The 261713-nt window shown below is 41.6% G+C and overlaps 5 protein-coding genes across 19 annotated transcripts; all 5 read left to right on the plus strand.

Moving 5' to 3' along the window:
• The first annotated feature begins 9286 nt into the window (after positions 1 to 9286).
• LOC119026113 (diacylglycerol kinase beta) lies at positions 9287 to 130619 on the plus strand. Of its 3 annotated transcripts, XM_037110228.1 has the most exons (27): positions 9287 to 9615; positions 24030 to 24567; positions 31108 to 31184; positions 37136 to 37156; positions 37920 to 38070; positions 40464 to 40526; positions 40895 to 41158; positions 42663 to 42815; positions 43287 to 43336; positions 43770 to 43844; positions 44740 to 44859; positions 46079 to 46196; positions 46943 to 47031; positions 50111 to 50227; positions 53120 to 53218; positions 54580 to 54690; positions 54780 to 54853; positions 59720 to 59794; positions 64520 to 64605; positions 65172 to 65261; positions 69785 to 69945; positions 83101 to 83165; positions 95208 to 95298; positions 99351 to 99552; positions 118883 to 119003; positions 121228 to 121288; positions 122375 to 130619. In XM_037110228.1, the coding sequence occupies exons 2-27, from the start codon at positions 24501 to 24503 to the stop codon at positions 122471 to 122473; spliced, it is 2700 nt and encodes an 899-aa protein (XP_036966123.1). In that variant the 5' UTR covers positions 9287 to 9615; positions 24030 to 24500; the 3' UTR covers positions 122474 to 130619. The 3 variants fall into 3 exon arrangements, with proteins under 3 accessions (XP_036966123.1, XP_036966125.1, XP_036966124.1); XM_037110230.1 differs by lacking the exon at positions 40464 to 40526; XM_037110229.1 differs by lacking the exon at positions 37136 to 37156.
• Positions 130620 to 137451: 6832 nt separating this feature from the next.
• Positions 137452 to 149928, plus strand: etv5a (ETS variant transcription factor 5a). Of its 2 annotated transcripts, none has more exons than XM_037110995.1 (13): positions 137452 to 137609; positions 139398 to 139533; positions 139736 to 139829; positions 139940 to 139987; positions 140562 to 140612; positions 142747 to 142870; positions 142994 to 143290; positions 143409 to 143731; positions 145561 to 145623; positions 146040 to 146108; positions 146406 to 146575; positions 146703 to 146810; positions 147779 to 149928. In XM_037110995.1, the coding sequence occupies exons 2-13, from the start codon at positions 139486 to 139488 to the stop codon at positions 148007 to 148009; spliced, it is 1626 nt and encodes a 541-aa protein (XP_036966890.1). In that variant the 5' UTR covers positions 137452 to 137609; positions 139398 to 139485; the 3' UTR covers positions 148010 to 149928. The 2 variants fall into 2 exon arrangements, with proteins under 2 accessions (XP_036966890.1, XP_036966891.1); XM_037110996.1 differs by having other exon boundaries at positions 146703 to 146804.
• Positions 149929 to 167648: 17720 nt separating this feature from the next.
• Positions 167649 to 176854, plus strand: rbm44 (RNA binding motif protein 44). Of its 9 annotated transcripts, none has more exons than XM_037110988.1 (20): positions 167649 to 167745; positions 168264 to 168414; positions 168729 to 168756; positions 168853 to 168959; positions 169724 to 169798; positions 169881 to 169935; positions 170038 to 170102; positions 170760 to 171030; positions 171722 to 172136; positions 172211 to 172272; positions 172361 to 172510; positions 172702 to 172867; positions 172957 to 172991; positions 173103 to 173178; positions 173295 to 173412; positions 173492 to 173623; positions 174153 to 174223; positions 174461 to 174534; positions 174820 to 175039; positions 176180 to 176854. In XM_037110988.1, the coding sequence occupies exons 1-20, from the start codon at positions 167740 to 167742 to the stop codon at positions 176471 to 176473; spliced, it is 2571 nt and encodes an 856-aa protein (XP_036966883.1). In that variant the 5' UTR covers positions 167649 to 167739; the 3' UTR covers positions 176474 to 176854. The 9 variants fall into 9 exon arrangements, with proteins under 9 accessions (XP_036966883.1, XP_036966882.1, XP_036966886.1 ...); XM_037110987.1 differs by lacking the exon at positions 167649 to 167745 and adding an exon at positions 167772 to 168054; XM_037110986.1 differs by lacking the exon at positions 167649 to 167745 and having other exon boundaries at positions 168070 to 168414; positions 173295 to 173400.
• A 1279-nt stretch (positions 176855 to 178133) lies between these two features.
• On the plus strand, positions 178134 to 233102 carry itgb5 (integrin, beta 5). 4 transcript variants are annotated; one of them, XR_005077175.1, is made up of 16 exons: positions 178134 to 178751; positions 180126 to 180211; positions 180371 to 180578; positions 180769 to 181018; positions 181747 to 181915; positions 183761 to 183922; positions 186466 to 186561; positions 186665 to 186754; positions 189147 to 189281; positions 196125 to 196299; positions 197851 to 198105; positions 221981 to 222203; positions 224452 to 224552; positions 225542 to 226090; positions 227071 to 227241; positions 227830 to 227949. XR_005077175.1 is itself a non-coding variant. In XM_037110993.1 (16 exons), exons 1-16 carry the CDS (start codon positions 178673 to 178675, stop codon positions 229218 to 229220), a joined length of 2385 nt encoding a protein of 794 aa, XP_036966888.1. In that variant the 5' UTR covers positions 178136 to 178672; the 3' UTR covers positions 229221 to 230652. The 4 variants fall into 4 exon arrangements, 2 of the variants coding, with proteins under 2 accessions (XP_036966888.1, XP_036966887.1); XM_037110993.1 differs by lacking the exons at positions 225542 to 226090; positions 227071 to 227241 and adding exons at positions 228909 to 229075; positions 229152 to 230652 and having other exon boundaries at positions 178136 to 178751; XM_037110992.1 differs by lacking the exons at positions 225542 to 226090; positions 227071 to 227241 and adding exons at positions 228909 to 229075; positions 230686 to 233102 and having other exon boundaries at positions 178139 to 178751.
• A 13870-nt stretch (positions 233103 to 246972) lies between these two features.
• tnfaip6 (tumor necrosis factor, alpha-induced protein 6) lies at positions 246973 to 260227 on the plus strand. Its single transcript, XM_037109303.1, has 7 exons — positions 246973 to 247176; positions 247217 to 247338; positions 250425 to 250562; positions 251408 to 251569; positions 258655 to 258883; positions 259738 to 259778; positions 259914 to 260227. The coding sequence occupies exons 2-7, from the start codon at positions 247239 to 247241 to the stop codon at positions 260033 to 260035; spliced, it is 792 nt and encodes a 263-aa protein (XP_036965198.1). The 5' UTR covers positions 246973 to 247176; positions 247217 to 247238; the 3' UTR covers positions 260036 to 260227.
• The last annotated feature ends 1486 nt before the right edge of the window (positions 260228 to 261713 follow it).

Genomic DNA, 261713 nt, shown 5'->3' on the forward strand with positions numbered 1-261713 from the left:
ATGCACTTGTTTAAGGCTGCAGTAGGGATCAACTGTAGTCATGGTTAGAGGAGTGCAACACTGACCAACACAGGACTCCCATGTTAAAGTCAGGTATTTTGTTGACCCATCCACCCTGATGTCCTTTGTCTGCAGACTTTGTGCCCTTATAACAAAATAACACAACCTCATCATGTTTTTTTCTGGATTTGCTGATCTAAAGATGTTGTTTATCAACAGACTTGAAACGGGCAGCAGAGATGGAGAGTGCAAGATGTGACAAGCAAGGTTTAAGGATTATTTTGAATTCCTTTTACCTGTATTTTGGCTGCTTTCACCAGCTGAGCCATCAGCAGTCTACAGCAGCCAGATGCTGACCTTACAGTTAGATCAGGTTTTTTTTTCCATACAGTTTTAGAGTCGTGTGTGGTGACTCTATCCTCCCCTCAAGAGAAGGAGAAGGAGTTGGAGATGATGTGACGGCCTTTGGAGCTGGAGAATGCTGTAAAGAGGTTGGTGGATAATTAAGTACATTTATCAAATGTAACTGCTATAGCTATTGATCCTATCTGTTGAAAAAGTGCCATTTTAAGATTGATTATGTGTAACCAGCACTATGTTTCAGCTCTATTGATTTGTAAAGTATGCATCGATGTAGCAAGCTGTCACCAGATTAATTGATTAATGAAAATATCTGCTAATGTTGACTTTATTTCAAGATGCACGATAGGCTGTGGGTGTTTCTGAGCAATATTGGCAAAACATTTCATTAAGAATATAGAATAATTATTACACTGGCTTTTTGTCAGTTAAATAGATTTCTTTCTCTATGTATCAGAAAACAGATATTATAATGTGGACTCAGAAGGAGATCAGAGCAGTCATCCTAATGCCTCTTTTCCCTAGAGAAGTCCAGGTTGCTCAATATTCCAAATATAAATTACATTACTGGCTGGCTGTGATGTATCTGGATTCGCTTCATATATTACGGCAGTTAAACCACCAGAAAAGGCACTGAAAAAAGCAGAATGAGCTGGACACGGAGAAACTTTGTCCACCAGTTGCTTTTTAGGTTGCTGCTATGACAGGCAACAGTCTGACCTCCTGACCACAGCTCTGGTGGGATCCACAGATAAAGTTGTTCATTGTGGATTTCAAAATGGACTCCAGAATTCCCCAGTGTTCAGATCTAGGTCCAAAGGCTGCCAAAAGACACCTTGCGTTACTATTGGTCATGGTGACAACCATGCAGTCAGAACTCCAGCTTCTTCCCTTCACTTCACTTTCTTTCCCATTGGGCTGTCTGCTCTCTTCGCTCTTCTCCAGCTCTTCCCCAACTCAGCTGCCCCCAGTTCCCTTCACCACCTCTTCTCCCCTGGGAAGCCTTGCCCCCAGCTCTTCTCCTGGACCCTCCTGGGCCCAACAGCTGCTGAGAGCTGCCAGCTGCAGTTCCAGCAGGCCCACAGAACTGTTCCCTTCTGCAATGACTTGAGGTCCTGATAGTACCACAGCTCAGTTAGAGCCAGCAGCTGTGACACGAAGCTTGCCAGCTAACTCCACAGTCTGGGGAACACTTCTTTCCTGCTGTTTTCCCCGGCAAAGGAGCAACCAGTTTCCTCTGTCTACCTTCTTTCATCAGACATTGTAGAGGACAGTACTGTTCAACATTAGAATTACAATGTTCCTCCGCTTAGCTCATCAGCTACGGAACCACAAGCACCTTTTCTTCAAAGACTTGTATCATTGAATTGGGCCTAGTTAGCACACAGCATAACATAGCACGATTAAGCAGAGGACTGTCTAACTCTGGTTGATTTAATGCACGTGTTCAATCTATATGTATGTTCACTGTTTGGGTGTTCTTGTGATCTCAGGTCAGGTTATTGACACTTTGCTTTGCTGATACTTTTCTCACCTACATTTGATATCAGTGAGCTAAAGGTGTGAGCACCACCATTGTTTCTTTGTTCCTCCCCCATCAAAGAAACAATTGGTGATCCTCCATCTTGGATATGAGTCCAACCCTCGTCAGCCATCTTGTAGTCCCCATTGATCAACCTTTTTGTTTGTAGTCTTTCTTTGTGACATGGTAAATAAATAATAAGATGTACCACTAGGGTTCAACCCTAGTGGTACATCTTATTATTTATTCATTCATTTCTAATTATCCCTGTCAATCATTACTTATTATTATTGAACTTAACCCATATTCCCTACAAGCATAAAAGCACATCAGCCACCTCTACAACAGAGGCTTTGAAGATGGCCCACTTGGATTCCATATACTTTGTCCATTCCCAGATGAGTGGAAATTTCACAAAAAATTGGGTTCTCTGCCAGCCATTCCCATTTCATGCCTACTACTCATTTGGGTTTACCCGGGCTGCCTGAAAGTCTCCTCCGCCATCTGATCCAACTCACCACCAGGTAATGATCAGTTAACTGTCCAAGACATACTGTATGGCCGCAGATGTGATGACATGACCTTGTTCTTTTCTTCTTTCTGCTGCCAGAAAAACACATTTTCCATTATTTCTGTCTTCGTGTTAATGCTGAACTCAATAGTTAGAGGATGGTTTTAGACCTTGTCTGAGGCCTATTCAATAATCCTCCATGTGTATGACTTTTCAGAAATGACTGCCAGCTGATAGAGGAATGAAAAGCTTGATGCCAAGGCCACAGTGCAAAAAAAAACAAAAAACTAACCCACTCTTTTCAGTAATTGAGTTGTCAGCCACTTCCCAGCCGTGAGTGTGCTCCATTATGAAGTGTGCACAAATGTTACCAATTGCTCTGGAGAGTGTCCCTGACTGATTTTTGCGAACTCTTTGATTCACACTTTGTGGGGGATGTGTTCATGTAGATGAATGGAGCTCAGATGAGTAGGCTGGACAGACTGGGAAGTGAATGACTACTGCTGCTATTATTTTCCATGTGCAATCCAGGATAAAAGAGATCAATCATTTTAGTGGATAAAAAAAACAGCTGAGCATGCTCAAGAGCCAAACAAATGGAATGTAAAATGTTTCTTGCAATTATTCTTCTTCACTGCTCATGCAGCTGCCTTGCAATATTCAAGCGACTGCATCTGTCTTTAGTCCATTTATTACACACACACACACACACACACACACACACACACACACACACACACACACACACACACACACACATACACACACACACACACACACTAAACGCTTCCTGTTTTGGGGTTGTTCCATTGATTGTGATTGTGTATACGTGTGTGAGACACTGCCTGTGTGGGTGGTGTGCATGTGATGCATACGTGGTTCTAGGTTGCATGTACACCAGTTATTTCCATGTAAACTGTCCATGACCATAACTGTAACGATACCTGTAGTGAAACTGTGTGGTTGTGACGTATCAGTTATGCAGCTCTCTGAGTTAAAGACATAACGTGAAGTTGGGGGAAGTGAAACAACAGCCTGTGGTGCACAGCCTTTCTTACCGAACAACTACAGTTACAGAAGGTCTCCGGAGGTGAATCAAAGAATCAGAGTTTGTAGCAGTACCTCTGTTGTTTCTTTCTCCCTCTTAGCAGGTGTCACATGAAACTGACTGACTTGTAACCTTCAAACTGTCTATCTGAGCGTTGAATCTACTCACAAACCCCATCTTGAAGTCGCACTGCATTCCTACTGTATAACCCTTTGATGTTGCAACTGCTGTTTTTCCCTGTGATGAAACAAGCTCATGTCCTCTCATCTCATCTCATCTTATCGTTTAGACAGTTAAAAGCCACCTGTGTCCAGCCCACATGACACGCCCACTCAGCTTTGAAATGAAAAAAACAGCCAATCAGAGAGACTATAAAGGAGGTCTCTTATTCTTATCTAAGTTCTTTTTCTCATTTCAGTGATGATTGGTTTCTGCACTAGACAGTTAGTTTCCACTAGACAGTTATTTTCCTTTATTTTTTCTCCCCAATAATTGACCTGTGTGTACGCAAGAAATGATTGCATGTGTCAAAACAGTCAGTTGTATTCTGACAATAATAGTTCTTACTGTGTCTCATAGAAAATAGAAAGAATAGGAATCATAATAAACATTTGTTAAGGTTACGTTCAGGCACTCACAGCACTTGGAAGGAATACAGTCTTGGTTAAAGGGATAGTTTGACATTTTGGGTAATAATGTCATTTGTTTAATTTGCCAAAAATTGGATGATGAAATTGAGTGTATATATAAAAATGAAACCACACAAAGCTAGCATGCCCTTACTCAATCCATTGTTAAGAGATTTCTGTTAAACCATGAATTTGGTACTCTTACACTTTAACAACTCTCAAGTTGTCTTCTATGGCAGCAAACAGCAGGAAAAAAAAAAACTAAATATGACTATACCATTCCTGTTGATCACCAAATTATGGACACACACAAAAACAGGGGCATTTCGCAGCTACTGAGGCAGCTATGCAGGCTGTCTAAGCAACAAGTATTGGGATATCTCAGACAGCATTCTCCTCTCCTCTATTATCTCTGTGTTACTGTTTTCAAAATTCTCTTTTCTACAGGAAACAGCAACAACAACATAGCCAGCAACCTACATACTGAAAATGTTTGCTGAAAACCCGCTCGCTAACTGTATGAATGCTCAAGCTAGCAGCTCTTACCTTTTTCATTTGTGAAGATTTTGCCATTTTAATACAAGGGCTCTCATTGAAGGTGGAGTCCTGTTCATTCCTATGAAAACAAGATACTCCGTTTTGTGTGGCCCATGGGAAACTTGAGACTTCTGCCAACCGAGCCATCGAGCTACTAGTTTAATGCCTGGCTAATTTGCATGGTGATAAAACAACAGTGCATCTCGTTTAGACTTTTCAACATTTTATTGTACCGAATGGCTCAAACTATGACAGCAAAACAAATTGTTAAGGGGTGGTTGTGACACTCAAGAAATGTTATCCACCATCCTGCAAACCCATCTTTCACAATGCAAGCTTATGGAAAATAATATAAACCAGTGCATGGTAAGTTATTCAGGAAGTATAATAAGTTACATTTTATATATTATGCTGTTAAATAGTAATAATATTACTTAACTTATTACTCTTTCTCAAAAGTAATGTTATATCACTTGTTATAGTTCTATTACAATATTACTTTAAATAACAGCTCCTCCACTATATAACTTACCCAGCAACAAGCTCCTTGAGATCTTGCCCACTCTGAAATATAGTTTCTGTTTGGCCAGAGTGCATACTTCACCGGCGGTGGATGCCTCATTTCCAGATTTTTTTTCCCACATTGCTGTGCTGCCCTGTCAGATGCTTCAGCTATTTACATGCTGTATTTCTTATTTTCTATGTTTAACTGTTTTATGTTTAAATAAGAAAAACTCACTAAGACACACTTATCTCCCTCATCCTCCATCGTTCTGCTATTTGATCAGGAATCATGGTGACATGCCCTGACCTACCACATTCACGTTCACCCTCACAATCTGCTGCCACTTCCTCCATTTGTCTTCCGTATGATACAAACACATTCCTACACTGGAAAAAAAAAGGTCCAGAAATCACAAAGAATGTTGCCAAGTAATTGGTATACATACACAACTTTACAATGTTTTGTTGTGCCACTGTTTCAATTCTAAAATGAAAATCGATCAAATAGCATTTACTGAATTCAAAGGCAGTATCAGCCTCCATCCCCTCCCCTGGGAATATCACAATACAGTTAGCAAACCAGCACAGCCACACTTCCAAACATGTATCCTGTGTGCAGGAAGATCATCAACTGACTGGTTAGAAAGTGTCAGGGATGTTAGAACTCCCTAATTGATTTGCTGACAAAGTGGATTTCAAAATGTTGTTGTTGTTTATTGCTGAAGCACTGAAGGATGGCGCTGTATATGTTGTTGAACCCTGGAGTTATTTTCAGTGAATATTAGTTGAGCCACAGAGATGATGTCAAGCTGTAAAATACCACTGTCTTTTTGAGGAAGATTTTAAGGTAAATGACAGTTGATGGGGCATCAACCCGATGATTTATGGATCTTTACAAATCAAGGTGCAAGCCTAACAATAGCATAACTGTGAGTGCTGCAACCCTGACTCCCTGAGTGCCCTCAGCTCAGTGGCAATGAATACACAAGCCTACAGTCTTTTTTTTCACAAAATGCAACTCCTGTTTGTCTTCTAACAGTAAGCTGAGGGCCATTTGATTTTGCTGTGGCAGTCAAAGTCTCTCCTCATCATTTAAGGAGTCTGATATCCACATTTCAGTTAGTGGAAACCTTTGCCTTTACAGTTGCATCATTATCTCTGACATTCAACAAGCCCCCTTCCCTTCGCTGACTGCCTTGAAAACCCACCAACCAGTGCTTCAGAGTTATCAGTGGATGTCAGACATAGTTTGGGAAGTGAAAACTTGGAGCGAATTGTATTTTTCTCCTCCAACACAATCACATTCCTCTGAGCTACTTAGAAGAACCAAGGGAACAGGAGAGCCAATTTCCCTTTTAAGATTAGTTCATGCCCTGTAAGTATTTTTGCTTGTCCTTCCACAGAGTTCCCACCGTGAGGATGGTCCCCATCTTTGGGTGGTTGCTTCACAGTACAACCTCTGCTCATTGCTTCTTTTCTGAGAATCCCTTCTCTCTGCTGCTTTGTTAGACTGCTTTTGAACAAGGAGCACCACTGAAATTGTATTCACTGAAATTGACAACGGCTCAGTGTAACATCCAGGCGACAGGAAGATGGAAATGTGCGGATGGGGTAGGGGGGTAATGCACGCTCCTCTTGTTTCTCTGGGGATCAGCCTCTTTTAGCTCACATCTACAGCAGCAGGAAGCTATGCAGGATTCTGTGAAATGAGGCAACACACCACGTGTGTGTGTGTGTGTCTATGTGTCTGTCTGTCTTTCTGTGTGTATGTATGTGTATGTGTGTATGTGGAAGAGAAAGAAAGAAGGACGTGTGTGCTAATGCTGTAAGAGGAGCTGTGAGAAGGGACTGATAGATGGATGCTACTGGCTTTATTCATCAATGACTTCTCTACAGAAATAGCCAGCAGCACAACAACAGGCCGACACATTGCAGTGACACCTTTAGAGTTCTGTGACACACTGCAGGATGTACTCTGTGAGTGTGTGGGCGTGGGGGCGAGAGAAAGAGAGGCACACACATAATGTAACGGTAATGGTGTGAAGTATACAGTAAGATCCAAAAAAATCTAATAGAGGAGGCCGAGTTTGACGGAGCTCAGTGCAGTTTTATGTGCTCTTGTGCTGGTTTTCCCGCAGGCTTTGAATTGCTCTACCTTATTTACCTGCTTTCATGGCATGGTCAGCTTTTTCTCCCAAGTAAATGTTAAATTCTTTCTTGGACTAAGGTTGTCGTGATATAACAAAAAACAAAAGACAAACAATAATTGATGTGCTTTACAGTGGCTGCAATATAATGCTACAAGAGGGCAAAATGTCTTCATGTGAAGTTCAGGGGATTAACTTTATTTTTGATGGAAATGTCCACAAAAGAACTTTTATAGGTGTGCCCTAACAATTTATCTCTGCTTGCTTCCTGACAGCCGGCTTTTAAAGACTGAAGTCGTATGTTTTGCCACTGCCTTAGGTTACTAATTATTTTGCAGGTTGAGTCTGCTGAATTTTGTACTAGGATGTCCCATAGCTTGCTAATGTGGCCAATTGCCTATTTTGTTTATTTCTTTTTTTTCAACTGCATATGTTGTAGCCTTGTAGCGTTTGGTCCCAGTGGTGGTGTTTCTAATGTTCTTTACCCTCATTTAATTAAATGGGAAGGCCAAAAAAATCTCACTGTGGCTGTAACTTTGGTGGTAAACATATAATTTAATTCACATTTGAATGAAAACTGTAAAATACCACATCTTACATCTAAATGTGTAAAATCAGCTCCGCACATGGTACCCAGCTCTGTAACACATTACCAGGTTTAATTAAACGAATTTCAGATATAAAATCTTTCACAACAAAAGTATAACAAGCTGTGCCCATCGTTTGCTAACTGTACTTTTGATTTAGTGTGTATGTGTATTGATGTATTGTGGTATGTGTGTTGTGTTATATGTAACGACCGTATAGGTGAGCCTCACACTGTCCCACAGCCATGGTCCTCATTGACAGTGGACTCTGCTCTGCACTACAACTTGTGGTCCTGCCCCAAATTCATGAATTCAATCCGGTGTCTGGTCTCCTGGGTCATCCTAACATGCACATCACCAATGCTCATAATAGAAAACTTTAATGTCGTGGCATTCTGTGTCTGTGTCTTCAATTTAACACTGATCTCATGTAAGGCTCCCACGAACCCTAGATGATAATATCTAGCTGCTTTTAACAATGTGGTTTGAATATCAATCAATCAATCAATCAATCAATCAATCAATCAATCAATCAATCAATCAATCAATCAATCAATCAATCAATCAATCAGTCTTTATTTGTGTTGTGCCAATTCACAATAAAAGTCAACTAATAACACTCTCCAGATAGAGCAGGTCTAAAGCATACACCTCCACTGCCTTGTGTGAAACAGCTGTTTGCAGGTGATGAGTTAATGTATCTATCTTTAGTAATGTATTGATTCATTTATTAATGACAGCTCATTTCTGCAGGCTGTTAGACTCCCATAATTCATCCTCAGCAACTCATGCCATTAAAAATGTTGTTTTAATTTTATGACTTAACCACCTTGAATAAGTCGGATTCCGACCCAGTGACAGGCATGAAGAATAACTCGAGTACAGATATAGCCAATCTTCTCCCTGATGGTTTTGCTGCTTATGTAGGTCATATAGTCATATTAAATTAAGACTGTTACATAACCAGGTAAAAGTCCCTTTTAGTATGTTGAATTTTTAATTCATCAAAACACATTTTGGAAAAAAGAAAATATTCCCAAACGGTGATTTTATGCCTCTGTCACAAGTGTGAGAGTTTCTCCTATTTTAGCTGCTGATCTCTAAAAGAACACCCTGAAAAGACATAAATGAGAATATATTAAGATCTTTTTCCATTCACTGATTTATTACTCAGAGTAGAAAAAAAGACTACAAAGACAGGCAAGACAGATTTAACCTTACTTACAAAGGGTTGGAGCGGAGGAGGAAAGAGTACCCATTTGCAGTTGTTGATCAGTGAGACAGAAAGAGGGAAGAGAGCAAGAGAGGAAACTGAGCACAGGGGGAAGCAGAAGCACACACACATACACACACACACACACACACACAGAGCATTAACCATGCGCACATGAGAATCAGAAACGAGAGAGAGGGCGAGAGAGGCAGAGAGAGAGAGCGAGAGAGAGAGAGAGAGAGAGAGGGCAGCAGAGGGAGAAAAAGGGCTTAATTAATTCAGGGTGGATGGGAGGGATGTTGCTGCTGTCCCTGCCGAGGCTCCAGTGCCTCTGTTGTCGTGCTGCATGTAGCCGCGTGTTCGCGTGAGCAGAGAGGACGACTCGGCTGCTGCCGCTGCCTGCTTGCTGGGAACCAGACACCAGTCCAGCCCAGCCTCGACTCCACATCCTGGAGCCCTGTGACTGACTGACTGACTGACTGACTGGCCGAATGTCAGACCAGCTGGGACTAACAGGGATGTTACATGGACTATAGTTGGAGTGGCCATGGCCAGAGGTAGGGCAGACTTTCTCTGTGATTACTCCTCCTGTCCCCCTTCTCCCATTTCTGCCTTCCTCTCTTGCTTCCATGTCGTTGATCATGCTGTTTTTTTGAGAGCTGTGTGATGTGTCTTTGCCGTCTCTCCCTTCTCTCTATTTCTTCAAGTACATCCACAGCACTTACATATTTTTCTTTTGACACATTTCCCTCCCTGTTTGTTGAATTCTATTTCTTGTTTCAGCCCAGTTTTGTTTTTGCTTGTATGCCATAACCTTTTCCCCCCTCTAACTTTGTTTTTTTTTTTTGTTTTTTTTTATTTGCTGTATCTGAACCAAAGGTGCTGATAAGGCTTTGCGGTGACGTTTTGCGATAAATGGCATTATAACTTCTCTTGTTGAGAAGGTTAGAACAACACTGGATGTGATGTGTGTTTGGGTGGAGATGGATTAAAAACAAAATGTCTCAGACTCGTTCTCCCTCAGGAACCAGCTGGAGTCGAAACTGTTCGGCACAACATCATTTCTATAGTGTACTTGTTTTTATCAAGTTACAGTGATATGCATCAGCTCTCAGGGTCTTTTCTGGGACAAAGAATTCATCAAAAAAGCTAATGTAATGAACTGAAAATGAAATCCATCATGTTTCATCAAAAGGGTGACCTTTGCAAGAGAGTTGCAAACTGAAGGGCATAACTCTTTTTCCAAAAACAAAATTCTCATAATCAGGCACTGTCTTTTACCAGTTTTTTTTTTTAATATACATATTCGATTAAATAAGTCATTGACCAAAAGATGTGTATCTATATCTATAAATGATTACATTTATTCTTGAGCTGTCTTCAGTTCTGAGAGGTGAGACGCAGAACAGATGAAATATTTTTTGCCAACTGTAATTCTATGGCTATCACTTTGTATTTTAGTCTCTAATAAAACGCCACTGGTCTTTTAGTATATGTTAATGTCAGTCCCTGCTAATCCTCCTTGAAAGCGACGCTTTAGCATGAGACGGCCAAGTTCATGATTAATCTGCAGTCGGCACGCCTAATTACATCTCATCAAGCAATCACCAAATGTGATGGTTATTTATTCCTTGACAGCATCCACTTGGTCTGCTATAAACATTAGGGCTTCTCTGCCCTGAGTCTGTGAGAACACAGCAAGCAAGCAGAGAGGGCAGAGCTGAGGGGATGAGGAGAGGATCAACAGAGAGAGTGTAAAGACAGAGGATGGATAGAGGGTGAAGGGAAGAGGATCATTTAGCTGCGCTGTGATATGCAGCTCACGTTCTCAGTCCCAAAGCAAGAACATCAGCACCAGTGTGTACAACAGTCCGTGTCTATGTGAGGGTGCCATGTGTGTTCAGGCTGTGTTATTCATGTTGAAATCATGTTGCCAGCCGGTGGGTCAGCGAGGGCTGCGGAGACGGTGCTGATGATGATCCCTGTGCCATCAGACAGTAATTCATCACATGGATTAAGAGGTGAACAATCGCCTGTCTGAACATGGATCTGTGTGATTAGGACGGGAGCATGCACGGACCCACTCAAATTGATTCCTTTCATTTCAGTACTGACCCGGATAGAAGACACCACCTCCCTCCCATTTCAACACCTCATTTTTAAGCAGGAAAGAGTCTTGTTTACGTAAAAAACAACATTCAGAGAAAAACACTGGAAATGGAAGAGGAGTGTCATTATTGTCACTGACTGAATCAGTTGCTTCTGGCTATGCAGCTCCCCTCACAGGTGACTGACAGTGTTGTTGTCAGCTCAGTCAAGACACACAGTGTTTTACCTCCAGGTTAAAAACCCACTCAAAGACTGATAAATCCACAGGAATGTTGATGATGTGGTAACTACTGCAGGTAGGCGGTTGATAACCATATAAACAGCCCTTATATAGACCTAACTGAGTGAAACAGTTTGCAGCCATTTAGATACAACCTGATTTTTTTTTTTTGTTTGGCCACCTCGCAAATCCATCTTGCAAGGCATAGAGCTTTGTGCTTGTGGCTTGCATTGAACCAATCAGTGTCCTGGGGTCAACTATTGGCAGTTATGGGTGTGGTTTACATGTGAGATCAAGCATGAAAAGTGACTGTTCCTTTGAAAACAACAATGGATGCTCCTCGAGAGATTAGCGTAGCTGCTCAGAACAGGAGAGTTTTATTTCCTTGATTATGGAATATCTCTGGAACACATCATATAGACATCATAATGTCAAAACTGCTATTCCTTTACATTCTGTTGATCATTTTAGTACACTTTTTAATGTTTCTACTAAAATTCTTATACATTGCCCCATTAAACATGATTAGTACTTCGTGACAAGTTTTGATGAGCTGTGCATTCACATCATCCAAAATATTTACCATCGATATTTACCGTCTGCTGCAGTAAGTCCCAGGAGAGGGTCAGGAAGAGAGGAAGGAAGTTGGTGTGAATAAATGTAATGTGAATAACACTTTAAAAGCATTATGTTATCTGTGGACATTTCTGCCTGACTCAGTGGAGACAACAACTCCCATGATCCCCTGCTTCAACATCATCCAACTTTTATCCTTACTTTTTGTTTGTAATGGTGTTCTTTAGAGAACCCTTGCAGTAGAACTTCAAAACTCTGCGTTTAAGCTGACTGAACATTAGTAACCTATACATTGCTGGTCTTACAAACTCCATTTTGGCACACGGTCACCTGCCACTTTCTTGTAATATGACATTCATGACAAAATACAGTATTTCTAATCGACGCAGTCCAGACCATTTCTGCAGTAAAGATTTAAGTCACTTTCTGCCTGTTGGGAACAGATTTATTCCATTGCAGAGTCACAGTAGCTAACAGAAGCCAGCAGAACACTCTTGTCGGGTAAACTGGGCTGTTGTTTGTCCCACAATAACAGGCCTTTTTTTTGCCATCACTGGAATGTAGTCAGTGTCAGAATATTTGTGACTGCTTTACTGGTTGGACTTTTTACAAGTGCAGCGTGAGGTCAACCTTTTCAGTTTTCAGGGCATGTTTACAAGTGATTTTCTGATAGTGAAACTTACTTCAATACCTCAAAACAGCGGACCCGAATCAGAACCAAGAACTGACAAGAATTTGAATATAGATATAATTAGAATGGTGCTCAGCAGAAACCTTCCAACACAGCACTGTAGTGTGTATGACTCAAAATGAAAAAAAAAAAAAAAAAGTAGCTACTGTTGACATCCGTGTCTTCGATATCCATCGAGTGTGCGGTTAACAGGCTTAACAGGCTATTGTAAGGCTCATGGCTCATGACAGGCTGTAATATGGACATGTACATTATGAACAGAAAACGAAAATGCTGGGATACGTTTCTGTCTGCAAAATTCAAGTTTCTGTCTCTGCCAGTGAGGGAGTAAGCGCACGATTGACAGATTGACTAGTTTGGTCTAGCTACCGGAAGACACGGATGTCAACAAACCAGTACGTAGCTCCTTGCACAAACACACTGTTTTAACTGCTTTTTTAGTCATTTTGAGTCATACGCGCTACAGTGCTGTGTTGTAAGGTGTCTGCTGATGCTGCATGACTTTTGGGGTGAGATGTAGCGCATGTTAAGAAGCTTAAAACACAGTGTAAAGTTCTGATCCCATGCTGTTAGCTGTCTCCATTCACGCAGCCCTGTAATGGTTGGACCAAATGTGTTCGCGTCTTTGGTACTGGCAAGTCAAGGGTAGCTTGAGCAATGAAGCTGCATGTTTAAATCGACCGAAGTTCTCCTGTAATTCCCCTAAATATGTTTAATCAAGTTAAACATATTTAAATCCACTAGATCTAGATTTTTAATTGGATTTGCATCAGAACGTACTCACTCATACCAGCCACCTAAATATGGCTGACATTTTTCATTATATTCCATGCATTATCCCATAGAAAATTAAAAGCAACGTGGAAAGCAATGTGTCACAGTGTTAAAGAAAGTAAGAAAACCACTGACAGTAAATGTCTTTCTGGGTAGAGACCCATACTCCGTCTAAGGTTTATGGAAATCTGTTCCGTAGTTTTTGTGTAATCCTGCTGACAAACCAACCAACCAAGCCCACTAATCAGTGGAAACTAGCAAAATCATACCCTCCTTAGCCTAGGGAACAAAATCTCAGCAGTGCCCACACCTTCAAACACAGAATCTACTAAACCTGCAAGACCATCATACTACCACTTCCACCTGCTGAAGGAGGAAAGTTTCTCTGAGCTCAGCTACATCTCAGTTCAAGACATGTAACCATGAGCAGGGTTCTGTGACTTCACAACTATTTGTCGTGGTTTATATACAACTAAGTAGCATTTGCTTTTTTTTAATCATTTAATGTGGGAAAACTTACCAAGACACAAATGCTTCTTCCCAGGAAGAGTGCTATTATTTGTCTGGAGCAGCTCTTTAAGATTAAGACCAGGTCCTGATGTATTCTCTTTCATTCTACTGGAAAACCATTGCAGAGGAAAAGTTTTGTTTGGATTCCGGCTCTGGGAAGGAAGGTTGTATTTCAGACATAATCAGTTATCATATTCACAACACTCAACTGTCAGAGGGCAGTGAAAGAGCATGTAAATCTGTTATTTGAATTGGTTGGCATTCCCCTTTAAACACAGTACAATCAGTTGCTGTGTATAGCTTGGCCTTTCCATTCCCCTCTGCGTTTTACACACAATCCCCCAGTTGCCATGACACCCAGGCCTTCCATAAATACTCCTGATATTTGTGAGGCTACATCCCCAGTAGGTTAGAGAACAGAAAGCCATTGCCCTATGTTAGCCTAGCCTGCAGCAGAGCTAATCGCAGATCAATCCACAATGTTCCTCACATAGTTTGAGTGTCAGCTACAGTGGCCCAGGACCTGCTCAGTGCTCTGTAGGTGTCATAGCACATCATACATTAAGGTTCTTCCTGTCCCTGTAACCTTGACAGCTTACACCTGCTGTAGGCAAATAACTGTCTGGTGAAAGTTCAGTAGATGACTAACGATGCTGAGAGAGATCTGACGTTCATCATACCGGCCTCTGCTACAAGCTGTGAAAACTGAGATGATTCATTCTCCTGAGATGGAAAGAAGTATCACAGAGAAGATCACAGCATAAAAAGGACTAAGTGGAAACAGTGAGTTCTGATAACGGGGGCGAGAGGTGAAGATGGTTCTGGGACAAGAAGCAGGGATAGTGTGTGTGTGTGTGTGTAGAATGTGTGTCTTGTCAAGTCTTGACAGCGGATTAGAAGCACTCCTTTTAAGGGTAAAGATGAAGCTCAGTGTACGGCCCTTCAGGTTAGCCGTGCCCTCATGCAGTTGATTCTGTGAAACAATATTTGCTGCTCAATGTGTCTTGAACTGCATGTTTGGCCTCTGCACTTCTCCCCTGGACTTTGATGCCCCACACTGACAACCTCATACAGAAGAAATCTCCATCCTGAGCAGAAAGTGATCCACTTCAGCAGACTTGTACTGTCTGAGGAGTGGTACCTTCTGGGACTGTTTACTGTTGGCATTATTGTAATTCAAATGTGTTAAATTGATCCAGCAGCACTGTTGGAGGTCAGAGGTCCAGTTAATTTAAATATATACATAGAATATATACTATACTACTAGAATAACACTCAGTAGAGTGCATACCTCTGCCAAGGACCAACAGTCCCCTTTAAGGCTTAATTGGTTGTCACAGTAAAAAGTCTGGAAACATATGCAGACTGGAGACAGAGACGATGCGAACAGTGTCCAAGAGTTTGGAGACTGAGTTGGAGACAAACACAGCTTTCCCTAGCTGCTAGCCATTAGCTAAACTGTAACAACACATAGAACAAACTAACATTATTCAGACACACTAACCATTCTGAAACATCCTGCTGCTGCAGCGCAGTCTGTACTTCTTCAAGAGCCTCTCCTTCTGGGTCCCATTCTGGATCAAACTGGTACGGTTGACCGCCAGCATCTCAGCGAGCCATAGCAATACATCCACCATAAACATTAGCGCCTGTTAGCGCTAGTGGCATCCTCTCTCTCTGAGAGGGGTGTTTAGCAGGCAAGGTAGGCATTGACAGATGGAGCTCAATAGCATTTAAAGGTTCAGGCACAGAAACAGCCTGCTCTCAGTAGAGCTCACTTGAGCGAGTTTTAGACAGCTGAAATTCAGGACCTCGGATGGGTTGAGGGCAATGCATTTTGAATACAGCATTGTTGGACGTCTGACAGCTGTGTGAAATTGATGAAAAACAGCATAATATAGGACCTTTAAAAAATTTAAGATCACCAAATCTGGGGCGCTGTTTAGTGCTGCGCTGTTTGGTAGAGCAGGCGTCCCATGTGTATATCCTCGATGCAGGGGCCCCAGGTTTGTGTCTCGGCCTGGGACCCTTAAATCTAGGATCTGCATTAAATTGTACTCACTATATATACATATATATATATATATATATATATATATATATATATATATATATATATATATATATATATATATATATTATCAATGTCCATGAGTTAGATGATTTTTAGTGCAATCCAGCCAATAAACCACACTGGTGAAAAGATATCCTCCTTGGTGGAGGTAAAAATCTGTACACTTTTCTCTGTGTCCAGGTAACATGAGGTGCTATCCCATTCAACATAGAGTTTGGAGCCCTTACACACTTACTCAGACACTAACAGATAAGGTAAAAGTCTGAGAGTTCAGCGCTGATGGTTTAGGAGGACATTGAAACTGGACCGTTGTGGTTAATGAGAATTCATAATGGTTTAATGTCTTTGGCATTTTGTCAGTCATATCACGACTCATAACAGCCTTTCTTTATTGTTCAAGTACTGTGAGGATTTTCTTAAGCATCCTAGAGCACTACAAAGAGCCTAACGAGCCATTACAGGCGGTAATTGTTCTGAACAAAGCACAGGAAACCTGCCATAGGATCCAGATGATTGAAGTGATTCATGTGCTGCAGTGAATAATACTGAAGAACTGGCCGTCTTTGGTCTGAAGGGTGAAAGAATTAAAACCTCGGCCCACACACACTCAAGCTGTTTGATTTCCTTATGTTGAAGAAAAGCTCTCAATGTGCAGAAAGAGATGACTATGGAAAAAGCGTGGCTTTCAGGCTCACATACAAACACAGCTACACACAGGAAAATGTAAAACAGACACAAGCTCCTGCAGGTGTGCAGCACTTTTATAGTCGGAATCCATGCAGCCAAATGCACGCTGAATGCACAGGCACTTTTCACCGCATGTTAACGAAACGGTTCAGCTGACACGATGCCAAACAAACACACTGTGAGATTCCTGTCAATTTTCTGACTGCTAAATTTCAGCTGACTCAACCTTCACCCTGTCTTCCTTCACGTCCCCTTTGTTACTTGCAAGGCGACATTGAAAGGCTGAGAAACGGTCGCCTTTTCTGTTACGGTTTCCGTAAGCTTCCCCATGAGAGACATTTACATGTTAAGATTGTTTTCACACGCGTCACTGAAAGCCCAACAGCCTTTGCTGTCGTGTAACTTAAAGCTGAGTTCTTGCGTCGATGCAGACTCGAGATATCATCTGACAGTTTAAGTCTTGTGAAGAAAAAGAAAAAAAAACTGTGAAGAACTCGCACCAAAAACACTCCAAATAAATTTAAGCTTAACAAAAGCATAATCAACCAGTACAATGCAGGTGCGAACGAGGCTTTGAATTTTCAGTTTCAAGAGTTGTTCGGTAAGCCACGACCCAGTTATCGCAGGAGGGCTATATTTAGCAAGTGCATGGATCATGAAGATTATCTCAGTTCTGAAAATGACTCATGTTTGACACAGAAAAGCTGCTGTTGGTATCCATTTAATCATATGGCCACACAGTTCTATGGCTTCCTGTAGCAGACTTGACCACCGTTTGTGAAAAGGCTCTGCTGGTGGGAGCGTATGTGTGTTGAGAGCTGATATCAGGGCTTCCACACTCTCTTCCTGTAATGAGGCCTGACTAACCCACAGCATCCTGCTAAACACTCGACAGGGGAATGTCGTTAGAGCGACCAGTATGGCGTTTTGCTTCCAGTTTACTAAGCTGGAGTCTTCTTACTCTAATGGCTGGACTAAGACTGGATCAGCCCTCCACTTCTGTCATCCTGCAGACTTCTCTCCATCTTCCCCTCTGTGAACACGATTATGCCAGAGCTCCAGTTTCTGTTTACCGTCCCTCCTCTTCAGTGTTATCACTGTTATCATCATCAGCATCCTAATTTGGCAGTGCCGCACTCTGCACATGCTTGATGTCTTGGAACACCTCTTGGTGGTGAATGTTCAGACACAACAACAGCAGACTGGCGTGGTGTGCTGGGCTGATTTGAATGGTAGTTAAATGAATTTAAGATGAATTTACTTATTCACATGAATTTGGGTGTGGAGTCAACATACTTCTTTACTTCGAATTGGGTTTTCACGAGGCTCAAGTTAAAAATGGGGTAACACACCGTCATATGATCAGCTGCCTTAAACATCATGTTAAAGTTAATCTGGCCATGTGGTCTACATCTGGCTTGTGTGACAACGCAAGTTATGACGGCCCTGTTGCAGAGAACCTCTGATGTTGACAGTTGATTTAGCAAAGTGAGTGACATTAAGGCAGCTTTAGCTGATATATTTATGTGACCTACTGTAGACTACATGCTCAGCAGGAAACAGCACACAAACACAGACACGCTCTAAATGAATGATAATGTTGCTCCATAACCGCAGGACGTGTAAATGAGGTTAAACGTAATTAATTAACATGTGCCCAAGTCTGATCAAACCTTAGTGAAAGCATCAGCTCATCATAAAACAAAACTAGTAATTATTGTTTAAGCCACTGACCAAAGATGTGCCAGTTCAGAATTAACATATTTTTCTATACAATACAACTATAGTCGAAAGAAGAATACCATCGCTATGTTTAGCTGTCTTTCATCATCAGATGAACTCTGAATTTTATAATCATAGGTGTGACTCCCTACCAGCCAATACTCCTGATTTTTTTGTGATTCTGAAACTGTAAAATCTCCTGATAAGCTCCTGATGTTGTAGTGATGCGGATCAAATGGGTGTTTCTAAGTTGTTCTCAGTGTGGGATGTGTGTCGTGGTAACTGGTGAACCGACCCAGTGGCAGAGTAGAGCAGAGTGAATGCTCATCATCCTGCCTCATGTGTCTCATTCAAGCCCTCCTCTCTGCTCATCGTGCTGCTGATAATAAAGACCCTAGAAGAAGTAGTATGCTTCCAAATTTCCCTCTCCTTGGTGTGAGACCCCTTTTATTGACACTTGCCATTTTTTGAAACAAAACACTACACCTGGTGTCCTAAGTCAGTTTTGATACAGGCGGAGCGCTGTAATGAACATTATGTACTGTTTCTCTGCGTCTCTTTCTTTCTTAACACTCAGCGGCTCTGTGAGTCACTGACACCAACCAAACCACAGCACTGAGGAAGCAGATTGGAGGAGGCTCACGCAACTCACTGTCCTTTTGGCCAGGTTTGTAGTCGCTCGCTTCTTGTTGAATTAAAAGCTGGAGAGAAACCTTAAAGGAATTCTAATTTTAGGAGACACGTCATCTGTTTACCAGCAGTATTAGTTGTGATGATTGATACCACTCCCCTATCTAGGCGTGTTTCCATCCAGCTATTTTTATGCACACATTTCAAATGAAGCACAGACAGTTTGATGACAAATATGTTTTTTTTTCCAAAAGGCTTCATGCTTGGCTGATGTAGGAAAAGTGGGTGTATCGATAAAAACAAAATACGAAACAGTGCAATGGAATCAACTCAGCAAATTTATCATGACTTGAAACATCTGAGTCAGCCATCCACTGTAATTTCCACTCCACTGAAGAGATAAAAACGGTGACACATTAAAAGATCAGGTCTGTGTGAACAGGCCTGAACATTAATCTCAGACTCCTGAAAAAGTTGGTATTTCCCCCAGACGGCTCGGGTTTTGCTGGGTTCCTGTCCCAGAGTGCTCCGCGAACATCTCATCTTCTTCTCCTCACGTTGTTTTCCTATGATTTGTGTCTTGTTTCACAGTTATGTACGTAGAAAACAATAGTTTGCTGTGTACTGCCGTTTACAGAAGACAGGTGATGTTGTTCAAAGTGGGACAAATTACAGGTAAATAGTAGGTCATACATAATAAGTGGATCAGTCACAGGACTGTGAGGATGGGGTTCAGTGACTTTCATTTCTATACTGAGCAATTATTTTCAGTTTTCAGGCGTTCTTCGATTAGGTTTAGGCAACAAAACTATGTAGTTAAGTTTGGAAAAAGGAAAAGAAGTTTATACATCTATATATATATATATATACAGATATATATATATATATATATATATATATATATATATATGTGCTCAGTGGTGCTGCTAGTGCTGCTAAGAGGATTACCTTTGGACAGAGTGAGGCTAGCTATTTCCTCCTCCAAACTATGGCTCGTGAACGGTTATTCTGTAGATGAATACAAGAAAAGAATCATGGTTCGCGGTAAAAGCAGACAAACACATACTGAGGACACAGGCTCAGAACTGATGCTTATCAAGTCATCTGCTCATAGTATCTGTAGCTATCTCTCCCCCTCGCTCTCTCAGTCTGTCATGGTGCTGCTCTTTGTCGTGCGCCCCAGTGACGTCATAGTTGCTGGGCAACCTCGTGAGCAAAACAGAATCCCTCTCTGTGCAGAGGGGAGGCCCCGTACGCTCCCTCTGTCACACACTCACAGTATATACATATACATCTCCCCTTTGTTCCCTTTGAGTCAGTAACATCACTGAAGCTATGCTGCCCATTAGTACATGTCACCTTCCATGTATACCACGAGTGAAGAGATCAGCTGGTAAAGGAGAGGGGAAGGATATTAATCTGGAAAGTAAGAACACTGCTTCACTTTTAAAGCCTGGTCGATAATGTAACAGGAGAAAAGGGAGGGTTTCAGGATAAGGCTGGTGATTTGCTTCATTCTGACTGGACCAAAAGCAATAATGAATTGATCATATTGTAGTAACAAGGACTGCCTGCACCATAAATCACCATTGCTCAAAATTAGGACACAGAGGTCGTGTCCATGAGTTAACATAATCGTTGTAAAGCTACAGATTTTAAAGGTTGTTGTTTTTTTTTTCAAATTCAACATATTTAAATTATGACCAATTAATAAAACAAATTTAAATCATTCTTTTGGCCCAGAATTGTATTTTATGAGGAGACGGCATTGGAATAGAATAGAGTGTCATGCGTGGAAATTAAATTTTCAGACAACACAACTGAACAACACAACTGAATGATTGAAATAAAGATAATTGGAGATCTTCCGTTCCTGGTACTTCGAACACCTCGTCTGCTATGGTGAATAATGTCTAACTGTTGACTTGTGCTTTTATTATTATGAAGATGGCCACTCTTCATTTTCAGTCGCTCCCATAGTAAACCTTTCTGGAGCCTTAAATACTGTGGCTGAACCTAGTCCAAATGCACTGCTAACGCTCGGTCTGAGTAACATTGACTAACTACAGCAGTGATCAGTAAACCTGCAGTTTCTTACTTTGCGGGTGACTCGGTTACATTTCATATCAACACACATTTTGAGCCACTCAGACAATTACTGTTATGGCACCATAATGTAACAAAAAAAATTATAAAACACAAGTAACAGAAGCAACAACCAAATGTTCAATTTGAAACCAACTGCTGGTGGCAGGGCAGCTTCAGACAGCTTAGGGAAGTCAGACGGTATTAAGAGATAGCTTTCTAGATGTCTGTCTCATGACACCAATACATCTCAGTCCTCTATGCAAACTGGCTACAATGACTCTAACCACAGTCAAATCATGACCATCTGTTCTCACGTAACACTCTATTTCAAAATAGTCAGGTTTTCTTGTCAAAATGAGTCAAGTCTTTTCAGTATGGTTAATGGATAGGTGAAGTTTATGTTGTTACTTAAAGGGGCACTATGTAGTTTGGGAGAAGAAATTAAGTCCCACAAATTTAAACATTTACATAATAAACAAGGTGATAATACAAACTTGTGCAACTTGGACAATTCTTTTTTTTCCAGAACTGAATGAACGATTTGTTCTCAGAGGAAAATAAGGTCCCAGAACACTGTTTAAAGCTAGTAAGGTGGCAGGGTCCACCACATATAAAGAAAGTAAAACATAAAGAAGTTGTGTTGTCCTTTCAGGTCGGTATGTTTATTCAGGTTATTCAGTCATGAAAAGAGAGTTTATTTACTAAATTTGTTTGGGAATTTAAAAAGAAAATCAGTCAATGAAGATCTTTCTTTCTTTTCTGATTAAAGTTTCTCCCCCCAAACTACATAGTGCATCTTTAATGAGTTTACTTTTAAAAAAAAAAAAAAAAAAGACAAAGGATAAGTGATTATACATAATGAATTAATGAATGATGAATTACAATTCATACCATACACCATCTGTACTATATGAATAAAAAAATAACTGTTTAATTAAAAATATTGGCTAATATTGGTTATCTTTTTCCAAAAATCCATAGATCTAAACCCTCTCTGTGCCTACAAAGAAGCAATAAACGCATCCAAAAAACACACTGACATAAACTGACTCATGTAACCCAGTTGCTGAAGGGGGCAATCTTAAGTGAACCAGTCTGAACTTTAACAGTGTTTTCGATCAGTGGAATCTAAAAATAATCTGTTGTTATTACCACGGTGAATTTCACCCATGCTTTAGCCTTTTGTTTCTTGGAACTATGTGTACTCTGGCATCAGCTCCGGCTTCATGTCCAGCACGGGCCAGGATCCAAGATAGACCACAACATGCTTTTTTTGTTTTTGTTTTTACAATAGAGACCTGTTCTTTTAATTATTTCTCAACAACAATTAGATGTGTAAGAGTTTTTTATAATGAAACATTTTGACAGAGAAGCACAATTGCAACTCACAACTCTGATGACTCATCCCAGTTTGCCAGCCTGAACAAAACGAGCCAGGGTCCAGGCACTGACATAGCAAACGCTAGTCTTATTGTTATTAATTGCACCAGCGCTTTGCTGACACATCAAAATCTGTCACTAAAAAGACCTAAAGCCATGGCCTTTATGTCATTATGTATTATGTACATATACATATATTTCTCACCGAGAGTAAAATAAGAAATTTGACACAGTTTTTTTTTTATCCAATTACATGAATTATTTTGAATAAAAATAATTTTCAGTAAGAGAATAACTGAATTTTAGCAAAAGAAATCTGTTCTGCACTCAGTCAATAAGTGTGCATGTTTACTATTATTAATCTAAGCCTACAATAATAACTTAACTCGGTTATGTAAAAATCCTTGTGTGCTTCAGTTTTCCCGCACTCCTGCTCCACCTAATGTCATCCTGCTGATAGGTGCACCAGATCGGAAAATGGACATTTTATGACACATGTACTTTCCTGTTGTTAAAGGGTGAGCTGTTTTGAGGGTAACACCTGTCCCTAACATCACACTGGCGTCTTAAACAGCATCGCAGTAGAAACATTTAAATAAATGTCCATGCAGTCAGATCTAAATGTTAGAATGTTGTCAACATACTAGAATACTACAATATCACGTTAACTTCCAACGTGAAATTGCTGTGACGTGATTCTGATGAAGGGTTAAAGGGTTGGTTCGCCCGATTACAGGAAAGAAAACAACATATTTTTTTGTGGGGGTGACAGCATCAAAATGTCAAATGTAAAAGACTCTTCTAGATCAGTGGATCACAGAAGCTGTTGACACCACATGTGTTCTCATGTTGTTTGTCCTGAGTATCTCAGACACATTTTGTTGGCCAAGTTACCTTCGTCAAGGTTTAGGTAAACAATTTTGTTTAAAGCATCTGATGTTAAAGAAAAAGGACCTGGTTGTGTCTACATGGATAATTGACATTTCTTGTCATAAACTAACAGTGAGTTTCCCCTGAGAGAGAGCTCGGTGGTGAAACCATGTGTGTTTTGACATGAAAATAAATTACTATATCGTGCACTAAATTAAAAACTATAAATTCAGTCCAGTGATTAAACTATGCCGCTGTCTTGCACAGTCCAAGCACCATTTCCCTCACCGAGCTGTTTCAGCTCCTCAGTGTTCAGATGCTCCATCACTCTCCACCTCCATTTCTGCTGTAAATCTCTTTCTGTTCACATTATGCTGTCAACTTCACTGTCTCTTTCTCTCCCGCCTCTTCCTCCTCAACCAATCGCCCCCTCTGTCTTTAAAATGACTTTGAGATGTTACAGATGTTTCTGTTATGACTACTGATGTAAAGCTTTTCATACATTGTATGTTTTATGCACGGTCCAGAGAATGTTGATGATCACCACAATTTATTTCTTGCTGTTTTCTCTCCCCTCTTTTACTCTCTTTTTCTTCTCCTCTTTCCATCTCTCTCTCTCTCTCTCTCTCCCTCTCCTCAGGTCAGGAAAGGCGTGTTGTATTGCAGACCTGCTGAGAAACTTTGTGCTATCTCCCAGACATGAGAAGCAGTTAGTTACTGTGGAAGACAGTCTCCGCACATCTTTTTGCTTTTGTTTTGTGGCATTCAGTGTGACAAATTAAATATTTGGAGCACCTCAGCAATATTCTATACTTGAAAGCAACAACCCCTGGCCTCAGCTTAACACTTGAAAACCCCTACTCAGTTGTACATTCATCATCTTTCCAATTTTCTGCCTCCAGCAGTACCTCATGTGGCCTCAGTTATTTCAACTCTCCACCTCCTGTGTGCTCACAAGGTGCTTATTATAGAGGCAGAGATGACATGCCCAAAGCTCTTTGCCTCAGTCTTATTAAACAGGTTGACCCACGGATAACCATCAAGCCCGTTAGCACGCTCGTGGACGGACACACTCCCACAGACAGAGCCCTGCCCCCTGGCTTCAGGCAGTATGGGAGACCGAGGCTGGGTATGTCTGAGCCCAGCTGAGTTTGCCCAGCTGCAACAATACAGCGAGTGTGAGTACCCATGTGTCTCAATCTGGGGTTTCCACATTTGATGATGAGTTTCTGTGTGCATCTTTGTGTGTGTGTGTGTGTGTGTGTGTGTGTGTGTGTGTGTGTGTGTGTGTGTGTGTACAACTGATACTGCTCAAATGGTTTGTCAAACTAAATAATGTGGTATAAATTCTATAGCTTGCCAAAGGCTTTATGCAAATCAAATTCAAAAGAGGGAATCAATGGTTTTCAAGTATGCAGGGCCACAAGCCGCAAATGTCCTGAATAAGACATACAGTATGAAGCACTACTCAGGCTAATCAAGAAATGAACTACCTAGAATGGCTCTCAGTAGAGTGAATACCACTGCTGAGGCCCAACAGTCCCTTACATCAAACTGTCAGACACCTGGTTATACCTCAAGTTCTATGCATTCATTCTGAGAAAAGAGGAAAAATGCCTCTTCTGGTAATGTTTAGGAAACAGTGAAAAGATTCCTGTCTGAGTCCCTTTATCCCAATCCACATCAAAAGTTGATGGGGTCTATTCTGGGCTGGGACCGGTCCTCCATACAATTTTCATGGAAATCTGTCTAGTGTTTTGTGTCATTTTACTGACAAACCAACCAGCCTACAAACAAACAGACACAGGTGAAAACAATATGTGCTTGGTCAAAGTCATAATGTATCCAATTAAATTCAAATGTATTGGTTAAAGATGGGGTTGGTACATTTGTAGAAACCAGCAAGAGTAAGCAACATTTTGTCTCCAGAGGAAAAAAATCACACTCCTTCCTTGCATGTACACTGCCTGACCACCATGATGTGTTATTGACCTGAATCAGACACAGCTGCTTAGCCTTGCTCCCAATTTTGCCCTGTGGCCACTTGCAGTATTGCAGAGAAAAACAATTCCACTGTGGCCCAAAAGATGATGTTTTAAGCTATATTCATAAAACTTTCCTTGGACTAGGAAAAAGCAATGTAAAAATCTGTGATGTCACCACAATGTAAAATCTACAGAGTGATGTAGTAATGAGTCCAAAAACCAAGGAATCAATTAGCATTTTTGCATATCGGTAGTAAGTTTTTAAATTGTTTTTTGGTTAAATTCCTTAAATAAGGTCTGGCTTTAGATAGTCACAATCTTGTTCTAAGTCACAAAGTACATTGTTAAATGTCCCACAATAAAAAGCATTTCATTTATTGATTGCTCTAGAGATGAGAAGAGATATTCTACAAGGCGTTATTCTACAGATATGGAATAACTAACCAACCTGTGCTTTAAGGATTTTTTTTTTTCCTTTATCTATTTACTGCTTTCTTTTTCTGATTGTCATGGTCCAAATATCTATTCATTTCACATAACTAGCTTATCATTTTCATCTTTTTTTTTCTTTTTTTTGTGCTTTAATGATAATGAGCATGTTCCACTTTGTGCTATACCAGTGGTTCTCAGTGGGGGCAGCACCGCCTCCCAGGGGGAGTTTGGAGAACGTCAGGAGGGCTGGAAGCAATACTTTAGAAAGGGAGGCATTTAGCAAACTTGGGAGGAGTTTGCGAGTTTACACCAGAAATTTGCAACAAGAGGAGATTGAAATTTGCAGTCTGCAGCATTTATAAAGCATTCCTGCTTCAGTCAATACATCGAGAGGGTGTATGGTTTTTATGACAAAATGACTTGCAGTGCACCTTTAAGTATATGACAGAGTAATATATGTTATAAATGAAATATCATATGACTAATTCAATACAAATTTGAGATAATGTATATGAACAATAGCAAGAAGATAATAATCCTGATTAAACAGGAGCGGAGCGTGCGAAATATAGTAGAAGCACAGAGCGGGTTTTAATCCAAAGGCCAGAGTGATGGTTCCGTTTCACTCCAGTTCTGTTCCGATACCTCTCTCCACGAGTCTAGGGCATGCACAAGTCCACACAGACTCACGTGTGCCTTCAAGGATTAGCCTACATCAGAGGTCATATGTTGAGAGAAAAGTAAGCAGACAGGTCATATAGATGCAAAATGTCAGGGATTGCTCCATCTGTTAAATTTGAGCGAGCGTGGAGCGATTTCACCGGAGCTGAATGAAATTTTAGGTGAGCGGAGAGCGGTCTTCGAGTGGAGCTGTCTGGTGTAACTCTGAGCAATGGAGGGAAGCAGCGAACACACATGTAAGCAAGGAGCGGAAATTCTCGCCGCTCAGCTCCGCTCACATGCTCTGCTCTACACTGGGCAAAAAAAGGTTCAGAACCACTGTCCTGGACAAAGTCTTCTAACGACTGCTTAATACTAAAGGAATTGAAGAAAGACCTGTCATTTTCTGTCTCACTTTTCTGTTTGTATTCAATTTCCATCAGTACATTAGTGACATTTGTTTTCTCCTGGTATTTCTTATGGTTCCAGGTACGAAAGTATTCTAAAATCAAAAGGAGAGCAAACACTGGCTCAGGACTTCAGTCCGGATGATTCGTGTCACATTATTATTCCATGTGTTTCCAGGATGCCACTTATTAGCCTGCTGGATGAGCCTTGTGGCTATCATTTCCCTCACTAGCAACCACATTTGTTAGTCAAAAGAGCATCCGTCTTCTCGTGCCTGGTGGATTCTGCCTGTCATGATGGTGGATGAATAGAGTGTGACTCTCTCACGCAAGCTATTCCATGGAGGAATAACACAATCATGTATAAATCATTGTTTGTAGACCTTAGATGTAAAACCTCAACAGGTCATTATGTCAGATTGATGCTTGTCATTATGATGCTTGAATTGCTAGTTTGTTTTTTCTAGTGTCAGTGGCAAAGATGTGCAGGGATCATGTGGAAAAGTCAAGATATTCAGCTTACAGAAAATCGCGCAGCGGGCAGCAACTTGGGTTGGGTGGTATTTTACAGATTTTATTGGTGTTAATGGACACCACCTGCCCTCTGTTGGCACAACTATACACAATTTACAGCATAAATTCTGCTGAACTTTTGCTGAGAAGCTAATCCGCTCTTAGGTTTGTGTGTTTGATGTCTTTCCAAAGCCACTCAATGATGCTGTATTTGGTCTTACCTGTGGGAAGGCTCTCAAGGGCCACTCATGACTGGCAGCTTGACAGCGAGTGGAATGAAAAGTATTTGTGTGCCTTTGTTGCAAAAGTGTTTCTTCGTGTCAAGTGATCTAATTTATCATATTTTGGGTACATTTCTGAAAAAAAAAAGTTTTTACCCTAGAAACAAATGTCCTGCAAATGCAAAAATAAAATCTTAACATCACTTCTCACCAGTTAACCTACACTGGGAACACTCCCAATTATACTTGATGAGAACTTTGTGTAGTGTATTGTGTGTGTGTGTGTGTTTTTGCTCCCTCCAAAGGCCACCAGTGACAACAATGAGCACCTTTCCACACTTAAACTTGACGAGCAACACAACAGTGATTTAAAGCAGTAGTCTTTGTGTCTTACATAGACAGCGAGCATTCACTTCAGAAAGCCATGAACAGTTATGTAAAAAAAACAACATTTACAAGTTGAAAATGTATTAACTTAATTTGTCTGGGTAGCCTAAAGACAAAATGTCATAGTTTACCTGCAGTTGATGACTGTCTGAGGAGAAGGTCTTTGTTTGAGTCTCTGAGATTTCTGTTTTGCTCGTCCTAGACTGACACACACAAAAAAGCTTCACTGTTCAAAACAAAGTTAACTGAAATGCTGACGTTTTTAAAAAAAAATATTTTTTATTGCGGGCAGAGTTTACTGGCTGCTCACGAATTTGTGAGACTTGCCACTCCCAAAGCAGTGAGCAAGAAGTGGTGGAGGTGACGATGTAGCATGATTTGTTGGCTTCAGATAGATCTCCTCTATAACTGTGCACAGGAGAGGACACCCAAATAGTCTAGGCTAATTCTCACCTTGTCCGGGTCGCTGATGCTGTGGTGTAGCAGGGCTTTGGTTTACAGCCCAGGTTGGAGAAGGGATTGGAGTGTGAATAGAAACATGACAAATGTGCGCAGTGGGAAGGCCCCTGCAGGCTGGGAAGGTCTCATTTTTAACTGATAGTGAGGAGATGAAAGACAGGAAGGCTTGTGTGTCACCAGCCAATCAATCCAGGACGTAACGCAGGATACTAGCTGTTTGTGTCTAGAGATAGCGGTGCATGACGGAGCAATACTTTCAGGTTAAAGGGCTTGTGTCATTAATAAGCTATATAATCGAATGAACTGAAACAATTCGTTTATTTAATTGATCCCAACCATTTTGCTAATTGATTAACTGGTAATTGAGTCATTTTTCAATATTTAACGATTCTAGTTTCTCAGACGTCGTGTGATGGAGTTTCTTTGTGTTGTATGATAGTGTCATATGATATGTATTTGTTTTGGACTGTTGCTGGTGGACAAGACAAAGGAGGGGCGTCTTCACATTTGATAGACATAGCAACTTATTTAAATCAAGAAAATAATCAGCAAGTGAATCGATGGTGAAATGATCATTATATGCAGCCTTAATGTAATCAATCAGAGCTGAAGCAGTTTGTTGATGAATTTATTAGTCGATCAACAGAAGTGAATCAAAAACAATTTAGAAAATTGCTTGATCATTTAAGTTATCTACCGAGCTGAGATGCCAAACAGTCGCCAGTTCTCGCTTTACAGTTATAAAGATGTGCTGGAGCGACGATGTTTCACAGTTTGATAATACACTTTGTTGTCCACATCAGTGCACTGAAACAGTACACTTCACTGGAACTGTAATAATTGTTAATTTCTCCAAGTATATTTTTCTGAGTTACAGGGTAGGGTTCTACATATCAGCACATATCAAAGAACAGATGCACAGAACCAGATCTCTCATGTCTGTGATCGGTCAACACCAGCTGATAATGTCCATCTATCAATCAGCCAGGCTCTAAATGTCATGAGTATTTCTCACTATGTACTGACATTTTACAGGATAATGATTAACAAAAAAAAAAAATATGTAAAGATACTCTGATTGTGGGAATAAACTAAACAACTAAACAGCACACACTCCTCTGGGGCTTTTTTTGACAATGCTTTTCATAAGGCAGTGTGGTCATGATTATTTCAGTGTTGAATAATTGCCAAGTTCTTTGATTGTTTGAAAATAGTGGAAAACACCTGTAACAATTTTTTCCGAGGTGAAACCATCACAATTTTTTTGTTCTTGTTTTTTTTTAAAGGGACCGTCCACCCAAAAATGAATTTTAGGTCATCATCTACTCACCTACGTGCTAATGGAAAGTCTGGTGAAGATTCATAGTCCACAGTTATTTCTGGAGCTTGTGAACCCACGCTTTTATCTCAGCAGCTGAAGATGCTGGCTGAAAAAAGGGTTTACAGTCATTTCAGGTCAATTCAGTAGGCTTTCAGAGAATGGGAAGTTACAGATTCAGTTCAGTTAAAGATTTTAATTTGAAATTATATAAAAAAGGAAAGTAATCTTCATTTTTATGGTTTCATAACTGCTGCTTTTTGTGTGTGTTGTGGGGGGTGTAATGTCTGTGACCTGAGTGCATCTGACTGTGATGTTCTTTACGTGCTTGCAGATCACTAACCGCACTGTGTGCACAGCTAATGCTCCAGAGCAGACGGCTCTTTATTTGCACACTGGGTGTTCTCTTATCAAGTTTCCCATCTTACCTGAAAGCGGTACACTGCTCCATCCCTCTCCCTCTCCCTGTTTGCCTCCTTCTGTCATTGTGGACATCTAATGCAGGACAGAAATAGGAAAGCTTTACAGGCGGCAAAGCTGCTGCTGAGCACTAAAAATAATGAAGTGAAGTGTCGTCCGTAGTTGATTATGAGCACTGACGTGACCGGTGAAATCAGGTCTTGAGCGTGTGCATGCATAAGTGAGTGTGGTAATGATGGAAGTGGGGCGATCCACCCATGCATTTGTCCCTGTAATTGTTTGACAGATGATCATCATGGGAGGAGGTCATCACGGTCAGTGTTCTGGACGGAGGCTCTGTGACGTGTGCGTGTGTGTGTTTGTGTGTGTGTGTGGCTGTGTGTGTGTGTTTGTGCACGGATATGGGATCAGCATCTAAAAGTGAGAAAGACACCACGCGCCCTTTTACTTTTCGTTAACATGGTGACTCACAGGCTCAGCTCAACTGATGCAGCACTTCCTGGTACAGATGAGTTTATATCATGGGATGCTGCATGTTTACTCAGGTTAGGAGACAATTCTATCCAAGGGAACATTTCCACTCAACAAATTTGATAAAATAAAAAAGTGTTTAAAGCTGGATGTGCCTTCTTTAAGGGCCTGTGGCAGCCACAGTTATTGAATATTCATCTTTTAATGGTCACAGCATTTGATGAATTGATTGCTGTCCAGATCTTAAGAGATTTTCTAGAAATAGAATTGAATATACCTCTTGATTAATTCACCATCCGTTCCTTTAAGGAAATGTACTCACACACAGCATGGTTGGGCTCCTTTGCTTGAAAGGATGTTGCAAGGTTGAATGAGTCAAGTGTATCAAACCAATGTGCTGAAGTAAATGTAATAACAAAATTCCATATTTCTGTTTCCTACTCAGACTCCTCAAAGAAGCTGAAGGATGTGCTCGAGGAGTTTCACGGTGAAGGAGTCCTTTCCAAATACAATCCAGAGCAGGTGTGTCCACAGCACAGTTCCAGTCTCCGTTATCCTTCATCCACTTCTGTCTTTTTTGTCATATTCTGGTTAATATTTGGTGTCGTTCTGACACAGCTACTGTCTGTGCGTACGCAAACACATGGTGTGACTTTTTCGGAAGCTTGTTGAGTTCCTCTGATTCATTGTGATATCAAGCACCCGAATGATTAGTCAATACCCATTTTTAGATAGAGGCTGTGGTGGAGACACACCCTCAGCATCAACTTTAGCGCCTGACGTCAGCAGATCAGCTCCCAGCTGGGCTGTAGACGTCGAGGCTGCAGGAGTTGGTGCAGACTGCTTAATACCCTCATTTGAACTTTGGACAGTGTCACTAATTTCTTGTCTTTTATTTTTAGCTATGACTCTCATATCTCCCCTTGTTCTCTCTCTCTCTAAACATGCTGTACTACCCACCTCAAGTTGACTTGCTGAGAGCTCGTGAACTAAATCATTTACTGCAAGTTAATCCGTTTTCAGTGTGTGTGTAAAACATACAAGGGGTGTGTTTGAGCAGATCTACCACAGTTTAGTTTTGCCTAATCACCGTTCTGTTTTTTGTCTCTGTCGGGTCATGATATACAGGCAGTTCTGTCAGCCAGGCACAGTTCTACACGGACTGATCTGACTGACTCGCTCACTCAACGGAGGCAAAGTTTTGCTTGCAGAATCTGACAAAACACTCCACATAAACTTTATATTCAAAGACAAATATTAACATTCTTTTGATTTTTCAGGGAAATACCAAGTTTTTAGGGAGTCCTGTCCATAATCAGGAATTAAAGGACTCCATGTCATCTATTTATTTTTGTTAAAGGACACCGCGTTAAGCATTGTCTCTTAATTCAACAATAAACTAAACATTTTGTAAAAAAAATCAAAGTATTTTTCACCATAGCAAATGACATTAAAGGTCTCATATTATGAAAAACACATTTTCTCTGGTCTCTACATATGTAAACATATTCTCTGGTCCTCCCTGAGCCCACCAACTCCCAGAATGAGGAAAAGAAGTGACTCCTGCATGGTCTCTGCAGCCCACCCACTGGTAACACAGCGCTCCTACAGGCTGTTCAGATTCAGCTCAGTCATTTTCATAGACATGCCTCCTCTGCGCGGTGATAGGAGAAATCCGAGAGGGGGGCGTCCATCCCTGAGGTCAAGCTCAGTGTGTCCAGTGGTAAGACAGCAGTGTTTCGCAATGTCGTCATTCAGAGTTAGACACGCAAATTACTCTGTTGTTGGTTGTAAAAATCAACATCAGTGCCCATATTCTGTCCCAGCTACAGAACAACTGACAGTGGTTGCGTTTCATTTTTAACAACAACGTGCCGGCTGCGGTTCATGTTAGCTTGTATGTGTGTGCTAACCACTTCACATTAGACTGCTTTGAGTCTCAGTACAAAGCTGGCTTTGCCTCGACACTGACCCTCGTAAAAGGATCAGTCCCAACCATACCGGACCCAGCAACTGCACCTGAGCCACAGGTAAGTGTTGCTGCGGTTTTGATGGTATTTACAGTTGCCTACGAGTGGTGAAGTCAGCTGGAAATTGGTTAACCAGTTAGCTCCACTTCGGTCCGCTATGCAGTGACATTTGAATTGAGTTTAATGTCAATGATATTACGATGGAGCTTTGTTGTCACAGTAAAAAGTCTGGAAACGTGCAGACTGGAGACAGAGACGATGCGAACAGTGTCCAAGAGTTTGGAGACTGTGTTGGAAACAAACACAGCTTTCGCTAGCTGTTAGCCATTAGCTACGTGGTAGTAACTGTAACAACACATGGAACAAATTAACATTATTCAAACACACTAACCATTCTGAAACGTCCTGCTGCAGCCGCAGAGTCTGTACTTCTTCAAGAGCCTCTCCCTCTGGGTCCCATTCTGGGTCAAACTGGTATGGCTGAACCATCTCGGCGAGCCATACCTAGACACATACACACACACACACACACACATACATATATATATATAACATTAGCGCATGCTACCGCTAGCGCAAGTGGCATCCTCACCCTAAGAGGGGTGTTTAGCAGGCAAGGCAAGCATTGAGGGACGGAGCTCATTAGCATTTAAAGGTGCAGGCACAGAAACAGCCTGCTCTCAGGAGAGCTCACTTGAGCAACTTTAAGACAGCTGAAATTCAGGACCACAGATGGGTTTGGGGCAATGAATATTGAATTCAGTGTTGTTGGACCTCTGACAGCTGTGTGAAATTGATGAAAAAAAGTATAATATGGGACCTTTAAATCACCATTTTCTGTATAGAAGCATATTCTCTTTATACCCACAGAAGGTACACTGGCCTTTAGCATGCTGCAGTATCAGGCTTCAGGATACATTTTCTCTTCGACCACATAAAAACATAAATATACGTTTTTGTGAAACTGTATTTGTTGATCATAAGCATATGTTAGTAGGAAATGACGGCTTAACGTTTAAACTTAACAACTTTAAACTTAACATGTGCTGCTAAAATACCATAGTCATACAGGACTCTGCTGCTCACTGGCTGCCAGCAGCTAACTAGCTCTTCTACTACCTGTATTAGTACAAATTTTCAGTGCCTTCATGGTTTAAACAGTACAACATTTTTGCAAGGTCCTGTCAGCCAGCCACTTGTGACTGAGGGGATAGATGGACCATTAGGGCTGGTGTTGAGAAACCAGTCAGTGATTGTAACTATTTCTGACACAGGGCTGTGGAGAGACATAATTACGGTAACAGCATGAGAAGACGCACTCCGTTGTAGTCGCACTTGTCAGAAGTAGTCAGTGCAGTGCAGTTCATCATTTTGGATTGTCTGTCATATAAGTACATTTTCTGTCATCCCTGGAGTGAGGGAAACTCACTCTGTTCAGAGGAACACAAAGTGTGAAACAGTAAACTGCATTTTAATGTGACAACACAAGCTGAGTACAGTTTGAAGGTTAAAGCACTTTGAGTTTGGAGTTACAGACACGTTCTGTGTGTGTATTTTACCAGTCTTCTGTCAGAGATGAAGGTAACTGGGTACAAGCAGTGAGCATGTGTTTAGTACAAGTACTGTACTGGCTTTAGGGCACAAAGACCACAGTATAAAGACTGACACAGCTGAGCCTGGGACTCAGATAATTTCGCAAATTCTGCATCTTATTCACTTTTTCTTATTGCTGTTTATACTTTTAATTTGGTTTTTAAACCTATTTTTTTTTTTTTTTTTTTTTTTATAGATGTCAATAAAGTGACATCTTGATCAGAGCACCCAAAAATTTTACATGCTTTTACAGGAAAGACAAAATGGTGCACTGATGACAAATTCACACTTGTTATGTGCATTAATTTAATGTGTGTGTGTGTGTGTGTCTGGGGGTAAATGACAACTGTGCTCGGCTCAAATGTTTCTGTGTTCACATCCACTTCCTTCCCCTCAGTATTGCTGCCCTCTCCTCTTGCTCCTCTGCCTCTTCATTATTACCTCCACCCTGCTGTAGCGCCCCTCAGTATTTGTGATGACATGACTAACAGCCCGACTGGACGTTTGGCGCCATAGGAACCGGACTTCATGTTCATGTGGTCTTTTAAAGACCACACTGTCACCTGGCGCCACGATGACCACCGTGGCCCTGCTTTTGCCATCCATCATTGTGTGTGTGTTCGTGTGTGTGTACCTCCAATGACTCATCAGTCCATTGTGCAGCTGTAGTGAAATCTTATTTTTAGCCAAAGTGTGGCCCTGCCTACTCAGAAGGAGTTTTTAAAACTGATTACGAGGACAGTGGATGAGAACAATGAACAATGACTGACACTTTTAGCTTTCTCCAATGAACAGATTAGCAAACAAACAGTAGCACCATAGTGTAATCTTCAGTGATTGATGAGTGACTGAGAGGCTGGCAGCAGCTGTACAATACACCCACAGGGTTTCCCTTCACCACAGTTAAAGTCTCCACCAGGCATGCCTATGTCATCGAGCTCTAGTATGTTTTTGTAGCTTAGTTCACAAGTTCCACGTAGAAATCTTATTTTGAGGCCAGTTACTGATTTGAGTGTTTCTGTTTCAGTTTCCCTTTAAGAAAAAAAACCCTTTAACATTTAGTCAGAAATGATAATCCTTCAAGTACGTTTACTACACCCAGGAAGTTCTTATCCTCTGTGTTCATGTCTGGTCCGCTCCTTCTCAAGTGAACTACATTCACATTTCTTCACTCTGATAACGGTGGTCTGCCAGTCTGGGATCTAGTCAGGACAGTAGACGGTAGTCCTGCCTTGTCATGCCAAACCAAAGTCAATCAAATCATTCTGACAGGCATGCCAAAATGAGAAAGATTAAATGAACCATGTAAATGTGTCATAGCTGCCCGTGGGAGATATTTACAGACTGGAAGCTCACAGGGAAAATAATCGTGGCTTATACTCATGGGTAAAAATGTTTTCCGGAGGGATGAAGTTAAGTTGACTTACACTCAAGGAAGTCCATCAAAATATGAGCACAGCTCTTTATATTTAATGATTTCAAATATAGTACGTTTGTGGTATAGTATGTGAACGGACTGCGTGTGTGTGTGTGTGTTTGTATGAGAATATTTGTCTGAACTGGCTTTGCTGCACGATGCACAGCAAATTAAAGCCTCATGGTTTGTTTGGCCAAATAAGGAGAAGAGAGTGATATGAATAATGCCTGGCTGGCTTTGGGAGCACTCAGGGTTAGGTCAACACTGTCTAGCTGCGGGAGGATCCTCATCACGGTGTGTTCTTCTCTGATGGGCGTCAGTTACAGCTGCTTCAAACCTGCTGAGCAGAAGCAAATTAGAAGCATATTTCCACTAAGTCCTGACGTGTAACAGGGATCAGCTTCACTTTGTCCTATTTTGGTGTGAACTAAATGTTCCCTGAGAGGAAAGAGGCTTGTCCATACTGCTTGAATATGCTTGCTGAGTTTATTTGCGTTAACTTGCACCAATTATGTTCAGTCACCAAGAGGAGGACCACATAGAACTCAGGGTTCATGATTTTCCAATCCCTGATTTGATTCGATGTTACCTTCTTTCAGGATTGGATCATTTTGATGGTAGAGTGACTTATTATTGGGGGAACGGTGTCTTAATGGCTTGCGTTTGCATTGGGAGAGATGCGTAATGCTTTATGGCACAACGTCATACACCACCACCTATGCCAGTGGAATTGGATCATTTTTTTTCTACAGAATTTCCCTTGTGATGGACAGCTTCACTTGTTGCCTAATGACTAACTGTTTTCTAACTGTAGGTGCCATTTGCTAGTTAACTCATTTAACAAACCTTGGATTAGTATTGACAGCAGTGGTGTTGCCAACTGTGCCAGCGATAAATTACATTCCAGCATAATTCGGCTTGAATGCCCTGACAACTCGTCATTTACATTTTCAAATTATTGGAGTATTGGAGTAGTACGACAGCTAGAATCAGATTCTAAATCATGACACCCCTCCCTAGAACTGATCTAACAAACATCACTGGCACAGGCAATTCTTTCAGCCATTTAGAACAGTCAGCACCATATCATCCTCTGATGAAATGACGGTTAATGTAGCCTGGTACATTCACTCAAAACAATTCATGGACACGCACCAGATTCGCGTTTTGATTTGTTTGTTTTTTTGTAGACTTTCAAAAGTTCACCAGAAATTCGCTTGATATCTTATCTTGACGTGACTGGAATATCTTTTTATTTTGCACTTTTGGATAACAAAGTCACCATGGGTTTCAGAACTCCTTTTCTTTTCTTTTTTTCAATTTTGTGTCAGCGAGTGATCATTCTGGTCTCCAGCCTCACCACCACTAACATATTCATTGAAGATCTTACCTCACACAGAGTAGCTAACCCCTTCTCTTCTTCTACCCACTCCTCCCTCGCTCTTTCCTCCTTCCTCCCTTCTTTCCTCTCCATTGTTCCTACTGTTAAACAGAAGCAAGACGTTCTCAACCAAGTAAGCCTCCGCCCGGCAGACTCTGCATGCTGTGTGGTGTCTGTGTCAGCAGACTGCATGCACATTCTGTCCACTACCATAACATAACCAGCCTGATCCGCTACAGATGGTCTGTCACCCTGCCAGAAGGGAAAAGGTCAAAGTTCATGGGGTCGTCGAGTTGAGTGGAGTGGAGTGCTACTATGCACCCGCCACATGACTGTGTGAGGGGCAGCTGGGGGGGGGATGTACAGGACGTAAATGGGAGGAGCATCACATATCCAGCATCATGGCTCAGAATGGTTAATATGACATGTTTTGCTGTTTTTATTTCATTTCTTTATATCGTTCGGTTTTCTTTTAAGCCATCAGGCCTCACAGGGGGTTTTGTGTGGGTGCAGCTTCCAGCAGCTCCGTTCTGCTCCTGACCTTAATGAGAGATTCTGTGGTGGCCAGTTGCTCAGACAGAATTGAACATTTTACAGACCTTCAAAGCCATAACATGAAATATATTGAGAACGTTTTTTTTTCCCCTTTTAATGGCTTCAAACCATGTCATCATCAAGCTGATCATCTGAGACAATGCTGGCCCGTCACCAACGACGCTGCAGACCTTCATTTCAGGGCAGATCGGCTTGAAGCAAAATGTCCATCACATTTTTTCTCTTTCATTGTTATAACGTATTAACTCTCCATCTGTGGTCGGTGTGATCTTCAGATTTCAGATTCATAAGCGTACCTCAATTATTCTGTTAACCTATTTGCTCTTTCCTCTCCCATGCAGCCAATTGATTATGAGGGCTTCCAGCTCTTCATGGCCACTTACCTGGAGAATGACATCCCAGAGGAGCTGTGTCAGCACCTCTTCACCTCCTTCAAGAGCAAGACAGGAGGCTGCTCTCCTGATCAGTCTCGAGCCGGAGCAAGCTTACTGGGTAGGCTGTTTCCATCAGCATGGTTGCTTTCTTTTTAATTATCATAACCTTCCACGAGCATGCCAGATAAAAGCAAAGCATAATTTGGACCATTCGACATAAGAAGTGTTTTCTGAATTACTTTTTTGGGTTAAGAACAAAGACTCACCGGCTTGCTTCTTAATTTCCTGTCATGCAGGTGCGGATCAGAAGCCTTAGTCTAGGTCGCGGCGGTTGTGTTGTCACCAACACGCAGCACAGAGCATTTGATCAGTTGGCCATTTTTACAATCAGTATGTTTGATGTTTTTGTCAACACCCAGAAAAAAAAAAAAAAACCTTCAGAGACTACAACAGATCAAAGTACTGGTCTCTGTTCATAGTGTTAAACTCCACAGTGTTGAGCAGGGAGCACCAGACACGATCCCACGGACTGCCAGTTAAATCAAGTCCCAGCTCCTCTTTTCAAATGAGTCCATATTTACGCCTCTTTTTGACTTTACACTGACCAGAGCAGAAAAGACATGTGCAGGCGGTGTTGGTCACTGTACCTCGCTCTGCACAGTATGTAAACTGTGCCTGCCTCCATCCTTCCATGTGAGTGCTGTGTGGGCCCTGGCTGGCACCGGACTGTGCCTGTCTGCTCCTCAGTGCAGAGCAGCTGAGGAGGCAGATGGACTGTTGAATTAGAAAATCTATTTCTGTGGTATAAAGGACAAGGCAACAAGTGTAGAGAGGCTAAATGTGAGTGACAGCATGTCAGTTTGTGGTGCCAGCACTGCTGCTGAGACTCCCAGTGTCTCACTTAGTTTACTTTGAGGTGTCTGAGCTTTGACTTCATTCGGGCCCATCGGCTGCATGTCGACCTCTTCACTCCTTCTAGTCCGTCTTTAGAAATGGCAGTAAAGTCTTGTTCCCATACTGCTGTGTCGTGACCTGTTTGCAGGTGGGTATTCATTTCTGATGGCAACAGAAGGGCTTCAGTCTGATCAGTCATTGCTGGTTTTCTACACAGCCTCTAAAGCGTCTGATGTTCTTGCTATGAGCGACATGTTCATGTGCACGTGATGCTACCCTAATGTAACCTGTGTTCCTTCAGGCGGGTGGGTTGTTGTTTGCATCCTCAAAAATTAAAAGTGCCTTGTGGAGTTTCCTTGAAAACAACCACAAGAAAGTCATCAAAACACACTGTGTGTTTCCTTGAGGTCCAGCCATCTTGCTGAAAGCCTTTTTCCTCAGGGAAATACTTGAAAAGCCAATTTTTCTCAGTAATTTAAACATGTATTGTCAGTCCAGTCCCCAGAATGAATGTAGGCAGTGTACATTTCTGAAAACCAGAGCTTTACATTTCTTTGGGTTCAGTTCAGGTTTATGTTGTGACAAAGTCTGGTTAGGTTTAGGCACAAACATCACTTGGTTAGTGGTAGCAAAACACATTTCAGCAGCCTCAGAAGCTGAAATAAGAGAATGTTTAATGTCATATTTAATCAAATCCCTCGTCAAAATAGTTTCCTCGTTAATTCTCTCTCAAATATCTGATTGATAAATCCATCAACTGTTTCAGGCAGCTCATTAATATAATGTTAGCAGAGCATGACAAATGACAGTAAGAGGGGCAGACTGATTTGAAGAGAAACTAATCTGTGATAGTGCTGCTGCTTTTACAACATTTACACAGTGGTCATCGTCTCAGCTCTCATGTCCATGTGAACGTATAAACACTTTGTGCAAAGTCTAAACTACTCAGTATCTGATGTGATCCACTCCTGGTTATTTCGCTCATGATCAGTCTTATCTCAGGAACCCACATACACCTGACACACTGTATATAATGAACTCACTTGTCATCTTCATATTTGAGGAAAAAAAACAATATGGTAAACTTTATTTATGAAAGAGCTCAGTGGCTGGTGTGGAGTCAGTACATGTTTAGGCTCGTGCTCATCTGGAGACCGTTGATAGAGCCTGCACTGACACCTGGTGGCAGTCTTGAACAACAGGACATGAACCAGTCTGTGTGGGTCAGATCACTGTACTGATCTAATATCTCCGAGTCAGTCAGTGCCAACTCACCCACAAAAGACGTTTAGAGGTGTATCTAATTTTAATATGTCCTAGAGTGTGCTGCCTGGACGGCCATGTTTCACTACATGTAATATCCTGCTTTCTGTCATCTGCTCTATAATATATAAGAAATCTCACTCCTGTTCACTGTTACACTGCTTCCTGCCTTTCCTGCATTTGGTAGGAACATACAGCCAGATTTCTGCTCTTGACAAAGGAACTAAGAATAAAAAATTCTGCTCTTAGATATGACACAGAACATGCAGAATACCCTTTCTTCTCTGACGTTCACTCACTCTTGCTGCTACTGCTGCTGTCTTTTTCTCCCATCGATACAATGACTGACCACAGAAGCCCGTTCCATTGATGCAGGCATCTCTATACAGACCGAAGTGGCCTGTGCCCCCATTACAGGTACCAGAGCTGGACAACTAGCCCATGTCATCAGGGTGATGTCATCTTAATGGGACGAGAGTCCTTCTGGCTATAACCTCCTGCTCCCTGTTGGTGTGCTCTTGTTGTGTTGATGTGAGTTCATGGTATTTTGGCTGTGGACAGTGGATGACTTGGTGCTTTGTGAATGGTATCTGTGCAAGGATTCAATGCAGTGTTGTCATGTTTCTGCTTCCTGTCCCTCTATGCACCCTGAGTACTTGGATTGTTGTGAAGTTTTACAGTCTTCATTTGCAATGCTATCCCCTCACCCTCCACCGTTTCTGTAAGTTACGCTCACTTTTTCTCTGTCCAATCTGTTTTTCTGTCTTTGGTGTATGTACCAACAGGGATGAATGGGAAAAGCATCCTGTCTGCAATGGGCCGTCACACACCGGAGCACTCCAGTGTGATGAGCACAGCAGGCTCAGGAGCCACCACCTCGCCTTGTTCATCTCGCTCCTCCTCGCAGCGCTCAGGGACCGGGGCCCATACACCTGGGGGGCCCCACCGATCACCCTGCACCCAGGCCAAAACCTCAGAGGGCAGCAGCAACGCCCTGACGCCCAACGCGGGTCCTGCTAGGTCGCCAGTGTCCCCCAAACTGTCTCCAGGTGAGGTTAGCTACACTGAGACAAGACTGACTGCAGGTGTTTGGTAGGGGTAGTTTTCTTTGACAGAAAGGACAACCATCACACCAGAGTCATAGAGGAAATGACTGATGGTCCTTTATATACATGTATGATCCGCCCAGAATATTTCTTAACAAAGTTGGAATTTAAAAACACGGCCTGACTTAAGAACAAAACACTCTTCTTTCAATTTTGTGTTTTGTTTTTGTCTGCAAATTTCACCATTCTTCATTTTAAAAGTTAGTGTTTGAAAAAGCAGTTTGACATAGTAATCACAATGTCTCCCAACTGTGTATCGTCAATGTTTTCACAACACCTGATGTTCTTATTGTATTTATTTGGAGTATACTTTTGATATATGAATATCAATTGAATATATGAGGTCTTTATTTACTGCTGCATCATTTTTGTCCTCTTGTAAGGAAGAATGATGAAGAGGAATAGATTATTTTGGGCGTCACAACTTCCGCGACATGACTCATGACTCAGATTAAATCATTTTATCGAATTCAATTTAGCTGGCCGCTAAACTGGAAGCTACTCAGAAGCTAAGCTAAGCTCAGAAGCTTTTTTTTTAATCTGCAAAACAAGTGGGGAAAAAAGTCTTCCCAGGGTGAAAAAAATATTTTTGCATAGATATTTTTAAGGTGATTCTTTCTTCTGTGACAGCAAGTTTAAAAAAAAGTTTGGCAGGGTAAGTGTTTTTGTCAGGATCATTTTTCAGCGCTACTCTGTGAAAATGTGAAAAGAGTTTGTTGGTATAGTTTGTTCTTGGACCTTATCTTCCTCTGAGAACAGCTTGTTGAACATGTGGAAAATAAACATCTCTGAGTTTGTATTAGACCTCATTAATATTGCGAATATTAAAATTCTAGAGATTTAATTTATTCTCCAAAACCACGCAGTGCCCCTTTAATTGTGCTGCTCATTTTTTACCTCCATGATGTATATCATCACATTTTGGATTGCAGTTTATTGTTCCTGCCACAGAACATTTCTTGGTAAAATACAGGTAAGGTTAAGATAAAGAAGGTTCCTGGTTTTGATAAAAGTCTGTCGGTGGTCAGATTTCTAAGATGATAGTTGTTGATGTTTTAGTGTCTCTGACTGAATTGCACCTCTGTGCTTTTAAGACTTTAACATGACTCATGCCATCTAGTTGCCGCTAATCCAGTTATGACTTTCCTGATTGGTTACCCTGTCACATGATGTCACATTGTTTTGGTCAGCAGCCTGTGGCATCTCCATCCTCTGTCTGTACTATAAACAGTGTTTTGTCAAACTGTTCTCCATGGCTCTGTTTTGTCTCTACCTGTTGTACTGGGATCGGAGTTCTCTAAAGCTGTCAAACTAATACTTCAATGTGTCATTTAAACTGCTTCTTTTACTTATTCATTCCATTAATTTCACCAGAGGAACTGCAGTGCAGTAGAGAAAGTGATGGGTGCTGTGAGCAGCTTTGAACACTTATGTTGTACATCAACAGAGAGGAGCCGCTCAGAGAAGCACTTGTCACTGCGGAGGAGCCCATCGCCCCAGAAAGGCTCCCCCCTGCCGTCGCCCCAGGTGGTCTTTCTCAAGGACATCGTCTGCTACCTTTCCCTGCTCGAGAGGGGGACACCGGAGGACAAGCTAGAGTGTGAGTGACAGGGACAGGGGATGCAGGCGGTGGGTCAGCTCCTCTCAGGGATGTCAAGTGGGAGCAGCTGTCATCCGCATTGTGTGCTCAGGCCTCTGATACAGCTTGTTGAGTAGAACGTCAGCTCAGGTTGACAGCATGAGTAATAAGGCGTTCCATCCTCCTCTAGCTGCCTCCCCAGGGCCATAGATATGGTGTACACCTCCCACACGGGGCGGGTCAGTGACATGCTTAAGCCCTGCTGTGCCCAATTGACTTCCTTAGTGTCTAATGCTATATTGGCCCACACTGACAAGGCTAATCTCCGCTAACTGTTCCCCATGCCCCAGTACAGAAGTAGCTCGGTCCACCTATTTAACCCCTCAGCCATCTGGAGAGAGTCCAAGAACGAACGTTAATGCTTCAGACAGCTACTGATTATCTGACGGATCTGAGTCATCATGGGATCTCTGTTCTCTCGTTTACCCCTAGTCATGTTTCGACTTTACGACACAGACGGCAACGGGGTTCTGGACAGCTCGGTGAGTAGTCTCTGTCTTCTTACTTTTGTCTCACCCCCTCCCCACCCTCATCTTTCCCTCTTTGCCCTTTGCAGACAGCAGCTCTAAGAATAGACACCTGAACCCTCAGTGACAGCAGTGGTGTTTACATGAGGTCACTGGTAATGACTCTGTTCAGTTTGACATTAGCCATGTGCTGAAGAGACCACATAAACAGCCACTCTCGTCTGTGAATCTGTTATATATGAAGGCATATACATTGTACATACACAGACTTTGTTTCACTGTACATCACCATAAGCACTGACTTGATTGTTGACTAAAAGCACATTATTCACATCACAAGCAGGGGAAGTTTCACATTTGTCATCCATGTTTGAAATGTATGAGGGCAAATGCAAACTAGGGGGTGAAGCTATGATGACTGGTTTGACCTGTGTCCTTCTCTCTGTAGGAGCTGGATCGCATCATCAATCAGATGGTGCATGTGGCAGAGTATCTGGAGTGGGATTCAACAGAACTGCGACCGGTGAGCAAAGAAACATAAACAGGCCCCCCTGTCAAGGTTTTGTCATTATGTATTCACCTTTCATGCCTTCATACACAACAGGGAGTACATTAAAAAAAATCTCTTTTTTCTTTTCTTTTCTTTTCTTTTTTTTTTTTTTACAGTGAAACTAAAGAAACAAATTTGTTGTTTTAAATGTTATACCCATGGTGTCGTTTGTAAAGGAACTGCCATGTTTATTTTCATTGTTTGCACAGAGCCCAAAGGATTCTATCAGATCAAATCAATTTTATTTATGTAGCCCCAAATCAAATCACATTGCCTTAGTGGGCTTTACAGCAGGCTCAGGAGCCTTAGACCCTTAGACCCTCAACCCGAGTGAGGAAAAACTTGCCATATTGAGAAAAAGAAAAACTTTTAACAGGGAAGGGGGGGAGAGAAGGAAGAAATCTCAGGAAGAGCAACAGAGGAGGGATCCCTTTCCCAGGATGGACAAACATGCAATAAACATCAAAGTTCATAAGTTGCATTGAGAGAAAATCTGATACAAATTATAATATATGTAAAGTGTGTGGATCCAGAAGTTGACTGAGCAGGACGAGGCATTGCCAAGTGGTGCCCGAGCCACACGACCTCATGTCCACTGTGGAGACCTGGAACAGTCTGTTCACCCTGCGGCCATCTGACAAATGATAAAGAGTATATCTGCTGCCATACCACCAGACTACAGAGCAGCCTCTTTGCTCAGCCTCCTCAATTCATCATCAGCACTCTGTTTTTTCAAGTTTTCAAGGGACTAAAACGGTGTTAACCCCTTTACTTTGTGCTTGTATTGTGAATATAACTGAGCCCTGAACTGGGTAACCAATTACACGCAGTATGAAAGTGAATCAGAGCCACCTGTCTGTCACCACAGATACTGAAGGAGATGATGGAAGAGATTGACTTCGACAAAGATGGGACTGTCACACTGGAAGAGTGGATCAGAGGAGGCCTCACTACCATCCCTTTACTGGTCCTGCTGGGCATGGACACGGTACAATTAATTACTCTGTCTCTCTCTCTCTCTCTCTCTCTCTCTCTCTCTCTCTCTCTCTCTCTTTGAGTGTGTGTGTGTGTGTAATACTGTGTAGTTTGTCTTCATACAACCGTTTAACGTTTGTTGTTGTTCCTATTTGGCATCTTGAGTTCACAGTTCTCATTAGCAGTCAGCAGCAGTAACAGAAATGTATTTCCTTGTCCGCTATCTCTCATGCTAACTGTTTTCTTATATTTTGTGTATTCTTAAACATGCTACACAGAGTTTTAACTGGTAACGAAACAATCTCAGTCAATTCTTTTTGATGCCTTTATGACCTACATAAGCATACAATGCCATATTGTGATTATAGTTTCATGGTTCCCAAACTTATCTGCAGAGCCCCAATTTAGTACATAGCTATGTTTTTATCTAAAAAAATGAAAATAATATTAAGAATATGTTGCCTCTTCTTCTCACTCACTTTCAAAACAACTCCACACGCTAGCCAGATCAAGCTTGTTACCACAAGGCGGTGGTGCTCATACCACTTTTGTCCACAGGGACCGCCATAATCAACAATACATGAAAGCTGTCCAGAGCAGCTTTAACAAAAATCTAAACATTTTGTTACTGCTGCTGGAAATTTAAAACATTACACTCGAAAACATATTTCCTTATATTTTCCGTTTTTAAAAAAATGTACTAAATACATGCCATGTTTTCATGAACTCCATATGGGATTTTTGAGGATCATTCCCAGTTTTACAGCCAAAAATTTCAATAACTGACTCTCTCTGTTAAGCAAACTACCAGTGTTACTTATTGGAGTTAATTACTTAAGTTGCAAGGCTCTCTTCACATCCCTTCACTTGTATTTTGAGTGCAATATATTTTCACCAAAATAAACAGAAGTGCATGGACAGTAAAAGAAGAATTTGGATGAAAGATATTTATATTATCTATAGACATTGTGATAATATAATTATTGTGAATACTTTAGGCCATAATAATTGTGTTGTGAAAATCTGATGTTGTGATAGCCCTTCTTTCCATCAATGTATGTACAATTTATCGTTCGCTGATAAAATACATGCTGGGTGGGGTTACTGTTAAATTGAGAAATCCTCCAAACAGTTTATACCAACAGCATTCACCAAAATCCTGGAAATATGAGGCTGTGGCGATAGAAAGACATTATCAGTGCTTAACCGATCCTTTTTTTGTAACCTCCTAGAATGTACAGGAAGATGGGCAGCATGTTTGGCGTCTGAAGCACTTCAACAAACCAGCCTACTGTAACTACTGCCAGACCATGCTGCTCGGAGTCCGCAAGCAGGGCCTCTGCTGCTCCAGTGAGTCTGTCTGCGTCTGCCGCCGCGCTTTCCTCTGTCTGCATCTCTTTGTCTCCATTTCTCCTGCTTCTCTGACTTCTTCTCCTCTCCATCTCTGCCATTTACCTCTTTGTCTGTTCCTCCATCTATTATCCGTCTTCCACTTTACTCCCAGCGTCTGACTCAGATTTCAGTTATTTGTTCTGCCTGAGAGCCTCTGAGTCAATGTTGTTTTTTCAATTAAAAGTCCTCACAGTCATCATTAAAAAAACATTAACAATGTTATCATGTGTAATCTACTGTTGATTGAATTCTGCCAGGGAACAGTTCTCCGGGCTGCTGTTATTGTCACTGTTTAATGCGAGTACTCACTTATTGTCTGATATGATGTGTAATGTGATAAAACCTTTGATTAGATTCCCTGCAAACCTTGTTTTAGTAGCTCATATTAAAGGGCCACTTTGTAGTTTTTGAGAGAAAATGTAAACTCTTTTCCATGAGTGAATGAACAAGCTGTACTCTGTTGTTTGACTCTTGAAAGGTGGCAGGGTCCGCCACATATAAACAAAGTAAAACAGTATAAACTGTGTTGACCTTTAAGGTCAGTTTGTTTATTTAGTTTGTTTATACAGAAAAAGACTCATTAACTTAACTCATTAACTTTTCTACCCCCACACTACACAGAGCACCTTTAACATGAGACAGAACCAGGAAGTGAAAATGAGGAATATGTCAACAAACTGTTGCCTCCTGTTGTATTTCCACAGTATGCAAGTACACAGTACATGAACGATGTGTGTCCAAAGACATCGCTGCCTGCATCAGCACCTACGCCAAGTCACGTAGACACACCAATGTAAGTACAAGCAGAGTGCATAAAGACTTCATTCTGTGCATGAAATGCCTTGCTGATAACATGGACTGAGGCTGCAGGGTAATAAGAAAGGAACACTGACCAGTCTGTTCAGCAGCCTCCCGCTGGCTCACAGGTTTGTCTAACAGAGCATGGAGGATCATGGGATGGTCTGTGAGGTCATGCACATCTAGTAAATACCCTCTGTATTTTAGCTTTGACGTGATTAGGCTGTACAGAATGATTTCTCTAGCTCAGGTCACATGCAGAATACCCCTGTGGAGGTTTGTACTTTTTATTCAGGCCTCTCGCAAAAACTCCCACGAGTCCCATCCATTTCCGTTTGTAAAAAGTATTTTTTACGGAGACCCAGACATGATGTGCTAAAAAAAAATAAAAACATTTTAAAATGTGGCCACAATATAGTTTTAATGTGTGCACGAAATACTAATTAGTGGCCACAACATGCTAAATTAGTATTTCATACGAACGTTATAACTATATTGTGGCCACAATTAATTTGTGAGGACTCCGTAATTTTTAAATTGTCTTGTCTATTGTATTTCTTCAGTAATTGATCAGAAATTTAACGGTAAATAATTGTAGTATTCAATTACTCATTTAAATCACACAAAGAAAAAACACCAACCATTTTCATTTCCCAGTTTCTCATAATGTAAGGATTTGCTGCTTTTCTCTTTAAACGTGCACTTATGTTAGAATTTGCCACCTGTTAAATTCATACTCCTAACATAGAGGGTGCAGCATATCACCAGACTAACTGCTAACTACTGCTAACTGAGTTCTGTTTAGACATCCATGACTGTAGCTGTGCTTGTTATCTCACTTAGCTGTGCAGCTAACCAGACTGCCAAGGGAGTGCTGTTGACTCAGCAAGCACAGATGCTTTGGAGGTTTTCAAGCCCATCACTATCTAGTTAGCATGCTAACTTTGGAAGATATCTGCAATACAATACATAGACGTCCCAAATATAATGTCAAAACTGTTATTACTTGATATTCTGTTGACAGCTTTAGTTTATTTTTGAATGTATTAAATTAAGATTATTGAACATTGCTTATTTGAGTCAGTGACCTTCAGCTTTTTGAACAATTCCTAAATATTTTTTGGACCAAACTGCAACCCACAATTCCGTTTTTTTGTGAATGTATATGAACCAAAGCTTCGTGTAAAAGCATAATTACGACGAAAAAGGCACTTTTAAGATTTACAATGTTTTTGTTTTCGGGTCAAGCTCATTTTCTTAGTGCAAGGGGCACTTTTATGCTAGCATCAAAATTGCTTTTTTAAAAACACTAAGAAGGCTCGACACAACATGAAACTTTGCTCGTAGTATCACCAGGGTCTCTACACATGAACACAAGCATTGAGAACATTGTTTGTGCACACAGAGTTTACTAAAAAGAAAGTGTTTGGACAACTGACTGAAAATGTCAGAAGTATGGCAAATTTAAAAGAGCAGTTCTTATAATGAAATCCTGGGCAGGGGCTCATGAAGCGTGTCACGGGGGATGGTTTCTGCTCTGCTCTGTTGTCTTTCAAAACAGCAGAACTCAGTTCATTGGCCGGGCGTAGGTCATTTATGGAGTGGGGGGGCTGCTGGTTTATAGTTTGTCCTTGGCTGAGAACTGCTGTTAGAGTTTCTCAGAGTACTATCGTTTAACTTTTCTCACCCCTGTGCATGATGGTACACAGCAGTCCTGACAGAGGCTGATGACCTGAGATTATTCCCAGTCGGTACAGTCCAAGCATGCCGGGTCCACTTCTTTGATATCCCCTCTTTGGTTGGACATTTAATAAACTGTTTGCATTTGGGAAGTTCGTGGTTGAGGTATCCTTTGTAAAAGTCACTAAAGATAATAACTAAAGAGTGTAGGTACGTCTGGTATCTGGTAGGTGAGGACGCTCTCTGATAGGAAGCAGCACGGGAAGCTATGTCTCTAACTCACGGACCATCAGCACCGGATCCCCCCAAGGCTGTGTTCTTTCCCCTCTGCTCTTCTTCCTGTATTCTATCAGTCTGTCAAGCTCCTGAGGTTCACAGATGACACTGCTGTAATTGGGCTCATCTCAGATGGGGATGAGTCAGCCTACAGGTGGAAGATTGACCATCTGGTGACTAGTTGCAGCGGAAACAACTTGCAGGTTAACGCTCTAAAAACAGTGGAGATGATTGTGGAAAGGGCCAAGCCCCACCCATCCCCATCACCCTTAGTGCCTCCACCAACAACATAGTGGTGTCCTACTGCTTCTTGGGCACCATCATTTCCTAGGATCTGAAGAACATCAGCTTTCTCATCAAAAAGCCCAGCAGAGGATGTACTTCCTGCAGCAGCTGACGAAATTCTGCCTGCCAAAGATGATGATGGTGCACTTCTACACTGCCATCATCAAGTCCATCCCCACTTTCTCCATCACCATCTGGTATGCTGCTGCCATTGCCAGGGACAAGGGCAGACTGCATTGTATCATTTGCTCTACTGAGAAGGTGATCGGCTGCAATCTGCCATCCCGCCAGGACCTGCTCGCCTCAAACACCCTGAGGCGTGCAGGCAAGACTGCTGTGGACCCCGCTCATCCCGGACACAACTTTTTGAGAGCCTCCCCTCTGGCAGGAGGCTGCGGTCCAACTAGCCTCAATAACAAGGCCCATGACCCCATCTGACAGTGATCCCCCTCCCTCCCCCTTCACTTACATCAATGTAAAGTTTCCATCACCAGACACTTTTTTTTTTTTGCACATTGCAAACCAATGTCCATCTCTACTGTGACCTTGCACAATACAGACTTCACAAAAGGAAACTTCTTGTCCAGTAGAGCAAGTGTCTCAGCTGTTGTTTTGGCTCTATTCATGTATTATTTCTTTCATCATATTTGTTTTTGCTGCAGCATTGTTTTATTTTAGATACAACTAATATAGCATCCAAATGGGACAGTTTTTTTTGCATACACTTAACTATACATTTAGCTAAAAAAAACTAAAAATGATGTTTGTTTGACTAAATTACTTATTAACATATTAACATATTAATATTTTTCCCTCTCTCTCCTTCCCTGCAGGCTATGCAGCATGTATGGATAGAGGGTAACTCTCCCACCAAGTGCGACCGCTGTCACAGAAGCATCAAGTGTTACCAGGGCCTGACGGGCTTGCACTGCGTGTGGTGTCAGATCACTGTGAGTTGCTGCCTCATGTAGACACACAGATCGATTATTATTATGAAGTAATACTTTAAGCTGCGCGCACACTCCAGACCGTACTGACTAATAGGGGAGCATTGTAAGTATGCAGCACTATCGATAGATTGTAGTGTATTGTTTTATTATGGTTCACCCTCACCACATGTATTAAAGGGGTTAATGAACAACACAGGGCTGGGTGTTATGACCTTAAAATAAATACTGCAATATTTTTAGGCTCTATAGCAGTATATAGGGCTGGGAGACAAACTGGGAGACAAATCAAATATTACAATATTTTTGACCAAATACCTCAATATCAATACTGTGACAATATTGTAGGGATGACTTTTGAAACTTTAATTAGATGTTTACACAGATCAGTAATCCTAACTAATGTGGATATAATGACTGAGTAGGTAAAGACAAGTATGAGAACAAGTAGAGCAGTCTGGTGAGTTCAGGAAATTACATCACTTTACTGTATAGTGACCTTTAGAACCAGGAAAAAAAACAAAACTTATTTCATATCCCATACAACAATATCCAAAATCCAGGGCTGGGAGGGTTCCTTTAAAAATGTATTTTGATATAGTTAGTAGTAACTAGTAAAAATAGCTCAGTAACCACACATGTGAAAATAAAGACAAGTGGAAATAGATATCAATAACATAACATGTATTTTATCTTGATATCAAGTGTGTCGTCTGTAAGAATACACAAATGTGTATATGGTTTCACTTCAGACCAGAGTGATGTTGTGTGCGACTCATGTGCATGCATGTGCATAGCGACAGTCTAGTATTTCACTCTTGGTTTCAAAATTGTAATGCTGTTAGTGATTCCCTTTTCTACTTAACATGTCTATGATCTAATTACATCTTTTGTTATGTAATTTTACCCTAATACAGTTACCCTGTTTTGTATCCTAATTATGTAAACCCATTAGGTGTGTTCCGTTACTTCCCAAGCCTGCCCAAATCAAAAACCACGCAGTAGTTTAACCACTGGCACAATGGCATGATCATTCTTGGGAAATGTTATTGCTGATGAACATGATAAATTATTTCAACCCAGATGTGGATGTTGTCATGAGGATGGCAGCATTTGTGTGCAGGGCTTATTTCTGTTTGTTACACTTATTAAAATTAGTCATTGAAAGTCACTGAGAGCAGTATACTGAAATTGTAACTGCATACGTTCAAAGCCTGGGGATTGGTGGGAGGCTGGAAGGGTTAATGATTCAAACTGATGCAGATGTATTCATAAGGATGGCAGTCTTTGTGTTTAGTGCTCTCTTATATAAATACAATGCTCTGACGGGAGACAAAGGGTTTTTTTTAAATGTTGCTATGCATGTTTCCTATATTAATGCTATCAGATTACAGCTCCCATGGAGATTTAAATTGTGATGTGGTGTCATCTTTACACTTATTGTTAACCATGAGGCTGATATTGCACACTGTTTAGCTAGAAATTGTAAAATGACACTTATCAAAACGGTTCCCAACCACCGATGTGTAGTCTAATAAAATGATACCAATATAATATCAACATATTGAGAATTAATTATGTCCATTATAAAGTCTGTCTCACTCTTACAGGCACGTATTAGGACACTGCATTGACTTACACCTACTGTAGCTAGAAATTGGGTAAAGTTTCGGTCCTTGCCTAGACGTTGATTACATCTTAATGTAAAATGTGATGTTTTATGAGTTGGAGATCAGAGTTTTGTCCCCACATATGATTCAAATCCCTACAGCGTCCTGTGTAAACACATTCATGTCCTCACAGTGAAGAATTATAGACTCGAACTGACTTGAGTCAGTGTTTTGATGGCTTGTGACTTGACTTGAGACATGATTATCTCTCTGTATTTGGTCGAGGTTTTCAGTGCAGTTTTTTAGTTTGTTAGTATAGTTTTTAGAAACCTCAAGAAGAGCCACAGAGGAGGGATCCCTCTCCCAGGATAGAAAGACATGCATTAGATGTCACATGTACAGAACAGAGCAACAAAATCACAACTCGAAGTTACACTGACAGAATATCTGATGCAAATTATAATATATGTAAAGTGTGTGGATCCAGGAGACGACTGAGCAGGACGAGGCATCGCCAGGTGGTGCCCGAGCCACTCCGAGGTCCACTCCGGTGACCTGGAAGACGGCAAGCCACACATGATAATTAGCAGTAAAAAAGAGGAGATCAGAGTGAAGAGGCATCACATCTTACAGAAAAAACAGATATAAGGAAATGAGCTGTTTGATTACGTTCATTTCACTAAATATCTATAATTATATTAAGAAGTAACTTAAAGTCACATTTTTTGAACAGGTTAGATAAAATAATCAATATTATGATTATTAGACAAGTACTAATAAGAATTCTTACTGCTGGTAAGACTGCAGGATCTTGATGCTGGTGGGAATGGGGAACTTGACTTTGGACATGACTTGCCTTAACTAGAGACTTGATTGACTAATCCCTATAGCAGTGTCTTGGGAGCTGAGACTTAAACCAAATGACTTGAGACATGTTTGCCACAATGTGATTCATACAAACACTTTAACGTCTATCACATAGCATTACCTTTCAAATCCACTAGATGTCACCACTGACTTGGAGTTTCCTCATCACCAACCCGGCTGACAAAAAGCACTGTTACACAGAGCTGTTCTCGCATCAGCATGACAAATAATCCACAGATTAATACAAATGTATAACTTTTGATTGACTTCTGATGGCCTGTCAAACAGTCAGTATATACTGTCAGGATAAACAGCCCGCAACGTGTAGCGTGTCATACTGCTAACATTCGATACACTCAGTCCCACAGATGGAGTCCACCCACAGTTCTTATGTTTCTGCTTCTTCTCTCCTCCGTAGCTCCATAATAAGTGTGCATCTAATGTGAAAGCAGAGTGTGATGGAGGAGCCTTGAGGGACCACACTCTGTTGCCCTCGTACATCTGCCCCGTTGTCTTGGTGAGAATGCTTTTCTCTGCTATCCGTGCACAAGGCTGCACATATGCACAATTGAAACTATGTTCACTCCCACAGATGAAGGAGGAACGGTTTGTTTTCAGTATTATATCATTCACATAGAAAAAAAACAAAAATTCCTCTTCAGACTCACTCTCACAAATGTTACTGCCAGCCCTGAATGTTGTTATGAAGTTAGTTCATAAGGGAACATCAAGTCATACTGACTCCTGATATGAATCCTACTTTCATCAATGTTCTGATCATTTCAGAAATAGCAGTTTTTGGGGTTCTTTTATGTTACATATTATACAGAGAGCTGTTTGTGTTATTTAGCTGACCCTCGATCAAGCTGTTCATCTGTAGCTGAGTAGGAGCCACGCTGACATTTTGTTATGTATGGTCAAGCACTCCTTTTGTGTTGTACTATTCACTCCAGCATGGAGAGAATGAGTCCAAGGACGGCAGATAGAAAAAGCTATTTAACCTTAGACTGAGGATTGTTCAAAATATTTTAATGAACGCAAAGCAACCCATTGGCCTGAATAAATGTGAGGAAAGTAGATTTCTGCGTATATGTTGAAACTTTACTTTTCTTTAGACTCGGTTTTTAATCTATGTTGTGAAAATGCTGTTCTTATGATCTGGTTATACTGAGGTCGGGGTCAGGAAGAGATCACATTCAGATTTAGAATACCTGTTTTGGTCACCACAAACACAGCTGGAGATGGCTCATTAAATGTTTTAGGGCCTGAAACATAGAAAGAGTTGCCTTGACTTCCCATCAGAAATCACTTTTTGTCACCACAAGTGTGGTCTGAAATTGCCCAGTGGTCACCTTAATAAAATCCAGTGATGTTATGCTTTGAAATGTTGAAACACCATGGTCCCTCGTCAAAAGATATCCAATGGTTTCACACTTACACATGGTGATGGATAATGGATATACTGATGACTGAGTGGCTGTATTAGTGACATGCCATTCAACAGATTGCTTCTAACCAGTCATGTCAGACCTGTGTCTGCCAGACACCTGCCTCAATTTCACGCTTAGTGATTCAATTCAACAGTTTGAATCTTTCCTCACAGAAGCCTCATTGACAAGCTGATTTATATGCATATTATCCGTATCCAGATTGTGCTTTTCAAACATTAATACAAGGACCCATGCACCTGCAGCATAATTTGAGCTTATTTTGATTAATAGAAAATAAAAGAACAAGAAATTGCCTGTAAACAGGCAAATAGATATTCATTATATTTTTTCTTGTTCTTGCTTTTGAGGAATCATTGCAGAGAAAATAAAACTCCTGCGTCATCGTTGTTTACCTGTGCGCAACTTCATCAGTCTTCCTCTATCACAGGACCGTCACTCTGTGGTGAAGCGTGGTGAGGGGGAGTCGCCACCCAGCACCAGCCCCGATGACGCCAATCAGACTTTCAAATTCTCCCCTGGAGACGGACAAGCACTGCAGGTACGCAGGTCCAGCATCCAGCAGCTATCTGTCATCCACACAATGCGAGTTAGCAGATGCCTAAGTCTGTTTCTCCTCCCTGCCTCCAGATCAGCCCTCTCCCAGGTACTCACCCGCTCCTGGTCATGGTCAATCCCAAGAGTGGAGGGAGACAGGGAGAGCGGTAAGTTCCCGTCACCCATGGACCAATTCAACTATTGTGCTTTACATTTATTGCAATATCACGTATAGAGACCCAGCAAGAAAGTTAAAATTGAAGACAGCGTGGCTTCCCATAAGCACTTTGAACTGAACTTTGATTATTTTATGGGTAGTAAATTGGTAATTTAGTCTTGTTGTTGTTATATTTGGAGAGAATCATTTAACATTCAAACAGCAATCGATTCATCAAGTACAGTGACAAGCGAAAGAAAACAAGCAGTATATGTGGCTATCACAGGCCTCTAATAAGCCATCCAACAGGCAAGCTTTCTGGCTACCCACGTACCTGTCTGCCTGCACACACTCTGCCTGTACACTCATGACTGGAGCTTTCCACAGAGCTAGGCGGTAGGACTGGGTGGTAATATAGTCATGTTGTATATAAAACTATCATCGCTGTCACTTTAATTAATGTCATGAAGAGATTATGCTATGTATTATATTGTGTGTATGTAGGATACAGCCAATGCCTTAAGAGGGTGTCCAGCACCACCATTGTTTGTGTCTTTAAAGGTCCCAGAAAATTGATGACTGAACTTTTTGTCGAAAATGTAATTTGTCAAATAAAGAACCTGTCAAAAAGTGCTATTTAGAAGCACTTATACCTACACATAACACGACAGCCTCTCCTCAGAAAGGAGAGTTTTCTGGCTGGACCTGCAGCGCACAGCGGCATTGCTAATACTGAGGACTGTGACCTGTAGTTTTCCCTCTAGGAGAAGCCTGGTGGCATATGCTGCCTTGCAAGGAGTCGTTCTTGCTCCATTTGTATGGAGGGACGCTCCTCCCTGCAGACACTCGGCCTGCCCAGTCCGTAAAGCCCAGAGACACATCTGTGAGCTGAAGGGATCGATGTGTTTAATGTGGGAAAGTACAGCTGGCAATCTGCTTAACGCTGGCAGCGACACACACACACACCCAGCACACATGTGTAAATGCTCACTACAGTGTAGGCCACTCGCGCATGTTGAACAAAAGTGAGCTGGTCAGGAATGCAGCTGTTGCAATTTGGGAGCATTTTGGGTTCCAACCACGTGACAAGCGGAACCAACAAATTGCGGCGAGGCTCTGTGCAAGCCAGACATGGTGATGCTTCAAGAAGCTGTGGTTCAAAATACATTATAACAAATTAACTATGTGCAGTGAGTGCTTCAGATAAACTAGACATTAAAGTTAACATAACATAAAAAATGGTAATTGGACATAAGATGGAAAATTACAGTGGAAGTGCACTGCAGCAGTGACAGAAAAGTGTCCCTCAAAGCAACGTGAATTGTAATCACCTGGTGGTGATATGATACAGCCTGGGATAACGGCATCAAAAATGATAGGGATAACCCTACTCATTATAACCCAATGTCATAATGACAAAGGTTTTTTCTTACATGTGAGTGAGACATGAGGTAGGAGGGTATGGTTAGCAAGTACAGTACACAAAGCACTCAGCCCTTAAGTCTCTTGTTCAGTAGATAGCTATCTTAGTAGCAGTAAGCACAGAGCCGGTGAGCCAAAGAACAAGTAAGCACCAGCGACAATAACAGACATTCAGCCGCTAACAGAGGTAGCACAACAAACAGTAGTATCTGTTCGGCTAGGTAGAGTTATTGACAGTAAACTTGTATTTATAATCGTGTCATCTATGTATTTAGTAGACTACAAAGGCTTAGAGTGCTTGAATGTTGCAAACTATTAATTATTAAGTGTTTGATAAAAAATTAAATGAATGAAACTAATTCATCATTCAGAAATGTGAGCAAAAACCACAATTACCTTTGTTTTCATTACCCATGACAATTCAAGCTTTTAAGTTTAGCCAGGAAATACTATGATTAAATGACTAGGTCTAATATCAGTTACATACAATTATTAGAGTCTCTCACTGTGTGAAAATTGCAACACACTTTAGGACTTATTTCTGTCAACCAGAGCTCCATAGCTTCTGCGCCTCCCTGCTGCCCCTCTGAATGCTTTATGTAAAGACTGAGTTAGCTGTACATTATTACTTTGCTCCCCACCTGCCACACAGCAGAGAGCAATCATACTCTGTTGCTCTGCCTCAGCCTGGCACATTACCATAGCAACACACTATTTATTACCATTAGAAAGGCAATTATCCTCTATTAATAGACAATACAAGAACAAAACATCATTCTGAACAGGAAACCAGAGGCTATTGTGTTGCTATTTTTGTCTGTGTGAAACTGAAGCAAGTTTTTCCATTCAGTTGCTGAACGTGTTTGGACCACAGCAACTTATCAGAAGTTGTATGAGCTTCTGTCCCACACACAAATCTAAATACCTTTAAACACATTTTATATTATCTGGCTAAATCTGTGTCATCCACTGGCAAATACACATTTATCAGTCCCTCATACAGCTCTGTGTAGATTTTTTCAAGCCTGGGCCTCGTTTCACTTGTTCATGTAAAAATATTCAAATAGTCTTATAAAATATACCGAGTAGCCTCCTTGGAAATTAGAAGCATATTAGGTGCCAGTAAAATTGGCTGCGTGAGATGTGAATGAAGATTATTGTGCAGGCTTCAATGAGCATTTTATGTAACACTCGCAAGGTTACAGGAATCTACTGCAATGACGTGCAGCTAGCTCATGTACTGACAGTTTTAAAGATCATAGATAGAAGAGTGAAAAGCTTAAAAGGCTCTGCCACTTCCTCACTCCTCTGTTCTTCCTGAAACTCTCAAATGATTGTTTCTGCACATTTCAAAAAGAAACTTTAGAGAAGAATCCACATGAGGACAGATTATTTCAGATGTGTACGGAGGTTGTACGGAAGTCATTTGATAAATCTATCGCGAAGCTATACAATGCATACTCTGAGATAAATATTCAAATAAAACTTGCTACGATTTTCATGGCTGCAGTGTTCCATAAAACGCAATGTTGTCATATTCCTGGCAACTTTGGAATCGCATTTAGAATTTTAGATATACTGTTAAGGAGTTTGCTGGCTCCAAATCATTTTTTTCAAATAAGTTTATGAAGATGGACCTGTCAAGTTTTGTCAGCAGATCCTTGTGGGGTAGCAGGATTAGCAAAATCAACCTTTGCACTTGCCACCGAACCACAGTGGTTCAGATCAATCAGCATCCTTTTTATTTGAAAATGGGGAGATAGACAGAAGGTTCATCCAATCATCTGTACGGTATTCTTTAAAGGGTCTTCCCGTTTCCAAAATGTCTCTAAGAGTGACTTCCCAGATGATTTTCTGTAACAAACCAGCTGGCGCGTCAGGTTATCAATAGCATTCGGTAGAAAACTCTATGAAAAAATACTCAATTGGTGATTCATAGGTCATCTAAAAAGGTTGCATCATGAGAGCAGCAAAGAGGAGAGATGCAAGTTGATGACATGTCTTTTCTTACATTTTTTCAGTTTTTTCTAGCATCATAGCACAGTGAATCACAAGCCTTTTTTGGAACCATTGCACATGGCTCCAAATTTGATATTGCCTGATACAGAATAAAAGCCCATCCAGCATAGAGCGGCATGCAGTGAACCTGCAAGATTACTGTTACTTTCACACCCCCACGTCGGTTATGGCAGTGGCGTTATGTTATCTGTCTGTCTGTCTGTCTGTCCCATTCTTGTGAATGCAATATCTCAAAAATGCCTTGTAGGAACGTCTTCAAATTCAGCACAAATGTCTGCTTGGACTATAAAGGTGCTGTTTATAAGAAAAGTGGATTTTTGAGTCTCATTCCCAACTCGTCAAAAAGTGACACTTGGGATGGCGGCCAACCCGTCCTACAATCCCAGAGCGTCAGTTTTTGATGAATTGGGAATGACTTGCAAAAATTCACTTTTCTTACAAATTGCACCTTTAAGGAGTGACTGATTAGAATTTTGGTGGTAAAAGGTCACTGTGACCGCACAAAACGCCGCATATCTCTGCCAAGGCACGACAGTCCCCACTCATACCAACCTAAATACAGCTGGGTTTTATTCATTAAGATTAATTCATTATTCCCTATGAAATTGAACAAAATGTGGAAAAAATACCACAATGTAAAGAAAGAGAAAAAATCCCCTGCCTCTGCCGATTATCTGGATCCACACCAAAACTTGATGGAGTGTATTCTGGCTGAGACCCATCGTTTTGACCATATTTCAGAGTAGGTCAGATACTGAATTGGTGACACTATTATTTGGTGTCCACCTTGAAACTGTGCTGATTGAAATCTTCTGCACTGCAGGTTCAACATGTGTGTGAAGCATCCACGTTTTAGTATTCATAGCTTCTTCTTTGTGTTCCGGGAGTCCGATTTATTGGCCTAACACACACAAGGGATTTGACTGTATTTTGTTTGTCTCGGTGAACTTGGACATGAACAGACATACAGCAATTGGCCACACGAGCTTATTTGTTTTGCCTCTATTGATCTTTAGGTGACTGTCGTTTCAGCATGTGATGAAGGTTTCTCTCAGTCCTCTGTACTCATCTTTAAAAAATATTCTCCGACAGCATGTTTCTAACTGGAAATCATTCCATGAAATGTCAACATAGTAAGAATTGCAATTGTGTCAAAAATACATTTAATAACCCTTAATAAACTCTCTCAAGGCCTTCATTGTATACAGTATATGTATTAGTCTGACATGTCAGACATGGATGTAGACTGCAGCTTGACTTGTAGGCAGAGGTGTGCATCGCGAGGCAGTTATTTATTATTTTTCAGTCTCCTGACATGAATAATCTACTTTATAACCGGAATATTGTGTATGTACTCAATGTACTGTATAGGTGCAGTCATAACCCTTCTTACGAGATGAGTTATCCTTTCTTTTGTGTTTCTCTCTTCTTCTAGGGTGCTGAGGAAGTTCAGGTACCTCCTTAACCCCAGGCAGGTGTACAGTTTGGAGCAAGGGGGACCAATGGTAGGGTAAGTCTGGTGCATTACTCTCTTTCTTGTCAATTTTTTAAAATATACTCAACCTGTCCAAATGTGTTTATGTTTATGTTAATGACAGTAGCTCACCCTCCAAGCACATAAACTATGGGGTCCCCCAGGGCTCAATTCTTGGGCCACTCTTATCCTATACATCAATGATTTTGTAAATTCCACCAGTATTCTTCACACACAAGTAATTTTTGCTGACGATACAATCTGTTCACCTCACACAGGAACCTACCCACTCTCCAAGATACTGCAAACACAGAGTTAATCAAAGTAGATGCTTGGTTTAAGCATTCACTCAGTGTTAGCAAAACAAATTGTATGTTATTTCGCTCAAACAGAAAGAAAATAAACACTGAACTGTTTCATATCAATATTGACGGTCAGGAGATCATAAGAGTAAATTCACAAAATTGATGAATTTGTCAACTTTGAATACCAGATCGATGATCTGACAAAGAATTTATCAAAATATGTTGGTCAATTTTACAAGCTCAGACATTCTCTTTCATTATCTGCTTTACTTACTATGTACAAAACCCTTTTCGAACCTCATCTGAGCTACTGTAATGTCATATGGTCAAATACCATTCCCAGGTACCTTCTGAGACTTGAGATCCTGCAAAAAAAAGCCATACGTGCTTTGTCTCGGTCTGCTGGAAATGCTCCCACTCGCCCGCTATTCTACCGTTATGGTCTTTTAAAACTGAATTCAATCTCTTCCATAATGCCCGTATAATGTTTGAAGTTGTAAATCTCTAAAGCCCAGACTGAGCGGTCTGCTCCCTATCTGCTGCTCCCAGCAGCAACACCAAACCAGGAACGAACGCCTCATAACACGTAAATAATGATGTTTACATAGTACTGGTATGGGTGTTGTCTGCAGGGGGCCTCAGATCTGGAACAGACTTGATGATGATCTGAAGATGTTGTGCTCTCTCTACGCTTTTAAAAGAGCTCTAAAAGCAAAACTGTTGTCTACCTATTTATAATATACCCTATTTACATGATGGATGTATCGGGATGACTGTATCATTGATTGTATGTATCTGTAAGTTTGCTTGTCCACTTTGTACCACATTGTGCATCGTAGATTTAATTTTTCTTTCATTAACTTTGGGCCCCCCCCAAAAGCTTTCAATAGCTTACTTTGGGGGACCCATTCATACATGCCAAAGGACCATAACATATGTCTAATTGGTCTAAATTGTATATGTTTATCTTCTTGGCTATGTATGAATGAATAAACTGAAACTGAAACCGATGTATCTACGTGTAGAACAGAGCCAGGGGATAGCAGCTAGCAGAACTGGACTCAACGGTGGGCGGCCATCTGCCATCTGATCAGAGATGTATCATGTCCAGCTGGGCCTTTAAAATCTTTCGGTCTTTTGGGTTAAAATACAGCCTGCACATTACAGCATCTCAAAACTATTCAACCTCAGACCTTTCAGTGGTTAAAGTGTCCATGTACAGAGCTAGACACATCATAAAGCTATCATTTAATACTGTGCGTTGCAGATAAAAACTGGAACTATGCACACAATTCTGAAAACTCCAAGCTAATGTATTAAAAACCAAACTCACCAAGTTTAACAAGAAGTACAATTCCACTGTAGTGGTACAAGATGTGTCAAACGTTTAGTTGTGTCAACTGCAATTCACTCACTAAACAGCTGGCAGCCTATACTTTAAAGCAACCCAGTACGCATTTGAACTTAATAAGCAATGTCAATTCTTTCTAGTAGTCTTAGTAGTAGTTTTTTTCAATTAATTTTTATAATGTAAGTGTAACAGTGTAATTATATAAACTCATTGGCCACTCATGATTTTGTTGGGCATGCCAGCTTTAGATTAAATGTCACAGCCACAGCCAGGCACACCTGTGGCTATGTGGCTAGTTTAAACAATAGGTAAAAACTGGAAACATGAATGCACATCTTTACATTTCTTTTTTTACTGATTAAGCTGCATCAGGAAGTTGTATTTCAGAATGAAAAGAACAACATGAATATGAAGTAGAAATACAGTAAGTACAGTCAGGGAGCTGTGCTGTCAGACCATTTCTTGCCTTTATGTCAAACTAACGTGCGAGTGGAGGTCACTGAAGGCGAAAGGGAATGCTGCATTACTGCCGTGCTGTACATTTGACCTCCTGACATGCACTCGCACACACACACACACACACACACACACACACACACACACACACACACACACACACACACTCATGCACCCGTCAGAGCTGAGCACAGCTTGTACTTTGTAATGAATGCTGCTGTGCCTTTCGTCCGCTCACGGAAGAAAATTGTGCTGTACAGCACCGACACTGTAAATGCTTTACCTTGAAGGTGAAGCACTCTCTTCGCCATCCTTTCACCTCCATTCGAATCTCTCTCCTCCCATGTTCGTGCACGTCTCTCTCTCTCTCAGTCACGACTAGCTGCTGCCCTCGAGAATCCATTGTAGGAAAAGCGGCTGAGTGACGCACGCAGGTCTCAGAGGAGAGAGCTGTGGCTGATACACACAGTCAAACACAAAGCCTATGATGTGATGTTTGACACCGGAAAATATATTAACATTACGATCTGAGTCTTTCAGAACTTTTGTTTGTGTTGTTTTGTTAAACTAGAGTTTAACTGCATTAGATTTCACTGATAAAACTTTCTCAATAAACAGAGTTTTTAATTAATTCTTTATTCAATCAATCTGGTTGTTCCAAAGGAATGAAACATGAATTATTGTTATTATTCCAGTCATTATAACATTTTGCTTCCACAGTATCTTCAAACCAGTATCTTCAACATTTTGTTGTGTAACAATTGTGTAATCATTAATAGTGCACATGGTCTATATTACCATTAACACACATGTGAGCGCAGGGGTCCTCTAAATCTCAATGAGGAGATGTAACACTTAGTGCTGAGCAGTGGGACAGTTGTGCTGGGGGCTCCACAGTGAATATAAACACATGCATACAAACAAACTGAATGAAGGTCTGTTGTCACATTGAGGGTTAACTTCCACAACTGTTACCATGGGCTCCCTAGCAACAGGCGCAGCAGGCTTTGAAGTGAGAGCAGCTTACTCTGAGTAATTTGTTTAGGGAATGCAATTCCTTTCTGTACTTTGAGTCATTACATTAATGTAAACCTCCATTTGGCTCTTTGTTGATGCACATGTTTCTCCCAAGTTGTCATACATAAAGCATAGGCACAAACCGTCAGGATTAGGGGGCTTAATTAAAATTTTATGCTGAGATGGAAGGGTTTCGGTCAGATGAGATACACAGCTCTATGTGGAAATGTCCCTCCACTGAGTGCATGTTGGTGTAGTTTCTCTGAATGACTGTTACAGCAGGTTGTTTGCCTCATGGCTTCTGCATTGTGTGACCTGATCAACACCCACTTTTATTTGAGTTGACCACTGACATAACATCAGAGCAAAAAGAAGAGAAAGCTGTTCTGTAGTGTCCTATTAGATTGTTTAGATTAAAGGAATAAGGCTGGCATATTGTTGTTTCAGGTACCAGTGAGATATGAAATCTGGTCCAGGAAGACCAGTTGAAGATCCATAACTAATGCAGGGTTATCATATGCTGTTGCAGTGTTTGTAAAAGATTTAAACTCTTGAGTTATTACTGTGGCAACTATTTTATATTTCATAAGAAAAACTGAATGGTTTAGTGGTCATCCACTTGGAAACGCACATGTTTTGCATCGTCTTGGCCGATCGTCCACATGGATCCTGTAAATGCAGTGCCTGTAGATGCATAATCGCACTTTTTTGAAACTTGGTCTCAGGATGGAAAAATCCGAAAACGCTGGCCTTTTGTCCTCGTGTGGACAGCAAATCGGCATACTTTGCCGCCAATGACGCCATCCCCCACCTCTCGACTTCAAGCCTTCAACCTCTTAACCCCGCGCCGTCTCATAACAACAACAACAACAACAATGGTGAACTACATGCTTGTGTTTGTGCCACAAAAGATATTGGGCCTATTATGGTTTCCCCCGTTCTGTAAAAGTAGCCGAGAACAGACAAACCTGAAACTGTCTCTGGACAGGGCCTGGCACTTTTCTAGTGGCCACTATAGAGGAAGGTGAGATGAAGGGTGTTCATTTGGTGGCAATCTACAGCCACACTGCAGGATGCCGCTAAATCCCCCACACTGGACCTTCAATACTGGGTTAGAGCCGTCCATGTTGTTAGAGCTGCCACATAACAAGAGAAAATCGCTACCTTTAGCACTGAATAACTATTGGCTGTACAACCCACATCATGTTTATTTTAAGATCAACATGGTTTGGAAGGTCTACGGCCACTTCCCTGCAGGACCAGGTGGTTGGTGTGAAAGGGGTGGGTGCTCTGTATGCAGCTGTCTCATGACGGAGGGAGATGAAAGCTACTGTCGACACCTTTGTCCCAACACACATTAAAGGTCCCTTTGAAGGGCGCGCCCTCTGTGACCACGCTGTGATGATGGTTTCGAGGGGAAGGAGTGGAGTGAACACAGCTGGACAGGCACACATTGATTGTAATCTCTCTCCCCCTCCCTCCCTCCCTCCCTCCCTCAACCATTATGAAATCCAATCAAAGGATGTATTATCTATAACACATTTTGACAATGAGTTTGAGGAGCATTTGGTAGAAAAAGTCACACACTTGAACATGTGTCGGTAAAATCTAGCGGCTCTTCTGCCCTTTCAGGCTCAACTTCTTCCATGATGTCCCTGATTTCCGGGTGCTTGCCTGTGGAGGTGACGGCACTGTAGGGTGGATCCTCGACTGTATAGGTAAAATGACCAACACCTACAACTCGGATAAATTAGTTCAGGCCATTATGAGGTTATGGTAACATTGTACTACACAAAACAGGGTCAGGCAGGTTGCAAACAATCCTCCAATTAGAAAATCGTTTGTGTCACAGAATATTTTTACCCTGACTGCTTATTATAAAATTCCATCAGTTTATAGACGCACTTTTTTGCTCAACTTTGACCGGTGTAATCCCTGCGATCCTGAACACACTGTTTTTTCAATACATTCAAAGATTTACAATTTTGCTGCACCCACTTCAAACAAAATGGTAGATGCATGGCTGAAAAGTTGGCATTGTTACATCCTGCCTGATCATTTGCCCTTTTGCCTTTCTTGCCACATCAGGCTTTGTTGTAACAGTATCGTCTTGTCCCCAGATCCAATAGCCTCCATATCTTGATGTCATTATAACTGATATAGATGGTGAAGATACCAAAATAAAGCTAAAGCTGTAATCAAATCAGAATTTTTCATTAGGTTGATCCCATCAGCCAGAAACAGTTGATTCAAGAGATTGATCTGTTTGTGTTTGTCTTCGCAGATAAGGCCAACTTTGCCAGGCACCCCCCTGTGGCCATCCTCCCTCTGGGCACAGGCAATGACCTGGCACGCTGCTTACGCTGGGGAGGAGGTGAGGCACTCAATCAGTCATCCGTATGTGTGTGTGTGTGTGTGTGTGTGTGTGTGTGTGTGTGTGTGTGTGTGTGTGTGTGTGTGTCTGTGTGTCTGTGTGGGTGTGTGGGTGTGGGTGTGTCTTGTTTGTCTAATCTTTCACAGTGCATCCATCCCCTGGCTATTTGTGAAACTTAAGAACAATAACAGTTAGAACCATTTTGCCGCACATGTCAAATTTGAATGCTGTGACAGTGTTGTTTAGTGCTCAACGACAGACTTTCCATTCAGTTAAAATTATTTTATGTATCGATGTGCTGTCTGATCTCATAGACAAACAAAAGAAAGTACCCTAAATCAAGAATGGAGGCCACAGCACTGACCTGCTAATGGCCCAGTCGTAAGTCACTGTGCACGGAAGTGTTATAACTGCTGTTCAGATAAACAGAATTTTAATGGAGATTCCTAAGTTTGGAGAAATGTGTGTAAAATGATGCACAAGACATCTCGAAATTTTCCATATGATGAAATGATGCAATCATAAAAAGAATGTAGAGTTGTGTTAAACATGTCATTCAGTGCAAACATTGTGGGCTTCAATTAATACTGTAGTCTGTAACTATTTTCTTGTTATATTTGCTAAAATTGTCATAATGATGTGACAGTAGAATAAGATACAGGTCATCAGTGTAAAAATCCACTGTCTGTGGCTCCACCCAGTGGCTGTAATTTGATTTGCAAGAATCCACCGCTCCCAGCTCAATACAACCAATCAGAGCCAAGGGGAGTGTCTGAGTGTAAATCACTTTCGTACACTGCTGGCAGCCCCCCTCCCTCACACAGGTGCAGTGCCTGCTCTTACCTGGTCAGATACTTTCAAGCTCAAACTGTAAACAATGCACAGGCAATGACAACAGTAGAGCTGAAAAATACCCCACCACTGCCCATGTCAAAGAGAAGACATAAGAAGACTGATGAAGAAAAGCAGTGTAAAAAGTAAAAATTGGACCGAGCCAGAGAGAAAACAAGGATAAATATCGGAGCATAATTTCAGAGGTGGAGGGAGCTGCAGGATTTGTAAGCGACACAAAGTTAGCTGTTTTCTGCTGGACAAGTAAGGACTGCTGCGTCATATATGTTTAATTCTATGTTTTAACCACAAGGCTATGGCGGCGGTGGTTACAGAAATACTCACAATAGCACATATGGCAGTGCAATGTTGCGGTTGAGCTAAGTAGCTTGTTGCTAAGTCTAGCTTATTAGCTTGTATGCTAACTCCTGTGTTTAGCTCTAACTTTATGGCTACTGGTTAGCATGAGTCTTTCAAGTGACTGGGCAGTTCTATTGTTAGTTTGTGTTCAGGAGGCTCTGAAGTGGTTGAATTGGTTTACATAAATAACATCACTCATGCTTCAGAGAGGCAGCATGACGTTGCACCGGGTAATGATTACCTGGTAACTCCATCTAACATGATGTGAGGAATATTGTTTGTTAGTCGGGATGTCTACAGTGATCTGCTTGAGGCAATCGTCATCATAATTTAGTTGTTTTGGTTGGTCTTGGTTATCTGGCGTCCTCTGTTACCATGGTTACAAGCCTGCTGGTGTACAGCAGGCTCCTCTGTGGGGAGGGGCTTTGAAGACAGGGCTGCTGGTAGCAGAGAGAAAGAAGGAGGGACCTGGGAGCTGTATCATTCAAATATTCCACTAATATTCCACTATTCCACCTTTTTCTCAAAACTCCAGACTGCAGCTTTAAGGAAATAAGGGAAATACTTAAAAGGAGTTGATTTTAATGTGTCAATATTAAAACCCTTGTCTCTAATAATGAGGAAATTACAAAGGGGTGGATCTGTCCTATTTTTAAAGGTGAAGACAATATCAGATATCAACTTGGCTCATTAAGACAGAACAGGTTTAAATGAGTTCTTGATTAACTTGACAGCAGTCTAAACACTCTGTCAGGGTTCATTTTAGTGCCTCAAGTATGACTGTAGTTTGAGGAAAGGTCTCTGTTGCATACTAGAATACAAACACACGCATGTTTCTTCATGTTTGTAGGAAATGAAAGATTGATAGATGAGAGCTCTTATGTGTCAAATTAAAAACTGTTAATATGCAGAGCACTTGTGCTGGAAATCCTCTGCCAGCCATTGATTTGTTACAGCACTTTGGGCAAGTAATTAGAACTGCTGGTTGTGACTGCTTGATTGTTGCCTCTTGGAGGACCAGCAGAGCATTTACCCAGGCTTCAGCATCATTTTGTCAGCAAGCTGCCAGGTCCAGAGGACTTTGGGACTACAGATGAAAAGATCATCTTTCTGGGAAATAAATAGTGATGTAAGAGCTGTAGTGTGAGCAGACATTTAGCCAGATGAATATTTACCTTGGCAGACAGTGTAAGCGAGGGTGACGTGTATCCAAAAGTGAAGAGTCAGTTGCTAGCGATGCTAACAGCCTTGGCTCTCAGGATGACAAGTCTCAGTGGGTTTGGCCAGACAGATATATTTCAACTACTATAGGATAGATTGGCATGACATTTGTACAGACATTCATGGTCTCCAGACGATGAATCCTACTCAGGGCCATTCCTGACATTTAACTCATCCTGTGAGATACCTCAACAAATCATATAATGCATTGGCACAAAACACTTGGACAAACTTTTGTGGTCTCCAGATGATGAATCCTGACTTTCCTTTTCCACCAGTAGGTTCACATATTTAAATATCTTGGTAACTATCAGATGGATTGCCCTGAGAGTTGGATCCCATTCATGTCCCTCTTAGGATTAATAGTAATGATGTTTCTGACAAGGTTTCTGTCACAGCAGGAGTACAACCATGACTCACAGTTCACAGTTGAAATCTCCAAAAAAAGCCATTGTTACTGAAGGCAGGTTCGGCACGCAGGATATCAGTCAGCAAAGGCAACCACAGAGTGCAAGGCTAAAGCAGAGTAACATCCAGAAACAGGGTAAAACAAATGCCAGGAGGGTAACACAAAAAAGTAAATACTGGAACAATTGCTGCAAGGGTGAAAACCAACTGGCGAAGGGAGCAGGGAGCACATCGATTACACAAGGGAGGCAAAGATAATTGGGTACAGATGAAACACATCAGGGAGGGGCAGACAGTCACAACGGCAGGAAACACAAAAGGGCAGGAGATGATCTGAGAGATGAGAGGAGAGATAGACACCAAAATAAAACAGGAAACAGACATGAAAAAATGAGAAAAAACTGAAACGTGACCTTATGACAGTTTCATGACTTCTCTTCTACCACCATCCTAAGCATGCTCAGCACCCCCTGCAGTTCACACCACAGCAGCCTAAACACACTGCACTCATTCAAATGAATAGGGTGGTGTTTTTCGCAGCACCTGAAAAGCGTCTTTTGATGTCCCATGTTGTCAACTTTAGATTTTAGACTGTGGAATAAAGGGCGTTTTAGTGTGTGATACATAGATGCACAACATATAAATGTGTAAGTGTGCGCACATCTTCAGAATAAATGTGATGAGGGACAATTGTTTTTATAATGTGAAAAGGAAATTATTTTTCTCTGAAATTGCAATTATTTCTTAAGAGTGTCAGTGTGTCAGAAAATGTGTACATGCAAACACGCTCATATTTCACACATGATGCTCCCAATGCGATGGTACTCATTAATGCCTCACGCCCTCGTGACACCTTTGGAACATACTTCCGCCTCTGATCGCTATTAACATGCCTGGCTGCTGAAGCGGGCTGTCAGCTGCAGAACAAAACCAGAGAGCTCCCCGGGGTGCTGTCAGGCCCGGGCCGTATTCTCAGTTCGGAGGTGGTGGGGGTGGCAGTGTCTATGAAATGGCAGCCTAATCAGTGCCACTGTGTTTCATGTCTGAACCCATATAATTCACCATTTCACCAGTTAAATGCAGGGGTTTGAATTTGAATAGGGTGAAACACTAATTTCTGAAACCACTCATTAAAGCCTCTGCCAGTTTTTGCTCACGTTAACTCAGATTAGGGTGGATTTACTTTCATTTAATTCAAGACATTTGAAAACTAAATCTTCATCTCAGTCAGTGTTCCAGCTCATCCCAAATATGTTGGGGTAAACGTAGGTGCTCTGTGCAGGCCAAAGCATTTATCCATTGGCCTGGCTTTATTCTGTAACTGCATGTTGTTGCCTGATCATTTCAGCACTGAAGCACTGAAGTTGCCCTTGTATTGCCTGATTAGCATGAGCTGTTTTTAATATGCTTTACAATAGCTCATTTTCATTGAAATATTTCTATTTATGCAGGTGTACAGCGCAGACATCATGACCTGTCATTTATCACCGTTACTCTACTGATTTCACTCAAACAAACCACCTAACTGTGTCACCATTAACCAAAAGTGGTCAGTTCCTTGATATTAATGCTGAAGCAAACCATGTACACAGCTGTAGATGGTGGTGTAATTTTTCTGCAAATGATGTTTCCTTTCAGTTGTTTGCCCCAGTGCATTGCTTGCATTTTTACCCTTTGCACTTCTCTCTGGCTGTTCCCGGCAGGTTATGAGGGTGGCAGCTTGCTGAAGTTCCTTCGGGACATCGAGCACAGTACAGAGGTGGTGCTGGACCGCTGGAACATAGACATTGTCCCTGATGACAAGGAGGAAAAGGGAGACCCTGTCCCTTACTGCATCGTCAACAACTACTTCTCCATTGGCGTGGTAAGGACACTGGTAACGAGAATAACTTTACAGATGACTTACAGATTTAAATTCCATTGTTGTCACTATGGTTAGTGTTTACTAAATATGTTTACAATGACTAAAATATATTGCTATGTACATTTTTAAAACAAAACAATTGATCATCTGCTTCAGACAGGACCAAAAGGTATTGGTTAATTATTTAGCTAAATCAGCGTAAACAAAATGTCTTTATCTTGGCACTACTTAAGCCTAATATAAATTTAATAAGTGAGTTATATAAAAATTCAACATACACGGAATGATTGAAGAAACTAGCTATAGTGACTAACTGCTTCTTGTACCAGGATGTAAACATATTCTACATTTTAACATTGGCTGTTTTGAGGATTAATTCACTTTTGGAGCCACCCTCAAGTGCTTTTCAGTAGTTTCATGTTGGCTTAATTTTCTTGCCCTGGAGGTTGCTGCTCTGTTGCTCTCTGACCACCTCCAAGCCTGGAGTGAACACATGCCTGGGCATGTTCTCCTCCGTTAATCTTATCTTAAAAACGAACAATTTACAACAACAGAGCTATAAAGACTTAAAGTTCAGCTAACCATCTAATCTCAAGAATACTGTATGTCAATTGGAGCCAGCGGTGACCAGTGTTTGTACAACTATAACCAATTTAACAAAACAAATGTAATATACAACATAACATTATATATATATATTATATTTGGATTTTTTGATTAATAGTTTAATGTATATCAGAGATAAAAATCCAGCCCCCAAAGTGTCTGAGACATAGTTATAACAATAACAGCATGGTGACAGAGATGATTTGGTCTTTGTGGACAGGGGCAATTAGTAGATTCATCAGTGAATTTCTGCTCCCTCATGGGCAGGTTTCATCTTTTAATTGGAGGAAAGAAACATGCTGCCAGGTTCCAGTTGCTTAGCAACCTTTTTATCTTGTCCTGATGGAGATGCCAGTGTTAAGGCTCAGGGACGTTTATTCAGAGGTGACAAACTAGGCCGTCATGAAGTTATCACAGTGTTGGCCCTGCTGATTTAACTTCAGTGCCGTCAATTAGAGGATGTGTACCGTACTGCAAGTCGGTGAAATGTGTTTCTTTGGTAATACTTTATGGTGATATGGCAACCATAGGGAGTCACAAAGTTTTCAAACCTCATCACTCCTATATTGTTGTTCGGACGCACAAAAATGAATTTGAGACTACAATTTAACCATCAGCTCATGTACTACAACAATTCATAGCTGTTTAAATGAATTCGACTGTCATCAAAGTACAGTTGTTGCAGGCATCCTAGAAATAGTTAACACGCAACCTTTTCCAATCCAACTTGTAGATGGAAGCAGAGTAAATATTTCAGTGTAGCAGTGGGAACCAGACTGTTAACCTTGGTGATTTTCCAAACTTTGAGCTGAGTCATCACCATAACAGCAAGAGGAGGCGCCATCTGATGTTATTTTTCTTGAACATTCCAACTCCATTAAGCTAATGAATACAAATAACAGCTGATTAGACGTACAGTGCTGTACTTATGAGTATAAATAAACAGAACTGACATAAGTGTGAAGAGGACATATGTGCACAGGTAGAAGTTAGAGAGTTTTGGCAAGAAGAGGATCAACCACGGTGATGTTATACAACGGCATCCCTGCTGATACCTGCATATGTGTCAGTGTAGACACACAGTAAGCAGTATACCACACAGAGGAGGCCAGTGACATACTCAAATATATGTCTCTGGTTGACATTTGTGGATTCATATATATTCATTGTCCTGTCTACATATTTCTAATTAGAGATGCAGCATGTGAATCGATCTTCCAAACAATAAGTTCTTCCTGTCAAAACTGGGCAAAGTCAGGAGAGAGCAGTGCTCTCCTTGTGGCCTGGATGGTACTGACAGTGTGTTCAATTGAAGTGTGTAATAATATTTGACAGACTGTTTGCGTTTGATGATGCATATTGCTATATTTTGTCTCTTTCAATTCTTACATTTAACAGTTAGTCTGTAATCATAGACAATAGTCTCCATAATTGGAGAGGGGCTGCCTAGATTAAAGATAATACTTACTACAGCTTTTTTAGGTGAGGGTGCTTGAAAATAAAATTATTTCCAGTGTGTGCAACTCCACATTTAGCACTGTACTTATTTTGCTTTTACTTTTTTCAATTTGTATAATGAAATCCATAATATTATCATATTTTCAGAAAATATTCATCATGAGTAATATGTGCATTTATGTGTTTATTTATACATTTTTAAATACTTATCAATATACAACCAATATATTATCAGAATGTACGAAATTTAAAATTTCTAGATATTAATTTACATTTTGAATATAGTAGACTGTGCTTTTAGGGAAGTGTCATGCTTGTTTCATAAGGGAACAAAAGTTTTGAATCTATTTCGTACCTCATAAAACATTTGTGAAGTTGATTTGAGTTCTTGTATTGTTAACATCCAAGTCTGCCAGATTGCAGTCCTCTTCTTCACTGTCCCTGCTGGAACATTGCAGCTTTTACTGGCATGTCACCACTCTCTGTTGATCAGTGGAATAGAATGACATCATCGGCAGGAACGTGTGTCTCATGACCCATGTCCCTGCACATGTACAGTGTGTCCTTGTGCATGTGTACAAGACAACAAAACACAGACTCACTCTCCAAAAGCTTCTCATAGCAGCCAGTGAACCAGCTCCACCATCAAAAGGCACAACACCTGGTTGTATTATTAGGTTAAGGCAGGTTTTGTCTCTAATACTACTTTGACACTGAAATTAGCATGTATAAGACATTTTTTTGAAAATAGGTAAACCTGTGAATAATTCCTTTCACATGGCCAGGATGCAAGTCTGTTTTTTGTTTTTTTTTTCTGTGTCCCTGTCGTCATTCCAAGGCTGCTGGAAAAACAGGGAAAGGTAGAGAGCAGCGGATCATATTAGATTACATCCAGAAGGAGTAAAACTTGTTTAAAAGAAGATTTAATTAAATACTGAATTGGACATGTAGTTTTTTCTGGAGCTGATACGATGGAGAGTAAATATGCAGGTTCACGTGGATGTTGTGTTGACATCACAGCTAAGCCGAGACAGAGGCGATAAATACCCGTGACTGCTGCAGGTATTATTGCACTTATACAAGGACATTTGTATGTAGGCTTTTCAAACAGGCAGGTTTGAAGGGTAAACTCCTTTCACAAAAGGTTGCTTCTCCGTTTTTTTTCCCTTGTTCCCTTGTCACTCCCTATTATACTTATTGATAAAGCAAACTTGTAAAATCAATTAAACAAAACAAAGCACATGAAAAGACCAAAACTAACAATAAATTGTACTTTCTGTATCCAACGACTGATACATCTTCCTCCTCTGTGCAGCACAGCTCCATTGTGGCATTGTTCTAAAAACATGTGTGAGCCACACTGTTGTACTTGATGATGTCGATAAAAAATTCTGCACAACAACGTCTTTCATTAAACAACTATTTTATTTTGCTACACATTTTCAAAGGTTTTCATCCTCACACACGGGGTAAGGAAGTAATGAGAGGCCAGCTTACACATAGTTGGTCTTCATCTTTTCATAGGATATGACGACTGAAAGTCAAATAAAGCGTATCTTTTAATGTAAAGTATCGGTCCTCTGTGTGGAACTGCCACTGTTTTCCTTGGGTTGTGAAACACTCCAGTGTGGCCCGGCCATTACACACAGTGACAGATCGCTGTGCCTCTGAGAGCCATGGTGACAGATGGCTGAGTATCTGGGTGCACACGACACCTGAGCAAACCGATCTCTGACTCACGCCAATGATGTAGCCATTAGTAACCCTCAAATCTGCTTTACTAACCATACAGGGTTTGCGTTTCCTGCCATCCCATCACAGACCTTGCTACTCAGGGTTTGGTTGCTATGGAGACAGGAGGCTGGCAAGGCCGAATCTGAAAGCTTCCACAGTCATCTGTCCTTTATCTCACTGACTTAATTGTGGATGACATGGTGTGGAGCATGCGGTTGGCTCAGCCAAAGCCCTCAGAACTGTAAATCTGAGTGTATTATGTCATTTCTGTTTCAATTCATTCCATGTTTTAGATGAGATTTTATTTGTGGCCATGGTCAAGAGGACATTCTTTCTGTTTTGAAAGTAATAAATACAAATATTCTTACATTTGTAAAAAAAAAAAGAATTCAACATACTCGAAGTTGTGTACATCATCTTTATGGAAGATGAGGGTTTAGTGGGTTCAGCCATTGTGCTGTTGGCAGCAGGAACTGAGCAGTGGGCTCACTGTGGGGGCTGGCAGCACCACAGTTAAGCAATAAGAATATGTGTGAAGCCTCTGCCTCCTCTTCAGCTTCATAATTCACATTACTTTTAAAGTGTTAGTCTTTAAGCAGGCTTTCTGTTGAATTTATTTATTTATATATTTATATATATATATATATATATATATATATATATATATATATATATATATATAAATATAAAAACTGGACATAACAAATAATGGCAGTGGATAACCATGTGTGTACACATGCAGGTCAGTATCTGTGCTTTCACTTGACCTGCAGCATGGAAGGAATCTTGTGAGAGGAATTTGAGAGAAGGAAATCACACCATGTCAGCAGCCATTAAAGATGCCACCTCATGTTGCAGTGAGGAAGCTGATCCCTCCGCAGCGCGTGTCTCTGAGCAGGACTTTCTGTGGACGGATGCACAGGTGTAAATGTGTATGTGCATGTACTTGAATGCACATGACTGTTTGCGTGTGCCCTGCTGCAAGATGAGTCCTAGTGTTAATGGCCAGTTCCTAATGTGTACCACAATCCCTAACTTTGCCATAAGCCAGGGGAGTGTAAACTATCCTGTGCCTCTCATGATGGACATATAAGTCACTGCTAGCTGCTTCTCTCACCTGAAAGGCATCAAACATGAAGGGGTTAATGCTGTCCACTGGAGACATCATTGCAGCACTCTCGAATCCTAGTGCAGATAGGATTACAGAAGGCTAAACATGTTTTATTCTCAAGCAATCTCAACTTCAAGTCCATGAGAGGCTTTTCTGGAGCTATCAGTCGCCTCAGGCTATCTTCTGTCCCTTAGATCAAGTTTTACCAGTTGTCACGGATGTTTACATTTCTGTTTAAAGACTTTCAATTCTTTCAAAGTTTTTTTGTTTGTTTGTTTTTCTTTTTTACAGTTTGATTTCCAAGTAGAACATGGGTCAGTTAAAACATTGCACTGATTTTTGGCGTGGAGGGGTATACAGTATTAATATAACTATTAAATTAATTTATTAAAATCAAGTGCATAAACTGACAATACACTAACTCTGTGATTCTCAGAGTGTGTTCCAGGGCCCCCGGTGGGTCTTGAGGGTACTGCAGGTGGACCGCTGAAGGACATTTACAGTAGATGAGAATTTTCTTAATGAGTTTGGAATAAAAATATTTATGATTAACTTTTTACATCAGAAGTGATAACACAAGGTGGTCAATTTAAAAGTTTTTTCCATTTCGTATACCAATTCAGTGGTGCAGGGCTAAGGCTGCTAGGTGGCATTGCATTGTTCTTTTGAAATGGCTGCACTCGAAGAAAAAGATCATGCCACTTTGTCTTTTACCCAGACTAACAATATATTCCTTCTCAGCAGCCTCTGCATAACAACAAAGAGGAAAAAACTCAGTCAAACAAAACTTATCAAGAATAACAAAAAAAAAGCTATCATGCTACCGTTGCAGCAATACAGAGTAGGCTATAAATTATGAGTAGTCACTATCCTCTCGTCCGGCACAATGGTATCCTCTATCATCCTTTTCAGGCTAAGGAACAAACAATGGCCAACTGTCCGCCAATGTGAGCATCTGTGGCTCTAACTAGCCTTTGCTAGAGTCAGCCCCTGTCAGAGTGTGCTGAATCAGAGAGGAAAATCAGTGCCAATATACCCAATGTAGTACAGTTTCTCCATTTTTTCCTCACCTCCAGCTCTTTGTCAGTGCCATTTGTAACTTTTTATCAAACATGTTCGCAATACGAAGTGGCTATATTAGTGTGAGTGGTGTGAAGACTGCTTTATCATAACAACAGTTTGTCTGCAATGACAAATGTAGACTACCGCCACCTGCTGGTATGGAGAGTCATTTCCTCTCATGCAGGCGTACAATGTACATGCTAGTTGGCCATATGTTGTAGTCTTTGTGGTGTTTTCAAGTGCCACTTTTTGCTCAAGACACAGGTCATGTGAGGAGATACAACAGTCGGCCTTCATGGCTGCTGGTTGTTTAGTGTTGGTTTGGTGTTTTGGGCCATATCAGCCTTGCAACCATAGTCAACAAAGGAAAAATGTTTCTTAGTAAGTAGATCTGAGTCCTTCTGGCCCACGGTGATGCAACGTTAGAGTCCCTGCTTTAAACAAACATCCTGCCTCCATAACCCACTGAAGAGTAGATCTTCAATGTTTTTTTTTTTGTTTTTTTTTTTTTAAATCTTGATACTCAGTTGTGTTTGTTCTGCGTTAGATACATCCACTCTGAAAGCCTTTAAAAGTATCTAGCTCCAAGCTAACTTTCTTCCTCCCACCTCAAGCAAGCCATGCTCTGCTGTTTGCAGCCTGCTCTGGTTGTTTCTTGTACCTTATTCTTCTCAGGTCAGTGTAAAAGCTCCCCACAACTTATTTTCCTACATTTTCCTCTGCAGGCTTCAAAATTCTCTCTGTGAATTTGAAATCAAATTTCCTGTTCAAGTTTGCTCTCAACTCTGATGTGGTTTTCTTATTAAAGTATGAAAACTTTAAAGGCGTCACAGTGATACACTCCCTGACATTGCTGCCAGTGTGGTGCTTCTTGTGGGAGGGCAAGTGTTTGGAGACAGAATCCTATTAAATTTAACATAGTCCTGAACAGAGTGTGTTAGTGTTTGTTCAGGAAACAGGCAAGGCCACAAGGAGCAGAAAGTGTGCATATAAAATTATAAGTGTGTGTGTGTGCGCGTGCGTGTGTGTGTGTGCGTGTGTGCGCACGCGTGTGTGTGTGTGTGTGTGCGCGCGCGTGTGTGTGTGTGTGTGTGTGTGTGTTAGAGAGATGGAGTAGCGCTGGCACAGACTGAAGGTCACGGGAAGTATCAGTGACAGGAAGTAAGCGGCTGCCAGGTTCAGGCCAGGTTACCACGGTAATGAATGACCGTGCTGAGTGACACCTGGCTGGTCTTAAAGACGGGAGGAACGGCACTCAAAAACACACATGGTCAAACACGTGAAAAGATGGCTTAAAATCTCTGGTGTGTCTGCATAGCATTCAATATTCATGAATAAATTTAAAAAATAAAACTATGGCAACTAAGCCCCGCCTACCTCAAACCAGTAATATCCTTGAGGTCAAACAAATATGCTGAGTGACTAATCCTTTTCATAATATTCCTCACTGCCTTTGCTAGCATACTGCCACATTTCTTCGCACATTACCGCCTCTAGCTGTTCAACAGTGAATTGTTGTAAAACCTTGGGCGGGAATGTGTATATAGAGTCAAACTCCCTTCCCTTTTGGTGGACTACCATGTTGATAGCAAGACATGTATAAATGTATTCTGCTTTAATTCTGCCATGATTTACATGACTGTCATTTTAAAAGATAATTGTTGAATTCTGAAAATAGATCTCTCCTCCAGCTCAACCTCATAGTCCACTAACACCTGGCAGTTGGGGTCAACACTGCAGATCACTGCTACAGTCAGGATGATAAACAGCAGTGAGGACAAAATATTATATATATATATATATATATATATATATATATATATATATATATATATATATATATATATATATATATATATATATATATATATATATATATATATACACACACACACATATATATATATATGACATGATTTCAGCTGTTCATTTCTCCAGAAGGTCAGGCTCTGCACTCTGCAGCTGAATAATCGCTCTGGCCCCACCCCCTCCCCAGTCAGTATGTGTTGTAGATGCCATAACGGCAGAATTATATTTTATGCCACCGCAACCCATAACCAAAACTTTGCAGAGTCCACCACTTATATCAGTACTCATAAACTGTCCAAATCTCCTTTCACATAACTGCAGTTGTCAATGTGGCCAGACTTGATGTGATTTTCACATTTTGTGAAACAGCCATGAAAATGATTTTGTAAACTGAAAAACCTCATATGTGCAGTTCATGGCACAAATCAAACAGAATCAAAATCTCTCTCTCTTCCTTCAGAATCTCTCAGCATTAACCACCATCCACATTTTTTCAGAAACAAGGTCCCCAACGCTAAATAATCTTGCTCCATTATTAAACACTCCACTTCATATTCTCTGGGATCATTCAGTTGTCCACTCATTTCATACCTTCACTTTCTTTAACAGACTTTACATTTTCAAATATAAACTGAAAATGAACACACTCATTACAGCATTACGAGATCTTAACACAAATTTATGAAATATCAGGAAAGGTATGACTTAGAATCTCATAATTTTAGTTTACCATATTAGTATTTCTAACATTGCTAACCTTTCAAGTTCTTTTCTTTTCTTGGCATGAATGGGCATCCACAGTGAAAAGGATTAGATGTGTAGATTCCTTGTGATAGGATAAGTTGGTCTCAATCTCAGATGATTACTTCATTAATAAAGATGTATGTTTAACTTTCCAGTGTAACAGAATCATAAGCTATGAGAGATTAATGGCTGACTATAACAGATACCTCCTTGACATTAAGCTTACCAAGCCCTTTACCAGAGGCCAGTGAAACACAATAGGGCTGAACTGACAACCCATTTCTCCAACGGGTCCCGCTGAGGTGACATTTTCCATCCACTGTTTTTGCTGTTGTTTTTTTGTTGTTTGTCTCCCTCTTTTCCCTTCCTACTTTTCACATCACTCATCCAATAGCACCTCCCCTTGCCCCCCGCACACCACGTGCAAAACTTCAAACGGCAAGATCAAAACAACCTTCATCACACGGGCAACTATAGGCGACTGCAAATGTCACATACTGTTACAGCCAGATTTTTCAGGGGGACAATGCAGTAAAGTGAGACTGGTCAGTGACTGCCTGCAGCAGGGGACTGAGAGCAGCTTTAGTGACATGAAACAGCCCATCATGTTTTGGAAAGCTTCACAGCCACTTTGTGTCATTGTCTGGCCTTAATCCACACGCTGTGCTGAGAACACTGCCCACATTGTACCAAAATCAGGAAAACATAACTCCCTGTTTTGTTTCACATGTGACAGCGGCTCCTCGGGCAACTTGTGAACGACTTACCCTTACTGAATTGTTCCATGTTTTCCTTACTTTATGGACGCTTGTTGTTATGATGAGTAACCTTGCCAGGAGAACCAGCTTTTTAGTTTGAGCTCTGTGGGCAAAGTCAGCCTCTTGTGTCTGGGGATGATTGTAGAAAAATGGTTTACCTGTGATGTCTGCTCGCTCTCTCGGTTCCAATATCAAATTCTGAGCCAGTTAAAGCAGCAGATGCAGCTCTATTTTAAGATCTGATATTCGCTGATGCTGTGAGATCTCACAGTGTCTGGTTGAAGAGGTGCGTTGCAGCATGCCGGTAGCACCAGTGGATTTTGAGGGTGACGAGAGAGGATGTGTGTAATTGTCCACCTGTCTTGTCACAACCTTCCATTCTCCTTGTTGCACCTGCAACTGTCAGGCAGGGTGCCAGGCTGCCATCACAGATCACTTTGCCTGTCAAAGTTGCACGTGCAAGCTTCGGAGTAAATGCTCACCTCCTCACCAGAATCACAGAAAGAGAATTATCTGATCAAGATGCACTAGTACATTCATTTCCAGGATGTGGAACCACTGGAACAAAACACTTGTTGCCTCTTAAATGGCTGCTTGCTCATTTGCCTGTTATATCCTATTGGCAGCTTATCACCTCATGATGGGCCAGCTTGGTAGTGTTAACATACTGTGTAGAGTTTAAATATATCACACACAATCAGATTGTGTCCTTTATCTCCATCTCCATTTATTGAAATGTATTTTTAGGTTCCAAACCACTTTCATGGTCCACATTCATCTTTCCTTCCGTATAAAATGTACAAAACTTGTGTTTATGATAGTTTGAGTATCAGCAGAGGACTCATGTCTCCAGATTTACAGGTTATTGTTGAGATCCACTACTCTACTCAAAGGTAACCTTGCTTTATAGTTCTGAGATACTAAAAATGATGCAAAATAAACTTTAATACATTACTTGAGTCACATCACATAGATTTTAATCAGTAATGGTTGTTTAATGGTGAAGATTTTCACCTCAGGATCATTTGCGTTTATTTACATTACTTGTGTGAGTGCTTATTCGCCCCAAACAGCCAGATGAATTAACTGTACATTAGCTCTAAGATAGCGAGCAATGGCATGCATCAAGGGTATGTGTCTGTGTGTTGGATTCATGGTCAACCTCTCACTAAACTCGGGACTCACTGGAGACTCTGGTTCTCTCTCTTATTTATTAGTTTCTTTCTCCCCTCCAGCTCCAGTCAGCAGGCAATATTACTGAATATGAACACGGATCAGTGCTGCAGTCAGGTTGAATAACTCTCTCCTCCAGAGCTCGCCAGCTCTGAGTAGCTGAGCAAATGTCTTGGTGTATGCTTTGTTTTGTTAGAAAAGCCCAGAGTGGCTAAAATATGAATATCTAGATCAGAGACTGACATTAGAGAGACTCAGATAACGAACTGATGAGCTTTAGCCGATTTGTGATCTTAAATCCAGTGTAAAAGTGTGCCATGTGAAAAGTACAGTTTGAGCCTCACCCCCTTACTTATTCACCTCCTTTAAAATCATTAAGCCTTCAATTTGTCTAAAATTACAGATGCATGAGCACCATTTGCTTCTGCATATCTAAGTGTTGTTGCTGAATGGGAAGAAAATGATAAAATTATACCCTTAGTGGATGAGCTATATTCTGTGTGGTGTGGAAACTAAAGTGCCAGCTACCGTATAAAATCACATCTCCAAAAGATGGATGAAAATGAAAGATATATACTAGTGCATTAGGCAATTGAATCCCAGTTAGTTTAATTATATAAACCACCTGTTTGAAATGGAAGGCTAATTTACCTCCCTAATGTGTTTTTGCTGCCTATGACAGCTTACTGAATCAGAATGAGGTATTTGTATTGCAAGATTCCTTCACTATTTTCTGTCACCATATATAATGACAATCCAAGGTATTTGGCACAGAAAACAGATTTCTGTCATCATAATACTTGTCAGTAGTTTGTCTCACTGATTTGATGATGTCTTCATGCATTTATCGTCCTTACGCACTAACTGGTGGAAGTAAGTTGGCTGCGTCATGCGTCTTGTCTCTATTAAGCACAGATGATGTTGTTATACAATGACAGAGTGAAAGGATGACTCCTTATATCTGCCCTCATATGTTAACGTCATTACTGACACCACCAACACAATGACATTTTCAATCCACCGTGCTCTGGTGCTGCGTAACATCTCCATCACATCAGACATATGAAGGTATTACATCTGCGTTAGCAATGTTTCCTCAGACATATGGTCGATATATTCTCTGACGCTATATATGTAGAGCTTATTGTGCACTTCTGTACAGTTGCTGTTTATCTGTGACAGACAGATCACATCCTGAGGCCTCAGTGGAGATGACGCAGCTCTTTTCAGACTCATGGTCAAACTAAGGCTGCTCTGTTTAATTTGACCAAGTATGTTGTGTGTGAGCTATGTAAGCCAGTTTGTTATTGTGCTACTGTAGCCTGTATGATAAAATAACAGCATTCAGTTCAGACTTTAGCCCTACTGGAGGACAATAGCCAACACTTAGTGAGGTGCCTGTCTGAAAGATGCTTTAAGTCCAAATTCTACATCTAAATTAATTTGATTTGTTAAATACCATGAAAGCAACTTGAACATCTTAGTGTGAGACCTCTGTCATTTAACATAAGGAACTATTATAGGTGCTGTGACTGACAAGCATTTCTGTGATGGATGAATCAGGATAATAACACAAAAATGCCTGCATGGTTTAAGATCGATAATGCTGTTCTGACAGAGTGACCTCCTGGTGGTATGAGGTCACACTGGGGCTGCTCTTGTGACTGATCAGGATTGCATTCACCTCTGCCCCAGAGGTCAGAGGTTAAACACATGGGGAGGGGTGGAACAGTTCAAGCCTTAGCCATGCTCGGATAAACTTGTGACCTTTAGCTCTAGTCTATTTAGTGTTTTACACTGCCAACCAGCCTTAGGACTATTCACTTTTTGGGTCTGATTATAGTAGATTTGGCCAAATTACTGTTGGTTAGCCTCAAATTGTGGACTAGAATGCAACGTAGAAGGTGGAAAAAGCTAGTGCCACACACACTTGTGTTACTTGATATGTTACTACATACCTATATACTTAGTAGAGTTCAAAAACTATTTTTTTTAAAGGTATTTATTTTTCCTGATTAATGAACTAATTAAATTAGATTTTATTAAAAATGTGTGTATATATATATATATATATATATATATATATATATATATATATATATATATGTGTGTGTGTGTGTGTGTGTGTGTGTGTGTGTGTGTGTGTGTTGTTTTATTACTGTGCAAACAGTGTTTCCTTCAGAATGATAAGTAAGCTCAAACAGTTCCCTCTTGTCAGCGTAGTAACCTGGTTGAGATGAAATGTCCGTCACTATTGCTTTGCTGTAATTAAGAAGTAACTCTTTAAGGCAAAATACATTTGATGTTTACCTTTGTTACACCTCCAAATAACAATTATCTATTACTGGGCTTCTTTAAAATCCATCTGAGGCTTCCCTTTGCCTCATTGGCCTTTGTTGTGATGTGTCCTGTAAGTACATCCAATATACACCAGTAAAGGGCAGATAAAGTTCAAAATTTGACGGCGCACACCAACCAGGACTCTCAGACACCGGCAGATGATAATATTGGAGTCATGTGGATCCTTGCAGGAACACACAGATGCAAAGAGCATTAATTGGCATCGAGACAAACACCATCATTTCCCTAATTTCCCCTCTTTTAATGTTGGCACAGTCTCAGCGTTTGTACCTACAGCAAGCTGTGATAATGTTTAGGTTTTCCCCCAGGTAATGTTGTGTCTTTTACTGTCTCATACAGGATGCCTCCATCGCACATCGCTTTCATCTGATGCGGGAAAAGCACCCTGAGAAGTTCAACAGCAGGTGAGAGTATGCAATGTTTTGCAAAAAGCTGCAAGGAGTAAAACACACTGACCCTGAGCAGTCAATGAGAGGAGGGATAGTGGTATTTCACATGATGGTTTGCCAGTCAAAAAGACTAACTGTCTCAATACCATTAGCTAATAGGCAACCTCACAACCAACTAGTGACCCTGCACTTTCATCTGGAAACTCAATATTACACCGAGCCACAGTCAACGGCAATCGATGGTGGACAAAACCTGCCTGCATAGTGGAATCAATATATTGACAATGCTGCGTTGTGTTAAAACTGACCTGAGTTATGATAGAGTATGTGAAGCCCAAGTCCAACTCGCCTGGAGCAGTGGCTCCACAGTTGAACATAAGTGACATGAAGACTGTTAGTTTTCAGATAATTGTTTTGTTTGTTTCTTCAGGTGAATATCTCAATTAATTTTGAAAAGAGAAATGTGGCGGTCATCTGAAATAGTGCTGCCACGATGCAGGAGAAGAGAACGAAGGTTATGTTGTAGTTATGAAGTAAATGAAGGTTCGAGTCATTCTGATAGCAGGGAAGGTATCTTCAGATGGCAGGCTATTTGAAGATGCTATTCTGAAGATGCTTATTAATGGTTATATAGAGATCAACAGAAAGAGTATTCAGAGTCAGATGAGAACAAATACCTCAGTGATGAAGCAGCTCTGGCATAAAGCTCCTCCAGTGTGTTGTTTCATACAGCATGTCGGCACAGTGAAACCTAAAGAGGCATGACAGTACACATCATAAACTGACATCCGTGTGTATGTGTGCATGTATGGGCCGACTGTTATATACATATGGATGCTATTATAAAGTGTTGTGATTGAGATCTTGACCCATTATGTATCGTGGAATGTGACAAAGTTACATTTTTTGCTCTAAATTGCATAATTACATGATCGCCATCAGTAAACTGGACTCTGTAATCTGGACTCTCATGCACAGGGAGGGATGATGTTTTCTGGAGGAAAGTTCACTGAAGTCAGGATTGCTCACAGTCAAGGTGATTTTTTTCAATACAATTTGCCAGAGACAGTAACTACAACAACACAATGGTGGAAGGTGACAAAGACATGGGGAGTTAAAGTTTTTGCTCAAAATCACATCACTTAATCACCGCCATTTAAATTCGGGAGCCGCCTGGCTCTGCTGCTGTGGACAGACGCTGTTTTTTCAGTCAGTAGGACAGACAGGATGACAGACACTTTTAAGTTTTTAATTTACTGTATCAGCACTATGTACACTTCCCCATCACAGAGGCAATTTCTATACTTAAAAAACCTTCCAGGGAACACCAGTATCTCGCTGTTCACAGTGCTCGCAGGTGGTGATAATTATTTGAGTGTGACACATCACAGGCCCTGATTGACAGCCAGTGTGAAGGAGGATAACAAGGTGGAAAATGGATCGCTTTCCTGTGCAGAGCACTTCATCTCATTTTAATTTTGTGACCTGTGGGGTCTTAATGAGTGTTGCTGCCAGGGTGAGAATTTCCCACACTTCGGCCTTGATTCCCCATGAAAAAAAAAAAAAAAAAATCATCATACGGCCACAGTGGCCTTTGTGCCCCTGGCCCTGTCCAAGTTTGCAGAGTCAACAACGCCAGTGCAGAGTAGTGGGCTTGCCTTTAATAGAACTTCAGTGAGTTTGCGGTTTGCGCAGTTGGAGTCTCAACTTCACATCGATGATCACATGTGAAAGCCTCTCAAACAGAAGCAGCATCTCAAACCAGAAGAAAGGCACTTAGAGCACAGGTATGCAAGTGAGCTCAGCCAGTTTTGACATGATATGTAACTGACTTATATGGTAGGATTTAGTTTGGTAAAGCTGGAAATATAGTCACAGATTCAGACTTCCCAGATCAATAACAAACACAAACGACGGCTCTTTCCTACCATAGCAAGGTAGACAACGAGCTACAACCATATTTTCATCAAATGAGTGGTCCTCTGGGCTGGACATTAACACTGGTCTCTATGGTCAGCCGTCTGTGAGATGAGGGCGCAGGGGCCGTCTACAAAGTGCAACACCAAAAAGCGAAACTACAAAAAATATTCAGTAACTTCACTATTATTCAGTGTAGTGTCACCACAATTACTCCACACATAAGTGGTGTCCTGCTGGTTATTATATAACTGTTTGTTTGGAAAAAATGTGCTTTGCTATAATTTTGGGGAATTTCTACTGGGAGAAATATTCAATACCTTCACTAATATTCTCAGCGTAGTGTCAACAAAATCACCCAACCCTAACCCTACTTGAAAAAAGCTGTTTTCTAATGTAACATGAACTTGATATTGGTATTAAAAATGTCTTAATACATAATCTATGTCTTATTATAAATTAGGATGTTATGGTATCAATCTGAAAGGTAAATCACAGAATTTTACTCAATGGCCTTTGTGCCCTGTCATGTGGCCTTGGTGCCCCTAAAAAAAAAAGAAAGTGAAGACAAAATGGCCTTGCCCCTAAAATGACAAAATTCCAACCCTGGTTGCTGCCTTTATCCTGTTTTGGAAAGTTTCAGGTTAAATCATGAAACATTTTCTTTCACTTTCACTGTCTTTCTTCTTCATCTTTTCACTCTGAGAAATATTCACCAAATTGTATGTTATAGGGGCTACTTTTCACAGACATGAATTTAGGTGCGCACTAAAGTCTGAAAACCGCTGAGCTACCATGCAGCCATTGCTCTTTTCCTTAATTACAGCCAACATGGATGGACACTGTGGAACTTTTTGAAATGTGTGACTTTATGGAACTATTAAGTGACAAAACAGCGGCTGTTAGTTTTAGTCTATTCATGAGATTTTTTGAGCACGTCAACAATCAGCAGCCTTGAAATAGAAACGTTATCCACCTTCAGCCCAAAACCAACACCATCCACAAATATGAGATGTGAGGGGAAACACAGCCTTGATGTGTGACAGTGGAGAACAAACAGCAGCAGCATGCACATAGCCTCTGTGGAGACGTACTGTAGCCCTGAGGTGAATCACTGTTGGCTGACTTATGTGGCACAGCCTGTTGTCTTTGCTGGAGCTTCAGGCTGAGGTGTGTGTGTGTGTGTGTGTGTGTGTGTGTGTGTGTGTGTGTGTGTGTGTGAACAAACAATTGGTGTGTTTATGACCGTGTTCATGTTCTCAAGTGTCTCAGTGTGAAACTCTGTGCAAAGCTTTGGTGTCAGCAATAGGGATGCTTGCACACCAATCATTTGCTTAGAAGCTATTCTGTGTGTATTGCACACTGTGTGTTTGAGCCTGTTAATACCCTTTGTTGGCGTTTGTCCTGAGTGATCTGATCACAACTGGACAGCTCTGAGTCTGTCAGTTCACACCTGGCATTAGAATGCACCTCGACTCATCACTTCTGGTCGGATCTCACGCCCCTGATCTGTATGCAAAGTTAAAGCGAAACTCTCCGTAAAATGCAACCAAGGCTTTTTTGTGAATGTGCCCGAGTCAAACCTTCGTATAAAAGCATAATTACGATGAAAGAGCACCTTAACTGTCCTCCATGTTAAGTCGCATTCGGAAATCGATACTTCTCGGCTGGCAGGATGGCGGCTAGTGGAGCAAGCTGCTGCTAACATGAGTTGTTCAAAAAGGTTTTAGTGAACTCTGTGTACACAAACAATGTTCTCAATGCTCGTGTTCATGTGTGGAGACCCTGGTGATACTACGAGCAAAGTTTAATGTTGTGTTGAGCCCTCTTAGTGTTTTAAAAATAGAGATTTTAATGCTATCGCTAAAGTGCCCCAAGCACTCCCATTGAAAATGAATTCGACCCAAAAATGAAAATACGGTAAATCTTAAAAGTGCTTTTTTCCTCGTAATTATGCTTTTATATGAAGGTTTGACTCGGGTACCTTCACAAAAGAAGCCTAGGTTCCCTTTTTTACTTCACAAACTCTATCAAGATTCTCCAACTCACAAAACTGAGCATTTTTTTAAGGGTGTCTGAAGAGTTTCTTTGTATTTTTAGGACCCATGAGTACAAATCAGTGAGGGTGTGGCTCTGACGGTTTGAAGTCACCCACCCCCCACCTGGCACATGTGTGTGTCCTTGCACTTTGTGGAACTATTCAGTAAAGAATAAAGACTTGTTTTGAATTCCACACTGAGTCACATGGGAACTGGCCCTCTGTATGTTTATCTGGTGTGTCATGTTGTTTGCATGATGACAACATGTGTGCTGCTGCTTTTCCTCCACACATAATTAGTCTACATGCGGTGAAATAAAGGAGGAGGGGCTGGGAGAGTAGGAGAGAGATGGATTGTTTACTCTTTGAAATTCAATAATTAATGCTTGGGTTTCCATCTCTTCCATCTCACAGGCAGAAGGAAGGGCGGGTGATAAAATATAAGAGGGAGATACCTCTGTTCCCTGAGGGCCCTCTCTTTCATGCACGAGCCAGAGTTTAAAGATATAAAGTGTGTATGTGGAGATCAGAACATTTTCAGCACACGGACGCTCAGCAGTTAAACACAGTTATATATAAAGCTAGAGTTATTTTCTGAAAAATGTGCTTCACTTTTGATCTGCGATGGTTCTTACCATCTCTATTCTACTGATGGATCCCTCCTTCACTGAGTGAGCCACTCATGGCTCCATTCCAGCTGTAGCTCCAAGTGAGCGTTTGGAAAAACATGAACTCTACTGACACTCACCACTACACACAATGATACCAACAGCGTAATGTGCACTATTTACACTAAGCCAACACTGGAGGTTATTGTTCCTCCGAGAGTTTTCTTCTTTGGTTCTTCCGCACAGTAACAGACAGCTGACGGACAACTGCAACTGTTCTCTTGTTGCCTGATTGATGTTTTGGCAAGCTAAATATCCGTCCTTTTACAACACTTTGAGTTGAAAGGAGTTAGTGTGAAGAGTGTGAATGGGTGAGCAGATGATAAACCACCTCTGACCTGGTGAAAGAGGCCCGTAGCCTCGTGTAGCACTTAGCTCAGTGCTTTATTGTCCTCCCCATGACTCGTAAGCCAACATCGTCTTCATGTGTCTCTCTCACGCCGCACACCATCCCCCGCTTGTTGACTAGCACATACAGCCCCCCCCTCCACCATTGTCACCCACCCACCCACAGTTGGACAGGGGGGATGTGTGACTTCTGACACCTGATCCTGTGGAGCTCCACCAGCACCTAATGGTCACAGTAGCCAGACCTTAAGGAGCCCAGAGCCCAGGTGCTAATCACTTCTTGCAGAGACAATGCTGTCTTTCTATGCATCTGTGTGTGGCTGTGCCTGAGAGGACAGGGGGACAAGGATCAGATTAGAATTGCATCTTTGTCTTCTGGTTTTGGCCTCAAATCTTCATTTGTGCAGACCATTCTATCTAAAGATCTATACATCCGTCCACATTCCTGATCGTAGCCTTTCAAGATCCAGTTTCTCTAGGCCTAAAGCGTGTAGTCCTATTCAAGCAGAGATTACGCAATACTGCTGCAGCAAAGAGCCTCCTTTTGATTTGTCATTATGAACCAAACAACGGCAACAAAGTTCCGCCACCAGTGTGTGATTTCAAACAGCATGAGGGCACTCTGGAAGTATCGGCGAGTGTGACGTTTCAAAAATGATAGCATGGCAATGACCAGGAGCTCTTTTCAACTCGACTTGACTGATGATGTCTATTTAAATGCAGTGCACCCACTTATTGCATCTCGCTCAAGCGCGGAACGTACACGTTACTGTGGAGCTGTCGACGTGGTGTGTTCAATGCAACTTTTCTGCCAAACAGGTCAGACAAGATGCAACAGAGTGGTTGGATAAAGGCTGCTGGCTGTTGGTTTGAGTCTGGGCGGTGTGTGGGGGCCTTAAGCTTGATGCAAATATGGACCTTAACAAAGTGTCGCCGCTCCAAAGTTTGTCCACCGAAAAGCACAGAGTTTATTTTCCGACCGTTAAAACTCTAAAATCTCTGTCCATCATATCAGCCATATATCAGTAAAACATTTTTACATATCATTCTGTGCTGTAATTTTAAGTTTGATGACCTGCTTATGTGTGTCTGACTGCTGTCAAAAGGCATGGGTCTCCTCCGCTGCTCTCTCCTCTCATTAGGCTGCAACGCCACCTCACCACTTTGTTGATTTCAGTCAGTTGTTTTGTAACCTGCTGTCATTTCCACCTGTCCAGTCTCTACCAAGACCATAATAAAAAAAAGAATCATTATGAAGCTGTGATGTATCACTCATGAATATTGAAATTAGGGTGAGGCAGAGATGACAGTAAACTCTCTTCTGCTGCATTTTTCATGGTGTCTGGAAGGGAAAATCTCTCCACACACTCTGCTTCCTGTTGACAGACAAGGACATACAAACAGCAAGCAAACAGTCACGGCATAACTTTGGGGACTTTTTTTGTCATAAAAACACGCACATATACAGTTCACATGAACAAGTGCACATGAGTCATAGCCTGATGCAAACACACACGCGCATAAACATGACCTTGATAAAAAAAAGACATCTTTATAACTACTGATTTCAGAAAAAAACATTTTCTTTGTCCCTGAGTCATGAACTCCCATCTAATGTAGTTCCATATGTTGATGAATGAAATGATCGTTTTAGTTGTACTGGCATGGTAGAAATATAAGTAAGAAGAAAAAGAGGAATAAAGTTTGGCATTATATGTTGACGTGCAGTAAATAAGAATCTTTCCATGTACCACCACTGTAAATGCAGTCACCATTAGCTCTCTCCATAAGCTGCTTTGTGGAGCCTAAAGAACAGGTCACTGACTCTTGGATTAGCAGAAATCAGATACCAGCACCTACTGACCCCTGTCTCAAAACACCGCCGTGACTGTTGTCTCTGCTCGTAGGATCGTCCTCATAAGCGGTGCTCAGTGACTGTCATAATTACTGCCCAGTTTTTTTAAATTTATCCTGAACAAAGTGCTGTTCCTCAAAAAATAAAAAACTGAAAATATTTTAAAATCTGATTAAAGTAATTCACCATGCAGTTTTGGCGAAAACAGTCAATAAGGCAATAATACAAACTCAGACATATATTCATTAGAAATATTTATTTTATATATTTCTAGAATAGAATGAATAAGCTGTTCTTAGTATGTTACAAGGTCCCCAGAATGCTGCTTGAAGAGGGTCCTTCAAATATGAACAATGTAGATGAATGAAATTGTGCTGATGTCACAGAGTGATGTGTTGGACCACATAATCATTGCCTCAGGTGGAAAGCTACAAGCCCTTAGCTCCTTTTGTTACGGTGTTTCATTCATCAGTATCAAAGCAGCATTATGTTGTAACGAAACTGGACGTGCCGTAGCAAAATGATGCGCACAGCTCAGAAGAGTCACTGCACTGCAAGCTAGCATAACCTGAACCAGAGACAACAACATGCTACCTGCTAACCCTCTGTTCAAACTGCGTTGCAACCACAGCCAAACATCAAGCTAGTGCAACAACATACAACAATACAAATAACCAAGCAAGCCAGCTAATGTCACTTACTAATGTCTCTTTAGTGAAGCCGTGGCCTACGACTAAAAGTCAGCCTGAGGTTGACTCTTGCCTCTTACTCGGTCACTGTCTCTTTTTCTCCTCTGAGCTTCCCCTGTCATCATCTTCTTCGGTCTCCTCACCTCCATCGTGACGTCCGTAGAGGCCGCTGTGCCTCGTTCTGTTGGTGCTCCGCTGGCTCTGGTTCTGGTGCCCCACCTGAAAACCTCCACCTCCTTTGCTTACCAAAGCTGCTGTGATATTAGTGTAAACACCATCACTCCAAGCTGAATCAGCTAGCAGAGCTTATGTGTAGCTACAGTAGGCAGCAGTTACAGGTTGCTTTCAAGAAACTCCGTAAGTCACAGAGAAGAAAAAACATTATCTGATATCATCATTATATGATCCAGTTTCAACACAACACTGATAGCTGGTGCTGTGTGTGATGTGTTGCTACCTGCTCGCTGAAGTTACACAGTGCAGAAACAAGTGATGTGGGGCTGGAGTGGCTGTGACAGAGACACCATTATGTTACTTTAAAATGACTGACCATAAGATGTCTTTAAAATGTACTTCTCCTATGTTTAACCACTAACAACATCCTTCCAGACATTCACTCATCAATAAATCAGTATTATTACACACCATGTTACAATAAAGGTGCAGATAGTGCTGTTATGTTCCAATAAACATATCATATCAACACTGAATCACAGTTGCACCCATGTTGCTATGGAGAAAAAGCATGCAGAGGCACAAATTCTGAAAGCTTTTCTTACAACTGGGAATAAAAGCCTGAGCCACATAAACACCTAGCCCATTGGAAAATTGTCTCAGAATTGGAAATGATTTAAAGTGCTGAGTGTGTTATCAGGTTTGTACAAAGCTTACTGTTTCCACTGGCTAGAGCCTGATATACATTCCCGAGCTCGGTGAGAGGATACTTCTAGTGAAATGTGCCTCTTTTGACTTCTCTGCCCACATCAGTATTTACTAATGTACATGCTCATTTCTTTGTACTGATGGAAAGTTGTATGTCCTTTGTTGTAGATCTGGAATAAGTGTCCAATTGTACTCACTCATAGTTACCACCCACCGAAATACACCAGATTTTTTGGATCAAGGTTCATGTATTATTCCATGAGAGATGAATAAAATGTTAAAAAAAAAAAAGATAATAAAATAAAATGCCCCGTCTCAAAATGTTAAAGAAAGCAAGAGAAAATTCCTGGATCCACCACTTTATCAGAATCTGCTCCAGAAGTTAATGGGGATCTTGTTAATGGTGGAAGTACATTCAGTAGGTTTTGTGTAGTCGTGCTAGCAAACCAGTCAACTAACCAACAAACGAATGGAAGGTTGAAAACATGACCTCCTTGGCAGAGGTAATGACTGAGGGCTACTGCACACAAACATTCTGAAAAGACTGATAAATAAAGAATCAAATGGAAAAGAAAACAGAAAAGGGACCAGATAGCTGACACAAACACTCGCCACTGACCAGGCACGATATGTTGTATGAATCGTTGTTTACGGGTTTGCTTAATCAGTTTAGTTGTTTTTTTCTTCTGGTATTGCAGCAGAATGTCGCTGAAGGGTTTGTTTTCCACTCTGACATGAAAACTTACCCTCTTCAGTTTAATGCTACTGACTCGTCACCTTACGTCCTCCCGATTTCACGAGATGTATGAGAAGGGGGGGCAGGAAAGAGCTGGTGGGGTCACAAGGCCACTGCTCATATTGGGGATTAAAGCAGATGCTTATCTGAAGGGAGGGGTGGCAGGGTAGAAGGGGTGAGACATACTGTATCCAGCTAGAGAGTGGAGCCCTCCAGCTCTGCAGTGTTTTCATAACAACACGGTTCCACCTTCCACCTTCTTACTGTAGTGCCCATCTCTGCTCTCTCTCCGCTGAAATGTGATTCCAGCAGGTCTCTGAATTCTCTTTGAGGTGTTACAGAGAGAAGTTATCTCCCAAACCAACTGTATTCATTCAAGTTGAAAAGAATTAACGAAGTGCTCTGCTGCGTTGGAGTATCAGCAGTTCGCTCTTGCAAGTCCACCGTCAAACACTAAACCGTGCTCTTATCGGCCCCGGCCCCATGGCTCGGCACACACTGCCTGAACTGGAGAAAAAAAACATCCGTCCTCCTCGTCACAAGTGAAAAAAATTCCCCCTTTTTAAAGATTATTTCAGATCCTTTTGTACCGGTGTGCCACCAGTTTTGGCGCAGAAACCTGGGAATAATGGAGGAAAGGCTTATGAAGGTCTCCCTGTTGCACTCTCTGTCCATAAGAGAGGGAAAAAAAACACGAGTTAATTGCATTTCTTCCAGGCCGTCTCAAGTGGAAGCAGCTTAATGAGGTTAGGCAGCTCGCCTCGTTGAGAATCGCAACTGTGCCTAATTGTGATCTCAAATATGCTCATAATCCCCTGATTTGACAGCGGCAGAGGTTTCTGGGGAGGTATTAAGGTGAAAGAGAAAGAACAAGGGACAGAAAGACAATTAGCAGGAAGAAAAACATGTGAACAAGTAGAGCGGCTTAAGACATTTCAGTTACAAGTGAGATAAACATTTAGGGATGACTTTAATGCTTTGTTTGAGTTATCTCCTCAATTATGTTAATGTGCGAGATTAAAAAGAATAACAGAGCAGTGTTCCAAACAGTGAGAGGGTTTCTTTAGGTCAAATGTGCCGTGTCACTTTTCTTCTTCTCAGTGAAAAGGTGGCACATAAGCTTGGCACTGGTATGCCCACATGATACTGAGCTGTTGTGTCAACAGCTGTGTTGTCACTATCAGCAGCATGTCCACATGCCGATAAACTCACATAATGCTGGTCGTCTGTTTTTGTTTTTTTTTTTTTTTTGATCAGCACATCTGTTATAGAGAGGTGAGGGGGATCACTTTGCCGACTTGATGTTTGATAGCGTAGAGGTAGAGGTTTCTTGTTCTTTGTGATGAACATCTGGGGTAATTTTAAGAAACTCAGTCAGCAAAATCAGCTGTTCATCTGACGTTACAAAATCCATATTTTTCCTCTCACCTGTAATTTTATTGATCCATCTACTTAGGTTTACATTTACATTTAGCGGACGTTTTTTTCCAAAGCGACTTATAGTAATTCATACATATGTTCATACACTGATGGCGGTGGCTGCCATACAAGGTGCCGAGCAGCACATCAGGAGCAGTTTGGGGTTCAGTATCTTACCCAAGGACACTTCGACACACAGACCAGTACAATTGAACCAGTAACCTGATAACAAGACGCTGGCTCTACCCCCTGAGCCATGGCTGTTGTGAGTCACTGAGTATAAGGGACATAGAGATGTCTGCTTTCTCTCTGCTGTAATGGACAGAGATGGCACCCCACTTGTAGCACTCAAAGTGACAAAAAACACGTCTGAAAAACTCAACAGCAGGGTCGCTTTCTAGAATAATAATAATAATGACCTACTAAACTGTGAGCAGTTTCATATAGGAACTTTTTTCTTTCTACTGAACTACACCCACCAATAGCATTAGCTAGCTTAGTTAGGATAGTTAGCTTGGAAGGGACACAGGGAGAGCTGGGACATCAACTGTCATTCAGCTCCAGCTACACTTGGGTCTACACGCTAATATCTGCCCCCTGTCGGCCATGACACTCTGAAGTGTGTTGAAGTTAAGGACATTAGCTTGTTAATACTTTTCCATTGTATCCATTTGGTGGAAGTGAATGCCACTTGCATGTGAATGTGTACAATTGGCTGAAGTGTGAAAGGGGTATTGTTGTGAGGTGTAGAGGGTAGATGGTGATAATGCTGTAGGTATGGAAGAATGAGAGTGCTTTTTGAAGCAATGATTCGTCACCATTTTGTGACAGAAATCCACAGTTAGCTCCAGTCCTCTTCAGTCACAAAGTTGGTGCTCAAGCAGGGATTTCTCTTTGTTATTCAGACTGTCCAGTCCCAAAACTGCAACAAATAACATCAGGACATGAACAAAACTGCGTCCATCAGGTCACCTCTGACAAATCCTCTGCAGGGCAGAAATGAGCCATTACTCAGAACATTGTGAATCACAATAATATTTACAATGATCTTATAGTCTCCACCAGCAATGTTCCCCCTGTGTCCCCTCCAGAGGCTATGTTGACTTTTCAACTCAGCTCTGAGAGCACTGAGGCGACTGTGTGCGTTGTCTCGATGAAAGAGCGGACAGCAGCAGAACGCCTGTCTGACAGATGGTGAGGTTAACTCTCTGCGGTTCAGTATCAAACAAGCCATGCTGCCATTGCCAGCGTCTCGACTTTAAGGCTTTAGGGTACGTCGATGGAGCTTTGACCTCTGTGGTCACATGGCCGCGAGCTGTCATGAGCTGTCACATTCAAAATGTGAGATGACTCGAGGCAGCGGACAGCTTCAATATGTGTTCAGTGCACCCTAAACAAATCACACCGTAGGCTCTCAACACTGTACTCATGTGCATGCTAAGGTTAGGACTGGGCATATTTTCTCATGCGTTTGTGTGTCCTCTGTGTCCCCTCTCTTTCCTCAGAATGAAGAACAAGCTCTGGTACTTTGAGTTTGGCACCACTGAGACCATATCTGCCACCTGCAAGAAGCTCAACGAATGCATAGAAGTGGAGGTGAGTCACAGGCTCATCAGAGCTGTTGTCAGAGAAGCATAATGGATGAGCGCTGACAGAAAAGTGATTGGTTGTGTAACTGGCAGAAATGTGGAACGATGTCCCTAAATACCCAAGAATATACCGTATTTGAAGCAAAATAACAAGCAAAATATGAAACAACTTGTGTGCATTACATGTCAGCGAGTTTGCTTTTCTGTCTTTTGCTGACAGACTTTTAAGTGCTGTTATTCATTTATGTGTTGCAGAAATTTACAACAAAGTCGTTTTCTCATATTAATGACTTGGGCTATTCATAGCACATCATCAGATTAATGCTCCATAAAGTCACTGATTGCCTCATTCTGTCATACAGCGCAGCGTAATCTGTCACCTGGGTGCTTAAAGCACAGCAGGACTCCAAGAAAGCACACAAGAAACACAACGTTTCAGGAACTGGTGGGGCTAAATGCAAACAAGCTGCATTTCATCTCACAGGGTTCATCATCCCTCCGTATATGTAACTGATTAAAAAAAAAAATCCCATTTTACCATCTTTACGAGCTTGTATTTACCAATCTTTTTTAACAGAACACTTTTGTCACTTTAATATAGGCATGTCCACCCCTGCTCCTGTTTTGAAGCACTATGTGCCAGCCTGATTGAAGTTTAACAACTTCAGTTTATATTTGGAGATCATAGAAACACTTTGAGCCTCTTAAAAAACTAGATATGTAACGTTTCCTCTTTTAAGCTCTCAATATGTTAAGATTTTGCTTTATGGAACAACTGTAAGTAGGCAGCAAATCAATAAATGGTCATGTGATGTGCACCAGCAGGAAACATTTAGAGGTGAGAGGTGCTGTACCAAAGTTTATACACAGTAAATGGCAGACAGAGGCAGACATTGACAGACACTAAAAAAGTGCAGATATGGTTTTGACAGCTCTCACTGTGAAGCAGCTGCATTCATTGTTGGGCTTGTATTTCCGTGACCTTAACAAGTGTTGACTGGACTTTCAGATTTAGAAAGGAAGTAGAGCACAAAGCAGGGCAGCTACTATCCATTATAAATGAAACACCAATGTGGATGTGTGACAACATTTGTATGTCTCATTGGTCCAAATGTAAATTAAATTAGCTTCAAAACAATAGTGCATAGATGATCATACATGCATAATATGAAGGTAGGCTCAATCTGATATCACATCAGATTGCTGCAGGACCATCAGTGCAACTGACTAAGTGGGTTGTTCTAAAGTCATAGCTTTGCAACTCTGGAAAAGTAGTGAAATAATACTCACAAAAGAGAAATTATTGTTAATGTGTTTAATGTTATGAAAAGGGTCTACCTAAGCAGCAACCTTAAGCAATGGCTTGCTTCAAGTAAAGGTGCTGTTGATTTTCTTAAATTGAATTGATGGCCCTGGAGGAGTATTAATTTTCATATTCCAGTATATATTCCATATATATCAATCATTAACAGTTCTTAATGAATACATTTAAATTGAAATGTTAATATTGTGTAGTTTTTCACACAAACTTTACAAGCTGGTTTGCCTGCATTTTGTGGGCACATGGTAGTAGTCCCTGCTTTGAGTCAATACAAATCAGCCCCGCATGCAGAGTCATATGTATGTGATGCTGACATTCAGTGTTGTCTGTGTGAATTGTTTTATGTATCCACATGTTATTCAGAGTTAAGCCAGGAGTGCCAAATAATGTATATTGTCAGTATCACTGGGCCAACATATTTCATTGCCATCTGTTTTGCTGCTTCACACAACTGCACACTTGGCTTCTGTCCAGGTAAAGCACCGGGACAAACTAAATTTTGCAGTCCTTACCAAATCACTGGTGTGCAAAGTGGGTGTAAGCATTGACTGCCATTTTACTCTATGATACAGTAACTCATACACTGCAGTTCTAATGTCTTCGGAATCCATTAACGTAGATTTTACCATTATCGTATGTCTCATTGATAAGTAAATTAGGTTAATACAGAAGACTGACTGTAACCTGGTTGCTTAATGTCAGTACATGAGAGCACAGTGACTGTCACACTGTATTCCAAAACAACTGTGACTTTTTCACTCGAAAACTGGTTTCAGTTAAACTCATAAGGACCAATTAACAAGGTGGTTTACAAAAATCAAACAAAGTCTCTTCATCCAACTGTTATGTGTTCATCCTCATTGTTATTGTGTGTCTTGCCAGTGTCTGCTGAAGAAGCTGTTTGCCTACACAGCTGAGCTCAGGGCATTTGTCATCAAAATTCACTGAAAACATCAACACAGTTTCAAGGAATGACTTTGTACCAGAATACATTTGCCAATACTGTATCTCTGCACAGATGGAAGCAACACATGGGGGATCATATGAAACTGGTTGTTGGCATAAGCTTGCATTACATGTTAGTTCCAGACTTCTGTTTTAAATCCCCGAAAACTCTTCAGGACCCTTTTCTGCTTGATCCAGTCCCCACCTCCTTCTCCTCCTCTGTTTTTTCTCCAAGACACTAGAAATTGCTGTTTTTAACCAGTTGGTAGTGACAGAATCTCTCCATGTTGCTCCATGGCATGCAATCTCCATCTCTTCTGCCCTCTTACTCTTACATCTGTCTGCTGCAATTGACCCAGTGAAAAACCAAATCCTCCTTCCAACTAAGAGGTCTGGCCATTTCAGGCTCTGCACTCTCAGTGTTTGCATCCTACTTGACAGGTAGGTAAGGATCATATCTGAACCCCACAGACTGTCAACAGGTCAACAGACCCTCTTTTCTTTCCCCTCTACACTTGCATGGCTTCCCCTACCACTGCTATGCCGATGACACCTAGCTGTTCTAGTAATTCCTCCTTTTTGACACTCAGGTTGAGGCATGCACTGCTTCCCTTGCTTATATATTGGAACGCAATTCAAGACACAACTGAAAGGTCAACCTGAACAAGACTGAGCCTCCAAGGGAAAAGCTGCCCTCACCAAGACCTGTCTCTCACCACTGTCAACAGCATGGTGGTGCAATAGCAAGCATAGCAAGGAATCTGGGGGTGACCAATTATCATTCTTGGCACATTGAACCCCATCAATTAGGCAGCCCCGTCATGTCAATTCCTCCTTTACAACCTCACGAGGAGGATTCATAGCTTCCTTCCTCATCAGAGAGGCAATCCAAGTGCTCATCCAGGCACATATCTCCCTACTGGATTATAGAAACCTGCTGGAACCCCTGCATCTGCCATCAGACCTCTGCAGGTAATCCAGAATGAAGCTGCCTATCTGGTATTTAACCAGAGTTTTCTCACAGAACTTCTCAGCTCACTACATTGGCTCTTGTTGCTGTTCACATCCAATTCAAAAGCTCCTTATTACCCCCAAGGCACGGTCAAAACTACACCAAGGCCATCATGACTCACTTTTGCATCTGGGCACTTTGCTGTCCCATCACTCAGAGGACCCTGTTGTTGCTCATCTTGGTCAAGACTCTTCTCTTTTCTGTTAGAACAGCGGAGATACTGCGTTTCTCTATCTATTGATCAAGGCTTGAGAGAAAGAACTTCAGTGCCGGGATCAGAATAAGATAACCAAACTTACAACTCAACAACCTATGTGCACTAGTAGTGCAACACTGACCATGCTGGTGCCATGGTTAGTACTGTTGGTTCATAACAAGAAGGTCATGGGTTCAAATCCTGGTTCAGAACCAGTTTCACTACTTTGTAGATCGTATGTCATAAATATACATTCTACTACTATTTCTTTAAAATAACCCAATATTGGAAATCTAGCTCCTGCTCCTGTGGTTAGAATGCCCTACTGTAAATTGCTTTGGACTAAACCATTGTAACTGATGTTATATAATTATAATTGTAATGTAATATTACCAGAGTGTCTGTAATCTTGCAGCTTATGTGCACACGCAGAAGCATAATCATTTGATTTTATGAGGAGAGTATTCATGTAAAATGAGATCTTTTTGTGTAGTGAGATTTCATCTTGAATGTTTCTTCATAAGCATTCTTTTTCTTTGTTTTCCTCTTTCTGTCTTTTTGCCTCTTTCATGGATTTCTTCTCAGTGTGATGGCATCATCTTGGACCTCAGCAACACCTCCTTAGAGGGCATCGCTGTCCTCAACATACCCAGCATGCACGGTGGCTCTAACTTGTGGGGTGAGTCGAAGAAGAGGAGGAACTACAACCGCATGAGCAAGAAGGTTCCTGACCGGATGCCTGCAAGCACTGTCACAGACGCTAAAGAGCTCAAATTTTGCATTCAAGGTAAGTCAAAGAAGATGAATGAGAATACATGTTCCGGAAATGGGGCTCCATTAGCGTAAGACTTAAGTGAAAGCAGACATCAAACCCAGTGGTTTATAATACTTAGACTTAAATTATATTGTCTCTCTTGATATGGAGATTACTGGGTGAACAGCAGAAACACAGTGTCCACATTAGTTAAAAGTTATCCACCATTACTGCACTCTTGCATGTAATTGATTAGCCAGTGCAGTGCTTTGCAGAGTGAGACTGCTTTGCGTTGCAGTAAAAGTTGAGCTGTTCAACTTTTTGCTGGATGACCTCATGCTGGCACCCCTGCTGCATTGACGGACTGGCTCCATTCAAATGACTCCATCCTCTGTCATCCTCTTGTCCCTGGGGACAGGAAGGGCTGGCAGAAGAGGTATTTAAGGACAGTGACAACCACCAAACATCTGTTTTAAATGAGTGCCATTACATGACCTTCAAAATTACATCACAGAGGAGACAACAGAATGTTCAGTAAATAAATGAAGACAGTTATTCAATAGATTCTGCACATGTCCGACCATTCATTGGTCTGTGAGTTCTGATTTATTGGTGTACAACTGGCCAGTCTCTATTTGAGTGACACATTGTGAATTTCAGCCTCAGGATGTTTAGGTGTGGTAGAGCTGAGATGGTGTGCTCTCCTTAAACACACCTCTGTGATGAGACACATTAGGCGCTGACCAGCTGGTCAGTGGTGAAGCTGTAACCTGTCTAGCTGTAAGCTAACTAGTTGATCAGTGGCTTCCAATGAGAGTAACATTTATTAGAAGAGCCTCTGAGATTGACCTTTATCTTTTTGAGTTTTAAGAACAATAATTTGTCACACAGCCAAACTTTAAATGACAGTGGCAGGGGCAATTGACATTAACTTTAGTTGCCGTCCTTTTGAGTTCATCAGGAGGTCTGCAGAAAATTGCTTTATGAGGGGATGGAAAGATATTCAATCCCATGACCTTCAAAATTGTATCAAATTGTATCACCAGAAGTTGAACAGTTTGGGGCATGACCAGAAAATATTGGTCAAATGAAAAGGGAGAACATCTATTGCATCCCTCATCAGCGTTGCCTGGATAAATCTTGGCTATCTTGGCCTTGCTGTAGTGAATCCTGTGTACCACTTTGAATTGAAGTTTTGTTGACAGCAGCATCTGAAGATGGTATAAAAATGAGAAACATCATCCGTAGGTAGAGTTTAGATTTATGCCATTTTGAGCTAGGATTTGAGGGACTTGAGAGGAATGGATCCTGGCAAAATCATGTAGTTGAAAGTATCTAAGGAAATCGCCTGAATTGTGCCGAGATTTTCTAGCAGCAGTAACTGCAGCATGCTGTCTGTCCAGCTGGAGTTAATTAGTCGGCTTCAACATTCTGCCTCTACTGATAATTAGCCACAAAGGTCGCAACCTCCTCAGGCGAAGCTATACTCTTCTTAGCTCTGTTGGCTAGCATAATCTGTAAGTGGGCCAGGAATAGGAGAGATGGTCTGAGGCCGAAGTTGTATAGTGTTGACATGCTGTCATGGAGGACCTCCAGAGTGAAGTATTTGTAGATATACACGACGTTCCTCAGTATTGAGGTTGCCTCTTGCCGGCTTCCTGTACAATCATTTCCTTTGTCTAGAGCTGGTTCGGGTGTACTTCTGCCTTCTGCGGTTGAGACCCCAGTTGTGGCTTGGCAGTGAGTGCCCAGTTGCCACTAGCCTAAAGTGGCTAGACTTTGAAATAAAGTTGTTGGGGAGCGAGAACCCTGATGTTCACATGCTCACCTAACTGGAAGTCTCAGCTAAATGCAACTCGGTGGTGAAAACTCACATTCCCACCCTCATTTACATTCATATAAGTACAGCATGCACTGCACTGGATATTCACTGATGTGATATTGAATCAAGGTTACAATCAGAGAGTTAATCAAGAGTTAATGGGCATAAAATTGTATACTGCCATCACCAGCTCCAGCTCTCCCGATTGCATGAGGTGAGGCAGCAGCTTACCCATATGTAAAGTGCAATTGAATGTGGGCTAACGTGTTACCTACATTCACTTTTAAGTTTCCGGGAGGAAAAACATGGGAAGGCTACTGGGAAAATATTATGAGTGATATTTCTGGTGTTCAGCAGAACTAGCATAAGAAATGTATCATAATAGCTGAGCAGCAGCACACCATGTTATGTTGCATTCTGAGATCGATATTCCTTGGCTGCCTTGACAGTGGCTCGCAAGAACAAGCAACTGCTAACATAAGTTGTTCAAAACCTGTCTTTTTAGCAAACTCTGTGTACACAAACAATGTTCTCAATGCTCGTGTTCATGTGTAGAGACCCTGGTGATACTACGAGCAAAGTTTCACGTTGTGTTGAGCCCTCTTAGTGTTTTAAAAATAGTGATTTTGATGCTATCGCTAAATTGCCCCATGCACTCCAACTGAAAATGAGTTTGACCTGAAAACGAAAATATGGTCAATCTTAAAAGTGCTTCTTTCGTCCTAGTTATGCTTTTAAACGAAGGTTTGACTCATACACATTCACAATCAGCCTAGGTTACATTTTGGCGAGAGTTTCACTTTAAGGTGGATATTCAAGAGTGTTTGTGTTTGTATGTGTACTCTGTTCATGTAAACCAGATGTCACTTTATAGACCTTTCCACGTTGTTATCCATCTGATTATTTTCACATCTCCAAAAATCCACTACTTCACATCTAGACCTTTGATTTTTCATGACTTCATAGCGTCAAATCACTGTATGTGGGGCACATTAACATATCTTTTAAATGATAGATAGAAATAAAGAATACAGATTATTGGCAGGCAGCTTGTGGCTCCTGGACTTTTTGAGCACCACAACTGCTTCTAAAAAACATCCAGTCCATTTCATAAAGGTTTCATATTTTGAATGGGTAGACGATTGTATTACTCCAAGCAATGACATTTCAGCAGTGCATGACACTAGCATATAAACACTTTACATGCTCGTAACCTGAGTTTTGAGTTTATCTGCCACTACTGTATCTCATAAAGGTCAGTTTACTTAACACAAGGAGTACTACGTTGTTGGCTCAGGAGGAGAAATAACTGTGTCACTGGTGTCTGGAGTTTAAAAGACATTTAATATTTAACACATATGTAGGGTCTAAATTTCTGGAAACGTAAGACCCAGTGTTTTTGGATCTCGTTCCATAATGGGGAGCAGTAGCATGGATATATTTATTAACTTCTGTTATTTCAATTTTCTTTTAAATCTGCCTCATATGATGCATGTCTATACATATCATGCATGCCCATGCTTGAATGGAACTCTCGTCACTATGTGTCTCTTCTTCTTGAGTCTTATCTTGGCGTTTTGCTGGATAAGAGCCAAAAAGAAAACAAAAAATCAACCAACATCAGCATGGATGGTTTTTTACTTTCAATTCCTGTCAATAAAGCACTGAGAACAGTGACAATTAAACTAAAACCATAATTCACACAATCATTTGTCTCCAGATGTGGCCAGTCTCAAGGATGAGTTACTCGTAGCTGCAGTTTGATGTCCAAACACATTAGAAAACAACCCACTATGTGCTTTAACCAAGGTTTTCTCGATTCATTCCACTTCTGTCTATCTCACTCCACTTTGTCCCTTCATCCCTGCTGACTGAACTAAAGCTTGTTTCCATGGAGACCTCAGGGCTATACTGAAGTAAAGACTGGAGGAGAGGAGGAGACAGGACGAAGACATAGTGAGAGAAACCATAGCGTAAGAAGAAATAGGGATGACTCATGCAAGTCACTGTCAGTCTTACGTGTGTTTGTAGTTGATGGACCATAACCGCGTAGATGCATGCTTTGAAAATGCAACTTTGAAATACATAGTTATTGGACCAATTATAAACTTTGGAGTTTTGTAGTGCTAAAATCTCTACATGTTCTTATTAAGATTATTTTGATCATATTGAATTTATTTTGGGTGAAACCATTGACATCGCATGGTGGGTGAAATAATGATAAAAAATGTCAAATGTAGAAAAAAAAAGGATAATGTATGATTAAGTATGAGTGAGAATTATAATCCATAATCCAATGTGTCATAAATCAGGTGAAATATATCAGCAAATTGTGACTTTAGGAGGAAATCAGGGGAGGGCAACAAAACAACGACAGTCCCCAGGAAAATTGGCAGGGTTGACAAGTTGTCAAAAAGTCAAAAAAAAAAAAAAAAAGAAGCTCATTTTATTTTCTACTCCTCTCAGTCCCTTAAGGAATTGATCACACAGGCAACATCTTGCATCTGTATGAAATAACTTTAAAGAACTGTTCAGGTAAGAAGCTACTTAGTTGACTGCCACTCCAAGCTGAATATTCAAATGACATACTCAATGCTAAAAACTTGCCAGCTCCAGATATGTCAGTGTAAAGAGACATTATGTATATGTGTGAATGCACCGTCACTCTTGTGAAGTCTCCTCCATTTCTCTTTGCAGAGTTCGAATTGTGATTGGATGAAGCATCTGTCTTGTACCATCTATCACATGCTAACTTCAACCAATAAGTTCTACATGATGTAGTAGAGAGCTAGTTGGTCAGTCAAACTCTTACACAAGCTTGTTGACAGAATAGCCAAAACATCATATTTCAAGTGAACAGTCACTTTTTAGCTGAGCACACACCTAAACTACACCCTGTCATCTATAGCTGCCACTAGTTCCTCATAGGACCCTGATTGGTCCGAATCACCGGCTCAGTCACGAGTGCAAATTGGATCAGCAGGTTAACATGATCACGTGGTCTCGTGAAGTACTACTCAGCCTGGGAAAACAGTTATATAAAGTCTTCTGCGGCTCTGAAAAGAGCTTCTTTAGAGTCTGAGCTCAGGGTTGTCTTGGATTACGTTTGAGAACTCAAGCTTGTAACCGAAAGCCTGTGTAACAAACTTGGGACATGGAGTTCGAAAGATGTGGGCGTTTAGAAAGACACTATTGAACTGCATTTTGGGTATTGTAGGATTCAGTGGGTTTTTTTGGAGCTCAATCCATGTTGCAGAGTCAAGTTTTCTGGGCCTTTGCTGCTTCAATTTTGAAATCTCTTTGAGTCCCCCAACTATAAATACAATGCTAAATTGCTCGAGTCATCCTTTAAGACCAAGAACCCAGAACATGTCTACACACTCCACCGTGCACACAAGCACAAGCAGTTTGTATCACTATACGTGTGAGAGCCTTAGCAGCCATTGACTCCATTCATGGTGTAAAACATCAGTTTGGTCTGAACTTGACCTAAATCCAAGCAATAATCCCAAAGTAGCCTCTTAAAGAAGTAAAGACGAACAAACTGTCCTCTCTTGAAGGGATTTTCCTTATCTCGTTACACAGCAGAGTGACCAGAAAACAAATACAGAAAACCTGTACACTGTAACAGGACCCAGCAGCCGTGTTCTAGGTACTACCTCTGTGAGAACTTTGAGCTAACATTCTCATAGTTTGGCCTTATGTTTGTGGTGGTGTTGTATTGAAATTTAGTTAGAATTTAGTTTACTCATTAATATGGTACTCCTACTGGCACTAGACAAGATTTCTGCTTCAGTGTATCATCATGAAGTGAATGTTGTGTGCAAAGTGTAATTGATACAGAATCATGAAACCATCAGTGTTTATGAATACTGGGAAAATGCAACAATTTTTACAAATACTGTGTTTCATTAGTTTATTTCCAACATTGTGCAGGTAACATAAAATATCATATTTGATGTAATATACAATGGTCAAAAGGCTCCAGCAACAGTACATAGGCTTCTTGATTTTTTTTAGACACACACACACACACACACACACACACACACACACACACACACACACACACACACACACACACACACACACACACACACACACATATATATAACAGAGTAGATGATAATGTTTGCCCAAACTCACTTTACTTAGAGACAGTTTACTAAAACAGGTACATTTTTCATTCTCATTCATGCGTGTGTGTGATGGAATCTTTGTGCTCCACAGTTGGCCCTCAGGATTAAACCATTATTAAATTAGCTTCTCCTGCTATTGCTATTTGGAAACAGGGACGAGTGCTCTAGTTTCACCAAGAAATTGTGTGTCTCCATGCAAGGTATGCATTAATGTGCCTCAGCCTCTGCGTGCCTCAGAGCGTGTATGTGTGAGTGTGGCTCTGCCAGTGTGCAGGCGTGCCTGCATGTTTATCTGTAAACTAATTGTTTATGGCAGTTGCTTTCTCTGGCACAATAAACTAAAGCTTTTAAATCCATTTGCTGCAGATAATACAATCAGCCGGGGTTACCCAGAGGGAGTGAAAGACGCCCCGGGCACTTGTGATCTCAGTGATGAAACTTCAGTCCTCTGAGTCACTGTGTTGCTGCTCTGCTTTGTGTTCTGCATGAACAGAAGCAACAGCGGAAACAGACACACCGAGACAGCCTATAGTAATGTGTCATTGTTTAAATGTAATACAGTCACCTACGTCATAGAAGTGTAAACATTAGATCAATTACCAGGTTTTAACAACAGTACTTAACTGCTGTGAAGGATTTAAGGTGTCTTTCAGACTGAACAGACATGACTCTTTTCCACCATTTGCACAAGTTTGAACACTGACAAGTGCCATCCAAGTGTCTTCACCCTAAACAGATTTTTGTATCAGCTGAACAGACGTGAGCTGTAAGCAAGCAATGCACACACCCTCTGTGTTTGTCTGTGTACATGCACCTGTGTATAAGTGTGTGTGGTGGCTCAGACTCTGACAATTACCAGGAGCTCAAGGAGCTTTGTGGTTATTTTCCTCCACATCACTTTCTTTTTTTTTTTGTTTTTTTTTTCAAATTCTTGAGGTGTAAATGTTTTGGTAAAGAGGGCTCATTTCCAACTTCTCTTTGCCCACGTTTACATGGCCCAATGCAAATTCTGCTGTGTGTGTTATTGTGAGTGACACTTAAACACTGATTTACATTGTCATTTGACATTACACCTGTTTGCAGCCCTCTCTCTTAGGGTGACCAGGTGTAGGACTATTTAGGACTGTGCAGTATTTTTATCCTTTGTTTTTTTTCCGCGTCCCACATATTACCATGATGTCTCAAATTTTGATTGGCTATATAGCAGTAAATAAGTAAAATAATTTGCATGACAACTGCTTTTCTAAATGGGGCTTTCATCTAATGGCTGTGTAGAAGACAGGGAGCGCTGTCGTCACGGGCAGCAGGTTAACCTGCCACTGTCTTTGCTGCTTATGCTACACACAATGTGATTTTGGAAGAATAGAATGAAAACTAGGACTGCAGCTGAAATGACTAAATATACACACACTGTGCAGCAGCCCCAGTCCTGCAGGTCTGTAGACTGTGGTAGTAAGCAGTGCCTGCCCAAGCCTTTTGGGGGCCCTAAGCAGAATTTGATTTGGGGCCCCCTCCCACCACTGCAGAGTCACCTGTGCAATTATTGACACAAATGAATTGACTTATTCATTCATTCATTTATGTCACTTGTTTAATTCATTTAATATGTCAATAAATGAATAAATAATATTCTTGATTGAGGTTCCCCTGGTGGCCAGGGGGCCCCAAGCAGCTGCTTAGTTCGCTTATACCTCGAGCCGGCCCTGGTAGTAAGCCATGCATTTTCCCACACTCAGAGAGATTGCAAAACTTTTTTTGAATAAAGATAATAAAAACCGATCGACTAGGGACAGCCCATATGTCATTACAGTAGCTAAGGGGCGAATAGAAAGATTAATTTAAGTTTAGTTTAGTCACTATAGACAGATATCTAAATTGCAGACTACCTCTTGGCATTGGTAACTTGTGCCACATTCCGAAAATCTCTTTATTGTTGCTTTCAATAAATGCATGAGCAAATATACTTCACCCTCAGTCTGAACTGACCTTAACATTCAGTCTCAGGTCAGACACCCATTTACAGAAAAAACTGCAAGTCAGGTTAATTTGGTTACGTTAGCTTAGGGGACATTATCCGAAGCTCAATAAACACACTGCGTTTTGTAATGCGCCTCTATCTCTCTGAAATTCATCTTCCTGCATGTCTGTTGTTCTGATGTCAAGTTGTAAATTACACTCAATAGATAGAACACCGAGCAAGCTAAAGGCTTCTGAACATGCTGTGGTGGTCAGAAAAAGTCAACCTGTCTGAATTTGTAAGTGAAGTGAGGTCAAAAGTCCATTCATGTCCGCTGGGTGAAGATGAATAACAGTCCGAGGAGCGGAGATAAACACAGAGATGGCCGGAGTTGCTGACAGGAACAGGATTCACATACAAAGGCCCCGGTGTCAGCCCATCCCCTCAGCATGCTCCTCCTCACATTTTATCTCTGCACCATCTCTCCCCTCCCCTGTTTATTTCCTCCCTGCTCCTGGATCAGATTTCCTCAACATCCTGCTGTGGATTGAGCTGGAAAGGATGGACATAAATAAAGTGGCTGTAGCACGCAGTAGCTGCAGAGATTGAACTGTGGGATGTGTGCACTGGTGCAGGGCAGCAGTACTGAGTACAGTTATGAGTAGCGCAATATCAAATCCAGTAATTATAATAGTTTCCAATCCCAGCAATGCTTACTTGCATGATATCAGCATGTTTTTTGTTTCAAATTATTTTTTTTTTTTGCAGTGGTGAAAACCAAGAGCATTTTATTGCACTGAAGTACAATTTTGACAGCTTTAATTACTTTCTAGGTAAGAAAGAAAACCAATAATGAGTTTTTAAAATTGAAATTGGAATCTAACTCTAATCTAAATCTAAATTGTAATTTTAAAATGTAAACAAATTGAAATGAGTTTGTTAGTTTTTATCATTATTATTATTAATATTATTAAACTGTGATATTGCTATTTTGTAGTAACAAGTAAAACAACTTATTTAGTATGAAGACAGAGACAATGGAGAGCTGTGCATGTTGGGCAAGTTACTTGGAAAAAAGTTGTTACCTTAATTCCTGTAATTTATGCCAGCTCCTTCAAAGTACCTTACATCAAGTCAAAATGTGTACTAGCATAAACAGGTAGCTTAGCCCCGGTGACTGTGCATGATCTGACATCCCTGCTGTGTTAGTGTTGTTCCCGGATCATCATATTTAATGTTAATCAGGGCCATCATTGCAACTGAACAACCAGTTGTAATGCCAAAGCTTTATAACCCAGGACAGAGACCAGAAAAAAATTGGTTACATGGGAGAAGTTATCAAACACATGTTTAATGTTGTAAGGGTTTTCCTAAACCCTACCGTATGGGTTGTTGCCTAAACCTAACAACGTGTTTTGGTTACCTAAACCTAGCCAACTTTTATTTCTTGCTGAAAACCTAACCAGATGTTTATCTTGCCTAAACCTAACCAAGTGACAGATATCTTTAAAGAAACAGTGTTTTCAGAACAGAGTTCCGCACTGCCACACCAACAGCTATAAGAAAGCTAACCAGCTGCTGACTAGCAAGGTCAAAACACACTGCTGTTAGGTTACTGGGAGGCTTGTGTTTAGCAAAGGCTAGCCAACTCTGCACATCTCCTGTCCCTGTGTTGAGCCAAATCCTTCTGAAACTGATATCAACCCTCCATCAGCCTAGTAAGGTAAAAAGGAGTAAGCAATAAGTAATTAGTGAATTTCAAATGTAATCTTTTACACTTTGTCCTATAAAGAGAAATTTGGACAGTGAAAACCTGTTAAATCACAATGACCTGTTTTTATATCTACAAAAGTGGCGATATGTCCATTGGACATCACAGAAGATGTGAGATGTGGGTGTAGTTGCTTCAACATTGTTGGAAACCACCTGTGATGAAGTTATTCAGTCAGTTATGAGTAATGTATATCACATTTTGAATTAGATACCCAACACTGGCAGTTCATTGGTGTGGCTTTTCAGAAACCCACTATTTCAGGTATGTTCTGACCAGGTTCCCATTGCGTCTCCCCTCCATGACTCATTTGTTTTCTCTCCCTTCTTTTCCGACTCTCTCCTCCCTCCTCTCCCCCTCCTCCAGGCATCACGCCCCCGAGCTCTTTCCCTCCCCTCACCTTGCCTTCTCTTGCTCCTCCTTCTCTGCTTCCCGAGGTCCGCAAACCCCTACCGAGCCTCCGAGCCCGCAGTCAAGCTGTGACACGCCATGGAGGAGGCTATATTAGGCCTATCACATCCATAGACTGCATATTGTTTTCTTCTCACACAACAGAAACAGCAGACTATAATTACTTTGATTCACCCCCACTGGTCTGTGTGGCTGGAAATAGTTGCTTCATGAAGCTGCTGTAGTTGCTCTCTGTGGATGGTGGGAGAGTGGATGACCTTCCAGTCATACATTTACTCAACGTTAATGAATGACAAGTGACTGCTCCTTAAAGAGGGCAATCACTTTCAAACAGGATGGGAATGGAAAAGATGACATGACACATTTGTGACATTGTGAGAGCTCCTTTAATGTGTTCTTTCCCACGATTTTTTTTTTCTTCCCCCATCTGGAAAATTCTCATGACCATTTGTCTCTGGACTAAACTGTGACAGAAATGTTGAAATACAATTTCACCATCTGGCTGCTAATAGTCCATGTAAGGATTCAGCATTGGTGGTGTACTTTTGCACTGTATCATAGTAACATAGTGTTCCTTGTCAAATGGCCAAGTGCTCTCCCCCGTTCCCTTACCTCTGTTGGGGTTGGCGAGGTGAGCTGCAGTTCCTCTTGACCATCTGCCATTACTCCGGCCACCCTGAGACAATAACAGGCCGGTCGGGGAGGGAGGGCAAGTGGGCGGAGGAAGGATACACAAATATGCCTGCTTATAATTATAGCCTGACACCTCAAGCTATCACACAACAAAAGCTGCAGCTATTTCTCAGGGGTATTTATAATTCATCTTTTAGTTCCTAACTGAAGCACTGTTATAAATAGCCCATCACTAATTCTAAATCTTAAAGGACAAATCAGGTGACAGTCTGTATATTTGTTAATGTCAGCCCATCTCATTAAAGAGCAAAACCATCAATAGATGGATCCAGCAATATATTGTTAAAAAGGTCTCAGGGGAAATAAAATCAGAAATGCTTCTTTTTGTCTTAGTCGAGTTGACAGGCGTGTACCTGTGTTTGACTGACAGCAGCTGGCAGACTGAGCGTCAGTAGGGAAGAACACAAGGTAAACAAACCTGCGCTGTAGCCAGCATGTAATCGGCAGACTGCTGTTGTAAGGAGCACATCGCTATTTAACACCGGTGACGTCAGCAGGTGTATTTGCTGTGTTTGCTCCAGCAATTTGCTAGCCTGCAAACAGACAGACGTTTCTCATGTACATTATTGCTTGGTTACTGATGGAACTCTATGTGTCCATAGAGCACCATCGTAAAAGAGATTTCTGTAAATCGGGGACTCTTAGGTGGGGGCAGTGGGAGAATCTATTGCACATATTCAGTGGCCCATATGATTCTCACTGGATTGATTAGGCACCATCTCTGCGCTCGGTACCTAGTTTTTTTTTTTCAAAAATCATTGGTTGTCGTTGCAGGCTGCTGTCTGGCTCAGTGCGGCCATGAATCTATGATAGAACACTAATATTACTGTGTTAAGCGATTTCCTGTATCAAAATAAGTTATTAAATCACTGTAGATAAACTCCTAACAGTATTTCAATAGTTCATTGCAAAAGTAGAAATATCAAATAGAATTTCCTGCCTTTTGGTTTTTGAGTTTTTCTCTGGAGGGAGAGCACAGGACAAGTGATTTACAGAGCAGATGTGTATGCTGTAACAGACTACAAAAAATGTATTTAACTTAAGATCTTTAACATCTATAGTTAGAAAGGTTGTAATGATAGGCTTGGAGCTGAGAACTACAGAAAGGGTAGAAAAGTACTACTGGTCTATGGAATAATCCACTGAAAAAATGCTTAAATATAGAATATACCCACCCTTATTCTTTAATTCATACTTTCATCTCCCTCTTTCTAGTTTTTGTTTCATAGTTTTAAATATATATTGAGATGTTTGGATTTGATTATGAGTAAACTGTACACTACCACCTCCTTGAGGAGGTTGTGTTTTCATTGTGTCCATTGGTTTGTTGGTTAGTTGGTTGGTTTGTCAGCAGGGTTACATAACAGACACTGAGCAGATTCGGTTTTTTTGTCCTTTTTGCTTTCTCAGGGAATAATCAATGGATATTGATGAAAAAAAACAATTCTGGATTTAGGTGGCTAGCATCCATGAGTGAGTACAATTTGATGCAGACCTAGGGAGCTAAAATTATGGCTAAGCAGTTGTAGGTGGCTGACACGACTGTCGAGTTCGATATTGGATTAGACTTGAATTATTAAATGGGGAATCTTAGGCCTTGGCGGAGGTATGCGCTCTACTGAGTGCAATTCTAGTTAATTTTTTTTATTTGATTAAACACATTGAAATATGAGTTTAACATTTCAAATATATTCTGGCAAAATGTATTCAGAAATATTCTGAATAGTCACTATGTAAAGTAGGATTGTTGAAATAATGAATGTATTTTAAGTGACTTCATATTTATTGCAGAGCAGAGAAAATAGTGCAGCACAGCAGTGACGATTCTCGCTCCCCGCTGCTTGGCAAAGCAGTGCCATCCCATCCCAGAATGCACTGTGGCTGCGTTATGTAAGAGGCTGTTCTATTCTATTCTTAGCTCTACCTCACTGAGAAGTAACAGTGCTGGTTGCCTGAGAGTCAAAAGCGCAGAGTTCTGATGAGGCAGGAATCATCACTGAGGTGAGAACCAGCACAGTGGGCTATTCTGCCATCAGGCTCTCACACTGGGACACGGGCAGGACGGCATGCCCATTTTTGGTATTTGGAGGAAGTAGAGATGTATAGGTGGGTGTGCGAAGGAGGGCGATTTATATATTTAACATTACAACAGGAAAAAGATATATGAATAGTACTGTTTTGGAACCCTGAAATAGGACATGTCAACACTCAATAGACTGTATTACTTCTTTCTTCAAACGTTGCAGTGGCAGATACAACCACGTTACAGCTTTCACACACTCACACTCTCTCTGTTTTCTAACTGCAGTGGATGACAGACTGCGTCCATCTTTACATCCAGCCTTTCTTTTAATTCCCATCTGTCATGTGTATCCAGTGTGTCACTGGCCCCCCCGCCCTCTTCTTGATCCCTTAGTCCCCAACTGTCCAGTGTTTTCTTAATGGATGCCCAATCCTATTATAATAATTTCCTGGAAAGCTCTGCAGAGACACAGAGATACATATGGTGGACATGTGTCTGTGCCGGGACAATAGCCTGCAGTCTAAAGATGAAGCATAACTTGTGTGTTTGACGCAGGATAATGAACATGTGATCGGGATTGTAGCTGCCATGTAGGACACTGAGATTATGTCCTGATTATTTTTTCCTGGAGCTTTAGGAAACTAAGGGGAATTCATTGTTGTGGATCTAAATAAAAACATGATTTGGACACAAACTGTATCATCAGTAACGTGGAGAAAAGTTTGAAAAGCATTTTAATATTTTTTGAATTTCAAAGTGTCAGTGGGTGGAATTACTCCATGTTATGTGAATGGGGTTAGTGAAACACAGAGAATTATCACCAAACTATCCAGCTCCCCTCAACTCTGAGGATCATTTCAGTGTGTTTCAACTCGTAGTTTTGGTTTTAAGGCCCGCAACTTTACTGATTTTGATTCACTCTTACCAGTCCTCATTTACCAGGTTTGCAGTCTGGTTATCAACCGGCTCTGATGAACCCACTGTACACCACTGTAACCCCCCAAACAGCAGACAGACAGAATAGCTGGTGAACATAGCAGGGTACTTTTGACAGTGGAGAGCCAGATATTTCCCTCAGATCAAAAATAGAGCTAAAAGAGAGTGTTGGTCTCATTAGGTAGTCAACACACAGCTCCATAGCACCAAAATAACCACAGAAGTTCAGCTTCATTGCAGTTCATTGCAAATTCAGTGGGGGGCAGATACAGCCTAATCAAGTCTCCCCTCCCACCTCCGGCTCCTCAATTTTTGTAATTTTCTCAGATAAACTCAGAATAATGCTGTATACCCAAATCGATCAAAGAGTCTGCCCTCACAGCCACTTCAGCATCACGTTAACTAGATTTCTTTTCAGTGGGTATTTTTTCTTGTGAGGCGCTGGTTGCAGTGGTGTGGTTATGTTCTTATACTTCAATAGACACCTCATTTCCGGTCGCAAGGCAATACTGGACACAGTAACTATAATAATGTAACTGAAATCCTTTTAGAAACACGTTATACTCTGTTATAGCTATAGGTGAATATAAAGTGACTTTTTAACATAACTTCTGTCGCCGGTTTACTCAAACAGTATCTTAGTGAATGATAATGTTACTCTGAAACCGTCAGACATCTAAATTAGCAACGTGTTAGGGTTAGTGCGTCAGTGCTGTGTTCACAGCTTGTTTCTGGTGTCCCTGAAGTGGCCAAATAATTATTGCAGGTCTAAGTTCTACTTTCAGAAACTTGCACAGTATGAGTATATGCCAACTCCAGTGTTTTATAGACTCATTGTATAATAGCAGGGCTTATTTTGGATCCAAACAAACTGTCGAAATCCAGAATGTAGAAAATTAGCTTTTAAACAGCATGTAAATCTTTATTTAAAGCTTTTTTCCACATCGTAAAAATTTGCTCACAATAGCTACTGTCCCGTTGTAATAATACCACATCAGTTCTGTCACAACTGTAAAGTTACTGTTTTTACATTCACGCACCACAACAAAAGATACTTTGAAATCATTTTATGCAAGCATTTCAATCTGATTCACTTTAAATTTCAGTTCCAAATAACACAAAAACACAATTCTGCAGACTCAGTTAATGTATCGATCTGCCAGTTGTATCACCACCTTGATATCAAGCTGTAATTGTAAGATTTTAAAGAGTTTTATTTCCTTTTTATATTCAATGTACATATTGTCATGTATTGAACCGTAAGCGGCTGCAGTTTACTCGTCATGTGCATGTGGCCTAAGCATTTAATTCTTAAGAGGACTGAAAAAGCCGACGTACCACCTTCAAGTCATTTTATAATGTTTGTTCCAAACTGTGTTCTGACATTTTCTTTTTAAAGTGCCAGCGACTCAGCAACAGCAAACCTATTCCCACATAAACAATGACCATCATTCAAGACAGATATGAAATGGAAAGACTTCATAAATGTCACACATGCAGCTCCACTTGTACTTTTATACAAGAACCAAAACAATCTACATGCTCACCCAAAGTTAAATGTACCATGAACCTAATTACCAGACTGCTGTACATAGTTTTATTTAATACTACAACAAGATGATGAAGAGAAAATCCCCAAGTTTCTAAATGTGTTAGAAGATCAATTGTTCATTGAATGTGGCATTACTAGTCAACATATAGCATGAAACATGAAATATTTTGCCTACAGTTACAATACTGGTGAGAGTTTATTAAAGGAAAATGCATTTAAATTGTCTCTATGCTTACATCTCAATGCTTACATACCTTTTTTTTCCTTAAATCTAAAAAGTCATAACTTGTCCTGGGCCCTGTGTTGTATCAGGCTTTTGCAGAGCACATTTCCTCTCCAGTGCACAGTAAAATCCACACAACCACAAGCATCCTGTTTGTAGTTTGAAACAAAGCCAACAAGGTGAGCGAGCTCTGACGACATTGGGAAATTATTAACATTGTTTACACTGTAGCAGACAGACAGACCTGCAGCCTGTGGCTCCAGTCACAACAGGCAGTGCCGCCGGTCGCAGCTTGTCTGGGCTCAATGGAGGTTTGAGACCCTCTGGGAATGGTTTGACTGGTTCAGTGGGTGCCTTTCACACAACCCTTTTTTCTTTTCTCCTGCTGCACTGTAGCAAACTCTGCAGGAGCCCTTAAAACAAGTAGATGCCTTGTCTTTATTTTTATCTATATCCTCTGTACTTATATTATTTTTTTGCCCTTTTTTTATTCCATTAACATTTGCAACATGTAATCATAAGAGAACATTCACAATTTGAAGAATTGTAGATTTGATGGTTGGGAACTTTAAAGAGAGGTCATTCCCTCCTCCTTGTAACATGATTTTCTGACATTTAACGACATTTGTGATTTCAGCACTTAACAGATGCAGAGAACCAATTAGGGAAAGCCCAGCGCTTTCTGGCGCCATGAGAAAGTGGTGGAATATGTTGAGGCATTCAGCTGGCACTAGAGTGCCACATTAACCAGCATGATTGGCCGTTGAGAATGTGTTACAGTGGTTATTTGACTCAATTCAGGCCCCTTCTCACTCCAGCTGTGTTAAATATAGCAGCCTGGTCTTGGTCCAACACATCCTCATACCTAAAAGACTAAATGTATCGCCTTCCAATGACTCCTGGTATACTGGACCTTTATCATACCCTTGCAGTTTAGTCAGGCCTAAGCAAGAAAACTTATCGTTCGGTTAAGGAAACAATGTGGTTTGACTTGAAATAACTATGCGTTTATGTTACTTCTGTAAGAAACATAGTTTCATTATGTTCCTAATTCAACTTAAATACATTAGTATGTGAGAATAACTCACTGTTGACTATTGCTTTTACACTGGACACAGATAGCAGTTTCCTGGGTGAAAGTCCTGTGCTTATTTGACCAAACCATCCGTCCCCAGCCTCCTTCCGGTATGGACTTTTTTCTATTTTGAAGACATTAAAAACGGGTTTCATAAGCTGCTTTCACAGTCAGTCTATATGATTGCTTTTCTGAGGATGGCCTTGAAAATGGATCTTGAAGTGGCGCTCTGGTGCAGGAGTGACGAAAGAGGAAAGTCAGAATCAGGGTGGACGAGGTGGTCGGATGGGTCATATACAGAGACTGAGTTTGCGTCCTGTGTGTGACCTTGAGTTCAGACTGATTTGTGTTATGTTACGTGAGTAGGTTACTTATAAGTTACGTAAATGATGTGACTGAATGTAGTTATTTGGTTCTTAGCATGATCCATTCCTAAACTAAGTAACTTTGGTGCCTAAGCCTTACCAAACTGTGATCACTTCACAACATTAACAAAAACCCCAAATCATAATATCTCAAAATATGTGAACTGTTTGTCAGCAAGCTTTATTTTGAAAGACTAGCTAGACATGTTGTCTATGTATTAATGCTAACTTGACCGCCAAGCCCTGCACATGCGGGTAGGTAGAGCATCATAATTTGAGGCTTAAGGCCACTGACCAAGCTGATGTATTTGACGACTGTGAGTGAGAGGTTGTTGGTGTAAGTAAAATGGGAAGATCTAGTTGTTGTCTTGTAGTCTTTGTCAGCCTGGTCAGCTCATGGAGCTGGTTCCTGTTCCCATGTTTGGACAAGACGCACACCGCCACAGTTAATTAGTGTAGATGATTTGCCACCAACACAGTTGTATGAGATTTCATTCTGCTGTAACACCTCACAAATTATCACTCTGGCTGTGAAGACGAAACATTTCTCACATTTGTCTCTAATAATTCATTTCCTAAAGCATTTGTAAAAACCTGTGAAGTTGCTGGGGCCACACACATAGCATTTCCCTGGACTATTAGGTAATGCATGAGCTAAAGTATATTATACGTGAAATGTCAAATGACATCATCAGTGACCTTTAAGATTATGTCTGTAAATATTGACTATTAGGCATCACACGTATCAAGGCAGTGAAAGAACACAAAGGAGAAGTCATAAAAAATAATGAGGAGGCACGATGTGTTTAAAGGTTTGAACCAGAGTTATAGTGAACAGCTCCTTCGCTCTGCTGTTTTTAGTGAAACTCATCGAGCTTGTCAGGACATGTTGTGTGTGTTAGGCAGAGACAAAAAGGAAGGAGGTAAAGGTGAGCGAGTGTTCGAATACTGCATAAATGTTACAGCCATGAATGACACTGTGTGGTTGTGCGTGTCACATCTCTCAGTCACACAAAACGTTACATCAAATGACAGTGTTTAAACCATTTTTAGTGATGAATCAGAGAGTTAACACCTGAATCTGCAGCTCCCCTCTGCAGCTTCACCTCATTGTTTTGTACAATGTTACTGTTTTGGTTCAGCCTCACCAGAGCGCAGAAATTGCTGTTGTTTTGAAATGCATCTCTTTTCAGATATAACGCTCTGACAAACCCACTGTACACCACCTGCTCAGTACCAAACAGCAGACAGAGTTGGACACTAGTTTTAGCTAGTTTACAGTGTGAAGTTCAGCTGCTAAAAGTCAGATAGTTCCCTTAGGAGTGGGTAGTGACCAAAACCAGTGCTGAGAGTGAATATTGGAGTTGGCCAGGAGCAGGTAGTAAGAAACACAACTCTAGCAGAATGATAATGTTCCTGCATCACTATTAGTTGTGTAATAAGCATTTGTTTGCTTTAAGTGCGTCATTACCTATCGCGTTGAGACGGTGCCCTTTTTTGTAAGTCAATTTCCGTTTCCTTCAACTAAGTACTTTTGAAAGTAACCTACAATTAAGTGCACAAGATGATCTAAAATCTTTGAGCAATGTTGTAGTCATTAGGAACTAATGACAAAAATGGACTGCTACTATCTTTCTGTTCTCCTGTGTTTAGAGACAAGATCCAACCTTTATCCTAGAATGTCAATATGATGAATTAACCAGCCAGAGTGAGTCACTATTGGCATTCCAAGAATATGCTCAGTAGTTTTCTTTTAATGATAAATAACAATTATGAAGTAAATATAATTAAATATTCATTTACACACAGCTAAAGTAGATGTGTAAAGACTGAAAAAAGTTACCCAGTTTCCAGAATAAGAGGCTCAGGTGTTCACTTCATTCGAAGCAAACTTAAAAGTACAAATTTAAATTGGGTTCATATGCACACACAAGGCTTTCATGGGACAGTAGCATCCAGAAGTGCAAGCATCTTTTAATCAGTGCCTCCAGCAGCAGTTCAAAGTTTGAATGCATGCCAAAGGAGATCGTAGTCCAAACCTCTCCTCCCCCAGAGGTCTGTTGTTTGTGTTTAATCACCATATACACCTTAGATTCGCCTTAGTATCCTGGTCAATCTTGTTTTCCATATTTGCTGATTATCATTATCATTTGCAACAGCTCCACACAATCAGAATAAATCATGTTTGATGGGGCCAAGCTGGAAACACAGTTTCTGGTGATTTAATCCAGGTCTTGGCAGTTGGGGGAAAGGGCTTTTTTTCCTCAAGCAACTACCATAACTTTTTTTAAAAAAAAAATACTATTAGTTCAGTTAATTGTATGTAAAAAAAAAAAAAATAAAAAAATATGTTGATTTAAAAAATTAAAGCTTGCTCTGTATCCTTCTCCATCCAGACTTCAGTGACCAGCTGTTGGAGGTGGTTGGGCTGGAAGGGGCCATAGAGATGGGACAGATCTACACAGGGCTGAAGAGTGCAGGACGCAGACTGGCTCAGTGTGCCAACGTCACCATCAGGTGAGAATCTCTTTCAATCCATCCTCCTCCCTCCTGTCACCTTCTCGTCATCATTCTCCATCTTCCACTTCATCTGTCTCGCGTCTCTATCCTCCCTCCCCTGCCTTTATCTTCCTTCTGGTCAACCAACTGGAAGCTGTTTCTACACAAAATGGATCTCCACTTTATCCATGTATAATCAAAAATGTATTCATTTTGAGTGTTTTTGCCCATTTGAAGGCTAAAATCCCTGCAGTATCCAAACAATAACATGCCTGTACCTTATGAATTATAGATTCCAACTGCGTGCTCTACTAAGTGAGCTGGTGGTGCCGAGGACTGACTCGCAATCCCAGAATGACAAATTATCCCTCTCTAGCGTTAGTGCCAAGTTCAATGACTACTTGCTTTCACATAAAGCTGATGCCAATGAATTTCTTACCCTTACTTCCTCTTTTGTGATAGGAAGGACCATTCAGGTTGAAGATATCTCATTTTAAGCTACTGTTGTCTGTCGCTGTCACTTGTGATGGACACTTGTTTGTGGACAGTATGAACCAACAAAATGCAGAAGATACACAAGGCAGTACAAAGTGAACTGTATACATGTCCACTATCTGTGTCACTGTCACTTGTTTCTGGCCCCTAACCATAGATTCATGTAGTACACTAGATGCAGAATGGGAGGATCAACAATGACAATTGCTCACCTGGCACAAACACAAAAAAAGTTTACCAGCTTCTGGGTTTACTTCCTGCATTTGGCACCCACTTAAAATGTGCAGTAGTGTCTCCCTTGCTTGGCCCCGCCCACAAGTTCCCACTCATCTCACAGGCTTTACGTTCTGATGACATTACAGATTTTCATTCATCATTTTTCTGGGTCTGATGAAAGTTCAGAAATATAAAACCTCTACGGCTCAAAAATTCATAATAAAAAGAGTCTGACCTTGTTTACAGTTTGAGGTGTCCTGTCAACAGTTTAACAGATGCTCCTCTAGAACAGGTGTATGATCTATGTGGAAGATGCCCTTTGGGCTGCAGGGAATTTTTTGTTGCAATATTGTATGTGGTCTCTGCAACCATCACATTTATTTGAACGTTGAATATGAAACATAATTAATCATCTGATGTGTCCAAATTAAAATGTCACAGTGTAAAAGCAAGCTTACCTACTGTTTACCTTTTATTGGCATTGTTGTACTATTCGTTAATACCTACACATTCTTAAACTACAGAAACTACATATTCATAAGCTGTTGATCCATCACAGTATACATATTTGTGTGTACACCTGAAGATTTTCATTGGCACCTGATTGTTGCTGTTGTACACATGACAATAAAGTAGCCAACTTGAACGTGAACTTAATAGTTCTGTTGGGACCTCGAGAGTTTGGAGAAAATACTTTATTATTTAATTGAGTCATGTGTGTTATGTTTCTCCTCTTGTTTTAAGGTTGTAGCTACAGGTAATGAATGTTATTTAAGCTTGTAACTGCTTTAGCCTTCTCAAAAAACAAAAGCTGATTGGAGAACCTTCCATTATTATCTTTTTTTTTTTTTTTTTTTAGTCACCATATGCAAGATTTAGGTGCTAGCAAATGTTTAAAACTGGCCAAAATAAACATATAAATGATCTGATATGATTAGCATATTTGAGCCTGGATTCACTTTTAAATGAAATTCTATTCAAACACAGTGACTGAAGACCAGATGTTTTTGTTGATCCTCCAAACTCAGCACATGTAGCTCTGAAATGAGCCAGTTACTGTACCAAAGGAGTGACATTTACAAGTCGCTCTCTCACTTGTTCAGCAAACTGCCCCTAATATTTTCCTAGACCAGAATTAAAAGGCCATTCATCACGGTCATTCTCCCATACTGTGTTTCTCTAGCCAGAGAGGCATGCATGAAAGTCTTAAACCAACTTTGAGAGTGTGTGTGTGTGCGTGAGTGTGTGCGTGTGTGTGTGTGTTTGTGTGTGTACAGTGGCTCTGTGAGTTTAAAGAGTGGGGGCCTGTCTGGGAATGGGTCTCATGGGAACAAAGGGTGCAGTGTTTGACCCCGTCCTGGGACAGTGTGAACAGGCCTCTCATGCCTCAGAGGTGTGTGTGATTTGACCTTCACAACCTCCAACCCCACCCTATCCTCCCCCCCTCTCTCTCTCTCTCTCTCCCTCTCTCTCTCTCTCTCTCTCTCTCTCTCTCTCTCTCTCTCTCTCTCTCTCTCCTTTCTCTTCACAGGACATCGCGGCGGCTGCCCATGCAGATCGATGGCGAGCCCTGGATGCAGCCCCCTTGCACGGTGAGAGTCACATCTCAATCACTGCTAGCACCTTGAACAATTGTTTAAAGAAAGGGATTCTCATAGGGTCTAAAACATGTCGCATTGGAGACCCTTGCCCAAATAATACTGTACATTAAAGACCCCTTTGGGTTCAAGAGACCTCATCGAGGCATTTGGTCCAGAGGCTCCCATTCCTTAGGATTTTTGTATTTTATAACCAAATGCATGCTAGATTCATAAATCCGCATACTATGTTTTGCAGTCTGGTCAAGAGTTTGGACATTATGTCAAAAATGTTAATGCACTGTATTGCTGCTGTGTTGTATTGATATGTCTGCTGAAGTTAGCATGCTAACCAGCTAGCTTCGGGCGATCCCGTCTTTGATACCACTTTGTAGCACAAGAGGTACTAGACAAACAAAAATCCTGACAAAAATATTTTTACACATATTTTGCTCACTAAACATCAAAATCCAACCAAAAAAGTAACTCTGGACCACCATATGAGTTGGTGTCTACAAAACTGCCTCTTGGGACATGTAATGTTACCACTCTTGGAGGGAATGAAGTTAGAGACTGATGCCATCCGGATGAACTCAGGACTCAGATATAAGCAGCACCTCAGGTTTGACCTGTGCCACTGTGTCAGTCTGTATAGGGTTTTAGAGTCTTCTAAGAGTCCGCCGGATGTAAGTGGGCTGCCACTTATCCTTGACAACTGATAAAGTCTGCTGTTATCCAGAACAGGAACTCAGCATTTGTCCTGTTTTGGTTCATTTCCATGCATTTGTCTATCCTCCTCTGCACACCACTGGCCTTAACCTCCAGTAAAGTCGTGCCAGCAGATATCACTGACTGCCTATATTCTTGATAAGAAAGGAGGAAATGAATGATTATCTCTTCATCCTCGCAGCATTTCAATCATTTTTCATTTTGGCATAGTGGACCTTCATGGAGGCAGAACATAAAAAAGCTTTTTGTTATTTTGTTATGTGAGTTATTTCCAAGGCTGCAGTGAGAGATTTTGCAGCAGTCAGTAAACTGAGAGCAGATTGGTGTACACACCTTACCTTTATTGTGTCCTTCTTTATTTGATTCTTACAGGTCAGGATCACACACAAGAACCAGGTCCCCATTTTACTGGGCCCGCCACAGAAGACGCCATTCTTTTTCTTCAAGAAACGCAACCGGAGCCGGGATTAGGACACATGCATGTGCACACAAACGCAGATACACACACATACAGTACACATAGGCACACACACATGCCACCCACCATATAGGCAGCTCCATCAGATGACTGGTGAACTGTTCCCAGGCTGGAGTTAACAAATGGAACATTCCATAAGTCAGGATGCCTACAAATATTTAATTCCCAAAGGAAGCTGCAATGATGGCACCCGAAATGAAATGACTATCTGTCTACAGTATCGACCTATTCCTGTGTAACCATCACCCGCTAGTCTTGTCTCCATCCCAGTCATGGATTTAGTCTCAGCCACTTGCAGCAGCCAAGTCTCTCAGTCCCAGCCGCCCCCTGCCCAAAAAACTCAGCCATATGCCAGTACTGCACTGCCTGCTAAACATGACTTTGGAAGCTGGGATTCCCTAAAGCCCTTGAATGGATAAAGGAAGTGATAGTGAGGGGATGGTGAGTTAAAGAAAGAGGTTGCATGAAGGAGAAAGGAAGCGCTTCAACACACTACAGTAACAAAGGGAAGAAAGTGAGGGTGGCGGGGCAGTAATCATGGTTGTTTACAAGGGCAGGGAGTAAATAGAGCAAGAGCCACCTCTTCTTTAAAACACCTGTATGAATAATGAAAGAGCGGTTGCTTGTAAGGGCGCTCACTCCAGGGCCTCCCCACAGACTGACAGCACAGTACAGCCGAGGAGAGGAGTGGAAAACCTCATCCATTATTGACTTATTTTGTTTGTGGGTTATGGCAGTGGGGCTTAACAGTGGCCTGAAAGAGAGGAAGAGAGCTGGAAACACGCAGGGATTTTAGCCTCTCAGCATCACTGGCCTACAAAAACATCCTTCAAACCATGTCTGCAGGCTGTTAGATGATCTGGCTCTAGACCTCAGGCAGAGGAAGGACCTACCTAGCCGTGCACACTTATCTCTACATGACTGGATGGAGTTTAGATTAAGAGTAGAGATTTGAGACAATAGCTGTGTTACGTGGACCCCTGTACACAAATAGAAATGAGAATAATTGCCCAATCAGAATAAAAAATGCGACTGATTCAGTCCGACCTAATCTTTATCAGTTTTCAAAGGGATTCAGCCAGATCGGAAAGGGGTGGTGTGAACTTTCAATAATCTGCTCAACAGGAAAATACTACCATCTAATTATCACACAATTGGATTCTTTCTCTCTGGTTGTAATAGATATATTCTTTCTGTGCATCTCCACCTCACATGGAGGAGTAATTGTGGTTGGCAGTCAGTGGTTCTCAACCTTTTCAGACAGCCCAGAAAAATCGGATCAGAGTCTGCAATTCCTGTCCGATTGAGACAGAGTCCGACATTTATGTTGGTGAAGGACTGAGTGTTACCCTGTCAGGCATTTATTACCATGGTTACAGCTTGACTGTTTACCCTGAGCACTGGCATGTACAGTGTAGATGTCCATTGAAAAGCATTGTTCTATGCACACAGATATAAAGTGAAATAAGATACACATATATGTCAAACCTACGGTTACACCAAACTCATACAGAACTGGAGTTACATCAAAGCAGAAAGCACCATGTCAAATGAGGCGACTAAACCTGACCTGAACCCAGGCATCATTTCTGAAATTTTGGATGAAGGGCCCGGGATCCATGCTCTAGTCCTAACCACCAGGTTGAGAACCGATGCATTAGTTAACATTGCTTCTGACAGAGACAAAAACATGGCAGTAGCAAAGCAGAGTAGTTCTGTGGCACAGAAACAATCAGTTGTTCCATCTTGAAAACTGTAGTTTTGTGATATTTCAGCAGATTAGACCCTTCTCAGCAGGCAGAAGTTATATTAAACAGTTTAATTGAAATCCGTAATAAGAATGATTTCGATCTGATTTAGGAATTATTGTCCATGTAGCCACAGCCATTGCTTTTAATCTTTGCTATTCTCAAGAAACTCCTCTGTGGTTGGTGAACAACACGACCATCCAAATCGAATCGACAGCAGCTCCTGTGCAGCAAACGCCATCGGACACTTCAAGTGGGTCAAGGTTTGAAATAAATCCTCTCAAGGGTATAACAGAGGGCCCCCAGGGTTTTTATTTACCACAGCATTGACAGGGGAACTAAATTTATCCCTCTATTTCAGGGAGGGTATATCTCTCCTCCAGTGAAACCTTACGCCTAATTACTGTGTCAAACATCAACTCACAATGTCAAGTGTGCTGTCAGAGTGCAAATCCCAGAGCCTGCCCCTACTGCACTCATGAGTTGTCGTCGGACTACGCCAAATGAAGATGTGACGGTAATGAAGAACAAACAGACAAAATGGGATGGATTGCGTTTTGAACCAGAGAAGATGGCAGATGGATGTATCATTCAGATGAGCTTAGTTCAGTGTTTATACAGAATGTATTCATATTACTGTCCCCACAATATGGCAAATTATATTATACAGTATGTGCAGACAGAGTATATGTATATTCCTGGAAAGTAGGTGTAGCTCACATATACTGTACACACGAATGTGTTTTTAATATATCATTGTTATTACTGTGGAAATGTTAGCTTAGAGGGGTTCAGATCAGTATTCCTCACTGTATAGAGCTGCCATGCTCGCTCTCTGAAGGCAGTTTTCCACTCTGTCTAATTCAGATCATTTTACATTTGAATCTACTGTTGTATTGTCCTCTTTTCTCAACTTGACTTGCTTTTAGAAAAAGACAGGAACAGCATAAGCTTCACAATGACAGAATGTGTGACAAAATAATCTCATAGTTCACATACTGTTTCAGAGCCGTCCATTCATCAGCGAATGGAGCTCTCTGAAGTGCTTGTATATTTGTTGAAAGTAGAGCTAGGCCTTATTACAGATATATTGTATTAACGCATGTGCTGGCTGAAAAGAAACTGCAGGACAGGGAATTGTGAGTTTGAGGTCCACAGCTATGCTAGCAGCTCAATGAGGCTGCGCTTAGCTGTGAGTAAATGCTTATATCAGCAGGCTGACATGCTCACGCTGCCAATGTTAAGAGCAATGTGTAAGATATGGCCAATATTTTAATTTAATTTGTATGTCAAAGACGTCCATGTATTGTGTCGCAGAAATGTTGAGTGAGGTTAGCATGCTAACAAGCTAGCCCCCTCCTGTCTCCAAATACAGCTCTGTACCATAAGAGGCAACAGTCCCATAGCCCCTGTAGTTTCAGCTTGGAGATGCTGTATATGCCAGCGGAGAGTTCGCTAATCAGACAAAATGTCAAGAAAGGAAATATTTTTACACCTATTTTCTCTTACTAAACAGATAAATAAAACTGTAGGCGACGTGTTTGAATTTATGTTTCTCCCTTACACTAAACTAAAATGAGCTTAATTGCCTCATTAATCCCTCTGTGATCTGAGTTCATGGTCCAGGCTCTCTTCAGTCTGCTATAGCGCCTCTTGGCCACTTAACCAAGGATAACTACAGCAAACAGTGTAGTTAGCATCAGTTAGCAGTTATAATTTTTTTTGTTCCCTTCGAACTTCAAATTAAACCTATACATGTTCATGCTGAACAAATAATGATTGCCATGTTTTCCATTGTACTGTCGCATGTAAGCACGCTAATGCTTGCGATGCTAATATGTTCATGTTTGCACAAAACACAAAGTGAAACTAAGGACATTGGTGTTCTCATTAGTTTTGTAAAATTATCAAAGTGTTGGACAAGTTAAAACTTTGACTTGATGTTGGGCCGGGATGAAAAAATAAGATATCAATTGAGCTATTGCAGTTTATCTTATTGGGTCCAAATTTAAAGTCAGGAAAGTCAGGGGAGGAGTTAGGAGATATCCTTTGATGGCCATGAATGTCTGTACACAATTTCACGACAGTACATCCAGTAATGATATTTTAGTCTCAACCGAAGTGTTGACAAAAACAGCATTACCACCCTGAGAGCCATGCAGAGCTAAAAACAGCTTCTCTAGTACCAAATTAGTATCAAATACATTTTTCAACTGTCAAATGTCCCATTCTGAGCAGTTTTAAGAAGTGTTTATGTAAATAAAAAAGGAATCAACCAGTATTTATCAGACATAATTCTTTATAAAATATATTGGCCTCAGAAAAAGGTCATAGGTGAAAGTGATGGACCTTGAGTTGAGATTATTTCATCACACGCGCTTTGTCTAGGGTCAAGAGTTTCATGTTCCAGAAAGTAACATAAAATCTGATCTTTATCCAGGCCAGCGAACACACGCTGAAATCTTCTAAATGTAAAACTCAAAGAGAATGTAAATCTGTGAATGTTAAAACTCAAATGATCTCTGAGATGTGAGTTAGACGTTTGTGGAAAACTGTCTTGCACCCTGCTGAAATGTAAGCTATGACAGTGCAGGGCAGAGGGAGACTGCTGAGATGTTCTGATGGTACAAACTGAGCTCCACTGTAGGGTCAGGCTTTGATGCCTTTAGACCTTGGTTCCCTTTAAAATACACTGAGCCATGAACTCTGGCACCCAGGCCCCATGAACGCAGGCCAGTGTATCCTAACACAGTGTCGATATTTACTGCGCCCAGGTGGGATCTTTGTTCCCTACAAACAGCATCAACATCAGCAAATAAAAGCCATGTAACATATCTGTCATGACCTTAATACTTCATCAACACTGTGGATGTCACCAGAGAAGAAACACAGCACACCATAATCTTTGTCTGCTCAAACTGTAGTTGTCCCAAATGGAGCCTGGGCGCCAAGAGAACTCAGTGAGAAAAGTGTGCATGTTTACAGTTACTTTACATTTATTGAAAGAATGGTTTTAGACAGTTATATTACAATTGTATATATTTGTTTACAACATTTTACCTGAAGTTAACTTTCATCACCGCATGCCTGCTGAAACAAAAGGAGAGTGAACAAAACGCAGAGTGTGGATCAGACTATTCAAACTTATTTCTTTGCTTAAAAAATTCAAACTATCCGCTAAATTTATTTGTTGTGGTTTTCTTTTCTTTTTTTCTTCTTTTTTTTTCCTGCATGTTTATGATCATGTGCAAGAAGAAGACGGTTAAGAAGCTATTGTGTTACATTAAAAAAGAAAGTACAATTCCCAGATGAAGTTTCCAATATTGCATTATCCATCTGTAATTTATTGTCCAATCAAAGGGATTAGCATCACGAAAAGCCCACGCAGAGTGTGTCTGTGTGAAATTCCAATGTGTGTCACAAGTCATGTCTATTCCTGTGCTATGTGAAAGCAATTTGCCTTCACAGATAAATGGACCGGCCGTGTGCTCGCAGGGCTCACGAGAGAAGAGCAGATATAGTAGATATCACCACGTGGCGTAGGCACAATGATGAATGTAAATTACTGAAAAGGATTTGCTTTGACCCCGATGGTCAACGGCTGACCCCCAGACAAACAAAACACAGACAGTTTTATCAATGTGTGCTAACTCAGCATGTTTGTGTCATCCTCACCTTCAGTTAGCATCAGAACTCAGGGTAATGGGCTGATGTAATTTGCTGCCGCTGATCTGGCCTTTATTAAGGAGGTGTCCATTTTTATCTGTAGGTTGAGTTTCCTGGGTTTCCTGAGTTTCAAAGGGGTTAGGGTTAGGGTTTTCTTTCAAAATAAGGCAGTAAACCCTATGAAAAAAGACCAGAACGTACAATGTGTAAATCCGTCTCTCTTGCCTGTATTTGATTTTTATAGGCTCAGTAATCTCCACAAACAGCTGATCACTGCAGTCTTTTGTAGTCTTTCCAGCTGCGGATTAATACACATGTGGAGCTCTGAGTTTTCTGTAGAAGCTGAATGAAGAATGTGTAACAACATGAAGCAACATGTCACCCAGTGCAACAGTACTGCTCACAGGTGTGTTTCTAACAGTGTTTGGACAAAAAGAACACTCAAAATCAAACGTTGCGTGTAGCGTTTGCTGCAGGTAATTTAATTACATGTACATTGGTCATCACATAAATCAACACAAAGGCACATATTTTCTTAAGTGTCAAGTCTGTGCATAAATTAAAGTTGACTAGATGTGTGATATATTACAGAGGACAGAATAATCAAGTAGAAATGCGTTTATGTATAATACTTGAACAATAAACACTTGAAAACAACTTCATGTTGTGTAGGAGTTACCCATAATTTTATATCTAATATTATTTACTATATACACAGAGAATCAACATGACAGAAAAAAATCTGTGACACTACATGGAACCTACTATGTAATATAATTAGATGAAAAATACTTCAAGTCTATGTTTTAAGTAAACTGTTTTATGAATGAACACTGAATACTAGTTGATACTAAGTATGGCGTCAGTCATTGGACCTTTTCACAAAAAGAAACCTAATTTATCAGCAGACTTATCGCTTGTTTTCTTTTGCTACAATTTAGACAGTGGATAATTGACTGGTTGACATTCATTAGGCCCATGTAGGTCACCAGGTTCAGCAATGAGATAATCCAAACAGCCAGACATGTTAAAAACATTTGTCTCTCGAGGGATGACATCCTATATGATTTTTAAAGCGCAAATTAGGAAAGAGGATAGAAGACATCCGACCATGATCAGGAGTCTCACAGTGATGGTTCTCTCTCTCTCTCTCTCTCTTTTTTTTTTAAATAGCATGCAGTGTATTGTTGTCACACCAGAAATATCTGTATAGGAATATATCTATCAGGTACATTATTTATAAGACCAAATACAATGAACAACCAAACAAGAAAAATGAACCTGAAATGCAGTATGTAACCCAGGTAAGCTGATTTTTAAACAGGTTGAATGCTGGTGTAATTCTCCCAGGAGAGACTAACTTGACATTGGAGAGAGTTGCATGAAAATATTGATGACACTGTTATGTCATTGCTTTAAATATAGAGCTGCAGCTAGAAGGAAACTAGCTCAGCTTAGCATGACACTAGGCGCAGGGATAAACAGCCAGCCTGGCTCTGTATTAATTTAAACTCTCGCCTACGAAGATCATTAATCAGCCTGTTGTATTTTGTTTAATCGGTGGACTTCAGGATGTAACTATTTTTTCACACCGCACAGAAGTTCTCAGGTCTCACCCTCTGAGAACTGCTGACCGCTGTCTTTGTTGCCTGGCTCCGGAAAAAGTTATGCAACACTTTCCAAAGGTAACTGCAGTCAAACCTAAAATGTAAAATAGAAGAAGCTTCGCTCAAAGAAGAGAAGTTCTGACCAACTGCTGGCCACGTGCCTCTCACCACTCACTACTAATAACATCTACATTAAATCTAATATTAACACTGATACAACAGATCCTGCTCAGGTGCAGCTACATGCAGTTTGTACCTGTTTTCACTTTCTAACAAACAGCTACAACTATGTAACACAACCAATAAAATATTAGTTAGGATATTATGTGGTGTGACTGTAAGGTTAGCAGTCAGGGTAGCCATCTTGAAATGTACATGAAAAGTACCAAATCTGAATTATGGGTGGTATGCACGTTGTCAGTTCTGCTGAGGAATCTAATCATAGTTGGTCTCCATGCAGGACCACAGATTCTGACATTTCTACTTACTTACAGGTGTTGGTTGGCAGGTTTTCTAACTTTGCTTGAGAGTCAAGCTGTTTGCCCCATTTCCTCCCATCTTTATTCTAAGATAAGCTAATCACTCACTGGCTATCTCCCCCCCACATGTGTCTCTCCGAGACAGTTCCAACCAGTGCAGTGCGATCCAGCTCTCATTCTGGGACATAATGGCAGTATTGGGTGGCATCGGCATATAGTTGCTCTACATGTACACTAAATCATCAAATCAGAGAGAGACAGTTTACAGAGTGAATCAGAAATCAGATACTAGATATCGCAGTAGCAGAGTCATCACACAGCTTCAGGGGATTATTACAGGGGCTGAGAGGCTACTGTATATAACCGAGAGGACAGTTAATCTAATTATAAACTCTATGTCTGTGATATGAACCTTCTCCCTCAGGGTCTGTATGGTAGGGGACTCTCAGCCCACAGAGGGTCAAGGGCAGACTGTCCCCCATGCTGTCCAGGACCTGATTGGATGAAAGAGGCTGAAAATCAATAGTACCAGCCTCTGCAGTCTGCCCTGTGTCTGTCTCTACAGTCTGTCACCCTCACTGTTTCTTAGCTGGCATTTTGATGGAAAAAAGAAACGTTTCATCAAATAAACAGCGATGGTTAAATATGCATTTGGTCCTTGTTTTCTTAACTTTGCTCACAGATTCATGTTGACATTCTGGGATTTCTGTGTAAACTGTTTGGATTTGGATTGGACCAAAGCACATCTATTTACTCACTTGTGATCTGATCAGAATGTGTTAGATGCTATCTGTTAGTGCCACCTGATAGAGGCCGACGTCCGAATTTTTAATCTTAATGGAGTGTTTGAAGACAAATACATCCAACAACAACTGTGAATCCCTGATGACATTAAACAATCACATTCGGAAATCTGTGATGAGAGCGACTGAGTGAGCAAACAAGCAGACAATGGTTTGAAGAAGACATGCTTTTCCCTGTTGGACTGCTGGACAGAGTTCCAAGGTGGACAAAATAACAGAAACATCTTACAATATGTTAGTTTAGTTTACCTTGTGCTGATGTAGTGTTAGCAGAAATACAACGTTACAAAGTGGTGCATGAAGTATTCAGATCATTTACTTAAACTGGCAACTTTTCCTTCAACATGTCATGATGAAGTCAATGTTGATGGCACAATGTAATGGATATGGAATAATGACCTCATCAACGTCCAGACTGCCCCCATGTAGACCTCGCAGTCACTGTGCAATATTGTCTGACGCCGGGCACAGAAGCTTCCAGGAAGATGAAGGTTGACTGATGGTCCAGTCAGGCTGGCAACCCGGCAGCAGTCTTATCTGCTCTCACATCTCCATTATAAACTCAAATCAGTTATCTGTGTTAATGTGTTGTTGGTCGGTATGATGGGGGTCTGTCTGTTTCCACTTCAACTAAAAGCAGCAATGCCGCAAAACAAGAATTGAAAAAGTTGCTCATTTAAAATGAATTAGTAATATCATTGATGCGTTTGTAGGATTTTGCTGATGAAGTTGGCTGGTGTGAGTGTAATGCTCACATTTGTACATATCATAAAGAATGGCAGTCAATCATATTCAATAAGCTAATATTTTGTTTGTAAAATCAAAATATGTAAGTAAGTAAAGTTACAACAGTAATCAGATAATTGTAAATTATATTTCCCTTTGAATCTGTGTGGGTTAGAAGTATTAAATATCATGAAATGGTCCATCTACCTTAAATTTGTTCCTCAGAGTAGTACTTAGTTACAATCAGGTATTATTTATTGCTGTGCTGATGTGGGTGTTCTTGTGGCTGTTTCCTTTCCAAACACATACATATGTAGCCTATATTTAACATTTAGCTTTAAATAGCTAAAGGGATTGGCTAAGTCAAAGGCTGCTCTTGTCCCAGTGCCTATGAAATTTATGAAACAGGCAACTCAAAATGTGTTCAAGGCTTAGAAGGTAATATTAAACAAAACTACTTCCAGCACAGGTGATGTCAAACCTTTTAACTTTACATAATGTGTGCTGTTAACGATGTGTGGTGTGATTTTTACCCCTGCTATTGAAAAAGCTATATGATGGTAGGCTAATGTTGGTCCACCTTCAGTCCAGACTGAAACCTGTCAACAACTCTAGAATCTGTTGTGGAATCAGCTCTGGTAGCTCTGTAGCCTCGATGTGCAGTCTGGTGTCAAGCGTGCTTTGTCTCATAGACGTACAACCTTGAATGTGAAAGAAAACTCCCCGAGAAATGACAATATTAATGAGCTAATTACGAGGAAAGTTTTGTACCACCTCACTATTATTTGCAGTGTTCAAATGTTCTGATCCGCAGCCCAGTAGCTTCCTACGGAGCCACCAGAAGCAGAGCGATAGAGAGTGAGAAAGAGCAAAAGACAGGGAATCAGGAATAAAAGAGAAAACGTCAAAGAAGAGGGAGGTATTGAATTAAGAATGGGAGCAAGACAAGGGAGAGATAATAAAAGAAAGCATGGTTATACAACTCAGAGCCTCAGAAGAGTGTGCCTTTGGCAAGGCTTCTTGAGTACGGCTGCTAAGATAACAAGGCAGGAATTATCTCCCAAAGTGCTATTAATAGCAGGCAAGTCACATCTTGTCCCTCAGTGAGAGCGCATCCTGCGCCCAGAGGCACTACTTCCCCATTTTAGCTCTTTGAAATGTGCATTTTGACAGACATTTGCAAGCAGACTGCTACGACTCTCAATTATGATGCTCTCACCCACTTGTGCCTCGTCGCAGTGGTTGTGGATTTAGCTGTGATAAGAGCAAAGATCGGGTTTTCTGATGGGCTATAAGGACATTAAGAATGATAAAGAATATAAAATAAAATAAAACAAAATCTCTGTGTTCAAATGTACTGTAAATGTATAGTTTGTGTATTGTTTATGAGACAGTGGTAGTCACACGGTCATTTTACTAGTTGTTCGGGAGCTGTTAATAACATCATCAATGAACTTTAAACCTCTGATTTTGAAGGAGAAGTTTGGGAATTTTACATATGAAAGTTTGTTTATAGGTTAGAGACAGACAAAATCTCTGAATATGTATGGTAGTCAATGGAGAGAGACTATGGAGACTACACACTTGGCAGTCTGGTAAGTGATGTCATCAACACCCATAACTGAAACACTGGTCCTACATATTAGCTAACTTGCGGAAATAACTAACTCACCTTACACGGCAGCTTTTAATATGGTCAGACTTGTGATTTTCACCCTAATAATTTCTCTGTGCCGAGGTGATGGCAGTGTTGGTGCTGGTGTTGTGCTGTATATCAAGCAAGAGTGTAGTGTAGTTCAGTGTTTCACAAAAAACTACATGGTATTTCAATCTCTTTGAAAAACCTTTGTGACTTCCAGATTGATCCTTTGAATTGCCTGACAATATATGTTTAATTCATGACACAAATTAAGTGGGATCAACTATATATTTGTCCGTCCCCATTGAAAACTGTACAAATCTTTCCAAAATAAGTCCCCAGGACTGCACCGATTTGTACACTGGGGAGACAAAATAATCTCTCTATGAACAAATGGCACAACACAGGAGTGCCAGCTCCTCGGGTCAAGACTCTGCTGTCCACTTACATCTGACGGACACAAATAAAATAATAAAATAATATGATCATCTTGGCCACAGAAGACAGATGGTTTGAAAACTGGATTGACCGTCTTGGAACAGAGGAGGTGAGCTACAACATTACTTACCCACAATGCTGTACTGAGTTCTCTCCCCAGACCACCATTCACACCTAGGCTAACCTAGCACTAGCAACCCACATGAAGGCTGGTTAAGTTAACGACCCACAAGCAGCCTTGACGACTCTGAAACTCAGAGCTCACATTTGTCCTTAACAACTCTGTAAGGACACTCCCACACCGTCAGAACTGAAGAAGCCTCTTAGAGGAGAGGAGAAACGTCTTAAAGAAACTGAGAAACGTCCAGTTGCCTACAATACAGCAACTGGAAATGCGGAGTTAGATTTTAGAGTTAGAAAGAAGGTAGCTTACCAAACCTCTTTTGCCCACTCTTCAACTCGGCTAGAGTCTACAGTCTCTGTTATTCACTCATGACAATTCCGACCAAACTGTCAGAGATCCAAGTTGCATTATGGGTAATGTAGGCTCCAGGTTTGGACAACAAAGTAGGATGTGTCGAATGAAAAAGACAGTATCTCTGGTTGTGATGTAGCAATTTGGATTAAAAATAATATTAAAGTCCTATGCCTCTGACAGTGCTTTAGGAGTACAATGCTAAATACATGGAGTATTCCTTTAATAATGTTAAATTGGACATCTAAAATTCAAGGAAAACACAGTAAACTCCTTTAGCTGAAAACAATAATGTGATACGATCAAATTCTTTACAGCACCCTAAGTGGACCTTTCTCCACTGCTGTTTCCTTGGAAAGAGATTAGAGAACATTTAACCTCAAAGCTTCAAAATGATGGTGGATTGTCTGTCCAGTGCGTTGGCCTTACATGTGCATTAAGGATCATGGTTCAGAGGCTCCAGGCTTAGTGATCTGTGGCTTTCTCACCTGGCTTAGTAAAGGATTCTTAGTATCGGGATTAGCCCACATTGCACCGGGCAGCCGTGCTGACCTGGTCGTTATGTCAGTATCACACTAACCTACAGTAGTAGTCTTCGAGGGAACAGGAAATTGGCGCTTTAAATCTCGCCGTGCGTTCACAACGCCCACTCTCACACTCGCAGTCATCCAGAGAGAGAGGTATGTACACAAGCAGCATGTCACCCTTTGCATATGGCACATTTATTTAAGGAAAGAGTAAGAACAGCAACACAATGTGCTCACTCTCCACACGCCTCCAAGTGACCACCCACCACATCCGCACCAACGAAGAGGTGCACCATACAGTGGACCTGTAGGCTGCTGCTTTTGAAATAGTCTCACTGGATATGTCCTCTGCTATTTAATGCTTCACACACATGTTCAATTGAATTTGACAGTGGATATTTTTAAACCCCCTCACCTCCACATTTTTTAGCTCTGTGTCTCCAAGTGGAGCCCCTATCCTGAAAGACAAGCTGTTTGCCTTTGGCCTTAGCTCTCTGGAACAACCAGCAAACTGTATCCTGTGTGACAACTAACGTGTGTGTTTGTCTCTTCTTACTATTATTGCCTCTGCAGCGGGCTCATAATCTCTGCATCATGGATGCAGGGATTTGAAGGGATTACAGTTTTCATACAGCTGCTGGATTTTTTTTTAAACTCGGAGTGACGTCTGCAGTGACATCAGGTTTATATGCGGGACTCCTAATGCGGTGACAGAGGTGATAATGACAAAGGTTATTTATTCATGACCTCTAACCTTTGGCTTTCAACAGCCGCTCCTGAGCACACACATTCGCTGGTAAACTCTCACGCACATGTCATGACATCTTAGTTTCTCTCATTTATAGATAACATTTCAATTTGGGAAGGCTATGGTTTGTGTTTTACACTGTGTATGATAAAGCTATACTTGTTTTATGATTGGGAAATATTACTTAGATACAATTGATATAACAATTAATACTTAAAAAAAATAATGATACAGTTTTTGGTAGTGATTTGTTTGAGCTTCTATCACTGATATGACAAATCTGTTCTGTTATTTAAAATTTGATATTTAAAAGTCTGAACACAGACCACTGCTGTGGTTTAATACAAAAGTGTTAGGTAACTCGCCAGACTTGACTACTGCAGTACTCTTCAATAAGGTATCAGCAGGCGAAACATTCAGAGACTACCACTCATACAAAATAATGCTGCCAGGTTTTTAACAAGTGTGAAGAGAAGTGACCACATGGAACCAATCCTTACACTGATGACCCTTGAGTTGATACACAGATGTTATGTCTTGTTTTGAGCCCAGTTGCTGCTTAAGGTCATCTGCCAGGGCCCTACTAGTGGTTCCAAATCTCTGCTTTTCACTAAATGTGAGGTTTTGTTGTCTGTGGAACTCGTGGCAAGCACTCAGTGGAACTCAGTGTCCTCTTTCAAACCGATTCTCAAGGCTGACTTTTATGTATAAATACGTAGCTATAAAAATGAAGTTATTACCCCAATCAAGGAGGTTATGTTTTCATCCATGTCGGTTGGTTGGTTGGTTTGTCAACAGGAATAAACAAAAACTAACCACTGGATTCCCATGCAACTGGGGTGGACGGTGGGTCTCTGCCCAGAAAAGACCTCATTAACCTTTGGTGCTGAAGAGGAGAATAGGCCAGATCCAGGATTTTTTTTTGAGACAGGGCATTTTTCAACACTTTTCACACTGTTCATTTCTCAGGAGAAAATGAAAATAAAAATCAGGCTTATTTAAGGTGGCTGGTAACTTTTAGTGAGTACAATTTGATACAGATTCTAGACCCACTGATTTTAAATTATGGTGAAGCTGTTATGGGTGATATAAAATTCAGAGTGATGCAGGACTATTGCGTTTGATATTGCAATAGACTTGACTGAATTAAAAGGGAATGTTGGGCCTGGGCTGAGGTATGCACTCTACTAGTTTTATCTTGTATCTTAGATTGTATGTACTTTTACCATTTGTTTTTTACTGTAAGAACTGTTTATCTTTGTTTTGGTTATTGTAAATTAGCAATATATGTCTACACCACTTCCATGCTACTTGTGTAGACATTTCACTCTGCACATAAGTGACGAACAGATCTAGTAACCTAATTATCACCTTTTCCCTTTCTGGTTTCCTTGTAAGATAGTTCTATTTGCCCACTTAAACTAATCAGATTGTATGTAAATATAATTGCTGATGCAAGTTATTTATATTATATAATATGTAATACAGGATTTTGTATCAGGAACAAAGATGCTTGTAAGTGGGCAACAGGATTTTGGTTGCATGTGCTATGTAGGATAACATATATGGTTTGGTTACTTTAACCCTTTAATTTCTACATTCCACAAGTTCATTTTCTTCTTATCTTCTTAGTCGTTTGGTTCTGTCTCTTGAACCGTAAAGCACTTTTACGCAATTAAAAACAACTTTAGGCCTATATTCAGATCATAATTATGTGTTCCTTGGGGCAAAGTGTGTCAAAAGCATTATCACGGTTTGAAATACAATTTGTTCTTACAGTATAATCACCCATGATTAGAGTCCTCGAAAAGCCAGTTTGTCACTGACATCGCTACAGCAGCCTCTGTGTAGGTTTCGATCGTTAGTATATTTCCACTGCAGCTGGCCCTTTAACAAACACAGCTTGGCATTGATGGCTGAAAAAAATGTGAATGAAATCCAGCCATTCATAAAAATAGGCCACTGCGCCGCTCTGATTGGCCAAACAGAGAGTCATGCATAATTCATGAGCTCAGGAGAAGCCATTGGCTACCCTTATAATGGACAGGGTCGACTAACCAATTAGCGCTTGTCTCTGGCTGCCGCTCGAGCCTAGGGGAAAACCAACCGGGCCATTAACGAAAAGCTCAGTCAAGTTTTGTGAGTCGAAGGAGACGCATCAGTTTATCTGAGCGCAGACGACTACACGACTATCGACACGTTGTGTTTTTTTTTTACTCGTGGATATTTCTACTGCATTGTTTCGACACAGAGGAGATATACACACGGACACGGTAAGCTGCAATATTTATTTCGACGAAAAGTTGATTTTATGAAGCCGTGGTATGGCCATATATTTTTCTAGCGCTATTTTAGACAAACAAGTACAACGCCATCTTATTTAAAGATATGTACTTAGGCAACCATTTTATATCGGCTCCTTTCTTCGTTAAATGAACACATTGTTTCGTATGAAAGTCTAGCATGCGCTGTATTTGGTCCTCGCTCTATCTGCGTAGATATTGGCTTCGGCTTATCAGCGCGGTCAGGCGACTGTTTGTGATTTCTTTTTTTTTCTTTTTTTTTTTATGAATGGACGGGCCATTTTTCCTCCCCCTGTGTTTCCACACGGGTCGAGTTTCACTTCATTGACAAAAACAAGGGAGGGATGGGTGGGGGAAGGGCGGGGAGGGGGAGGTGGTGGTGGTGGAGGAGGAGGCAGGGGGTGTCGGGTGATCTTCGTCCCGCTGAGGCGGCCCGAACAGCCTGGGCTGAAACGCCGAAGTTTTCAGAAGAACGCACCTGATTTTCTGACGTTAACGGGCTGATAAGTTGTTTTTAAAGTTTGTCCTTTTACTTTTTTTAAAGCGTGCTCCTGCAGCAGCTGTGAGGCTGTAGGGAAAACGAAGTCTAACTCTAAGAGCCGCATGTTTTAAATTAAATCTAGTTTTTGGTGCGTTTACGGACCAACTTCACAGTTTCGCCTGGTTTTATTATCCCTTTAGTGTAATAGTCGACGCTGCTGTACTACATAGTCACTATGTCATATCTGTGTTGTTCCTTGATAATAAAGTAGCCGATCCTCATGTTTAAAAGCATAACATTTTCCAATCTACTCACGGTTTTCCTTATTTGAACTATTCCTGTTTTAACTATTGTGGATAGCACATCTGACTAGAGCCTATACAGTTGTTTATGGTAGCTTCCTACTTTTGATTGATATGATTTGTGAACACATGCTCCAGACAAAGGCCGTACAATGAGTTAATGTTATAAGTGCTATGTGTGTTCCGCGCCTGTAATTATTGCCCAGCAGCTATGCTGTGTTCGTCATCCATTAACAGGAGATTGAGGAGTGAGTCATATCACTCTGCTGAGGGAGATGTGAGAAAAGAGAGCAGTGTTAGCGCTGTGTTATTGTTGTGTAAAGGGAACTTTGTGCCTCTAACTTTATAGTAGCACACAGAGACTTCTGATCATGGCAGTTCTAATTCCAATGGTTTCATGCCTTGATAGGACACAAACCAGCGCTGTAAGTGGCTTGTTTGGAATATGTTGCGCCACACATGCCTCAGACCAAAGATGGACTCTGAAGAGTCACATTTCCACGTCTTTTATTCCTGATCTCCGGGCTGATGTAGAGTGGAAAGTAATGCCCACAGATGGCTAGTGAGTGCGGCTTATATAACTGTGTCCTGTATAACTACATGTGTTCCATTATGACTCTGTGTTTACATTGTGCAGCCTCCGTTCGCTCGGCATAACACTTTTCAAAGAGCTATTTGTTGGTTAAATAAAAGGCTGGAAGGAGATGGTGGTTGGTGCAGTTGTGCTGTCACATAAACACATCTCCATATGATGGAGCTCTGCACAAAGTATGGCCAAAAAAATGATTTGAGAAGTGAATCACAACTCCTTTTGACACAGTCCAATCTGAAATCTTGTAGTGCACTTTAATAGTGAGGTCTAACTGTTGTTGTGTTCACCATTATTATGGCCAAAAGACTTTCTGATTGCGGATGTATGAAATTGATACCTTTGTACCCCTGCTTCATGTTTGCACCAACAATTTTGTTTTCCAGTGACCTACAAAGTGACCCAGGCGCTGTCGCTTTAAAGCGAACATCTCCCCTCCCCCCGATATTGGAGCCCCCCAATCACCCAGATAACATGGACGGATTCTATGACCAGCAAGTCCCATTTATGGTCCCACCCAGTGTAAGTGGTCACACATCAGCCTCAAACATCTCATCACCACTCTCAACTCATGGCTGTGTGTTATGGATGGCCCCCCCTGTGGCCACCATGTATCACTGTACATTTATAGCACATTTAGTTACCATCTGCATTGTCCATTGGGAAGGAAGTGGCATCTTCTGTTGATGCTCTGACGTTTTCTTCATCTTCTCTCTCCCAACAGCACAAGTCTCATGTGGAGGAATCATCTCACAACAGGCCTCTGAACGACAGGAAAAGGAAATTTGTCGACACAGAGCTCGCCCAGGACACAGAAGGTAACATTGCTTTGATGCCATGGAAACATTCTTGCTTACTATCCTGTGTTTTAACATGTAATTAAATTGGTGGTAGCCTTATATAATGTCTTTTACCTCCTGATTTCCAGAACTCTTCCAAGACCTCAGTCAGCTGCAGGAGATCTGGATTGCAGAAGGCAAGTTCCACCATAATTTTCTATTAAATGTATCTTGTGTTTTCTGCTGGACTTGGTATAGAAAGCACTCTTCTCTATTTAACTCATCAAAATCATTTCAGCTGAATTATTGTGGTTTTGTGAAAGTTTTGTTTCACTACACTCTACTGCACCCAGCCAACAGAGACTATTATAATGTCTTCACTCTAAGTCTAATGTTTTTTTGAAGTGTTCTGGATTAAATTTGTCAAGTTAAATGATTAAAGATTAACTTGATGAGAATGTGAAAGACTGTCATTTTTGAACAAGCAACTAGAGCACAAAGAGCAAAGTCCAGTGCATGAGAAACTGCTGTCCAAGACTTCCTTTATCTGCTCTAAAAGCAGCTCTTGTTCCTTGTTCACTTTCTTCTTTAGTATATTTTTCTTTTACCATCCTCCCTTTTTTTAATTTATTCTTTCCTGTGTTTTGCTCTTTTTTCCTGAATTTTCTGGGTACTTAAATGGTCTAGTGTTGGGTTGTTGGCTATAAAGAGGTCAGAAGGGGTGTGCATCAAGTTTTCTCACATATGCGTCATTCTCTTATGTCTTCACAGCCCAGGTGCCCGATGATGAACAGTTTGTTCCAGATTTCCAGTCAGATAGCTGTGAGTACCTGCTTTTTATTGTTCTATTATATGTGTCCCCTGAACAGAAACTGTAACTGCTTTTTTACATTTTAGCAGCACTGCGTCAAATATTTTCACCACTTCAAAAGTCAGTTTCAACGTTTTCGCTTTGAGAAAGGAGTTCTTATTCTTTTTGAATGAGTGTCCCTGACCACATGTACAGGTCAGCCGTCTTTCACCAACATTTCTTCATCCTGCTGAGGACAAACACTATTCTCCGTCTTCTAAACACAGCTCTGGGAAAGGCTGCTCTATTCCTCCCTCCCTCCATTTTGAGTTTAATCAGCCGATTGGCATGGGGCATCACATGAGCCAAGCTCCTAATCTGATTTCACACTTTCTCGCACTCAGGCCCTGCTGCTGAAGTGGGCTAGATTCCAGTGGATAGGGCTGCTTCTGAGCTGCCTCTTTCAGTCCTGCTCCCCATAACTCACATCCCCCAAAACGGCCTGAAACGCGTCCCCCGAACTGCTCCTTACAGCCAGCCATTTGTCTCTGCACATTGCCTTTAGGCTGCAGCCGAGGGATATATTTGAATTATGCCCAATGGAGCATTTTATGACCTCCCCTTCCCCTCTGTCTTTGTGAGTTTATGTTTTCGTCTGATGCGTAGGAGGTGGAGACAGGGTGTGGTTGCTGCTCGTCTTTGTCAGGGCTGCCTTTTAAATCTTGGTTATTGTGGCGAAGTGAGCTGCAAACTGACCACTTGTCCATAGTGCTGTAACATATTATTGTGGTTGATGCATTTACATGTATGTATTTTAATAGAGGCTCCTAACGTAGGTTGTTGCTTCATACTGTATATACTCGACCGTTATGGTGTAGTGACCTTGTGCTGTCAGTACACTGTGTGTGCGTGCGTGCGTGCCTGTGTGGGTCTCAGATACAGGGGAAGTGAGTTTGGCAGTTGCTTCTGTTGCTAGGCTGCCAGCCTTTCTCTCACACAAGTTGCCTATTCACCAAAACGAAATTTTCCAATGTGATCTACAGTCAGTAGGGCATCACATGGGGTGAAGCACCAGTTCAGCAGCTCAGGCCGAGCCACGCATAATTTTACTCTCTTTATCAGAGGTCAGGGTAGTCATGATACTGGAATTTCTAACTTCAAATACATACCTAGAAAAACATTGACATGATTATTAATGCCACATAAAAAAAATGAAAGGCAAAAATTCTAGAATTATTAAAAGATTAATATTACAAGGCTCGTCAGCTGTTAAAGAACAACAGCATCTAAGTAAATTTACTTCTGGAGGTGGGCTATGTGGGCACTGCAGCAGTGCATGTGCCAACTCTCTGTCAGAGAGAGGACAGATAAAATGCAGCTTGTACAGGTGTGTCGATACAACAAAATTACTATGGAGAGCATTTCAAATGTTCAGGATCAATGTTGTAGCTGAGGTTGTGCAGAAGAGCAGCAGTGTGCACGCCGGGTGCTTGTTGGTTAATCCACCAGTTCAGAGTAAGAAAAGATGCTTAATCTGCCCATTATTTACTGTTCTCTGTGTGAGGAGTCTCACTCGAGCCATTAGTTTTCAGAGCGCGCACAGGGGAGCTCACGTGCCCATTGTTAGCTCTGCTTAGGTCCATCAGCACCATGGGTGATTCGTTTGGCTCCCGCTCCTCTGTGCCCAGGGATCTAGTTTCTGCCTGGCTATTATGTGGCGCCCCGGAAACTGCAGCCGATTTGTAGAGAGCTGCTGCGAGTGTCTAATGGTTACAGCACGGGAGAAGAAAATCATTCAGCGCCATTAGATTACAGCCACACTGATTCATGGGTATTGGTATTGGCCTGCCCTAATGGGAATCAGACGAGAAGTTTGATAGCTTTTGTGTGCATAGTGCAGTTAGTATCATGCTACCTAGCCGTGGTGGATGGATGGTTGTTTTCAGAGCCCAGAGTCGACCGTCATTAGGGCACATGATAAACTGCTGCTAAGTGGCTCTGTCAGTCGAGGGAATACCAGACATTGTCCATACGTCCATTTATCCATCAGTTCCAAATGTGGTTAAGATAACTGCTGCACTTCTGTTTATGGCTTCAATTAGGTGATATCTGGAGTTTATCTCATGCACTCAGCTGTTCCTTCTGTCTATGTCTCCTCATGTCTAGTGATGTTTCATGGCCCGCCACCAGCCAAGATCAAACGAGAGCTGACTCCCTCCAAAGAGCTTTCTCCCTGTCGCCAGGACAGGAGTCCCATGCCCTACGGAGAGAAGTGCCTTTACAGCTACAGGTATGTAATGATATCTGTAGTCTACCAGTCTAAGTTGAGCATGGCAGCAGTCACTGGATAACATATAGTTTGTAACTCCTGAGAGTAATGTTTTTTATTCTGATGGAATCTGTTTTTCCACAGTGCCTGTGACAGGAAACCCACCCCTGGGTTCAAGCCATTAACTCCCCCCTCAACACCGGTCTCTCCTTGTGGCCCCACCAGCACAGGAGGAACACACCCACTGAGTGAGCAGACGCCGCCTCCTCACCCCCATGTAGCCAATCCGACCCCAGGGCCGCGTCCACTGCACATACAACAGCCTATAACAGCAAGCGCAGGATCTCCCAACCAGCAAACACTCCCAGTCCACAGCCCGCCCTTTGCCGTGCCCTGTGCACCCATCAACCAGGATGCCAACCACTTCACACCTGAGCACAGGTGAGCACTCACAGTTGAACCTCTTCTGGAACCTCTATCTGGTTGTGGGACCTTTGCTTTCCATGTTTCGAAAAAGAGGCTTAATCACATTGTCCTGTCACATCCCCTCCACCTGTAGGTTCCAGAGGCAGATGTCAGAGCCATGTCTACCTTTTCCCCCATCAGAGAGCCAGGGGCGCACCCAGTTCTTGCCTCAGCCCGCCAGCAGCAACAACAACAGTCTGCCACGTGACAGCCGGCCACCGTACCACCGGCAGATGTCAGAGCCATTGGTAGCTGTGCCTCCCCAGGGTTTCAAGCAAGAGCTCATCGACCCACGATATACCGAGCAGGGTGTCCCCTCCATGGGCCCCCCAGGTCCTCCCCAAGGCCCTCCACGTCAGGCTGCTTTCCACCCCATGGCCATCAAGCAGGAGCCTCGTGACTTCTGCTTCGATTCTGGTCAGTAGATTTGTAGATCTGATGCTGCATCAGAGCCATGATTTCTGATTATCTGACGCATACTGAATATCAATCCAGTAATCTAAATTTAACATCAGATACTTTTACTGACCTACTATTAGTATGGGTCACTTTCACTTTTATCAAAGCAATGTTTTAACACAGCATCTTAACTTTTACTCAAGTACAGCTCCTGGTCACTTCTGCTAGCACTGTGTGAAAGTAATTTTCATTGGGCACATGCAAGTAGAGCAGACAGAGGGCAGGGAATGTGCCTTGCCATATTTGTTCTGGGCACTACCACATGCCTATGAGTTTTAGCATGCGACAGAGGCCTGGATACACAGGTGCTCATTTCACACAAGAACACGCCCTCAATGCGTGTGCTAGTGCCTCAGAGCCTAATCTGCACCACTCCTCCAGGGTCATGCCAGTAAAGTAAAAGTGGGTCTTTTAGCACAGCTTAAGCCTCCAAGGGCAAAAAGTAAATGGGTCATCCAGCCAGGTGCAGAGAACCTCCTCACTGAGCTTACCTGGAATAGATCTAGGCCAGTTCTCTCAGAGGACTTAGTGACCTGAAGCCCAGCCAGTTGGTTGTAAGAGCCTGGTGATTCTCCACTTGGTTTTGTCGAATACACAAGAGGACAACTGGTGCCAGTCCTCTCCAAAAAGCCTTGTCAAACAGTGGTGGCAGAGCTGCAGTTTACTCACATGGTATAAATCAAACAAGGCAGAGCCACTGACGGCGCTGTGTTTGATCCTAACGCCCACACACCCAGCTGCTGTCCCCGCTCTGATGCATTAACATCCTCTTTTCCAGAAACTGCAACTCTTTTTTTTTTCATCATTTTTCACTCACTCGCTCTCATATACACTCATTCCTTTTCTGCCTGGTGTGTGACCGGCTGGCGGGCTGTGATGTAATGACAAATCCTCTTAGCTTCTTATGGCCTTTAAATATCTACATCACACAGGCCTGGTATCTCTAGATGGATGAAAGAAGCACATGCTCAGCATACCGACATAGAGCATATTGTTACCGCAGTGTCAGTGGTGCACAGACAAAACCATCATGTCAAACCTCAATTTGAACCCACGCGTTATCAGTGTTTGACAGTTTATGTTCAAGGTTAACGTTTCTGTTTTTCTACATGCATGGTAATTGCTTCCTCCAGACTCTTGCCTAAAGTTAGGGCGAGAGGACACACAGACTTGAGGAAACATTGCTCAAGATTGATCTCTGGTCATCTTATCAGTAGACAGGAAACAATATAATGGGTGGGGGTGGAGACGCTTGTTACGCAGTGCAGAGACGCTGCCAAACGGAAGATAGGCCTTGACCCCTCGGGGTAGGACTGGCCTAACTCAATTGTCATTGAGATTTAAAACAGCAACCACGGTGCTAATCTGATTTACAGGCTCGGTAGACATGCAAGGGATGTTATGTGCTGTGAGTCTCTTCTGATCAGGGATGTTGTCCGCTCCTACTGGAGAGTGTGTTTGGGCATTTTTTAGCCCAGCTGTTGGATCTGCAGATGCAGATGGCACTGGGTTGGTCAGTAAAGCAGCCATCATTTTTGACCGTTAATACCTATAATATATATTTATCAATGTGACTTAACACACTGATATAGCCTGGATTGAATGTCTCTTCCATAAACATAGAAAGAACCAGATGCTAGGTTTCAAAGCCATGTATCTTTGTACACAGTGGCAGTGATCCAGATATATCTGTCAGCTGTGAGGTAGACTTTGATGTATTCCACATTTGATATGACAGTGAGGATGTCTCTGGTCTAAATTTATGCACCCCTCTTCTTTGTTTACAGAAGTGCCTAACTGTCAGTCATCATTTGGGAGAGCAGGGAGCTTCTACCAAAATAACCATGAAAGTAAGTTCAGATTATGTCTGCTTTTGTCTTTTTCTGTCTCAGATGTTTGAATAATTTCATTAGTGGAGTCCATTCTCTGTGACCCTGAACCTGCCGACTTATCGAGCTGCTGGTGAAAGAATAGCACTCAGCAGCATTGAAATGACGGCTCAAGGGGAAGTGAATCTATCAGTAAACACTGTAGCTGCTCCACACGCAGTGCATTTCTCACATCAGCAGCTGGCAGAGGCTCAGCACAATACGAGCTTCCACTCTTGGGAAGCTGCCCAGCTATATTGCTTTGTATGCAGTTTGGATCTCGGGGTTGAACGTGGTCACTGGCCTCCATTTCAGCACATAAGCCTGTTTCCCACGCTGTATCTGCTGTTACACTTACATCCCATTAATGTTACTTTTCTTTCTGTTTTCTATTCCAGGCTTCTCCTTTGACAGAGATCCTCAGCTGTACTTTGATGATACCTGTGTGGTCCCTGAAAGATTAGAAGGTAAGACTGAAAATACAATAAAAAACATCAACTTAAACCCAAGATATTGTATGCTGCTCATAAAGTCTTCTACTGTGGATATTTTCTGGGACACAGTCCAGTCCTTTGACTGCTCATGGTGCATAATGAACAGCAAGTCCACTTCACAGTGACCATCTGGCAGGAATGTCTCACCACACTGTGGCCGTGGTGGAGAACAGTGCTGACTGACACTTTTCTTCTTCACTCTCTCCCCTTCTGCCTCTTTATTTCTCTGTACTCTCTCCTCCTGCTGTTTCCCTCCTCTTCCACTCGCAGGTAAAGTCAAACAGGAACCTTCTGTTTATCGTGACGGACCTCCCTACCAGCGACGCGGCTCCCTGCAGCTCTGGCAGTTCCTGGTCACATTACTGGATGACCCAGCCAACGGCCACTTCATCGCCTGGACTGGGCGTGGCATGGAGTTCAAGCTCATTGAGCCTGAGGAGGTAAGTCCCCACTGTCCACAGCTGTTCACTTCTATTCATGCTACGTGTTGTAATATATGGGTTTATGTTGTTCTAATTCTCTCAAGCTAATGTTAATTCTTTGTGTCTGTGTCTTGTGTGCTCTCAGGTGGCTCGTCGCTGGGGCATCCAAAAGAACAGACCGGCCATGAACTATGACAAGCTGAGCCGCTCGTTGCGTTACTACTACGAAAAGGGCATCATGCAGAAGGTAAAGGCACGTTCAGCATTTTGTTTTTTTCTCCCTCCACCCTTTTTGCATCAGCAACTTTGTGCAGCATGTGGGCTCAAATAGTCTCAGTAGTGAAATTTCAGAAAAAGCGTGGGGGTGCTCTGATACAGACCCTTATCACAGCAGCATCGTATACAAGTGCATAAGTTTGATAGGTAAAAAATAAATTGGTGTGATCCACCAATATATTTTTTACCTCAGGGTAATGTACTAGAGTCAGATGACTAGGCTGTGGAAGGCAAAGTTCCCCCAAAATGAAAATTTGGATTATAATGGTTAGTCATGGTGAAGTTTCGTTGAGCAGAAAAAAAAGCGGCTGGGGACTTACTTTAGGATGTAAAAAAATCAAAAAATAAAAGAACTGAGAAAAACATAAAATGGCTCCTTACCAGTCGTCCAGTGTAATCTGAGGCTCCAGAAGTTCTGTGATTCCAAGTTGATTTGAAAAGACATTATTTACATCCTCGACATGCAGTCAAGCTCATGTACCCACTTTAGATAATGTGCATGCCAATGCTTTTAGGATAGCAGCAACAGGGAGAAACTTGGCTTATAAAAGGGTGTGAATAACATCTTTAAAAATCAGTTTGGGATCTCTGGGCTTCTCCAGACTTGGAATACACCAGGCAAGCTGTATGGAGCCATTTTATGTTTTTCCTTCACTTGTTTTTCTACTAAACAAGTCTCCAGCTACTTCAGTTGTTTAGGAGAATGTCGCAACACTGTGTTGAAGTTCCAGAAATGTTTTGTGGACTATGAAAAAATTTGTCTGACTTTCCTTCAGCATGGGAGTGGGTAGATAGTGACTGTATTTACATTTTATTGGGGTCTGTAGAGTCTGTGAAGGAAACCGGACATTTACAAATATGATGTTACTCACTTAAAATGCACAAGCGTTATAATCAAGTGAGTATAATATGTGAGCTAAATGTGTCTTCTGTCTTGTTTCTTAGGTGGCTGGTGAGAGGTACGTGTACAAGTTTGTGTGTGATCCCGAGGCACTCTTCTCCATGGCCTTCCCGGACAACCAGAGGCCCAACCTGAAGGTCGATCCCGACAGTCTGCCGGGGCTGGACGAAGACACTGTGCCCCTCACTCACTATGACGAAAGCGCTCCCTACCTGCTGGACGTCGGGGAGCAGTGTGTGGCAGGCTTGCCCTTCCCAGACGGCTACAGCTACTAACCAGCGAAGGGTCCCGATGCACACCACACATTTACACGCAAACACTCCCAAAGTCTCTCGACGCCCACTCTAAAATCCAGAGCTGGAACTGCTGAGCTGCTGGCAAGGAAAACCTGGCGCTCGAATCCTTCATGGCTCTCTCTCCTGCTCCCTGGAAAACCTTCATAAACTCTGTAAGCTCCCAAGCTAAGAATGAATGAGGGAACAACCTGCGACAGCTCGTCTCCTACGCCATCATATGAGAGAGAGAGAAACGGAGAGGGTTGTGAAGTGGACTCTGTAGCTCTGCCCACCTTACAAGCTACCTAAAGGAAGAAAACGGGCTGATGTTGCTATGGAGACCAAGCGAAGCAAGGCCATACGCCGCCAACCTAAAAAGAATGGGCAGACACCCTCTTTATACAAGACTGAAAGAGTTGTTGCATATATGAGTTTGTGACACTCTGCTTTTCTTAAAAACAATCAAGTAATCAACAGAGTAAAAACATGAAAAATCTGATGAGATAATCTAAATGCAGCACTATTCATTCTATAGATGCCTTTTTGGGTCCCCCCCATGTTCATGTCACCACATTTGAACTACAAGATCCGTGAAAGGGCTTTAATTTGCAAAGACGGATAGACAAAAAAACAAAACACACAAACATATTCTACACCCACTGATCAGTTTGTTTCCTGTAGATAGGACTGCAGTTTTTTGTTTTTTTTTGTTTTTTTAAATATGTCGGCTGTTTTACAGTTTTGTTGAAACTTTAGAGACCCAGAACTCTCAGGTTACTGGGGCGTTGCTGTATTTCAGGCTAGTCGGTCGGGCTGCTCTCTCGTGTAAATGTTACGTTCTTTAATCGTTCTGCCCATGTACGAGATTGTGTCTGCTTCCCTTTAGAGACTGCACCCCAAGGTAGGAGCCCACAGTCTATACAGTATACTCCTCTCATGTCTGTTCATCAATGCTGGGTCCTTTTATTGCTCAACTGTAGAGATGATTAGCACCCCATCTCCTCCATTTCAAAAGGGACACATAATGCGAGTACATATTTTCCCTGCGGCGTTGATCATTCATAAAAGCCTAAGAAGTTATTATGTATGATAAATGGTCACATTTTTGTATTTCTGTCTGGGTGCTTAATGTTTCCTCGGCAGTGTACTAGTTCTTCTGATGCACCAGTATGGCAGGAGCATCGGGACATTGCATGCAAAACAAAGAAGGGTGACATTTTGACACCCTCTTTTGGGCACCACTCTGCCAATCACGTTTGTCAACAGGAGACTTCTGCTTCTCTTCGCATGGTGTAATCAGTCAAGACTGTGTCCACTAACATATCGCTTTACTGTCTTTGGACAAAGATGATATTTGTGATATTCTCTGCATTTTTTTGTGTTCATTATCTATGTTTCCTAATGGGGGCAAAGACAAACGTATATAAAGTATATATTTTTGCTATAAGGCTGCATTTGTTTTGATTTTAATGTATAAGCTGTATAGTTCTGGCTCTAATAGATATGTACCTTTTTAAAAAACAATATTGATCCTTATGACGCAACTACTGCAGACTGTTTCTTTAAGAGGCCTCTGTATTGGGTTGGAGAGTAGAAGAGAAGATGTTATTATCTTGCCTGTTAAGTGTGTGTGTGTGTGTGTGTGTGTGTGTGTGTGTGTGTGTGTGTGTTTGAGAGAGAGAGAGAGAGAGTGTGTGTGCGTGTGAGTGAGTGAGTGTGTAAGTGCGTGTGTGCGTGTAAAAGGCCAGAGTTCCAGCAATGGCTCCAGTGAAGACACAGTATATCATTGGCTCCACCCCAGACACAGGGATTGTCTGCAATTGTATAGGCTTCAGTCCCCTCCCCTCACAATGTGTTTCTTACACTGCTGAGTTTATTATAATCTGTACTGGGTACAATAAACAGTCCTTAATGCTTCACTGCCTGCAGTCCTGGTGTGTTTCATCATCCCCCCCCCTCCTCCTCTCTCTTCCTGCAGTCAGTCAGCTGACTGGCTGCTGTGGTCTGGCAGTCACTGTGCTTGACCTGGCTGATTTCTGAGTCACATGCGTCTGATTCTTTCTGATACATTTCTTGGTAAATGATTGCTCTTTTAACCTGGGGCAAATGAGAAAGCACTTGTTCCATCTCTTTCATTTTTTAAAAGCCTTTTACTTGTGTTTATTTAGGTAAGCACTTTGACAGTCAAAAAGTATTATTTTTTAATTAATCCACACAATGTTAAATGCACAATGGGGTGTTTCTGAGGCATAGAGTTGAGGCTACATAAGTCGGGAAATGAGCAGTTCAGAACTTGTCTTTGCTGCCAATACAAACAGTGCCAGAGAGAGAGATGGAGAATAAGAAAGGGTCTGTTGACCAATTTAATATTCATGGATTTGTTACGCTTTTAAATTGTCATGGTGCGTTGTGATTAATCACTAAATAATTCAGTTTACACTGTAAAAACCTAGAGTAAGCTCCAAATGTGTGTTCCGCAGGGGCACTTTTGTTGTTTTTTTGTGCTCATCTGAGTGGGTAGAATTATTCATGACTTCAAGAATCAGACCTGACTGAGAGCACAGAGTAAGCCATCAATATTAAAATATTCAATACACGCACTTAATGACTACGGGGTTTAAGTGCAATCTGCAAGCAAATATAAACACCAGGATAAATGAATGGAGGTAAATGGAAGGTTGTCATCAATGACAGCTGATCAACACTCACATTTCCTGCCCGAAGTGACAAATTATTTAACGGTCTTATATTGAGCCAAATAAAATGACTTGGATGGCATATTGTTGATATTTCACATAATACCTATATTTCCAAAAGACAAGGGTTGCAGTAGTTTAATTAACTGAAATGTTATCCAATGTTGTGGCCCTCTGTCAAAATATAGTTTTACAAGACATGTTGTTACATTGTGCATATTGCTTAATTACTCTTATGACTACACATTACGGGATTTGTGTTTAATATTATTACCACATAGCAATCCTGAGCTACACAAGGCTGCAGTCAAATACTGTACATGTTGAAACAGAGGCCCAGCGACTCATTTTTGCCCATGGCTGCACTCAGGGAGCTGTAGCCTAATTGACTGTAGTGAACCGAAGCATTTCCCTACACCTATATCCTGATTTTTTCATATTCCTATTTATGCAACACAATTATCTGAGTGTGAACATCTGTATGTATTTACATGGCCAGTACTGGGAGAATTATTCAGATCATTTTATTAAAGCAGCTACAAGGAACCTTCATTTTGTTGATTCCAGCGGCCCCTGTGGGCAAAAATATGCCTAAATAAAGATTGTTTTAGTACAGCACTGTACCACCAGACCGCTGGTTCACAAACTTGTTGAACTAAACTAAAGACCATGGACCGAACCCCAACCCAAACCCTGCTTTGATATAATCTTGTTTCAGGGTGCTCCATTTGATAAAAACTTTGCTTTTAGAAGGTTTTTATTTGTATTCTTACAAGGTGTATGAAGTCCATGAAGAAAGCAATCATATATTATGTAAAGGTGTAACTCATGGATGAAATAAGAGAAAATGAATGATTTTATCTAATCTTAATACCGTAGCAAATCTACATTACTGTATCTGGGATCTGAGTTTGGTTTGATTGATTGTTGTTGAATTGATTGTGTGTGAAGTCTAACTGAGGCTGTGTGACTTGTATGTTTTATAACTACCTTGTGATCTTGGTTTCACTTTTACCAACTCACTAAAGATTTCCCAACGTCTGAAATACTTCCCTGAGGCATGTGTAGTCCTTTTTTTCCACTGTGTAATATCAGCGTGGTCTTAAATCTGTCTTGACCTGAAATACGTGGTGGATATGTGAGAAAATTGTGTAGCTTAAGACTCAGTCTTTGTTGTGATGGCCGGCAGCACTCAGCCTGGTGTTGAGTCAGAGCCTTATCAAACCACAGAGTGTAAAAGCCAAGCTCTGGTCTCCAGTAACACAGCCTGGCAGGCAACTTTCCATTGATTGAGAGAGCAGAGTGCCTTTGAATGCTATGAAAGACCTTTTAGTGTGCTCAGGGGAGGTGCCCTGCCCTGATTTTTGTGCTTGTGTGGGTATAGTAGCTGTCAGCACTCATAACAGATGTTTTCTGATATGCTATACTCGTAGCTGCTTTTTGAGTTTTCCTCATTATTTGACAGAACTTGGAGGAACTGAATGGGTGGCATGATACATTTAGAAAAGTCCCCTTCAGATCGTTTGTTTTTGAATAGTGGAGATATGATCAATCTGCCCCTGATCCACTGCCTATTACCCCCGAATCAAAAGCATTCTTCACCTGACACCATTGTCATTTATTGAGCATTGTCTGATTAACAAATAACAGTAAAAGTGCATATCATTGCAGAAATCGAAACATGAATATTCACACCTTAGCTGTCAGTTTTCAAAAAGACAGCCACAATCCTTGGATGCAGGTGGAACAATGCATCACAAATACTCCTGAAGACCTTCCAGCATTTTGAAGGCATCCTTATACAGACCTCTGCACTCAATGCCCAATTAAATATGTTATAAACTACTGCTGCTCATTCTAGTGTGGCTATGATATCCCTCCTAGAAGTCCTGTTAAGATTCTTGTTACCTGTTTCAGCCCTCAGCTATGCCCACCGCTGTGCAGCCACCTGGCCTGTTTGCTCTACCTACAAGCCTAGAGATACTTAAACTACAACACCTAAGTGGTTGACACGACCACCAGGGAAACTACAACCTCAGATTCCGCAGCACCTGCTCCACTGCCGGCCGAGTGTTTTGCAAACCAACTGGAAGAAAAACACAAACACATCTATTACCACCAGAGTGAGATTAGTGAGGAAACTGTGAATGAAAAATAGCAGGACAGCCCACCAGTATGACAGTATTTTTACCTATTTGAGTCATTTTTATGTGTGTTTTTCATGGTTGTGTTAACATAATTATAACCTGTTTACCTTGATCAAGTGGTTACATTCAAAATAAAGAGGTTAAAATCAACCATGTCTTTAAAAATGATAAAAAATAGGACAGATCATCAAAAACGGTCAATAATGACCAATATCCAGTTGAACCACCTCAGTAACAAGAAAGCTCTGAAGTGGCTAACTTCAACTTCCCTCGTCTACCAATGAGTGGATGCTTTTTCTGATAGCATCAGGAGCATTATTACAGTGTTTTGGTCAGCTGGTGGTCAACCTGTTCACATGCAGGGACGTTGCGAAGGGTTCTGCTTGAGTCTCAGCGAGGCTCCTTGACTGTGGGTGTACACATTTGCTCCTTCATTCTGTACCCTAGCCCCCCTGAGGCTGTTGCAGTAGTCGGCAGGATATTGGCACAATGTAAGATTGGCATGGATAAGTCATGACATATGACTATGCCCAATCCAAAACCTGCCAGCTGAAGGGTTTGTAAGCAGAGATTTATTTTTCCTCCCACCCCATTTGGGCTCATGATTTTACAAATGAGTGGGGGAAGCTGAGTAACATAAGTCCTCCAGCCCCAGTGCTCCCACTAAAATGCATTAACCTCCTCCACTCCCAAGACGTATGGGATGCTCTGGGTGTGTCTAAAGGGCTAGGACAATCACCAGGGCCTGTCTCCTTACCGTGTTGCATCGCAGGTTTATTTGACAAGAACTGCACTTAGGGGTGTTGGCCGCAGTGATCGCCGCAGCCTATGGTAGCTTCCACTGCTTCACTTCAGGGAGATAACCAAGTAAAGGTTTGCAGACTGCCGGCCCTCTATCTGTCGCCTGATTTCCCAATGGGATCCGCAGATTACTGCCTTACACCACAGGCCATAGGAGATCCTCTGACAGTTCAGCAGGAAGCACTTGGTTATGTGATGGAAGACAATGTCTGGTTTCTTCACGCTCGCTCAATCTCCCTGCGTGCTGTCATTCCTCCTGTTGCTTGGTGCAACATCTGTAGGGGCACCATCTGGTTCAGATTAACACAATTAGGTTATGTTCAGCTTTAAGCTTGGAGGCATGTGATTAGGCTGTGGGGCCCCCAAGGCAGGCAATGCTCAGCGGCCTGGCCACTTAACTTCTTTTCACCCCGTCAGAAGTTCCATCTGATTTCATGTATGCATGAATAACAGCAACAAATAGGGAAGCCCATTAGAGGGCATAGTACAAGGAAAATGAATAGCAGTTCACAAGAAATAAAAATCAATAAAAATATGTATATCAGTCAATGGTGAAAGAAAAGTAGTCTTTTGATCCCATTTGAATTGTGCCATGAATTACACTTTTGATGTTTGTCATTTTATAAGAAAGTTTTTCAAAGTCAAGAGTCATTTTGCCATAAATATGATGAAATACAAGAGGGTAAAAATATCTCATTTGCAACTGTACACACTCCAGTTACATATGCAAAGCTGTTCTGTGTAAAAGTCACCAAAACCCACAACCAAAACTTGTAGAGTAGTTCTATTCCCATATATCAGCTAGCTCACAAACATGTACTAACTCTCCTTTCACATAACTGCAGCTGTTAATATGACTAGACTTTCTCTGTCATATGTTGTGCTGTGGTTCTACACTCCAAATTGCAACTTTCTTGACTTGCAAAATCAACATTCAAATTGACAAACATCATATTTGTAATTTTCAAATTCAAAACAGGACAACTGGAGAACATTTTATCTCGCCACTGACAATTATACACATATTCTGTTTCCTGAAATAAGCTCCTAGGGGCCACAGGCGTACTGTAAGAGGACACACTTTGCCTCTTTATTCATGTTGCTGAGTTCAAAAGTTGGCTGTACAGTGAATGTGCAGCAGTCCAATACAATATTATTGTCAAGGTTTGTGTATAAATCAGTTCCTCAGTAAATGGACTATGTATTGATATATGTATGTCCAGTATCAGTATATAAAAGTCTGCAGCCACGCTAGCAGTTCTATGAAGGCTGTGCTGAGAGAACAGTGGTACTTTGTGCCACATCTAATGTCAGCATGTTAACATGTCCACATAAAAATGTCAATGCTAGCATGCTAATGCTTACCAGACATAATGTTAACTGTGTCCACCAAGTTTATCTTATAAACGTCCCAACATTAGCTTGTTAGCTCTAACCTGAAGCACAACCGATGCTGATGGGAAACATTAATTTGGACATGTACAAAAACTGACCTAAACCTAAAGCACTGCAAGTTATAATGCAATTCCTCCTGGGGATCATTAATGTTTGTATGAAATACAATGGTTATCCACCCATTAGTTGTCACATCATGACAATTAAAACCCCAAATGTCAACCTCATTGTGGAGAGGAAAAGTTACAAGGCTACATCCTCTGTGAACATTTTCAGAGCAATCCATCTAATAGTTCTGATATCTTTCAGCCTGGCAATAAGTGGTGAACTGACTTCTGAGTTCTGCCCCTCGTGCAGTTATAAACGTCCTTCTCTTATACCTCTCCTTCCCTCCACCAGAAACCTGCTATGCACAGGTTAGATTAAGCCATGATCCCAATGTAATGATCCTGATCCATTTAACAGGAGCAGCTGAGGCTTTGGAAACATCCCATTACCTTGGTCAACACTCCATCACCAAAACAGAAAGTCTCCCTTTTCTACAACCTATTGACCTGCCAGAGGTTAACGGTGAGGTATGGACAGAGTGTTTACCTGTTGGAGAAGTGATTTAGGGCCCCACACATATGAAACAAACAAGGCTGTGTCAGGCATCATAAACATCACACTTAATCAATACATACGCCATTACAAAGTGCTTGACACATGGCCCTGGGCTTGAGCAGGGAGAGAAGTGGACAAACCAAATGGGTAGTGCTTCAATATACATTATACCACATGACCACTCGCTGCTTCCAAGTAAATTATTGATCCAGATACAAGACAAGGCAGCTCAGGCATAATGTGGTTTCAGCTTTGAATCTTCTGACATGGCAGGCACTCAGTGTGTCAACACACGTGCACACACACACACACACACACACACACACACACACACACACACACACACACACACACACACACAAACAGCCTCCATCTAGTGTAGTTCGAGGAAGCGAAACACTCTGTTCTGGCTTCGACTGCTGAGAAATATGGGTCATGTTGCGGGGAAGGGAAGAGCACAAATCTTTCACATTATTTGGCCAACACTCTGTGTTCGCACAATGCTAATTACCATGGTGAGACCTTGCTCGGAAAACTCTGTTACATAACTGATTTCTCACAAACATGCGCACAAACACACACGCCCCCCACAAGTCACTGTTTATGTCAGAGTTTCATGAGAGCTCATTTGTTTTATACTAACCATGGCTGCCCCCTCGTGGATGGGTGCCCGTACAACATGCGTATGAGAGTATCTTTAACCTGTACAGTAAAGCATTAATGGACTTATACAGCATAATTTAGCCTTAAAAAATTTTATTTCAAGAAAACACAAGTGAGGTGTGACGACTTTTACTGTTGGGGAACTCAATCTACTCAGGAAGATTGTGTGATAGCACAGCTCCATCACAGCTACCAGATGGACCTCGTGGTGAGATTACTTTGATGACTGCTATCATCAATCACTAACTATACAGTGAACATTTTTTATGACAATACTGTATAATGTGCTTTGTCTGACTTTATGAAACAATATCAATGCATCTGCAATGCATGTTGTAGCTGGTACAAGTCAAAATCAGTGTTTTCTCAGTACTGTGAGAGGTTTAATGAATTACATTTCAAAAAGGGACACAGCACCGTGGCAGCCACCAGCACAGTTTCATGGACATGGTGCTGCACCACCCACTCTATCTAGGATTAGCAGAGAGGAATCTCAGGTGGTGACATAATATAAGTATCTTGGTCTTATCATAGGTCACAAACTCCATTTTTTAAACACTGATAACACAATTCTTTCATTTTTGTATTATTTTTATGATAATTATTAACATGAACTTGTCTATATGTTTCTGTCCTGAACCTGAAACGGCTCCCTAAGTGTTTTGGCCAAACATTATAAACTATTTGGAGTGTAAAATGAGTGAAATGTGCCGTAAGCTTAACAATCTCATTCTAAGTCAAGCTCAGCAGCCTGACCTGACTCTCCTCATACAGGCCTTCCAGCTCATTTCCACCTGACACGACAGAAGTGACAAAATGTTTCATCAACACTGCTGAGCGTTACTTCTGGAAACCCAACAACTTGTGAATGGACCATGTGGTGAAATAGTTGAAAATAGGCCACATAAATGTGTTGGATTTATCAGCTCTCACACTCATGTAGTAGTGATATGTTAGCTGTTGCAATGGAAGATAAAACTTTTTCTTTTCACCGCTAATAATTAAGATACACAGCCCAGTGAAACAGTACACGTGTTCTATTTCTGTTTATTTTCAGTTTGACTGGTGTGATATGGACTTTGTGATCTGTAGATGACATTGTTGAGTAAGTGGTACCGGAGACTAACCATCGAACCAACTCCATCGTTAAAAATCTAATTTTCTGGCTTAAAAACAGACACATTGAACATCTACAGCTCTGCCCTGCAACACTTTCACAGCAGTAAACAGCCCTTTGCAGCAGATCAACAGAGCTCCGTGTTGCGGCTGAATTCTTCACAGGCTGCAGCTTTCTTTCGATCTTTCTTTTTTTTCTGTAAATGGTGGGTGTAGTGTGGGAGTTGAGAATTGAAGCTGTTGTTTTTCACTCTAATCTGCACACTGAATTCCTACGACTACGGACCAATACAGTGCCGAACTGAAGTGAATAGCACTAAAATAAAAAAGTAGCACTCATCAGACATGAGCATGTCCTGGTGGAACAATAATACTGTCACTATTGAGTCCTGTGACTCTTAGACATGCTGACGTCACAGATTATATAATTGTCTTGTGCTGGTAGAGAACCACAACAAGAGGATCTTTGAATGGTGTGCGGGGGTGTCGATCACTGACAGTCAGGGAATAGAGGCTCAAGCTATAAAGTTATCTTTATTTCAGATATGACTTTCCTTCTGAAGAACATAATATGTTGAATAATACTGCATTTGGTGAATTTCCTGGTAAGAGTTACATGGTTGTTTGTGTGAGACAGAGTGACCCAAACGAGGGTGGATGAAAATATGCAGGAGAAGTTTAAATGAGGCTACAGTTCCTCTTCTTCAGCAGCAGGTGTGTTTGTGGGACAACTCTGTACTGTGGCAACTTCATCAATTCAGCCATATATAGCAAAACTCTAACTTTTATACTTAGCTATATTTTTCAAAGGGCAAAACTCTTATTTTTAAGATCCAAAAAGCTTTACTTAATTCTTTCTTTTACATACAAAGTGCCATGCTTACACCCAGCAAAATAACATGCTCACTGTTAGACTGGAGTCAGCTCATACACTGTTAGACAAAGATGGACAGTTGGAGAACACTTCTGTACCCCAAGCTACAACCAGTGTGGCCCCAGGGCTTAATACTGGACCTTCAAGGTGACCTTTATGTCCCTTTCTTGGGCTGAAAGGCACAACTATGTTCTCAAACAGTAAAAACTACAAATATGTTCCAAACTTCCACGGAACAGTGTGTGTTACATGTAGAACCGGCAATGACTGGCCTTTAAACTTTGGAACTTACCAAACCAACTGTCTGGCAGCTAGCCTGTCTTGCCCCTGACCTTTGCTGCCGCTTCAAAGTATCTCCATGGTTGCTCGCAAGTCTTTGACCTGAGGAGGACCTCCTCAATGAAGCAAGCACAGTGGGGACTGAAGTACAAGCACAGAGATTCAGAGCTAAGTCTAAATTTGGATTGTGTGCGGATGTTCACAATCAGTAGCTAACCCATAGCTTAATGGTTAATATGGACACACACATACACAGCTAGCTAGCTAAAATGGCACAAATAACTGCTGTGAAAGGCTACAAGAAGTTTGCTAGTCATCATCTTTCCATTAAAATATGGAATAGAGTTACTGTTTGCTTTACATTGAAAGCTAAATGCGTGATAGCAGGGGTAATGTTAATTTAAGATTATGCTTCATGTATATGTAGCGTGTGGGTTGCTTAAACTGTTGATTTAGATTATGTGGTGGAAAAAGCAGAATTTTAGCTAGGCGATGTTCATAAAACTGATCTTATGTTGCAAGTTTTATACACTGAGTGAGCTGATCTGTTCCTACAAACTTTCATATGCTTTTAATTGACTACTTACTAGCTGATTATCAATCTGCACAAACACTGATACTGAAAACTTTATTTTTGTCATATGTAGCTGTGTGATGAGTTTGGACACATCCATCCAGCACCGGGAAATGTGTATAAGTGATTCAATGAAGACTTCAACTGTATTAGAAAGGTGCTTAAAGGAGAACTTCGGTCGATTTCAACATGCATCACTCAAGCTACCCTTGACTTGCCAGTACTGAAGACGCAAACACATTTGGTCCAACCATTACAGGGCTCCTTGAATGGAGAGTAAGCATTGACAGCTAACAGCATAGGGTCAGAAGCGTGTATGACTCAAAATGAATAAAGAAGTGGTTAAAACAGTGTGTTTCTAAAAGTGTAATATTTGTGTATAAAAAATCTTACACATTTATTTGTGAAACCTGAAAATCCAATCAAAAGTCAATAATAACAAAAAATAAATTGAGAAATGTTATATATAAAGAGAGAACATTGAATAAAAGGAATGTTGATGATATGTATCTTCATCTTATAACATCTTTGATTCCATGATATCTATTCAATCACACATAAAATCCATTACAAAACCAACTATTTGTCATCTGAAAAACATCGCCAGACTCTGACCCTCCCTTTCCCAACTGGTGGCTGAGACCCTTATCCATGCCTTCATCACCTCCCGCCTGGACTACTGTAATGAAGTCCTGTCCAGGCTACCCTCCAAAACCCTGGACAGGCTCCAGTATGTGCAGAACTCTGCTGCTAGGGTCCTCACCCGCACCAAGCCCTGGCAACACATCACCCCCACTCTCATCCACCTTCACTGGCTCCCAGTCAAATCACGCATCACTTACAAAATTCTCCTCTTGACCTATGAATCTCTCCATTCCCTCGCCCCCCAATATCTGTCTGACCTCCTTCACCTGTATACCCAGTCTCGGACGCTGCACTCATCAGGCACACATCAGCTCTCCATCCCTCACACCAAACTACCAACCCTCTGAGACAGAGCCTTCTGTGTGACAGCCCAACTCTCTGGAACACTCTTCTGGTTGAAATCCCAAAGAGATTTCTCTGGAGACTTTAAAAAGAGACCTAAAAACCCATCTTGTTAATAAGGCCTATCAGCTCCAGGTCCAGCCCCCTTAAATCAATTAAATATTTAGCCCAGACATTGAAAATAATCCTTGCGAGATTTAAGAATGAGACTTCTTGTTGAATGAGTTTTGCGTTTGGGCACAAGAAGGATCTCATTATTTAGGTTGTTCAATGATTTTTTTTTTTTTTTTTTGCAATAATACGTTTTACATCATTTCATTTACATTTTAAAATTCATCATATTAAGAAAATATGGTTTAGTGCTGTGATGTGGCCATGACTTAGTGTCATATAATATAAATGTACAATTTCTTGCTAATGAAGTAGGTAACACCAATGACGTCAACTAAAAGCTTTATGTAAAATCTGGAGATAAATATGAAACTCAAACACAGTGGAACCATGTCCTTTCTTCACAGATCTTCAGAGAATAGGTCAATTAAAATTATGTTCTGTGGGATTTTTATTTTAAAATAATATCTTTTTATTATCTATATTCATTGTTAAATATTATTTTCATATTGTTATTTTATGTTTAGTAAGGTAGTGGGGTCAGGGGAGGTTAAGTGGGGATGGGGTCATATTTATTATTATCTATTAGTATCAAGTCTAGCAGGTCTAGACTATATGATAATTATCATTTCTTCATTTAGTGAGATGGCAGGGTTAGAGGAGGTTGGGTGGGTGCATTACTTATGTTTTACTTTCTATAAGTATAATTATCATTACAATTTTTCTGACAATACCTGATCAGAGATAACTCCAGATTCCTTACTGTGGTGCTGGAGGCAAGAGTAATGCCATCCAGAGTACTTATATCATTAGATAATGTGTCTCTAAGATGTTTAGGGCACAGTACAATAACTTCTGTTTTGTCTGGTTTCAGGAGCAGAAACTTGCAGGTCATCCAGGTTCTTATGTCCTTAATACATTCCTTTTCTGACAAAAGTTAACCCCCATGAAACTGATAACATTGTTTGTATTGTTTTTCTTTTCAAGGGCATCATGTAATCAAACTGGTATTTAAAGGGTTAAAATCCTGAAAATGAATGATTATTTGGTAGTTTTCATCAGGACTGATGTCGGTTGAAAAAACCCAATGATAGTTCAAACAATATTAATATTTTGTATTTTTATGGCTCTTTATGACATGGAGCATTTCTTGTACGGAATGTGGTCTGAGTAACTTTTTTTCTCTGTCAATTGCACAAGGTTTAAACAGAAAAAAATATAAAAGACATTAATATACGTGCTAAAGAAAGAGGGACTGAACCCACACTGGACTGAGTTATGTTAAATTGACAAAGCTACTGTGATGAGGAGACAGTTGTAGCAGTACTTCCACAGAGAAGAGAGGATATGCTGCGTAAAGAAAGGGTTAATGATACAACTGAATGAGACAAGAGGGATGTTTGACTGGAACATAATGCCATATGTGAGCAAACTATTAAGGTCTGGATGGGAAATTCCCACAAGGTAATTCCCCTAGCAACTGTTAATAGGCATGCTATTTAATATTCTGTTCAATAAAACATTTAGTGATGTTGGAGCAGAGTATGGGTTTCCCCCATGTAGTAGATAATGGGACTTTAATGAACAGGCAAATACCTTTTAGCTGACTAGGCTGATGAATGAGGTTTTAACAGGTTTTTACAGTATCAATATTTAAAATACATTATTTAGAAATTATAAAAAGATAATCTGACACGACTTGGACAGAGAAAGTATTTATGTTTTTTACAATTTGATTAGAAGAGTACATGTGGAGAAAATAACACATTTTAGTTTAGTTTACTTATGCCTTGTTCAATACAATATCTCAGATTTACCAAAGAAACCCACAAAGTTGATAATTACTAGTAATAATATGACCATGTTCTTCACAAGCCGCTTACCAAAACTTTATAACTGATGACAAATTTCTCAACTGTTTAAACACAAGCTGTGGTACAAGAAATGTGCCTGAATGAAATTGTCTAAAATTTGAGGAATTTTATTCAATTTTAAGAATAGTTGAACAAGATGATGCTTCTGAGCAGGTTTTACTGCCAGCTTCCTGTGCTTGACCAAAAAAAGTTCTCAGCTTCAATTGTGACCTTGACTTCAAGTGCTTAAAAATGTGAATAAGGTGCAAGCCAATTCAGGCACTGTGATCACAAATGTGTGGGACTTTTACTGAGCGGATATGGAAAAGATGAAAATGTGAGAAGTGACAAGGTTTCCAGGGACAAGACATATCTTCTTAACTGCAACACCAGCTGGCAGGCATTGTGAGTAGGCTATATTAACTCGAAATAATGTAGCCTGACATTTTTCTTGATGGTACAGCATCTTGTAATATGGTGAATGGCGTCTCTTTCTCAGCCACTCTGCCCCTCCATCACTCTGCACTATGTAACTTCAGTGAGAGGGCAGAATCACAGCTTGACACATATGATTTTCTTCAACATTGAATTTTTCAACACATGACATTGTAATGACATAATGAGTCGTGTTTGTAGTCAACACCTACATTATATCTGGCAAATTGTTACAGACCTGGGATTTGTATTTATGACAGTGGTGTTGCACTCAGAAACTGTGACGTACACACATTTCTTTAAAGGGTATTTTCACACAAAATACGAAATACACTATATTGCCAAAAGTATTTGCTCACCTGCCTTGACTTGACATATGAACTTAAGTGACATCCCATTCTTAATCCATAGGGTTTAATATGACGTCGGCCCACGCTTTGCAGCAATAACAGCTTCTTCTGGGAAGGCTTCCTACAAGGTTTAGGAGTGTGTTTATGGGAATTTTTGACCATTCTTCCAGAAGTGCATTTGTGAGGTCACACACTGATGTTGGATGGGAAGACCTGGCTCTCAGTCTCCACTCTAATTCATCCCAAAGGTGTTCTGTCAGGTTGAGGTCAGGACTCTGTGCAGGCCAGTCAAGTTCATCCACACCAAACTCTCTCATCCATGTCTTTATGGACCTTGCTTTGTGCACTGGTGCAGAGTCATGTTGGAACAGGAAGAAGCCATCCCCAAAGTGTTCCCACAAAGTTGGGAGCATGTCTTGGTATGCTGAAACATTCAGAGTTCCTTTCACTGGAACTAAGGGGCCAAGCCCAGCTCCTGAAAAACAACCCCACACCATAATCCCCTCTCCACCAAACTTTACACTTGGCACAGTGCAGTCAGACAAGTACTGTTCTTCTGGCAACTGCCGAACCAAGACTCATCCATCAGATTGCCAGATGGAGAACCACGATTCGTCACTCCAGAGAACGCGTCTCCACTGCTCTAGAGTCCGGTGGCGCCGTGCTTTACACCACTGCATCCGACCCTTTGCATTGCACTGATGTATGGCTTGGATGCAGCTGCTCGGCCATGGAAACCCATTCCATGAAGCGAAATCTGCGCACTATGCACCTCCACATCCGCTGACCCCGTTCCATCATTTTATGATGCCTACTACCACGTGGCTGAGTTGCTGTCATTCCCATTCGCTTCCAGTTTCCTATATTACACACTGACAGTTGACTGTGGAATATTTAGGAGCGCAGAAATTTCATGACTGGACTATTTGCACAGGTAGCATCCTATCACAGTACCATGGTGGAATTCACTGAGCTCCTGAGAGCTTTTTGTAGAAACAGTCTGTATGCCTAGGTGTTTGACTTTTATACAGCTGTGGTCATGGAAGTGATTGGAACACCTGATTTAAATTATTTGGATGGGTAAGTGAATACTTTTGGCAATATCGTGAATATGCATAACATTGCTCTCGCTTGGCCTACATCTTGTGGTATCTCATCATGGAGGCATAATGAGTTTGTTTTGCACACGTTGTGAGATACAAGTCACACTAACACATCCTCTGTAAACTGTATCCATAGATAGAACAATGACACCAAGTGTAATGCCTCTATGGAAAAGGGAAAGATTTTTGACATATGTGGTAGTCTGCAGCACAGGAGCTCCACAGGGTACAGAGCTTTCTCCTTTCCTCTTCACACTCTAAACATCAGACTTAAGCTGTAACATGGACAGCTGTCACCTCCAGAAGTTCTCTAACAAGTTCTTACATGTAGCCTCTGACAAGCTAATAACTTTAGATTCTGGATTTTTGGATAAACTTGAGCATGGTGACGAGATTCTTGCAGATAGAGGTTTCCTTGTTAGAGAGGAATTGGCCAGTGTAGGAGCAACTTTAAGAATTCCAAGTTTCACGAAAGGGAAATCTCAGTTGCCTGGTTCTTCGGTTGACACTTCACGTCAATTGTCAAGAGTCCGCATACATGTGGAACGAGTTATAGGTCAGCTTAAAACCTTTCAGATACTGAACACTGTCATACCCATCAGCCAAGTTGATATGCTAGATGACATTTTGACCATATGTGCTGGTCTTACGAACCTTAGGAGGACTGTGGTGGCCCGGCGATAACTGTGTTTAGAGTAGAGAAGTAGTAGAGTAAAGATGTACATTACTTTCCATGAGTGTGTCAGGATTTTAAGGGCTAATGAGGGCAATGGTCACTCAGTATTTGCTCTCTCTGTCTCCCATTCACTTACTTATCACTTTCTCTGTATAACCTGACTGTAAAATTAATAACAGTTATGAATAACAATTTTATCAGGATCATTGAGAGTACAAAAAGGTTGAGAACCACACCACAGAGCCATTTTATTTATGATAATGGCCATTTTAGGACCAAGGTTAAGGGACCATTTAGGAAAAACTGCTTTTAAAGCTGGCATAATACAGTAAATATTAACATGCACTTACAATGTTTTAAATGCAATATATTGAAGGCAATGTAATGGAATCAAAATGAAATGTATATATGTAACCAAAGGTGTTTTCAACAATGACAAGTGTAAATAATTAATACTATATGAACTCATCTAACATTTCTCCCTGGATTTTTTTTTCTTGCTTGTCTATAATAACAATAACAGTGCTGTTTGTGATTTTATGTAAATGTACATTAAGAAAAACATTTATAAACACTTGGAGTCAGATGTGTTGTTTGTTGTTGTGTTAACTGTAATGAAGTCAGTTAGATTTTGTCAGGTGTACCTGTTCATCTTTGCTCATTACATCAGTTTTTCCTCACATGCTGCTGTCCAGCATCCAGTATTCATCATCATTGGATGTATCTATTTGCATCCACATTCCCATTTTTTTGAGTATCTGGTGATCTTCACACACGCATAGTGAAAGTGTTGGCAGCATTCTATGCACGTTATCATTTTGCCAAAGCTTGGCTTTTTGCAGTACAGACATTTGATCTCGTCAGCCAGGTCAGGGTCTTTGCTGCGGCAGACAAGTTCTGGGAGGAGGTGGTCCATGAAGAATGATTCAGCCTTGGGAAGAGTTTCTTGTAGAAAGGGCTCATCTCTCCGTAGCCGGCAAATGATGATGCTTGTCTTTGTCCACACTATGAAATCAAACATGTCCATTTGACAAACATACATTTGTAACTGAATCTGTGAGTAATATGGGTGGGTGGGTCGCAAATCATAGTTTCCATCAAGGCAAAAGGATGCATCAGACTCAGACCCCTCTAGTCCCTCCCTGTTCTTTTATGGACACTTTATCTCTAGCAGGCCTGTTCCACACCACTCACAGGAGAATACCCCATCAGGAGAAGCAGCCAGGTATGGCTCATCTGCTCTCACTGTTAGACCCACTGCTTTTACAATAAAGGCCATGTGTGTTTTCGTCATTTCAGTTTCATATTTTCTACGTGCAGTATCTTCCATTTGCCTTCCCCACATGACAGCTGGAACAGTGAGATCTGTGGGTGCATATTGCATGATCTGTTTCACAACACTTTGAACTGAGGTGTCTTTACAGTTAACAACCCTGTGAAAGGTACTGCCTGTTACACGTCCCACTCTGTGGAGTTGCCATGTTGTGCACTTAGCCTGCTCTTTAGTCACTTCCTGTAGATGTTCCAGTCTGTTAATTGTGCATTGCCCTCTCATTTTTCCATAGCTGGTCTTGCACTTCTCCTGAAGGTCAGCTGTTGTCAGGTCCCTAGCTGATGGGTTATACATAACTGTCAGGGGCTCAGGTAGTTCTGATCCAGATTCTGATGCCGTGTCTGTGTCTGAGTCTACAGCTGTGTTGACTGATGTAAATAAAACAGCGTCTGGACATGTGTCTTGGAGTGCCCGGAGATCTTCCGTTGTAATTGCTGAGTGAAGGAGAAAATGTATAGATGTAAGGATTATGAGAGTGAGTAATTTTGAAATAACACTTATTATTTTATTAAAATGCTTGATATGTAAATATTGTATTTAATTTAGCTCTGCAGAAAAAAACAGAAATTATTGATGTATTATTATTATGTTATTATTAATAATACTAATACTAGGACAGTCTGCAGATGCGCTGTAGCAGGTTTGATGACAACTGAGCTACATTTTGGTGAAATAAGTAAGAGGAAGAACGTGCAGGATAACAAGAGGGTCCCGGCAACTTAGGCTGCCCGGTCCCTAATAATAGCCTACATGTCAGCGCGTTACGCATCACTTCACCCAAATGTAGGCTACCTGGTATATTTTGGGGGGTTGGTGTGTGATGGACTTGAGGCAACTCGGTCAGGTGTCGCTTTGGTCGGCTGAAGTTGATGTTTTTCAACTTTTGTGGCTCAAGCGCAAAACCCTGAACCCGTGTCATAAAACTTTACGTTTTGCACATGACCACAAAGTACATAATTGTAGGCGTCTAAAGATTTATATGCACGCAAATTTTCCTTTGTGTACACACTGGGCTTCTCTATGAGATAGCTGTATATATCGGGCCATATGATAGCTGGCCATTTGGACATATCTGAAATCCATTCCTCACTTGGAATATTATATGGGTCTGGTAATTTCTCACCATTACTAAGAACCAGTTTCTTCAGGTAATCGGTGCAGTCTGAGCTGCTTAGGCTGTTGATATAACTGGTCTGAGCCATCTATGTCCCAGACCTAGCAAACGAGTTACTAGCCTTTTAGTGTAGGCTATATATTTACAGTGACATTTGGCGGTTATTATTATTTTTTTTCTCTAAATGTTGGCAGGCCGTAAAGTAGCCTCGTCGTAAATATTTTTAATTGATTTTTGACTTTGTTAGCGGTCACTAAGGTTACCACCACGCTCATGATATTGACGACATCCAAAACAACCGTCACAACCTGGTAAGTTGAGTGAAATTCATGGACATTTCAGCAAGTGTTTTTCTCATTTGTGATGCAATAAAAGACAAAGAGCTCTTTCTATGACATAACATTTTATTGCAATTGAGTCAGCGAAAACTTACAAACAATATGGTATCTACACTGATATCAGTTCACTCCGAAGCAGTCTTTTGCCCCCTGGTTGCGCGCGCACCTAGTGTTGTTTGTACACAAGAAAGCCGCCTATATTATGCATATTTTTGCCCCCTGTACTTCTCCGTGTCTCCACTTTTGGTTCAGGAGATATAATGCAGGATACGTAATTCAGTTATGGTGGTGGGTTAAGTTACATCTGTTTTGATGGCATCATATCTGAAAATATTCAGGGACTTCCAAACTGTAACAAGTGTCATGATTTTATGAAAAAGTGAAAATGTTCTTGTTCCTAATTTGGGTGGATGGACCCTTTAAGGCCACAAGCTCTAACAGGCTACTTATCAATTAAGCTGATTGTCACATTGTGTGAAAGTAAATAGCTAGCTAACATAACCTAAGGACACCAGCTCCAAACGGCTGACTGAAGCTAACAATAAAGCGACAGAAACAAGCCTGCGGGTTGTCGTAGAGGCCACCATGACACAGCAGGTAACGGGCTTCGACACTTAGCTAGCTAGGTTAGCTTCAAGGTTGCTTTGGTGGCCTAATGTCCGACATTTGTGTATCCAAAATGTGCTAAACAGAGGCCATTGATTAGTTATTCAGTAATGGAGCTGTACTATGTTGTCAATCCCGACCACTGTTCATTTCCATATTGGCTGACTGTTCCGGACACTGACGCCAGCACTGTTTTCAAGACAACGTGGCCAGCCCATCCATGCTCTGTGCCCTACGATGTGACTGTTGCCAGCACATCGTACGGGGCCGGTGGCTACGCGGGCGTGGTGGAGCCTCCTCAGGTGATACCTCATTTTTACAGCACGGTGGCTAAAAGGTCACGTCGAAGAAGTAAGTGACGTCCAAGACGTTAACGTTAGTGCTAGAAAAACAAGTTGTCTGTTTAAAGTTTAAAAAAACAAGAACAACAACAACTATATATATATACAGCTAAGTAAATACAGCTAAATATTTCGCTACGTCAAATATACAAGGCTAACTAGCGTTTTCTACCGTGGCACTGTCCTCTGACTGTTTGTGAGCAGCTGCAGGCTTCATTAGTTAACCACCCCACTATGTAAAGATCTGAGCAATAATGTCTTATTATTGACAAAAGTGGGCCAAGAAGCTATTTATTCATCTGACTGTGGTTTCTTCATGAACAGGAGAGGACAGGGAATTATTCCTGGACCGGTAAGGACTCTACATAACTCTCTCTCCCGTTCTCTTTGTGTTTAAATGAACATGAATAACTGTTAATAACATGGAGTTTTGTTTTGCATTTTGCAGGTCTGTATTTAATTTAGTGTACACTCATCGGTGCCTTGCCCTAACTGACCCCAAGCTGCTGGGTTGGTATCTCAGTTTGAGTCCAGAGGACAGAAAGATCATACAAGGTACACTGACACTGGCTCTCTTACTGTGTGTGTGTGTGTGTGTGTGTGTGTGTGTGTGTGAGCTGATGACAGTAGCAGCAGTGTTCACAGTCTGACCGCCTGTGACATATTAGAGCTGACTTCATAATTTGTATTATATATGTCAGGCCAACATTGTGTTTCCAGCTCCTCCAGTGAGAGGATTTTGGTCAGATAATTGTACATTGCTTTCGAAGTTCTGAGGAGAATTTTTTCATTATTATCTGATGTTGATTAGACCTATAAGACCACTTACAATGTTGCCATGGAAATGCTGGAGTATTATTTTTAGTGATGAGCGTTGTGTGCTGTCATGCTGATTTGAGCCCCTTCTCGATGTCTAGGTGACCAGTCAGATTGCTTAGTGTGGCGTACAACTACTTGCCGTGCAATGAAGTAATTCTTCTTGATTGAACATAGAATATGTATTAGATTTATACAATAAAAACTGTTTCAAGAAAACTGCTCTATTAACGGACAAGTGCATTTATTGTTACAGCATCTATAATCAAGAGACCTTAATTTTCTAAAAGGAAACTGTAAATTTTTGGTGAAATGAAAATGAAATCACACAACATTTTACACCTGTAGTCCTTATTTTCATCAAATCAAAACTTAATCCATGTGTATTGTCTGTGTTCACCATTATGTTATTTAGGAGATGGAAATTTTGGGTAAAGATGGCAGTCAAACATGTTTTAATATTGGGAAAATATGAGTCATTGATTCATTTTCCTTTTTCCTAGACAAAGGGGGGTTTCACCACTTCCTGCAAGGACACCCAGGCCTAAAACTGTCAAGGCGTCATGTTTATGTGAAGAGTAAGTCTGGTAAACCTGCTGTAACCTTCTAATAGCTGTGTACAGATGAAACAGTGACAGTTTCTCTTTACAAACAATTCAGATTACAGTGGAAGAACCGGTTCTGCCCGGCCATTCTTGGAAATCAACAATCATACGTATGTCTGACACTGATTGCAGTGAACTGATAACAAACTGCATCAAATGAATCAAGGTTATATCATTATACAGTGGTTTGTTGTTGAAACTTTTGTTCTCAGATCAAAGATGTTAGGAGCGACGAGATGCAGATGTGGAATTATGCAAAACTGTTACACATCTCCAGGTGAAGCTCTTTATTTGTATTTTTTTCTGGTGTGAATAATTTGGTTTTCAGTGTCACATAGAGCTCAGAAAGAAAACTGATTATGAGCATTATTAGTACCATTAGAAGGCAATTTGACAGCATTTTATGAATAATGACTGACTGCTAGAGAAAGGGCAAAAAGGAGATGATTTGTGGCCTTACCTGTTAATCAGAGAAAATACCTTTGCTGATGTGTATACTTGTTGACATGATGATGAGTGTTTTGAAAGATACCAGTGAGTCATCGGCCTGCCAAAAAGCCTCTAAATGAAAAACCTTGTAACTTACAACACATCAGACAGAGGCTTTGTTTGGAGAGCTGCTCCAGAGCTGCTCTCTGCTACATCTCCAGCCACTGTCCCTCAATTACCTGGTATCAATTTTACTACCACTGAGTAACTACTACCTTACATAAAAAAAGTGACTTGGGGCAAGTTTGCAACCTTAGTCCAGTTGTTAACTCAACTGTCTTGACACTGTACTACAAGCGTTCTTGTAGAAATCTACTCTTTGTCTGGGAAACTGCCCCATAATAACAATCAAAGATTTTCTGTTGGCAGCTTCAATAAAATCCAGTTTTCATACTAAAAGTAAAGCATTAACTTAACAGATTTGTTTTTTTTCTCCTCTTGCAAGAAGTGGCCCATTCACATCTAGACCTGGAGATGTGTCCCAATGATGTGAGGGGGACCCTGCTTGGCTATGGCAACAGCATGGGTGGATCACAAAGCCGTCCACATGAGGAGAGCAGTAGCAGCAAGGACCGAGCGGCCTGGGCGAGCTCTTTGTATGTGGACAGGGAGCTGGAAAGATGGAGACAGGGAGGAAAGCCTGAGCTCAGGAGCTGGTCTGCAGTGATGGAAAATCAGAGTGTTGATTTCATACATACTGAAGCCAATTCATTATGGTGAGTATGCATTTATAGGCAACATGATATGTAATTTGTTCATTTTTTGCAGATCAACCATGCCTGTACTGAACTCTCCATTATCTGTATTTAAGTCAGACTCTGCAATATATTGATATTATATTGAATATTGTCTTAGATTTTGGATATCATTATATTGTAATATGGCATGAGTGTTGTCTTTCCCTTGTGTAAAAGGCTGGATTACAGTCAGGTGATGAAACTTGCAGCACTTGCCAATAGGGCTGGGCGATATAATGACTGTTTTAGAGGTGTTATTGACAACTCTTATTATCAATTATCACATGGAATTTCTTCCCCCTCCTACCACTCGGTTCACATGACAACACCGCCGTTGTTTGGAATCATCTGCCCCTCAAGTGGGGGCATGTTGGTTAACGTTGCCGATGTTAATTGGTGTAGTCCTGCTGGAGTCCTGCACTACTTCTTTTCCTGTAAGACAGTGAGGAAATAAAATGTTCAGTTTGCATAATCTTGTTGAACTCCTATACATTTTGAGCACTTGACGATCCATCAACACTAAAGCATCTTGCATGGAAGAATTTTCAAAGATGTCATATTGATATTTTAAGCAGCAATAGGGTCAACAGGTGCATAGGAGAAGACTGAAGGCGGACAGAATCAGTGCAAAATGAATTCTTATTAAGAGCCACATTGTTTCATGATACAGGTCAGAGTGGCCACCAAGTGAGAAAAAGTCTCCTCCTGAGGATCATGATGAGGTTAGCTCAAGCCTTGAAGGTCAGAGTGACAACATCTGCGTCATCAAGGAGGATGATATGAGTGTACTTGCCTGTTTGCCTACTGAAGATGTGAAAGCGCATAACAGTGGGGTTCACTCAGGTCCAGTCACCAGTAGTAGTGAAGCACAGGCAGCCAGCAGTGACACTGTGGAGGCTGCCGTCAAGATGAACACTGTAGATAAGTACACCTCCCCAATACCCCGTGTTACTGTCTGTGATGTCATGGTTGGCACTGAGCCTGCACTGTGCATGGCAGCCTTCACTCAGACTGAGGATCCAGAAACATCTGACAAACATGTCATTACTGAAGTCCACATGGCAGATCTGGACTATCTTGCAGAGGTAAGGTCAGAAAGAGAGAGAAATGATTAGAGTTGCCTCAAGAAAACCCTCTAAACCTCTTTTTAACATTTCAGGAGTTTATCAAACTCAGGATGGTTAAAGAGGAGCTGAGAGAGCAAAAGGAGAAAATGAAAAGGTAATGTGTCAGATACAGTCTATTTTAAATGTGCCTCCAAGGAATTTCTGCCACAGTACTAACATTTTTAATTAATAAATATTTCCAGCCTGAGTTGTAGACTGAAAAGAGAATGTGACTGTGTCCAGCGTGCTCAGCAGGCAGAGCTATGCCTCCTGGCCCTGCAGTACAGCATGTGCACACAGCACTGCTGGAGACTCTACTATACCTCTGCTGAGGGAGGCCAAGTCCCTCCACTGTAAGGACACATCAATACATACTAAGCAGTTTTTACTTGTATTACTGTAACCTTGGCTCATTGCCTGAGGCAGTTAATGGCTGAAATATATTTGTCCAGATGGATTTTTTTCAACATTAATAAGCAGTTCTAAGGGAAGGCAGCTGCTTAGGCTGAATGCTATTTGCTTGTATCATTTCCCCTCTCTGTAGGCCAAAGAACCCTCCTGCAAACATTGGACATGTTGTGCAAAAACTGGAATCTGATTATAATCAGATGAGAGATAAGATCCTGGCAGGGGTTCCACTGAAGGAGCTCAAGCCTCTGTCTGTTGACTGTGAGAAGATAACCACAGGATCACGTTACATCCCTGCAGAGGTTAGACTCACTCTACTAAACCAAAAATCTCTAAATACTTGTTGATGGCTACACATACTGAATCCCAGTTCTTCATTGTTCCTGTTTAGATCATTGGTGATAAGCTGGGAAACGTTCCATCTTGGTATGTTAACACATACATGCATGCATGTCTGATGGAACAACATTTAAAAAGCTTTGCAGATTGGGAGTTGCCTCTATAGAGACTGTAATTTTGTTTTGTCTGATTTCCAAGGTGCTCCCAGGAGCCACATAATCCATCAGGTGAAGAAAATGGACGTCCTGCTGATCAAATCAGAAATGGCTGCCAGGTACGCTTATAGACTCAGGTGTAAATAGAAGAGTGCTACTAAAATCAAATCCATGAGCATTCTGGTGTTGTTCTGTTTTCTGCTAATTGAATCCATTTAAACCCATTCCCTTCCAGCCCAGTCAGAGAAAGGAGCAGAGCAAGAAGAACTGCAAAAAGAAGACAGCTGTCACGATGGTGCCCCATGATAGAGATTCTGTCCATACTGCAAACAAGCAAGAAGGAAAGCAGATAAGTAAGCCAGAAAGCCTCCTCAGATTTTTAAGTAATTACCTGCAAAGTAGTTAAGAAGTGCCTCTTTTTTGTGTTTACAGAAGCTGTATGCAAAGAGCTCAACACAATGGAGGCGTGGTACGATGCTGAAGAGGACCTGGAGCCTGCAGGATCTGCAGTAGCCGCTGAGAGGGGACAGGATCCAGCAGTGGTTAATAAAGATGTGACCAATCGTAAGTGGTCTCAGTCCACTACTCAAAGTATTTCTACTATCGATTGTTTATACTGTAATGCAGTTTTTTTCATTACAAGTGATTATGTCAGCTTAACAGTTTTTGCGAAAGTTGAATCTTTGAAAAATGTCTGTTTCCAGTCTTTGTATTTGGTATGCCCCCCTTCAAGGACTGTCACCTGACCCCAGGCATTCTGTGACATCACAAGAAGCTTTGTTTAATGTTGTCAGATCATGTTGGGATAACATGAGTCATCAGGCACAAATGTGTGGGTTTCATGACAGCTCGATTGCATACTGTCATTAAAGCTAAGGAACACAGAGATATTCTGAAATTCATGTACATATTCCACTTTTCACTCAAGATGTAAAGCTGATATTATCATTTATAATAATATAGATGGTATTACACTCAATACAAATGCAAAATAGAAGTATTTTAACTACCATACTGCAGCTAAAGCACTTCAAATGTGGACATGTTTAATTAATATTAGATCACATCTTTAGTGGTGAATTTGTTCTTACAGCAGAATCAGCCAGTGGTGAACCAAAGTGCTCAGTACTGTGTGTTTCCGACCTTCCCAGTAATGTGACAGAGGTGAGTTTGTACATCATTGCTGCTAACTGCTCAAAGATTACAGTGTTAAAGGTGTACTTGTGAACGTAAGTGTTAGTATAGTTGTTAAATGTCACACAGGATTGATAGATAATGGGGAAAAAAGACATCTCAGATTTTGTAATATTATTTTACCTTTTATTATTTAATGTGTTGTATGGCACCATTATAGCCAGCAGATGGCAGTACAGGCTCTAATAAAAGCTTTTGCCTTGTCAGAGTGATGTGATGCTGTGGTTTGAGAAATATCATGCCTCTGAAGTCAGCATCACTGCTTTAAAGAATGATTTGAGGTGAGCTACTGCTCTGCTTTCTGACTGTAACACATTACTGTCCCTCTAAAGCCATGTGTTGTTCCATCTTGCAGTCACAAATGTCTGTCAGCGCTGCCGTGCTGTAGATGGAAGACTTTGTTACCTGTTTCGTCTAAAGTCCTTATTCATGTGCAACACTCAGCAACGTCAAACACTTCATGCAGCTGTTAAAGCAAAAAATTCAAACGTCAAAACATTTATTTGCTTCCCAAATGGAAACATGTCAGTGTAACAACTATCTGTCTCGCTGGCTATGTTCTCTAGAGTTGCCATAGTGACGATCGGTGAACCCCAATCTGCCGAGGCTGCAGTGAGAGAGCTGAATGGCTGTACCATGCAAGGCTATACTTTGCATGTGGAGCACATCATCAGTGCAAATGGTGGGAGCCACAGTCAGGCCTCGGCCCCCATCGGTGAGCTTAAGTGTTCACAGGACGACAAACCACAAACCTCCAAGACTGAATCCAGCAGCGCTGACAGACAGGTGAGTATATGAGGAGAAAAAGAAATGTTATTAATGAAATCTGTCAAGAGAAAGCAGGACAGATTTTGTAAAAAGGGTTACTGACACTGTATTTTGTAAAGCTAAGGCCCCTAACAGTTCCTTCTGTGTGGCAAACCAAAAAAAAAGCTGTACCAGTGCATGCAAAGTTATTCTGCAATCATAACAACAGTAGATTTATTGATTTATTTATTCAAGCAAAAAAGGCCAAACATTCTCTGATTTCAGCTCATCTAATGGGAGACTTTGCTGCTTTTCTTTGTTATATATGAAAATGAACTGATTATTTTAAAGTTTTGGACTGTTGGTCAGATAAAACAAAGAAGTTATGTTTGTTGTATCTTGGACTCTTGAAAAATGATGCCAGAGAATGTTCACTCTTTTCTAACATATTATAGACAAAATGATTAGATGATTTGTTAAGGTTGTTGATTAAAAAGATAATCAGTAGTTGCAGCCCCTCAAAAATTACAGTGGGTCTGTAGAAATCAACCCCAATCCCAAAACAGTTGGGACGCTGTGTAAAACATAAATACAATCAGAATACAATAATTTGCAAACAAACAAAGTTTTTTATAGAAAATGGAAATGGATCTGAGTAGCTGAGCAGAATCCAGGCTGCTACTAGCAAAACACTATGGTGACAACACAGACAACAACAATCTGTGGAGCCACACTGAAACAAACTCTCTGCTCCATGACTTGATGACAGTGTGATTGTTTGCAGAGCGATATGTTTGATCATGCTTCGGTGCTAAAGCTGCATCAAAAGTGTACAGAAAAAAAGTGTTTCAGATCTGATCTGAAGATAAATCAGATATGCCTGCTCTGTGAACAAAGCCTGTGTCTTGTGAGGATGTCCATTCATACCCAATCATGATACTATCACCTGTTCCCAATGAACCTGTTTACCTGTGGAATGTTCCAAACAGGTGTTTGTGGAGCATTCCCAAACTTTCCCAGTCTTTTGCTGCTCCTGTCCCAACTTGTTGTCTTGAAAAGTGTTCTGCTTGATGTTTTACATAGTGTTCTAAGCTTTTTGGACTGTTTTCTCTGCTTTGGGATTGATGAATGTTTTCCCCTTTTTTATTGAGACACCTCTGTTCTCTGTCCACTCTTTAGTTGATAGGACAGACACCGCCTAGCTCGAGCATCAAGATCAGGAAGGTAGTCTGCATCTCCCCCACAGCAAAGGGGACCTGTGTGCCCCAACACTATGGAACCATGGGCAGCTTCGATACCTTGATGGCAGAGCTGACACAGTGCCACCCAGATGTTGGAAGGCAGAGGATTGTGGATGCCCTGGTGGAGCTGAGGGCCAAGCACCAGGGTATCCTCGGCAGCTTGCCCCTCAGGACCATCAGGGAGATGACTTCAGAGCTTCTGACCAGGCCTGCGAGTGCAGCACAGTTATGAGAAAGTTCTGCTCCGTGGTTCAAAAATATTTGTTGTCACTAGTGATTTGTTAGTTGTTACAGTAGCATCACAAACCCACAGGATTTTCTTTGCAACATAGAAGAAATTAATCTAAAAGGAAATGTAACTAAATGTAAATGTGTTCTGAAACAGTGTTGCTATCTACCACAGTGTATTTCCAGTAAGCTTTTTTTATTGAGTGCGTGTTTTTTTATCTTCAGAGTTCAAAGGCTTTAGATGGTGTCTCTTCTGCCAGCTATTCAGTTGTAAAATTATATTTCAGAAAAGTGTTGGTGTCTAGGTTTGCATACAGTTATATGCAGCAGTTTTGTGCATGTTTTGTGTAATTAAGAGCTGGCATTAAAACACTTCTTTCCTTGACCCTTGCCGGGTACTAGTACGGTACTGTACTGTATTTTCCTTTGCTGTTACATTGCATTTTAGGGGCAAATATTGACACTTTTTACTCCACAACATTTATTAGATCATAACTTATAACTTAAATTACTAGTTTGTTTGGCTCTGATGCATGCAATCTGCAGAGGAGCTCATTTTAATTAATTGATTTTTTCAGCATCAGAGGGGGAAAAAAAGTATTTCTGTGTTCAGAAAAATGCTGAATATCTGATTTGATAATGGGTCAGGCTGATAATCAGTTGGCTGAGAGTAAAGAGTATGTTCAGGCATGTAAATATATGTATATTAATCAAGCATGTAAATATATGTATAATATATAAATACATGTACTTTTGGTAGGTAAGTACATTTATTTAATGGAAGTTACTTTTGATAATTAAAAGATAAGTTCACCAAAAAATTAAAACTGACTCCACTCACCCCCATGCTGATGGAAAGTCAGGCCGGAGATTGAGCTTGTGCACCAGCCTCAGATGGAATGCATGCTAACACTGTTATCTTAACAACTACAGTGACTACAAAGGGTGTAAATTATGTCATTTTAAATCAGTTTGGGATCTCGGGGAAACAAGAAAGCTTGTGCACCCACGTAAGACCGGGTGCACACTAATGGGTCGAGTTCAGCAGCTACAGTGAAGATTTCAGCCTAAAACAGAGTGTAAATAACATCTTTTGAAATCCATTTTGCATCTCCGGGCTTCTGTAAATTTAAATGGGTTAGGGTTAGGGGTTAACCAGCATTTTATGTTTTTTTTTTTTTTTTAATTCTTCAAATAAGTCCCCAGCTACTTCCGATGTTGAGGAAAATACTGTTTTACTGTGAAGCTCCAGAAATGTTTGTGGACTACAAAACTTTAGCCCAGGAGATAATAACTGCACTTTCATTTTTGGGGTGAACTTATCCTTGAATTACTTTATCTTTAATTTGATTTTATTTAACATCAGAGTCTTTTACTGAAGTTCTGTGGGTGACTATCACATATACCCAAGTCATACGTGTAGTTTAAGTACATATTAAACAGCCGGCCATGCAGCTGTGAAAACCCCAGCAACAAGTGATGTTCCCTGACTGCTCCTGGTGCAGTTCTCCGGGGCCGCCACTAGGTGTCCGCAGCCGCTGGCGGGCCGTGCGGGTGTCAGCGTGTCACAGTGCGAGCAGTTCAACCACGTAACGAACGGGTTAATGTAATCCTCAGATGGGAATGGGCGGAGATTCCAGCTGAGACTCGAACCGGACACACCGAGAAGAGCAACACATATCTGTGGAAGAAAAAAAAAAAATCAGTGCTGCGGTCGCGTTCATGCGTTTGTTTATCCAGTAGGCCTTTTTAGTTTCAGCTCCCGGTTCACATTTCATACAGATCTGTGGCGGGTTCGGGACCGAGGTAGAGCCGTGAAACTGATGGAGAAGTTTCGGAGTTGCTGTCAGCTATGGTTGGAGTAGTCGAGACGTGGAAGGCACCAGAGGCGTCCCGACAGAGGTGGCCAGTGAGCGGACTGTAGCTCCAGCAGAACTGGACCGTGTGGAGCGTTCACTGTCTGCTCGCAGTGAAACAATGGAAATGTGTCTGCTGCCACACGGAGCCCTCGGTGAGCGCCTCGGTGCAGCTGACACGATCTGAGCGCACTTTTGCTTGTCGGGGTTTTTGCACACATCGACAGGACTACGGCCAATGAGAGCTGTGGTGCCACAGTAACACACTGGTCTGGTGTCAGCTGCGGACGGACGGACGGACGCGAGCGGTATTTGTCAAAGCGCTGGTAAACACGGCGAGCGGCACCATGTGGAGCCCGGGGACGTGGCTGTGGAGAGCGGCGGTGTGCTGCGTGCTGCTGGAAACATGTCTGCACAGTGCCAGAGGTAGGACAAAGCAACACACGCTCTGTTGTCCGCCTGTGTTTGTTTGCCACATCAGGAGCGTGTGAGCCAGCGTCTACACACACACACACACACACACACACACACACACACACACACACACACACACACACACACACACACACACACACTCCCTGTGAGCTGGAGCCACATGGAAGAAGGAGCAGCCATCACTTGGTTGTTGTTGACAGTGGAGAGATGGCTCTGATAATTTTTCATTCATTCATGTATTGACTAAAACCCGACTCCTTTAGAAACGAGTCAATATAACACACTCTAATAATGGTGTGGTGTGTGTCAGGGCTGGACAATAGATGGATACTGTATCTTTAGCCGATGTAAGACTAACAGTCATCTTACATTTTGGATGAGGTGATATGATCCTGTTTTTTTTTTTTTTTTTATCATATCAACATTACTGCTTATTATTGCTCAAAAATCCCAATGCAATATTTTTTGATAATGTAGGCAAAAAAGGCAAAGTGCTGGAACTCTGTATGTAATCACTGAGATGTGGTGTCACTTTTACACATTTTGCTTTGATATGTGATGAAACAATGTATAAAAGGTGCACCGAGTGTGAGCTTCGTGCCTCTTTATCACACACATTGACCGCAGCTTGTCCATGTGTGCCATCATTCCAATGCAAAATAGTGGCAAAAGGCTGGAGAGACAAGAGGAGACTCAGGATACAACTACAGTCACAAGAACCATCAAGCAAGTGGAGTTTGCAGAAGTTTATACAACTTGGATTCATGAAGTCGTTTCATGAACGGTTTCAGAACATTGAGATGTTGTGTTTTGCGTTATGGCCTAAAGGCATGACAATAGTGTTTTAAGGCCGTGAGCTGATTAAACGCCTCTTGCACTCATTGCCAATGACAAGTAACATGAAGCCTTGACCCTCACTAGAAGTTTTTATTTTTTTTTGTCATTTATTTTGTTAGTTTTACTGTTTTCAAACGGCGAAATGCAGTGTAAGTCAACACATTACAATTAGATTTTCCTTGAGAATTAGAAATCTTTTCATTCCTTGATGTTTGTTTTGTGTCTGTTAAGATATTAGACGACAACTTGATGGAACTTCCTTCAGTAATGATTAGCCCTTGTGAATGATGATTGGAAAGAGCGCAATGTCCTTCATCAGTTTGAACCATTCATCGAAGACGGGCTTTATGGGACTCTTCTTATGGCCCCCAAAAATCCCTTGAGGTGCCAGTAAAGCCTGCGTAGTTTTTTTCAATTTAACTGGTGATATACAAGTCGTCATACGTAAGCGATTGTCTTCCAGTTTCAGTCTCAGCACTGAAACCATCCCCGACCGTGATCTGTTCTCACTCTCACACCTCTTCTCAGGTCTCAACATGTGTATGAGTGGCAGCGCTACTTCCTGTGAAGAATGCCTCCTGATTCACCCCAGCTGCGCCTGGTGCGCACAAGAGGTACAGCCTACCTGTTCCCTTACCTTTATGTGCACTGCACAGTCTCCACAGAGATGAAACAATGATTGTTGGCCTCCTTGTGTCAGGACATTTCAACCCTTTATCATTTTTGAGTTGCAACAAACGCTAACGTGAGGTTTATTTCGTTCCATCCTTCAGGACTTTGGGAGGGGGCGGGGTCTGACGTCCCGGTGCGATCTGATTCAAAACCTGCAGCGGAGGGGCTGCGGGGCGCAGTTCATCGAGTACCCCACCAGCAGCATCTCTGTCCTGAAGAACATGCCGCTGAGTTCTACGGGCTCGGGGTTGGCCCAGTTCGACGTCGTCCAGATCATGCCTCAAAAGATCTCTCTCAGCCTGCGGCCGGGTGAGTCCTCTGCACACTTAGAGTCGGGGGGAAACCATTACACATGCATGAGAGAAGGCACAGTTGAAAGAGGAAAGTTGTCTCATAAATAATACAAAACGTCCTTCCTCCACTCCTGCATGTTTTTTTTGTTTTGTTTTGTTTTTTTTGAGTAAACCAGCTAACTTCTTTTCATCACCTGCCCATCCAGGAGAGCAGACGTCGTTCGGGCTGCAGGTCCGGCAGGTGGAGGACTACCCAGTGGATCTCTACTACCTGATGGACCTCTCGCTTTCCATGAAAGATGATCTGGACACCATCCGTAACTTGGGCACCAAGCTGGCGCACGAGATGGGCAAGCTCACCAGCAACTTCAGGCTGGGCTTTGGGTCCTTTGTGGATAAAAACATGTCCCCCTTTTCCTACACAGCACCCAAGTACCAGGAGAATCCGTGCAGCGGGTGGGTAGTGGAGCAGGATGGTGCTTTGGGTAGATTTATATGAAAGGTCTGTTAAAAAATTGATAAAGGTATTTACGTAGGTGAGGTTGAGCTTAAGAACTCTTCTCTCCAGACGTAAATGTGCCGCAGTGGATGAAAGGGAAATCCTGAAATAATCATTTACTTTACCCCGCAGTCTATTTTTGCACATTCATGAATCATGTATAGACAGAAATCGCAAGAACGAGGGAGGATTTTTTTTTTTTCATGTTTGATAAAGCAGAGGGAGGACGTGTTTTCAAAATGGCCCCTCTTCTCTGGGTTGTTGACGAGGGCGAAGTGAAAGGGAACAGAACAGATAGAGGGTGAAAAGCTGTGGCACACGATGTTTGCCCCGGAGGTGAGGCTGCACTGCCCTCACTCAGCGCCCGCCATCGCGCATCACTTCCCATCTAGGTTATGGTTTTGGTTGTGTGTGTGTGTGTGTGTGTGTGTGTGTGTGTGTGTGTGTGTGTGTGTGTGTGTGTGTGTGTGTGTGTGTGTGTGTGTGTGAGAGAAGCACAGTGAAGCACAGCCGCACGACATTTAAATGGATAGATGACAATATTTTGACCCATAAGCAACCCGACTCACTTCTACTATAAGTCAGGATGGTCATGTTTTGGGTGAGTACAGGTAAGAGATCTCTTTTGCTGCTGTGAACATTGTCCTGATGGTCTGGATCTCTTCTTGTCTGTTGCCCTGCGCAGATACAAACTGTTCCCCAACTGCGTCCCCACCTTCGGTTTCCGCCACATTCTCCCGCTGACTGATAAGGTGGACCGCTTTAACGAGGAGGTGCAGAAGCAGATGGTGTCTCGCAACCGGGACGCACCAGAGGGCGGCTTTGACGCCATCCTGCAGGCTGCTGTTTGCAAGGTGACAAGTGCTCAGCTTCTTATTTGACTGATCCCTTACTGTGAACTCTGACTTGGCTGGATTTAGTGACTGCTCACATTTGGTTCAGATAGAGGGGAAAGCTGCTGTGAAACCACTGGGGCATCCTTGTGACAGGCGGCTATTTGCTTGTTAATTAAAAGCACCAGGGGGTATGGACAGGAAGTGCAGTCTGGTGCAGCTGGTTAAACATGCGGACGAGTCATAACCCTGTTTTCCTCTCCCAATTTAATTGTTTTCTACAGGAAGAGAATGACTTCCTCCAAGTAGCTGCTGCCTTGTAATTTACTCACGCGGCACTATTTCAAACAGTCAGTGGAGGCTGGGCTGGGTCTGTCCCAGAGCCTCATTGATCTGCTTTCTTTTAGTCTTAGTTTTTTCATTTAAGTCAGTGGAAGTCAGTTCAGCAAGTCAGTGTGAAGGTTCTCCCAGGAATATGACCTAAAATGAAATCATTGAATTAACTAGTTGTGTTTTTGCCAAAATAGAAACTATTGATTAAATGGGAGAAAAAAAGCAGGAGGCCAGCTGATTAGCTGCTTCGTTTAAAGAAACAGTTCACCCAAAACATGAAATTCAGTCAGTGCTGATGGAAAGTCAGGTAAAGTTTCGTAGTCCACAAAATGAGCTTCACGGCAAAACAGCCCTGCAGTGTCCTGAACAACTGAAGTATCACGAGACTTGTTTTAAAACCCCCCCAACAAAGAGGTGATTAAAAAAAGCTCCATACAGCTCATGCAGCATAATCCAAGTCTCCAGAAGCCCCAAGAGATCCCAGCTGCAGTCTCCACTGTACCTGCTAAGCTAAAAGCATTAACGGGTTAAAGTGTTTGAGGTGGGTGTACAAGCTCCAACATGAAGAGTGTAAATCACGTCTATTCAAATCGATTTGGGATCTCGGTCGGTTTGAGATAAGTCATCATCTTCTCAGCACCGTCTTGCTGTGAAGCTCCAGAAATGTTTTTTGGACTATAAAAAGAGATTATTAGTGAACATAAATTTTTGGATGAACTGCTCCTTTTAAGAACACCATGTTTAGCTCTTGCTGAGGGGAAAGGTTAGAATCAGACAGTAATGATCCCGTCGTCTCTTTCATTGTAAATGTGCTACTGGACATGTCATTGTGTACACACATGCCTGGTCCATGAGTTGTACACAGTGTGTTTCCTTGCTGTGTAATTGCTTCCTTTTTGGCCGGTTGTCCTTAACAACAAGAGATAGCTCAACATATTTTCTCTTTTTGTCACAGTGACTCTCCAAAGACACGTCTGATAAGGGCACTCTGTCCTGCACCGGCCCAATAGAGAACAAAAGAATTAGACAATCCCTCTCTTGTTTGTTTAGTGCCGCGCATTAGTCAGCATGCCGGTTGTTTCCTCTTTTTATAGGCCAGGACCGGACCTGTGGCAGAAAACTCTGGCGCTCGCTGTTTATTGTGTGTGTGTGTTTGCATGAGTGGTGGTCGTCGGATGTGTGCTGATATGAAAACCTTCCTTAGAGCTTTGTTATGCATCTCATTTTGGACAATAATGTTAACAACCACATTTTAGACATCACTTTAAATAATGTGTTCACATAGCGGTGAAATATCAAATGTTTTACTCCCTAATGACCCTAATGTGTACCTGGACATCCATGAGTTTTGAAGTAAATGACCCAGGATTAAAGCTATTTATTAATGTGCTGACACACTATATCTTTTATATGTAAGGTAAATGTCTTCACACATACTGGCTCTAATAAGTTTCCCTCGGTGTGACCCTAATAACCAAACCAAATAGCAGTACACCATCTTCTGGTCCTAATTCTGCTGTCCCGTGTGAACAGACGGAGATCGGCTGGAGAAAGGAGGCCTACCACCTGCTGGTGTTCGCCACAGACGACGTCCCCCACCTCGCTCTGGACGGCAGGCTGGGAGGCCTCGTCGAGCCCCACGACGGACAGTGTCACCTCAATGACAGGAACGAGTACAGCGCCTCCACCGAGATGGTGAGACGAGCTCATGAACAAAGCATCATTTTGTATTGGAGACGAGTGAGATGGTTCCAAATAAAGGCACTTCTACCGCCATTTGAACAAATTGATAAACTTTTATGAAATAAGGCATTACGGTGAACTCGTGTCACCTTTGGACCACGCCACGCTGAATAGGCACTCGTGTGTTGTATCTGTACTGGCTGGTGTGGACCTCAGCGGAGCTGTCATGGATCTTGGAGCATCAAATCCACGCTGCAGCTTAAAATTCCATAAGAAACTTGAAACCCGGAATTTACAGAAACACACTTTGCTGTTGTTCAACAAAGCTCTGGTAATTTTCCTGACAAAATCCAGCTGTGAATACACGTTTAAACTCCCAATGTTTACCGAAAGAATGACTAAACATTTAGTCTGATATGTTGAGCCTGCTGCCTCTTTGATGACTAAGGTTTTTTTTTTTTTTTTTTATAATAATAAGCCAGCCTTCTAGAGACGACTACCGGGCTCTCATCCAAACCTGTGTTACTGGAAGTGAGTGAATTTCGTGTGCAATATGTTTGCTAAATCTACCTTTTTATGACAGAAGAAAAGCTTGAGTCAATTCAGCTTAAGTAGGCCGAGGCATTCTTTAAATTCTTACCCAACACGACACCTTGAGTGCCACGTGCTTATTAATAGTTGGTGGTAATTGGAGAGGGAAGGGCCGACGCACACGTCCACACCTGGTGGCCGCTAGTAAAAACCACGGAACAGACTTGTAAATACACAGCTGGGGGTGCGTACGGTTTCCTCTTTGTAAGCTCAGGCCCACATTTTCAGCCAAACGCTTCCGACTGACGCGGGGTCGCCGTGGAGCCGTTGTGATATGAGTGATAATCAGGCGCCGCAGGTTCGTGTTTGTTAGCACACAAAGAAGGTCTTTCATGAGTGAAAAGTTTCTACAATATCTGAAGACGCCAGAGAACTAATGCTCTGAAACATCATATCATGTGGATGGCAGGGTCATTTCTTTTAATAGAATTTTGAATTTAGTTTCTTATGGTTTATAATTTTTATAAAAGGAGAGTTTCAGAAGAATTATTGATAGCTGTGTTGATTCTGTTTAGACCTGGCACTAACATGCATCTCAGGGGATTAGAACACAAGCGGACAGCTATACTAACAACGAGCACAAAGACGTTTTGTGATCCAGTCACTCCGGTGTATCGTCGTCAGTGCAGGGCATGAAGGTTGTTTTAGCGGCAGGATGCTGACCGAAGCCCCTTGGAAAACAAGAAAAAGTCACAGCAACCAGCACAGTGGATTACACACTGTCTGATTTCCATGTGGTTCACCGCGATGCAAATGACATGTTTGGGTTCACCTGCCTATGTTAGCAGCAGAGGTTTGTGAACCCGTCTGTTTTAACTGGTCCAGCCAACTTATAACCAAAATACCACCAGACGCAACCAGAGTTGTTAATTGAGGAGAAACGTGGAGAACAGTGTATAACAGCAACTGCAAATTCTGAAATCATTCATTCCTCCTCATAGTGTCAGTTTGTCCCAGTGTTGCTGTACTGGCCTGTCAGGCCAGCAGCAGTAACCAATGTAGGTTACATCTTGGACAGAATCCCCAGACTCCCTCAGAAAATCACTCAGCATTAGTTAAGAGAAATGTTACAACCATTTTGAAATGCTGCCTTTGCCAAATTTTTGGTAGTGTCAGTCTTCTTAATTCGGCAGATGTTATACATGAAGATACTTCTTTTTCTTGTGTAAAAAACACTATGTGTCCGTCTGTCTTAGTGGTGTTATTAGTAGAAGGAGTGGTGAAGTGAGATCTGAGTGAGGTCACTCAAGACACATGCCTTGATGCATGGTTCAGGTTTGAAGTGACGGACTGAGAGCTCTCGGCCTCAACTGGATCCCCCGAGACGCATGTTGATGTCAGGCCTCAGAAATGCTCTCATGAAAGGAGAGAAGTTATCTTGAATAATAATCTAACTTTGACTTGAGTCTGAAATCAAATTCTCAGCAGGGATGTAATAATACAATTTGATAATGCCATGAAAAATAATACTATATACAGTACTGGGCATGTCAAACTGTTACACACACACACACACACACACACACACACACACACACACACACACTTCTGCAGACACACAGCACACCAGCCTTGTTATATTTAACTTTGAATAGAAATCAAAAATGTTCTGCCTTTAAATGTCACGTAGATTATTTCTGGTGGTACCAAATATTGATATTTTCAAGGTACCATATAGAAGTTGATAATTCCAGTATTGTGACTGAAATGAATCCAAAGAACAGAACCACATCTGAAGGTTCTGGTCTGTCTAGCTCTGAGATGTGGTAACATGAGCTCTGTCTTAAAGAAGAAAACACACCCTCCGGACTGCTGGTGTCAGGAGGCCAGCAGAGCAATGTAAACACAACACTGGGGTCAGAAGTGCATCAACATTCGGTAGCTTGCTTCCTGACTGGGAAGTCCTGTATATGGTATTTGTGGACAGAAATACCCATAATGCCCGTGTCCCTCCCTCTCTGCAGGACTATCCCTCTCTGGCTCTTCTGGGGGAGAAACTGGCAGAAAATAACATTTTCCTCATCTTCGCAGTGACAAAACGGCTGTATGTTATTTATAAGGTAACTGGATTTGAGAATGTTTTCATCAAGCACACATGAGATTAGTATTTATTTCTTTACAGTTAGGCGGCTCACTCTGTCTCCTGTTTCTACCCTTACAAAGAATTTTACTGCACTCATACCTGGAACCACAGTAGAGATCCTGGACCAGGACTCCAAGAATGTAATTCAGCTCATCATCGCAGCTTACAATGTGAGTACAGAAAGTCTGGGCTGCATGTCTGGTTTCCTGTTTGTGTTTGTGTGGGAGGGAGGGAGAGTGAAGTAACGACATAGTGAAGTGAGATAAGAAGAGGGGGGGGAAATTCTTTAAAGCTTCCCACTTAGTTAGTGAGCCTCCAGCTGACATTGGTGGCTGCACACTCTGGATTACTCATTTTGGTGGAGAGGCTGGGCTGCTGAAGTGGTTTTAACAGCTGACTTTGTAACAAATGACATACTTTTCACCAAGAGACTTCTCATGGGGAAAGAAGTGATTAGTTGACAGAAAAAGAACGAGTAATTTTGATTAATGCAGTTATCACTGAAGCCACTAACCGAGCACAGAAGTCACACACTTTAGTTCCAGCTTCTCCGATGGGTTGATATGCCAGAAGTGTGATAACTTTGGGCCTAAAACTTAAGTCCAGTGACAAAACAAAGGATTCTGAAGATGTCACATTAGCTGTGTGAACAACTGTGATGCACACCCATCCACTATTTTCTGCCGTTTTAGAGAATAAACTAGTGGATCCCAACCTCAGGGACGGAGCCCTCAGCCAACAGGCGTAAGATGCATTTGAGGTTTCATGAAACAATGTTCAAGATGGGAACCAGATAAAACATATCTGTGCTGCAGGTCATTCCAGACCAGCTCACCTCAGTCCCCAGCTTCTCCATGTCATGGAGTTTCTTGAAAAATCATGTAAAAACATCTTTTAAATTCATGGGATCATTTAAAATCCTACAGCTGTACCCCAGATACCCAAGAATACTGTGACCCTCTTAGATTGTTTAGAAAAGTTTAAAACTGTGAAGTAATATACGGAACAAGATGACATTATCTTCTATGCAAGAAAACAAAACAAACCATTAATGCCGTAATTTGCTGAACCCTGTGAAAAACACAATCACACAAAGATGGAAAACCTGGGAAAATATTGCTTTAATTTGATTACTGTAACCATTCTGCAAAGACTACTCAAGACTGCTTAATTTTTCACTGGACTGAGTTTAAATGTCCTGAGCATCCAAGAGACCCTAAAGATGGCGTCCAACAGATATTCATTAAATAGCTGTTGAAGAATTTTGACAGTAATAATGGATAACTGAGCCAACTGGCTAATAGCGGCAGTTAGCAGCAGTTAGTGTCAGTTACTCTAAAAGCCGAGAAGTGATTTGGTCCTGCATAAAAAAATGTTGAAGATTTTGCATAAAGATATTTTGACTGTATATACAGTTACAGTTACACAAACTTATTTTTACTCTCCCGCTGTTTCATTTTCTAGTGAATTGGTGAACATTCCTACCTCGTCACTAAAAAAAAGACTAAAACTGAAATTAAGAAAAAGCTGAACTGGTCACAACTAATGATAAATTGAAGCAGATATTACTCTTATTTAACATGTCAATGATAATGAGTTATTAAAGGCAGCCCCACTTAAAGAAAGCTCCTTCCTCCTCCTTCCTTCCTTCCTTCTCCTTCCTTAAGAAATGAAAATGTGTTTTTTACTCCATGCACTCAACCTTTCCCTGAATGTTTTCCTGTGTGGGTGGACAGACTTTGTTGGAGCTACGTGTTGCTCTGGCCCGTGGCAGTGTATTCTCTGCGACAGAGTCGTGTCAAACACAGACGTGACATGCTCAGTGTGTGGGAGTGAGCCTGAATGAAGTGCTTTGACTCACGGCCTTATTAACATTCCAGCTGCCACATTATATCCACCACTCTGGGGTTGTTGGCTGGATGGGCTTTGCCAAACACAGTGAGGTTTTCGTTGTATAACCATCTCATTTCTCCTGGAGTTCGGCTGTGGCACAAAGCTGCTCCTCGCTGGGATTGTGCGAAGGGTCAGAAAAGTGGAAGTGTGTGTGTGTGTGTGTGTGTGTGTGTGTGTGTGGGGCGGAGTGAATGAGGGCATGCTCATCCGCGTGCACCGAGTTCGATCCCGATTTGTCCTCGGCACAGTTACATCGCAGTAAGTGTGCACGACCGCAGCCTGGCTCTGCACATGTTGCACAGACCCAGATGCAGCTGGCATTGCAGGCAGCCATGGTATTTCACGTCCACACACATACAACCTGCGTGCATGCACACGCTTGTGGTTTTGGTCAAATTGACTATAAAAATGTGCCATACCGAGGCAGCACATTCCCCATGTTTCACTCTTTTCCACACTGTTACTCAAGGGTTAGGGTTAGGGATAGACTGAGGTGGCTTTAATAGAAATGTGTGTGTGAGAGGCTTCGTATTAATGTGGCTCTAGTTTCAGGACAGTGGAAAATGTTTATGTGCAGAGAAGTCTGGAAGGGTTTATTTAGATCTGCAAGCCTGGAGTCCCTAACATGCACCAACCGACTGCATGTATTTCTGTGTGTGTTCTCCTCAGAACATCCGTTCTAAAGTGGAGCTGTCAGTGTGGGATCACCCAGAGGACATCAGCCTTTCCTTCACCGCCACCTGCCAGGATGGAAAGCCGCTGCCAGGCCTCAGGAAGTGTGCCGACCTGAAGATAGGAGACACGGTGAGTCCCGGTCCACGCTCCCCTCTGCAGCTTACCTCACTAATGAATGTTCTATCCATCCTGCTGGTCCGGAGGAGGTTTGGCTGGCTGTCTTCACCTGCACCTTTTTATTCGTTTGGGTTATGAAAACTTCATCAGGGGCTTTAAGATCTTAAAGACATGGCTTTACTTACAGTTTTTTAATGAATCGGGATATCCATGACTACATTTTGCTTCATAATCCTCTTAAAGCAGTGGCCTGTCAGATGCGTTCAGTTTTCACCTATGAGCCATTGCCATGGAACAGAAGGGACTTTTCATGTCAAAAATGGTGCTGTTGTGTTTGCAGTATTATCAGTACAAGTGCATAGACACCCTTCTATGAAGATGCTTTGGCAACTAATTTAAACACTTGTGTCATGGAGTTTATATTTAATTCAGACGGGCTAAAAACGTCCGAGGCTTGTTCTGCCATGGATCAGATCACTTCTCCAACACTTCCAGAGCTGCATGTGGTGTCAGGTCTGCCCCTCCCCATGAAGCAGGCAGCCAGACTCACTCTTCACCACACGTGAACAGCGATGATTCACAACAAACAATATATAATTTAAAACCTGCAAGAACTGTGCTTTAGAAAAAAGGAAGCCCGACCCGACCCAGCTCATTTGCGTATTCCTTCGGCCCGACCCATTGAGAACTCTAACTAACCTCTGTCAATGATGCTATGTTGTCACTTCTATTGGTTTGTTGGTTGGTCAGCAGGATCACGCAAAAACTGTTGAACAGATTTTCTCGACGCTTGGATGGAGGATGTGTCAGAGAAAGGATTTTTTTTGTGGCCTTCTTTAACATTGACTGATGGGGTGGAATATTTTCTACTTACGCTGAGATATTCCGCTGTAGGTACAGTTTCTGTTGCATTAGTCCTCTGGAGTTTTATTAGTAACATGTCTTCATATGTTTCATTACCAAGAGCTGCTGGAGAAGTTATGCCAAAGCTCCACAGTATCTTTCTACTTGAGCAAGAGACTTGTCAGTCGGGTGTCAGGATGCAGCCAGAGGTTGCTGTGTTTGTTGCTGTCAGACCTTGACCTGCTCATCTCATCCTCACCAGACAGATAAACACATTTATCATCGTACATTTTCGATGTATTTGAAGAATATGTTAACATTTGTGACTACAGGGATGAGAATTTATTCTAATATTGTTTTCGGATCATAGAGTCCAGCTGTAACCCTTCTGTTGGAGTCAGAATCACAGGCAGTGACTAAAGAAAGCAAGTTGTGACTTGGCAGTGTCAGACGAGCTCCGTGTGACCTTTGAATCCTCTTGAGTTCCTGTCTGATGAAATCTGAGATGGTGGAGGAGGTTATACTGCGTCTCACTGCATCTGAAGAGATAGTGAGGAGTAGCCACTCTAATGAAAGTGCCAGTGACGGCAGAGGTTCACTCCAGGATACATTTTGTTACCGTCACTGTATTTCCTGAAGACCTCTGCTTCTTGATAATGAATGAACTCATTTGTGAGTGTATCCTAGCTGCTTGTTGATGCTTATCTACTATATCAAATAGAAGGAAAGGCCTAATTATCATCACACAGCTCTCTTGGCGGAGACTCTTCATTCCTCAGGGAGTATTTGCTCTTTTGCCTCTCAGCTGGCTTCAATCAGCAGTGGCTACAGCTCTGGGAAAGAGACAGTCTGACCCACTGTCCATGAGCTGCGTTCAACCCAACAATAGCACTGCATAAAAAAAAAAAACCCATGTTCACCCAGAACAAATATTGAACCTGGCTGACCTTTGGATTCATTATCATCCAAACAGAGGATGAAGTCGATGATTCATGTCATTATTTTCCGGACTTGTGAAACGGGAGTGTTTTGTTGTCTGTCGAGCCTTCAAGCTCTCAGATCAAATGGATTCAAACTGGACTGACTGGATCTTCCTGCCAGCACCTGTAGCAACATGACCACATCAACACAGCAGAACATGTCCTGAGGTGGTTATGCCTTTTGCACGGGTGTGCTCTGTAGGTGCAGCTCCAGTTTCTCAGTTCAGTATTGTGATTGTAGTGTCATGACTATAGATTATTGGCAGAGAGACAGTTTTACAGTGTGAAACCTCAATTGATCAGAAATGTATAAATCAAAGAGTTATAATCGACCTCGTTTGCAGCTCAAGGTTCCTGTCAACACTTCTGCACAGCCGAACATTAAGCTGCCCCTGGTGTGACACATTATGTGCAATGATAGTTACGCTGTCTCCAAAAATGGTTGCAAAATGCAAGTAAATAATTGGAGTCCGAGCGCTGTATATAAAAAATGTGTACAATCTAAAGTTCTATTAACAGCCATAGGGCCTGCAAAAGTAACGGATTGCGTGACCTCCGCATCACCTGGCGAACCTGCAGATGAATGTGGAACTCTGGGTGCAGGCAACCTGGAGTTAAGTTTACCAGTGTTCATATGCATACACTTTCTAGGAGTTGGGATGAGCAACATGTTTGTTCGTATAGCATCTGGTTTTTAACCAGTGAGAAATGTTGTTAAAAATCTGCAAAGCTTCCTTTTTATTGGCTGGCACACTGACATCCCCTCCCCCGCGTCTCAACACGGAAATGACCACATTATTTACCTAATTCTCATTATAACAGTTCATTTATAGCCTTAGCTTTACCGTTCTGTTTTCAAAGATTATTTCAACTGTTTTGCCTGCTTCTTATTATGCTCCAGTTGTGTGGAAAACTTTCCACATTTGGTGGACAGCTGGACTGGGAAATATTGGCTCTTTTCTTACATTGAAGTGGAAGTTGTGGATGGTGCACTGATGGATGAGACACACTGGAGCAGTAACAGTTTGTCTCCTACTTGGGAATGATATACTGAATGTTTGGAGACCAGTGTATTTTCCACGGCTGTAGGCTGCGGCTGCATTTACCACCGTTAAAATGTGTGTTTAGTCTCCGAACAAAAGCACGGGTCAGGTGACACGGGATGACGCTACAGCCTAATTAGTTTGAATTTTGCTCAGACCACTTCCTGGTGGTCTTTTTATGTTCTTTACAGACATCAATTAAGATCTGTATTGAGTCCTGGATCCATTGAAAATGCTAGGAAGGGGCGACTACATACATGCTGTCACACAGTGAGCTTTGGCGTGGTGGAATTCTTCTCCCTCCCTCCCCTCCCCCCACGCTCTTCTCCTTTGGCTGCTTTATTTTCCTGTTTTTTTTGTTTTGTTTTTTTTTTTTTTTCCCTGGGAATGGGAGGTGGAGCAGTTGAGGGTGATTGAGGCAGAATAACACCAGGGAATAGAAGGGGGCTCTCGGGACGATGGGGCTCGCTCATGTCTTTCATCCCGAGTGGTGAAAGGAGATTGAGGATGGCAGCTCTGTCTGCCGGGTGCCAAGCCTCCCAGTCTCCGCTGAGGATATGGCCCAGGTGTCAGTCAGTGTCTGTGTGCGAGCTCGAGCCTGATGCTGCATCTCAATGACCTCGCACAAAAGCAGGCAGGAGGAGGCCTGTGAAACTGCAGGCCATGAAAGGAGCGAGCTGGCAGGGGGAGAAACGCTAGCTGGAGTGTCTGTAGTTCAGCCGGCATTCCTTTCACTGTTACACTGCAGAAATGAACAAGCACTGAATAGAATCACGCAGATGAATGAAACAAGCTTGTGCTAACATGCTGCAGGTCATCCGTTTTTCTTTTCTTGTTTTTTTTATTTTTTTTATTTTTTTTGAGAATTTCTGGCCAAACAAACCAGAAGCATTTGAGTTTAGTTATGTTGTTTTGTGTAACCGTCTCTGTGGGGGTTGTCCCAGTTAATCGAATTTGAGGCAGTCATTTGAATTCCATCATCCAAAAGATTTGTCTTCGGAAACGCTGACATGCTTCTGTCAGAGCTCACTCCCCCGTTAGTGTTACCATAGTACAACCTAGCACACCGTCCGTCCCTCTTTGAATTACATTACACAACCAGCTGTGTGTGATGAGGCATTTTATCAATGGGTTCCCTCTCTATTATGGACCCCCTCCCCCCCATGTCCTCTCCCACTACTACTTCCTGCCCAGTTTTCCACCCGTGTTTCTCCACAATGAGCCACGTGATTGGGTGACTCGGCCTCCTCGCGACTCACATTTACAGTAAATTTAATTGTGTCCCTCGTTAACTTATTAGGTTTCCCGCGCTGAGGTGGAGGGGGAGTCCGGGCGGCATGCAGCGTAGGCTCTTCCTGAACCAGCTTGTGTTGTCTGCCGGACTGAAACGAGAATAAACGTTCCACATGAAGCCTCTGCCCCCTGATACTGAGCCGAGGTGGATTAAAGGAAGCTCACTGGTATTGCATGGTAAAATATGTTGTTGGAACAAGAAGCAACTCAATCAATCATGGGACTATTCATTAGCGGCAGCCCAGCTGTCGCAGTGCTTTTCACACATCAGTGAAAACAGTATTGTGCCAAAAAGACACAAACAGTATACACTACATGCACATCAGTGAGTGTACAGTGAGTCTGTGCAAGATGGCTCCTAAGAGTTGTGTCAAACAAGCCACATTGTTAATCAATCTAATGGCAGCAGCTGCTCCACGGCCACTGCAGGGTTGGCCATTGTTGATTTTGAGATCGACTGAGTGACACACAGTTGGGGTGATGTCATGTCGGGAGAAATGCTTCACGAACATGTAAATCTGTGTATCTGAGGCAAGATCGGGGCGATCTTATTAGTGATTTAGTGAAGAGCCTTGAATTCGATTGTGGCTTTCACTCGCTGCCAGTAAAGAGAAGTCATCGGTGGGACTGCAGCGTTGTGGGCTGGCTGCATTTTTGTCTCTGAAGATTTACTCCAACAGTAGACAATGGATTAAAGCAGATCAGTCGGGATCATTACCACTGACTTGGGTTAAACATTGGGGAGGCAAGAGATATGTCATCTAATCTAATAATGTTCAATGATGTCATGGTGTGCTCCAACTGAGTTTGGGTGCAGCTTTGACTTTTATCTGCAGATGCAAGGAAAGTTAATCATCCTGTAAACAACCATCTGATCCACTTCATGAATACACACACGGCTGTGGTTGTAGCTAGAAACGCATTTCCAGCAACGCCATGTTTTTCGCGCGGTACAGTGTGCGCTCCACTTTTGCATCTCACTGGTGTTTTCTCAAAATATTTTCAAGAGTTCAGAGCACGGTTTTTCTGGTCGCTTGTACAGTCCCGCTCCACAGGCTTTTCACTTCTCTTCTGTGGAAGCAAGCACAATACATAGCCATTCAGTAACCTTACTATTAACTGCAATCTGAGCTTATCCAAACACCGTACAGCTGACTAAAGTGCCCCCAAAGGCATGCAATTTCTGCGGCTGCGGCGACATGCTGGTACCTCTCCTGAACACTTCCAACACACCCGCTGGACTCGGTCACACACAGATTACCCAAAAGGAGGGTCGGGGGTAACACACAGATTCAGAGCAACAAAATCCACCACTTTGTCACTGCCAACAAAGTGATAGGATCATGTTACCAGACCTCATTGAGTGCATTGTGATGTTTTCCATGGATACATGATAAAGAACAGGCCAACTGTGTATTTACCTGTCCTCTCCACATCTGTGTGTGTGTGTCATAATCTGTCTAAACTGGCTGTTAGATTAAGCTGTTTTAACAGCCTGCATCAGTGGAGTTTATTCATGGCTTCTATTATTCAAACCGCACAGGGATTTGATCCAGTGTATGTGACATACTAATTAATCGATAGCCGCAAATCTTGAGCAGAGGAAGGCTGTGTTTATCAGACACGTTTGTACGGGACGGGTCATGCCCAGGTTGTGACACATTTGCCGGAGTGCGTGAGGAAATATGGGTCGCCCTTTACTGGATCTGGATCCAAATACGCAGCTGTTCCTGCCAAGAACAGCAAGAGTGGATATTTGCCTTCGGTGCAAGTTTGTCTTCTGTGGTTCAAGTGCTTCTAGTCAGAGCTTCAAAGAGAATATCGCCTCCACGCTGTCACACTGCTGATCTCTGAAGCAAAATGGATGAGAATATGTAACCTTACCTCCCTCTTCCTACAGCTTTGTGTACTCTATCTAAAAGTTGGGAGTGCATGTATAAATAGAGCTACAATAACAACACATTTATTGTTTTAGCTCGGATCCAATGAGCCAAACAAGAAGAACGTGTGGTACTGTGTTGTGCTTCTTTTTTTTTAACTTCATATTTAGTATTTCAGCAGCTGGTTATGCAAATTTGTTGCAGCATAATTGAGTCTGTTAAAGTGGAGAACTACATGGCGCTGTATACTGAACAGACAGCGCTGAGAATGCATGCTCTGATTTAGTAAATGTGAGGAAAATACCAGAATAACGTGCTCATGTTGGAGGGAAAACACCAGCCCGGGGTTGGGTTTCTCTTCTCGTCCAGACTTCCTTCCTCAGAGCAATCAAATGGGTTTAGGTCTTGTGTCATGTTCCACTTTCTGTGCAGGCGAAGCCACATCAGCTGCATGCTGTACACTCCTCTGTGGGTGAAATAAGTCCACTGGTGTACACATAACATCACAGGGTCATGTGTAGTTCATGTCTACAGGCTTAGCTGGCAGCTGCCAAGTGATGGTGGCTGCGTCTGCTCCAGCGAGAAGACGTTGGGCGGGATCAGGTCCCTGAAGGTAGCTGGGTCAAGGTGTAGAGGTTGTATAATGTTGCTGCCGTAGTAAACTCCACTCTTGTATCAGTCAAATCATCTGAACTTGACCTGAACCCTTCTGATTCCACAAACAGGAAGTCTCTATCGTTTGTCCATCAGTTCCTGTATTTGACATTTTTTTCTAATTGCACCACTTTTTGTTTTTTTTTTTCCTCTTCTTTGAAGGTGTCGTTCAACGTGGCTGTGGAGGCGAGGGGATGCCCGCCCCGCGGCACTGACCAGAGCTTCACCATCAAGCCGGTGGGGTTCAAAGACCGCCTGGAGGTGGCTGTGAACTATCAGTGTGACTGCGGCTGCAGTCAGACAGCGCAGACCAACAGCAGCATCTGCAGCTCCATAGGTACTTCATGTTGCTGTACATTCACATTTCTTTACATGGAGATACATGTTAAAACAATAACACGAAGAGTTGGATTAATAGATTAGATAGAGGAGATATAGGAGTTAGTGCTTATAGGGTGACTAGCACTAACCCTTTCCCCCCAAAACTAATCAGTGTTCTGAATATTAGAAACGTGATTGTAGGAATAACATTTGCATCAAAAATCTTATGCAGTTTTCAGTTCATTATTTTTTGTTTGACAAACTTAAAAAGACTCTGGTATCTGGAGCTGAAACTATACGGCTGATTGTTTTCATTGTCAGTTAATCTGCTGAATGTCTTCTACATCAGTCGATTATTGTTTGGTCTGTAAAATGTAAGAAAATGGTGAGAAACGTTGATCAGTGTGTGAGAGACACCTGTGACTCCTTGAGTTTACTGTCATATTCACATTGAAGTAGCTGGTATCATAGACTTCTTTTCTTAAAATAGTGTAATAATAATTCAATCAATTTGATAGTTGACAACTAATTGATTAATCTAATCTAATCAGTCAGCAGATTTAGTACGTTGTTTGATGTTAACTAAAGGGACACTTAAAAAGACACTCATTTTGGAAAAGACTTACAAACTCAAAATTGTTATAAGCTATAAGCTGTTCTCAGATGAAAATAAGGTCACAGAATACTGTTTAAAGCTAGAAAAGTGGCAGGGTCCGCCACATATGAATATAATGAAACAGTATGAAACTGTTTTCATGGCTGAATAGACTGAAGAAACAAACTGACCGTGAAGGACAACACAAAGACAGTTTGACTATTTAGCTTGCTCAGGCAGAAACAAATCAGTCAACGAAGATCTTTCTCTTCTTCCCCAAAACTATTCAGTCCACCTTTTTAAACTGGAGACGTCAGCGTCCTTCTGCAGTTTTGAAAACAAGCAAAATCAGCTTCTGTTTAAAAGTCCTGTGAGAAACCGCCAGCCTCGTTAATCACATAGGACAGAAAAGTGCTTCTCTCCTGCCTCCTGTAGTTTGAACATTTCTAGGAAGTGGAACACCTCAATCAGTGGTGTCAGACCTGGTACTTTGACTTCGGTAACTATCTGAAACTCCTCTTCGTACCATATTAATTGAGTACTTTCTTCAGCATGATTACGGAGAGGCTGTCTCTTGTGGCCCGATGCTGTTGAGATAATGACGCCCATATAGGCTAAAATTATTCTCTCGCCATATTTTTAAACTTAAGCCATCTAGATATTTGAAGTAGGTTGCGTTTATAACAGTTATCATCCCATTTATGGCAGGAATGGCAGGTTCATTATGACTTTACACATTTTAGATGTGGAGTGCCTTAAATGGAATGCGAAGGTAAAAAGAAAAAGCAAGTTTAAAACACTGAAAAGACTCAGAGCTGACCGCACACAGATTTGATTCAGGAGTTGCTGAACTCTGAATAAGAAATGATAGATGTTGCCGAATAATACTGCAGAATCAGTTAAGATGCATACAGGGACATACAAGTAATGCACTGTAATTGGTCGATAATAAAATAATTGATGCCCTCACAGGTACTTACAACTGTGGGACTTGTCGCTGCGAGCCTGGCTACCTGGGCGCCCGCTGCGAGTGCCAGGAGGGCGAGGCCAGCAGCACGTACCACAGCGCCTGCCGGGAAGCCGAGGGCAAGCAGATCTGCAGCGGACGAGGAGAGTGCAGCTGCAACCAGTGCCTGTGCTTCGAGTCGGACTTTGGCAAGATTTACGGCAGCTTCTGCGAGTGTGACGACTTCTCCTGCGCCCGGCACAAAGGAGTCCTCTGCTCAGGTAAGGACATCATCCTCGACCTGCGTTTCCTCTGGGGTCGGCCTGAGTTGCGGAGCTGAGCTCTGCTGTCAGTAAATCGTTGTATTTGATTCAGTTGCCGTGCTTGTAGAGAGGTGGTGGTTTGAAATACAGCTGCGGAGAGACCGCACTTCCCTGAGCGTTGGACTTAATGAGAATACAAGCTGACATCAAACATGCTGTAAACTCTTCAGATCCGTTGCTTGTTGTGGGTTATAATTAAAAGTCATGTACAACGAAGATGTTGAGTCACGTTCCCATACCTGCTCCGGGTGTGTCCTGGTGGTTTGGCCCTGTCTTGACTTCCACCAGCCCAGCTTTTATTTTGTGAGCGAGCTCGAAACCGTCACCTGCAGGGCTGCTGGCTCTGCTCCCAGAAGAAGCTCCGAGCAGCAGCTGCAGTTGTAGCTGTGTTGTCTCTGTGTGTGCCTCAGGGGGGCTGGTTTTTATATGACACTTGTCTCGGAGTGATGGAGACCAGAGAACACCAGAGATTGAACATGAGACCGCATCAGCGCAAGAGATGTGTGACATTGAGATTTCATAGCGACTCTCAGAGCTTTGAGCTGTGGCGCTGTGGTCTTTAATTATCTCCATTCTGCCCTCCTGAGGCCTGAATATGCTCTGTTAATCAGAGATTCATGTGCGGATGCCAACTTGAAATCCTTTTCCTCTCACTGAGCCGTCCCTGCTCTACTCTGATGCCCACAGAGACCGAGCATGAAAAGGCAGGTTTGGCTCGGCGTGTCTGCTCGGCTACAGCAAACAGGCCGAGGCTGTTGTGTTCCCAGAACATCGGGTCCAAGACTCTGCTTTCTGGTGCGAGACCTCCTGGCTGGAGGGGGACCACTGGCTCATCCCCAAGCCAACGGCTGTTCCTGTGAAACCACAGAGAGGGCTTTGTGACAGTGGGGCCAGCTTTGGCGCGATTCCTCAACACAATGCCTGCTTGTATTTATCTATATCCAGTAGAAACACAAGTCTTTGGTTTAGTCAGTGGCAGGGCTGGACACACTGAATGCACAGATGCAGAATGGCTGTTTGTTTGTGCCGATCATCCATAAGCAGTCATTAAATGTTAACAGTCCACTACCTTCTGCCGCTCCTCTCCTCTCTCCTCTCTTCTTCTGTCCTCTTCTCCCCTCTCTCCTCATTTCTCAGTGTGGCTGCCCAGTGTGGAGCCATAATGAGTTCCTAATGACACCAAATGGTACGCCTCCTCCACACTTTCCTCCCCTCGCTCCTCTCAATCTGTCAGTTAATTATTGTGGAGCGCCCTGTGGAAGGTGTTCAGTAAAAACTATTCTGTGCCCACGCACTTTTCTAAAAGCCCACTGGAAGTGCAATAAAGTTCTGTTTTAAGCCCCTTAGCAAGCAGAAATATCTTGTAAAATGGTGTTGTGCTGCACCTGGATTGGCCTCTCAGAGCTGCTCATTTGTAGTCTTATGTCTGGGAAACTCTGGAGTGTTCAGACTGATGAAGCGCCTGAAGGCGCAGCAGGTTTTATTAAAGAGGAAATCAGCTGGCATGGTATCCTCAGTTTTTTTTTTTCGTTGTCTCACTAAATGTCTGAAAGCGGTTTTCCCATGGAGCTCACTGAGGTGCAGCTATCAGCCTGTAATCCACAGTCCCCTGGCAGATCAGGGTTGGTATCAGCTGTTGATGTTCCTTGTAGTCTTGGCAGCCTGAGCGCCTGTGCTATTGAGCTGCTATGGAGAATATAAACCTGTCTCCATTCACTCCTGCAGCTGAGCTTGTCTTTTTAGATTAATACAGTATGTCAATTCACTAAACATTTATAAAAAGTTATATTATGACACTTTCCAATTTTGATAAGTCTAGACCATAATCACTCTTTTCCCCCCATCATGTCGACACGTTGTCTTGGGTATTCTGATCGTGTCCGCTGTGGTCATTCTATCAGCCCTTTGATTGTGAATCAAATCTCATCCTTTGCAAACAGTTTATTTTGCTGTTGCTTTAGGCAACAGAGTTTTCAGTTTTATTTGTCATTGACATAGCACGGGGCAGAGCTCCCAGCATCACTGTTGTGAACACACAGGCCGACTCTCCTTGTTCTGCTGTAGTCCTGTGCTCTGGTGGAGACAGGTCTCTGTAAAGATGTGGGCACAACAGTTTCTGATTTTGCATTGTTTGGTCAGCCATCTATCAATTTCATTTTCCTGCATGCACTGCTGTTGCCATAGCAAGGACTTGGACTAAGGACTTTTATTACTTTCTGTGTTGACTGAAAAATTAAGTATTTTGGTGAATCTTTGACCACTGTAATGAAATTGGTTGTTTTGTAGGCATGGGATTGATAAGATTTATTAACACCTAGGCCAGCAGCGATTCTGCTGATTCTCTATTGTTTTCTCTATTGATTCCTGATCAGTTTCTGTGTGGAAGTGCTGAGCATGCCTGCATGGCACTATTGTTATCAGTAAGGACATGCTGCTCTATCGGTGGGCAGTGGCACTTATCAGGAGAGTGTCAAATACAAGGCATTCCTTGTATTTAAGCCCATGTTGAATAGAAATATGTCAGCATATTGTTGGTGTTTCCACACTTACTTGATATTATTACTTTGCAGACTTTTCAGCACTGTTGTCCTCTTTCCTCCTGAAGCGAGCCACACTGCGGACCGTTTTTGTCCTCTTCACCATGACTGCTTCCTATTTAACAAGTGTCCAGCAGAACAGACACATGACCTCATTTTCTGGCAAAGTGCAACCTTTACCAAAACACGCTGGCATCAGTTAAAGGTACTGAGAAGCTCGGATTGGACAGTTTGGAACCGGTTAATGATTCCCGTCCCTGTTGTCCTGAAGGCGGGTCAGATAGTACGCTAAAGGAAAAAGTGAGCAAGTGGACCTGGAGTTGAGAATGTTATGACAAACACCTGTCTCAGAGAATGAACTTGAATGTCTAAAGGATCCAGTCTGAACAGAGTCAGAGTTGAAAGTGAGGACACAGGAGCAGGCAGCCCTCTCCACGCCCAGATGTGGCTCACACCTGCCGGGCAGACTGGTAGTCGGGTTGAGCTGTAATCGCTTTTGTGCGTGTACCTGTGCACGTCTTCAGCAGGTGTGTGTGCACCACAAGCCAGCCAAAACCATCAGAACAGACAGCTCCCAAGTGTGCCTCTCTGAGTTTTCTACAAGGAGCGTAACTGCCAGACTCAGCACAAGTTTGTAACAAGGAAGAAACAGCCAGAATGGATGGCGACAATTCAGATTTACTAGCTGTTCTTTTCTACTCTGCACTAATAAAAGCTGCCACAATTGCAGCTCGCCCTCAGTGACTCCTCTCAGCCAGTATTAGAAAATCTGTGTTTGTGACGCTCAGCCGTGATAAGACATCTCTGCGGCAGCTTGGGTAAACTCATCTTTCAGGCTGATGAGTAGATAAGCTTACTGATGGGTTTCTGTCACAGATCTCTACACTGTATTGTACAATGGCTCACTGAGCAGTTTCGTGATCCAAAACTCAACCACATTCTGTCAGTTCAGTGTTAAAAAGACATGATACATGAATCGAATCGTGGTGATCTGACTCACTGAGGACCAAAACATCTCTACTACTTCAACACTGTGTGACAGAATAAATGGGTGTTAGGGTCGAAATTATCCGTAAATGCACCAATTACTTTGGGAAAAGGTTTCTGATTTCAACAGTAGGTTGAGGATTTGTCATATATAAACCGACAGCCTGTTGTGTATGTGTTATATACTATTGTTTAGGTTCAGCAGAATAACTCCTCAACTCTTCCTATACTCATTCTACACTAAACCATTGTTGGCTAGAGTCAACAAACAACACCAGCCACTGCTGGCAGTAACATAATTCTCTCTGTGCTACATGGATGTCTCTAAATGTGGCCTTCCAGGAAGGAAGTGTTAAATATTGCTGATGTTTGCTGTCATTAACAAGCCTCTAGTTAGATAAGGATAATATTGTAACAGTCAGTGGTACAGAGCAGCACACAGAGAGGACTGGGTGTTCCTGGGCAATGATATTACTCATTGTATGTTGGATCATAAATGGTTGCCCAATACAATCAATAAACACTGAATTACAAACCAGCTATATGGTATAAAAGCAGCCATGACATGAAGATAATCAGCAGGAGACAGTAGAAGCAGCTGTGTTTGCCGGCGTGCTCTATGACACCGAGGTGGCTGGTTGCAGGAGCAGGGAGGGCGATGTTCTGTATCTGGGGTCACATGAGCTGTGTTGGATGACTGTCCGTCTGTCGGCCTTCAGTAATCTCATCCTCAGTATCTACGCAGCCACCTGTCTTTGTGTTTACATCCGAGACTGTCTGTGGAGCCCTGAGGTTCTCTGAGGACTGTCTTCAAGGTGAATGATGTGCCGACAGACATGTGCTGTATAGACACTTAACGTTTGTATAATGTACACTTGAATGACCTGTATGTAACTCAGTGTGCAGATTTTATATTTTATATTATATTTATATTTATATTTGTGTATATTGTGTTTCATGTAATTAGTGAATAAGTCACTGGCCTTATCCATCACTATCTGCTAACATGTGCAAAGATATGCAAAAAGAAACTGAAGGAGGAGTGTTGTTCTTTTTTTTCCTCTGTGTTATAGATACTCTAGATACTTTAAGCAAAATGAAAAAACGTCACAGCCAAGTGTAGGGCCTGTTTTTCACAGCTCCTGAAGCATTCTCCGGATTCCAAAGTATTCTTCTCCAGGACATTTTGTTGTCAGCGTGTTCAGGGATAGCTGTGGTTCATCTTCATCCGTCGTCTCTTTACTCTTAGTATTGAGCTCATTCTCTGCCTCAGAAATCCTGTGCTGCTCTTCTCTCCTGTGTGCGTTTAATACTGCTTGACTAGTCCTGACTTCCTCGTCCTCCTGCCCCCCTGACCCACATCTGCACCGCCGACTCTGCAGCTGGTTCTCAATAATGATCTAAGCGCTCAGCGGTCGGCTGTTGCCAGAAATAGCGTGGCTTTATTTTCCAGACTTGCACAAACCCTCTTTTACCCCATAAATAAAACTGCTGTCCTGAAGCATACGTACACGCAGTGTGTGTGTGCACGCGTGCGTGCGTGTGTGTGCGCATGCGCGTGCGTGTGTGTGTACACCATGCGTATTCATGCATGTTTGTATGTCTCCTTATAGGGTAAACGGGAACATGTGTGTTTCTTCATGTTGGTGCCGAGCAGTACTGAAACCCAGAGTGCCTTTTGGTTTAATTGGCGCAGTTGTTTTGTCAGAGCTCTCTTCTCTGCTTTAGGTTGAAAACAGTCCAGTCTGACAGGAGGAGCCGGTGCAGGTGAAGTAACGATGTTCAGGGTGTTATCACAGTCGCAGTAAAGACATGTCGTAACACAGGTAATACTCCTAACAGTCACTTTCACCGTAAAGGAAATATGTAGAACTTCAACCCAGAACTGCTGACACTGAAGGACTCATGTATCTGTTGCTCTGACGAGAAGAGTGTATTGATGTCGTGAGCAAAACCTTCCCACTGCACAACAAATATCATCAGGGCTTCATTAAAACAAGAATGTTTGTTGTTATGGTGAAAACTCAAACTAGTTGCCACCGCAGTACGGCTGACGTGTCTCAGTGAACTGATGAGGTCTGACTTCCTGCAGGAGGTAACATTAATTAAAGTCTAATTAAAGAGTGTTCTGCACTTCAGTTTACCAGAGTGGCACTTGTAATGTTGCAATAATCGCTTTTGGATAGCTTGTTGTGTCATCTCTGCTCTGCGTTCTCTCTATGAGATCTCATTGTCTTCTGAGCTATAGATCACATCTCATGATAGATTTATCTTGTTCTGTCCTTTTTATCAGAACCACAAAGTGTCTTGTTTGTGCCCCTTAGGTTCGATGAGATAATGTCTTGGAGTGTTTCCACTGCAGCAGCTCAGCCTTTTTTGGAGCTTGTCTATTACATGGATGTTAAAATACAGTTTGAGCCATGTTGCAATGGGCGTCAAATCTTCTCTGAACAGAATTAAAACGGTAGATAATCCAGTGAAGCTTAGCCGCATGTCAGCTGCTGTCTAACGGACTCTAACTTTACCTCTCCTCCTGCAGTGTGGAGTCTGTTAAGTGTTGTTGAATCAGTGGCTGTGGTTCACATTAGTGTTTTATGTGTCATTACTTGAACATGCAGCAATTAGTGAGTCTGGTCTTCATTAACGTTTGGCTGAAAGCCACCCAGGCAGTCAGACGATCACTCACAGTACCAGACTCAGTACTACTGAAATATAACAACACTGTGTAACACTTAGGATGCTTTTCATAGTGCAACACCTAGTGAGAGTTTTTTTTTTTTTGACCACTCAAAAAAAAGGATCCTCCTACATTCTTGTTTTAGGTTCCACATCCTCACAGGTGAACCAAAACCCCCTTTTATATACAAAAAAAAAAATATTCCTCTCAGATTTTGAGCACAAATGTGTTAAAATCTGTGTCAGTGAGGTCTTCATCTCCTCTGCCAGGATAATCCATCCACCGTGTGGCCTATCAAGATGCTGATTCAACAGCAAGATTGGAGCAGAGGTGAGCTTAATTAATGCTCATAATTAAAGGCCACTAGAATACTTACAGTTTATATCTATGCGATCAAAAGATTACAGCTCAAGGACAGTAAAGGATCCTGCTACTGGTGCAATATTAGTTATTATTTTAAGTCCATCCCTCCATGTCAGCACGACATTTGCTAAATAACAATGGGAATGAGACGCTGGCTCAGCCCTCACTGCAGATCAGTGGGAAGCAATATTGAAGCATTCAACATTTATGTCCAGTTGCATGAGATATGAAATCATCCAAATAAAGAATTTACATCAGGCTTGTATTATACCACATAAGTTGCACCCAAATGCTTGTGAACTGTGCTGGCAGGGCTGTGTTGGGATTGGTACTCTCTCTTGGTAACACTCTGATTAGAGTTCTCAGCAGGTTGGGCCGAAAAAATTTGCACATGAGCCAGGTGGGATCAGGCCCCTTTTTTATAAAACACATTTCTTGCAGGTTGTAAATTATGTATTGTTTGTTGTGAATCATCAGTAATACATTTGCGAACCTAATTGTTATAACATACGTAACTGATTGATGGCCTTTTCGGACAAATTATTGATGGAGAGCATGGCCTCGATCCTCAGAGAATACTCCGGAGGGTTTGCTGCTTCGTGGACGGTGATCAGAGAACAGCTGAATGATGACCCGTATCTGAAGTATGAAGGCGTGTGTACGCATGTTTGCTGATAATGACTATGATGATGATCTGTAATTTGTGCCCATGTTAAAGTGATGGTTATCATACCGTGAAAATGTCGTACCGTTGCAACACTAGTTACATGTGGTTAAACTGATAAACGACATCAGACACAGTTCATGGTAGTGAAATGATCATTCAGTCCACAGGCGGCAGCTCTGGTCAGCTGCCTGCCCCCCTTTAAACACACACCTGAGCACCCATCATGCTATTCAGCCAGCATCTTGATATGCTTCACCTGTTATGCGGAAGGATTGTCTTGGCAAAGGAGAAGTGCTGACTAACATGGATTTTAAAAAAATGTATGCTGAAATTGAAGATAAATAATGATTTATTTGTGTGCAATAACAAAACATTTTGAATACTTGGAGCTTTAATGAAGAACTGTCGCTCATCAGTTTTCCCTTGTTTTTTCCATATGGGTATGAAAACGATCCCCCCCAAAAACAGAATCATCATGTAACCTATATAGTGAGATATACACTCCTGATTGTTCCATCTTTAACAAAAGTGTGTGTGTAGGTGTGCTTTAGGTGGAAATGTAATGTGTCTGTCTGCCTGTCTTACCAAAGCTACCTGAGCAGCACCTGGACACCTGACACTCAGTCTTCAGAGCCCGAGGTAAAACAAACACCGGATGAATCCTCCCTCTGCGCTCTGTTCATCGAGACTTGACTGAACTTGACCGCTGCAGACAAAGACCTCAGGTCTCTCTGGCAAAACACTGCAGATACAAGGCCACACCCCGGTCCTGTGTGCACACTCATACAGATCTTTAGAAACTTGCAGGGCTGTGTTTCTTTGCATTGGTCTTGTGGTATGTTTGAGGTCTGTGACTCTCAGCGTGGCTTCATTTGTGTGTAGTGGAGCTAAAAATGGCAACAAAGGGGGTAATATGTGATATAATGTGGCTCAGGACAAAGAAGAAAAATCCTCATGAAGTGTCCTCTTGAATCAGAAACCTTCTGGTTCCAATTTTTTTTTTTTTTTTTTTAAAAAGCTGTCAAATACACTCATCACCATGTAGGCACCTGACAAAGATGTGTTTACACAATCAAGTGAAAAGTGTTGGAAGTGTTTGGGTCTCTGGTCTTGGTCTGTCAGGCTTTTGGCCACTTCAGCCTCTTGGGTGGTTCGTCAGCATTAAGAGCCCCCGGAGGGTCCCAGGATTAAGATCCTCGAAGCTTAACGGCTGACTCTGATAGTTTCAGTGGGGTGAAAAACAAATCACAGCTGCCTGCTGGATGTAAGATGCATGCTGCGCTGTCCACAGTGTGCTGTAACGGCGCGCTGATGAGAAAATAAACAAAGCAGAGCTCCTGAATTCAGTTTATTGTAGAGCAGATTTCAGGGAAGTTCAACCCTTTCTTATAACATTGTCTGCTGGCAGGCAGATTCATAAATCTCTGTTTAATTGGTTACTCAGGAGAGAGTGGAACTCTGAGGCCTGGAAGTAGTGCATGAATATCCTCTGTAAGTGACAGTAATCCCTCTGTCTGCTACCTGCCCAGGGCCAAATGGCAGACAGACACAAGAGACTAGCTGGTGAACATAGGGGAGATTGGAGAGCAAAGCAGAGCTGAACACAGAGTGACTATTGGACTTTATTGGATTTGTCCAGTTGCCAGATACGGCCTACAAATGGATGTTTATCTTGCTCTGTTACTAGTAAATGTGTAGCTGTAAACTTCTTAAATGGTCATAATACTGCGATCAACCACAAAGATAAGTTCTTAGGTCCTGGTATTCATGGTGATGCCGGTTAACATGCACCAGCCAAAACTCTTTGGAAATTCCCAATCTGATCTGAGCAATTGTGGGACTCGCTGGAACAAGTACCGATCAAGTAGGCCCCACCTTGGTTCAGACTTTGCTCCGACCCGTCGAGACGTGGACACGGGACCTCTGGGAGTGTCCTGTGATGTCTGGCACCAAGGAGTTTGAGTCCTTTGGGTTTGCGAGGGGTCGAAGTTGGATCCACACAAATGCCAGGACCCAAGATTTCCCAGCAGAACATTCCATTATGGGGGTTTTATCAATGTTCTTGTTGTCAGAGTCAGAGGTTTATTGTTGTGACTCATCTGTGTTTATCAGTGTTGCGCTCACAGCTTGTTTTCACTGCCCCAAAGTGTCCAAAGAAAGTAAGAAGTTTTGGTTTTGATATGAGTCATGTAAAAGCACAGATCTGTGTCAGCGGACTGCTTTTATTAGAGGCCCAGTTACACTTCTGCGTCTAGTTGTCTCGGAGGAGGTGATATGTAAGTTTAGTAGTCCTGTTTGAGGTCCTGTGGGAGCTTATGTGCAGATCCTCAGATGAAGAGCTTGGTGGCAGACAAGCCACCATTGTTAGTATGTCAAAGGTTTTACTTTGAATTTTGAGGAGATGTGCTCTTCAATCAACGGTTTGTAAGATGAGGTTTCTACCATATTATCCCAGGTTCAGCAGATCATGGGTCATACCCAAGAGTACAGAGGCTAGCCGACAGAGATCAAGCCTCGGCCTTCTTGTGGCTGGAGGGAGATTTGCTTTATTCCTTTGACTGGCATTTATAGGGTGCCGCCCATCCAACACAAAAGCAGAGTAAATCCCTGTCTGTGTCATGAAAACACAATCAAGCTTAGCTTGCAGTTTTCCAGTATGTTATTTGAGAATAAAGGTAAGAGATAATTATCGTTCCCCCAGCACTATGTGTAGTGTCAACAAATGAAATGCTTACAAAGCAAGTGTCAACCTTTTAAACAGCTGGCTTCCTCAGCGTTATGAAACTCAGGTCAGAGATAATCACTGTGTCTCCAGGCTGCTGCTATGATTCTTTTTAAGGCTTTTGTCTTCTGCTTACCGTGAGTAATGTCAGTGGAAGTTGAGGTGTCCTATGACTTAGAGACGGAGGACAATTCACAAGTAAACACTATTGTCATGGCTGGTAATGACTGTTGTTTGTCAAGCATGTGTTGTTGTCCACGTTATAATCACCCATCAGGGCCGCTGGTACCTGCCATTGCTTATAATCCGGCATGATTCTTGTTTTACTGGCACCAAAAAACACAACCCCTACCAAAGAAGTTTTGTCTCTTTGAAGCGTCGCCCCCCCACATCTCTTACAGACCAGATATTGGCTGTCTGTTTATTCCTGATGACGAACAGCTTGGCTCAGCATACAAGAGAGAGCTTGTCTCGGCCTGCACATTTTAACAGCCCACATTTTTTAGCTGTTTTTACCCCGACAGCGACACACATACACAAAGGCATGGTACTAATATTGTTTCTACAGCTCCTTTTTAAAGGGGAACACATCAGCTCAAATTGGGTTGCATGTAGAGAACACATCACAGGAGTCAAAGTTCCAGTAAAGCAGACAGAATTGGTTTATTATTGAGTGACTCTGCCACAGCGTTTCACTGTGGCTTTCTTAAGTTTTAAAGCTTGCTTTGGTGGCTTATAGAAAATGGTTCCCACATTTTGGGAAATTTGCTTATTCTTTTTCTGTCTGAGTGTTAAATGAGATGAGCTGATTCTGTATAGAGCTTAAACCTGTAGCAGAATTGCTCAGCTTAGTATAATAGCTGGAGAGCATGTAAAGCAGCTAGCCTGGCTCTGTTCAGAGGGAATAAAAAACCACCTACCAGCCCCTCTAAAGCTCATGAATTAATATGTTGTATCTTGATTTTTTTTTTTTTTATCCGTACACATACAGAAATGTTAAAAACACAATCTGTAGTTTTAGGGTGAGTTGCGTGCTGTTTCTTGGCAACCGGCAGATTCATCATCAGCCATGTGGTTGCCAGGCAACCTGCATTGAAGTGCCGATGCAGATGCGTGGATGCATTACATGACCTGGATACTGTGCTAGAAAATGGCTCCACATTTATTCTGCTGGAAGCTGCTCTTTGGAAACATATACCAAACCAAACTTCCATAGATGATCAGAGTCCTTCCCTGACCGAGCTGAATACCTCACCGTCGACTCCCTGCACACATGACAATCATTTACTGAAACAGTTCATTTAGACTGAACAAAGTACATCAAATCTAATACACAAAGAGTTTTTTAGGGTTTTCTTCAAATTTTAATTTTTTGAGCCAGGTTAACATATTTTGATCTAGCTCTGAGTGTAATATCTGCAGTATGGTAGCCCTTTTCCTCTGGTCAAAAATCCTACTGAAACCCACTGAGATCAGGCTTTCTAGTGCGATGGGAATGTGCAATCTGTACATTTCTACCCAGGTCGGTTGACTCTGTAGTAGACACAGGTTTTTATTACCTCAGCTTGGCTTTGATGTCAGTGTAAGACCTGGTTGAACATGCTAAATTCTACTGCACGAAGTGATGACGCTTTCTTTCAAATGATACGGAAGTGATCTGCTCTATTCAAGTATGTTTTATTACAGGACATAGTGTTGGAGGTGGAGCCCCGACCATTGCTGTGAAAGCTGCTCAGTGGTGTTTTGAAGCCACAAAACCTCGACTTTCCAGCAGTGAAAGACCTGGATCGTAGACTGGGATGGCTAACTTCCGATTTAGTGCAAAAATAATTTGCAGAACTGGCTAACCACCTGTCAGTCCAACCTCCAACCTCCATGCGCATATCCAGAAAAGAAAATTAGCTTCTCTCTTTAGTCCACTGTGGCATTTCTACCGATCTGTAAAGAAATGCATCACCTCGCATTGAGCACTTGAGGTGTACATCCGTGATTACGAACAGGAAACAAAACTGTGGTAACAAATCTGTCTCTCTGCTTCCAGTCTCATTGCTACGCTAAGCTAATGACTTTCTAGCAATAGTTACACTGGCACTGGTGCTGAATCAGTCATTTAATCAAACCGCCAGGGGTGTAAGTGTGGTGTAAAATAACTTGAATGAAAACAACCTGTCCTTCCCTCTCCGATCGTTTGATGAAGCCGATAATCAGTAAAGACTAGCTTTGAAAGAATTGTCGGTGTTGGTTATTAACAGGGCTGCAGAATGTCATGCAAGTTTCCCACAGAAACGTCCCTGTTCTGACTCCGAGTGTTTCACTTCTCCCACCCGCTCTCATGTTCTGCACCGTGTGGTGATACTGGCTGAGCGGGATGTTGCTGCTGTGTCCTCCACATCTGACCCATCATAGGACTTCTTTAATCACACAACATGTAACTCAAGTCCTTGATATCCACTGGCTTTAATATTTATGTCAGTCCTGAAGCATAATTGGATAGCAAAGTTTTGATCTGCTGACAGGAGAGCCTCTGCGTATGTCTTGTGTCGCTCTTATCTTATAAGAACAGTATGTATCCCAGCCGTTAGCCCTGAAGGAGGATGAGTAATTGACAAAAAAAATGTGAATGACCCCTTTTAATTTTTGGTATTATCTCTACTAAACTTGAAGAACCTTGGCTGCTTGGGGAACATGTTTACAGTCATGCCTGATGAGACACATGAACTGATTTTATTATGATGTTATTTCTCACGTTACAGAGTGAATTTTCATCCTGTGGGGAAAAAAAAAAAAAGCAGTCGACTGCCTCATCAGCAGTTGGGTTGCTGGCCGCCTCTCCTTGTTTACAGAAGCCACTGTCAGTCAGAGGCTTCACAGGGCTTACTTACTTACAGGGTTTCTCTGCTGGTTGTTTTTGTGGTTCTCCTTAACTGTCATGAAAGCATCACTTGTGTTTCCATCTCAGTTTTGGCAGCTTGTGTCTGGCAGGGAGAGCTTTGCTGACGTGTAACTGAAGCGTGTGGGAGACAGAAATGATAGGCCCATCCCCCGAAGCTTCAAATAATGCTGTGTTCCAGTCAAAGCGGGAGTTTGGAATTTCCTAGCTGAAACTTCCTAGCGTCTGGCCTCAAAACGTTCCAGGTGCACCAAAACAAAATTACCAAAATCCTGGCCGACTGACACTAAATGATATCCCTTTGACAAATGCCCACACGATTAAACAAATGAGGTAAGATACATCATTATGCATTTTGTTTTACAGCTCCTTTATATGGATCCACCCCAAGCTCACAAGTCAGACTTCTGACTTTGAGTAGCATTCCAAGAAATGTTTGAGTTCAGACCCTGTGTGTTTGTTTATTCACTGTTATTGGGCACTTAGATATATCCAGAGTTCCACTCAAAGGGGAAGTGAGTCCAAACAAACTGTATAAAAATACATTTTAACTCATCGGAACCTTTGACTGAATGTAAAGCATGCTGGGAGCAGCTCCCCTTTCATTTTTCTCACTCAGACGCACAAAAAAAGAAATCCACTCTGAAGCCAGTGCGAGCCAAACAGTAATCATATCCCACAGCCTGCTGTGTAATTATGTTGAGTGGTTCTGCTGATATTGTTCTGCTGTCAGAGGTCTCATTTAAAGTCATACGGTCATATTGTGCGTTCCTTCCCAGGATCAGGGAGGGGCTGCATGCTATGGTAGGTTTGTCCAGATCGACTTCTCTGAAATGAATGCAGGAGCACCCTGTCATTGACATACGGCCTGTTTTAAATGAAGCCAGATAAAGACGCGGCAGCAGACAGATGTGGTAGTATTAACTGGAATACTAAACTATACTTATAGTGTCTAGTCGTACATTGAGGCACTTCTCTCAAGAATCAACTGTGGCTATTTTGAGCTGTCTCTGTCACAAACATCCCCACCGTGACTGTGGTTGATACCAGTTACAGTGGACTCTAACGGTGACGTACTGTATGTTCACGGCAGACACACTGTATTTAGATGGCACTTTACAACACAGGTCGCACACTGGTGACAGAGGCTGACAGGCCAGGTCCACCTGGTCATCATCCATACACACATTAACACACCAATAGAAGAGCCACCAGGCAAAATGGGGTTCAGCCACAACATTCACTTGTTCCAGCCTCTCATGTGAGTATGTGCTTGTTATTTAGCCTGCTATGAAAGGAAACTAATCTGTAGATCTCAAGTGATAATTAAAATAATCATTATTTGCAGCCCAAGTCCATTAAAAACGACTCATTCCAATGGTGGTTGAATGGCATTGGAGGACAGGGGCCTTGATGAACTTGCCAACCAATGACTTAATTTTGGATGCAGTGTTACCTCACATATCCCAGGTGAAGACACATCTGGGATCGGATCCTCTCTGGAATTGTTCAGAGCAGCCGTGCAAGGTGAGAGGAGACTCACAGTCCCCCTGAGCAGAGCAGTGCTGTATCAGAGGCAAACCACCTGAGAGCATCATCTCTGTACACCTGCATGCTGCAGAGATGAGGATGATGACGAGGAGCAGAGCAGAGCAATGACTCTCTGTCTGGAACATTGGACTTACTCTTGAGGAGACCCGAGAGCCCAGCCCAGCCAGCCTTCATGTGATTTGGATTAGGAGAATGCCACATGTGTCCCTCAACACATTTGATCTGCCGTCTTAGCATCACCTGAACTCCGAGTATGAGAAAGTATGTTTTTTATCATCTGGTCAGGATGCCTTCTATACACCTTGCTGTTTAGGTGTATGGCCGACGAGAGAAACTGCATCCACTGTCTTCTTTTCAGAGCCCTTTCCTTGTGCTCCAGCTCCGAACACTTGAAGCTGAAAATCTCTGAACTTTTCGGAAAGGTGCTGACTTTTTCAGCCAAGGACTTGTCACCTGCCATCCTGGTAGCCAAAAAGCTGCAGAGGAGGCGTGCTCTGGCTGTGTCTGTGTATCCTGGGGTTCATCAGACAGACACAGAAAAGACCATATGTAGGTGCAGCTCTTCCATACGCTGACTGTAGCTGGTGAGTGTTGTGTTTGTATCAACCTGTGCTCTTTTGTAAGCTGATGGGAAGCTGTGCAGTCAGTCCTCTGTTACCATGGTGATGGCTCATGCCAAGGTAACCAAGGTACAGTGTTTTTTTTTTTTTTGTTTTGTTTGCGGTGCTTTGATCCAGCGTTCCTGGAAGAAATATTTCTAAATCCTTCAGGAGGTGTTGGAGGATGTGAGCAGGGAGAGGAAGTCATAATTTATGGAATGTCAAACTGTGCTATTGGCTTTAATATTACCTTCATTACTTGACTTTGTAGCAATGTAATTTGGAAGATTAGGAGTTCCCACAGCGACCTGACAGGCACAGGAAATAAACGCCTGTCCGCCTTTTCATCCTCCCCACAGACAGACTTGTTACGTCTTTACCATCCTTCTTTCCAAATGCACAAATTCTTTACGTGATGTAGGCGACCCAGGGTGCACCGCAAGTATTTCAAATATTCAGCGAAGCTTCTCATCAGACTCAGCTGAGAGCAGGAAGTAGGTCACTTCTCCAGACTGCAACTGGAGATGTAAAAGGTTAGAGGCCAGGTTTTCTTTCCATGCACACAAACACAGCCCAACCTCTGGGACACAGGCAGCTCTTTGACCGCCACTGCAGGAAGTGACTGTTAGTCTTTATGCATCAACAGTGGCTGGGAGAGAGGGAGCGCTCCAACACTCTGTCCAGCCGCTCTGCATGCTACCACATCATGTCAGGCACTGCATTCCTAATGAGGTTACTGAGTTTAGCGTGACGACCCTATAGCTGAGTAGAACATATTTTTTTTCCTGAACAGAAAACTAATCTTGGCTGGATGTAAATCTGCACGCAGGCTTTAGTCTGTTGCAAATCTGTAAAAAAGCCTATTACAGTTTGTGGTATCATGGCTTGGTTCAGTGTTAAATGTGATCTGGATGGTTTCATTTGTGCAAGCCTCTGTCGTGATTCTCCATTTGGAAAAACTGTCAAAAAAGTCAGCTTTATAAGTGCAGGGTTTAAATCCAAAACGCTGAGGGAGGACTAACTCCGACTCATAAGGCCAGACGTGATGCCCAGCTGCTCCTGAACAACTATGTTGGTAGACATTTGACGGATTACACATCTGTGCCCGGTCCATCTCACTCTCCCTTTTTACTTGTTTCCCAACAAAACATGGAAGAGAGAGGATGATGTGTAAAACACTTCTGTGCGCACTCTCACTGCAGACAGGAAATATTTGGATGTGCACGAAAGGTCTGATTGCTTTCAGATGTCAGATGTCATCTGCTCTGGGAACATTTAATTTATTTTCAACCTCTTTTTATGAAAAAGGGCAGCATTAGTCCGAGCTCCTGTTTGTTTCAACAGTCCAACTGTTCACTGTCTTGTGCATTTGCATGATATGGTGCAACAGCTTTCCTTCTAAAAATAACCCAACAGCTCATTTCCCCTTCATATAATCTCCAAATATTTACCTAAGGCTGTTTAAATGTGAGGTTGAAATCCAGCCCATTTCCAGGCAGAAAATGTCGAAAAGCACTTACAGTTGGTCTCTGTTCTTGGTTTAAAGGAAAAATATATTCTTGATCCTATAATTGTTCCTTTAAAGGAATAGCGAGTCAGAGATTCATCTTATATGACACTTTCCGGGGGGCTGATGTTACACTGGCTGGTGGCGCCAATGGATGGCCTGTTCTCAGGTTTGCTGTATTTTTCATCCTGCTCAACTGTAGCAGCGCAAGATGTGAATTAGCACAGTGATGCGCAGTTCGCTCAGCAGAGGAAGTGAGCAGCAGGGGGGAGACGCTTCTGCACCAGGCTGCCAGTGCTTTGACAGCCTGGTTTCCGTCCTTCACTTGCTCCGTCTCGTGTGCACTCACCAGTCTATGGAAGAATATTACTGACAAAAGATTTGGAAGGACACAGGCAGAACCTGTGCGTCCACGACTGTGTAGTGCTCAGAATTTGGCCTAAGTCTGCTTTGTCAAGTGCTACCACAGCAGCTTCTGAGAGATAGAGTTCTGAATTGCATATATTTTTTTAAAGTCTTATATGAATTCGGATCAGATTACAGTCAACATAACCACCTCTATCAGGACCAAACACACACACAGCTGTCATTCTCCTCTGAAATAATGCTCAGTTGGAAGCTCAAATAGTATGCTGCTGTGTTCCAGGTCACACGTCGCACAAAAAGAATTGACAAATTGTTATTATTTCATAGCTTCCTGATGGATCACCAAGCGAAAAGACGATGGAGAGTTAAAATCCAGGGAGACGTCGGGCCATATTTCAAGGAAGAACAACATGAAGGTTAACTTTTGAGTTAATGTTGGACAACAGCTAATGTTAAAGCTAACATTACCATCTGATACAGGTTATATGAGTGATTAGAAAAGGTACAGATTAATTCTAAAATATCAGTTCACATCATGGACACATTTTTTCAAGCCTGGAATTGAAACTTGCTGGGTGTAATCAAACAGTAATCTTAGCTAGGAAGTTTTGAAAGCTACCATTCACTGAAGGAGTTAGGCAGTGAAATCATGGAACACAGCGGAATAACATTATCCTAGCATTTGAGCCTTCCACCCTGAGTGTGATGTCAGAGGAAAATGGAAACATATGAATATGGTCTATTAGATGTGTGAGAGCAGGATTCAGCTCAGAAGCGACACTGGACCTCATTCGTGAATATTTTTCTTATGATCACTCATATTAAAACAAAACTAAAAAGGCATGAAAAAGACGTAATTTGCCAACAGAATTGAGAGTGATTTTTGGTCTTTTATATTTTGATTAAATATAAAATATAACCAAATGTTGCTCTTTGTATGCAGCTGATGGTTATGATGCCATTCTTCCAGCTTTTATTTTGAAAGTACCAGGACGGTACAGAACAGCATGTTCCTTAACTTCCAGGTTAAATTGAACGGCGTGTGCAGCTTTGATTTAGCGTGAGCGTGAGAATCTGAAGCAACGGGCCAAATTTTCATCTGCTCCACTCACAATTCTGTCCCACTGACACTCACAGCTACGTCTTCTCTTAAACCTGTGAGTGTGCTCTCTCAGAGGTTAACTTGCAGGCTGATTCTCTCTCTCAAATTTTTGTCATTAATATACTTTCATACCACCCTAGCTTGCACTAATGATGTCTGACAGAGTACTAGAACTGTCTGCAGCATTGTCACATACTGTATCTTCAATACAGGACTGAATGTTTTGAAAAGATGTATTATCCAGGCAAGGGCCCACAAGTGAGATTTGTCTTAACGGCTCCTTCTGTGTCGTTTCGCCTCCACTTGGCTGCTTGTCCAGGCTGACTGAATGTCTAGAAAAAAACGTCATGGAAAAGTTTTCGCGCAAAAAAAAAAAAAAAAATAAGTGGAAGGTCACAGCGCTGAAGGATCTGAACACATTCCACATCTCCTCCTCTGCCACAGCTGTGTTTATCATGAGCAGTGTCTAATCTCTCTGCTGAGCAGCGAATCAAAATGTCCAGGCAAGACAGCCAAAAGAAATGGAACGACTGAGCAGTTCAATAAGTAAAAGGAATGGCGGGATAAAGAGTGTGTGCACTTGCTCCAAACATCTGTTTTAAGGCATGGGGATGGATATTGGATGAGACCTTGGGTTGTTGATTTCTGCTCTGTCAGGATGCCAGCTCATCTCGAGAGTGGTGAGCTGGATATCAGTATCTAGATAAAGAGGCAGCACTAGGTTGAATTTGACCAGACCGAGACACTGACTGATAAAATATAAGCTAATATTGAGCTGCCTTTATACCTTCTCTTATTTGGGCATTATTGTGGGAGAGTAAGATGGCTCCTTGAAGATAAGAGTATGTTGGTCATTGGCGCTCTAAGTCCCTCAAAAGTCTGTACTCTGCTTGTGTTTTGGAGCCACATTGGTTTTCATTTGGACTGTTGGCTCTGGCCACCTGGCAAATGCAGGTCCCATGTTCACTTACCTTGGGGGAAAATATGTGGTGCGTCACTCATTAGCTTGTTGTTAAGTTTGTTTGTCTGCCTGCCGTTTGGTGTTGCGCAGGAGGTGCATGAGAGCCTTACGGAACGTCTGGAAGAAACACTGGCTAGAGATATGAAATTGGACCAAAATGGTAAAGCTGTGGGCTGTAAAACCAAAACAATAAGCTGAAAGACACTACAGTACTCTGGAGAGCTTGGGGGACCTGCAGACTTTGGTGATAATTTGCTGGATTTTTGCCACTTTCATTGGTTATACAAAACATTTGCGTTCACCCAGATTATGTTGTGACAGGTAAACGTAACGGTGTCTTCCTCACTCACCACACACGCCCACCAGTCTTGTTGACCAGTGCTATGGCTCAAATGCTTTTTGGGTCTCTGTCCCACTTTAAGATTATGCCCAAATCAGCGCTGACTTTGGTTGGATTACTGGGAAATCTTCTCTCTACTGGGAGTGTGTTCGTTATGTGAACTGAGCTGAACTAGTAACAGGGAAATCCTGAAGTGGAATCATTTTTGTAGATATTAACTCAACTCAACTAAACTGTATAGAACATACAAACTTTTTCATGTGTACTTAACAATTTTAACGGAAGTCTTGCCATTACCTTTGAAGAACACCCTGATGGTGTGTTTAGTTTGTTTAAATTGAGTCATCCACTACTCAAATAAACATTTTTTTTTTAATGTTAATTCATCTTAAAGTTGCAGAAATGAAGCATAGAAGAAGACTGATGAGCTGTAGACCAGTATGCACAGACATGCATTATCCCTCGCACAAACACACTGGGCCGAGCAGAGTGTTAGTAGAGCTGGCAGCGGCTCGTCGGGGCTTGTTGAACAATAAGCCGATGTCAGAGCATCTCCACTTGCACTTGTTTTATCCTCACCCAACTCCGACAACAGCCCCCTCACCTCTCACCCCCTCTGAGTGGCAGAGCAGCAGTCGTGTCATTTAAGGACACTTTCCCAGGGCTGGTGCTGTGACTCACCCACAGGCCACACGTCATGCCGGCCTCCACTGACCAGGATCTAGGAGTGGTGCTCCAGACTCTTAACCACAAACAAGAAGGATACATTTTTATTAGTCTCACTTTTTCCACCTTAAAAATGTCTATACTGGATTAATGACAGGGAAGTGTTAATACAAAAATAGAAAGAATTGATGGCACGTCTGTGAGTCCAGACAGTGTGTTGCACAACCGTGACCACTGAGTTGATGATTCGACGGAATGTTTTCCTGTTGATTTCAAGAAGTCTCCGTTGACCTCTTTGAGGATCTGGGTTTAATCACAGGCTCCACTTTTCTTCCCCACTGTGTCTGTCTGATTGTGAGTGGCAGCATAATCTGATTGTTGTCATCCACAACTGTCATGTGTGCGTGTTGGACTGAGGGAGCAGCCACTCCTAGACACACAACAGTGATTTCATTTGTTATTGAGCCAGTTTCCTCCTCAGTCTTCGCTCCTCGGAATTCAGAATTCTGTCTTCAATGTTTGAACTGCTTAGAAAAGGAACTGTAATGGCAGCATTTGGAAAAACTTCCCTTTATTTCTTCATGATATAATAAAATGAAGGCTCTCAAAAAATCTCTGAGCATAGTAACTCCCAGCCGCCTGAAGCACATGGCTGACATTAGGGCTGCAGCGAACAATTCTTTCAACTGTCAGTTATTTTTCTCAATGAGTTGAGTGATTGTGTGTCGACGTGGCTGCTTTTTTTTGTTTTGTTTTGTTTTTAAATCTGTTTTCTGAATCAAAGCAACCTTTATTTCAATGATCTGATAGTGTTTCATATTATCTCAAGACTGATTTTTAATATATGCCTGTTCCCATGAAGGCATGTTCCATTATTAAACACCCACCAAGCACCAAATCGGGCCAGTAAATCTCAGAAGGCAACAAAATGTTTGTACCAAAGCATGTAATTATAAACATGCTGAGAGTCTCGACCACATTTGTGTGTCATTTCCTCCCACGCAGCTCTCTGTGTCAGAGTTTGAGAGACAGCACAGGGACTTATTTTCCTGTGTTGAAATACATATGTCATTATTCCCTGATTGTTCTTTCACAACAGCATAATTAGATGCTAAAGTCATTACAATATCCCATTTATTTTTCTATAGGCAGATTTGAATCATAAATCCATTCATTCATTTCTTAATGTAACATTGATATTACCCTCTGCAAAGGAGGTTGTGTTTTCCGCCCTGTCAATTTGTTGGTTGGTTGGTTTGTCAGCAGGATTAGGCTACACAAAAACTACTGAGTGAATTTCCATGAAACTTGGATGGAGGATGGGTCTCAGCCCAGAATAGACCTTATTATTAACTTTTGGTGCTGATCCAGATAAAGGGACTGATCCAGAAATGTGTTCTCACTTTCATTAACAATGCCTTTTTCAACATTTTGGTTAATTTCTCATTAATTCATGAATTTTGTTAAAGATGTATTTAACAGTGAATCCAACTTGATGTGGATCCTAGATCTGGTGAGCTTAAAGTATGATTATATATTTAAGGGTAGTTTCAAATTTGGAGTGTATGGGGGCAAATCAGATTTGATAGTGAATTAAAGAGGACTGAGGTATGCACTCTGCATAGGGCCAGTCTAGATTTAATAATGTGCCAGGGTAGAAGGCTCCTTTTACAATGTTCAGCATTAGTTCTCAGCAAAATTGACAGAATCCTCACTTGTAAAAGTAAAATTGATATTGTGAAATATCCTTAATCCAATCAATATTCAAATCGGAACCTTATGAATCAAAATAGAATCTATTCAGGAAGTGAATGTCATTGTATTGTCTATAAAAAGTGAAAAACTAGTGAAACATTCCCTTCACAAATTCCTGACGCCTGAGGTCACATCTTCACATTGCTTGTTGTGCACAGGAGTTGTCCAAAAGCCAAACTCTATGGTTCAACCTCACAAAGACAAGCACCAAGTCATCACAGTCACAGAGCTGAAACCAGGGGATGTTTAGCATTTTCTGTCATAAATGATGACGAGGGATGCATTCTCAAAATAGGCTTTGATTAATAGAGTGTTTGTATATGAGTCAAAGTGATTGATTGACTAATTGTTGATGTCCAGCCTCTGAAAATGCGTCGAGGAATGTTCCTGTAAAGCTCCTGTGTGCTTTTCTCAGGGGGTTGGGGGTCTCGGGCTCCATAACGAAGCCACATGCTGCTTTTTACAACAGGTCTGATCCAGCAGGGAATTCTGTTAGATCCGTTTGCCACAACAGGATCATCCCCAGCCACCTTTTGGGGGTCTCAAACTCAGCAGCTGCCCTTGTATGTCTGACACATCACAGCCCTGATGTTTTTCCTGCTCTTGTTCTGCACATTTCTTGCGGTACAGACCGTGGATTCTCAGATTTGGTCCGCCTGCAGCCTGTCTCGATAAAGTTCAGCCATCTCCTTTCCGTCCACTCCTTATCCGTCTGAGATAGCAGCCTAATGAATGTGGTCTTTGTGGAGGGTCTTTGAGCAGGCTAGTGTGAAATAAGCCTGTCAAGTAATGCCTCCTTGATTACAGCTGCTGTCCTCCCTCCATCAAGGATTCCTCTTGTCTTCGAGTGGCCTGTGGTAGAGAGAGAGCGCCCACATAGATGGCCGAAGCAAATCGGAGCTTAAACATGACCCCATCGGACACAGCTCTCTCCCTGAGTCTCGCCTCCTGTTGGATTTATTCCAGCAGCGATAAGAAGCTAATGAGCGTGGTACAAAAGGGGCTGTCTGCTCACTGCTGGTTGTAGATGTGGATTAGGTTAGCGCTGTAAAGCTCCAGCTGCTCCAGTTGTTCACTGTTGCAAAGGAGGATCAAATTGTTCTCTCAGGGGAAAAGGAAGTTGTGATTTTGATTCTGTTGGTGCATACAAGCGATGAGTTTGAGTGAGTAAAGTATGTTTGGTTTTTTTTCTTAAACAAGGGGAAACCAAATATATGATTATTGGCTTCAGATGATCACAGCTGAACAGACACATTGGTACAGAGGACACTGACCTTGTGTCTGATTACAGATATGTTGATACTACTTTCTTCATGGCACTTGCAGGATCAGGCAGGGTCTCCTACGTTAGATGGTAGTATGTGGACATCCTCTTCCCTTGTGTACCCTAGGTCTTGGCGTGTTCTTAATAATTTATTTTTTCTAATCAATAATTTCAGATCAAATAAATCTTTTTTTTTTTTTTTAGCAAGATGAGGCCAGGTCAATAAAGAATTGGGTTACTCTGTTCAGTGTGAAAGAATTTGACCTCAGAAGCTGAAGCACTGATGACCAGTCAGTGTTGAACCTCACTGTGCGATACTCCATTGTATAAAAATGCTTTATTTGTGGTGTTGAATCTTCTTACTGTGATTCCAACCATTATTGCACTGAATGATATAATATGTAACTTTACTGTACAGAGGCTTTGTAGCAACATTTGCACCAAGGCCGTGTCTGTCCGTGTGTTTGAATTCAGATCCATCACTGGACCAGGTCTGTCGTTTCCCGTCCTCTCTGTAACGTAGCTGTCATAAAGTAAAGTCCGTTTCCCCTCCAGCTCCAGTCAGCAGTTCAGATTACAGAACATAAACATGGACAGTGAAGCTCACCTCTGTGGATCGCTGCTGCGGTCACGTTCATAAACAGGAGTGAAAATAGATCCCCTTTTAATCCCAGACATTCAAAACTGATCTCTGAGCTGTCCTTCTGTTGGTAAATGGCTCTGGATCAGTGCAGAGTCTGATGTGACGTCCGGCTGTTTATTCCTCCAGAGGGTCTGGCTCTGGCAGCTGCCCCCTGCTGTATATATACAGCATCACATCAGATCTACCGTGTTTAAACAGTGGTGTATAAAAACCCCTGTTCGTCTTCTTTTATCCAGGTCATGGAGAGTGCCACTGTGGGGAGTGTAAATGCCACGCTGGTTACGTCGGAGACAACTGTAACTGCTCCACAGAGACGTCGCCCTGCATTTCAGACGATGGGAAGATGTGCAGCGGGCGAGGCAACTGTGTGTGCGGCCGCTGTCAGTGCACCGAGCCAGGAGCCTTTGGAGATACCTGCGAAAAGTGCCCCACCTGCCCTGACGCCTGCGGCACTAAAAGGTAAGGTCTGCTTCATTATGCGAGAAGAGCGTCAAAGACTGAAATAAGGTGCAGCAGTTTGGCTACAGGAATCTGCCTCAGTGATGAGACGCAGTCAGGAGACCAGGGAAAAGGTCAAACCATCAATCACATAACTCACTCACTCGTGGACTTATCTGAGCTTTGGTGAAGAAGTCATAAGGGAATCTTCCAGATACCTAACATGCCATTTGTGACCCTAAGAAATGAAACTGTTGCCCCGCCGTTTGAACTTGGATCACTCAGAGTGTCAGCTGAGCCTCTTTGAGGTTCGGGTTATATGGCGATCAGACATCTAGTAAAGAGAACGGTCTCCTGTGAGGACAGAATGACTGCTGTGTCCTCTCTACAGGCCTCCTTACGTACACATGGCTCCAGTTTTCCAAGGCAAAGGCAATCTTTATAGACGAACCTTTCACCCCTGACCAGACAGCAGTTTAGAGACAGGTCATCAGCTGTGTGTGCTCCAACTGTATGAGCAGTGGGATGGTGTTTGAAAGAGGAAGTGTTGCTGAGCAGCAGCCAAAATTCGTGCTCTGTTAGCAAGATGTTTTTTTTTTTTATTCATTTTTTATTTTATAGTTTTGTTACTTCTGCTGCTGGGGTTGTTTTGGTGCAGTATGTTTAATCAACAGGATGTGACAGATTTAACTCAGAACAGTTGTAAAGTTTCCGGTGAGGATCCAGGATTTTTAGGATGTCATCACATATGGTCCCTTTTGAATCAACAGAACTAATTCCTCTTGAAGTAGACAGAAAAGTGGACAAACAAAAAGGGGACTTTTGTGTTCCTATTGTCAGTTCAATTGAAAGATGACTCCTTTTTAGTTCCTCTGGAGCTCAGACCATGACTGCTTTGGAAATTGGCGGTTTTCACTTGGAAAAAGATTGATCGCTCCACTCATTCTCATTTTATCGTGTGTTGCCGAGTGTGAAACTACCCTTAACAGATTTATTTTATATATTTATTATATATTTTTTTATAATTCTGCTCATGATGTCCTAACAGGCAGTTTATGCCCCTGATCTTTTAATGTTTAATGTGTGTGTGACAGTGCCAAGTTTAATGAAATCATTTCTTCCTCCAGTTTGCAGAGACTGGAGGGAGACGCAGTTTTAATATGAATTACTAAGATTCAGAATGCATCACAGCTTTTTGTTTGTTTCTGATGATATTTTGTATGGTGCACTATATGATTGTACTGTATACACTCAGTTGCACTCACATGGAGCTGAAACCAATGCAGTATAATGTAACAGTCCTGATACTGATCCTGCCTTCAGGAAGGTTCTAATGTTCTGTTGTTACAGAGGTGTTGATTCAACTGTAGGATTATTTCAGAGGCTGCAGTTGTGTTGCCAATTTACTGTTGTTGTATACCAAGTGTCTCAGTTATTTAGGCTCCCTTCCTCCGTATTGATGTGATTTAAAAAAACGATAGATAACATCTGTACCAATAATCAATTCAAAATAGAGAGGCGATGTCCCACCCCTTCCTATGTGACCTTATTTTGGAATAAATCTGGACAGTAGGAGAGAAATGTGCCATGAATTACACGTATGATGTTTGTCAATTTAAAAATATAATTTTGCTTTGTCAAGAACAATGACGCTTTGTCATAAAGATGGCAAAATACCATTTAGTTTTGTGTGAAATCGCTCTGTGGACTACATCGTCTCCTGGCGGTCACATCAAGCACAGAAATGTATTTAAAATCATGAAATCACAAGAAGTCCAACCATCTTTTCAGCTGCAGTTATGTAAAAGGAGAGTGAGTTTTGTGAGCCGGCTACTTCACAGGACCCGCTCTATAAGGTTTCACTTATAGGTGTCGGTGAGTGTTAAATGAGACGTCACTATCGGTGTATTTTCACAGTCTTATTCATGACCAGTTTTATAACATACCGCGACTTTCTCATGTTCAAAAACGGTCTGTTAAATTGACAAACAACATATGTGTAATTCATGGAACAATTCCCTGATGCAAAGGTGCATGCTTTAATGCAAAACATGAGTAAATGAAATCACTGGCTGCAGTTTATTTGTTCTGTGTGCTGCATGGTTCATGGTTTTGACAGCCCAAAACACAGCATTAAAATAACAACTTCAGGAGGGTGTGAAGGCCTTGTGTGCAGTTGTGTTCTCTGTAAGCTTCCCAGCTCATGACTAAAGACAAAAGAAAGTCCTTTTTATAAGATTTAACTTCGAGTTGTACTTCTCTGCTTCAGGGAGTGTATCGAGTGCCGGCTTTTCAACTCAGGACGACTTGCAGACAACCAGACGTGCCAGCGCCTGTGCAAGGATGAAATCATCACCGTGGAGAACCTCAGTTAGTAAACACACACGCAGACTCATACATATGCTATACCCACGCACACCAGCTGGCTGGCAGAGGGAAGAGCTCACATCTGTGGCATCTGCAAAAGTTTAGCTTTTCACATTACATACCTCTTCCACTGTCACTTTTTATTAGACTTAGTGTTTTTGTGTTGGCCTGCCAAAGTACAGTCAGACATCCAGTCATTTAAAATGTGACACATTTAACACCTCTGATGAAGTCCATACGAACGGTCACAATAGCCTAATACCATGCTCAAACACTGTCCTCCTAAGAAAAGCTGTATTTCAAACATTTCCACACTGACAGTGGAATAAAAACAAACATTAAACTCTGCGTCAAGGTCAGTCAAAGATGGTGATGGTTTGTCTTTGCTCAGCGTGAAACACTGCACTTACTGGGAGGGAAGAACATAGAGCGTGGCCTTTAAGAGGAGGCTGTTTGCTAAAACATAAAGAAGAACATTTAACTTTAAGAAATACTGTCAGTTCAAAATCAAATGTTTGGGGAAAAGATCTTAGAGCATTAATGTGCCCCTCAAATTGCTCTTGTCCGTGGTTGCTATATGTGATTTTCACAATAAGTGATATAAGATATGACAGTATTATGCAATTGTAATTGTTATCAGTCACAGTGACCAATAAAGGAATGGTTGAATAAACAGTTTATGAAAAAATATTAACAAAATACGATGGTATGACAGACACAAAACATGATATAAACTTCAGCTGCAATGATAAGTTGAACAATTTTGCTAATTAATTCATAATTTCAGTACATTTTCCAAGAAAAATGTCTGAAATGTCACTTTGGACATAAGCATCTAGCAACTGGATCTAATATACTGTGTCCAGAGCAGAACGTCACAAAACATCAAACTCCACAAGCAGTCTGTGAAAGCAGTAACAAAGCCTCTGTCAATATGTTTGATCGTGGGATCGTGTTATTTTATTGATCAGAACGCTTTTTGTTGATTTCAGCTCAGCTTTATACACACGACAGTGATAGGAAAACTTCACAGTCTCATCTGCCAGTCCGACCTGTGAAGAAGTCCAGTATCAAATTGCAGAGTGTGGTGCTCAAGTCCAGAGGATGACGTATCTGCTGCCCTCCACTCAGCCTTCACACACCTGGACAATAAGAACAGCTGCATCCGGATGCTGTTTGTTGACTTCACTTCAGCAGTCATTACAGTCTCACCCATGAAGCTGACTGGAAAACTTAACCGGACTTGACTACCACGCTCTGCAACTGGATACTGGGCTGGACTCACTAGCAGACCCTGGAGAGTTCATATTGGCATTCACAATTCTTCTACCTTAGTGCTGAACACTGGAGCCCCTCAGGGCTGTGTGCTCAGTCTGCTCCTGTTCACACTTTACACCACCACTGCACTCCCAGACTTCAAGAGGACGACACCACATCTACTGTTCAGCGTCAGCAAAACCAAGGAGCTGGTTGTTGAGTTTAGAAAAAAGGAGGCAAAGACACACACTGCTGTCTACATGAGTGGAGCTGAGGTGGAGCAGGTGAACATTTCAACCCGACAGTCACCAGCATGGTCTCATCAATGCTCAGCTTTCTGTGGTTATTCGGATCTTTGCTGCTTCACATCTTTTCGTATTTAACACCTCACACACGTCTGTGATTATTATTGAAAGTACACCAGTGAGCACTGGTCAGTCTGCTCCTGATGCTTATGTTATTATGCAACTTATTATCCACGCAGCTATGGAGCAACAGCAACCCCCAGCTAAACACCCGCTCATTTGGTTCAAAGAGTTCAGTCCATTGGAGTATAAAAATCCCTCACAAGCCTCCACTGTCCTGCCTTCTTCTTAGGGAGTATCCACCCACTGAGCAAACATGTACCTGCCTCTCTCATGTGTCATTTCAGAGCAGGAAGATGGAGTTTGAGGTTTAGCTGTGCAGTCTGAGTCCATCTGTGTTCATTCTATCCGTAAAGCTTCTTTACATCCCACACAGCCTGGAGGGAAACGGTCGGGAGATGTTTAGGAATGTATTAATAAGTGCACAGTGATTTATGACCTCCATGGCACTGTGCTGCTGCATGGCGCTGCACAGAGAAAGAGCAGGCTGACGCTCGCGTGTTTAGTTTGAGAGACTATTATAAGAACGTTCCATACTGGCCCAGCATGGCCCTGGCCCAGATCTGACGTGTTTCAGAGCATTCCCCGCTAGTTCAGCCATCTGACTGGCCTTAATGGACTCCACATGTACATTCCAGATACTTTGTGCATGAAATAGAGGAGGAGGGGCCAGGGCCGCGTTACCTCACCCTGCCCCATGAGCTTTGGACTCTTGTCGGGTGATGAAGATTGACTGAAAACACGGGGCACCCAGAATATCAGCACCTCAATCATTCAGTTGTGATTTCACAGCAAAGACATTCAGGATATTTGAGGATTGTTTCGTCCCTCAGGATGACATTTCTCTTTATTTACCTCATCCTTCCCCTGTCTCTCTGCTTTTGTTCCTCAATCTGAAGCCAGACCCTGATGGATGACATTAGTGATGAATTTAGAACCACCCCTGCAAAACATTAGTAGAAAGTGAGACCATACAGAATGAAGAACACATTGGACAAATGTGGATAGAACCTTTTCCAGTCAGAGTGATATTCTCCCTAAATGAGCATGAAGAGGAATGAAACTCAACGGTAGTTTAACAAAAACGTGAAAGCAGTGTTGAAAGAAGTATTCTGACCTTGTACTTTAGTAACAGTAGCTGTATACCACAGTGTAGAAAAACTCGTATCAACGAGAGATTCAAGATTGACTTGCAGTGAACGAGCTTGTTCTGCAGACTGTCAACTTTCAGAATAGAATAATTGGAGAAGCATTGATGTATTTATCACTTTCGTGTTGAACTACACCTGCAAAGTAACTAAAGTAATTGAATTAAATGTAGTGGAGAAAAATGTACAGTATTATTTGCCTCTGCATTGTAGTGGATGGTACAGTGCTTGGGTAAATGTACTTAGTTACTTCCCACCACTGCATTAAACTCAATTTTAATCAATTGACACATTGTTCAGGAAGCTGCTGTTGTTTGTCAGCAGTCTTTTCCACACTTTATCTCCACCTACTTTTTCTGGTACATGGCTGTCTAAAAAAAAGAAACCTCTCTCTTATCTTAAGTCTGTCTTTAAACAGCTATTTGTGTAGACTGTAGGATGGATACTGGAGCATGGTTCTTCTTCTGAACTTATTGAAACTCTGTGTGTTTCTCTGTTCCCCCCCCTCAGAAACGGACGACCCCGGCGCTGTGCTTTGTCTCTATAAGACAGACAACGATTGTGTCATGAAGTTCACGTATTCTGAGCACGCCAGCGGACAATCCATCCTCACAGCTCTGAAAGAGCCAGGTCAGTGCTTAACAAACGAGGGATTCTTTCCTTTCACCCGCACTGGTTTGTAGGTCAGAATTTGACACCTGCTGAGAATTAAGTGTTTTTAGATTGTGTTTGTGCTGCATGAAGCAACAAGGACCTCCTACACAACCTTCAGACATTACACAGTCTTTACTCCTGAGCTCACCTCAGATTTTCTCCCATGTTGGCTACATGTGAGCCTGTGAACAGTCTCGACAGTCTCATACTAAAACTGGCTCTTCATAAATTGATTGCATTGATGGACGCCTGTGTAATGCACTGTCATCGATGATCATTTGATGATTAGTGCTAACTCAATAAACATTTTTAAGTAAGGAACTTAAGGAAAAGTATCAACAAAATGACTCACCACACAAAACAGCATTAAAGGAGTTGTTAGGAGTTAAACATTTGACTATATTCCTCTCAGTGATGGTGAGATTGTTTTAACTAACACTGATTTGTACAAGATCTGGTTTGTAGTGCATCTGCTATTTTGGTTCATGTATGTGCAGCAGCACTAAGAGCAAAAAAGGGTGGTCAAAGTGAAAAAAGTGAATAAATTAGAGGGTGTGAATATTACAGATAAATATGCTGTCAGCCAATCACATCCCAGGTCTTATTGCTATGAAACAGCTAAGCCAATCCTAGTGATGTATAATGATATCTTTATCAGCATAATGCTCTTGTTTTTTATACTTACATGCACTGCTTGTAGAATTTTTAGCTGAAATAATTAATATCTAAGGAGTTATTCAGTCACTGCAGGACCTCTGCTCCAGTATTCAGATTGCTCCTGCTGATAAAATCACCAAAGACTCAGCAAAGATCGTGGAGCCAGAGAAAGAAGAAGATCTGAGACGCCTGCTCTCCCTCGTGGTTGTTGTGCCTCTGTGAAAATGTTGCCCCTTAAAAGTCCACCCAAATCTACATTTTCTTTTTCCCCATGTCAGAGTGTGGTGGTGGTCCAGAAGCTATGACGGTGCTGCTGGCAGTGGTGGGCAGCATCCTGCTGGTGGGAGTTGTTCTGCTGGCTGCCTGGAAGCTGGTCATCACCATCCACGACCGGCGAGAGTTTGCACGTTTTCAGAGTGCACGTTCACGAGCCCGATACGAGATGGTGAGGATGATCCCCTCAGCTGTAGGATGTTGTTTGTGTACTATTGCTATTGAACCGTTTGTTTTTTCTATTACAGCCAAAGATGTCAAGTGAAAATACGATGCTCAAATGCAACAAAGTACCACAAGTTAGAGCCACAAAATGACCAGAGTTTTGACTCGGTGCCTCTCTGGCATCAATCGTGAGAGAGGACGTTCCAGCACCATTTCTCTGAGCCACTAAGAGCCTGCTGAAACAACTGAAACCAAACAACGTGTTATCTCTGAAAATTATGATGAGAGTCAGCGAGTGTGACACATTGGCCGTCTCAGCCGTGTCCTAACTCTGAAATATGTTTTCTGTAAACATTGTCACCCAAAGCCAAACCAGACTGGATTTTGAGGCCAATACCAATATTTTCAGTTGGGGCGCAGCTTTTAACCAACATATAAAATGTCACAGTTTGTGATTGCAAAGCTCACTCACTCTCACTCTTACCAAAGGGACATTATGGTTCATTATTGTTCTGTGAATAACAGTTGTTCATTGGAGAAAATGAAACAAATTGCTGGTATTCCACATGGTGAAGTGAGAGTTAAACCAATAATTACTTTAGTAGCTGGTTACTTCATGTAACACTGATTTTGTGCAGAATTAAATATAAGGTGCCATTTACATTCAACAAAGTATTGGTCGGTTATATTTTGGTGCAATATATATGCAGTTAAGAGACAGAAACAAAGAGGGAAAAGGAGCAGTGCACTGTTTATAAGTTAGCTCTCACCAAACGGCATCTAATCCCCTCAGGACCATATAGTAACAAGAGATGTTTTCAATTTCCATCTTTAATTTGACTTTAAACTGCACTTTGTCTTGACTTCATGTTTATTTTTATTCAATATTGTATACTGTGTTATTTGGGTATGATTGCTGTTTGGCAAGGCAGCAACTTTTATAATGAAAACCAACAAAGAAATGTATTTGGGACAAAATACAATAACACTAATTAGCTAACTAATTAAAAATGCTCATGTGGTTTTATACATCTGAAGAGTTGAATGATTTCTCCTCAGATTGTAATCATACCATCAAAATCCATGATTGTTGCATTCCTAGCTGAGAGTGAAAGATATCTAATCATAATATATCTGCTGATGATGTTATCAAGATTATATGTGGTCCTTAGAAAAAAAAAAAAAAGCCTTTGTTTGATATATAACAGCAGGGAGTCATAAAGAAAACGTCAGAGAAATGTCTTGCAGTCTTGCAAAAAGGGCCGTCCTCAGTGGATGTTGCACCATAACGCACTTACGACGTAAACATATAACATAACATATTTCGTTAAGTTAGATTAGATAAAGAAAACATTAAAGAATATTAAGAAATATTATGGACTATGATATTTCACAATTGGAAATAACCTTGATTGCTATCTGGTGGCAGACTGTGTAATGTGGACATGATTTCTGCATTTCTGCAGTGCGGTTTCCTCTTACTTGTTGCACATCCTCACCATTAATTCTGCGAACAGCTAATATCAGCAGAAGCAGTGTATTAGAACCCAGAGCTGTCTCATTCGCTGTCCAAAGCTCTCATCTTGTGCCGTTTGTTTGTCTCTCTCATACGGACAGGCATCCAACCCTCTGTATAAGCAGCCGGTCTCTACACACTTTGTGGAAACAGATTTCAACATGTACGGGAAGTCTTACAACGGAGGGCTCCACTGATCCCTCGGCACGGGGCGCGGCAGGACCGGTCCAACACACAGATCCCTGGAGGACGGGGGGCCAAGGTGGACGGCGGACTGAACACACTCATCCCTCTGCACGGCTCGCAGCTGAGATCAGACGTGGAATGAACTAGACTGTGTCTGAGGGAGGAATCTGTGGCCTTCTTATCTTTCAGAGGAGATTCAAGCCTACCACAGAGACATGACGTGACTTTTTTTTTTTTCTTCTTCATCTGTGTGATTCACTGACAGCAGTGGTGGCTGGTGGAGGAGCGATGCAGCATGAACTCTTTGGGTTTGTTTGAATAAAGAGAGTAGAGTTAGAGTCTGCAGTTACACAAGATAAACCAAGTCTCTCATGAAAACCATAACTCCCCCCACAGAAAACCACACTCATTCTTTGTACCGAGCAGGCAGGACATTGGCTTATATTTGTATATTTTTATAAACACTAAAAATGCCTTTTTTTAGTATCAACTATGCACCCAACTGGACTTTTGAACTATTTGATTATCACTCTGCAGAATTTCAAATTTACAGCATTTTTAAATTAGCACAAATTTCTAAGGTGACTACGATGATATTGCGGTTCTACTAACATTTACTAAGCAATAGATTTCTTACCTTCATTTTGCACAGAGAATATAAAGAATCAAGTCTTGTAAAGATTTAGATTTTGTGTTTGTGTTTGTGTGTGTCTGTGTTTTCCTGTATGCTCCAATTGCACTCCCTTCTCTTAATCTGAATTGCAGGGTTCCAACCAACCCCCAGCCTCTGAACCCCTAAATGATAAGACTGGTGTGACTCCATGTTTTTCTTTTTGTCAACAGATGTCATGAAAAGACCAAAACTCACAATATGGTTTTCATACCCTATCAAGCTTATTTTTAATTATTGAAGACACATGTTAAAGGTCCAGTGTGTAGGATTTAGGAGGATGATATTCCCAATATTTTTTCATTATTGTATAATCACCTAAAACTAAGAAACGTTAACTTGCTGTACCTTAGAATGAGCTTTTTATATCTACATAGTGAGCAGAACCTCTGGTCGACACTGTAGGGGAGGTTGAGATGAGGGGTATTCAGTTGGTCTGTAAGTACACTGCTTGATGCTACTAAGGAGTATTTACAGTAAAACCATTATTAATAGATTACCTGATTAGTTAAGTGACAGAAAATCTGCAATTTGTCTTTTCTTTTTCTTTTTTTAAAAAAACCCACCAAACTATTCTCTAATTTTGGCGTCAGGATTTGCTGCTTTTCCTTGTTTTGCTATCATTGTAAATTTAGCATGAAACACTCGGGCATTGGGAAATTATGGCTTCTTTCCTGCCATTTTCAGACATTTGTTTACTAAATTAATGAAGATAACAATAGCGTGAAAATAATTGATAATTGCATGTGGCTCATTAACAGTGGAACTCTGTAGCACAGACGCGTGAGCTGTATCAAGCTTTGGATACACATTTTCTTATTTTGATGAATTTATTGGTGGTTTTGGTCTTTTGGCTGGATGTGTTGACAGAGAATCTGAAAAATCACCAGTCCCTGAACCCTTAAAAACAAACGCCTCACAATCAGAGACACGTTCACATGATAGATACAGTAGATCCAGCACTATGGTAACTGCCTTAAAGCATTCTCATATGATCGAAGTAGATTTGTTTTTTAGTGATGAATCTCTCTCATGTCTAACTTGGAATACAGGCACATGCAATGCTTTGATTTAATGTAGATTTGGGCATATGATATGGCTGGCTGCTACATTATAAAGTCCCTGTGACGCTGTGTCCACCCTGTCTGCGCCAGGAATGGGTGGAAACGTTGAGACACCTCGAAGGACCCTGTCCAGAGTCATAAATCTGCCCTCACTGTTCCCACAGGAAGAGGTGGAGTCTGAAGTGTCACAGGGAAATCTGACAGTGAGAAATGCTGGATGGGTTGAGACAGAAGGGTGCTCAGTGGCCTTTTAGTGATGGTCAGACATTAAAAGTAGCAGGGACTTGGAGTATGTATGTGTAAGCGTGTGTCTGAGCGAAAAAGAGTTTATGTAAATAATATTACATGGGGTATATGTGTACATACAGTGCCAAATTAAATGTTTTCAGTTGACTTGGCTGTGTGTCTTGGCACAGCTTACTAAAACTCTGCCACACCTTTTCAGCTCCGACATGAATCTGTAGTATGAAGTTCTTCCTGTACAGTTGTGAAGATTTTCACCTGGTTGAACAGTCCACCATGGGACCCACACCACTACATGTTTATGTAATACTGCACACAGAGCAAGAACAATAAATCTGCTTATGTCAAACGCCAATGTGTGTGTTGTGTTTGGCTACATTACAAGGAGATGCATGAATCTGAGGTCTAACTTTGAACATCACACATGACTCCCTGGGTGTGTGTGTGCATGCGCGCGTGCGCGTGTGTGTGTGTGGACTTCAAAGTTTTGTAAAGCATCTGTTTGCACCACTAACTATGATGTACATGTTTGATGTGTCCACTGATGCTGTAATTTACACCTCCCTGCTTAGACCCCTCCCAGATATGATAGTCATTATCATACTGAAGCTTTTACTAAATTCCCCTTTAATTATATAGTCAGTCACATTCTTCAAAAAAATTGTTTTGTCATTTTTAATGTACTACAAGGAGTTTTCCACTGATGAAACTGTCTCTCATAGTGATGTCTCTGTGACCTACATAAGCAAACAAGACCATCAGTGAGAAGATTGCTGTATAATTGTTATAGTTAATCTTTATGCCTGTCACTGGTGCAGATTCTGACCTTTTCAAACTATTTTTAAGCTGGAATTTTGGGGATGTAATGAGGAGTCTCAAGGTTTGAGGAAAGAGAGTGCTCTTTAGTCTGTGGGTACAGATGTTTTCCTTTCAGAGGATGCCGTTGCCGCAGCGCAAAAGGTGCACGACGCGGCAAATAAAGGAGGGGGGACTTCTGCTGTATCCAGCTGATTTTGCATTAGCTGCAGTGCGTATCAACAACAACCAGGTGGCACATGCAACAGTCCAGATACAGTGAAGACACCAGGGCCCTGAGTTTCTCCCTCCTCCCTCTGGAACCAGACACACAGTTTAATTTCCTCATTGACTCAGTCCATATCAAAGTGTGCATCGAAGCCCATTAATTAGCGGACTACTGTGTGTCAGAATCAAAATCCTGGTTGGTGATTAGTTTGTTACAAAGGACTATCTAAATTGAGGGTTAGTTAATTGCACATGATGTGTAATCATGCACTGGCCATGCTGCCGCTGGACAAACCCATATTTTGTTAGCCTACAAACTACATCTCTACTACAGGCTCTAAAAGCAGGAGAAATGAGTCATTGTGGAGCCCCTGATTAGAAAAATGTAATACATGTAGTCTGACCTTGTCAGTTTATATGGCTGTCTGTTCCTCTGCTAACCTACTGCTGCACACTACTCCTGTACATGCCTGCCATGTCCTCTCATCCCTGCAGTCATAATCCTGTTGAGAACAGCTGTAAATCACCTCTGTACTGTATCTTCTGTCATCAACTGACCTCTGTCAGCTCAGAGGCTGTGTTCAGTTGGAGGCAGCTGAATCTGGTTGCCCCCATCATCCGAGGTCATGATCCAGGTGGACCTTTTATTTGTTAAGGTCCTTGAGGTAGACTCACAGCTTAGCTCCAGGGCTAACTTGCTAACAGCATTGTGCTAAAGGCAATGATAGCTACAGTGAGCGGCACTTTTGGATATGTCATGCTGCCCCAGCACCAACACTTTGTCACAGCCTTCCCCAGTCCATCAGATCTGCCAAATCAGTGATCTGTTATAAACTGAAAACTCATCCTATAGGTTAGCATTTTTATGCATTTCTCCAGCATTGCCTCACTTAGACTTAAAATCTCATCTTGTGCTAAATATTTGAGTTTGCATCACGCGTGACTTTGTGTTTGAATGTAGGTACATATGTACACTGGGTTTTGACTTGTACACTTTATTGTTTATATGCAGTACTTTGTTACTATGTATAAAGTGCCAGACAAATAATGTTATAATTTTCGTTATAAGTGCATCTTTCTTACACTCACTTCCATAACAAATACACATGCTCGCCAGATGCAGATGTTTAATTACAGGAGATAGTGGTGCTCAAGCCATTTGTGTGAGGAACCTGTATCTCAAACACTCAGTTCATATACAATGTGTCTTGATGTACACACATGATGTAAGGTGGGTGCACAGAGTTAGAGATTAGAGATGGTGAGATTACTGTACGGCATAAAAAATGTGTATGCATTTTCCTCCGATTAAGGCCCCACACACCACGATTTGCATGTTTTAATGTTGGTTAATGAGAAAGTTTAGTCTCAGAAAATGCTGAAATGCTAGAATTTGGATTTAGACCCTCTTCTGTTTCTCATGTAAGGGTCTGCATGTGTATCTGTCGCTCGCCTGCCCAATATGGATGGTTAAGACGTACTTGTGACAGAAGGAAACTACAGCGGCGCTGTGGAATAGGTTACTGTTTATTCTTGCTCGAGGTGAGCTCTTAAGTCTCTGCACTCTTCCTCTTGGCGGTTTAGAGTGTTTCTGTTCCCTCTCCGCCCCTCCTGACCGGGTGAGAGGGTTCTGCCAGCAGCGTGACATGCTGCTGAAGTCACAGAGCTCAGGTTAGATCTGGCTGAGAGACAGAGGAGAGGGCAGAGCTCGAACGCACCAAAGGAGTCAGCAGAGGAAAACCAACTCGTGGCGTTTTGACACTGACGAACTGCTGAGTGAAGCACACGTCTGACCCTCACCGTCACTGACAGAATCAGTTGACAGAATCAATGATGTAATTAGCTGCTGCTGAGATTCCTTCACACACAGCTTCAGGTGATGATGGAAAATTGATCTCAGAGAGGGAACACTTTTCGTCCCTGCTGAGTACACGTTTGTTGTGTTTTAGGTAACCAGACTCTGTGATATGAGGAACCAACAATTTTCCAAACAGACTTCATTGATGTTCAGCTCTGCTTGGTTAGCAATGACTGACCATTTAACAGCAAATATTCTATACGATTGTATTCTATACAAATATACGAATGGAGATGATTTTGCCGTGATTCCAACATCCTACACATTCAGAGTCGAGAGATTGGTCTCTAATGTTTAATGACATCATACAACATACTCAGTTGCAGTTTTTGAAGTCAGGTCTGTGTGTGTTGGTGCTGGTGTGTGCACTTTTTCCTGTGCTTCCAGTAATATAATGGACAGGCAGCTGAGGTCAGACTGTCTTCTCCTCTCACGCTTCACACTCTTCAGAGAAAAGATTCGCCACTTCTGACTTTAATATTTCGGTTCCTTTATTTTGCCTCTTCTGTGTTTAAATATTTTCACTTCTACCATCCTTCCACTTAGTTTCCTCTGCACAGCAGCTTTCAATTCACCCCTGCAGTTTCAGAATCGTTTCTCTTTATCTGATCTCACTCCAACAGCTCTTTTACTTGGAGGAACTGACCATGCCATGAAGATGCACCTACTGTACTGACATTAGATATTGTTATGGAAATTCAGGGGGGGAAAAAAGCACTAAAGTCTTCACTAAAAAGGGACATTATTTAGTTTTGGAGAAGAAATTCAGAACAAAAATTTAATGAGGTAATAATACTAACTCAGCTATATTTACTATAAACTGTTCTTGTAAGAAAATAAGGTACACAGGACACTGTTTCAGCCAATGAAGATCGTTCTCTACTGATTCACATGTCTTCCCAGATATTACACAGTGCACCTGTAAAGTAAGCCTGCTCCATTTTTACTAACCAGCGGCCATTGTGGGAACAAGAGGCAATTATGGTATAATGGTAAATGTTTATACTATCAGCTAGAGAAGTTGGTGAACTGGCTCAGTAATGTCAGACAGACAGGAAAATCCATCCAAAATTTGCTAATATTGACTGCTGGTCACATCCCCTTTAGCTAGAATTAGAAATATCAAAATGGTAGAAAGCGCTGTTTCATTGTAAAGCATTAAATTAAATTACTGAAGTATTAATGGAGCCCTGTGGAGTTTTCTTCTTAACAAACAAAAGTTATGTTTATGTTCATTGTTATTCACCAGAGGTCAGACAAATGTGTTGATAGCATTTCCTCCATCACAAAACCTTTTTAAACCTGCTTTATTACTTTGTTTACCATCGTGGATCCTAGCTTAGCATGTGATTGTCTTCTTTCCCTACCTTTGTTGGTGCATCACTGCTGAAGCTTAAGCACACGTAAGCTCGATCATATGTTGCTCATCATTCATATTTCTCTCTCTCCCTCTTCCTTCATGAGCAGCTGACAAAGGTTTAACCAACCAGAACATGCCAGGATCTTCTTACGCTGATGACATTGTTTCCTCCAAACTCGCCTCCAGCACAGCGGTTCTGGACCTACCAGAAGGCCGCTCCTCATCACATCCATCCAGATCTCAGCCATTCTCTTCATCCAGTCACCACCACCTGTGCCTGGACTCTATACCGGGGGGATCCTATACAATGCACGGCTTCATTGCCACCTAAAAATATGATGGGGTCAGGATGGGGTTTAATCACCTCAGACTATTCACATTTCTTATCTTTTTTGTGCACATGTAAATAAAGTAAACTAAACTAAACTAAACTAAAGACTTCTTTAGTTTCCCGTCTTTCCTCACTGAAATAGTGTCAGGCAATTTTTCTGGATTGAGTTCTTGTGTGAAAATACTCCTTCCACTGTTAGAAACTTAAATTAAATTAAAAGAAAATTATCTTTTTAAAAATGTAAACAAGGGCGCGCAGGTAGTCGAGTGGATAAGAGCACATGCCACATAAGCAGTGGACCTGGGCTGGAGTCCTGGCCGGCGGACCTTTGCTGCATGTCACACCCCCTCTCTCCCATTTCCTGCCTATCCATTGTCAAATAAAGGTGTCTACGCCTAAAAAAAATCTTAAAATCTCTACTTTATTTGTTCTGTGTCTTATTATATCAACCTCCATAACCTTTAAGCATCCTTAAGATAATGTTTGAAATGCACTGCCTCACTTATCGGAAATTAAGCTGCAGCTCAGTCCTATAAAATCGTTGCAGACCCAAGATACTTTTCCCTGAAGGAGCCAATGTTTATGGTCTCGTTTTCTTGCAATGCAATAATGAGAGATTTGGAAATAAGGAAATGAGTAAAAAGAGAGGAGGGATCAAGTTACCCCGAACCCCCTCAAAAAGCTGTAACCATAGCTGTCAGGTAGATGCAGTGGATTTCAGTGAAGTAAATTAAGAGTAGAGAGTCTTTCATAAGGAAAATACATGTGCAAAGTTCCAGCACCTCAAATAAAAAAAATTGAGAAGACACAAGAAATTCAATAACACTTTCTGATCCCAGTTTATTAGCAGCACATAGTGGGCATAAGCCAATAGTACCATCTACTTATAAATATGAAGATTTGTATGTAAAAGTAAAAACCCCAGAGTTTTAAAGTAATCCACTCATTGGTGGACTCATGTGACCCGCATGGCAAGGTTCCATTCTAACTAGTGACTATTTGCTGCATGTCTTCTTCTGTCTCTGTACCCCCATTAATTAGTCTCTAAGCTCTCCTATCAATTAGAAAAAGGGCAACAAAAAATGAATTAAGTGATCCAATATTTGGCTCACTGTATCACGCATCTCTGGTCTTCTCCAACAATGTTTAAATGCATATTAACCACAGTCTATAATTATATAATTGGCCACACAGTCTTCACTAATGGAGTGTCGCTCTTGCAGCAAGCACACAGTTTCACTCCACATGCAGAGGCGGAAAAGAAGGAGCAGCAGCACTGTTTTCTGTGGAGCACAAAACTCTTTGTGATGTAAATGTTGGCAAACTGCAGTTTAGTTCCCAGGTCTGAATTTGAGACATTTCAGGGAGTGGGAGATTTTCACATGAACCCCAGTGTGTGTGTGTGTGTGTGTGTGTGTGTGTGTGTGTGTGTGTGTGTGTGTGTGTGTGTGTGTGCCCTCACTCGTCCTCTCTGTTTGAGTCCACATGCCTCCATGCACACCACACTGATGTGCTCTGACCTCACGGGCCCCCTCACACAGCAGCGACACATTCAGGCTGTGTGCATCACAAAAGCTCCGTGAACCGTGTAGAATAACATTGTCAGAAAGTCACAATGTTTTGACCTTTGACCCCCTCCTCCTGAATGCTGTCATTGTCAGTCGGAGTGTTTGTAGTCAAAGTACATGTGGTGTTGGACAGAAATACTGTCACAGCTGCAGTATTTTCCTTCATGTACCCATTCAGCTTAGTTTGATAGTGTGTTTATTTTGTTATCTTTGCGTTACATTTTCATTGACCCACGAGTTGCAATGCTATTGCTATCGGGTATATTTTTCCTGGTTAGTTCCAATAAGGAGAAGTCTTAATGCTTCAGCATACAGTGATGTTTTAGACAATAGTGTGATTCTAACTTCATGGCAACAGTTTGCGGGAGACCATTTCCTGTGTCATCAAGGCAACCAAACACAGCTGATGTGTTGTTCATGACAAGTCTGGCTGCTTCCCACAGTGTCCTGCCCTCTGCTGCCATCTAGTGAATGTTAAGTTGTCAGGCTTGCACACACACACACACACACACACACACACACACACACACACACTGTAAGTAGAAGTATGTAAGTGGATAAGGAATGTTTGGCGTGTTGATTATATCATGTGCCAGCAGGGTTTACCATAGAGAATAATGATAAAGAGTCCATTGTGTCTTGCCATACTGATCTTGAATCAGTGTTGTCTGTGACATTAGTACAGGTACCAAAGGCACTTACTTTGACATCAATAGACACAGGAGCTGAGCTGCAACTGGCTTAAAAACCATCTCTGAACATGTCAAAAAAACGACACTGTATTTTCAGTTTAATCTGTGAACACCTGGAGGCGCCAGTGTCAAAGCTCCTCTGCTCCGACGCTTACTCACTGAGTGTGAATGGTCAGCAATAGGACGTCCCTCTAATAGTGGCAGAAGTTGAGGTTTTCTTAGTAGTATCCAGACTTCACCTGCAACACCAAAGGACAATTCAGCACAATGCCATGCAGCTGCTGGATCCACAACTGAGTTCAGCCCAGGGCTGCTACTGAAAGTTATGTTGAAAAGGTTTTAAGAAGCCCCAGGGCTGCTGGTGGTGCTCACAGGCTTTAGAAATTACAGGATTAAATCATTTTCAAGGATGTCTTGGTGGATCCACTGGCAAAACCCTTTTCACACTGTGGGTTTAAAAGTGGTCTGCATGACTGGACTGTGATCTGGTACCCTTTTACTTTTTATCAGCATTGCTTCTCAAACATCCTGATTCCTCCATTGGCTAATCTTATCACCCCGACTCATGCTGCTAACTCCAGGGCACTATATAAAACACGATAGATTTTTTTATTAAAAGTAAATGTGGTGCCTCTCAAAAAGGAGAACTATCATTAAAAATCAAGAAATGATGTCAGGATTGTTAAATTACATTACACAATTTAATGATAAGTGGACACTGCTATTCAGTAAATTACACTTTACAAACAATTAGTGTTAGCGTTGAACTAATTCAGCTAAAGAGGAGAGGGTAAAGAGATGACACGTAAAACCAATTAGACTGGCAGACAATCAGACAGGCAGGAAGCATGGAAAGACAGGAAGTGAAGTAACTGAAACAGAGGCGAGGCTGAGTATTTCAAAATAAAACATGAATGAATGAATGAATGAATGAATGAATGACTCAATTAATTAATGAAAAAGTTACCTAGAGAGCAGAGTGGAGCTTGACAATAAATACAGTAGAGGTGAGCAAACCCCAAGAAAATAGTGTTGTGTTGCGATTACATGGCTTAAAGTACATGAGCACCCTCACATCACACCCGTGTATCATTGTTGAACATCTGATTTTAAACCATAAGCGGTAAATTGCTGCTAATACAGCCTCTACTCTTCTGGTTTCAGGTTTCCATAAGATGTTGAGCCTGGCTGCAGGGACTTGCTCCCATAGACTGATGCTGGTTAATAAAAACTGGCTTGTGGTCAACATTTCAGATTATTACTATAAATCCTGGATGGAGCAGACAAGTCGTGTTCTTGCACATAAAACTCAGAATTCTAATTTCCTTATAAACTGGGCTTTGATCGCGGGGACATCATGTCTTTTCGAAACAGAAAACAGAAACATTTCCATTACAGGCTCTCATGAATCAGCTTCTTACGATGAGTGCTAATTTTCTTAAATGAACATGAAATAATCTCTCAAAGTCAGAGCAGTTTTTGGCAACATTTGAATCAGAATCATATGACAGTTGTGTGGTTGTTTACTTGTGTTACCAGCGTTGTGAATCAAATCTCATCAAACCAAACCCACACAGTTCCGAGGGGGACTAGGGGACCTCGCCCAAATCATAAAGACCAGCCCTTAAGGGTTGATTCCTAATGACCTCAGTGATCCCTCAACTTTTTGTTTCACCACCAGCCGACTAAAGTTTCATTCCAGGCGGATGAACAGAATACAGATAACAGGATTGCGTAATAAGGATACAAACAAAGGAAACTGTATTCCAGTAAAGTTACATAACAAAAGAACTAATTAGATTACAGATACATGGGTGGAAAAGTGTGATAACCAACAGGATCACAATTTTAAAGTAAAGAAAGATATACTAGTCTGTAACCATGCACATGTGACAAAGTGTCTATTATCTAAGAAGACACACTTTTTTTATTAAGATCAAATAGTCACCTTACTGATATTTCTTTTCTCTTGTATTAGTATATGTTTGGTGTTGAGGTGTCAGCTCTGTGACCCTGAAAAGCATAAGCGGGTTCAGATAACAGATGGATGGATGGATGGTATCGAGGTTATCAGAAAGAAACGTTCATGAAGAAGTATTAAAGATTTGTATTTACGTTATGTTGAGTCGTGTTCACCGACTCTCTGGCTTATTATCTGCTGTTTCCTGTGTTTACCCACAACTTCAAGCAACAGGCAACCAAATAAAACGCGCCGATACTTTGAGGGAACTTTTGGATTTCTCTGGTTTGAACGTTGCTGCCAACATTTGGGCTAATGGGAGCACACAGCTCAACAAACTATTGAATGTGGAAATGCTACGTATGACACATCCGATAGCGTTTGAAAGGTCTCAACAACTATTGGATGGATGGCAATGAACGCGTGACACGGACGTGCTAATCGCAGGTTGAACTGTGGCTGTGATTCTTATTGCTACTCTTATATTAGAGATTTGCCTCTGCAGTGGTTTAGTTTGAATTAAAATTAAGTCTTTGAATAGAAGTGTGATTAGTAGAACCAAAGGCACATGTTCTAACTTTCATGCATATGGATGGATAAAAAAGGTAAATATGAAACCAATATAAACCATACATTGTATTCTTCTTCTGAGGAGACTGAGAGACATTTACGAAATTGAAGAGGGGGTGGGTTAGTATGAGTGTGCGTGGATGAGAGCGCGTGTGTGTGTGTGTCATAGACCACCAGAGCGAGGAACACCACCTCCACCAGCTCCAGTTTGACACATCACAGTGCCAAGATGTTAAGTCATGGAAGTCGGTCAGTTCAGCTGTAAGAACTCATGGGGAAAAAAAACAGTCCCGGAACAAAGACACCATTCTGCTCTGCATCTCCCTCGCCATCCACCCAGCCTCTCCCCATATGGGACTGTTGCATTTAACATGCATGTGGAGGTTCACACTAATGGTCAGCCTGTGAGAGAGTCTGAACAATAAAACAAGCTCTGCCCCAGAAACATGTTTGACATATGTGGAGAGGATGTCACGTCATTTCGGGGCAGTAATTACTCAACAGGCCACCCCCAACGCTCAGGGATATTGTGCAGGATTTCCTGCTACTGCTGACAATTTCCAAATGGTTTACGTTCATTCTGGACATTAACAATCAAACTAAATGTATTGAAATTGTGAATAAACACATGAATAACTTTCAAGCTGTTATATCAGGGTATTTGGACCACTTGGAAATGCTTATGCCTCTTTACATGCCCAGCAGATAGAGACGTTTATCTTCTCTCTCTCTACCAACTACCAATTGTCTCTTTGCTGCTAAATGCTTCACTATGTTCACCAGCAAGTTGCTGGAAACAGTCCGGATGAGAGTGAACCTGACACAGTGACGATACAATTGATTGCATGGAAGACTGTATAAAGAAATCTCTGTTTTTTTCCCCGAGCTACATCCAAACTAACGATAACAACCAATAAAACTGCAAAGACTTAAAAGTCAATATAAAATCAAGTTAGAAAAATCAGCTATTCATGGTGGAGCGATGAGACCATGTGAATGAAGCTGCTCTGTAGTCTGGCGGTACAGCAGACACTTCTGTGTCTTCTGCTATATGGTGTTGCTTCTGCTTCTGCTTGAGTCCGTGGTGACCTCTAACTTCACTGGTGTCACTTGATGTGTTGTAGATTTAGATCACCTGCTGTAGAGCCTTCCTGTCCTGGGCCCTGGTGACCCATGCCAGTTTAAGACGTATCCTGCAATTGTACTGTTTTGGTTTACCCACCTCTTTCATCAGCCTCATTTTCAGCTCATGTTTCCATCAGAAAGGCACAACAATAAACAGTAAACCCATAAACGGAACCACGTTACGCTCAACACAATGAATAACTAGCTGGTGAACATGATGAAGCATTTTGCGGCTAAACAGACATTTCTGACCCAAATTGCAGCAAAAGAAAAAAAGAAAAGAAAAAAGGAAAAGAAAGAGAGAACTTACTGTTAGCTCACTCCATGTCTGCTGGTTGTGCAACAGCTCTCTAACAGGTTAAGCTCTACTTTAAATGGTGATATAGTTCTGTATTTGTGTGATGCTAGGCTTGTTGTGGATTTCTACCATAAGGGGCCCAAATAAACTGATTAATGCTGTAAGATTAGATCAGTCTCTCTCTTGGCTGGGCCTTTTATTTTAAGATATTGATACAGTTTGCCAGGTGAATTTATTCTAGTGTCATTAGGAAAATTCATTTGCAGCTTTGAAATTTAGCGCAATAGACCTGGGACAATGTTACGACCGCAGTGATTGGTCCAGACTTCACTCATAGTAATATCAAATAAATGTAGTCTTGCTTTTTCAGAAGTTAATTTTAAATATATTTTTTTTTCATTCTCATGTGGTTGTAAATGCTCTTCATGAAGACCCAGCAATGTGAAGAAAGGCTTCACTGATTCTGTAATTAAACCCATTTCTACGACACTATCATAGTAATTAAAAAAATGTTAACACTAAAGCTATGAATGAGTTCATGGCAATGGTCCTTTATGTGGGTGGAAAAGGGAAACTTTCTCTTTGAGGCCATGTGTCAAAGTGAAGGAAATAATCTAATTCAGGTGTATGAGAAAAGCCTGACATGTCTTCATGATGTACAACAGCAGGCAGTCAACAGGTCAAATCCTATGCTCAAATATAAATCAGAGCACATACTAAAGCCACCCTGACAGCAAAGAGGCATAAATTCTGCTGTTCAGCATTATGCACACTGTGTGAATCATACATACAGAGGAAGTATTCCATAGTTACTACATGTTAAAGGTTTTCCATGACGCAAGTCAAAGAGTATTGCAATCATACGGTCTCCTCTTTCCCTATATGCCAATGTTCTTACCTTTGCTGCACGTACTAATCTAGATTTTATAAACTAAATGTCAGTTTGTATGTATTTCTGTTCAGTCTATTTATAACATAGTCACTTAAAATCAGTCAGTTTGTATGAGCTCTGTCAACACATTGTCTTTTCTCTGATTTTTTTCTGAGCATGTATGTATTGGACATGTTTACCCTCCTGACAGACGTGATGTCAGTACTATAACTAAGTTAGTGTACTTTAATTGTTGTTTAATCATGATACAGAGTAGTCACTCTGAGCTGCCCAACCAGTTTGTCCATGTAGGACACATGGAAATGATGATGAATCTCCTATTAAAATGCAGCCGTAATATACAGTATTTCTAAATTACTACATCAGAGTCGGATTTTCCATGTGTGGGTTTGAATGGGAGAGGCGCACTGAGAATTAAGAAGGAACAGGTCATTTCCTCCTAGATCTGGAAACAATTCAGGACAATTTTACCCAGCAGCCATTGGTGTGTGTGTGTGCGTGTGTGTGTGTGTGTGTGTACCCTTGCACATTAACCTGTAATTCTGAGAAAAGGCGATATCCCACCGCAAACTGAGGTATCACATTGTTTACCAAGCCACATCAATTTGTACATAAAAAAAAACTCCAAAGTCAGCGTCTGAATATTTTTTCAAAGGATTGCAAAAGTCTCAGAGTCGGACACTTGCTTTTGCATTTTCAACTGCTATCATGTTGGTAACTACAAAGATTGTGTCACCTTTTTCGTGACTCCACACACAGAACTTAATTTGACGTCCCTGATAGTTGCTGGTTCCTCATTTGGGCACCATGATGTGAAGAACAGTGAAACTGAACAAAAGCAGTAAAGTTGTGGGCCATAAAACCAAAACGATGTGGTGAAAGAAGCTCAAATGCTCTGTAGGTGTTGGGTAAGAACGGGGTCATTCTCTGTGGGCTCGTCACCACAAACAACTTATTTTTACATTTTAGATAACCGATTCATCTTCAATTAACAGAATTAAAATTGAGTGGGCATAAAGTATCTAAGTTATAGTGACAGTCAACTTCATTACAACTCACAAAGTATTCTTGGTGGTGTACCCCATTATTAAAGCTGTGCAAGAGACCTAACATCTGGTGAAGCTCCACACATGGTGTGTCGGCCCCCCTGCAGCCTGTGTTGTGCAACTGTACTGACGGGGGGCTCTGCAGGAGAGCTGGGCAGAGGAACTCCTTTCCTCTGTCGAAACAGAGACACAGCACGACGCAAGAAAATATCATGCATTTAAAAATGTTAAGCTGCATTATCGATATTATCACAATGACATTGGATGAAATGATTATATGTGAGGTGAAAGGGTACACTTGTGACCCCCACTGAAAATGGCTCATTGTTTTGGTTTTATGACATTCATTTGGTTCACGCTCACTGTTCTCATGGAGCCTATGTCCAGCAGCATTGGGCAAAATGTCCTTGAGGGGCTTCATAGTCTATACAGTACACTCTCTGTCCTTGAGTCAGATATGAAAAAAAAAACTCCCCCAAAACTTTTTAATAGGGAAAAAATGGAGGAAAGTTCAGGAAGAGCCGTTTCCCCAGAATGGAAAAAACAACATAGTAAAATTACAGTGTGTACGATCAGGATGACAAATACACTGATATGGAGAATGGATCCCGGAATACATTGAGCAACTCTCGAGACCTGGAGAGAAGACAAAAACACACAAGAGCAAAGCTCAAGCACACTATCCACACAGGTAGAAGAATGCAATAAAAAAAAAAAAACAAGAGGAAAGAGAGAGACAAGAGAAGAGGCAGAAATGATCCAGATCCAGAACATCTGGGATGTGGCACAGACAGCCAGGGGAGAAGGAGAGGTCCCAGGACGAGTGAAAAGGGAAGAGAGTGAGGAAACACTATCCAGTTGCTTTTCATCTATTTCATTGATAAATTAAGCTTGAACCTTGACGGGGAGAAGACACTCAAGCGTCCCACAGCTCTACTTGCGTATCACACACGCAGAGACAGAAGAAATGTATCAGCTAAAACACAGCTCAGCTGTTAGTGGAGACTGAACAACAGCTAGAAGGACAGTGAATGTTGGGTAAGGGTTACATTCGTCACGCGTTCTACAACTCTACACGTCATCACATTTGTCAGACCTCCCTCCAGAGTAGTAACCTGTTGATGACTGAACTGACCGACTGACGATTAAATGCTGCTTCAAATTACAGATAAATAAGTGTATGACTTAAAATGATTTAATGTAACAGCACATTCTGTGAAGAACAGATGTTTTCGCAAAAGGTAAATGATGCTTTTGAATGTTTGAACAGGTGTAGCTGGTGAGTTGTGGCTGAGCTCGATCCGATGCTGGGCAACTTTATACAGTCTTAAGGGACTTTAGCCTTTTTGGGAACCTTGAAGAATGACAGGGTCCTCAGCTGCCTGATGAAAAGGGTCAGGGTCTCTCTCTCTAAAGGCTGATATTTTACTTACTTACAGGACTTTGTTCATTTAAAAGCATATTATATGAGTGGGGATTGTTGAAATTTTGAAATATAAATGTAAAGAAAAACAAAACTAGGCATAAATACTGTAATGAGTGACCAGTAGTATTATTGAATTAGCCTACAGTGAGTCATTGAGTAAAAGCCAGGAGATCCATGTGTGCTGGCTGGCAGTGCGATATATAAAGGCAGCAGCAGCAGCAGCAGCAGCAGCAGCAGCACAGGGGCACAGCTCAGACCTCCTCAGTACCACCACCAGCAGCAGCAGCACAGGGGCACAGCTCAGACCTCCTCAGTACCACCAGCAGCAGCAGCAGCAGCAGGATGCGCGTCTTCACCCTCCTGCTGTCTCTCGGGTTCCTGCTGAAGGAGGCTCGGGCATGGGGCTTCAAAAACGGAATATTTCATAACTCCATATGGCTGGGTAAACAACTTCTTTTCCTCTCGCTCATGCTTACTTCTTGTCGTTGAAGCCGTAAAAGATGTCGCTGCGCTCAGATGTGAGCACTTTGTTGTAAGGTTCAGCGGAGGCTGCTGAGTGTGAGCGGTGGAAACCTTATCGGGACGCAAATGATCGACTAACATCCACTTCAGGTTATATTCAGAAGTTCAGTGTTTTATGACTTTAAACACTTCTTTTATATTGGTCAAAGCCAGCAGGCTGCAATCTGAAGCTCATTCCAAATAGCAGACTCTGTCTCAGTGTCACCTGTAAGAACGTGTTCCACTTCACATGTGATCAGTTACTGTTACAGAGCGTTTGAAAGCATATTGCCATCTATCAGTTAGACAGAAAGAAGAGAGGAGTTTGAGGACAGCAACGTTTCACTTGGGAAAAGTCTAGTTTGGTTGATTAGAGCTACTTAGAAATACTGATTTAAATATAGATCAATTTTAGATGGATACAAATTAAAACTCAATATGATACCAAAAAGTCACATACTAGCTAAAAGAATAACAAAAAATGTCAACTTTGAGTTGATTGTGAAGGGTTCAAACTTACTATACTCCACTATATTCATGAGTAAGCACAAGTGATGTCAGCTTAAGTCCAGTAGAGAATCAATTATAATTGGCAGAAAAATAAAAAGAATATATATTTTTTTTCTTTTATGGCTCAATTTTTTTTCTATTTCTGCAGTTAGCTGAACAGAGCATGGCAGAAAATGATTTAAAAGCAGAACCAGAAACCTTTCAGCTGCCAACAGCCAGGTGGCTGTTCAAAGCAAATGTCCACTGTAAGGATCTCAATTTGACCCAGAACAAACAATCTCAGTGCTATGAAGAGTAAAACACCTGGTTGTAATGATAAGCAGGTGGGTTTTGTTACTCTCTGATCCAGTAGAAAGGCGGAAGTGAGTGGAGACATCTATCAGCAGGGTCACGGTATCTGACACAACACGAGCGCTCTCCATCGAGTGAATGGTCGTCTGCTCACTGCTGTTTTACCTCAGTTTGTATCACTTTCCCTCCTCACCTTCTTTGCCTCCTCCATCCTCCTCCTTTTTTTTTTTTTTTTTTTAGCAAAGTAGACTTTCCAGAGTTATTCCAGTCGCTCCACAGTTACCTGAGGACAGCAACCGGGGAAAACAATGCCTCTTCCTGTTTAGGTTGCATAATGTCATTGTTTATCACTGTTTAGTTCAGAATGGTGAAATATGGTTAAAAAAAAAAAAGTATTTAAAGCCAGACTAACTACTTGAAATATTATGCAAATGTGAATGTAGTTGAACTACCTGTAAGCTTCTGCAAAATGTAGTTAAACTACTGCTCAGATTGCATGTAGTTCACTAATCCTGAACACTACTTTGACCTGGGATAGTTTTGTGTCGGTTTTTGCAAACAGAGCAAAACGTATCCAAACATAAAGGCATATTGTGAGGAGTTACAGGGATTAACAGGCAACACACCAGCAGCTTTCCCCTGTGCCAAACTGCATGTTTATGACCTGGCAGAGTGCTGCCTGAGGCCAGTAAACATGGGGAAATGACTTCATCTCAGGGCCTTCCCAGATGCAAACAGATCAGAGTCACAAGAAAAGATAGTTCAAATATTTTCTATTCCTTTAGGGATAGAATGGCTGTCACATAGTGTAATCCTGCTGAAATTATTATACTCATGTGTTTTAAGATATTAATCAGACAAGTTGCTGACCTTCCCATACATACACCTCTGACTCACACTAATGAACCCCGTTCTGTATATTTTTATTAGGCGGGAGGGAAAGGAACAGAAGAGTGTTTCACGGTGCTAATGAGTTTGCCTTCCCTGAATCACAAGCACAACATGTTCTATTATCGTTTCATGTAACTTCTGTCCTCCGTCTCGTATGTTTTTTAAACCTTGGGAAATGTTTGGCACATTAGGTCGCATCGATTCTCAGTCTGATCTCTCTTCATTTGAAAAGTTGGTCACTTTTACAGAAAGTTATTAGCGTCAACATTATTTACACTAAACGTGTGCCACTCAACGGCTATAAGGTAGAAAGGTTAGTGTAGCAGTGAACAATTAAATAGCGTAAAACATTAATCCAACAGGTGAAAAAAGATCAGAAAATCAACAGGAGGCTAATTATTGTGGGCTTTCTGCCTCGTTTTGCAGTCATGCATGCGTAAAGCCAAAACAGGCTCAGCAGTGGACTCCCTTGAGGAGGCCAGGGAGCAAGTGACCCAATTGTTGGTGAAGGTCCAATGGTGAAAAATGTCACACAGTTAGCCTTTTCCTTCATGTTTTGTTAGATCAACTTAGCGTTCCCCCTCACACTAAAAACACTGTCACCCGCATGTCTATAGACCATATTCACACAGCGGCCATTTTCCTCTGACGTCAAGCTCAGATTAGGAAGCTCAAATGGTGTTATCTTTTAATTATCATTATTATTTCAATATTATATCACTGCTTTCTGATTGATCAGCAGCTGAAAAGAAAAGAAGTGAAAATCTGTGGGACATCAGGGCGTATTTTGGGGAAAACAACAAATTTGATCACCTGATAGCTAACATTATACTAAAGCTTATCTTAGCATTCAACCACTTCCTAGCTAATATTATTAGTTTGTGTTACACGATATGATGGGAAAGGTGCAAATTCATTCTAAAATATCAACGTATCTATCAAACAGTAATGTCAGCTCGGAAGTGGTTGAATGCTAACATTAGCTAATGGGATATCAAATATGTTGTTACCTCGAAATACAGCATGTCCATCCAGAATTTCACCCTCCATCCTCTTCTCAGTTGCCAATCAAGCAGGAAGTGGTAAAATGAGAGCACTTTGTCAGATTTTCAACTTTTATATGACTTAAAACCAGAAATACAGCAGCAAATGTCTGTCGCGTGTATATGGTCTAAAGCCCGTGGATGATTTTTATACCTGGCAGAATTAAGCAGATTCCTTCAATTGTGCGTGAACTGAATGCAAATGACAGTGGGCGCTAAAGACAATGTCACCACCGTCACCAGCACAGACAACCATGCCTCACTTGCCTTTTTTGCTGTCTCTCTCTGACAGAACAAGCAGCTGGAGTTTACCACCGGGAATCCCGCAAAGGGAGATACCAGCTGACATATAAAGAGGCCAAGGCTGTCTGCAAGTACGAGGGAGGGACCCTGGCAACTTATGAACAACTGGAGGCAGCTCGTCAAATAGGTCTGCCGCAGCTCACCCACAAACTCATCACCATCAATACACATGCAGAGCTCCTGGCAGGCAGATTTACCCCAGGGAAGGTGTATGGATCATAAGTCATCATGACTCGCTCAAGGCACACTCTTTCATCAGTGAACTAGTTCCCATGAGGCACTGAGTGCTGTTTGACCCATTAACTTGATATTTTCTCTTAAACGGTTTCCATTATCAGTCCATTTCACCAGCTGGAGGCAGGGAGAGCAGTGTTTACCCTTCCTTTCTCCCATGACACATCAAGTCGGAGGACCGGTCTCCGATGTAACTGTAGGGATGCATCTGTCAACCTGCAGGAATGCTTTTAACATATAGGAAAAGGGGTTCAAGAGTGTGTGAAACATACGTTTCCACGAGTGCTCTGCAGTTGTATGACTGTTAAACAGCCCCAAGAGTATTGTAAAAGCTTGTTAACACCTTCTTGGGTGGGTAATACCAGCCAATGCCTTGCCACAGAGATTGAATCCAGCCCATCGCTCTGGCAGTTGGCTCAACCTCCCTGTTAGTCTTTACAGCTGAGTTCCCCCACAGCAGTCTACCCAGGAGGTCCCTCTTTTATCTGGACTGTTCTGGCTGTGGTCTGCTGATTGTAATTCTAAGCTAAACTCTGCCCCTGTCTCCAAAGATTAGAACAAAACAAACTAACAAACAAGTACTCTTTTAATGGTCACCAGAGGACTCTTGTCCAGGTTTTTTTTTTATTTTGAGGTTGCCCTGTTGGCAGTGTTGAAAGACTTTCTGTATTTGGAAGAACACAGTAGTTATTATCAGCGCATTGTTGCATTAAACCCGTATCGTTCTGCTCTTTTTAGGTTTCCATGTGTGTGCAGCTGGATGGTTTGACAAAGGACGTGTTGGCTACCCCATCGTTAAAGCTGGTGTCAACTGTGGTTTTGGGAAGGTTGGCATCATCGACTATGGATACAGGCTGAACAAAAGCGAAAAATGGGATGTGTACTGCTACAACCCAAACTGTGAGTATAAGATTCTTCTTCTATGCGGTAACAGTGGCTTAAGCACAGACTGAAACACTTATCAGTAGTTTGATGAATGAAATAAATGGTTATGTGTGAAAGGTGCTGCTTGCACTGACAAACCCACAAGTGGGTATCACCCTCTTTGGAGCTTTCTTCTGATTGTTGTGATTCTCTGACCTATAAAAGCCAGCAACAGACAGCAGGAAGTCACAGTCAGTGCTGGTAAAGAATGTGGAGCATTTAGCTTATCTTTATGATTATATCAAATGGTTACAAGTTAAAATCATTAGCACAGGAAAACACAAACCATTTATTTTATGACATGAAGTGTGGAGGATCAGTTGTGGAGTCTCAAGGCCTGAGGAATGAAGCTGCTCCGTAGGCTGGTGGTGTGGTGTTGGATACATCTCTATTGTTTGCCAGATGGCAGCAGGGTGAACAGACTGCAGCTGTTCACCAGAATCCGGCTCCAGAATTTTGCCTTACTCACTTTTCTTAGGAAGTAGAGCCTTCTTTGTGCTGTTTCAACTAGGTTGGTGATGTGTGGTGACCAAGAAAGGTTCTCAGTGATCAGGTAATTCAAAGGAACCTAAAACTGTTCACATTCCCCACCTCTGCTCCGCTGATGTAGACAGGGGCGTGTGTGTGTGTGTTTGCCTCCTCCTTTCTAAAATCAACAACCAGCTCCTTGGTTTTGCTTATGTTGAGCAATAGATGTTCTCTGTGCACCACTCTGCAAAACTGTTGATTTCCTTCGTGTGAATAAGCAATTGTGACTTTATGGTGGGAACATATATCATTATCTTATCTCTGCTGCTCTTTTTTGCTGAAATTAAGTGGCCAAAAGAATCTGCACAATTACAAGGTACAAGGTGCTTATGTTCAGCCTGGTCCATGACCCAATTCTGTCTGACACTTAATGTCACTCTAGAGCCCTCTAATGCAGTAGCATAAAGAGCAAGAAGAGTCTGAGTCTGGGAAAGGTTGATGTGGTTGGGATGGATTTGAAAGTTAACAATTGTTGGCCACTATGAGAGCAGAAGACCTAAACAATACACTATCAGACATATTGCCCTGACATTGCTTGACAAACGTGTTCTGGCTGACATGTTAACTAACCACAACTTATTTACACATCTCAGTGAGTTTGTCAGAACATTAGACTGGAAATCGAGTTCAATTCATTTGCCGTTAAACCAAAATATTCAGCTAAATAAATAAAAGGACAATATATTGTCATTGAGATCATGATCTATTACTTTATCATCATACTAAGTTATTCAATTTAAACTATTGATTCATGGAGGACATTTTAATGTCTAAATGCAGGGGTTTTGCCTGTTGTAGTTTTTTGGGTACCGATACATCAAAGAATCTGTGTGGTTTAAAGAGTCAGTGATGACTCTACTGCTGTGGTTAAGTGTCAGAGCCATGAGTCCCAGATGGGCAGACCCAGACTCACAGGTTGAGATTAGTCATCAAGTCTGAGGCTCTACAGAGTCACTCAGGATGCTGTCATCACCGCTGCAACCAGTGCAGGGTGGGATCACAGTGGCAGAGAGGGATCTTTGTTGCGTTGACTCAAAGCCACAATCTCAGTCCCTCCCTGTGAGTTATCATGGTCGGACCAAGAATAAACCTGGAGGAAGCAAGAACATATCAGTCTGGATAAGACGTCAGTGGAGTATGTGATAACTCACGCGCAGGTTGGCCTGCGAGTGAGAGGTTTTAGCAGCCACGCTGCCAGTATAAGTCATTATTTTCACCATCTGCCTAATTCATTATGAGCTAAAAAAACAAAAAAAAAAAACAAAAAAACAATCAAAATTTACTCCATTTTACTTGATCCAAAAACACTTAACACACAGTCAGACTGTCCATGATAAACTGGTTACATCTTGAAAACTGTTCTAAATGTTGCCACTGTGCCTCCATTCAGTAAAGTTCAGTAGTTTTAGCTTAGTATCATTATAAGGTGATGGAAATGTGACTTTTATGTTTTGCCTAGATACCAGATCAATATTTGAGAGTTTGATGATATATATATATATATATATATATATATATATATATATATATATATATATATATATATATATATATATTAATATCATTTCTGATATTTGCCTTTTATATATGTATCAATAAAACCTGCAATAACAGTAACTATTTACAAGCAACGGACACAAACCACAAACTGTAAACTCTACATGGAAATATATTTTTGATAGTTTTATACCTTTAATAGTTGGTAAGTGTACTTGTCAGTAAGCATTTGCTCATATACACATCCGGCTGACACAAAGCAATATTTATTTCTAAGTCAAATATTCACCATCCTTTTAGCTCTGATTTGGTCTCCACTAAATCCTAGTAAATATCCAGCTCCTCTGTATCAGTAGTTCTTATAAAATCATGGATATCTCTTTGTCCTCTTTTGTCCTGTCATTGTTTTGGCCTGCCATGAATTGTTCTTATCAACTCCATTTTCAGTGAGAAATGTACTGACTGTTAGATATGTACACACAGACTATTGTTTGCTAACACTGTCCCTCTCAGAGTGGTATGAATATGTCATATGTTTTGCTTTCCTCATGTGTTTGGCATCTAAAACTGTTCATCTACAAATTTCAAGCTGTCAAGTAAATGTTGTGGAATAGAAATACAAAGGTTAAAGGTTAGTATCATTCTACAACTCTTTTTCAACTACTGTATAGTGTTGAGGATGAGTTCGGAAGTCTCACAGCCGGGATAATGAAGCTGCTCTATAGTCTGGTGGTACAGCAGCAGATGCTTCTGTATCTGTTGTCAGATGGCAGCAGGGTGAACAGACTGTATCTGGGTGGGTGTTGTCTTTTAGTATCTTTGGCCTCTGTGCAGACATCTCACTTCACTGATGTCACTGATGCTCTGTAGATGGTACCACTGATGTTCTGGTGGTTTCAGTCAGCCGCTGTAGAGCCTTCCTGTCCTGGGCTGTGATGAACCATGCTAGCTTGTGAGACTGAGACTAAACAGTGAAGCTGTGGGCTGTAAAAAACAAAACAATGAGCTGAAAGATGTAAAGCTTTGTAGAGCTGAGAGGAGTTCCTGAGTTGGTGGATGATTCTGTGTTGGTTCGTCACGTCTTACAGTCATTTGAGCCACTGTTAATATTTTTTAGACTTTCCAGGGGAAATTCCTTTTCGCAGCACCACACAACATACACAGTATACAGAAACATTACATACGACGACACACAGTAAAAACACACATTACCAAACAGCAATTGCAAACAACACTCCGGTCTGCAGGCCTGACTAAACTTTTATATAAAATTGTTGATTTTAAAAGTTTTAATCTTCAAGAATTGTAAGTATATACTGAGAGGGACATTATTCAGTTGAATAATAAACTTGTTAGTGCTCTCTGGTGTAACGTCATCGCAGCACTTATTGAGTGATACTCAGCATATGCATATACAGATGTTTCTGTTAAAAAAATTTAAATGAGCATTAAATCAAATTCTATTGCCTTCTGACCTGAAAAGTTTCTATCAGACATGTTGGCTAAACTGTGCCCCAGTCATGTATGTTAGCCTACTTTTTTAATGAACTACAAATGAGAAATGATGTTAAACCACACTAGATTCCTTGTTCCTTCAGGACGTCTAGTGGAAAAGCTTTTGATGCCATTGTCACCAGTCTCAACATGTGTGTTTGATTTCATTTACTCTAAAAGGTTCTTTTTCCTGTTCTGAGTTCATTTGGAGCTCACACGCAAGAGACAGACCCCCAAACCAAAATTCCTCACATGAACAGATGCACGATCCCACCCGCTGATTGAAGGAATATACTGTGGCCGATTTAAAGTGGCCATACACAGACACAACATTTGTTCAAATGTCCTCAGTTGACAGTGGTCCAGACCTTTTTACTGTAGTGATATACAATGTATTACTGATTTGTGGACATTTGGGGTAATTGGCTAACCTGTATATGTACTGAGTTATGCTCCTAATCCTACAGAGAAAAGAAAGATGTGTGCCTTTATTAGTTTTAGTTTTTCAATTTTGTAGACCACTATGTATTAATCTACTGAGATCCTACAACTCATTTCTCCCTTGTGCTTCCAGGATAGTCATTACTTTGATAGAATTCATTAGTCTCATACAACAACAAAAAGAAGAAGCCGTATACTCAGTTTTGTTTTTTATCCTTTCAGAAATCCATTTTGCACCCATGGCAACCGTCAGACAACAATACCATAATATTACAACAGTTACACTCAGTGATGGAGAAACAAGAGTTTCACATCATCGCCAATAATAGAGAATGTATATATATATACCAAAATGCAACAATAGCCAATGGAGATCCTAGACAGTGACACACAGCTCATATCACCAGGTTTTGTCTAAGAGCCAAGGGGCTAGACTTTCAGATTCCTCATGTCTGAACGGTAATGTAAGTACTTAAAGTGTGTTCAAAAATGTTCCTGCTTTCTTTATTAGTTTTCATAATTGAACAAGAAAAAAAAAAATACACACAAAAGTACAGGGAAAAAAAAAAAACAATGCACCTTTTTAAATCAGGTTGTCAGTTTGATTCTCACACATTTCCTTTGCTTAAAAAGCCTGGGTTGAAACTTTTGACTGAAATAAAAATACTTTAGTACCTAGAAAAAAAACTAAGTAATAAACTGGCTATTAGTGTTGTGCCTAATAACAAAATGATCAAAAGGGCTGGAAACAGGGTTGTTAAAGGGACACATTTTGACCATGTGATATCAGTTGAATAGGTCTTTTATAAAGGATATCTGGGCACAGGAAACGGGAAAAAAAAAAAACAAAAAAAAACCTGAAGTGAAGTGGAAAATTGAAATACTCTAACCAAATGAACGATAAAACAGAATAGTTTACGATGAGTTTGAATAAACTGCGTTTTCCCGCAAGTCAGTGAAGGCAATCAGGCTCGTAGATAGGTAAAAGCGATTGTCAGGTTAGGGGTTTAAAGGAAAGACTATGGAAAGGGGAGGTGGACCCAAACACAGTTAGAGGAGGCAAGATCAGGGGAAAAACAAAAGGCGAGCTTTATTTAACAGCTGATTACAAAAACCAAAAGCAGACAAACGGGGGCGAAAGGCAAAGTAGCAACCAAGGACGAGACAAAGTAGCAAAGCAAAATACAAAGTTCAAATCAAAGTCAAAGTTCAAATCAAACATGGAAAAAAATGCAAAAAAATCCAGAACATACCAAACAGGGAACGGGAACGGGAACAGGAACAGGAACAACCAAAGACAAACCAAGACAATGACCAGCCAAGGAGTGAAGGACACACTCAGACTAAATACACAGACACTAATGACAAGACGAGGAACAGGTGAGGAGAGAGGGGAGGGAGGAGGCCAGGTGAGGTAACGAGGGGGAGGAGCACATGAGAAAACATGAAGGGAACGATACAACAGACAGAAGGAGCCAGACGGGAGAACATAGGAGACACTTAAAGGACAAGAGACACAAGAGGGCATGGAATTTCAACAAGGGAAATATACAGGGAAACTTAAAGGACACATGAGGACATGGAAATACAAAACATAAGCCACAGGACATGATACAATAAATAAATCAAATGCAAGAAACCAAAAACCAGATACAAGAACACAACACAAACAGGAATCATGACAGAGATAACTCAATTCAGACGTGTACAGCTGTATTTTCTGTTTGGTTAGGGAAATATTTATAAAGATGTATGCTTTCTTTACTTGACTTGACTTGACTTATTAGACTAAGTAGTGGCTGCTTATACATCTCTCTGCTGAAGCTGCATTGGCTGTCAGACTATCGACCTGTTGAGGTAAAAAGTGATAGATAACACCTGTTTTATACCCCATTGTTGTTTACCTGGACACCAATGAGCACCCTCCACGATCACAAAGGTTCCGCCACCAGTGATCAATCCAATAATCACTGTCATCAGTAACATCAGATGAGCTCGTCCCACTGACATTTGTACTGGAGAGATACAGTCCCCTTGTGGGGCCCCAGTGTTGGTAATAACAGGGGAGGACACATTTACTCAAACACACTGTTCTCTATCACTCCACCCGCCGGATGATTCTCCTTTCATTTCTTCATCTTTGTATTTAGCCTCAGGTCCTATGCTATTGTGCTATATGTGAATGTTTCCAATTGTTTGTGAGACTCCATTCTGGTTCAGTTTCTCTTACTAGAGCAATCATGTATTATTAGAGACTTTCTGGTTAAATAAAGGTTGAATAAATGGAATAAATTATCAGTAAAGCTGCTGCAATGTCATGAAATGTCACGGACCATTATTCAAGAAGTCTACAAATGTTTATTATTTTCCAATATCTGCAATGGGCCATTATAGGCCTGATGGCAACATAAATGTAAACTCAAATGTGGTTCCTTTGGACGTCTAGGAGGTGTTGGCAGTTGATGGAAGCAGTTAAATAATTTTAATCACTACAATTGCAGAAATATGCTGATTTATCTTACCCCAGTGTGGGAAGCTAACTTGATCTCCTCCATTAAATGTAGCGGTTTGTGTTTTTGTTTTTCTAGTCTATTGCCTCGTTGGACAAAGTTTAGCAAAGTTTACAGGACCAGGAGGCAGGCAGGTTCAGGTAACAACCATGAATACGAAAGCAAAGACCAGCTACAATGAATATGAGTGGGAATGGGTATATGAGTATGTAGAGCAGGCCAGGTAACTGCGGAGCAGATGAGGGCAGTGAGAACAGAGGTGTGACTGGGTGAGCCAGTTAGGCGATAGGGAAAAGAGGTGATATCTGAGGGCATCTGGTGGATCAGTGGAGAACAGCAAAGAAGAGGTGGGACTGTGGCTGGATGGAGGGGCAGAGGGGCAGATTGTGTCAGCGCAGCCCAAATACAGCAACTATATGTGTAGCCTGATTAACTGTTTGCTAGAAATGTATAATCTCTTCTAATTCTTGCATGGCCCTTTCTGTACATAATGCAATCTAACACGGGGTCCTGAACCCATGTTAAAGACACACCGCATTGAAACTATATTTGAGAAGACTAATCAGTCCATGTCATCCATGTGTGTTACAGCTAAGGAGTGTGGTGGGGTGCTAACAGAGCAGCAGAAGGTCATTCAGTCTCCTGGCTTCCCTGAGGAGTATCAGGACCAACAGATCTGCTACTGGCACATCCGTGTGCGCCTCGGCCAGAGGATCCGACTCCACTTCCGGGAATTTGATGTGGAGGATGACACAGCGTGTCTAGCAGATTACCTGGAGGTGTATGACAGCTACGATGATATCTCAGGCTTTGCTGGGAGGTGAGGATCGTAAAGGGAACAAGTAGAAAGTAGCTCCCAAAACTCTATGGAACTCGTAGCTTCCAGAACTCTATGGAACTGAAACAGGCATATATATAGATTCAATTCATTACATTATGCTGATACATAATGAGTGCAACTGTTTATATCTCCCCATCATTTACTACAACATTACATTCTCACGTGCAGGAAAGTTTATAGAAATTGTTCTGAGGTCCCAGGACCAAAAAATAAACATTACGAGCTAGGTCACTATATATAAAAGTGTGGGTAGCCATAGCAATAATACATGTGCCGACTAATCCCTGGTGAAAATAACTCATGCCTCACTCAAACAAATTTTCAATTGTGACATTATAAACACTGTGACCTGTGGAGGAACATCAGCTCACGTCCGGTCATTTTCCTTCATCTACATAGTCATGCATTAGGTCACTGTCATTTAGCACTTGTCACTTCTGTCAATTTTGATTTTTTTAGACTAATTTAATTAACAACCAATATATTCACGTTTACATTGATACGAAACAGAGTGAGAACAGAGTGAAACAGCAAATCCTCTCATTTGAGGAGCTGAAAATAACAAAATATTTGGCATTTTTGTCCTACACGCCACAAACATGATTAACTGGATTATCACATTTGTTTATGAATTATTTGTGTTGATTGGCTAAATGCTTAATCAGCTATAGTGATCAATTCCTTTGGTGGTTAAACAGTACAAACTGTAGACTGTTAGAGAACAAAAAGGTAGAAATATAGTGAGAACAGAGATTCATTGTCCTGCCCTCTGCATTTGTTTGAATGGAGGAGAACGTGTTGTGAAAGTCTAATGTGAATCTGTTTGTTTACAGATTCTGTGGTGATTATCTACCTGAAGATATCATCAGTACAGGTGAAGCATCCTCATAATAATAAACATGTCCTGTAATAAACATACATGTGTCTGTGTTGTCACAATGAGAAACATGATGTGGCTGCACCAGAATAAAAAAAAAATGATAATAGTCTCTGATTCTTTGTTTCACAGGAAACGTGATGACACTGAAGTTCCTCACTGATGCTTCAGTTACAGCCGGGGGCTTCCAGCTACAATATACTGCCTTTAATGCATCTCTGCATTCAAACAATTACACCCACTATTTTCACTGACACTTCACTTTAATACACTTGTGTAATCCTGTTGCTGTATTTATAATGTTATTAGTTAGTTCATGTACTGTAATTAATTCTTTATAACTGATTAAATAAATAATTCAGTTCAAATAAACAAGTTCATTAAATTGTGTTGCAATTTCATTCTTCTTACTTTCTAAAAATAAAAGTATGTTCATATTCAACGTAGTTGCTTCGTCTAGTGTCTAATTTCTGCTTCTATCAAGTCAGACTCTTGTGTAAGTTCAGGAGGACTGAATCAGGTCTGAAGCCTTATTCACACATTAACTAGTAGCACCTGGGTACCTCCAGTAATTTATATAGATCTGTGATTTTTATCAGGTGCAATTCTGCCATGGCAGTAGTTTAACTATAATTTTCACCTCATATTACCTATATTTAGCCAAATACAAAGGCCATGTGATAATCAATCCTGTGCAAATAGGCCTAGGTAGATTTCTGTGTTACCTACTTTTGCCTTTGAAAATGTATTTTCATGTGTTCATTTGTATAATTAGAGACTTTGTACATAGTAAGCTTTCTTTCTTTTCTGTTTGTTTTTATTACAGCAAGTGCACACAGAACAAAGGAGACAGATAAAAGGATAGATAGATGACAGGTGACAGAAGGGTGAACAGACTGTGACTGGTGTTCTCTGTTTCACAAGACAATATACAGATACAAAATGTAAAATGCAAATAAATCTTGACTATTGTTTACAACCTACAACAAAGTTAACTAATGGCTAACTGAGCTAACGCAGTCTTGGAGGTGTAAAAAGAAAACAGTCTTTAATTTCTCAAGTAATAATGCATAACGATTTAAAACATCAGGTGTATTTAGGTGGCTGGGCTCTACGAGTGAGTACAATTTCCTGCAGATCTGTTGAGCTTAATTTATGGTTAAGCAGTTATATGTGTTTTAGAACTGAGACTGATACACAGTCCTAGAGTTTGATACTGGATTAGGCTTGACTGAATTAAAGAGTTATGCATTCTACTGAGTGTCATTCTAGTCTTAGTTTGTTTTAGTTCTACAAGTCATAAGAATCCAACCGAGAAACAATTCCTGCATGTTGGTATGTACTGATGAAGAGGTGATAGTGTAAAGTTTCTCCAAATGCACAGGACCCTTGTACTATCCATGAGTGAAAGACACCAGTCCGTCCAGAGCGCTAATATCTAACTTAGAGTCATGAAGATGTTCATCTTGTTTTCATTAATCATCATTAATTTACAATCCATCAAAGGAAGACTGAATTCTTGATTACAAGTAGGACTGCAGGACTTAGTCAATTAAAGGGTAACACCGCCAATATTCCACATTAAAGTTTGTTTTCAGGGCCTGGGGAGGATTACTGCATCCATGAAAAAAGTACCATGAAGCCTTTTGTGGGTCCAGAAGGAACCGGAGGGTATGACATCTGCCTCATGTGGTATCACGGTGGTTGAGTTGCATTGTGGTTAATGCAGGCACCAGGTTTTGAAAAGGAATGAGAGTGTGAGCTAGGTTCTGCTGTATAGATTTTGATCAGTGTTTTTCAGCTGTCCATCATGAGTCCAACAGTGCTATAGGAGTGCAATGGTAGACCAGTGAATCACTTTTTCAAAATCTGGCACCTACATTTCCCACAATGCAACTTGGAAACCGAATGCCATCATTGGCAATAAGTTAA

This window comes from Acanthopagrus latus, chromosome 9 (genome assembly GCF_904848185.1).
Source record: "Acanthopagrus latus isolate v.2019 chromosome 9, fAcaLat1.1, whole genome shotgun sequence".
Classification (NCBI taxonomy): Eukaryota; Metazoa; Chordata; class Actinopteri; order Spariformes; family Sparidae; genus Acanthopagrus; species Acanthopagrus latus.

Excerpts from the sequence above, each read along its gene's own strand:
- LOC119026113 (XM_037110228.1), top strand. The coding sequence starts at position 24,501 with ATGGGAGACCGAGGCTGGGTATGTCTGAGCCCAGCTGAGTTTGCCCAG. Across the intron at positions 83,166-95,207 it reads CCTGAGAAGTTCAACAGCAG|AATGAAGAACAAGCTCTGGT; the intron begins GTGAGAGTATGC and ends CTCTTTCCTCAG. Across the intron at positions 119,004-121,227 it reads TGTGCCAACGTCACCATCAG|GACATCGCGGCGGCTGCCCA; the intron begins GTGAGAATCTCT and ends TTCTCTTCACAG.
- etv5a (XM_037110995.1), top strand. The coding sequence starts at position 139,486 with ATGGACGGATTCTATGACCAGCAAGTCCCATTTATGGTCCCACCCAGT. Across the intron at positions 139,988-140,561 it reads GGAGATCTGGATTGCAGAAG|CCCAGGTGCCCGATGATGAA; the intron begins GCAAGTTCCACC and ends ATGTCTTCACAG. Across the intron at positions 140,613-142,746 it reads AGATTTCCAGTCAGATAGCT|TGATGTTTCATGGCCCGCCA; the intron begins GTGAGTACCTGC and ends CCTCATGTCTAG.
- rbm44 (XM_037110982.1), top strand. The coding sequence starts at position 168,174 with ATGGAGCTGTACTATGTTGTCAATCCCGACCACTGTTCATTTCCATAT. Across the intron at positions 168,757-168,852 it reads AGGGAATTATTCCTGGACCG|GTCTGTATTTAATTTAGTGT; the intron begins GTAAGGACTCTA and ends TGCATTTTGCAG. Across the intron at positions 172,137-172,210 it reads ATCTGGACTATCTTGCAGAG|GAGTTTATCAAACTCAGGAT; the intron begins GTAAGGTCAGAA and ends TTAACATTTCAG.
- itgb5 (XM_037110992.1), top strand. The coding sequence starts at position 178,673 with ATGTGGAGCCCGGGGACGTGGCTGTGGAGAGCGGCGGTGTGCTGCGTG. Across the intron at positions 178,752-180,125 it reads ATGTCTGCACAGTGCCAGAG|GTCTCAACATGTGTATGAGT; the intron begins GTAGGACAAAGC and ends ACCTCTTCTCAG. Across the intron at positions 181,019-181,746 it reads CAGGAGAATCCGTGCAGCGG|ATACAAACTGTTCCCCAACT; the intron begins GTGGGTAGTGGA and ends TGCCCTGCGCAG.
- tnfaip6 (XM_037109303.1), top strand. The coding sequence starts at position 247,239 with ATGCGCGTCTTCACCCTCCTGCTGTCTCTCGGGTTCCTGCTGAAGGAG. Across the intron at positions 258,884-259,737 it reads ATCTCAGGCTTTGCTGGGAG|ATTCTGTGGTGATTATCTAC; the intron begins GTGAGGATCGTA and ends GTTTGTTTACAG. Across the intron at positions 259,779-259,913 it reads TGAAGATATCATCAGTACAG|GAAACGTGATGACACTGAAG; the intron begins GTGAAGCATCCT and ends TTTGTTTCACAG.